Here is a 288,358-nt window from a genome sequence, read left to right on the forward strand (position 1 = left end):
TGTATCTCCTTCAAGCTTCCTTTCTCTATTCTACGTTTCCTAGTAAGTCCTTCGCGCTTCTTCTTCTTTTCTGATTCTTCCATGGTATATTATTCTGTTGTTAGAGCAGATTGCCCTTCGATAGCTTTCTTTTTCACTCACTTAGGTAGTTTACTTAAGTCCGTAGAGGGGGAACGTCTTGAGAGGATCAATTCTTTTGTAGGGACTGTCCGTATACTTCTGTCATTTCTTCTTTGTTTCCTTTAGTTTCCCATTCTGTTGAGGTAGCTAGGTTGATGAAGATGTCTGAGGTAAGGTCTAGTGACCTGGAGACGGGGTTATCCTCATTCGATGATCGTGTGGTCTCAAAGGCCACTTCTGTTTCCACCCTTATAAAGACTGGAAAATCTCATGTTCCCTTATGGGAAAAGATGAACAGCGAATTTGGGATAGGTTTTAGTTCCCTGATTCTGTAAAATTAGGATCTCGAGTGGTGAAGAGAGGGCTTGTCACTCTTATGCTGATGAGGCTTGTTTTTACGAGGCTGACTTTGCTAGTGGCCTTCGTTTCCCTGTTCATCCCTTTGTTAGGGAACTTTTTTCCTATTTGCATCTCGCTCTAGTGTAGTTAGTGCCTAACTCTTGGTGGATCCTTGTTTCTTGCATGGTGGTGTGGATGTCTGTCGATGATGGCGATGTCATTAGGAGGGATGAATTCCTCCATTTTTATTGTCTAAGGAAGTCTAAGGACTCTGGCTATTATGAGTTTAAGCCATATCATAGGGCTTCCTGGTTAATCCTTGATTACCCCTCGTCTCTCCGAAACAGGAAGCCAAATTTTCTTTTTATTTATTTTTTATTTTTTATTTTTATCTTTGGAAGTGGTTAGGAGCTTGTCCCTGATGAGGACTTGGATGAAGCCCCCAGGTTTTTTGGTAGTTGGGGAGTTCCTGTGTCTAGTGTGTCTTTCTCGTCTTTCAGTTGCTTTTCTCTTCTATTATGAGTGACAATGATAGGTGACTTACTTGTGCTCTTGCTTTGTAGTTTCCCAGCGTCCTCATTTGAAGAAGAGATACTAGCATTGCGCTGAGAAAGTAAAGGAGTACCTCGAGTCCGTCACGGATTTTGACGAACTCGTTTCTCCTTAGTCTTTATTTTTACACTTTTTGGGTCCGGAACCGTCTACTAAGGTTCGGAAGAATTTGGAAGTTGTGAGAACGAGTACGTTTTTCTGCCTTCTTCTTTCTTTTCTTCTTCTCTTCCTTGTATTTTTTTTTTAAACTTTTGCCTCGTCCTGCCATGAATGACGACTAGATTTAGCAAGTAGAAGTTGGCTGAAGCCCAAGAGAAAAAGGCCAAGGGTGTCACTGTCAGTAGTCTTTTGTCCAAGAAAAAGGCCGGTGACGTTGTTAAGAAAGATCCCTTGATAACGCCTCCTCCTACCCACTCGCCTGCCGAGTGCCCTACCTTTCCTACTTTGTCACTGGAGATGATTGCCTCTGGTGGAGAGAAGATTAGGAAAAAGAAAAAGGCTAGTGGTAAATCTTTCCTTCCTACCTTTTGGGATGACGCTGATGCAGCAGCTTTGAAGGCCTATGAGGCACTTTCTGTGGATGATTTGAGTCCTTTGATGGCGAAGTCATCCAGTGAGGTGTTGTCGTCTCACATCCAAAAGCTTGTGCAGGTGTGTGTCGTTGGTTGTCTCTGCTTCTTTTTTTTCCTTTGCTTTACTTTTGCTAAGAGAAAATATCTTTGTAGGCTTTGGGGGAGTTTCTATTCGTCTCTAGGAAGCTCTTGGACTTAGAAAAGAAGGTGGCCACGTCTGAGCCTTTGGTTAAGTCTTTTTATCCACTGAGAATGAGACACTTAAGAACAAGGTTGCTATTCTCACTGCCGAAGCTAAGAATGACAAGGAGCGTGTGGCAACCTTGGAAAAGAGCCTACAAGTGGAGAAGGACTTCTGCAACCTGAAGGACAAGCAGATTGGTGACCTAGCGCTGAAGCTACAGAACGTTGGGGCCACGGCGGTATAGGATTTCAAAGACTCTGACGAGTACTCTGATGAATTATGCAAGTACTTCGTGGAGGGCTTTGATCTTCTCGTGAAATGGATGGCAAAGCATCACCCTGGCTTGGACCTTTCTGGCTTGGCTGTGGACGACATAGAGAAAGAGCTCATGTCTGATCGTCCCGCTAAAGCTACATTGGAGAATGTGATGGAGGAAGCCACAGATGTTGCTGAAGGAATGAAGGAGGTCACTGTTATAACCCCTATAGACCCTGTCCCTAATGAGCAGTAATCTTTTATTTTTGTTTTTTCAGTTTTTATTTCTTTGCAAGGCAAGAACAATATTTCTCTTTGGGCTCGTTGTTTTGGGCAACTAAACAATTTCTTTGATGATGATAGATAGGTTTATGGATTTCCTGCTTTTAGCCATAGTAAGCAACTCTTTTATGCTTGGACAACCCTTTATGACGATGTTACTTGTGTTGAGACAACTTTTATGTTTAGCTTGCATTTGAGTAGCTTTTTCATACTTAGCTTGTATATGAACAGCTTTTTACCTTCAGTTGCATCGGAATGATTTTTTATTGAGTCATATTTGATTGGCGATTCCTAACTGTATTTGAACAGCTTAGCGACGATCTTGGTTGTGTTTGAACAACTTAGTATTTTTTTTGCTGTGTTTGAACAGCTTTTATTGAGTCATGTTCAAATGACGATGTTGGTTGTATTTGAACAACTTAGCTGTGTTTGAACAACTTTTTATTGAGTCATGTTTGAATGATGATCTTAATTATGTTTGAACAACTTAGTATTTTTTAGCTGTGTTTGAACAGCTTTTTATTGAGTCATTTTTGAATGATGATGTTAGTTATATTTGGACAACTTAGCTGTGTTTGAACAGCCTTTTATTGAGTCATGTTTGAATGACGATCTTAGTTGTGTTTGAACAACTTAGTATTTTTTAGCTGTGTTTGAACAGTTTTTTATTGGGTCATGTTTGAATGACGCTGTTAGTTGTATTTGAACAACTTAGCTATGTTTGAATAGCTTTTTATTGAGTCATGTTTGAATGAAGATCTTAGTTATGTTTGAACAACTTAGTATTTTTTAGCTGTGTTTGAACAGCTCTTTATTGAGTCATGTTTAAATGACGATATTAGTTGTATTTGAACAACTTAGCTATGTTTGAACAGTTTTTTATTGAGTTGTGTTTGAATGACGATCTTAGTTGTGTTTGAATAACTTAGTATTTTTTAGTTGTGTTTGAACAACTTTTTATTGAGTCATGTTTGAATGACGATGTTGCGCTCGCGACTTAAAGTCATGGTATTGGAGCATCTTTTAGGTTAACCATTTTTTGTTTTGTCTTGAATGATGATTATATTGGTTGTGTTTGAACAACTCTGATTTAGTCGACTTTGGTAATTGTGTATCAATAACTTCAATGGCTATGACGCCGTTGGCTGTGTGTGAATAGCTTTTAGTTTGAAATTTTAATGACGGAGATCCTTGAGATGTCTCCCAAGGACGGCTCCTAAGCGTTGCACACGTTTTGATAGTGATAGATCATGGATAAGCATTGATAAATACGCATTTTACATGTTTTGACAGGTCATGGATAATCATTGATAAATACACATGGATAATGCTTTCATGTATTATTGATCTTATGAATGACAAAAGTAATGGTTGTCATACATACTGATATGAAGATTAAGCAACTTGAAATGTAAAGCATTCTTTACTAGTAGTATTTCTTCAAGTTTTCTATGTTCCATGGTCGAGGCAGTTCCTGGCCATCTAAAGATTTCAGGTAGTAGGAGCCTTCTTTGGAATGATAGATTACTTCGTAGGGGCCTTCCTACGTTGGTCCCAATTTTCCTTGTGATGGGTCCTTTGTTGCCTGTGATACCTTTCTAAGGAAGAGGTCTCTTGTGTTGAACCTTCTTACCTTAACCTTTTTGTTATAGTATCTGGTCATTGCTTCCTTATGTTTGGCCATTCGCTTCATAGCTTCTTCTCTGACTTCATCAACTAGGTCCAGGTTGCTGTTAAGCTCCTATTAATTCTTCTAGTCTTCATATGTTTTGACTTGGAAGCTCGTCAGTCCTACTTCCATTGGTATGACGGCCTTAGTGCCAAACGTTAGTCTGAATGGTGTTTCTCCTGTTGGGACACTTGTGGTTGTCCTATATGCCCAAAGGACATTTTGTAGTTCTTTAGGCCATGCCCCTTTTGCCCCCTCAAGCCTAGTTTTAATAATTTTGAGCAAGCTTTTGTTCGTCACTTCTGTCTAGTCGTTGGCCTGAAGGTGTCTTGGAGAAGATTAGTGATTCTTGACTCCTAAGTTTTGGCAATTTTTTTGAAACTTGGGGTTGTTAAACTGCTTTCCATTGTCTGATATTATAACGTGTGGGACTCCAAACCTGCAGATGATGTCTTTCCACACAAAGCTTGTGACTTTAGCCTCTGTTATCGTCGTCACTGGCTCTGCTTCTACCCATTTTTTGAATTAGTCAATTGCGATGATCAGAAATCTGAGTTGCTTCTTCCCTAGAGGGAATGGACCCATGATATCAATTCCCCAATGGACGAAGGGCCATGGTGAGGATATGGGTGTCATCGTCTCTCCTGGTCTCGTCTGGACATTTGTGAAGCATTGACATTTGTTGCATACTCTGACGATGTTATATGCGTCTTTCTGTAGGATTGGCTAGTAATATTTTGCTTTAAGTACCTTTCCTGCTAAGGATCTTACCCCAGCGTGATTTCCACAGATTCCTTCATGTATCTTGCAGAACACATAATCTGCTTCTTTAAAACTGGTGCATCTTAGATATGGGAGTGAATATCCTTGTCTATATAGCACGTCGTTAATAATGACGAAGCGAGCTGCTCTGATCTGAATCTTCCTTGCTTCCGTCTTATCTTCAGGGAGCCATCCTTCTTTCAAGTAACAGATGATGGGAGTCATCCACTCGTCTTGTTCTTTTATCTTCAGAACTTGCTCACCTTTTGTGCTTGGCTGCCCCCTTATTTCTACACATAGTTTGGAGGCCACATTGTAATCGTTTGACGAGGCCAGTCTTGCTAGGAAGTCAGCTTCTGCATTTTTGGCTTGAGGGATCTGCACAAAGTCTAGATTGTCAAAGTGCTGTGAGAGTCGTTGGACGATCTTCAAGTACTTCTGTATCCTTTCTTCTTTGGCTTCATAATCTCCTTTCACTTGTCCAATTATTAGCTGAGAATCAGATTGGATGATAAGGTTCTTTGCTCCTAGAGCCTTTTCTAAACTTAACCTTGTTAGCAATGCTTCGTATTTTGCCTCATTACTTGTTACTAAGAACTATAATCTAACTGCATACTTTAGTGTTTCTTTTTCTGGAGATATAAGCACTACTTCTGCTTCTCCTACTTTCCTCGTTGCAGACCCATCTGTTTGGACCATTCATGTTTCCATAGGAGATTCTTCTTCCTTATATGGGTAAGTGAATTCTGCAATGAAGTCTGCTAGCACCTGGGCTTTGATTGCTGCTCGAGGACGATATTCAATGTCAAATTGGCCCAACTCAATTGCCCATTGAATGAGTCATCCTGCTGCATCTATCTTGTTCATTGTCTTTCTTATGGGCTGGTCTGTCATGACGATAATGGGGTGTGCTTGGAAATAAAGACGGAGCTTTCTAGAGGCACCCAATAATGCGAAAGCTATCTTTTCCATCCTTGGGTAATTTGCCTCTGCTCTTTGGAATGCTTGGCTGGTGTGATAAACTGGCTTCTGGACGTTCCCTTCTTCTCTGATCAATGCCGAACTAACTGCAGTGTTGGATACTGCTAAGTAGAGGTACAACTTCTCTCCCATCACCAAGGGGCTTAGTAGAGGTGGCTTCGGCAAGTACTCCTTTAACTTGGCAAGGGCTTCCTTGCATTCATCAGTCCATTGAAAGGCTTTCTTCAATACCTTGAAGAATGTCATGCACTTGTTTGTTGCCCTAGAGACGAATCTATTTAGGGCTGCAACCTTTCCATTCAAGCTCTACACCTCCTTTGCTGTTTTTGGTGACTTGACCTCGATTATTGCTTTTACTTTATCAGGATTTGCCTCTATACCTCGTTGGGATACCATGAATCCCAAGAATTTTCCTGAAGCAACAGCAAAAACACACTTTGCAAGGTTTAGCTTCATATTGTACTTACGTAGTGTACTGAAGGACTCCTTTAGGTCGTCTAAGTGATTGGTTTCATCCTTACTTTTTACTAGCATATCATCCACATACACCTCCACATTCCTTCCAATCTGGTGACATACGGTTCACCAATCTTTGGTAGGTGAATCTTGCATTTTTCAGTCCAAAGGGCATGACTTTGTAGCAGTACAACCCTTGGCTGGTGACGAATGAGGTCTTCTTTTGATCGTCTTCATCCATAAGAATCAGGTTGTATCTAGAGAATGCGTCCATGAAACTCAAGAGCTTGTATCCAACAGTTGAGTCTACTAGCTGATTAATCCTTGGCAAGGGGAAGCTATTTTTTGGGCAGACCTTATTCAGGTTTGTGAAGTTGATACACATTCTCCACCTGCCATTGCTCTTCTTTACCATAACCATGTTTGCTAGCCCATCTGGATAAAAGACTTTCCAGATGAAATCAGCTTCTAGTAGTTTCTCTACTTCTTTAGTTACAACTTTGTTACGTTCTAGTGCAAATACTTTTCGCTTCTGCTGTACAGGTTTACATTCTGGGTTGACATTGAGATAATGTTGTATGATCTTCCTATCAATTCTAGGCATATCCTCGTGTCTCCAGGTGAAGACATCTTGCTTTACCCTTAAGAAAGAGATCATTCTCTCTTTCTCTGCTATTGGGAGTGATGTTCCAATCTTCAATACCCTCGACGAATCTCCGAGGATGATCTCAACTTCTTATGGTGTGTCTGACTGTTCGGGAATGGGCTCTGGTTCATTGATCACCTATGTGTGGTTCTCGCCAGATGCTAAGGCAGCTTGATAGCACTCTCTTGCCAGAACTTGGTCTCCTCTAATTTCTCCTACCTAATGGGCTGTTGGAAATTTCACCTTCAAGTAATATGTTGACGTTGCTGCTCTTAATTTGTTGAGTGCACGTCTTCCTAAGATGATGTTGTGTGTTGAAGGACAATCAACTATGAGGAAATCAATATTCTTTGTGACATGCGCTGGATAAGTTCTTGCAATTACAGTTAGAGTGACGATGCCTCTAGGGACGACTCTATCCCCAGCGAAGCTTACCAAAGGCAAAGTGAAAGGCCTGATCCTTTTTTTATCTAGCTTCATCTGCTGAAATGCAGGCAAGTTGATGATATCCGCTGAGCTTCCGTTGTCAATGAGCACTCGATGGATGTTGAACTCTTGCTTGTCATTCTTTGGCATATTCATTAGAGGGAGCCGTGAATGGACGCTGTTTATTTCCCTTCCCTATACCTTTTCAGGGATTTCAACGTTCTGCCTGCTATTAGTCCTCTCGAGATTGTCCTTATTTCTCTTGCAAAGGGTTGGTATCCCCTATCTTCGGAGTTCTGTCTTGGTCGTCCTTTCGTTGGTACCTATGTGGCTCCATCTTTTTGATGTACTTTTGCAACTTCCCTTGCCGAATTATAGTCTCCACCTGGTCTTTCAAATGCCTACACTCATCAGTACGATGCCCATGTGGTCTTAGTGGAATCTATAGTCTCTTGTCTCTTCTTTCTGTCGGAGTGCTAATTGGCTTCGGCCATTGTAGGGAAGAATCGTCTCTTATTTGCATTAGGACCTGCTCAATTGGCATTATTAGAGGAGTGAACTTGGTGAACTTGGGTTTCCTGCCTGAAAGCTCCCTCTTTTTCCCCGTGGTTTGTCCAACACTTTGTGTCTCTTTTTTCTTATCGCGACTGCTGCTTGTTCCTTTGTCTCTCTTCCTTTTTCCTTTCATCTCCTTTGCTAGCACCGCATCTTCTACATTCGTGTACTTTTGACCTTTACGGAGAAATTTTGCAACTATTTTTGGTGGACTTTTAGTGATTAAGAAGAAGAAATCTCCTGGCAGCAACCCTGCTTGGAAGATCATTAAAATAACTTGATCTTCAGCTTCATCTACCTGCAGTAGCTCCTTATTGAATCAAGTGACGTATTGTCTTAGTGACTCTCCTTCTGCTTGCTAAATGTTGAAAAGATGACCAGTTGGTTTTTTGTGTCTTTTCCCCCTAATGAAATGACGAACAAAACCCTCACTGAATTGTTCAAAGTTTGCAATGGTTCTTGAGGGTATCTTGTTGAACCATACTTCGGCTGCTCCCTTCAATGTTGTTAGGAATGCCCTACACATCACTTCGTCTAGGGTCATCTGTAATAGCATTAGCGTCTTGAATGATTCGATGTGATCCAAGGGATCCTTGGAACTGCCATATGACTCCAACTGTGGGAGATGAAATTTTGGTGGGAAAGGACGATTCAGCACTTCATTAGTGAATGGTGAGTCCGTCCTTTACATTATCCCATCCAAATTCTCTCCACCTTTGTCCTTCATAGCACTTTTTAGTTCGTCCATCTCTTTCCTCATATTACGAAGCTCATTCTCCACCCTGGTAGAGTCTTCTCCTGAAATTATGTCTCGCCTGTTGGCTTGAGAGTTTGATTTTTCTTCATTTTTGTTTTCACTTGTTTGCCAACATTCTGCATTTTGGGATTCTATTGTCTTTCGTAGTTCTTCATTCTGGCGAGTCAACTCTTCCACATTGGCCAAAAGGGTTTGGATTTGTTGTTGTTGCACAGCATCTGGCTGAGGTCCAGTCTCTACTTCTATCTCGTACTTTGAGGGACTTTTTTGTCACTGGGAAAGATGGCTTGAATGATTAGCATTTCCCACAAACGACGCCAAACTGATGATGCAAAAAATCAATAGTTGAGCTTCTCGTCGTAGCGGATGGACAATGCTGTGAATGGGGTCATCTCTATTGGAGAGAAACCTGCAAAATGAACTGGGTGGAAGAGTAACATGTTGGTGTGGCGTCAGCCAAATCGCCTCCGATGCTTAAGTCAGTAAGGGAGAAAGATTCTAGAGAGAAAATGAGTAGAGTGTGATTTCGTAAAGTATTTGTGTGTACCTTTAACTTTTGTTATCTTCTCTTTTGTAGTTGTGTGTCTCATTAATGGGCAATGATGTACTGCATTTATGCTTAACGGCTAGTACGTTACAGAATCTTTGTTTGGAGGTCACAACTCACTCTGTGACCGTTGCTTCGTCCGTTATGTTTCGTCATCAAGGATTGTAATAAATGTGTAACGTCTTCTCTGGGTGAATGACGATCTGCGTATAATGACGACCATAAATCTCTACTTCATCAAGGGTATTTATTTAACTTATTTAATTTTATTATGTATCTCTTTTAAAGCTTAATTTTTTAAATGTATTGCTATACTTCTACCAAACTTAATTATTAAGCCCAATAAACCAATGACAATAAATTATTCGAATGAGTTGATACTAGAGGATGAAATCAACTACCTCCTCTTTAGTCAAAGCAAATTAGCAAAATCAATTATCTCATTAGATAAGTGTGCATTTGAATGAGTTTATTTTCATCAATTTATTTAATTTATTTTGACCACTATGTAAAAATATAGTTACATTTTGGAAACAAATTTCTTTAAAAGATTATACATTCTTTTTTGAGGTGAAAATGAACTTACCCCAAGCATGGTGTTATCAATAAATAGAACTCATCTTATGTTTATTCCACCAAAAAATGTTGTTCTAAAATTTTTATCTTTTGGAAAAGAAAAAAAAAACCCCTAACTTGTTATGACTTACTCATGAGTGAAGAATTTTTGGAGCAGTGCTTTAGACACAAAAATTCATAACATATTTCATAATAGTTGAGTTGATAAGTTTTTATTGGTTGTTCACCTTTGACATCATTTTTTTTACTTATCACAAACAATCTACCACATCAACACAACAGATATATATATATATATATATATATATTTTTTTTTTTTTGTTGAAAGATTTTCTTATTTTTTATTTCTTAATTTTAAGAAGTTCTGATTGAAAATTCTCCCTAATACAAACATGTACATGCAAGCAGAGAGATAGATAAGTTTGTTGAAAGGGTTGTCTAGCATGTTGTCCCATCATCAACACATAGGAATTGCCACATAAAGAATGGTGCAATATGTTGGAGCATTTTAATATTAAATTATTAAAACGGATTTATATTACAATATAAATATAAAGATATGAGAGTTAATATGGAAGATAAAGAGCTAGTGGAATGTTTAATTCCACATTGAAAAGGAGAGAGACTCTTTTATTCTTTTTAATTGTGGTGACTAATAAGCTGATATGTATTGTAGTAATTTGTGGGCTAGATACATTCAGACTAATTTACATATTCATTAGTGAGTAAATGACCTTTTTTATTAGGGAAAATGAAGAGCCATTCACCCACTTAATGGACTAGCCATTTGGGCCTTTCATTCTTCTGAAATTCCTTATCTCATCCATAACATTTATGTCCAACAATTAATCTTGTAACACCTACTACATCAGAATAATGGACCTAATTAATCAGATTAATTTGGGTAATAGTTTCGTAAGGTGCATTGAGCATATAAATAGACTCATTTAGACCCAATCCAAGTGACTACAATATAACAACGTTAACACACCAAAAAATCCAGCAATTGCAAGCATTCTTATACACTAAAAAAATAGAGAGGTTCTTGGCAAAGAAGGGTGTTCTTTCTAGTGGAGTTTTGAGCTTGAACACTTTGTGCAGAGGTTGTTCTAGCCATACAACATTTATCGGGCTATTGTATCTTTGGGGGAGACAAGTCAAAGAAGGTCTACATCGATTACAAAGTTTAGCCAACAAATGGCTTGAATCTCCTTAAAGAGAGCGAGTGTCGCGCCTTAGTCCAAATAGTGTTGTGCAATTTTTCTCTTCAAATTAATAATATTCAAAAGTATTATTCAGTTTTTTTTTTTTGGTATTATTTCTATTATTATTGTGTTTGCACTAACACAATCCTATGTTTTGGACGATAATACACAGTATTTTTCAAAAATATTTTCATGACAAATGAGTGGATAAGTTTTTATTTGTCTTATTATCTATTCTATATATCACTAACATCACTTTATCACTTATTAAGTAATTATTGGTAGGGACATATTTGATGTAATTGACTAATTCTTTGACAAAACGCACTTTACTTGTAATTGGGTAGATCTAGGAAGGTTTAAGACTTCAAGAAATATGTTGTTCAAGTCAAGTGTTAAAACCATGCAAATTTGTCCAAGAAACAATTGAAGAAGTGTTGTTTATTAAAGCTCGACACAAGCTGTATTGTCGAGAATTACGAAATCAGAATTTTCAGATTTGATTACACGCATATCCTTGAGTATTTGTGTAGGGTTTCTTTTCTCAAAACCCTAGACATATATAAAGGTTATTTTAAAGGCCGTCGCATTATGCACGGGATTATGCAAATAGAATTCAAGCATATTGTGACTTAGTTCATCTTTCTCTCTAGAGAATCTACTGCGTCTTTACGCCAAGAGTTTTGTGACCAAGGAGTTTCATGTTGATGAACTGAAGAACTTTGTAGTCAACATCTTTCTCAAGTTGGTGTGTTAGTCACGTACTAGGATCCGTGCATTATTGGTTAGTCACGTACTGGAATTCATGCATTGAAAGAAGAGATTGTCGCTACAATATAAGTTCAATTGGGTATTGGGGTAAGGGTTCAACTGTAGGTTGGTATTAGGTACTAGGATTCTTTTTACTTGTAACTGCTTGTTTTGATAATAGTGGATTCTCGGGACTGGTGACCTTAAATTCACCCGGTGGGGTTTTGCCTCGGAGGTTTTCCACATTCGTAAACAAATCACCGTGTCAAATTTATTTTCCGCTGCATTTAGTTTAATTGGTGATTTGTTTGTGCTACCATGCTATTGCATTTTAAATTGACTTAATTAATTAACTTGGATAATTAATTAATTAATTTGCCAAATGGGTCAATACATTTTTGGCCTATCAAGTGGTATCAGAGCAGGCACACTCTGATTATGTTTAATCTTTGCTGTGTGATCCATTGACCCCTGTTATCATGGCTACAAATGGCATAAAAGGATCTTTTATTTCAAATACATCTTGCTTTTCTAATCTCTATTTGATTGAGTATTTTAGCAAATGTAAGTCTAACAGTTATTTGAAAGATATCTTGATGATTATTGAAAAAGGTCTTAGTGTGACAAGGAAGAAACTAGTTTGCCTTAAAATGAAAATGTGCAAAGGAGTTCGTCTGAGAATGGTGAAAATTAAAGATTTTGTACATAAATGGCAAATGAGAGAGAAAACCATTCCTACTGATTTGTTAAGCAAGCATGAAGTGTGCTTTATGATGAAGTCTGCATTTAGGTAATGGACACATGTTTGTGGTACCTTGATAGTGGGTGCTCAAGACATATGACTGGAGACCGTTGTCTCTTCTAGTTTTTCGAGTCTAAGAAAGGTGGAAATGTCACTTTCGGTGATGGGAGCAAATCACAAATAAAAAGAAAAGGAACTACCTCTCTACCTGGACTGCCAGACATTACAAATGTGATGTATGTAGAAGGCCTGAGAGTGAACTTGTTGAGCATAAGTGAGATATGTGATCATGACTTCATCATGCTGTTCTCAAAAGGGAAATGCCTTGTGTTGAATGAGTCTGGGAAGAAACTCATAAGTGGAGTCCGCACCTTGGATAACTGTTATGGGTTGGTACCTGATGCTGATATTGTGTGCAATAGTATTCATTTGCCAAATGAAGACCTATGGCACCAAAGGATGGGACATGCTAGCTACAAACATCTGTCAATTGTATCTAAGCATGAATCAGTGTTAGGAATACCAAAACTCAGTAGAGTTAGCAATGTTGTGTGTGAAACAGATGAAAGAAAAACATCCAGGCACTCAGACATCGTTTACATCTAGACCTTTGGAGCTACTACATTTATATCGCATGGGTCCAACTAGAACCGAATCTCTTGGAGTAAAGAGATACATCATGGCTGTAGTAGATGATTTCACCAGGTATACTTGGGTCATTCTTCTAAGTTCCAAGTCAGATGGTCCTGAGCACATTAAAGCTTTGTGTACAAGATTGCAAAATGAGAAGAATATGAAGATTGATCGAATTTGCAGTGATCATGGTAAAGAATTCGAGAATTCATACATGAAATCCTTTTGCACTAGATCTGGTATATCTCACGAATTCTCTGCTTCTATTACTCCTCAGCAAAATGGTGTAGTAGAAAGAAAGAATAGAGTCATACAGGAGATGGCTAGAGCCATGTTACACAATAAAGATGTGGCCAGAAATCTATGGGGAGAAGCTGTCAATACCGCATGTCATACGGTTAACATGGTATATTTCAGACCCGACACAAAGAAGACTTCCTATGAACTATGGAAGGGAAGAAAGCCAAATGTGAAGTAGAATCTTTGGAAGTGCTTGTTTCATACTCAAGGATAGAGAGAATGTGGGAAAGTTGAAGGAATATTTTTGGGATACTCTCAAAACGATGAAAGAATATTTTTGGGATACTCCTCCACAAGCAAAGCTTATCGAGTATACAACAAAAGAACCAAAAAGGTGATGGAAATTATCAATGTTGTTATTGATGAAGCTTCAAACTCTGGTTTTGACAAAAGCAGTGAGGAAATACCTAAGGAAATTCTTCCTTCAAAGCCTAAGGTTGTTCAAGAAGAAGTTGATTAAGAGCCTATTTCTCCAAGTACTCCAAGTGTTGTAGAAGTCTAAGCAGATATTCCTACATCACCTGAGTTCGAATCTCATGAAAAGAAAGGACCTTCCTCAAGGATCAAGCTAAATCACCCTTTTGAAGTTATTGTGGGAAATATGAATGAACTTACACTAAGAAAGCGTACAATTGATAAATGTGTTGCTAACTTTGTGTCTTATTCTTGCTATTTGTCGCAGGTTGAACCCACCAAGGTTGAGGGTGCTCTCTAGGATGAATGTTAGGTTGAGGTCATGCATGATGAGCTGCTCCAATTTCAAAGGAATGATGTATAGACCCTGGTACCTAGACCAGAAGGAGAGCACATCATTGGCACAAAGTGGATTTTCCGCAGGGTGAAAGCTACGTTGAGGCCATGCATGATGAACTGCTCCAGTTTCAAAGGAATGATGTTTGAACCCTAGTACCTAGACCAGAAGGAAAGCACATCATTGGCACAAAGTGTATATCCCACAATAAAACTGATAAGAAGGGAAATGTGATCCACAACAAGGTTCGTTTGGTGGCCCAAGGATACTCTCAAGTGAAAGGAGTAGATTTTGATGAATCATTTGCTCATGTAGCTCGCATGGAATCCATTAGGGTTCTCCTAGCCTTGGCTTGTCACTTGAAGTTCAAGCTTTACCAAATAGATGTGAAGACTGCATTCTTAAATGGATTTCATAGAGAAGATGTCTATGTTGCTCAGCCAAAAAGATTCATTGATCCACACTTTCTAGATCACATGTTGTACCTCAAGAAGGCTCTCTATGGATTAAAGCAAGTACCCAGAGCTTGGTATGACCGGCTTACAGAATACCTGGTTTCACAAGAGAACAAGCAGATTAAACTCTTTTTATTGAAAAGGAAAATGACAAGTTGATAGTAGCTCAAGTCTATATTGATGACATCATCTTCGGGTCTACAAAGGATGAACTTGCTCAAAACTTTTCAAAGCTTATGCAAGCCGAGTTCGAGATGAGCATGATTGGAGAGTTGAATCAATTCCTTGGATTGCATATTTGTCAGCAAGAGTCAAGTTTATTCATATCCCAATCTAAATATGCTAAAAATCTTGTGAAAAAGTTTGGTTTGGAATCTGCTAGTTCTGTTAGAACCCCCATGAGCCCAAATGTTAAACTCACTGTTGATTTTTTAGGCAAAAGTGTTGATTCTTCTTTATATAGAAGCATGATAGGTAGTCTCCTTTACCTTACTGCTAGTAGACTTGACATTAGTTACAATGTAGGAGTTTGTGCTAGATATGAGGCTAACCCCAAACAGTCTCATATGATTGCTTTAAAAAGAATCATAAAATAAGTCAAATCCACTGCTGATTTCGGAGTGTGGTATAGCAAGGACACCAATGATGTCTTAGCTGGATATTCTGATGCAGATTGGGCTGGAAATGCTGATAATAGAAAAAGTACTTCATGGGGTTGTTTTTATATGCGCAATAATCTTGTCTCCTAGATGAGTAAGAAGCATAATTCCATCTCTTTATTCACTGCTGAGGCTAAATACATTGCTGCCAGTAGCTCTTGCACCCAACTTCTATGGATGCAAAAACTCCTCTTTAATTATGGTATTTGTCAAGAACATCTTACCATTTATTGTGACAATACTAGTGCCATTAACATCTCTAAAAATCCTGTTCAACATTCTTGAACAAAACATATAGTGATACGACACCACTTCATTCGGGAGCCTATCAAAGATGGCACACTCACTCTTGAGTTCATCCATACTGATGATCAGAAGGCTGACTTGTTCACTAAACCTCTTGATAGCAAACGGTTTGAATTCTTATGCCAAAACATTAGTGTAATCTCCATGGAATGATCTCTCTTTCTTCTCCTTCTTTCTCATGCATTTGCATCTAGTTTTATACTTTGTTTGTTTACCATGTTTTTGTTTATTTGTTTTCAGTTTTGCTTTATTTTGTTTTCATGAAAAAAAATTGAAAAATCAGAAAAATACAAAAACAGTGTGTGTATATGTATATTGGTACTTGTGTACCTTGGATAACCATTGAAACAAAGTTTTCTAAACTTTGTATCTCTTGTAGCTTAGATGAGCACTTTAATGCACAACTAAGCAAGTGAGCTTTGTGGCTCGTGTTTGTGATAAGTACGATTAAGTGTATTCCTTATACATACTACTCATATCACTCTTTCTGACGGGAATGACTAAAAAATCTAAGAGAAAGACATTAATAACCATCTCACTACTAAAGCTCGCCAATCATGTATAACATCTATGTGCTTCGGTATAGTAAAATTGTGATAATTTGGCTTAACATAATTGGGTATCTTTTCTCTCTCTCTCTCTCTCTATATATGCTCATGCATGACATGTTCAAAAAGAAAATATGCGAAGAAAAATAAAAGCAAAAAGAATCAAAATGCTTTTAAATATAATTGCAAGCGTGCTTCTAGGAGATGTGGGAGTTATAGGATGTACCTCGAATGTGATAGACCCTATCAAACAGTTATGATTGTGTGTGATTGTTTTTGATTCTCTCATATCTCAAATCGTCATAATATGAGAAACTTGTGCAAACTTGTTATATTTTTACACACAACACAAAATGCTTTTCTACTTTTGATATATGTGCAGGTACAATGTGATTTGATCATCACAAGAAATACATGTGTTAATATATGCTCACTAAACTATCTTAACTTGTTTTTGAAATATAAAATTGGTTAGACTTGTTTAGTGTGTGTGTGTGTGTGTGTGTGTGGATCTCTGAGTGCTTTGCATATATGTTGTGAGATGTTTTGAGAGCCTAATATGTTAATTGAATCTCTGTTTGAGTTGCTTGCTTGTTGCATTCATCTTTACAGAATTTCTTCCTTGAAAAACTCTTTTTCTTCAAGCTCAACAGCTTCTCAACAAATCCTCAACAGATTCTCTTCTATTGAGTCCCTTTTTCTTCTTGTCCCGACAAATCTTAATGCAATCTCAATCCATCGAGGTTTCTGGTTTCTTCTCAATAGATTCTTGACAGCTTCTTCAATCCATCAAGCAACTTTCTGTTTGGCTGATGGATTCTCGACAGCTTTTCAATCCATTAAGGTATTTTTGCCATTGACAACACCTCGATAGATTCACTTGTGTCGAGATTTAGTGCTCGACAGATCTCGATAGATACTTCGATCCATCGAGCTGTGATTTCTATTTAAGCGCAGAGCAAATCAGATTCATTTCTCACTTCTCTCTCTTGTCTGAATATCTTTTTCTCTCATTCCAAACACATTTTTCTCACTCAAATCCCTCTACCCACCTTGTTTTTGGCCTATTCCAAGCTTGAATCACTTGGTAAGTCTCCTTTATCTCTCTTTTTCATGCATTTCATGCATTTAGACCTAGGTTTTTGAGTTTTTCTTGATTTTTTGGGTTGGGTTTTGTGAAATAGATGTTATATGATCATGCATTGCATTCTCATTGCATTATAACCATATTTCATGCATTCTAGATGTGTATTTGTTTAAATGTGGATTGTGTGTTGGTAGGTTTGGATTGGGTTTTGCCCATTATGCACTTAAATTCTGCACGTCACATATTTATGCATATTTCATGCATACGTATCTTTTCTTTCCTTTCTTTTTTTTGGTTTGTGATGTGTGTGTGTGTTTCTCTCTCTCTCTAACGGATAGATTGCGTCATAGCACCCAAACGCAAATCTACTCTGGCTTAAAACCCTCTTCGAGGTTCTGGGTCTTCTTCTTTTGATCTTCCCCCTCTTCATGTTTGGTTTCGTGATGAGAATGCCCGAAAGGACTTCTCGGAGAACATTCAATGACATGGCGTTCATCCAAAACGCTAAGTTATTCTATAGGACTTTTCTGACACTCCTCTCCCTGCCGTCATTTGGACCCGGGGTTGGGATTCTCTCAGTGAGAGTCCGCTGAGGTGTCCAGTCATGATTATACAAGAGTTTTACTCTAATATAAACGACATCGATACCTCTGTGCCTCAGTTTGCTACGTTCATTCGAGGTACACGTATCGTAGTTACCTTGGATCTTATATCCGAGGTACTATATATACCTAAGGTAGCGCATCCTGACTACCCTAGCTATGAGCGTCTTAGAACTATGTCCAAAGATGAGTTTCAGTTTCACTTTTGTGAGACACCTTCCACATGGGGTGGTAAGCTAAACACCCCATGCTCGAGCTTCGCAAAAGGTTCGAGGTTCCTTAACATGGTGCTGACATTATTTCTTACTCCTTTGTCTCACTATAACTCTATCACAGAGCCTCATACTCATTTTCTTTTATCTCTTTTAGAGGACCTCTCTATAAACTTCCCCTCTCACTTCGTCACTTCTATCCTTGATGTCTATCAGGATACGGTGATCCGTGATAAGCTCATCTTTCTTTCGGCTATCATAGGGATCCTTTGCCACTTTTCCATTCCCATTCCTAATTCTCCTTATTTCACCACTATGGGAGCCATCGACGCCGGTTCTATTCGATAGAGTGAGGCTCAGCTTCAACCAAAGAGGCCACGTGTGGAGTCTACCGGTCCTGTAGCTTCTGTTGTTCCTTCCACCTCTACTCCTTCCTTCTCGACTGGTTGTGTGACCCTGGAGGCTATCATGGTGCAGCTTTAGCGCATAGATGCTCGCCCTGGCACTCTTTCTGTTGAGTTGTGTCAGGTGAACACCCATGTCGGTTGTATAACACGACGACAGGCTAGCCTTGGTGGCTTCGCCTGCTTCTCCATCTCCTTCTCCAGAGGCTTTGGTAGATGAGGATGGTAAGTATAGTGATGATGGTGATAAGGATGCTAGCTCTTCCAGTGATGACGAGATGATGCCCTCTCAGTGACTTGCCCTTTGTCATTCGTGATAAAAAGGGGAAGTAGTTTTGGTTAAGAGTAGTCTTGTATTTAGGAGGAGAGTTAGTATAGGACATTTTTGTTAGGGGGAGTGTCTATACATTTTTTTGAGGGATGTAGTGAGGTTCTTATGTTTTTTTTTTTCTTTACTTTTACCTCATGTATACTAGTCTTGTGACAATTTATTTATTGACATATATATCAAAAGATAAGCACAATGTAATTTATTGACATACATTGTGCTTATCTTTATATATATATATGATGATGATGGATGTTCTTCACCTATCTCTCCATGTGTTGTTTCTTTTCTCTCTTTATACACATGTTTCTTTATGTATGCAATCTTTAATTTCTATTTCACATATGATGCCTTGATGAGTTTTGTTTAAGTGTTTCAAAAAAACAGGTTGTGAAAATTTATCTTGCCATGAACTCTTTTCTTGCAAAGTTTTTCAATAGTTTGTGTTAGGGTTAGATTTGTTTTTTATTTCAATAAGTGATTATGAGTTTAGTGATTTAAGAATTCTCTCATGATTCCTTTGTTTGTTATGGTTTTATCACGAATTGCCAAAGGGGGAGATTGTTAGGGACATATTTAATGTAATTGGCTAATCTTTTGACAAATCGCACTTTACTTGTAATTGGGTAGATCTAGGATGGTTCAAGACTTCAAACATGTTGTTCAAGTCAAGTGTTAAAGCCATGCAAATCTGTCCAAGAAACAAGTGAAGAAGTGTTGTTCATTAAAGTTCGATAGATGTCTAAACAGGAACCTATCTATCGAGGATTAATGTTGAAGCTCGACACAAGCTCAACACAAGCTATATCTGTCAAGAATTACGAAATTAGAATTTTCAGATCTGATTACACGCATATCCTTTAGTATTTGTGTAGGTTTTCTTTTCTCACAACCCTAGACATATATAAGGGTTATTTTAAAGGCCATCGCATTATGCACAGGATTATGCAAACAAAATTCAAGCATATTGTGACCTAGTTCATCTTTCTATCTAAAGAAGCTACTGCGTCTTTACGCCAAGGGTTTTGTAACCAAGAAGCTTCTTGATCTTCACGTTGATAAACTGAAAACTGAAGAACTTTGCAGCCAACATCTTCTTCAAGTTGGTGTGTTAGTTGTGTATTGGGATCCGTACATCATTGGTTAGTCACGTACGGGGATTCGTGCATTGAAAGGAGAGATTGCCGCTACAATACAAGTCCAATTAGGTATTGGAGTAAGGGTTCAACTGTAGGTTGGTATTAGATACTAGAATTCCTTTTACTTGTAACTGCTTGTTTGATAATAGTGGATTCTCGAGAGTGGTGACCTTAAATTCACCCGGTGGGGTTTTGTCTCGAAAGTTTTTCCCATTCGTAAACAAATCACCGTGTCAAATTTATTTTCCGTTGTATTTAGTTTCATTGGTGATTTATTTGTGCTACCACGCTATTGCATGTTAACTTAACTTAGATAATTAATTAATTAATTTGCCAAAAGGGTCAATACATTTTTGGCCTATCAATTATTAATACTTTACCTAAAATATTTTGTAAATTTTTTGTTGGCCTAAAGTTGTTGTATTTATTCACATTATGGGCTGTTCATGTGGGGGCAGCCTGAAATGACTCATGTGGTTTGCATTAGATTGCACAAAGTTCACATTGTCATATCTTTTATCATTTCATGATGTATCTATTCTGGCAATCACAATCACATTGTCATACCACGTTAAAATCAGTAACTTTACCCAACGAAGATGTATGGTTGATATTCAACTCAATTATAGAACATTCAAATTATGTGAAATACGCGAATAAGAAAAAAGTAATGTAAGAAAAAAAAGTAATATATGTATATATACACATGCTTGGGGGGCCTTGGCCTCTCCAACCTTTTAATTTTTTTTTAAATAGGCAAATATTTTATATTATTTTATATTATAAATATTTAAAGGTTATATGAAAAAAAAAAAAAAAGAGTTGCCCTCCCAAAAAGAAAGCATTGATCAACTAATCTAGTAATCCTTGTCAAAAAAAAAAAGGAAAAAAAAAGAAAAAGAGAAAGAGTTTAGAGTTGAGTTGATGTACAATTGCAATAGAATGAATTAATTTAGTAATTTTTTTGATTGTGGAACTCCTAATTTTTAGCTCAATTTTAAATTCTTTTAATGCATTCAAATCATTCAACATTGATAATATATGCAATTTGGTTGAAATTTTATATTCTCAAGATTTTATCAAGCAAAAAAAGAAAAAAAGAAAAGAAAGAAAGCTCATATAAGACTTTAACTGTAACATTATGATTTTGATTTGAGTTTATCTTGACACAATAGTTCAGCCACCTCAACTCAAAATTCCTAACTCTGCCACTGTGTGTGTGCGCGCGCGCGCGTGTGTGATTGTAAATAGAATAGGTTGTGATTAGTAACCTCATTTTCCTATAGTTTACTATTAATATTAGTTTTATTTATATTAGTCACAATACAACATATCAATTGTTATAAAAATAATTGTGAAAATTAATAAAAGTACAATGGTATTTTGAATGTAACACATCAATTATGCAGATATACATGTTTATTACAGTAACTGTGCAGATTTACATTAATACTATTCATTTTGCATTTAGATTTTTATTATTTCTTTACGTATCACAGGAATGAAAGAAGACAATTGTTGGTTGTTGTTGTGTGTGTAAAGAAAGAGAAACAATTTTAAAAAATTAATAAAATACGATATTTTAATGAAATGTAGGGTAAAATAGATAATCTCATGTGAGGTGTTTTGAAAAGTGAGTTTGCAAAATAGAAAATATAGGTTCTTATACTAAAATAGACTGAAAATTTTGCATAGCTGATGTAAATACTTTAAAACCATGAAATTTAAACTGACATTATTTATTTTACATTTAATTAATTATTTTTTTCACATATCTTAAGGAAGAGAGTTGATGGTAATTGTTGTGTATAAAATAAGATAAATAATTTTAAAAAATCAAGAAAATTTGATATTTTAATGAAAATTAGTATAAAATAAATAATTTGATGTGAGATGTTTTGAAAAGTGAGTATAGATTCTTATATTAAAATAGACATTTTGCACGAACGGATATGAATACTCTTATAAAAAAAAAATTTCGTAACACCAATTTTACCTTTAGTAATTATGAGTTTCTCACATTCCACCATTTGCTATTACCCATTTGATTTGATCTGCAACACTTCTGCTTGAAACAAAGGAATCAGATGTATAGGAAGAGAATTATAATATAAGAATTTCAATTACAACCTTCTCTTATCCTTTTATTTTTGAAAAAAAAAAAAGCAAGAGAAAATAAACACAATTAAGGCAGAAAAGAAGGGCAACCTACTAATCTACTGTTTATTTCCCATGTCAATTACTTTTACAGTCTCACCTATTTCCCCAATATACTAGCGGTCTAGGATTTCAAGTTTTCTACACCAAACACTTTTATGGCCTGTTTGAATGGAGGGGGGAAGGAAGAGGAGTATAGGGAGTAAAGTAGAGTTGGCTAAAAATAAACTAATCATATGCTAAATCTACTCTACTCTACTCTCCCTCAATCTAAACGGACCATTACTTCAATAATTGTCGTTGGTTCCAAGAAAAATTGAGAAAGATGAGAGTTAGGAAGGTTTTTTTTTTTTTTTTGGTTGAATGGTGGATTCAAATTCATAATAAATAACGTTTAAGTTAACATTTTTGTGATTAGTAATAGTGTAATACATCAGTATGTAAGAGATATTATACTATGTCTTAAACATCACTATTTTTTTCTTGCTACTTACCTTTTTACTTCAATAATTGTTTGTTCCAAGAAAAAAATTAAGAGAAATGAAAGTTAGAAATTAAGTAATATATATTTTTTCAATACGTATAAGTAATAGGTTAATAAATATATTTACCAAAAATTTAGGTAGATAGTCAATAGAAAGCATAATCATGTTTGGTCACTCAACTAAAAAAGAAAAGAAAATAGTTTTTTTTTTTTTACAAGATAAAATTTCTACTTTAGCCTAATCTAAGTGTATATGTATGTGAAGCTCCCTCCTAGAAATTTGAACCCCGACTCTTACCCCCTACACCTTACAAACATTTATAATTATAGAGTGACCACTGCACCAAGAGTGCATGATGGTGAAAAGAAAATGGTTCTGAGACATCATCAAATTCCAAAAATCCGAATGTCAAAGACATATGGTACTAGATTATCGGAACTAGACGCTACTTTAAAGCCTAAAAGGTCTATATATCCTCAGATTCTGCACTTAGGATAGGATAACTGGAATTCAATACCTTTTCTTTATCCAGTTGGAGCACAATAATGAGGCATATGCTCAATGTCACGATTTACTGCATTCTCTACCTACGATTCATGAATGCAAAAATCATAATGCTCCGCGACATGGCTAAACTGTGAGACCTAATATTTTGTTCCAACTAACCATAAAAAGGTTGGTCTCCATGAAATTTGGCTACGAAGTATAAAGGTTTACTTAACTTTTTATTGTTTGAGAGATATTTTCAACCTATGACAATAGGTCTGTTTTTAATGATTACTCATTATTATCAAATCAAAGCACTAATAACCAAGACACTAATTGATTTTTGGTTGTTTTTTGTATAGGCGGAAATTGAATTCCAGATTTCTTATTCGATAACAAAATTTTTTATCAATTGGGCTAATTGAAACCCATATAAGCTTACTTAACTTTTTTTTGTTGAGAAGAAGAGGCTTACTTAACTTTTACAATACAAACACAAAAAGTTTAGTAGTCTAAAGTTTTGGTCAGCAATATTGGACATCTCCTTCTATATACTCATTCCTGGGTATATAATACAATTCAAACTTGCGAGACTTTTTAATTGAATACCTCCTGTTTGGTTGGAGTAAAATGCATGAGATCACATTCATCAAAATATGACACTAGAGCAAATGTGCAAGCAATTTTTAGCTAGATAAATTGTTAACCTCTAGATAATCAAAATATGACATATAGCATGAGTTTGGATTAGTGGGTCCTGGTGGTACTATTCACGTACCACTAAACTCACATTTTTACAGATTTTTAAGTAAATTTGGGTCTCACAGCACTACACTTTTAAAAATTATATTATTATAGTATTTTTAGAAATAAATTTTTAGTTTTCAACAAATAAGTGGTATCCAATCACAAGTATAGTGCACCATTATTTGCCCATATTTGGCTTCATTTATTCTACCATACATTAACGCAATTCATAGTAATGACTTGCATGGAGGGCTATAAGCAAATAAAAAAACTCAAAATGGGTCATTCCTAGTCATATTGCCTAGTGTGATAATTTGGCTCTTAGCTACAAATACAATTGCTGAAATTTTCCAATTAAAGATGAAATAATGCTGACAGACACAGTACTGAGTCCGATGATAGTGACAATGGGATAAGTGTCGTACGAAAATTCTATCTCTATCATAGAGAAAGCAAACCTCTATTGACCATAAACATAGCATTATCTTTTTGAGCCGGACCTTATTCATGGGATTGTTGTCTCCATTTTCTGTGTATCCTGTGCAAGCACAGGCACTCAATGGTGGAAAAAAGAAAGAAAAGAAAGATCGATGTAATTATAAATTTGAAAGTTTTGGATTGCCCAGGTCCAGTGCGCTACTCATAAGCACAAATTCCACGCGGATACTAAGCCAAAAAGAAATACCAAGAGATTTGCCGACGGTGAATAGTTAGAACATATGTACTATGTATTTCAATTTCATTGGTCAACATTTAGATAGGCTTTTGAGAGCCGACAACCTTTTCCACACCACATGGATGACTAATATCTAGGCACTATCGTATTTAATGTACAAAACTATTTCTTCTATAAAATCTAGGAGAAGTGAATGATGGACATATATTAGACGTCTCACACTCTCATCCTTAAGTTTGTATTTTGATATTTTGATAGTTATAACTGAGGGGCTTGAATTATGAGGCTCTTGACACCTCATGATTCTTTAGAGAGGTTGATTTTCAAACTTGAACACTCAACCTGTCTCTTTTGGTTAAATGCTTTGCACTTGTAGCAATTCTAATTGCAATTGTGCTAGAGAAATCTCTCACCCAATTTCCTTGAGAATCTTAAATTAGCTCACCAACTCTTGCTGGACCCGGCTTTCTGAGTGATGATTCATCTTTATTAACTTTAAGCATGAACCATCTTTCATTCGGCCTTAATAACTTAAATGAATATCGATCATTTGTTCTGCCATTCAAAATTTTGATGAAATAATAATAGAACTGTACTCTATTACGCTTCTGAAACAAATTTCGGGAAGATTGCGATGATTTCTCCCCATATAAAAATAGTGGCCAGGGAAAAGAAATGACTTATATGAATATCGATCATTTGTTCTGCCATTCAAAATTTTGATGAAATAATAATAGAACTGTACTCTATTACCCTTCTGAAACAAATTTCAGGAAGATTGCAATGATTCCTCCCCATATAAAAAATACTGGCCAGGGAAAAGAAAAAAGGTGATTGAGTTTCGCAAAGACTGAATGGACCAAAATGGACCGAATAGACCAAAGTGAACAGAAATAGTTTAAAGGGGACTGAATTAAACTGAAATGGACTAAAGTAGACCGAAATGGACTGAATTAGACCAAAATGGACTTCCATAAACAACTCTACCATAGATAACTGCTTAACGTCTACAGGTTTTTCTCTTTAAATTATCTCTCTTTATGTTTAGATGGAATTATTTTGTGGGTATTAATAATATGTGTGCTCACGAGGGATGGCATTGGGGTGGGGCGAGGCGGGGCCGAAAGATGGGGTTTTCGTCCCTGCCTCGCATGGTTTTGTCTTGTCTCGTCCTCGCCTTACTCCGCATGACGGGGAAAAATTTCTCACCCCATCTCCACCCGTTGGGGCCCCGCGAAGCCCCGCTCCACCCCATAGAACTCTACTTTTTGTTAATTTGCCCTATAACTACTACAATTTTTTTAATAGAACCTATTTTATTAATAAAAATATACTTGAAATTACAACTAAATTTATCCCATCAAATCAAATCAATTTTTAAAAACAATTGAATAATATATCCAAGCGTTTAAGAAGACAATCACCAAAAAAAAAAAAAAAAAACCTCAGTGTAACACTCAACAAAATAAAATTAGAGAAATACGTTGGGTAGAATAAAATAAGCTAATATTGATATGTATGTTTAAATAGTAGGGTTTTAGAGTATGAAAAAATTTACAATTATAACTCTTAGCAACGCGGAGTGGGGATGGCGATAGGGATTGGCGGGGCAGGCTGGGTTTAAAAAGTCTAAACTCATTCCTGTCTCGTGGTGCGGGGCTAAAATTTTGCCCTATCCCGCCCCATCACTTTTGCGGGGCGGGAAAAATCCGCACAGAGCGAAGTAAGGAGGAGCGGGTTAAGCGGGGCAGAGCAAAATTGTCATCCACTCATGCCTATATACAAGTACAATAATACATTGCTTCTATAATTTAAGCCCAGCTCAAGGTCTGGGCCTTAGGGCCCGTCATAATATACTCTTACTACTTGTATAAAAAGGCTCATCTCCATTATTATAAAAGAAAAAGACCCAAATTGGGTGCAAGGTACGCTTAGACAGGATCAGAAGAATCTTATAATACTAATCTTATCCACAAGTAGGCAAAAAATCCCTTCAACTTGGAACTTCCAAAATGACAGCCGAACCAATGTTAAATTCTTGTTTTTGCTTTCTCTTCTATCTCTTTGAAGCATTCAACATCTTTTAGCAGAAACAAAGCCTAACCTAGTTCTTTGGTAAACGTTGGCGTTTGACTAATACAAATATTAGTTAGCATTTTTCAGACAGAGGGATTGGAAGAATCAGACTAATCAACACTGCTCTTAGGGAAGATTGACAGATTAAAGGAAATAACTTTCAAATGTTGTTCAACTCAGGGAAGCAGTCATAATATTACAGCTTCTACATTTTGATTAAGACTAAGAACTTGGTAGGACTAGAAGCTTGAGGTCATTGAATAATGTTTTTTTGAGGGGTACAAGGAAGATCAGCTGTCTCCTCAGAAGTAACAGATAACAATGCTGATTATCTAACCCCATTAATAGAAGACAATAAGTTTTTTCTTCCAAAATAATAATCACATCACATGAGCATGCACATACACAAAGGGCATTTAATCATTTCTTCACGTTTTTATATGTAATAAGGTAATCGCATTGGAATATAAGCCTAGTGTTAATAGCTCTTGTTCTTGTTCAACTTACCAATTTGACTTAACTAGTTGAGTTCTTGCACTATGTGCAGTGCAAGTTACTATTAGTTTTCTCTAATATTTTTATAACTTTTGTCAAAAATTTTGTAACTCAACTGATTGACACCTCAATTTCTATCATCAATTTCTGATAGAAATTCAAATCCTCACCCCCAACTATTGATGTATAAAAAAGATATTTTAATAAATTTTATTGTAAAAAATTGTAATCTTTAGATATTTTATATATAGACAAAATAGAAATACATTAAGAGTAGTATAATGATTTGATCATACTATATATGTGTGTGTGTGTATTTACAAATTGAAAATTGCATAATATAGTAGCTAATATAGATAGGCATGTTTCATACCTATTAAAAAATGCATATATCTTTCAATTATTATTATTATTATTATTTACATTCTTGATTGTGTTACTAAAAAAAATTTCTCATTTTTGTTGGACATAGTTTTTGTGGGAGGGAAGGATCCAAACACAACATAGAGCCCATGGGCCCAGTCCAAGGATGGCAAAAGACCCATTCACGCACCAATCCAAGCCCGACAAGTGGACAAAGGTCTGAGGAGGGAAGATGTAGAGACCAATCGTCCGAGGAACCTAAGGAACGAGTGCACCTCGGGATTTCTTTAGCTGGCCACTTGCACCAAAGAACAGGGCACCATGGAAGGCATTAGAGACATGCAAGTAAAGAAGAGAGAAAATATCTAGGGAAAGTAGCCATCACCTCCGCATTCAATGCACTACACTAACTTAGCTGACCGTATTAATTAAAAATAACACCTGAACAGTAATCTCATAGCTCACAATACATTCTACCACCTCCAGCAAAGTCTTGATGGGACAAGCATCCAAATTACTACCTTGAGACATACATGTGGAGGGCTCAGATGCAATAAGAGAGACTATATGAAAGAAAAAAATCCCTTTGGGAAAGGGGTTGAATCATTGAAGAAGGATTAGAAGTGATAGAGTATCATCTTGTATCAAACAGAGTATTATCTTGTATCAAACACTAAAGTAAATCTTTTATGAACATTGCCTCCTCGACCAGACTCAAGGAAGCGTTTTATCCATATTTCGTGCTTCTCTTCATTACTTACAAGCGTTAGCTCCACTAATTTCATATTTGGATCACAATAAAGCATTAAAGTTGAGCTTGCAAACCCACCCTCTCACAAATTAATTGCATTGGGCCTGAAACACCTAACACCATAATTCTAAGTGGGCTCAGGCTATTTTTGGGCTCTTACTGTTTCAATTGTTGCAAAAACAACTAAATTTGAATAAAAATGCTATGTTTCAAATCAATTGTTTCTCACATTAAAAAAAAATTAAAAAAAAAAACTCAATTGTTTCTCATATAAATCTTAAGAAAAAATGATATTAAAATTTCATTAGGCTCAAAATAATTAATATAAAAAAAATAAACATTTATTATATTAGTAATCTTTCTAATTACATAAAATACGATTCTCAAAAAAAAAAAAATAATAATTACATAGAATACATACTACAATGTTAGTTCCACATGAACACATACACATGCGTACGTGCACACACACAATGGAGTTAGGAAATTTAAAGGATTGAAATTAATTTTAATGAATTCACAAATATTTAATTTTTTTTTATGGCTTTTGTGACAATTGTTGTTAGAACAACTAAACATGAGTAAGAATGTCATATTTTAAATTTATTATTATTATTCAACTAAAAATTATTTTCTATAGAGTGTTTATAAAAATAATCATATAAATTCATTTAATATAAATAATTAATGCACAACAATAGATAACTAATATATGCATTTACTCTATTGGCTAATTCAATTAACTAATACTTTATATAAATGCAAATTTTGTTGAAGTAGAAAACTAAATAAAGAGAACTTCAAGGAATGTGCCACATGGCACAACTTCATACTTTCCAATATGAGATCTCTACTTATATATATATATATATATTGATTTACATGGTAAAAATTCTTGTTTGAAGAATAAGACCACGCAGTCCATGAACACGAAGTTTTTGTTTAGTGATTTTCGTCACTCATATCTCAATTTCAATTAATCATCACTCAAAAATTGTATGCCCCAACGCAAGTATTGTTTGGCTTGATTATCTTCACTCAAAATATTGAGAATGAGTGATGAGAAATGAAAACAACTTTTTAGTGATATCTCCTCTATTTGATGATTGCAAACAATTGGCTAGCCAAATTCCCCAGCTCCGCATAAAACACATCTATCGTGAGCCCAAGAAGTGTGCGGACCAAATAGTTAGCTTAGGCCTTCTACAACCTTATTCTGGTCTGCCTTTGGACTTGGTTTCCTTTGTTGAGGCTGATTCCTTTGTTAAGGCTGATTCCTTTGTTGTGGACATATCATTTCTCTTTTTTTTAACAGGCTTTGTCCTGATCTTTCGCTTTCTAGTTAGTCTTAATTAAATTTCCTTTCTACCAAATAAAAAAATAAAAAAAACTTTTTAGCGGTTTTCAGATTTTGAGTAATGAGTTAAGTGGCATTTTGGTAATAACACATGTGTGATGTGTTGGACCTATTACACAGACTTATCACACTCAAAGTCAGACCAACTGCTCTTTCTTTTTTCTCCAGGCCATTTTTTCCTTTCAGTTTCTTCTTTCTTTCTTCTTCACACCTATATCTTCTCCAGCTTCTTCTTCTTTGTTTTCTTTCTTTATTTAGGCCTGGGTTTTTTGTTAAAATCTGTGAGTTTTGTTTGGTTTATTTGATTATGATTTTCAGAATAAATAAGTTATAATTAATGGGTTTATAAAAGTTATTGAGAATGGAAGTGCAGTGGGTTTTTCTGGATTTAGTCTTTGATGGGTTTATTTGGCATGGGATTTTTGGTTTCACTAATAGTTGAAATTTACGGGCTTTTATGGTTTATTGATGTTAGAACTGCCGTGGGTCTTTCTGGGTTTTTGTAATCATTTACGAATTTCTCTTTTACTTGGCCTGGGCTGTGAGTGTGTTTTTGGGGAGAAAATGAGCTTTTACCCTTATTTTTTAAAAAATATCTAGCACAATATCCCTATTTTAAAATTCAATTTTCTTAAAATTGAGTTTCAGTATAGATGAATGAAACTCAAGTTCCACAAAATATATATTCTTTTTTTTTAGTTTGATTTGACTATAACTTGATTTTTTAAAAATCGAGTTTTACATTGAAACTTGATTTTGAGAAAATTGAGTTTCAAAACAAGAACATATCCCTACATAGTTTTAAAACAAGGACATTGTGTTTAGATATCTTTAAAAATACTGGCCAAAGCCCATTTTCACCGTGTTTTTGGTAAAGTCAGCTTTGTGGGTTTTGGCTAACTGTGAAGAAAGAATTTGCACAAAGATTTTGTAATGTAAGAAGCAGATAAAGTTTATTTTGATATTGTGGCATAGGAAATTTGCTTAACATTCGTTTCAAGAGGGAGAGAGTCACTATCAGCTAAGGTCCATCCGAGCTTCTTCTGCCTGTGTCTTTCTTTCTTCTAAGGAGCTTCTTCAATGCCTCTTGTCTTTTCTTCTTACTTTCACAAGAGTTCTTAATACTAGTGGGCTCCACTTTTTTGAGTTAAAGTTGCTTTTTTTAACTGAAAACTAAGCCAAGTTGTGGAGTAAGTTAAGAGAAAATAGGAAATTAGAATATACAATATAAGTTAGAGGTTTGAGTGAGGAAAATTGAGATATAAGAACTGAGATAAGTTAGAGGTTTGAGTGATGAAAATTGAGACATAAGAACTGAGATATGAGTAAGTAGTGAATCAAGCAGATCACTTTAAAACACAATATGCAAGTTTCTCATACTATTCATGTAAGATCAGGTTGTAGATAACAGGAAAAAATAAATAAAAATACAGATTAATACCTGACTGCCTTACGAGCATTTTACAGGGGCATGATTAAAAATATTAAAGCCCCACTCTCTCTCTCTCTCTCTCTCTCCATAAACAAAACCCTACAATCAAGGAGTAAAACATTTAACCTAGAAAAGCATGGAAACCCAATTTATCACACTACCTCCTCCAGCATCCTATCACAAGTTTCTGGCAATCCCTTTTGCAGCAAACAAGGTATGAAAAGTGCTATCAGCAGAGGATTTTTTCTTAGACAGGTATTAAAGTCATCCTTGCTGATCTCCCCATCACTATCAGAATCAAATAAATTAAACAGCTCATGGACCTGCAAGTAACCAGAATGACCAAGTTTTGATCATGTTATTTACGAATGACATAGCCAGAAGGCCCAGAACAGAATTTTTATGTAGACAATGACAACAGACTTCTCTTAAAGATATTTACGAGACATGGGTACCATTACCCAAACAAAGGCCAATTATATGGATAGATGGAAGTATTACTCACCTCATCTGCATTCAAGTCTGGGATTGCAGGTCTGATCAAATTTTCCAACTGATCCAAAAGCATTTAGAAATTGAGATAGTGCAAGTCAGAATACAACTAAGCATATGTACAAGGAAGAAAATGAGAAAGCAGAAGGAGGGAAAGAGAAATATACTTCATGTTCTAATATGTAATCATTTCCTCCAGTCTTGCATTCGGCAAAGGCTAATTCACAAGCTTGCCTGAATAATGGCAGCTTCATGACATGTGCTGATCCAAATAAGAACTGCAAGGAACCGATAAGAGAATCACATAAAGTTGAACACCATGACAAGAAGCACAAGTGAGCAAAATTTTGAGATACAAGAGATTTGAGCCAAGAAATGAGGAGAAAAATATACATCTCATGTTTAAACGCAGGGACAGCTGTAGTAGTTAATTATATATGCATCAGTGGGATAATAAGTAACTAAGTAATATATCTCAATTTTTTGAATCTAGCCCTGAAAATGAACATATGATAATTTTTATTTTTTTGTGCATGTGTGAACAAATTCTTAGAGAGAGAGAGCTGGGGGGAGTTGGTAGGATTACCTGCTTGAATGTGATTGTTCCACTCTTTTCCACATCAATGAATGAAAATATCTGTAATCCAATATAATTTTATTAATTCAAGGGAGATGGAAAATAGAAATAATTATATTAACATAAGGATACATTTGTTGAAAGGGTTCTTCTAGCTGACCCCAATCGGTTGCTTGAAGGCTTGTGTTGAGTTGAGTTGAGTTATACATGGACCAGTATTGACAAAAGCACACGCTTACACATGTTTAAAGCTCAAAGTCCCAAGGTCTAGACACTTGGCACACTTGGCTTGCCAAAGCAGAGCTCATTTAATGAAGCATGTCTCAAGCATGGTTTTCTAATGCTTTTTGAAGAAGCACAAAGCACAGCTAGGCGCACTTTTTATTTATTTGCTTTAAAATATATATGAATCATTAGATTTAACTGCTTAAACTTGAAGGAAATGACATGAACCGGCGATTTATTATACAAATGCTACTCTTAGAGGGCGTTTGGATTCAACTTATCCGGGCTGGGTTTCAGCGTTTTCAGCTTCTTTTTTTTTTTTTTTTTTCAGCCGTAGTTGTTGACTAATTCCTCATGAACAGTGCATCCGTGCCCTGTTCATGGACCCACAAATTTCACTTTTCAGCAACTTTTTCATTAAAAATAGGTCACACGGTACTATTCACACATTTAAAAATTATTTTGCTACAGTGTTTTCAGTTTTCAGTTTTCAGCAATAAGTTCTATCCAAACGGACCCTTAAGGTGCTGTACTATACAGACAATTTTTTTGTTTACATATCAGATTGCTATGGTACTTAATGTTAGTTTGTTAAGAAGCAACATGTTCATAAAATGAGTGTTGCTCAAATGAGATGTTAAAATGGATAAATGGAAATACATAGACAAACGCAATTTGAAACGAGGAAATTAGCTTAAGATAGGGGTGGCCCCTATTGACGAAAAGATACAGGAGAGTCCCTTGAGATGATTTGGTCATGTGCAGAGGAAAGTACTTACGTACCATTGAATAAGTGAGTCAATTTGAGCTGAGGGTACCAAAAGGGTAGAAGAAGGCCTAAAATAACATTATTAGAAGTAGTAAAAAGGGACATTTCTATTAAGAAGGTAACAGAAAGTATGATTTCATATAGAATAGTATATAGGAAAAGGCTACGGCTGACCCTGATTAGTTTATTGAAGATCTATATATAACAACTCCAAAATTTTGGAACAAAGGCTTAGCTACTGTTGTATATCAAAATTTATTGACCCTCTCCTTTGAAAATTCTCTTATAAGTGACCAACAGAACAGTTGTGAAGTTTATTGACCCTCTCCTTTGAAAGATTGACCAGTATTAGAAATCAAATTGTAAGAGACAAAGAAAATAAATTTGTAGTACAACATGTACTAAATGCATCAATCCAAATAAAGGCATTTGTCTAGATTTAAACATTACTATGTTCTTATACAAAACAGAAACATTACTATATTACAAAAATGAGAAAATCATTTGGGTAACTAACCTCTTCAGAAAGAGTACAAGCCTTGAGTCTTAGAACCTTCAAGAAGTCATGGAATTTGACACAACCACTGCAAACAGGATAAAATAATGAGAATCTAATGGGTTTTCTGAAAATAGAAAATCAGATTTTTCTTGCATTTGAAATGTCGTGATTGGTGCTTAGTTACAGCAGTAAGTACGCATATTCTGAGCTGTGACATTTCATAACAGTTAACAGTGCATGCTAATAAAAGAATTACCCCCTGTCAAATGCAGTCCTCTTTAAAAAGTCAATGAATAAATTTCCTAACTTACCCAAGTTAATAACATTATTTCGCTAGAATTTAATTTAATGAAGGTAGTTTTGGAAATTTGTACATTTTTTAATAAAAGACAATGCAAAAAATGATGTTCCCCTAAGAATTTCAGACTTTCTAAACAAGGGCAACAATATTGGACAGAGGTAGTAGTACAATATACCATAATAAGCAAAGTAGATGTAAGATTAACTCCCAGTAGTTGGGGTGATTACAAATGACTCTTGCTTTTGAAAACCATTACCAAACCCACCTATGGTTTGGAGTAAAGTGATATTGTCATACTATCCACCCCATTAACGAATTCTCTCAGACTGACATGTACGTGTTGCATGGAACACTAAATTTAACCTTGAGTTGGACCTGAATGGGGCTGAAAATTTCGCGAAAGTGGTAGCAGAATAGTTTTATTCCTGGATTTGGAAACAGAACAATTTCGTTCCCACTTATTATAAGGGTTTACTAAGGGCTAAATTTTATGTTTTATGGGCGTGCAAAGAATTCATCATAATAGCTTAAAGAAATTTAAAAAAAAAATTATAAGAATCAATATCATTCACCCAAAAAGAAAAACTATGCAAATTTATTATTATTATTTATATATATATAAAATGCTTCAACAATACCTTGGGTTTGGATTCATTAACAAAAATTTATCCAGGAAGTCCACAGCTTCCAAGCTGCTTATATGGAACAACTGCAAAACAAGAGAGGAATGAGCTTTAAATTCCTTCAAATCATGCAGAAACTAGAAGTAATTAATGATGATACAATCGTCTATAACACTTGATGCAAAAAGAAAAAAATGTAAAAGACTAGAGAGGCTGTCCATGCCATGAAGAAAATTATCAAATAAGGGTTATGTTTCAAAGAAACTCACTCCTCTATACCATTTACTTCTTAAAAGTAACAGATGATCAGAGCTAATGTACCATCAGCCACAACCATGAGAGTTCACAGAAACAAAAAAGATGTCTTCCACAAGATTAGTAATGGGGAAGAGAAATAAGGGGGGTGACATTGACCGAGTATACAAAAGAGAAACTTTTAGGTACAAATGATCAGAACTGTGGGCAAACTTTTAGGTACTATCATGCACAATCATGAGGGTTCAAAGAAACCCAAAAGTTATCTTCCAGAGATAAGTAATTGCGAAGAGAAGAGGAAAAGAAATTTTTTTTTGGACCATATAGACAAAAGGGAAACCTTTATAAAGAATAAACCATCCATATACAAAGGATGCAGTGTAGATGATATGGATCTAGAATACTAAAATTTACAACACAGGAAATATTCAAAGTGAAGAATCTCAGTGTAAGGACTTACTGATTGCACCTTAGCCATTTCAACCATATAACTTGAGGGCTTCTCCTGCAAATAGTATGATAGCAAGTATCAGAGCTAAATACTAGTATTGTTGAGTTATATTAATACCTTCAATCAGAATAATCATAAAACCAGGAGATGTGAAACCCATTAAAAAATTAATATGCAATGCAGAACTATTTAACAACCATGTCAACAAACATGTGAATGCTATAGATATCTGCGGATATATAAAGAGAAAAAGTTGTAATTAATCCATTGATCTGTCCTATGGAACCACATAGAGTTCCAATACATGTTTTACATTGTTCCTCTACCCAACACAAACTTCATTTCACAAGGTTGTAGCGGGGACCAATATAAGCTCAAATTAGGAGCAATTCAGGACACGTCACAAGGCCAGTGGAAAGGTCAAAAAAAATGTCACAGCAGTGAACAACATGATTGTCAACGATTTATAGGACATGGCTCCAGTAGAGCAGAATGAAAGAAGGATTTGGGCAGTCAAACCCCAGGGAGTAGGATTGAAGCTTTCTGAGTCAATTTGAGTTTTTTACATCAGTTGTATGCCAATGTACAATGAACCTTTTGAACAAAAATTAATTATTAATTCTTTCGTTGAAACATATTGACGCTACCTATTACAATTAGGTATCATGTTTCTTGTTTCTCAGAATTTTACTGTGTTAGCAAATCTTGTCTTCTTAATCCCCTTAGTTTGACTTACATGGCTGCAATCTCATCACCTTAGGGAGCATGCCTCCACGTGAGCCACTGCAACTCTAAAACAAGTGCAATAAATCACGGAGGCTTAAAGTAGCTGTCAAACATGAATGCTGTCAAACATGAATTAAAGCATACTCAACACTAAACACATGTCATGCATTATTGAATATTTGTAGATAACAGAGTATGAATTTTATGCTCATTACTTACATCTCGAGTTATTTAAATTATTCAAAATTTCCTTTCACAACTCAGATCAATATGAACATCTCCGACGTATATTGGTTTAATGAATCACTTTCTATTAATATGTATACAATTGTCATTATATATACTTGATTTCTCTGCACTTCATTTATAAACATCCCAAAAAATACGTCAATTATTTCGGAGTTAACCCTACATTTCTAATTTAAAGTTCATTTGTAATAATATATTTAATATTTCATCAGAAATCAACAACTTTCCCAACATTATTGGGTAAAGAACGAGCACAAAGATAAAGATACCTATATACAAGATAGATTAACATGAGTATAAATATTAAGCAAAAAAATGCAAACCTGTTTCGATTCAATTGCTTTCATAAGAAGCATCAAGTCCCCATAGGAATGAGAGGTTTGTATAACATTAAGCCCAGTAGCAAGAGCATGACTAGTCTGTACAACCATGTGTGTATTGTTAGTAATAATCTACAATTAATGACATGATGGAAAAAATAAAAACATACAGGGGAACTAATCCTATAAATCTGCACAAACTCCACAATTGATAGCGCTCTTAGAAAAGAAGTTAAACACATTCATTTTAATGCTTCATTTTGACATCCTAATTTCAGCCATCCATCGTACTTTATATACTTCATGTCTCTAGCTACATTTGGTAACTCAGAGCTAACGAAAAATACTCAATAAATATCAAAGAGATGTCTAACTCCTGTATTATCACTTCGATTGTGAAAGCACATAGCATAAAAAATGAATGATCTAAGATATCCTTCTCCTAATAAGTTGGGAGCAATCAAACTGAGAAAATGAATTTGTGAAGTTAAGGTAAAGGAACCAATATGAACAAGAATCAATCAAAAAAAAAATTTTAAAATGCTAAATCACATAAAATCACAACATTTAACATGCTTTGCAATACCGTGAGCGGCGAGCCCACTCATAGAGACACGCATATATTTAAAGTATTGAAAAATTAACACATAAAAGTCAACTGGCGGGGCGCACTCACGCAAAAGTTCAAAGATGCAAAATTTCCAGTAAAACAGCACAATAGGTTAACTACCAAACTGAGAAACTACTAAGGATATATGAAAGTTCAAGAACATGAAAGAAATAAATCAATTACAAGCAGAGACTCACTCTCTTAGCAAAATGAACAGCAGATTCTTTATGATTAGTGAGGGGTGAAACAACAGGAAGGTATTCTACCTGTTCAGTCCAAATAAAATGTCTCAGATTAATTCAAATCAATACAAGAGTTTGCAAAACCAGACAATGTAGTAACCCAGAGTTCAAACCCAGCAGGGACAACATACCTCCATAAAATTGTGAAACTGCGTGAACATCCTAAACATGAGCTTTGCCAAAGAGATATTCCCCCTATGCAAAATGGCATACCACATTACACAAAACTTGTAAGGTACCATTACAGACAGCACCAAAATGAAATTCCGCACAAGAAAAGTGTCATACCATGATTGGTCAAAGTGCACATGAGGATAACGGACAATCACAGGTTGGATTGGGTAACCAGGGAGGAATGCACCAAGTTGGAATGACATAAGGATCCTTCCATTAGTTGTGGTTCCCTCAGGAAATAATAGTACTCGAGGAAATCTATCGCAAGAAGCCTTTCTCTGTATTCAGATCCTCGAAAGCACATTTCTGTATCAAATAGCTTATAAATTGATAAAAATATTTTGATTTTGAGTTTATAAAGTAAACCTAAAATGATTATGAAATCAGATTTGGTATGCAACTGCTTCTGTTGCAAGGTATAAAATAATTTTTGAATAACATATTCCTATTTATGCAAAATTAGAATGAAAATGGGTGACAAATTTCACAAACATTTCATAAGGGAAGACACGTGATCCTAGGGAGGAACTGACCAGTCTCGGGACATAAAAATCAACATATAAAACATTGAAAGATATGGACAATCATTAATGTCATATAGATCAAAATAAAGATAAGACAGTTAAATTTATAGAAGTTTTCTACCTTTATTTCATTGACGGCATGCTTCCTTGATGGCGGTGAGAACCTATTGACATATATCACCTGAGAACATAAAATCCAACTCATTGGAACTAAATTGAAAACAACTCAAGCATTAAAAAATAAAAAATAGTTTCAGTGATTGCAGAAATGATATTACCTGCATTGCTCTGATAATGGTCCCAACAAAAGGTATGGAATCATGGGACTCAGCTGCCACAATTGTGGGGAATAACTCATAGAAATAGAAGATAGGTTCAATGTATGATACATGATTAGATACAACTATTGGAGCAATCTCCCTGGGTGCAGGTTTTCCTTTCCTTCTTATCCAATGATACCTTCACACACACACCCAAAAAAAAAATGCACTCTTTAAGAACCCAAAAATACAAAAATCAACTTCACATGAGGAAATAAGTAACACAAAAAAAAAACAATAACTTTCCAGTATTTTCCTGAAGTTTCTTAACGGAAACCCAAGAAGGCAAAGAAAGAAAGAAAATTGGGAAACAGAGTGACATACCCAAAAGAGAAAGAGAATACATAATCTACACACACCCCCAAAACCCAATTAAAAAAGACAATAACTTTCTTGTATTTCCCTTCAGTTTCTCATCAACCAAACAACAAAAAGGAACTAAAAAACCAAAAATGACATACCCAAAAGAGAAGAGAATACATCTGGCTGAAATTCTGGTGATCCACATGATTCTAGACCTCCAAACGGGCATGGGACTTTGCTTATCTTTCCAACCATAAAGAGCTACTTTGGTGGCCAAAAAACCAATCAACAAGCAAACCCCAAAGAGGACGAGCCTGACCGCCGCAATAGGCAAACAAACCACCAACTTGAACCACTCGTACAGCCCTTCGATCCGACCCGTCTTGTTCAAGAATGGGTCAACTGTGGATGACCCACATACCTCCAGACCCTTAGACCCCAGAAACTCATATGGGTTTTCTCTGCTACTAACAATAATACTGTTACCGTTGTTGTGGTGAGAGTTTTGACGATTGTGATTTATACAACTCTCTCTGTTGTTGCTGTTGTTGTTGTTGTTGTGAGAGACGGAGTCGTGGACGGTGAGGATTAGATGAGGAGGATCGGAGGGCTGGGAAGGGAGGAGAGGAGAGGAAAGATCAGGGTCCGCCATAGTTGAAGAGTTTCAGATAGACAAGAAGTCCGAATATAGAGGCTGAAGACAACAGCGTTAACAGGGGGATTGGAGAGACAGGTTAAAGCTAGGTGTCTGTACTTTTTGTGTGTGTGTGTCTCTGATTGATTGATTTGTTTGTTTGAAGACTTTCTTTTTCTTTTTCTTTTTATTTCTTTTTTTTTTAATTTTTTTTTTCGCTGTGTGTGGACTGTGTCACAGTGTCAGTGGTTGTGGTGGTGGGATTTTCTTTATTTATTTGTGTGGTTATCAAGAAAATTTTCAGTTTTTATATATATTGTTGCCACGTGCTGTACATGGGGATTTCTGAATTCTATAATCTCTTCTTTTTTTCCACGATTTTCTGAATCTGGTTTTGTCATTTTAATATTTTATATTTAGTTTTTTGCCAACAAGATTTCACAGGTTGTTTCTCAAAAAAAAAAAAAAAGCTTTCGCGGGTTTTCTTTTTATAAATTTTTTATAATATAATTGGTAAAGTGATACATGATTTTCTTTTTTTTTCTTTTTTCTTTTTTTGAGAATCAAAGTGATACATGATTGATGATTGGTTTGTGTATAATAAATAATGTAAACGATAGAATTATATGAAAGTAACTTGAAGCACTTTGAAAAGAATTTTTGATCTTTCAGCCCTCTCAGACGCGAACGAGTGATTAGTCTGGTTGAAAGCCTTATATACTATGGGCAACCAAAAAAAAAAAAAAAAAAAAAAAAAAATATAAAATGTCACATATCACGCTTACTTTATTTCAATGAAAATTCATGATTTTTTTGTATTTTTTAATATTTGGTAGTATTGAAAAAATAAGTTAAATAAAAATTATTTTTTATATAAAAAATAAAAAAGAAAAATTATCTTTACTTAACATAAAAAAATATTGTATGACATATTTCTAGAGATTTTTTAAAAAAAACTCTATCTCACAACAAGTTAGATAAGGGAAATTAAGAAATTGTTTTTCAACTTATTTAAAATTGCTACCAAACATAAGAAAATGAGATTTTTTTATAGAATTTTTTTTAAAAATTCTATAATCTCATGAGCTTAATCTCATTTTTATCACACATGCAAAGACAAATGCTTTTTTTATTATTATGATAATAATAATAATAACAATAACAACAACAACAACAACAACAACAATAACAACAATAATAATAATAAATGCTTTTGGTGTAATGTATTGTAGTTTTATTTTTCTTTAAAAGTAGTAAAGTCGTGTGGGTTCAATTAACTCGGTTAGTAAAGTTTTTTTTAGTTGAATAAAGGATCCAAAATTGAATCCCACATACCAGAACAAAGAAATTATTAGTTTCTTGATTTGATAATAAAGAATAATCATCATATAGTGAACATCTTGAGTTCAAATTCTATTGTATCTAAACAAATCTAATATAGTATTTTATCGTCGAACAAGAGACACAAGATCGAATCTCACATATATAAAAAAACGGTGACCATAAGTTGCTTAGTACGGTTTATTTTAATGAACTTATTGGTATTTTGAGTTTTTTTACCCTATAATAAAAAGTAATTATCACGGAACAAATAACATACTTCTTTATTTTTATTTTAAAAGATGTTTAGATGTCTTGTTGTGAATGTTGGAGTTTGCGTTTTGTATTGCATTTGTTTATTCTGCGATTATAGAGATCAAGCATTAAAAAAACCAGATGAGTAGCACATGGTTGGAGAATGGAGTGGGTAGCTAATCTCTTCTGAGTTGTATTTTTTATTCTATGACTAGAGAAGATGAGGCATAGGAACTAGATAAAGTAGCACATGGTTGGAATGTGCAACTGCAACGTGTCTCATGTTGTGTACATCTTAAGGAGATTGGTGCGTGGAGAGCCCCCAAATATTTTGTAAAAATATAATTAAATTATAAAAAAATCTCATACGATTAAATGAATAGAAGCTAGATTGTAAAAAAGCTCCCCAATATTGAATAGGATTTTATTTTGGGATGATTGTATGCATATACATAAATGAATAGCCCTTAATTTGGATGGGAAAGGGAAGGTAAATGTATCTTTCTTTATTTCCAAAGTTCCAGCCTCTTCCTCCAAGCTTCTTTCATCGAATGGAATGTGATTCTAAAAGGCTAAAAGATCCATTTCCTAACAACAATAATAGGGTAAGATGCCAAAATTATACAAGACTCCAAGACTTGAACCCTAAACTTGAATTGTGGTGTAGATGGTGATACATTTATTAGATTTAATAATGTTTAAATCCATAAAGAGTTCTTTGTGATCAACATTTTGCATCTACTTAAACAAATGAGAATGATCAAAATATCCATTTTTTCCTCTTAAAAACTAGAAGTTATTTCAACTTATCAAACATTTACATATTTTAAAAACATTTAATTCTCAAAACTAAATTATGGTGATTGTCATCGCGCATGAAATATATACTTTTTTTTGTAAAAAATTAAGCAAAAGTAAAAAAATACTACCTAAAACAACAATTTGGAGGGCACATAGATTGAGAGAAGTAAGTAATTAGTAGTTTTAGCATATTTTTCTATGGGTATAGATTATGAGATAGAGCTTAAACTAACTTCTCAATAAGAATCAATGATTTCGGATAAACTTCATTCTAGAGGGAAAATAATAGGATGGATGCCTAGATGGCAAATCTAAATGCAGTAAAAATGATGTTTTCTTATCAAAACATTGATAAGAAAACATCATTTTACTAGCCTTGAAGTAGGCAAGAAAAATTACTAGATATTCATATTGTGTGGATAGAAAATTGTTTCTTTTACAGTTTAGTTGGGCAGAATTCGAAAGCTCCACTTGGTTTTTTTTTCTTCCCACAAATTTGTGTATTGGACCATTGTTCATGAATGATATATATATTGTTCTTTTTCTTTTTTGATATGAGTCATGAATGATATTTATATATTTCAAGAGGAACAAAGATTGAAAGCAAATTTAAGAAGGCCCATTATAAAAAGCAAGAAAATAAAAAAGAAAAAGAAGAAGAAGAGGCCTATTACAAAAGGAATTTGACTTTCCTAGCCTGTGTCGCATTCTTCGTGGCCCACACCATCCACCTACTTGTTTTAACTACACTTTTGGTACTTACTGTTTTTTTGTGTGGTATTTAATGTTTTTTTTTTTGAAAGGGTTATTTAATGTTTCAAAAGCACATTGTCACCCTTAAATTATTTTATTTCTTCAAATGGGTCTTGGTGTCATTTTTGTTAATAGTCTCACTAATAAATACCAATGGGTGCTAAATCAATAAGACACATCACTTTGTTTGATAGCGAAGAGAAAGGGAAAAATTAACCTACTCTACTAGTAATTGGTAAACCCATTTAACTTAAATATTTAATTAGGATTAAACCATTGAAATTAATGGTCAAGGTTTGAGTGGAAACCATACCCACAAAAAAAGGTGTGAGTACTGTAGAATGTCCCTTATTTTTAAAACAAATGGATAATTTAGAAAGTTTGACGCTAAATTGCTAATTTTACTAGGACATAGTTCATCCTACAAGAGTAGCTAATTAATTCTAACGACAAAAGAACTGGGGACAAATGTATTTATTGCACAGTTGGTTGGTCCATGTTCCTGTCCATTTTAAGTTTTAATTGTCTTAAATTTAGTCTTATACTAATTGTTTGATATCACAATAAATCTTTAGGCACAAAAAATTTCACTGAAATTTTCACTTCATTTCTTTTGTGTTGTAATGGGCCAAATTAAGGTAGATCATAGATGATACCCTAGATGAGAGAGTAGTTGAAAATTTTGAAGAAATCTCATTGTCTATAGTAGCTCTTTTGATAATTATATGACACAAATTTTACCGCACTTTACCACAACTTGTGCATGTGTGAAGTGGAGATTGGATAAATTCTTACTAAGTATCGATGGTGGTTCCATGTGTAAGTTATATAATCTAATTACAAATTGACAAATGTAAAACTTGTGGCAAAGTGTGTGACCAGGTCTGTGTCTATAGAAGAATTGTGTAGTGTAAGATTACCGAAGCTAATCCCAGTGCATTTTAGACTAGTCACCTCCTCTAAAAGAAAACAGAAAGGGGCAACTATATTTGGAAAAAGAAAAAAAGAAAAAAAAACATCTTTTGAGGAGCTTTAGGTGAAAGCAACACTTGATTTTAATGGACCTTTATACAGGGTCTCCTGTGTTTTAAATGTCATATTGTAAACATAAATAGTTAATAGCACAGGTTACTAAGAGCATTTTTAGCAGATTTTTCAAATTTTTGTACAATTTAGAAAATAAACAGTGACATTTAGCTTTTACCTACCTACTTTTTCAAATACACTTTTCAATAGATTCTCTATCATTCTCTCCATCTCATTCAAATATTATTTTTTCATTCATTCTTTATTCTTTTTTTTATCATTATTTATTCTTCCTATATTCATTTCTAATAATTATATTTTCAATGAAAAGTGTTATATCCACAATATTTTTCGCAATATTTTCACAAGAATTACATCAAAATCTTATGTGGAAAGTTGTTACTATTTCTAATTTAAACTCACCATTGAAATTATTTTTTTACTCACCAATATTAGCTAATAACAATCTATTACTTAAAATTTATTGTGAAAATATTGTGGTAACATTTCTTAATTGTCATTTCTTATTTTTTATATTTTTTTTCCTTCCTTAATTTCATCCATACGTGTTTTTTTTTTCCTCTTGGTTTTTTCTCCACCACACACGTATCCCACTCCTATCTCTATATACTTGTCTTTTCTTTTTCTAGTTCATTCCGGACTCTCTCTTTCATTCTCTAGCTCTCTTTTTTTTTTTTTTTTAATTTATTTATTTCTACTTGATTCTAGAATACTCTCTAGCATGATCTTTTGACTTCTATTTCTACTTCTATTTTCTTTCCTCTTCAGTTCACTTCACACACACAGCCGACATGGCCTTTGTCTATCTTTCTTTCTTTCTTTTTTTTCTTTTTTTTTTTTTCACTTTGTTGTTACAATGGAGCTTAGATAGGTTTTCATGCTCTTGATTTGTTGTTTTTGTTTTGATTTTATATTTGTTGTTCTAATTAAATTTGTATTTTTTCCTGTTCTTGAACTGTTGTACGTGTGTTTTGATTGTGTTATCGTTTGAGAGAGAGACAAATGAACAAAGAAGAGAGGATGAAAGAGAAAGAATATTTTTTTTTATTCAACCGGGTATTTTTTTAAGATAAAATAATGGTTTGGAGTTGCTACAGTAGCAACTTCAAAAAAAAAATTTGGAAAAAAAATTTTGGAAAAGTTTTGGGTTTAGACATGCAGTTGGAGCGTGAATAGTGAGATTTTTTTCTCCAAAAAATAGAGATAGAGCATCTTTTGGAGATGCTCTAAAAAAACATAATGTCAAATTGTAAACAGAAACAGTCACATGTTAAATTAACTTTGTTTACTCATAATGGGCTATAAGGATACAAATCAAATATTATGTCTACACAGCTACAGATTGAACAGAGTTGAGAATATGGTTTTACTTGTTCTTATCCAAGCCCACCATATACATCATTTTGTTATTGATCATTAACAATTTGTCACCTCAATAATTATGAAATATTGTGAAAATTAGCAGAGTTATGGAACATAATTATCATAGTTCACTGGCACTGCACATGACAACCACAAAGCAGAGTGCGCTAGCGTGCATTTTATCAGGTTTCGCTGTAATCCATGGATTGCATGTTAGACATATAGATGCAACATCTTCAACAGATGGCTTATGCACAGGGAATAAAATAAATTAAAGTTGGAAAAGATCCAGAGATAAAAGCTATACAAAATATTCTGACCCACAACCGGCAGGTAGCAGCAAACTAATCGAATTTGTATTTTGGGGGTGGGGGGGAATAAAAAAGATCATAAGATCTGCATCCACGCTTAGTGATGGTGCATGTGCAGTACCGGGTATTCTGCTGTCAAAATTGTGTGAATCCCATCTATATGGGATCTATACAATAAATAGCCCGACATGATTATCTGATTCAATACACAGTCTCCTCATTCCCAATCATTCTTTGGTTCTTTTCCTACACTAGGATTGGAGAGGGAAGAGCACCCAAAAGTGAGCATGAAAAGGCTCATCACAAGGGAGAATTATCTTCTGCATCATTCACTGTTGGTGGGGACTACAAACCCGTGGACCCCACATGTTGATTGCTTCAACCATTACATAAGATACAACTTCCATCCGATTCTAACAAGGTCACACACTTTGCCACAATTTGCAAATTTGTCAACTTGTAATTGAATTACATCACTTACGCATGGGACCACTACTGGTACTTGGTGAAAAGTAATCCAATCATCACTCGACACATGTATAAGTTGTAACAAAGTGTGTGACAAAGTATGTGTCCCTAGACTTTTTTGACCTTCATTATAAGATCTACAGGCAACTAATGGGTGCATGACAATACTCTCTTTAGTATGATCCTACAAGTACCTATCGCTTTTGCTTGAACTTGATCTTCGAAGAATGGAGAACACAAACATAACAGTGACGAACAACATCCAACTGGTGCTAAAGGAACTACTCCTCATCATCACCAGAGTAGAAGTCCTGTTGGCCCCTGGTGCCATCCACACTGTCACGCCCCTCTTCACGACAAACCAAACTATCATCTGGATCATCAAATGATTCACGGTCTGGAAGGAAGTATCCATCTTCTACAGGCTTGTAGTCCTTTCCTCTCCAAACCACAATCTGCTCCTTCTCAAATGTAACCAGGATACAAGGCACCATGTCCTGCATCAACATTGGAAAAAAATCTGACAGCTAAATAACTCAAGAGACTAAAATTTAAAACGCCAACCAAGTTATGAAACACAAAAGGAGAGTCCCATCTTGCCCATATTTTTCAGCTGCTGTATAACCATCACAAGACATTGCGAAAATAATTGCTGCAAGAAGAGAAACCCTAGGAAGTAAAAAGTGCCCAAATTTTTCTTAATGACAACCAACTAGGTGGATGTCCAACAGCAAGCTCCATATACAAAAAAGATATTGAGAAAATTAAGCATACATTTCAACTTTAAAAAAAGAAAAAGAAGAAAAAGATATTGGTCATTTGGTCACTAGTTGTTTCACAGAGAATGTAGATTTAACAGACAATACGAGCTTATCTTCAGTAAGGAATTCAATGTTCATCCAAATTTCGAAAAAAGAAAAAGAAAAAAGAAAAAACTTATTTTCTCGCAATTAACATATAGGGAAGCTTTTTGGTGGGTAACAAATGAATAAGAAAGCTCCTAACAAAAAAAGAGGGACAATCACATATTCAATGGTGCGCAGACAGCTGTTATTGAGTTGAAATCAGTTTCCTAAGATCATTGTATCAGTGAGCCACTGGCTTAGGCAATCTGCAATCTACTTCATTTTTAGGATTTTGTTGCTTATTTAATCATTTGATTGCATTTCTATAAAGGAATGCAGCACACAGTTTGTGTATTCTATTCCTGTGCATCTAATAAACTTTTATGGACCTATAAAAACAGATCAAATAAATGTATTTGTCATATTAGTAAATATAGGAAACCTCATGCAGAAAAATTTAAAATTCCAGTCTTTTACCCTGAGTTTGCAGCCTATTTTCTTGTAATCACTCTTCTCAAGACCCTTGCAGTCTATCCGAACCAGTTCACAGGAGAGGAAAGCATCTCTGACCATGGGCACCAGACTACCATAATAACCATTCTTGGCTGCAGTTGGAGCTTCTGAGTTAGTGAACAACAAACATACGCCTATTGTTGTAAACTACAAAACTAAAAAAAGTCTTACGTAGCATATACCAAGTTTAGTTAAAGGGGGAACAGCTAGTCCTCTCTTTCTCATTTCCTTTGTCTCCTCAATGCTTAGGCCATCAATTGTAGTCTTGATCAGCCTGGGATATACAGGCTCGTGGGGTCTCCACAGCATCAATGGAATCACAGGCCTTTTCTTGGGATGATAGTACCTGCCTCTATATAATACAAGTAGGCCACCATGTCTGTGGATGATCTTTCCAAATGTTTTATCCTGAAAGTAGCACATCAAACTTGAATATAACACTTCTACCAAAGATGAGATGAAACTTCATGGCCATTTAGAGATATAAAATTCCTTTTGTAATGAGGAGATATCCTGATGTAAACGTTACTCCACCTACATTAGGTACTGCAAACTAAAGTGCAACAGATTCATAAAAAGCTAAACTTCAATGTTATTACTTTTTTAGGCAAGATACCTCATGCTAAAGAAAAGGAAGAGCTTCTACATTAGAAGAAATCACAATACCTCGAGCTGAGTGCACACATTTTTCATGTCCACAGTGGGAACACCTAAACATTTTATCCTCACTGCTTCGGCATGTTTCCAATTATTATGGATATCATTCAGCATATTGTGGGTTAAACCATCTCTTCCTACAAAAAAGACACAGATACTAAGTCAGAAGCGGTGAATAAGAAAAGGAAATATAGGGGAAAGAAACTGTTTCTTTTGTTTAGTAAAATGGGTCAGATTTGAAGCCTTCGTAATCCTTTCATCCTAGAAGTGCATTTCAATTAGACATCTAACGCAGGTTACTCCAAGAAAAACTTGGCAAGACGCAAGGGCAGAACTAGAGGAAGTCTGACTTGCTGTTAGAAAATGAGGCATCTGAACGGCTGCCTTTCAATAAAAAATTTCGAGAAGTGATTTACAGTTCTAATTATTTGGTAAAATGGTCATCTCTTTGATCTGTCATACTAGTATTTCAAATTTAAAAATGACCAAAGATCAATGATGTTTTTTAATTTTTTTTTTTTATATACTACATGGTAGGCACTCACTCACTAGATAAGCTATGTTTCAGTTTCAATGCACACTAAAAGATTCCCCTAAGGATCCATTCCTATTTAGTGGCTTCAGTAAGACACTGCCATATCAATGGCAAAGAACACCAAAAGAATAGAGAAAGAAAATTTGGCCAGAACTGCATCCTTGTCCTTCGATAAATTTGAAGGTAATTAGCCTCAAAAAAATTATGTGTTTAGTCTTTTTCCCATAATCTTCTTTCAAGCTCTTTCAAGTTAAAATAAAATCTTGACAGATGCTTTTTTTTTTTTTTTTGCTTACTCTTGATAGATGTACTTCCCTAAGCGTAAGAAGACAAAGAATAAAAACGAATAATATTCTACTGAAATTAGGAAAATTACGCTATTAGAATATGGATTTCACACTTATCTCTTTTATTGCTAACAAATTAAAAGAAACAATAATGTGGTCGGAAAACCAGAAAAAGCTGATTGTAAAACATGACAATCCTTTCAAAAGCAATTTTTTGTTAGGCATATTACTCATTTAAAGTAGAATACTCATTCCTGCAGTTTGATACAAAAATATAATTGTCCTAAACCTTAATCTTTTTACTCTGCAAATAACTAGTTATTCTGGTTCCTTCTCTTTTGAACCAGGACTTTCAATTCGGAAACAAAAATCTTCAAAAAGCTAAAGCAAAATCCTAATCAGAATATCTAATTGTAACATAATCTAAATCTGTTCCACTTGGAATCAGCTTATTTGGGTTTTTGCCGAAAGTACTTGAAAAGGTGAGTTTCTAAAAAGCTATACATAAACGAAATAAGCCTAAAAAAACCACTCAAACTCCCAAAAACCACAAAGCCAGATTAATTTTTTGAGAAGTAAAACCAAAAACCAAGATTAATGGAAACAAAAGGAGAAATACCCACATGCCCAAATAAACTAAAATCTTAAAAAACCAAACACCCAATGCCCAAAATGATCAAATCAATAAGAAAATCAACACTTTGTACCGAGATTGATTTGCCTCTTGGTCTTGTGTCTCTGACACTTATCAACCAGAATCTTCCTCTCAGACTCAGTGAGTGGCATTCCCTGAACTCTCTCTCTCATCATCTTCCTCTTCTCCTCCAGCTTCGGGTCCTCCGCCGCCTCCAGTGTCAGGGCCTTGGGGTCCACAGCCGGGGCGCACACGCCGGTCCATTGGCGGTCGAGGCGGCCCGGCCCGAACGGCGAGTACTTGGGCTCCCGGAGCCCAATTGGCCTCACGTTTGGGCTGCTGTCCGTGTAACTGTACCGGAAATCGAATGGCAATTCGGAGCGTATCGGCTTCAGGCCGGTCCGATCGAGCGAGGAAGGCGGACGGTACTGGGGTTTCACCTTTTTCTTGGGGATAGGGTTTGGGGTTTGGGGTTTTGGGGAAAGGGAAGTTGGGGGTTTGAAGGAGTAGCGGCTGTGGAGTTTTGAGGAAGTGGAGGTGGTGGAGAGGAGGCGCGTGAGGAGCGTGAGGTGGAGTGAGAGTGGTGGTGGTGGTTGTTTTTGGCGGGAGAGGCGGATTATTAGGGACATTTCTTTTAGGGTTTTAACAGGGTTTTACACTTCCAACACTTTTTTACACCTCGTCTGGGTTTTTGAGTTATTGGTCTTTTGCTGTTGTGAGTTTGTGTTGTGTGACAAACGTTGGGTTTTTTTTTTTGAAACTTAGGGCCTTTTATAATAAATAGTTTTGGGTTGCAGAAAATTGGGTTGGCTTCCAAATTCAGCAACTGAGGCGGCATCATTTTGTAATAGTATTCATTTTTAGGCTTTCAAAGTTTGTATGGAATTCAGTTTTGACAAATTATCTACAAAGTCTTGACTTAAGTCTGTTTGGGATTTGTTTATTTTGTTAAAATTGAAATTTTTTTTTACTGAAAATACTATAAATAAAGATAAAAGTTAGTTGCAATAGTACAGTGAAACATATGAATAGTACCAAAAAGTGTAATGAAATCTAAGAATAATAACAAAAATAAACTGAATAGTAAAATAAGCTAACTTTTTAATTTGGAGCCAAATACACACTTAAACGACCAATTTTAGATTATTATCTTGATTTATAGAATGGTCATGTTAACAGATGCTCTTAGGGTTTTTTTTTTTTTTTTTTTTTGGAGGGAATTTTAACTTATGATGTCCACTCATGATAATAGCTATTTATCATCAGAACCTTATATCTCTTATTCAATTATTAGATCTCTTAGGGCAATTGTTAATAAACTATAATAGGAAAGTTTTGATACCATTTTTATGAAAAATATAAAAAAATATTAATAACATTTATTATTTTATCATTATCCCAATAAATTGTTTCTAAAAAAAAGTTCCTAAACTAAAGGAATTGGTTAACGTTTCCCTTTATTGAAAGGTATTTAGGTAAATAAGAAGCATGGATACATTTAAACCTTTGATAATGTGTCCTCAATGTGTTGGAAGGAAAGAGAGGAAAGGTAAGATCATGTGCTTAAAACTGATTGGTGACTATAATTTACCAATAAAAAATTATTTAATTAAAAGTTCCAATTTTGAAAAAAAAATTCCAATTATTATTATATATTTTGAAAAAAATAAAATAAACACAAAATGTTCCTATAAATAAATAAAATACATCTACTAATTTTAACTAATTAATTGATTGTCGAATTTCTATCATGTCAAGTCCTAATTTTTTAAACATTGTTGTGTAGTTGTGTTGTGTCATGTCTATGTCCATATATTTCTTAGGTATATAAATTTTATTAAGTCTATAGATAAGAGAAATTTAGAGAAATTTCACATATTCCAATTTTTCTTCGTGTTGGTTATGGATTCAAATGAGGTGAATTATATAACTTTATGTGATAGAATTTTTGAAATCTTATGTGAAAGTTTGGGTGTATATAGCTGAACTGTTTAGACTCTTTCAGTTTACATTGGGGCAGCTATCCTACTTAAACATTGTCATAAAGATAATTCAATATAGAAAAAATATAGTTTTTTTTTAAATTATAAAATACTCTAAAATAAATTTATAGACATCGGCTAGTTTTCAAATAAAACTCAACTATTCTCCTTGTGTTGTGGTTTCTTCTTTCTTCTCAAGCAAGTCCTCCTTTAAATTTGAAACTAATATTTTGAGGTTGTTTAAAAGTTCATGTGGGGGAGATGGGCTTAGGAGTGTACATTTATGTGTATAATGGGCCGGAGGCCCAAGCCGAGGACATTAAGTGGTTCAAGGATGAGCAAACATCTTACTAAGGGTCTATGTTAATTTACAAAGAATCAAGATTTGATCGTGATCATCCCAGAAGTTGGTTCGAAGAGGAATGTCTCCTCGGATCAGCTAGGCTGAGGTCGGAATGAGTTATCTGCCATCCAGAGACAATGTCTCATGAGACACTATTGATAAGGATGTGCAACACAGGGTTATAGGACAAAGAAAAACCATAAAATATTTAAAGGAAAAGCTGTTGCCTCTGCATTAAATGCTCTGCAACTAACTTTCTAGCCGCATTAATGAGGAAGTGATGCCTGAGTAGCAAGACTCAGCCTTATAGCTATTATCAGAAGCTTCAAGAAGGGGCTGATGAGACAAGTATCTTGCCCGGCAATCTGATCCATACGTGGAGGTTAGAGAAAGGAGAAAGGGAAGTATAAAAGGAAGAGGAAAACCCTAAGATGAGGGGAGGAGAAAGAGAAATATAAGATAAAGTATCCTCGGCTTGAGTCCAAAGACAATTTTCGTTGCACAAATTATTTCATTTGAGTCATATTGTGATCTAGTCCATTGTCTTTGTCATCAAAACTCACTAAAATCTAGATATCTAACTCATTCTTTACAAATTCATTGTATTGGGTTTTTTGGGCCTAGTCCTTTTCTCTTTTTGGGCTTAGGTGCAAATTGTGTCTTTACAATTTAGATCCGTAAAAAATTAATATTAAATCAAAGAACATGAGGTGAATTATTTAAAATACCGCCATACCAAATTACCAATGCCAATCATCTCACATATCTCAAATTAGTAGGTTCCACTCAAAAGAAGCTAAATATCACGATTAGAGTCTTTATTTAAGAAATAAAATTTGGCAATGCAACAAATGGGGGAATATATGGTTACAATATATTTATGATGTCTAAAATCTCAACTGTGAGTGGTTATGGGCCACCTTAACCTTCTCATATCAATTGCCATATATATTATGACATCGACTACATCACAGGAGAACCTGTTATCTTTCCTTTTTATGTTTCCTAACTAAAGCCCTGAGTAATCGGAGCTGAAAATGTCAAATTCAAGTTCCTTTGTGAAAACACTACAGAGGACATGCAATGCTATTAATACACCGACTATTCTAAAATCATGCCGTTTAGCACACCATTTTTCATAACTGTTTTATGGAATAAATTGTGATCGGTTATCTGTTTACTTTTATATGGAATCATAACTAATTTTCAATTACTCACAGCATACCACGTTAAAGTTGTAGCATAGAAGGGTATGATCTTAGATTTTTTCTTAATACACAGCATCCTGAATGAGATTATACAAAGCTAATATTATAAACATGTTCAAAGAAAAAGGTTTCCACGCTAGCGCTCTTTGTTCTCTCTTATTCTTGATAGGTCTTGTTGGTGTAATTGGAGATGAGCAAAAGGTGTGAATTCTTTGTCCGTATCCATATTATCTAACAACTCTCTCTCTCAATGATCATGTTAAGTTTGTACAGAAATTTTACATCGTTTACTTGGGAGATCATCCAGTGGACAAAGACCATGCAACTCAAACACACAATCATCTCCTCTCCTCCGTAAAAGGAAGGTAGGTTGGCTCTTTTGTAAATAAACAACTTTTTCTATAACATTTTTTCTAACTAGTAAGTTACTTGTGTGATGCACGGATAATATTGTAATATTTTATGTAAAATGATTTAGAAGAATGTTGTATTTATTTTATAGCATAATTGTTATAAAACTTTATTAGTAATGAGTTAATCATAAAAAACAACAATTATAAATTGCACACACATATTTATTATAAATATTCAATTGTAGTAATGAGAAAAAGAAAAAACAACTTTGGAGGAATATTATAGAATAAAAGTTGATATAGAATGTGTCTTTTTCTTTCTCCTTAATTCTAAAACAAAATACACACCTCAAACACCCACAATCAATCACACCATTTACAAAACCCACAAATCTACAACGTCCAACCTTAACATCAAAATCGTGATTGCAGTTGTCACTCAATATAAAATGTAAATTTCCCTTTATTGGTTGTAGCCAATTCATATTTGTTAGGATTAGATGAAACAACAATGTTAGAGCTAGGTAGGTGTCATTAAAAGATTAAAGGTAAATGACATCATTTTTGGTCTGTGTGTATTTGACATGGGATGGTATGAAAGACTATAAGTGGATATATATAAAGGGGTAGAATTGCAAGAGGTGAAAATTGTGAATTAAAATACAAAGAGTTTTGTGTGTATGTGTGAGGGAAGAAAAGTCTTAAAATATCAAATCAAATGAAATAAAAAAGTTAATATTTAATTTGTTCTTATATCTGATGTGGCACTTGAGAATATTTCAATTAATTTCGCATAAAAAACACCACTTGACAAAACTTTATACTTTTCTACATGAGGTCACTGCTTATATATATATTGATTTTTTAAGGTAATAACTTGTAATTGCAACAATATTACCTTCCCATTATTCCATTTGCAATTGATCCTACTTTTACTAAACACCAATTACAAAATGTTAGTTATTATGAAAAAAGTTATAAAACTTTTTTATGTTCTTGGACTTAGAATTAATGAACATATATACATGTACTTCTTAGGCATATATATGCAGTTTAAACAACCAAAAGGTTTCTTGACTTGATAACATATATGCATGGAACAGCGAAGATGATGTTAAGGAGTCCAAGGTCCATAGCTATCATTACAACTTCAATGCTTTTGCCGCAAAATTATCTGGAGATGAAGCCCAAAAGTTGGCAAGTACGTGAAGCTATTGTTATAATTATTTGGATTCAATTATTTATATGATAAATTGATTTATAGTAACTTAGTTTTTTTGTTGTGAATTATACAGGTATGGACCAGGTTTTATATGTTATCCCGAATCAGTATCACAAACTGGATACTACAAGATCATGGGACTTCGTCGGGTTACCTCAAATTGCACAAAGAAATTTAGTAACAGAAAGAGACATAGTTGTCGGTCTACTTGATTCAGGTTCTTGGATTTTGTTTTTAATTCAATTTTGTGGTTTTAGTTTTGTATTTAATTTAAAAAAAGAAAAGAAAAAGTTTAGCTCAAAACTGGTTTATAATTATCTTCTTCTATTTTATTACATGGCAATCAAAGAGATCATTTATATATAATTAAATTACACATAGATAATTTTATAAATGGTCACGTAGTGCATTAGAAAAAATAACTCTAAATTGATTTGAAGTTAAATTTTATCATAAAAAATAAAATATAAATTAAACTGATGCAATTGGTATACAACTAACAGGAATTACTCCACAATCTAAAAGTTTTAAGGATGATGGGTTTGGTCCTCCGCCCAAAAAATGGAACGGATCTTGTGGCCACTTTGCAAATTTCTCCGGATGCAACAAGTAAAATCCTGTCCTTATTCTTTTGATGTACTTTTTTTTTCCAGTATATTTTTTTATGCACCTGGCAATATGAAACTCACTCTCTTCATTTTTTTCCTAAAACATAGTTCCTTCATAAAAAAATAAAATTAAAAAGATCCTTACAAAATAGAACATATGTCCCACATATATGTACTTTTTAGAATATTTGTAGAATGCAAATAATCTTATGACTTAATGACATCTGTCTCTTTCTTGTGGGGTTTATAAACTAATTAGTTTTGGAGGTCGAAATGTCGAATCCCTCATTTACACAGACATTGAAATTTTTTTGGTAACATAATAATAGAATCCAATTCCAAAACAAATTCTAAGAAATTTGAGAACTCCTTTTCAAGTAAATTTCAATGATGAAATAGGGCCTCGGTTTCTTGAAATGCAAGAAAAACAAGATTTAAATTTCGTATGGCAATAACTGTTTTGCAAAATTAATCTATATAATAATATTTAAGTGTTGAAGCGTAGTATTTATTATTGTTACACTTCTGTTGAGCCACATTAGCATAGTATTTTGGTTCATTTTGGTTAATTTAAATGGTAAGATTTATTAGTAAATAACTAAATGAGTTAGTTTTATTATTTTGTCCAAATCTATTAGTACATCAAGACATTTAAGCATTTTTCCAAATTAATATTAATAAAAAAATAAGATCATTTAAATAATGCATCTTATGAATATTTTCATTTAAAATTTTAATGTAAAAGAACATTTAAACAATATCCTTTACTTACTAAATAGTTTACAAAGTCACATGATTGGTTAGTTTCACATCAACAATATAATAAACAAATTTGTAATTATTTTTTAGCGATATTGTAGTTAGTAAAAATTGTATTACATATAAGTCTTATAAATTTATATAATACCTAAAGGCTGAAATGTAGCATTTTTAATTGCTATTCTCATTTTTGAACCATATCAACATAACATTTCGATTAACTTTGGTTGATTTGATCCAATTGGTCCGCTTGAGTACAATTTGGTCTAATTTAGTCCGCTTTGGTCCAATTTTGTCCATTGTGGTTCTATTCAGCACACTTCGGTCCATACGGTCCACTTCAGTCCATTTCGGTTCCATTTGGTTCATTTAAGTCCACTTTGATCCATTTGGCCCACTTTAATCCATTTGGTTTATTTCGGACTAATTGAACCATAAATTAATTCTTTTTGTAGGTTACCTTTTCAGTTTTTGGTTCAAATTCTTTTTTTTTTTTAATTTTTGGGTTGAAAGTATGAAATTCTTTCCTATTCGGGCCAAGCGCTTTAGCTTTAGCCTAAAAAATACAAACAAAATAAACATTAGAAATTAAAGATATGAGTTCTAAAAGAGTAATAAAAATGAATATTACCTTAAAATGATAAATACATTTTTCATATATATATATATATATATATATATATATATATATATATCACTAAAAATAGAAAATACTTTTGAATAACACATACATTATTTAAACTACAAATTTTATATTATATTTTCTCACGCATTTCGTGAATTTGCAACCAATCGAGAATAATTTGTGGCAACATCCTATGACACACATTTTATGCATCATCAATTTCAATTTTAAGTATCTCAAGGGATGGTGTGTGTGTATATATATATAATTTATCACTATTTCATCGACCCTTAAACTTACTTTTAGCGTCAATATTTTGTCCCCCCAGTATACATATTTTGTTAGCTTTTAACAATTAGGTTTTTATGAAAATCGGTTAAGAAATGATCTTATCTCTCTCTCTCTCTCTCTCTCTCTCTTAGGCCAACATCTATAATTTCTAAAATGAATTTGGATCAACAGAGAAACTTTCTTTTGTGATAAACAAACATGCAAAACTGATGAAGCATTAAATCTTGCCATTCAGGTCATTCTCAATTGTTAACGTCCATCTACTTTTTTAAACATGGAAAACGATATCACATTTCTTGAAAAGATTTCATTTTCAATAATAATAATAACAATAAATCAATAAAAATTTTGCAAGTGCATACCAAACCATGAACCATTTTTTCCCCGTATGTTCAAGATGAAAAATGATTAGTGAAAAAAAAAAAAAAAAAAAAACCAAATTAGGCCTTCTTCAATATTGACAAATCACCTTTATTATGAATGTACGGTAAATTGTGTCAAGTTTTAGTGAATCTCAAATATATAAATAAAAATAGACTAGCTGACCCATCTCAATTGTAATAAATCACCTTTATTATTTTTTGGCAACTTTGTCCCCAAAAAAGGACTCCAACTTAAGATATCTTTAAGTTGAATCGATAATTAGTCTAGCGCTAGTAATATATTTTGTTATGTCTCATATCAATGGTTCGAATGTTGTCTCTTACTTTCTTCTCCCACTATACCAATTCGCCTCTTATTGAATGTTGCTGTGATTTCTAAAAACTACAAAAAGTAAAATTTTGTAGTTCCTATAAATTAAAGTTCAAGGAAGCTCTCTTTAAGTAGACCCCAGTAAATATCAAACTCAAACTTACAGTAATTTTCATGACCTGTGTTCTTTCTCTGGCAACCTTGAAGCAAGCTCATAGGAGCCAAATACTTCAAGCTTGATGGAGTCCCCGATCCGGCAGACATCTTATCTCCAGTAGATATCTCAGGCCATGGGACCCACACATCGTCAACCTTAGCCGGAAACGTTGTTCCAAATGCAAGCCTCTATGGGCTGGCCAATGGTACAGCACGTGGTGCAGTGCCTTCGGCTAGGGTAGCCATGTACAAGGTCTGTTGGGTCAGCTCTGGGTGCTCGGATATGGATATACTTGCTGCTTTTGATGCTGCTGCGCACGATGGTGTGGATGTTATATCAATTTCTATTGGAGGGGGGTTTGAAAATTACACGACTGGCTCTATATCAATCGGTGCATTTCATGCCATGAAGAAGGGTATTATCACTGTGGCATCTGCAGGAAATAATGGACCATCTGTATCATCTGTGTCGAATCATGCACCTTGGATCCTAACCGTGGCAGCTAGTGGCATTGATAGGGATTTTAGGAACGATGTTCATTTGGGAAATGGAAGGAACATCACGGTAAGTAATTACTATTTTTTCATAAAGCTGTTAATAATAATATTTTGTTTCTTTAATTTACATGTTATTTTAAATTAATCATGTATTGCATAGACAAACTATTGGTAAGTAATATATTTAGAGTACGAGAAAGTTTCGCTCTAAACTAGTTTGAGAGAAACTTTCAAACTCTCACTAAAAAATTAACTTAACTACATATTTTGAAAATTTAATCATTAGATTGCATCTTTTTTTATATATTTTAACATGCATGTCAAATTTTATTCAAAGAGGATGTCAATTACTATTCGATACATAAATATATTTTTTATGCATAATTTAAAACTACAAAAATTTCAAATTTAAACATTTGATTGATGATATTACAATTGAAAATTTGTAAATATAAGAGATAAATAAGAAAATATAATCTAACAGTAAATTTGTCAAAGCTCACATCTAATAAAAATATATAAAGGGAGTTTGCAGGATTTTTTTCCAAATTAACTTGAAGAGGAACTTTGTCCTAATAAACCTACCATTACAACAACAAAACCTTAGTTTCAAAATTTTGGGGATACTATAGATCGTCAAAATATTAGCTAGGGTCGGCTATATATATATATATATTTTTTTATCCATTTTATTATATTTGAAGTTATACTTTATGTCGCATTTTTAATTTTGTTTTCATGTCATTTTTTATAACTTATATTAATGTTATTTGTGGTCTTCTTCTATTCTGTTTTTGTTCCCTTAACTTGAAAAATACAAGTTCCATTGTTGAACAAAATTAAATATAATTCATATCTTAAAAAAAAGTCCTTATCTAATAATCTTAATTAACATCAAACCATACAAAGGTAGGCCCTTAAATTTTTTTATTTTTTGTAATAAACTAAACTTGTATGTCAACATATTCTCTCTCTCTCTCTCTCTCTCTCTCGTTATTATTTATCTCATTTAATTCTAACTAACAGTATTTATTTTTGAAATAGCGAATTTTGTTTTTATTTTTTATAATTTTTTTTTGATGAGTTATTTTTTATAATTCAGTAGTTATTATGGAAAATGAGAGATTTGAACCTTAGATATCTTCGTTAGAAATAGGGACAAACCCAGATAAGAGTTGGTGGACATGCCCTCTTCCCTTTATTTATTTATTAAATTTGCCTAGTAATACATAGAAAATTAAAAATGTTCTCCCAAAATGTATATCCCCCCCCTCCTCCCCTTCTTCTAAAAAATTTACAAATTGATCCATGAAACTCCAAAGAAAAACATAAAAAATTCTGTTTCAACCCTTTTGCCCCAACAATAACAAGGAAAACCCTTGGACAAATAAAAAGTACAATGATTTTCATTAAATTTTTTAGTTTATGCTTTGGCCCCCTAAGTTAGAATTCTAGTTCTGTATCTGTACTATTTTATCATCCAACTCCATGCAGGGGTATGGGGTCAGCACATTCAATCCAGGAAAGGTATTATACCCACTTATCAGTGGGGCTGATGCGGCCGGAAGCAATTCAACCAAGGAAGATGCAGCGTAAGTACTTTTCATTTGCTCAAAGAGCAGAAGTGTATAAGTGGAAAATTTCAGATAAAGAATTATATACTTAGAACCTTTTGGTAATGCAACAGGTACTGTACGGAAGGCTCGTTAGACCCTGCCAAGGTTAAGGGAAGGCTTGTTTACTGCAAATTAGATGAGGCTTCGGCTGGTTCTGAATCTGTTGTTAAAGGAATTGGTGGGGTTGGCGCTATAATTGAAAGTGGTCAATTTCTTGATTTTGAAGTTTCCAAAATTTTCATGGCACCCGGAACCATTGTGAATGATACCATAGGCGAATTCGTCAATGAGTATACGAAGTCCACAAAGTAATAATTCTTGGTTTTAAAATATATATATATATATATATATATATATATATATATATAATGCCTTTACCATATGTTGCTGATGACAAATTCAAAATCCTTTACAAAAGAAAAAATGAAAATGATAATCATAGGGAAAAAGTTTTGTTACACTTAGGTCGGTTTCAGATCCGCTTATTTTGGTGAAATTGAAATTTTTTTGCTAAAAGTACTGTAAATAAAGGTAAAAATTAGATGATAGTGAGACCTATAAATAGTATTAAAAGTGCAGTGGGGCCATGAATAGTAGAAAAAATAAGCTGAATAGTAAAATAAGCTGGTTTTTTAATTTTAGAGCCAAACGCTTTTAAAAGCTAACTTATTTTACTATTTATCTTATTACTATTCATAGACTCCACTGCATTATTCACGGGTCTCACTATATTATTTCAACTTACTTTTACATTTATCTATAATACTTTCAGCAAAAAATTTTCAGTTTCAATAAAATAAACAAATCTCAAATAGACCCTTAGAACATAATCCCTAATGAAATTCCTGGCATGTTTGGTTATTTATTTAATAGAGTAGTAATTAAGTAATTGACTTAATTTCTTGTTCAATGTAGAACACCATCAGCAGTGATACACAGGACCCATGAAACAAAAAGAGCACCTGCTCCATTTGTGCCTTTATTTTCATCTCGTGGTCCAAATCCAGGATCATTGCACATTCTCAAGGTATAAGTTTTATTGTTTCATCCAAAAGAATAAATTAAAGACCCTTTATTTTTAGAAAATTCTTAGGTAGTCTCGGAGTATAGCGAAATGGTGTTTCATCCTCTCACATTCATGGTAGACCACATCATGAATTTAATGAACAGACCCTACCTTAAATGTGAGAGAAAAAAACACAATTTTTCATGTTCTACAAGTAAGAATTACTTTTTATCCTTTATACTTGGCTTTGACATAAATGTTTCCGTTTCCTATGTGCCATGGTACAGCCTGACATTGCAGCACCCGGTGTTAACATCTTGGCAGCTTTTACACCTCTGAGGTCGCTCACTGGATTGAAAGGGGACACCCAATTTTCAGATTTTACTCTCTTGTCTGGGACTTCCATGGCATGTCCTCACGTTGCTGGAGTGGCTGCCTATGTAAAGTCATTCCACCCAGCTTGGAGTCCAGCCGCAATCAAATCTGCCATCTTGACCACAGGTAATAATTCAAAAGAATAGGGGTCATTTGGTATGGTAGTTTAAGCAACATTTTTCAATTTTTAAACAATATTACACGTATTTTTACGCATTTTTTCACCTACACTTTCTTTCATAATTATTGAGATGATATGTTGTGATTGGTATTACTAAAAGTAAAATCAATGATGAGATTACGTGAAAATAATGTTGCTCCAATCATAGTTTGCTATGTTAACATTGTGTGAAAGTGATGTTGATTCAATCACAATTTGCCATGGCAATAATTATGAAAAAATTATAATTTGTTGCGTTGTGTCCCTAGCAAATCTGTTTTGTTTTAAGCATAATCCATGGATTTTGCACCATCCACTTAAAAGGAAAAAGAAAAAAACCTTACAAATTGACTTAATAATGTGATTGGTAATGTCACATCAACAACATAATACATAAATTTTTTAATTACTTTTTTGTATTGCATATAAAAATCAATACAACAGCTTATGTTGTAAAATTCGTATACCCCTAACATTACTCTTAAAAAATTGGCTTCTATCAATCTTAAGAATTTTTCAATAATTGCTCATTAATTACTTTCCTCAATGCTTAACATCTTCATGGCTGACACTTCCATGCAATCTTGACCAAGCAAAACCTATGAGCCAGAGGGTGAACGAAGAAGGAGAATTTGCCTTTGGTGCTGGTCAAGTGAACCCAACTGGAGCTGTGAACCCTGGCTTAGTCTATGACATGGATGAAATGAGTTACATCCAATTCTTATGCAGAGAGGGCTACAATGGATCTAATTTACTAGTCCTCGTTGGTCCACAGCCCATAAACTGTTCCAAAATCGTTCCTGGACTTGGCTCTGATGCACTCAACTATCCCACGATGCAACTTAGCTTGAAAAACAAGCAAGGGCCAACAATAGGTGTTTTCCAAAGAAGTGTTACCAATGTTGGTCAAGCCATATCCATCTACAATGCTACCATTATAGCTCCCAAAGGAGTTGAAATCACTGTTGAGCCCATGACTCTCTCCTTCACTAGCGTCTTGCAAAAACGTAGCTTCAAGGTTGTTGTGAAGGCACAACCAACTACATCAATGGTCTTTGCAGGTTCACTTGTATGGAAGAGCTCCCGTCACAGTGTAAGGAGCCCCATTGTCATTTATAATCCACAAGATTGATGATTGATGCTCATATACTAAATAGTTTGAATTACAAGTCTTATAGTACAAACCAGATTTTGTGTAAATCACTCAAGGACAATTATTCGACTTTGATAAAGAGAAGATGGGTTCGGTACGGTCTAACTTGATATGATTTTTTTGAGAAATGCACAAGTTAACTATAAAAATGAGAAGAATCAAGTGCACACATGATCAAGCTATAAATATAAATTATTACAACTTGCTTAATGATTTAAGAACACAAGTACAATGTCACTTGATTACCTAAGAACACAAAAACAAACTTAAACGAACACGCCTAATTAATAATTAGATTACAAGAGCCTGCTCCTAAATTACAGGAGAGTATGGACATCTATACAAGTGTGAATTGATTTGCCTACATCCATGCTCGTATGGACATCCCTTGCTACAAGCATAGACTGATCTCTCTTGATAGAGGTTTGCATTCCAATTTGATGAAGTCTATAGATAAAGAGAAATTTTATATATTACAATTTTTCTTTGTGCTTTGGTGGATTCAAATGAGATGAATGATATAACTTTATGTGATAGAATTTTTGAAATCTTATGTGAAATTTCGGTGTATATAGCTGAACTGTTTAGACTCTTTCAATTTACATGAGAGGAATCTATCCTACTTAAACATTGTCATAAAGATGATTTCACATAGAAAAAATATAGTTTCTTATAAAATACTCTAAAATAAATTTATAGACATCAGCTAGTTTTAAAATAAAACTCAACTATTCTCCTTAAGAAGCTTTTAAGCTACTTATTTTTACTATTGGATATATACTGATAGGTTGACTTGCTTCAATTGGAATTCAAGAAAAATGGGTCCCTTGTGTTGTGGTTTCTTCTTTCCTCTCAAGCAAGAATATTTTGAGGTTGTTTAAAAGTTCAGATCTGTAAAATTTTATAATTAAATCAAAGAACAAGAGGTAAATTGTTTAAAATTCCACCATTATTATTAGACTAAGTCACCAATTGGTTTTTGGTGTAGGCGAGGATTGAACCCCAGATCTCTTATTCAATCATCAGAAACTTTACCAGTTAAGCTAACTAGAACCCCCAAATATCATTTCAATTAGTATTTATTTAAGAAATAAAATTTGGCAATGCAACAAATTGGGGAATATATGGTACAATATATTTATGATGTCTAAAATCCCAACTGAGTGGTTTATGGGCCACTCAACCATCTCATATCGGTTGCCAAATATTTATGACATTGACTACTACAGCACGGGAGAACCTGTTATCTTCCTTTTAAGGTTTCCTAACTAGAAACCTGAGCAAATATCGGAGCTGAAAAAGTCAAATAATTCAAGTTCCTTTGTCAAAACACTACAGAGGAAATGCAATACTATTAATACACCAACTATTCTAAAACCACGCGCTTTATAGCATTACTTTTCATTACTATTCTATGTAATAGATTGTAGCTGGTTGCCTGTTCATTTTCATATGGATCTATAATTTTTTCTCAATTACTCACAACAAGCCACATGCTACATCAAAGTTATTGTGGCAAAGTTGTATCATAGAAGGGTCTGATCTTTGATTTTTTTTCTTAATACACAGCACCCTGAATGAGATTACACAAAGCTAATATTGTAAACATGTTCAGAGGAAAAGGTTTCTATGCTAGCGCTCTTTGTTTTCTCTTATTCTTGATAGGTCTTGTTGGTGTAATTGGAGATGAGCAAAAGGTATAAATTCTTTGTCTGGATCCATATTATCTCATAACTCTCTCTCTCTCTCTCTCTCTCTCTCTCTCAATGATCGTGTTAAGTTGTACAGAAATTTTACATCATTTACTTGGGAGATCATCCAGTGGACAAAGACCATGCAACTCAAACACACAATCATCTCCTCTCTTCCGTGAAAGGAAGGTAGGTTGACTCAAATAAATAATTTTTTCTATAATATTTTTCATAATTTCTTAAGGTGATAACTTGTAATTGCAACAATGTTACATTCACATTATTCCACCTGATCCCACTTTTACTATACACCAATTACAAACACGTTAGTTATCATGAAAAAATTTAAGAAACTTTTTTATGTTCTTGGACTTAGAATTAATGAACGCATATACATGTACTTTTTAGGCATATATATGCAGTTTGAACAACCAAAAGGTTTCTTGATTTGATAACATATATGCATGGAACAGCGAAAATGATGTTAAGGAGTCCATGGTCCATAGCTATCATTACAGCCTCAATGCATTTGCCGCAAAATTATCCGAAGATGAAGCCCAAAAGTTGGCAAGTACGTGAAGCTATTGTTACATGTTCCCCAATTATTTGGATTCAGTTATTTATATGATATATTGATTTATAGTAACTGAGTTTTTGTTGTGAATTATATAGGTATGGACCAGGTTTTATCCGTTATCCCGAATCAGTATCACAAGCTGCATACTACAAGATCATGGGACTTTGTCGGATTACCTCAAATTGCAAAAAGAAAATTAAAAACAGAAAGAGACATAGTTGTCGGTCTAATTGATACAGGTTCTTGGATTTTCTTTTTAATTCAACTTTATGGTTTTATTTTTGTATTTAAATTTTAAAAATAGGAAAAAATTTAGCTCAAAACTGGTTTGTAACAATTTTCCTCCAATTTACTATTTGGCAATAGAAAAAATCATCTATGTGCAGTTTAAAATTACACGATTTTTTAAATGAATTATGTGATTTGTTTAAATAATACGCATAAATAATTTTATAAATCATCAGATAGTGGATTAGAGGAGATAACTCTAAATTGGTTAGAAGCTAAACTTTATACTAAAAAATAAAATATAAAACTGATGCAATTGGTCTACCGCTAACAGGAATTACTCCACAGTCTAAAAGCTTTAAGGATGATGGGTTTGGTCCGCCACCCAAAAAATGGAAAGGATCTTGTGGCCACTTTGCTAATTTCTCCGTATGCAACAAGTAAAATCCTGTCCTTATTCTTTTGATGCACTTTTTTTTTTCCTGTATATTTTTTTATGCACCTAGCAATATGAAGCTCACTCTCTTCATTTTTTCCTAAAACATAGTTCCTTCAGAAATGGTCTTCTCTCTCTCTCTCTCTCTCTCTCTCTCTCTTAGGCCAACATCTAGAATTTCTAAAATGAATTTGGATCAACAGAGACACTTTCTTTTGTGCTAAACAAACAGAGAAACCTGAGGAAGCATTAAATCTTGCCATTCGGTTCATTCTCGATTGTCAATGCCGATCTATTTTTTGAAACATGGAAAATGATATCACATTTCTTGAAAACCTTTCATTTTCAATAATAATAATAATAAATCAATGGCAATTTTGGAAGTATATGCGAAACCATGATCCATTTTTTCCCTGTATGTTCAAGAAGGAAAATGATTTGTGTAAAAAATACCAAATTAGGCCTTCTTCAATATTAATAAATCACCTTTATTTATTTTGAGAAACAAATCGCCTTTATTATGAATGTGAACAAAGACATAAATTGTGTCTAGTTTTAGTGAAACTCAAATAAAAAATCAGAGACATAAGGGTAAAATTATAATTCTGATACATTAAAAAATAAAGTATAATAAGTTGTAGTTTGGGACATAGACATTAGTGTTTATTCTTTGGTGACTTTCTCCCAAAGAAGAACTTCAACTTAAGATATCTTTAAGTTCAAGTGATAATTAGTCCAGTGCTAATATTATATTTTGTTATGTCTCATATAAGTGGTTCGTATGATGTCTTCCCCTCTCCCCAGTATTTATACCAATTCACCTCTTATTGAATGTTGTTGTGATTTTTAAAACTACAATAAGTAAAAAATTTGTAATTCCTATAAATTAAACTCAAAAATTTGTAAATACCAAACTCAAAAATATTTTACCACAAACTTATAGTATTTTTCATGACATGTATATTCTTTCTCTCTGCCAACCTTTTCTTTTGGGTACTTGAAGCAAGCTCATAGGAGCCAAATACTTCAAGCTTGATCGCCTCCCCGATCCGGCTGACGTCTTATCTCCAGTAGATGTCGCAGGCCATGGGACCCACACATCATCAACCTCAGCCGGAAACGTTGTTCCAAATGCAAGCCTCTATGGGCTGGCCAATGGTACAGCACGTGGTGCAGTGCCTTCGGCTAGGGTAGCCATGTACAAGGTCTGTTGGGTCAGCTCTGGGTGCTCGGATATGGATATACTTGCTGCTTTTGATGCTGCTGCGTACGATGGTGTGGATGTTATATCAATTTCTATCGGTGGAGTGTCTACAAATTACACGACTGGCTCTATATCAATCGGTGCATTTCATGCCATGAAGAAGGGTATTATCACTGTGGCATCTGCTGGAAATGATGGACCATCTCTATTATCTGTGTCAAATCATGCACCTTGGATCCTAACCGTGGCAGCTAGTGGCATTGATAGGGATTTTAGGAGCAGAGTTCACTTGGGAAATGGAAGGAACATCTCAGTAAGTAATTACTATTTTTTCATAAAGCTGTTAAAAATAATATTTTATTCTTTATCTTACATTAATCCGTGTATTGCATAAACAAACCATTGGTAAGTAATATATTTAAAATAAGACAAAGATTCTCTTCAAAATAGTTTAAAGAGAAATCTCTTAAAACTCTCACTAAAAAATCAACATAGTTATATATTTTGAAAATCTAGTTATTAGATTATATGTTCTTTATGTTTTTAACATGTATGTCAAATTTTGTTTAAATAAGATGTTACTATTCAATTTAAAAACTTATTTTTTATGCATAATTTTCAAATTTAAATATTTGATGGATGATATAGCATGGTGGATATAATAATAAAAATATAATTTAACGATAGATTTGTCAAAATTCACATCTAATAAAAATATATAAATGGAATTTGCTTGATTTCTTTCCAAATTAACTTGGAGAGAAATTTTGTCCTAATAAAACCTACCATTATAACAACAAAATTTTAGTCTCAAAATTTTGTGTTCAACTATAGATCCTCAAAACATTAGTTAGCGTCGGCCACATATATATTTTCCTTTATTTTATTATATTTGAAGTCGTACTTTATGTCGCTTATTTAATTGACATGCTATTTTTTATTTTTTCTATTAATGTTATTTTTGGTCTTCTTCTATCATTTTTTTTCCCTTAACCTAAAAAATAAAAAGTACCATTGTTGAACAAAATTAAATGTAATTCATATCTTCAAAAATAAGTCTTTATCTAATAATATTAATTAAATTGGCATATATAAAATAAAACCATACAAAGGTAGGCCCTTTTAAAATTTTTAAAATCAACTAAACTTGTATGGCAACATTCTCTCCCTCTCTCTCTCTCTCTCTCTCTCTCTCTCTCTCTCATATTTATTTATCTCATTTAATTCTAAATAACTGTATTTATTCTTGAAATAGCAAGTTTTGCTTCTTTTTCTTTCTTTTTTTCCTTTTGTTTTTAAAATTTTTATAATTCAATAATTATAAGGGAAGATAGAAGATTTGAACTTTAAAAAACTCTATTAGAAATAAGGATAGACCTAGGTAAGGGTTAGGGGGCATATATATGGCCCCCTCCCTTTAAAAAAAAATAGGCTAGTAAATATTCCTAGAAAATTAAAATGTTCCCCCAAAATGTATATTCTTGCCTCCCCCTCTTCTAAAAAATTTACAAATTGATCCATGAAACTCCAAAGAAAAACACAAAAAATTTCGGTTCAATCCTTTTGCCCCAACAATAACAAGGAAAAACCTAAGTTAGAATCCTAGTTCCATATCTGTACTATTTTATCATCCAACTTCATGCAGGGGCATGGGATTAGCGCATTCAATCCAGGAAAGGAATTATACCCACTTATTAGTGGGGCTGATGCGGCCCGTAATGCTTCAACCAAGGAAGATGCAATGTAAGTACTTTTCATTTGCTCATCGAGCAGAAGTGTATAAGTGGAAAATTTCACAAAAAGAGTTGTATACTTAGAACCTTTTTGTAATGTAACAGCTACTGTTCGGAAGGCTCGTTAGACCCTGCCAAGGTTAAGGGAAGGCTTGTCTACTGCAAATTAGCTGAGGCTGGTTCTGAATCTGTTGTTAAAGGAATTGGTGGGGTTGGCGCAATAATTGAAAGTGATCAATTTCTTGATTTTGATGTTGCTAAAATTTTCATGGCACCCGGAACCATTGTGAATGGTACCATAGGAGAATTCATCAATGAGTACACAAAGTCCACAAAGTAATAATTCTTGGTTGTTTTTTTATTTATTAATAAAATGCCTTTACGGTATGTTGCTGATGACAAATTCAAAATTCTTGACAAAAGAAAAAAAAAATGAAAATGTTAGTCAATAGGGAAAAGTTTTGTTACACTTAGAACATAATCCTTGATGAAATTCCTGATATGTTTGGTTATTTGAGAGAGTAGTAATAAGTAATTGACTTAATTTCTTGTTCAATGTAGAACACCATCAGCAGTGATATACAGGACCCGTACAACAAAAAAAGCACCTGCTCCATTCGTGCCTTTATTTTCATCTCGTGGTCCAAATCCAGGATCATTGCACATTCTCAAGGTATGGATTCTGTTGTTTCATGCAAAAGTATAAATCAAAGACCCTTTATCCTGTCTACTTGGCTTGAACATAAATGTTTCTGTTCCCTATGTGCCATGGTACAGCCTGATATTGCAGCACCCGGTGTTAACATTTTGGCAGCTTTTACACCGCTGAGGTCGCTCACTGGATTGAAAGGTGACACCCAATTTTCAGAATTTTCAATCTTGTCTGGGACTTCCATGGCATGTCCTCACATTGCTGGAGTGGCCGCCTATGTGAAGTCATTCCACCCAGCTTGGAGTCCAGCTGCAATCAAATCTGCCATCTTAACCACAGGTACTAATTCAAAAGAATAGACCAATGCCTCATGTCCATGGCTCCAACTTCACCTCCTACTCCCAAGCATTTACCTCCAAAAAAGAAAATAGGACAAAATTTTTCACAATCTTTTTCATAATTATTAAGATGATATGTTGTAATTGGTATTACTAAAAGTAAAATCAATGGTGAGTTTATGTGAAAAATAGTGTTGCTCTAATCATAGTTTGCCATGTTAATATTGTTTGAAAGTGATGTTGACCCAATCACAATTTGTCATTGCAGCAATTATGAAAAAATTATAAATTGTTGTGTTGTGTCCTTTGCAAGTCTGTTTTGTTTTAAGCATAATCCATGGATTTTGTACTATGGATTTTTTTTAATTAAAAAAACTTACGAATTGGCTTAATAATGTGACTGGTCATGTCACATCAACAACATAATACATAAATTTTTTAATTACTTTTTTGTATTGCATTTAAAAATCGATACAACTGCTTATCTTGTAAAATTTGTATACCCCTAATATCACTCTTAGGAAAGGGGAATTCTATTAATCTGAAGAATTCTTCAATAATTATTCATTAATTACTTTCCTTAATGCTTAACATCTTTATGGCTGACACTTGCAATCTTGATGAAGCAACACCTATGAGCCGGAGGGTGAACGAAGATGGAGAATTTGCCTTTGGTGTTGGTCAAGTGAACCCAACTAGAGCTGTGACCCCTGGCTTAGTCTATGACATGGATGAAATGAGTTACATCCAATTCTTATGCAAAGAGGGCTACAGTGGATCCAGTTTACCGGTCCTCGTTGGCCCACAACCCATAAACTGTTCCAAAATCGTTCCTGGACTTGGCTCTGATGCTCTCAACTATCCCACAATGCAACTTAGCTTGAAAAACAAGCAAGAGCCAACAATAGGTGTTTTCCGAAGAAGAGTTACCAATGTTGGTCAAGCCATATCCATCTACAATGCTACCATTATAGCTCCCAAAGGAGTTGAAATCACTGTTATGCCCATGACACTCTCCTTCACTAGAGTCTTGCAGAAGCTTAGCTTTAAGGTGGTTGTGAAGGCACAGCCAACTATTTCAATGGTCTCTACAGGTTCACTTGTATGGAAGAGCTCCCGTCACACTGTAAGGAGCCCTATTGTCATTTATAGTCCACAAGGTTGATGCTCATACTAAAAAGTTTGATAAAAATTATTTAGTGTTGTTCTTGATTGGAAATCACTCAAGAACAATTATTTGACATTGATGAAGAGAATATGGGTTCAGTACAGCCAAACTTAATGTGATTTTTTTTTTGGTTAGAAATGCACAAGTTAATGATAAAAATGAGGAAAATCAAGTGCACATGCAAATGATCAAGCAAGAAATATGAATTATTACAACTTACTTAATAATTTAAGAACACAAGTACAATGTCACTTGATTACCTAAGAACACAAGTACAAACTTAAATTAACAAGCCTAATAATTAGATTACAAGAGCCTGCTCCTAAATTACAGGAGAGTGTGGACATTCCTACAAGTGTGAAATGATTTGCCTACATCCATGCTCGTATGGACATCCCTAAAAGCATAGATTGATCTCTCTTGATAGAGGTTGGAAAGCTTTCTTTTAAAACCAAATCTTCTACTTGTGGCAATAGATAGTAGTTATTTCCAAAAAACCAAGGAGAGGTGGTTATTTGTAGTAAATAACTACAATTTACCGAAGTTATTCTTTTGTCAAATATTTTCCACATGACATAAGTAACTATTTAAATTTATTTTCTTATAAACAATAAGAAAAAAATGAAACAGTTCAAGACTCTGGATAATAAAAGGTGAAGGTGGTCTAGTGTGCTCTTTACCAGTCTTGTATACATGTATGCTTATGTAAGATAGCAAATTTTAACTATGTCCTAAGCTTCAATGAAGCTTAGAAGATAGTTAAAAATTGATCGATTATGTAAGAATGAAAGCATTTTACATTACTTGTTTTGTCGCTATAATTATCCCGGCTTTTGTATACTGCATGTCTAGCTTAAGACATATCTTGCATACTCGAGATCAAACTTGAGGACGAAGAAGAACCCACGGCTGCAAATTAGACCATCATCATGAATTTTTGTTTGTAAGATCATGATTTGCATGATATATCATGATATACGCATTTTTTTAAAAAGAAAAAAGAAAAGAAAGAAAAGCTAAGGATATAAAATGATAGGATTTCATATTGGTGATGAGTTTCAAACAAGTAAGCATTAAACATTTTATTTATTTTTTATAATTAAATAATTACAATGGAGGGATTTGAGCCTTAGTTTAGTTATTGGGGGAGTGAAACACGTTAGGGAGACATTAATTAAAAGGTTAATATTATAGGGATACTACTTAAGCCAAAAAACTTAAGCCTATGAGCAAGGAAAGAATGATGAGATTTCATATTGGGGATGAGTTTCAAACTACTAAACATTTAATTACAATAGAGGAAGGAGGGTTTGAACCTTAGTTGAGTTGTTGACCGGGGCGCACACACCAGTCCATTAGCAATAGCCCGAAAGGAGAGTACTTGGGCTTCCGGAGCCCAATGGACCTCAAATTTAGGTTATTCTTTGAGTAACTATAATGGAAATCAAATGGCAATTGGGAGCGTATTGGCTTCAACCTGGTCCAATTCAGGGATAAAGGCGGGCAATAATGGAGTTTCTGCTTTTTCCTAGGGATAAGGTTAGGGCTTTAGGGAGAGAGAAGGTGTGTGAGGAGCATGAGGGAGACTGAGAGTGGTGGTGGTTTTTGGCGGGGGGAATGAATTTTAGGGACATTTCTTTAGGGTTTAAACATGGATTTACACTTCAATACTTTTACGGCTCGATTGGGTTTTTGAATTTCTTTTGTTGTGAATTGTGACAACATTTGTTTTTGAAACTTTGGGCCTTTTATAGTAGTTTGGACGAAATTACAGAAAACTGGCCTTGCTTCCAAATTCAGCAACTGAGGTAGCATCATTTTGTAATAGTCTCCATTTTTAGGCTTTCAAAGTTGTATGGAATTCAATTTTGAAAAATTTTCTACTAAGGTGCGGTTTGGATAAGGATTATTGTTGCTACGTTTTGCTTTTCTGCGTTTTGTCCTCTCTTTTTTTTTTTTTTTTTTTTCAACGTGCATGAACGGTAACCGGTACTGTTCATGCACGTTATTTCACTATGCGGAAGACTAATTTTACTGTTCACGCACTGTAGCCGCACTGTTCATGGGACCCACAAGCACTTTATTCAGAAAAAAAATATTAAAAATATGTCCACAGCACTATTCACACATTTAAAAATTATTTTGCTGCAGTGTTTTCAATTTTCAGTAATAAGATCTATCCAAACGGACCCTAAATCTTGCCTCAAACTACCAATTTTAGATTATTATCTTGATTTACTGGAAAGGTGTTTAGGTAAGAAGCATGGATACTTTAAATCCTTTAACATGCCTGTGTATCAGACATATTAGGGATAGTTTTACATGCAGGTCCTCAATGTGTTGGAAGGAAAGGGTCAAAAAAGAGAGAGCTTCAAACTTAACTAACACCTCCTCTCCTAATAAGTTCTAGATCAAAGAGTATGGTCGTGTGTTCAAAATTCATTGGTGTGTGTAACTTACTAATAAAAAATTATTTAATTAAAAATTTGTTTAAAAAAAAAAATTCTAATTCCCCCTCAAAAAAAAAAAATTCTAATAGTTATATATTTTGAAAAAATAAAATGAACACAAAATATGCCTATAAATAATATATATATATACACACACAAACTGATTTTAACTATTTAATTAATTGTGGTATTCCTACCATGTTGTGTCCTAATTTGTTAAGCGTTGTTGTGTCACTCTGTCCTATGTCGTGTCGTGTCACGTTGGTGTCTATATTTAGATTATAATATTAAGTCTATAGAAAATGAGAAATTTAGAGAATTTTTACATATTCTAATTTTTCTTTGAGTTGTGGTGGATGAAAATGAGGTGAATGATATAACTTTATGTGAGAGAATTTGTGAAAATCTTATGTGAAATTTTTGGTGTATGTAGTTGAACTGTTACTCTTTCTATTTGCTTTTGAAAATGAGAGGACTCTATCCTACTAAAAATGGCATATTATTATTGTGTGCTTATCTTGATGTCTCTCTCACATTTAACATTGTGATGAATGAAAACAAGTAAATAGATTAAACTCTGATGTTCCCCCCTTCATCTTCTCTTTGGTTTATATTAGGTGTGAGGAAGGTAATCAATTAGATTTTGAAGAGCTATTATCAGGAGCGAACGCCATAGGATAAAACTCTCTTAAAAAAAAAAAAATAAGATTTTGAAGAGAATGCTTATAAATGCTGACAGTCTATATATCTAACTCCACCCCAACCTTTTCCCTCTTTTTATTGCTGTTGTTTGAGTCAAAATTTTTTATTTGGATATCAGACACGTACTTCTTTTCTTCTTAGCTGGGTAAAATTTAAAATAAAACTCAACTATTCTCCTCCAAGAAGCTTTTAAGCTACCTTATTTTTACTATTGGATACTGATAGGTTGACTTGCTTGAATTGGAATTCAAGAAAAATGGGTTCCTTTATGTTGTGGTTTCTTCTTTGTTCACAAGCTAATCCTCCTTTGAATTTGACACTGATATTTTGAGGTTATTTTAAAGTTTCAGATCTGTAAAATTTTATAATTTCCCATTAAGCCTAAATCAAAGAAACATGATGTAAATTGTTTCAAAATACAGCCATACCGATGCCAATCATCTTATAGATCATAAATTGGTGGGTTCCACTCAAGAAAAGTTGAAGATCATTTCTATTTTGAGTATTTATTTAAGAAATAAATTTTGGCAAAGCAAAAACTTGGGGAATACAATATATTTATGGACAACCTCAACCTGCTTAAATCAATTTGTAATATGCTGTTGGTTAATTAATATGAATAATTTCAGAATTGGTATATGCTTTAAATATGTCATGGCCCACATATGATAGACCAACCATAAATCCTTACATGGATCATTCTTGTAACAAATTTATGAAACAGACTGAAACAGAAGTGCAATGTTCAGCAAAGTTTCTCCAAAAGAAGCAAGCTAGCCTAGGCCATATTATGACATTGACAACAGCACAAGAGAACCAGAAATTCCTGTTATCTTTCTTTCAAGGTTTCCTAACCAAAACGCTGAGCAATAGGAGCTGAAAAAGTCAAGTTCAAGTCTCGTACTCTTATCCACAAACTGCTTTTGTTATTGTTATTTTTTTTTTTTGGTTTCTTCTAGACTATAGAGGATGCACTACTATTAATACACAGCTAGCGCAGGAGATCTAGCTATATACAAAGCTAAAATTCTAAACATGTTGAGACAAAAAGGTTTCCACACTCTTCCTCTTCTCTTATTCTTGATAGGTCTTGTTGGTGTAATTGGAGACGAGCAAAAGGTGTGTATTCTTTGTCTGGATCCATATTATCTAATAACTCTCTCTCTCTCTCTCTCTCTCTCTCTCTCTCATGGTAATGATGTAAGTTGTGCAGAAATTTTACATTGTTTACTTGGGAGATCGTCCAGTGGACAAAGACAATGCAACTAAAACACATGTCCATCTTCTCTCTTCCGTGAAAGGAAGGTAGGTAGACTTTGTCTGTAAATAACATTTTTCGCAATTTCTTATGGTGACAACTTGTAATTGCAACAATATCATATTCACATTATTCCACTACTATCTCACTTTTATCGTACATCAATTACAAAAGGTCACGTTAGTTATTATGAAAAAAGTTATGAAATTTTTTATGTTCCTAAACTTATTGAATTAATTAATAAACACTTGTACTATTAGGCATATTTATGCAGTTGAACAACCAAAAGGTTTTTTTTTTTTTTTTTTTTACTTTATAACTTATATGCATGGAACAGCCAAATTGATGCTAAGGACTCCATGGTCTATAGCTATTGTAACAGCTTCAATGCATTTGCCGCAAAATTATATGAAGATGAAGCCCAAAAGTTGGCAAGTACGTGAAGCTATTGTTATATATGTTCCCCACTTATTTGGATTCAATTATTCATATAAAATATTGATTTATAGTAACTGAGTTTTTATTGTGAATTATATAGGTATGGACCAGGTGTCTTCAGTGATCCCGAATCGGTATCACAAGCTACATACTACAAGATCATGGGATTTTTCCGGGTTACCTTTAACTGCAAAAAGAAAATTAAAAACAGAAAGAGACATAATTGTCGGTCTACTTGATACAGGTTCTTGGATTTTGTTTTTAATTCAACTTAATGGATTTAGTTTTGTATTCAAAATTTAAAATAGGAAAAAAAATATAGCTCAAAACCGGTTTGTAACCATCTTCCTCTCCAACTTACTATGTATAGATTTAATCACACAAATTTTTAATGAGTTATGTGACTTGTTTACATAATATTAATACACATCTATGGATAGTGTATAGAAAAAATTGCAAACCTTTTAAATAAGTTATATGACTTGTTTAAATAATAAGCATAAATAATTTTATAAATTGTTACATGGTAGGTTAAAGAAAATTGCACAAATCAGGCTTGAACTTTGTACTAAAAATATATATAAAACTGATGCAACTCGTCTACAGGGGTTACTCCGCAATCTAAAAGCTTTAAGGATGATGGGCTTGGTCCTCCACCCAAAAAATGGAAAGGATCTTGTGGCCAGTTTGCTAATTTTTCCGGATGCAACAAGTAAAATCCTGTCCTTATTCTTTTGATGCACTTTTTTTTCCCTGAATATTTTTTTATGCACCTGGCAATATGAAGCTACCCCCTCTTCATTTTTTTTTCCTAAAAAATAGTTCCTTCATAAATAAAAAAGAAAAAAAGAAAAAGAGCCTTAGGAATAGAACATATGTGTCCCACATTTTGTGGGGAAGGCTTTGCATATTATCTTCTCAGAAGATACTTTCTAGAGTATTTGTAGAATGCTAAATGATCTTATGACCCAATGACATCTGTCTCTTTCTTGTGGGGTTTAGATTTTTTTGCTAATGTTAATAGAATCCAATTCCAAAACACATTCTTAGAAATTTGAGAAGCCCTTTTAAGGAAATTTCAATGATTAAGGGTCCGTTTGGATAGAACTTATTGCTGAAAACTGAAAACTGAAAACACTGTAGCAAAATAATTTTTAAAGGAGTAAAAAACACTGTTCATTGGCCTAAAATCACTGTTCATAACCAATGAACAGTAACAAACACGCATTGAAAAAAAAAAAAAAAAAAAAAACAAAACTTGGACGTGAATGCACGTTTGGGCTATCCAAACGCCCTCTAAGTAGGACCTCGTTTCTTAAAATGCGAGAAAAACAAGATTTAATCTTTTTTATGGCAATGACTGTTTCGAGAAATTAATTGAGATTAATTGGTGAAAACATCCTATGAGACAAGTTTTATGCATCAATTTAGATTAATGTGTCTCAAGTGAATGTGTATTTTTTTTTTTTTCACTACTGCATCGACTCTTAAAATTACTTTTAGTATCAAAATTTCCCTTTTATGAAAATGGGTTGGTAGCATCAAAATTACTTTTAGCATCCATATTTTGGTAGCAGTTAACAATTAGCTTTTTTTTTTAAATCGTTTCAGAAATGATCTTATCGCTCTTTCTCCTAGGCCAACATCTAGAATTTTAAAAAATGAGTTTGGATCAACAGAGACACTTTTGTTTTTTTGTGCTAAACAAACAATAAAACCTGAGGAAGCATTAAATCTTATCATTTGGGTCATTCTCAATTGTTAATGTCCATGTATGTTTTGAAACATAGAAAATGATATCACATTTCCTCAAAGCATGTCATTTTCAATAATAATAAAAAAAAAAAATCAATGACAATTTTGGAAGTGCATGCCAAACCATGAACCATTTTTTCCCTGTATGTTCAAGATGGAAAATGATTATTGAAGGCCTTCTTCAATATTTATAAATCACCATTAATATGAATGTGCCGTAAATGGTACTGTCAAGTTTTAGTGAAACTCAAATAAATAAATAAATAGAGACACAAGGGCAGAGTTATAATCCTAAACATCAAAAAGTAAAGTGTAATAAGTTGTTGTTTGAGATATAGACATTAGTGTTTAATGTTTATATAATTATATTTTGGTAATTTTGTCCCAAAAAAGGACCTCAACTTAAGATATTCTTAAGTTCAAGTGGTGGTTAATCTAATAGTAATGATATTTTTTGTGATGTCTCATATTAGTGGCTCAAACATTGACTTCCCCTCTTCCATTCTCTACACCAATTCACGTGGTTCTGATTTCTAAAAACTACAATGATAATAAATTAAAAGTTGTAATTCTTATAAATTAGAGCTCAAAGAGTAGCTATTTTTATTTAGACCCAGTAAATTCCAAACTCAAAAATATTTTCAATGTCCAACTTTCTCTCCCCCCAATGAGTCAAATTGATGTCTTTCTTAAACCAAAACATATGTTACATATTAATTATTCTGTTTTTCTAATTCTTAGACATTTATAGTAATTTTTATGATGTGGGAGTTGCATGGCATGGCCTAACCTAGGTGTTCTTTCTCTCTGACCACCTTTCTTTTGGGTACTTGAAGCAAGCTCATAGGAGCCAAATACTTCAAGCTCGATCGTGTCCCCGATCCGGCTGACATCTTCTCTCCGGTGGATGTCGATGGCCATGGGACCCACACATCGTCAACCTTAGCCGGAAACATTGTTCCAAATGCAAGCCTCTATGGGCTGGCCAATGGTACGGCACGTGGTGCAGTGCCTTCGGCTAGGGTAGCCATGTACAAGGTCTGTTGGATCAGCTTTGGGTGTTCGGATATGGATATACTTGCTGCTTTTGATGCTGCTGCGTATGATGGCGTGGATGTTATATCAATTTCTATTGGTGGAGGGAATGTAAATTACACGGCTGACTCTATATCCATCGGTGCATTTCATGCCATGAAGAAAGGTATTATCACTGTGGCATCGGCTGGAAATGATGGACCAAATCTAGCTTCTGTAGCGAATAGTGCACCATGGATCCTAACCGTGGCAGCTAGTGGCATTGATAGGGATTTTAGGAGCAACGTTCATTTGGGAAATGGAAGGAACATCACAGTAAGTAATTACTATTTTTTTCATAAAGCTGTTAAAAATAAGAACTTTTTTTTATACATATTATTGCATAGACAAACTATAGATAAGCATTAAATTAAAAAAATTTAGCCTCAAAATTTGAGGTTGGCTATAGATCCTCAACAAAGTTTGAAGATGTTTCAGGTTGGAACATCAGCGGATTCCAACTAGTTGAACTATAAAGCTCTTAACGATTATATTTTCAAAAAATTCAACATTTATTTTTGTACTAATTTATTATCCAACTCTATACAGGGGCTTGGGGTCAGCACATTCAATCCAAAAAAGGAATTATACCCACTTATTAGAGGGACTGATGCGGCCCTTAACTCTGAAAGCAAGGAGAGTGCATTGTAAGTACTTTTCATTTGTTCATCAATCGAAAGTATATGAGGGGAAAATTTCACAAAAATAATTATATACTTAGAACCTTTTGGTAATGTAACAGGTTTTGTACAGAGGACTCGTTAGACCCTGCCAAGGTTAAGGGAAGGCTTGTTTATTGCAAATTAGGAACGAGGGGTTCTGATTCTGTTGTTAAAGGAATTGGTGGGGTTGGCACTATAATTGAAAGTGATCAAATTTATGATGCTGCCGAAATTTTCATGGCACCCGGAACCATGGTGGATGGTACCATAGGCGAAGTCATCGAGGACTACTTGAAGTCCACAAAGTAATTATTCATGATATATTTAATTGACATAGATAAATTAAGGAATTGACTTAATTTCTTGTTCAATGTAGAACACCATCAGCAGTGATATACAGGACCCATGCAACAAAAAGAGCACCTGCTCCATTTGTGGCTGTATTTTCATCTCGTGGTCCAAATCCAGGATCATTGCACATTCTCAAGGTATAGATTTTATTGTTTCATCCAAAAGTATAAATCAAAGACCCTCTATCAATTCCATTTGGTTGGCTTTGACATATATGTTTCTGTTTCCTGTGTGCTGTGGTACAGCCTGATATTGCAGCACCCGGTGTTAACATCTTAGCAGCTTTTACACCTATGAGGTCGCTCACCGGATTGAAAGGTGACACCCAATTTTCAGACTTTACAATTATGTCTGGGACTTCCATGGCATGTCCACACATTGCTGGAGTGGCTGCCTATGTTAAGTCATTCCACCCAGATTGGAGCCCAGCTGCAATCAAATCTGCCATCTTGACCACAGGTAATAACTAAAAAGAATAGACCAAGGTATTTTGGATAATGTTTACTATTTTTGCGTGTTTTAGTCAAAGGACGGTAGCATTCAAGTGATAGCCTAATTGTAATGACATTTTTTATCGTGTCACATATCTGTGATTCGGACCCTCCCTCCTTCTCCCCAACTATTAACTCATCTTTGAAAGAAATTATAACGACATAAAAAGTTTCATAGTCTTTTTCATAATTAATGAACTAACATGTTGTGATTTGTACCCATGCATAAAAGTCATAATTATTAAATTAACATGTGATTTGTACTCATAAAAGTAATATCAATGACGAGCTCGCAATAAAGTAATAATGTTGCTCCAATAACGATTTTTCATGTTTACGAATGCGTGAAAGTGATGTGTCAATCACAATTTGTTATGTCAACAATTATGAAAAGATTATGAATTGTTGCTTCCCAACAAAAGTACAAAACGGTTGTTTTTGAGCATGCTACATGAATTTTGTACCATCGAATTTTATTAACCAAAAAAAAAAAAAACTTACAATGTCACACCAATAACATAACAAATAACATTTTTAATTATTTTTGTGTATTACGTTTAAAAATCGATACAAATACTGATGTTTGTAAAATTTGTATACCCCATGGGATGATTGACATCTATTAATCCGAAGAATTCTTTTGTAATTACTTTCCTTAATGCTTAACTTCTTCATGGTTGACACTTCCTTGCAATCTTGGTCAAGCAAAACCTATGAGTCGGAGGGTGAATGACGATGGAGAATTTGCCTTTGGTGCTGGTCAAATGAACCCAACTAGAGCTGTGAACCCTGGCTTAATCTATGACATGGATGAAATGAGTTACATCCAATTCTTATGTAGAGAGGGCTACAGTGGATCCACTTTGCCAGTCTTAGTTGGTCCGCAACACATAAACTGTTCCAAAATCATTCCTGGACTTGGTTACGATGCTCTCAACTATCCCACAATGCAACTTAGCTTGAAAAACAAGCAAGAGCCAACAACAGGTGTTTTCCGAAGAAGAGTTACCAATGTTGGTCAAGCCATATCCATATACAATGCCACCATTATAGCTCCCAAAGGAGTTGAAATCACTGTTAAGCCCATGACTCTCTCCTTCACTCGGGTCTTGCAAAAGCGTAGCTTCAAGGTTGTTGTGAGGGCAAATCCAAAAATGTCAAGCATAATGGTCTCAGGTTCACTTGTATGGAAAAGCTCCCGTCACACTGTGAAGAGCCCTATTGTCATTTACAGCCCACAAGGTTGATACTCATACTAAATACTGTGAATTACAGGAAAGAAAGAAAGAGTTAGGAGTCTGAATGATAAAAGGTGAAGATTGTTCTAATGTGCTCTTTACCAGTCTTTACATGTAATATATGCATAGCAATTTGAACTATGTTCTAAGCTTCGCTTGATGATTAATTTCTCTAAATTAATTAAGTTGATCTGTTTTCTTTCTTAACTATTTGTTGGTCAATTCTATACATTAGTGCAACTATATGGAGATAAAGTATAAATCTCATGACTATAATAATTGATATTATAAACTTCAATTGAATAGCTAATATAACATATAAGATACCATTTGACCCAAAAGACTTAAGTTTATGAGTTTGGGTCTAACTATTTTATATTAATCATTCACCATTTTTATTAGTACTCAATGTGGGATTTCACTCCTTAACAAACCACACTACTCAGTACATAAATATCACAATAGGAACGAAAATCAAAATTTTCAATAAAAACTCCATATATTGTATATATTATGTAACATTATTAATTGTTGATGTTAGACACAGTCTTGCTTGATGTAAAAATGTCAAAAACTCTATTCAAATTAAATATACTTTTTGTGGCCTTCGGAGGTTCCTGTTTTTCAAGGGTAAAGGTAGTAATTTTTGCTTTTTGTTAGTTGGTAATGTAAATTGTAATTGTTATCTCACATTCATTGATTGTCTATAATTTCACAAGTGATGTCCATATTTTTTTATTAATATCCACATTTAAAACGTGAAATGATTAATGTGTACAAGCGATATACAATAACGATTAACGAGTGTAAAAGAATTAATGCTCGATTATAATTTGGTAATGTTGGGAGGTATAAATTGTTAATGTTGAGAGGTCTATTTCAACAAGCTTAAGTTGTTGTGCTTTGTAATGTTTTGTTTTGTTTGTTTTTGATAAATTTTCTCATTCATCAAAAAAGAGAATCCAAGTTCTGTAAAAATTTTAGGGAATAGTTTGGATGATTCCTCATGATATAAATCTGCTGTTTAAAAAAAAAAAAACTTTGATCTAATGTTTTTTAGATTTATAAAACAAATGAATGGAATTTGAAGAAATATGTAATTGTATTAGTATTATTCACCTTCTATTTATCTCTTTTAAAATATGGATAACATTGGCATTCCACTCATATTCCATTCCTTCCTAGTAAACTCTTAAGTAAGGAAATACTTGGAAAATATCCTCTTTATTCAATTTTTTTTCTCTCATTCCAAACAAATTGTAAATGTCTTCCATCTCATGCCATCCTTAAAGAGAAACCAACTGAATGCCATAATATTGTCAATAAAAAGAAAAGATTTATTTTCAAATTTTAATGGCGCAATTCTGAAGTAAATTTTATAGTAATACTTTAAACATTTTAAGGGTGCCAATGTTAAAATTTGCAGGATTAGCATAAATATACAGATGTAATATGATTTTAAGAGGGGAATTAGCATGAATATACATATGTTAAAGTTTGCAGGATTAGTATAAATATAGCGATGTAAAATTTGTGGGATTAGCAAAAAATTTTAAGTGGTAAAGTCAAATTTCAATGGCACGGCGTTTGACACAATCTATATATGTAATATGATTTTTTGCGGATTAGCATAAATATATATTCGACTCATTTGACTCATTTTGACAATATTACTAAATGAGTCATTTTTGTGTTGCAGTCAACCCGAAATGATTGTTCATGTCAATAAGTTTACACATTTTGACACAAAAAAAAATATTATCCATATAAAATAAAAGTCATTTTTAATTAACAAATATTCGAATAATAAATATAGAAATGAGTAATTAAATAAATTTCAATGGTTATAGGCAAGTTCTTCTAAGAAACCTTAAAGTTCCTAACTCTTTTACCCAAAATATGGGAGAATAAAAAACTCTCATTTCATTTTGTGTATTTCTAAATTTGGATTGAACTTCATTAATGTGAAATAAAAACGTTTAGATTATATACTATTAGTACTATAATTGAGTTGTATTGGATCATGTCTAGGGTTACCTAACCCAAACTCAAATCCAGGCTTGAGAAATATATACAACCTGAAATCAACCTATCCAAAACTTGCTCAAGTTCAAGTGTATGGCAATTGATGAAAGGTCTTTTCCAAGAAAACCCAATATTGGCAGGTCAAGTGGCAGGTTTCTTTGTCTAAGACTTGATTAAACTGATCTAACCGAAAAATTTGTCATCCTCCTCCTTCTCCTCTCATTGTAAGGCACCTTCTTCAACTTTTGTTGTCATTCTTCATAAATTTGTTAAGATCTCTGCCAAATCTAGTGGAGATCTTAACAGGTCTACCGAGATCTCCATCGGAGCTGGTGAGATCTCTATTAGGTCTCTTGAGTTTCACGACAACAATGACACATATCACAAGATAAATGACTTTGTTTGACCTAACCAGAGGAATTACAAGGCATATGGCAATCGATTTCGAAGGAATTGGCAGTTGGTGGCAAGCATAGAACTTCTACACCTAAAGTGGTCAAATTGAGTGGCGGGTGTACCCAAACCTAATCTAACTCAACCCATGGACACCCCAATTGTGTTCTTGTCAACCCAATATAATAAGATATGTTTATACATACAATAACCTAATAAAGCCTGTTTAGCCAAGAGCCTACAAGCTCAACTGGTTGGCAATTTTGAATGTTTCAAACAAAGACATCCAAGATTCAAATCTCCCCTCCCTCAACTATCGAACTAAAAAAATACATATTTATTAAACATATTACGTGGATCATATTGTGTCAACCTGCTTAATAAATAGATTCTGGTAGGTTTGAGTGGTTTTAACGTAATCATTAAATATGAGGGTTTATGTCTGTCCATGTAGTTGGAATATCCCTATCTTGACAATGCACAAATGCAAATTGCCACTCCCATACATTGTACAAGCTGGAATGTGATAAGACATGCATACGTTGCCTCATTTTGGAACTCTCTTACAGAAACTACTCTGTCAGTTACCTTGTAATGTGGCCCCAAGATAGCTTCATAACAAGAATTGGTCAAAAAGACATAATCTGTAAGCAATATACACCTACAAATACAACTCCAAAGTCGATCTTTATTAAATTGATCAACTCCAGAGTTGATCAATTTAATAAAGCATCCAAGTCAAGGTCCACTTTTTCCAATTTGTAACAAACTAGCAGTTGTGGATTGTGAATGTGGACTGCCGCTTTAAGCAAAACCAGCTTTCGTAACAACTTTAGAAGTTACTGCCTCTGTTTTAGGCTTTGAGTATTTGACAGCATCACAATGAACAATTGTAACATCATTTCAGACAATCCAATCCTATTTATTGAAATCAAACCCCGAAGCCTCATTTTCTTTTCCTCCTCCCTACCAAATTGAATCCCAAAAACACAAATTAAAGTTGGAGATGGAAATGAAAATTTCTTCGACATCCAAAAGTTTATAGGCGTTTAGAGAATTTCAAGGGCCAACAGCCTAGTATGTACATATAATATGCCTGGTTTAATTGCATAGCGAGATGCCGCCGAAGCTTAAGAATTGCCTAACAACAGCTTTCAGTTGTTGTATATATATGTTCTTTGTATTTGCACTCCTTGGTATGGTTATGGTTTCTAAGAAGGACATGAAAAGTTCAAACAAGAAATACCCTTTAATATCCACATTGTTGTTCGCGTTTTACCTTACTTGCTTTGTTGCTTTAATTGTCTTGGGTTTTGTTTACTGCATATCTGGCTTAAAACAAATGTTTCATACTCAGAAGATTGAACCTGAGGACAAAGAAGATCCCAGGGCTGCAAATTAGCCCTCAGATCATCATGAATTTTTTGCGAGTAAGATCATGTTAATTTTATTTGCGTGTATATGACATGTAAGTTTTGTTTCTTAGGCAGTTCATGCCTTCATGGAGATTGATTATCTCATTTTTGGGAGGTTCTTTATGAACAAATTCAATTACTCTGCCTTTTTCTGGGTAGGAAAGGCAAGGAAAGAAAGTTACGAAATTTCATCAGATGAATGAAATAAGTAAACATTGAAGGTTTTTTTTTTTTTAATTCAATAGTTACAATGGGAAGGAGGGTTTTGAACTATAAACATTTTTGTTGGAAACCCTTAAAGATGTCAGTTGAGTTACAAAGAATTTGCTTCCCATTTGATAGCATTGTGATGGCTGAGAACCCTCTAATGTCTAATTGCATTGGAACTGTCTTTAATTTACAATGTTTTTAATACTATTCCTGAAACTAATTTGGGTATTAATTGGGATTCTCTAGTTGGTCTAATCGGCATTGCCCCTAGGCACATAGATTAAAAGTTTTAGAATTATTATTTTTTCCCTTCTATGTATGAATATATGGATTTGGGATTTTGGTTGTATGAATAAAGTAATAGAAATACATTGGCGAGTTAAAGTAATAGTCCAATGGTTATAACATCCTTTGTGGTGCTCCAATGGTTCAAACTCTACCTCCGCCTCCCCACTATCTATGATCTCAACAAATACATTGATCTCTACATCCAAACACTTATTTGGGTTTTAAATGGGGTTGCCAGGTTGGGCTATTAAAAAATTATACAATATTTTGATAGTACAATAATAACAATAACGGACTACTAAGTGCCGTTTGCACTATAATTTGGCCGAGAGCAGGACCACCTTGCTATTTGCTTCATGGACAAGAATCTGAACACCCCCATCACACTACTCAATACTCATTAACAGCTTTAGAGAAAAAATGACATAAGATCAGAAGGGAAGAAAAATAATCAATGGAGACTGAAATAAGCTTCATCTAACAATCAAGTGGATACAATATTTTATAAAAGAGTTGGACCACCAGAGTGAGAGGCAGAGAAAAGAAAAGAACAGGTTGGCCAAGCTAATGGCTAGTCCCTAATGTAATAGTTAGGCATATTTCGCAATTTATGCAAAGCATTGAAAATTATGGGATCTAAAACTCGGATTTGATGTATTCCTAAGATGACAAACACATTGTTCTACAATCTTCAGATGGTGTCACTGTCTGCCATTGCTATGCGGTAAATGTAGCATTTATTAGCACCATTATATATGGATTTTATTGCCAAATATTCAGTTTTTGCTACATAAAAAATGACCGAAAAGTTTATTCCCAAGGTTATTTAGTTATGTACCCATTTTTAGAACTCGAATTTGCAAACTCAAGTTTCAAGTGAAAATCAAGTTTAGTAAACTCGAGTTTCAAGTAGATATAGTGCTAAAATATTTTACATGGAACTCAAGTTCCACTAAAATGGCCCTAGAAGTGGCAGTTTGGCAGACTTGAAATGGACACTAAAAGTGATGACATGAACATTGGATCACAGCACAGCTCACTCAGAAACACACATAAAAAGTTGTCCACAAATGAGGATTCGAGTTTGTGCTTGTGTTGGTTTATCCACCAACATAACGTGCATAGTTTCCCTTGGAATGAAAGCTTACACATGCGCATGAAACACGGAAAAAGAAAATCTATGGATAGTGGCTAAAAAGTAGAAAAAGGCCATTGTTAATTATTCCCTGCCAACCCATGTATGCCTAGAATCATATGGCTCCCTAAAATAGAGCTGGCTGGTGTGGACCAGTGGGTGGAGTGGGCTTGGACTCCATTTCTAGCCCCTTCCCTTCATTTTAGTACTTTATCTTTGTATCAAACAATAGCAAAGTCTAAAAGTATGAGAGTTTCTAGTGGTATTGCAATAATATTGTTGTCACTTGTAGTTGTAGACGTGGAGTTTTTAGTAGTAGAGTTTATGGGATAAAGAGTTTTAACTGACAAATTGTAGAGTTTTTGAGAAGGATTTAGATCTTCTAAATTTCCTAGGATACTCTACCAATAGATTTTTTTAAAATCCTAACCATTCTTTTATGATTTAAGAGTCTGGATTCTGTCATGTCAGCATTCTACTAACAATATTTTTATAATAAAAAAATAATGTTGCAAACAAAATAATTAAGATTATTGTTAGTGAAATGTTAACGTGACAATATTTAAACTATTAAATCATTAAAGAATTGTCTGGTTAGGATTTAAGGAAATCTATTTGATAAAGTACCCTACGAAATCTAGAGAGTCTGAATCCGATTGAGAGTTAAATAAATTGTGACTACTGAATACTACTTTAACATTAGTTCTAAAGTCCCCACCTAAAAACTCCAATTTCCAACTCTTGCTTCCTAAAAGACTACAAATTAGTTTTGTCAGAAAGAACTCTAACCAGACTGTTTTTTTTTTTTTTAACAGAAAGAATTTTAAAACTCTTTTCTAAATGCACAACTAGACGAGCTCCATGTAATTAGTTCAATGTTGAAAAGTGGTATTTACAAAAATCTATGTTGAATTCCCATATTTTGACAGAACTACGTAAATATTTAACATTGTATCAACTTCCTAATTATGGCCTAATTCAACTAGTTTACACCATAGTCATGGCTAGTGGCTACCTTCCTAGGCAATGAATCTTGCTACATTGGATTGCTGATTACGCTCCTTACCTGTCCTCTCTGTCTCTCTCAATTGAAAGAGTGCACTTATGAATGTTTAAAATAAAAAATAAATAAAAGTAAAAAAAAGGTGGTGGCCGGTAGTGATATTTTTTCCCTGAATGGGAAAGATATACTTTCTATTCCTATATGATAATGAGATCAAGTTGTTAAGTAAATCACCTTTACTCACCTATAAAAGGATCCTCTTTCCATTCCTCATCCTATACATTTTTATTCTCATTCTCTTGGTCTTGGGGTTCAGCAAGGAAGGTAGTGTACCTTTGCTCTCTTTATGATTGTGTTCCTTATTTTTATGTTGGTTGAGCTAAGCCTTCTTCCCCGGTTTTTTTTTTTTTTTTTCCTTTTGTTTGGGCATGCTTTTTTTTTTGTAAGGAAAGCTTTTTTATTTGTTGGGTGGGGGGCTTGTTGGTTTCTACTCTCAATGTGTAACTGTTGTTACAGACACTCCTGCACACAATCCATACACACACAAAATTCACAATTTTAATGCAAGTTTTGCTTGTGTGTATGGTTGTGTGCAAGAGTGTGTGTAATAAACACCACTCTTAGGGAAAATGGGGTCGAGTTGCACAAAAGGTTGTTAGTGGGTGTCTTGTGGACGGTTGTCTATTATTGTTTCTTTATGCTTTGCGGGGGGTTTGTTTCTTTAAGTTAGACATGTGCATCCTACCCACAAACCCTACAAAACTAATCCAACCTAATATAACTTGACATATCGAGCAAGTTTTTCGTGGGTTGATGGGTTAAAATATTATTTTGAGTCTCAAATTGTGTTGGAGTTTATATATATAAATAAATATATATATATATATATATATATATATATAAGTTTACTTCATTATCTTTATTTAATTTTTTTTAGTTTGATTATTTTGAGAATTCATTATAATGAATTTGAAAATTTGGAATATAATTTAGGAATATTACGTGAATCTTAATAGTTTTTAAAAAAATACTAATATAGTTTTTAAAAACTCATAAACATAACACACTAATTCAACAACTTGACCCCTTTGAGTCAAGTTAGGTTAATTTCAATATATGTGATGGGTTAGGCTAGGTTGAGAATTTCTCAACTTGAAAAAATTTGGTTTGGTTGAAAAAAAAAAAAAAAACCCTCAAATCCAACCCAACTTGACAAACACATATGCCTACTTTTTGTCTTTAGTGATGCTAGAGATACTATAAAGTTTACTACATTAGTCTTACAAACTAATGTATCAACCAATAAATACAAAACAAAATAAGAGGTTAAAAGTGTATTTGTCAACTTGTAAGCCTTTTATGATAAAATTTGTAATACTTATTTTTCTTTAGGACAAAGTGAGTGTCACTAGTTTGATTTCCCCTATGCATGTAGTTAATGTCACTTGTTGGCTGGAATAAGATCATCTCTTTATTTCATGATTATGGTTTTAAATATATATATATATATATATAGCCATATATATGGTGCTATGTTATTTAAAATTTTAGATGAAATATATATATATCTTTTGAATTTTGCAATATTTAATCAAAATCATGAAATGAAGAGAATCATTTTCCTTGAGAGCTTCCATTGGTCAATCTCCTTTTGAACCTTGTGTAACATTTATATATTATATTAATTCATGTCTATAAAGAGTTTAGATTAACTTTTTTTTTACTTTTAGTATCTTGATTTATTTACTTATTTACAGCTTTTTAAAGCATATAGTATGCTCCAAGCTTAATTGTATCTTTATCAATTTTTCAAAAAATAAGCTTTCAACTAATACTCATTTACCTCGAATATATATTCAACTACATCAGTCGCATTTTGTCCTAATTTTATTTTATTTTTTCTCTGAATTAGTTCTTTCACATGGTAAATAATTAACTTACCAATAAACATGCTCTTACAAATCCATGTTCTTTTGATCTTTCGCAGTCATCATGATGCTTTGGACACCCTTGCTCTTTCTGGCATTCATAGCTACAATTTCAATTGCCTCAATGGACAAACAGACATACATAATTCACATGGACAAGACCAAAATCACAGCATCAGATCATACTCTAGGCAATGCCAAACCATGGTACGAATTGATGATGGACTCCATGCATGAACTTTTATCTCAAGAGGAAGAAGATATGTCACCCCTTGAGCTTCTTTATATCTATAAAACCACCATTTCTGGTTTTGCTGCCCAACTTTCCACAAAACAGGTCCAATCCTTGAAAAGACTCAATGGCTTTCTCTCTGCCACTCCTGATGAAATGCTAAGTCTTCATATCACTCATACCCCTCAGTTTCTTGGCCTACAACTTGGCGAAGGACTTTGGAATGCTCCCATATTGGCTTCTGATGTGATAATAGGCATTGTGGATACAGGAATCTGGCCAGAACATGTTAGTTTCAAGGACTCAAGCATTTCCCAAGTGCCCTCTCGTTGGAAAGGCACTTGTGAGGAAGGAACAAAGTTCTCAGTTGCAAATTGCAACAAGAAACTAATAGGTGCAAGGGCCTTTTACAAAGGGTACGAGACCATTGTTGGAAGAATCAATGAGACAATGGATTATAGATCCCCTAGAGATTTCAATGGGCATGGGACACACACTGCCTCAACTGCTGCTGGAAATCTTGTGCACAATGCAAACTTTTTAGGCATGGCAAAGGGTTTGGCTAGCGGTATGAGCTATACTTCAAGAATTGCAGCATATAAAGCATGCTGGCGAAGAGGCTGTACTAATTCAGATCTATTGGCAGCCATAGATCGTGCAGTAGCTGATGGAGTCGATGTGCTGTCACTCTCTTTAGGAGGTTTCTCCAAGCCATATTATAGTGATAATATTGCAATAGCCTCATTTGGGGCAGTCCAAAATGGGGTTTTTGTTTCTTGTTCTGCAGGCAATTCAGGACCTCTTAGTTCGCCTGTTAGCAATGCTGCACCATGGATCATGACCGTTGCTGCAAGCTATATTGACAGAAGCTTTCCAACAACAGTAAAGCTTGGGAATGGGATAACTTTTGAAGGGTCATCTTTATATTCTGGCAAGCGGACTAAGCAACTACCACTTGTATATGCAAGCACTGCAGGGGGGCAAGGAGCACAGTTTTGTATAAATGATTCCCTAGTGCCAAAGCTTGTGAAGGGAAAGATTGTTGCTTGTGAGCAAGGAATAAACAGCCGGGCAGAAAAGGAAGAGCAAGTAAAAATTGCAGGAGGGGCTGGAATGCTATTGCTTAATGCTGAAATTTATGGCGAGGAGCTGCTTGCTGACTCTCACACTTTGCCAGCCACTTCTTTAGGAGCTTCTGCAGGAAAAGCCATCAAGAATTATGTGCGCTTGAACAAAAATCCAACAGCTTCAATTATGTTCAGAGGGACAGTTTATGGCAATATTGCACCAGTAATGGCAGCATTTTCATCTAGAGGACCAAGTTTGGTTGGACCAGATGTGATCAAGCCGGATGTAACTGCACCAGGTGTGAATATATTGGCTGCTTGGCCACCCAAGACTATCCCATCCTTACTCAAGAATGATAAAAGAAGTATACTGTTCAATATAATTTCAGGTACCTCAATGTCTTGTCCTCATGTTAGTGGCTTAGCTGCACTTATTAAATCTATACACAAAGATTGGTCACCTGCAGCTATCAAATCCGCTTTAATGACCACTGCTTATGTACTAAACAGCAAAAGGGCTCCAATAGCAGATATTGCTTCTAATAGCTCTAAGGCTGCCACACCTTTCGCATTTGGCTCAGGCCATGTTAACCCAAAATGTGCATCTGATCCAGGTCTGATCTATGATATCACATCCGAGGACTACCTAAATTATTTGTGCAGCCTAAAATATAACTCTACTCAGATAGCTTTACTATCAAGGGGGAATTTTACTTGTCCTGATAATGCATTTCTTCAGACTGGTGACTTAAACTACCCTTCTTTTGCTGTTCTTTTGGATCAAAATGCCTCGAACACTAGTGTGACATACAAGAGGACAGTGACAAATGTTGGGACCCCAATGAGTACTTATGTGGTGCAAGTAAATGAACCTAACGGAGTATCAGTGACCGTTGAGCCTAAGTGTTTGAAGTTTGAAAACTTGGGTGAGAAATTAAGTTACAATGTGAGGTTCAATGCATTGCGAAGAACAAAATCTTCGACTAATTTATCTTTTGGGTCTTTAGTTTGGATGTCTGAATTTTATACCGTTAGAAGTCCCATAGCAGTAACTTGGCAATAATTTGAAGTTGCTGGTTTCAAAGTTGGGACTCTGAAAGTATTTTGAAGAAGAAAGGAGGAGTGTTTCTGTGAAATTCATGAAAAGTTTTTATTTATGTATTGAAATTCCAAATTCATGTTATGTATTTAGTGGAATAGGAATCCACGTTTAATTGAAAAATGATTCAATGTCCCAGCAAGGAGTTGAATATCTTCTGATGAATACTTTTCAAGGATGGACTATTTCTAAGTTTCACTGTTTCTAAGAAATTGGGTTAATAGAGTGTGACCCAATTTTTCAAGAATTGAAAAAAAAATTTAGAAGAATTCAAGCATTGAATTTGATAAATAATTACGTCAATCCCTTAAACCTTTCTGCTTTTAATAAATAAATAAACAACATTTTCCAAGCAATGATTTAAAGCAATAAATTTGCATTGAAGGCAAGAATCAAGATAACATTTATCTTGGATTAGCCTTCTGGTTTAATTTTTTATTTATTAAAAAAATAAAAATTGACAAACATTAATTTACAAAAAAGATAAAAGATTACAAAAAAAAAATTACATAAACAAATAAATTAAAGCAAACTCATATGAGATTAACCGATTAAACTGTCACAAATTCTGATGCATACGACAAGTGGTCAGCCTTATGCTATTACTAGATTCCCTCTGTATAATTTTCATTTCAAACTTCTCGAACATTCATGACCTGTTGCTCTTTTCTTTTTTCTTGAATTTGACCTTTTTGCTGTGAAAACAACGTTTACCAGCCATTAGGAAACATAGAAATAGAGCCAATAAATTATAGAGAAGGATTAGGATATACAATATTTTCACAACAAAATTATATGTAATAAATTGTTATTAATAGTTCGAATTTAAATCTACCACATAAATTTCTTTTTTCTCACCTGTAACAGCTAATAATAACTACTTAAAATTTGTTGTAAAAATATTGTAGATATAAAATCTATTGGAGAATAGCTTATTTAACTGAAACTGAAAACTTTTTACCCGAAAAAATACTGTAGATAAAACTAAAAATTAGCTAAGGGGACTCATGAATAATACCAAAAAATGCAATAAAATTTATAAATAGTAGTAAAAATAAACTAAATAATAAAAAAAACTATCTAATATAAGTTATCCCAAACTCAATCGTAATATTTCTAAATTCTATGTTGTAAGTTTGATACGCAATCAGACCCAATCTAAGGATGACAAAATCATCATTTTTTTATACCAAATCTTATATTAAAAAAAAAAAACAAAATCAAAATCAATCAATCCCTATCAATAAAAGAGAGAAAATGAATAAGATTTAGAAGTTAGGGGGAAGGATACTTCCCATTTATAAAGTGCTTGAAAGTTTAGGAAGGAAAGGGTTTGAACTGCGAGTTAGTAGTATGTTGTAATTATTTCTTTAAAAAATAGAAGGAGAGAGAAAATGAAAATGTGAAAATTAGGTGGGTTGCCCCAAACAAAAATGGTTCCACGTAGGATTGAAACCTAAAACAGCAACCGGCTGAACTGGTATGTTTTAGTTGTACAATGAAGAGAGAGAAAATAAAAAACAAAACAAGACAGGTAAAAAAAAACCCAAATATACCGGTTCTCCGTGTTGCCGTTACACACGTTGTCAATACGACGTAAGAGTTTTCAGTTTCAGTTTGAGTTTTCTTTCTTTCCCAGCTCTCTCTCTCTCTCTCTCTCTCTCTCTCTGAAACTCTGTCCTTAATTCTTTCTTCTTCTTCCTTCGAAACTTCCTAGGTAATTCCTCTCAACTTTTTTCTATAATCAAACCTCCTTAAGGTATCACTTTCTTTCTCTTTCTCTCCATATAACATATTACATATCTATTTTTTTTTTTTTACTTTCTCTTCTTTTTTGAGCTTTTGGGATTTTTTTTTTTTTTTGGTTGAATTTTTCGTCACTAAGAATCAAATCCCATTTTTTATCCTACATATTTTTTGATCTTTTATTAATATTAATAATATACACGCGTACCCAATCAGAATCCTCAAAAAGTTGATACCTTTATCTCTTTCTCTACCTTTCCTTTTGTCTCTTTTTATCGGTTTGTGTTCAACAATATTTCAATTTGATTCTGACCCAGTTGATATCTTCTGTAATATATTGTGTTACTAAGATTCAAGAACAAGAACGATTATTCATCAATTGGGATTGTAAAGAAACAAAATTTAGTTTCTGTTGATGGATAATTATGGTTCATCATCTTCATATCCACACCACAATCCCTATGCATACCCTCCTCCTCCTACTTCTGCATACCCACCACCACCAAATCCTGATCCATACCATACTCCTGCTTATCCTTACCAACACAGTTCCTCACAGCCTTACCCTTATGCATACCCACCATCACCATCTTCAACCTCCCATTCAGGCCCTTTAGACTATCACCAACCTCCACCACCAGCACCATCTCCAACCTCCTATTCAGGCCCTTTGGACTATCACCATCCTCCACCACCCACACCATCTTCAATCTCTCATTCAGGCCCTTTAGATTATCACCATCCTCCACCTATCTATCCCTATCCATTTCCTGTTGCTTCAGCTCCCCATGGTGCTCCTCAACCATCCCTTGAACACCATAGTAGTTTCCAATATGGTCCCTCTCATTACCCATATCAACAATCCGGTCCATACCCGCCTCCCGAAAGCCAGCCTCAAGTCCCTTTTCGTGCCAATAGCTTCTCTAATTATCACCGGCAGGACAGTTCCAGTTCCATAGGAACTGGATCATCTTCAGATGTTTATAGTGTCAATGATTCCACCCCTTCTCGCCCGTCTGCATACCCACCTCTGGATGATCTTATTAGTAATGTGCACTTGTCTGATAATCACTCTACTGCCCCTCCATCACACCAAGCGCCTACAGTGTCACCATTGGCAAGTGCCCCTCCTAGTGCAAGGTATGATAAACCGGGGGAACTTTATAGCCATTCTAACTCGTTTTCAAGCAGTTATGGGGCATCTTGTTCAGCTCAGTCTGATTTGTCGAATCATTCTGTTTATGGCCACACGAGCTCATTCAATGGGTCTCAGCATAGTCAGTCCTTGCAGATTGTGCCACTACAGAATAAAGGGTCATTGAAGGTGTTGCTTTTACATGGGAATTTGGATATTTGGGTCTATAGTGCACAGAACCTTCCGAATATGGACATGTTCCATAAAACTTTGGGGGATGTGTTTACAAGATTACCAGGGAACGTGAGCAACAAAATTGAAGGCCATATGAATCGTAAAATTACTAGTGATCCTTATGTTTCAATCTCAGTATCAAATGCTGTAATTGGGAGGACTTTTGTGATTAGCAATAGCGAAAACCCTGATTGGAAGCAACATTTTTATGTTCCTGTAGCACATCAAGCTGCTGAAGTGCATTTTGTGGTTAAAGATAGTGATGTTGTGGGGTCACAGCTTATAGGAGTTGTGGCAATTCCAGCGGAACAGATATACTCGGGGGCAAAGGTGGAAGGAACTTTCCCAATCCTGAATAATAATGGGAAGCCTTGTAAGCCTGGAGCTGCCTTGAATCTTTCAATTCAGTACACCCCAATTGAGAAATTGAGCATTTATCATCATGGAGTGGGGGCAGGCCCTGATTACCATGGGGTTCCTGGAACATACTTTCCTCTCAGGAAAGGTGGGACAGTAACTCTTTATCAAGATGCCCATGTTCCAGATGGGTCCCTTCCAAATGTGAAGCTTGATCAAGGGATGGATTATGTGCATGGGAAGTGTTGGCGTGACATTTTTGATGCCATACGTCAGGCCAGTCGTTTGATTTACATTACAGGGTGGTCAGTGTGGCACAAAGTTAGATTGGTTCGGGATGCTGGTAACACTTCAAATTACACCCTAGGAGACCTTCTGAGAACCAAATCTCAAGAAGGAGTGAGAGTGCTGCTTCTTATTTGGGATGACCCTACATCAAGAAACATTTTGGGTTACCAAACGGTGAGTAACTTACTATTTGAAATATATTATGGGATTTTAGTCTATAATGTGCCCTAGTTTCGGGTTCATATTTATCAAAATCTATCATTTAGTTACACTCTATCAGATTTGGGCATAAATCAATCATTAGAATGTATTTGGCATGTATTGATGCTTGTGTTCATGTGTAATGTCTTATTTTCCTTATGTTCAGTTCTTAAGTGGAGCTTGGTAAGCTTATTAGCATAAGCCATGATTTCTTGGGTTTCATTACATTGTGCCATAAAATGTGCTTCTCAAACCAATTTGCATGTTACTTTCCCTTTTTTTATAAGTGTTACTTTCTCATATATTTTCTAATCAGAAAGGTTTTGTTAGATATATTTTGCTCATAAACCTATTTATATGCAGGATGGAATCATGCAAACCCATGATGAGGAAACTCGCCGTTTCTTCAAACACTCTTCTGTTCAAGTGCTACTTTGTCCCCGCATTGCGGGAAAGCGACATAGCTGGGTCAAGCAAAAGGTTAGATTTTAAAAGGGAAAAAAATTGTAGGGTCTTTTTCATACTACACAATACCATTGCTCTTCATTTTCTGAATCAGTTTCGAACTTGTTCAACATCATGATCTAGAATTCCTAGGTTGTTGGATCCCAGAGGATAGCAGCCTTTTTGGAAATATTAATGCTGCACCATACATTCCATCCAAAGAGGGGAAGGACGGGGTGGGGGAATGGAAGAGAGAGATTGTGTCCTACATTCTTTGATAATCAATATGGTTCGCTAAATGTGGATCCACCATCTAGTCATTGACCCTAGCTGAGGTTTGGTGCCTAAAGTGTATATGACTGTAGCTTTAAAAACCAAATAAGAATTTAGCATGTAATATTGACGCTCAAAGTAAATCTTTCAGACATTGATTCTGATATCTTTGCTTTTTGATGTGTCTGATAGTAAATAAAGGGATCATCCTAGTTGCGCTGCTACTAAGCTACAAGTGAGGGATAAATGCATAATACAATTTTCTTATTGTTTTAACTGTTAATACCATTATCTGGTAATGTATGGCTTGCATTGATTTTCTAAAATATAACATTGTATTGTTTATAGTTAAGAGCATGAAAAAAACGTCACTTATGTAAATGTCCTTATCTATAACTGTATTTGGACTTATCCAAACAAGAAAACTGTAATTGGTTTGTTATGGAAATTGGTGTTGAAGTTTGAATTTATTCTCACTTCATATTATCAGGAAGTCGAAACAATCTATACACACCATCAAAAAACTGTGATTGTTGATGCCGATGCTGGAAATTTTAGAAGAAAAATCATCGCTTTTGTTGGAGGACTTGATTTATGTGACGGGCGATATGATACTCCACAGCACCCTATATTAAGGACACTACAAACAGTCCACAAGGATGACTATCACAATCCTACATACACGGTAATCTCTTGATCCCTATCCTAATTCTGGTTGAACAACTGTCAGTAGCTATATAGTTCAGCAGTACCATATTTCTTGTTTGGCACATTGATAACTTTTGTTATTAATGCACAGAACTTCTATAAGAGTTGAGATGTGTGTTTACTAGTACCAGAACTAATGACTTAAAAAGCAAACCCTATACTGTATCATGAGATCCTTCCTGTGATAGGATACAAGGGGCAAATTAGTCTCATTTCAAGTGCTAAGAAATTGAAACCAGAGAAAAAATTTTGCAACTAACATGTGGAATATTATAGCATAAGCCTATCTGATATCCTGATCCCATTTAGTCGTTTGAAGGTGCAAAGAAACACAGCTTGAACAAATGTACTTGCCATTATACCAATAACATGCAAGTGTATGCAACAAATATCCTAAATTCCTGAATTTAGTTTTTGAAGTCAAGCAACTGAAAATCTTGGTGGAATGTTCAGTTAAATGGATATGGAAATACTATATTAATATAAAATTTTCTTCCAATAAAATTGCAAATATATGCAACAAATATTGTAATACTTTTATTTTATATTCGTCTTTTAAAGTAATCAACAACGTTTTTATATGGTGGGTTATTACCTCGACAGGGTAACACTGCTGGTTGTCCACGAGAGCCATGGCATGACTTGCACTCTAGAATTGATGGTCCAGCGGCATATGATGTCCTGACCAACTTTGAGGACCGCTGGCTTAAGGCTGCAAAACCCCATGGGATTAAAAAACTGAAAATTTCATATGATGATGCGTTGCTCAGGCTAGAAAGAATTCCAGAGATTATTGGACTCTCAGATGCTCCTTGGACTAATGATAATGATCCGGAAGCTTGGCACGTTCAAGTAAGATGATCTTAATTGCCCTAGGGCCTTGGCTCAGGTCAAAAAGGAGTGTTGATTCTCAATTTGTTTTTGTAGTGTGTATTAGCTTATTGATCAAATTATCTTATTCATTTTTTGTGGTTTGCAACTGCAGATATTTCGCTCTATTGATTCAAATTCTGTTAAAGGGTTCCCTAAGGATCCAAGAGATGCCACAAGCAAGGTGAGGTGAAACTTAGTGATTTCTTTGATGAATTTTCACTAATTTCAGTTTACCTCCTTTTCTCTCTTTTCATGTGCCAGAAAGTTAATTAATTACTTTGTTGTAACAGAACCTGGTGTGTGGGAAGAACTTGCTGATTGACATGAGCATACATACGGCATATGTAAAGGCCATTCGTGCTGCCCAGCATTTCATTTATATAGAGAACCAGTATTTCATCGGATCTTCATACAATTGGAGTTCACATAAAGACATAGGTGAGAAAACTTTAATTTTAACATAAATGGATCACACTGATAGCCATGATATATAGAGGAACTAATATCTTTGATCTTATAAATATTTAGAACCAAAAAAAAAATTATTTATTAAATTATTTTACCAAAAAAAAAAAATTTAGAACTTGTTGCTGTCTGATAGTGTCCTCATAATTTCCACAACCAACAGAAATCCACATGAGCTGTGCATTTGTATGAGGTTAAAGTTAATGGAATCAGATTTATTCTCAGTGAATAGCAGGTCCACAGTTAGAATCTGAAAGTTGGACATGCATAGAGGAGGTTCAAATAAAAAGTAACCTACCATTTCCATTGTTTGGTCAAGTTTAGCCTATCCATATACTTAATGGATAGCTAGAAATAGAAACTAATCAATTAAAATTTTAAATTACTTTTCAGTGATAAAGGCACTTACACAGGTATTTAAGAAAGATGATGAATAAAGAATGGTGATGAAGTCAAGAAAAGAGCTTTACTTCTTTTCAATAGCTAATCAGTTGCAAGTCACAAATTGGGATTGCAGAATTAGAACTGATTATATTAGGTGTTATATGTAGTTCTTTACTGTTTTTGACAAAATACTCTCACTGTGCTGCACCATTTTAAATGACTGCATTTTTGTGCTATTATCTTCCCAGGAAATCACTTACTGGATAATAAGGTGTCTCGTGATTTCATTTTCTTGTTTTGTTTGCTGAATTTTGCTCATACTGTCTTTCTGCAGGTGCTAATAATTTGATTCCAATGGAAATTGCCCTTAAGATTGCTGAGAAAATTAGAGCAAATGAGAGATTTGCTGTATATATTGTTATCCCAATGTGGCCAGAAGGTGTTCCAACTGGTGCTGCTACTCAGAGGATTCTATATTGGCAGGTAGGTTCCAATTAGTGACTGAGAATTGAAACATATGTTCAGTCAGGGAAGGCTTTTGCTATTATACTTCAGCATTCTGAATGACATAGACCCCTACTGGTATCCCTTTTTCATCTTTTCCCCTATCTCTTTCATCCTCACATCTTTTATTAGCTAAGTGCCTTGTAGTAAAAAGCTTTGCCAGAAGATTCTCCGTATGCAGCAATTCTATAAAAGCTAATTTGTGTAATTACAGGGTGAAAGAAGTTTTTGTTGTTACCCAGAATTGTGTATCTTTTGTTTGTTGGTATGAGGAAAGATACTTTGGTCATTTAAGATAGAGTTGGCATGGCCTTGGGGGTGAGGGTCTGTGATGGGGTTATTTGAAAATTGTAAATGCCATTGTTTTCATTAGTAAGTTTACACACGTGCCCAATGGATTTGAACCTACAATCTTACTCCACCCTTATTATGCTAGGAAGTGGTAGTGTTTGAGCTAGAGCTCAATGGCAGGTTTCTGTAAATGCCAGTCTAGAGATTCTTTTTTTTTTTTTTACCATGATGACTTCAAACAGGAGTTTTTCTCCTGTAAGTCCTTGGCTGTGTCACCAAATTGTTTTGCCACAAAATATGGCTCTCATGCTTCTAACACATGCACAATTCTCCACCCACCCATGACCCTCCATCTTTCCTGGACAAAAGATTCTAGAAAGTGGAAGCTTCACTCCAGCACATCAAACTTCTTAATTAATTGAATTCTATAGTGGGACCAAGGAACATTCTCTATAGGAATTGATTTGTTTCATTTGTAGGATTCCAGTTTGGAATTTTGGTAGTTTATATGAATAGATTTTTTATTCAGAGGTTTTTTTTTTTTTTTTTTTTTGAGATGATTTAAAAATATTGGATTGTTTTTGTTATATGGACTGGACATCAAATGGCCCCATATTCTAGTAAAATTTATAGCATTTTTTAGTAGCTGATTACCGCATTTCTTGATCTTGAGTTGTTATTGATTATTGCAGAATAAAACAATGCAAATGATGTATGAGACCATCTACAAGGCTTTGGTGGAGGTTGGGCTTGAGGAAGCGTACTCACCACAAGATTATCTGAACTTCTTCTGCCTCGGCAACCGTGAAGCCATAGATGGATACGACACTACAGTGCCTGGAAGTCCTACTCCAGCTAACACTCCTCAGGTCTCTCTTCCTCTAAAAGTGATTAATATTTTAGCCATCAGTTTTAGTACCACTTGTTCTTATACACAGGAGAGACCTTCTTCTAGTGTATAAGTAGAGAATCTTTCAGATTCTGTATGTGATGTTTCGTACATATATTATATAATGTACATATAATCATTGAACTTTTGTCTGGAGCATGTTTGAACTCCAGATACTTCTTTGATCCTTGAAAACATTCCTAACTATTGTTCTTCTGGTTCCTCAGAGTCTCAGACATGCTCTTATTCAGTAAATGTACTTATATATGTGTTGTATATTGGTGTTGCCAGGCACAGGGTCGAAAAAACCGACGATTTATGATTTATGTTCATTCAAAGGGCATGATAGTTGATGACGAATACATAATAGTGGGTTCTGCAAACATCAACCAGCGCTCCATGGAGGGCACAAGAGACACTGAGATTGCAATGGGAGCATATCAACCGAATCATACCTGGGCAAGAAAATATTCTGATCCGCATGGACAGGTAACCTTAGTTACTTAAGGAGCTGTTTGATCATAGAAACACCTTTTTTTTTCTTTTTTGGCTTTGCATTCAAATGCAGAAACTCAACGGTGGTAATTTATTTACAGAAAAAGGGACTGTTAATATACAAACAAACAAACAAACAAGACAAAACAAAAAAGAGAAAAATTAAAAAGTATCATGTTTTCTCAAATGTTGATATCCTCTCCCCACCCCCCACACCACTCCCTTTCTAAAAAAAAAAAGGAATAAAAGGAAAGAGCATTTCACTTTAAACAAATTCTGGGAAAAGCAAATAAAATCTTTCCTCTTTGCCATAAAAAGGTTAGGAAGACTCATTTCCAAGGTTTTTCAGGGGAAGGGTATATCTTTTTGTCTGAAAGTTTAGATATAGATATTAACTGATTATGTTTTTCACTGGAATGTTGTTTGGTTGAAATAGTAAGATATCGGAGACAAGCTTATTCAGCAGCTTCCGATTTGCTATTTTTGCTGATAAAAAGAACTGCTTCTTTTACATGTAGTAGTTTATGTAGTTCCTAGATGTTATGAATAACTTTTAAACCCTTTTAAGTTTCTACAAAAATTGCAATACCAGAAAAGCATTCATGGTAACAGAAACATTGAAATACAACAATTTCATGTCTGCATGGGATCTCAAACTTTAGGACCATCTTTAAGCGTAATTGAACACTTAACAGTTGTATCCTAAGCTGATATAATTTTGGCTCTTCAATTTTTTTTTTTTTTTTTTTTTTTTTTTTTGCAACCTTTTGGCTCTTCATTTTCAATTGCATGGAACTGGAAATATTTTGGAATTAACCAGGAACAGCTTAAAATTTTAGATTTCTTGAAAATAAAAGATAATTTTTTTGTTGTTTAAAATGTAAAAATATCAAAAAATCATTTAGTAGTTCAATTTCTATGTAAGTCACATGATCACATGGACATAAGATCTGGGGGAAGCAAGGCCTACATCCATAAAATTTAATCAAGTTTCAATCTTTAAACAGTGTGATATGATTTTCCAATTAGGTACATAATCACCGGTTTATTAACCATAGACATTTCTAAAAAAAATTCTCTTTTAGAGAACCTACACCGGCACACATTGAAAAAGTTTGCAGTTGTGACATTGTGATTTCAATCAAAAAGTACTAAACTCATTTAACCACAATGATGGAGTGAATACTGTTTCCTAGAGTAAATGCATTCATTTTTTTCTTGAAGTTACTTGAGCAGTTCAATGTTCTAGTGAATATCATTTCTTGTTTAACCAAAGGGTGAATATTACAGAGGATTCTCCTAAAAAATTTACATAATCAAAAGATTATAATTGCAAAGAGAGAAAATCAATAAAATCTGCAACATAATGCATGTCATTTTCACCAAAGGGTGCAGGACCACTCAAACAACAATCTCAAATTCACCGACTTCAACCCAATAACAAAGAGCTCCACACCATTGAATGTTCAATTATTCCTCTCCCTCCATATGGTCAATTTTAAACAACGAGGAGCTGTATAGCAAGCAAAAGAACTTCTATGCTTGCTATATCAGCTTCTCCAACCATACATTTGCACATATAACACCAATCCACCAAATAATACACCTTTCAATAAGGTAATTCCCAGCCAAGAATTTTCTCCAAAGCTGAGGGTACCAGGGAATGAATTTTTTTTTTCAGTATAATTACTTAAAATTTTCTAGATTGGACTGATATGCAAAACAAACGTAGTGTCAATTCCAAGAAAGGTGGTACTGCCACAAAAAATAAATGAAATTTATAACAACCTAGGTATACCAAAAACAATGAGTAGTAAAACTTTTTAAGGGATATGAAAGAACTTAATTTGTTTGTTGCTTTACTAAATGTTACTATTTCATCACTCTACTGGTTTTTAACTGGACTTACAGTAACTGACTTTCTGTTTCATGTGAATGTGTATTTCATAGATTTATGGATATAGGATGTCATTATGGGCAGAACATCTTGGATTTACTGAAGACTGCTTCACACAACCAGAGTCTCTTGATTGTGTGAGAAGAGTAAGATCACTGGGAGAGATGAACTGGAAACAATTTGCAGCCAATGAGATCATAGAGATGACAGGCCACCTATTAAAATACCCAGTTGAAGTTGATCGAAAGGGCAAGGTGAGGCCCCTTCCTGGATGTGAAACTTTCCCAGATGTTGGAGGAAGTATAGTTGGTTCATTTCTTGCCATTCAGGAGAATCTAACCATCTGAGCAGCTCATTTCTAGCTTCTACTTGCTAGCAAATTTAGATGAGAAAGAAATTACGGAGTATGATCAAGTTTTTGACATTTATATGTAATTTGTCCAAATCTCACGATGGTGTACAGTTCTTTTTCCATTTTCCTCTTGTTTTAGTAGTATAGTGTTGCAATTTGTTTGTAGTTTATTGTATATTTCAGTGTAATATACCCACACAAAGAATCAGTCAGGTTTTTGTATGTGTTCAAAGACCAACTTGAAATGTTTGAAAGTATACATTCTTTACAACTCTCCAATAAAAAGTTTGTGGTAAGAGGGAAGAGTTTATACAAGTGCAGTTTTTTTCTTTGAAAAAGAGCAAAAAATTACAGGTTACAATTCACTCTGAAACTTTACAGCTGGACAAGTTTTTAGATGCAACTTGCCATTGAATTTGCTTCTTTCTGAAAACTCTGTTTCTAGGAGTATTCAGGTCATGATGAGGGATGGAGAAAGATCGCGATATTAAGAAATTCCCATCCATTGTTCATTCCTTTTTTGGTCCTGTAAATTAGGATTGTGTTATCTGTGACAACCACCATCATAGAAGTAAGATATCTGTGCTGTTGGTGGCACTTTTTTTTTTCTTTTACTTTCATGCTCTACGAGTTAATATTTCAGAGTCCAGATTTGCCTTATGCAAACTGCCCAGAAATTTGGTTCATGATAAGGGAAGAAGAAAGTTCACAATGTTAGGTAGTGACTGGATCCCAGTTTTGTCCCTTCATATTGGAATTAACGCATGTGTTGTTTGTGACACTTTTTTATACAAAAAGATGTACTGCATGTTAATATTTCAGAAGTCTAGATATGCTTATGCAAACTGCCAGAAATTTGGATCGTGATTCCCTTTTCTGTCCCTTAAATTGGGAAATTCCTACCTATGACTGTTCTCATCCTGGAAGTAATGTAATTGTGTTGTCTGTGGCACACTTATTTCTTCATGCGCTAAGAGCTAATATTGCAGAAGCCTAGCTATGCAAACTCGCAAAAATGAATTTTACTGAAAGTTTTAACGTCCTAAAGGCACAACATCAAAACAGCAAATAACAACTCCAGACAAGGATACATACCCAGTCAACACTACACACACACAGTTCTACGCCTTCTGTTAACGCAAAAGCTGAAGGAGATGCGTCAAGCTCTTACAGTAGAGACAGTTTACAACGGAGACAAAACAAAACTTTTTTTTTTCTTTTAAAATCTAGAGACAGTAAACAGAACTAGATATGACAGTACAGATTTAAAGGTATATCTCAATTCAATCCACCTCTTGCTCTAATGTATGTATCTACCAAAAGTTCTCTATAAATTATCTTCATCCTCAATATTCCCATTCTACACAAAACATGAGACTATAATCAGAGAAAAGAATGATGCTTGCGCGGAGTTACTAACTAGTAAATGAAAACCTGACACCAAAATCATGCATGAGCATGAAATTTCATCATAAATAGTTATCAGCTCCAGCCAAGCCAAGCTCTTTTTGCAGCTTGGAACTTTTTCATGAGATATTTACAAGCTTTGCACGTCGAGTTTTTGGATCCACCTCCACGCGAAGACCAAGTCCAGTTAATTCAGGCACCTCAACAGATCCTTGAAGCTCCAACTCTGCTACTGCATGTTGGTTTTCTGTACTCCCTTCCAATAAATTTCTCACAGTCCAAATGCCCCATTCCCTCAAGAATGGATTATCTTCATCAGTAACACACTGTTGTAAAAGCAGAAGAATCCCATTTTTCTGTCTAATCTCATCTTGTACTCGCTTCCTTCCAAATGCACAATTGCCAATGACTGCAACAATGTCTCTCCTAAATCCTCTGTAAGGACAAGGCTTCAATGAATAAGAACTTGAACTGTCTTGGTTTTCACCTTGTTTGAGGCCTTTCCTTATTGTGGTTGGGGGCTCAAGCTCACCAAGCAAGCATAAAAGCATTTCTACTAGTCCAGAAGATAGTAGCATATCAACAGCATCCATTGAATCATCCTCCTCTGAGCTTCTCAGACTCCTCTTGCCGGCACATATATCTCTCAAAATGATGAGCGAATATCCAAGAACATCAATCGCAGTTGAGCCTGTTGGAAGACCAGACTTGCATTGCAAAACAGAATTAGTAACTCCAACAGATCTCTCGAATATCCCAAAAACACATGATGTGAATTCATTAGGAACAGTAATATCATTTAATCTCTCATTCAAGATCTCTGATACGATCTTCAAAAGAAACGCATGTTCGGACGAAAAAAGATCATTTCTAAATTCAATGCCTTCACCAATTGAAGAGGCACCAAAAAGGCATAATTTCGAAAACAATGGAGGAAAGTGAGGTTCTTCTAAGCAGATTCTGGAAAGGATCAACTTCAACCAATCCTCTCTAAAGCCAGCTGTTAAGACACCAGAAAAAATAGGACACACAAAAATGTAGTTCAAACAAATACAGAACACGTCAAATTAAAACAAAATTTTACAAGCAAAAAGACATCCAGATTTACCTACACAAGCAGTCCTTACAATTTCTTCCACAATAGGCAAACCAAAGTCACCACAAAGATCTGCATCCAATGCAGGGCATCCATCACAACAAGCATAAATAACCATACACAATGGATCAGAAGTCTCCTGGCTACGAACTCTTGCAAGAGCAACAAACTCATCTGGAAAAAATTTATGCCAAATAGCACACTGATGTTCTTCTCCGGCCAAAGAAACATTGGCCAAAACCTGCAACCCCATACGAATGGTCCCATAATCTGGATCAGACAAGAGCCCAGCAGAACTGAAAATATTTGAAACAACACCAACTCCATTTTGTTCAACAAAAGCATCTTGATTTGCAACTTCTCCGGCACACAGATTTCTGAGGAGCTTCAATGATGATAAGAGAAGGTGACGACCAGAAGGGTAAGGGAGATTCTGACTAAGCTGAAGAACTATGGGAAGGATGTTCTTGGAAGCCAGGCCCGAGCGGCCAACATCAGTCCTAGAAGCTTCTATAAGGTTTTCTAAGGTTTCTTCCAAAGAAGATGAGTTTGAAGCACTGAACAATGGTTGGAGGACATCTTGTGGAATAGACAACTCTACCAATGAGGCATCGCCCATTAATTACTTCAACTAAGAGCTTTTCAGTTTGATTTGCAAAATCTACTAAAACAATAAAATTTTCAGTGGCGAATGAAATGATTTGTCCTGCAGAAATTGGTGCCAAACAATGAAAACCACTTCAATAAACAAGTTCTAATAAGGGGCTCGCAAAACGGTACAAAAAAATTATAACATGTTTTTTGATAGGTAGTACAGCAAAATTATATCATATGGAATATACAAACACAATGTCGGCAAAACTTCTGGGATACATGTCAGTAAGTTTTCACAAAGACTCACATACACTTCAACGGTGTTTGTTGATAACGTGCAGAGAGATCACAATAAATAGTATTCAAAAATTTATTTGTACAAATTTTTAGCCTAAAAGTAAAAACACACTTTGGTCCTTAGCACATATTCGAATTTTGGGTTCTGGGCTGAAAATTGTAATTTCCTAATTTGGTCCCTATACAACACAGATGAAGAGACCATATGGCATGCCATCTCTCTTCAATCAGCTACCAGGGAACCGGCAAGCAAACTTAGCCACCTGGCACCATTCATTTCGGTGTAAAAGCTACTTGTTTTCCAGTGTATGATTCCATTCCGAAAAAATGCATTTAAAAAACACGTTCCAATGTTTGGCTTGTATTGAAAATCACAATCTTTTCTGTGAATAAAACTTGAAAGTTGAAACAAATGGGCACCAACCCACATAACCAACTTTTCATGACAAAAAGAAAAAGCATGTTCAAATCAACAGGAAGGACAGAGACAATTTGATTTTTCTACACTACAACAGCCCATAAGAATAATTTTTAAAATCAACAAGAAGGAAACTCATAATTTGATTTTCCAGCCTACAACCACCAAGTCCAAATTCCCATAAAAATTCAACAATCCTCATTCACTCAAGCATTCTAACAAACACGTTGTGAGCAACAATTCAAGAGACAATTTTTGAGAACAAAAGTCCCTCAAATTCAATGCCCCATACACAAACATCATCAAAAAAAATTACCCAGCACAAAAACATGGAGGGATTGAACAAGAAACAAAATCCAACATGGCAGAGCACAGAGAGAGAGAGAGAGAACCTGTGTTTCGGCGGGTAGTACTGTCGGGTTTGGGCCGAGTGGGTTCTCATCCATTTTACCACACTCTGTCAAGGCTGCCACGGGTCCAAACTGGAAACCACCATGACTGTTTCGAATAAACGGGCCTCTTCTAAGCCCATTTCAATTCTTTATTATCCCATTATATAAAGATAGTATCTTAATTTTTAGGAAAGATAGTATCTTAATTTTTAGGATTTTTCTTTGTACGGGAGTTGATAAAAATTTAAAAACCTAAAAATTGATGAACTTTATGAAAAATAGGAAATTACTATTTTATCCTGCTTATTTTTTTTAATTTAAAATTATCCAACTAAAAGATATGAGCATTTTAGAGAGTTTAAGAATTTATATGAGAATATTTTAGTAAGCAAAATGGTAAAACCCAAAAGAGAAATTTTGTTGTTAGACAAAACTTAAGTACAATAATTTAGGTGTTATTCCTTGGGATACTCTCTTAAAATTTAACTATGTGCTACTTAATTAAAAAATACACTTTCATCCATGAAAAAAAATCCATATAGTAGAATCTTAAGAGATGAATTTAAGGAACAACACCTAAGTACTGTACTAAGCCTTATTCTTCTGTTATTAATAACATAAATAGATACAGCTTCTATTATTAGTATTTTGGAACAAACTGAATAGATCTTCATTTCAAGGATCGCTCTAGTTTGTTCAGTATAACAAAAAAAATATTCTTCTTGAAAAATGTGTAACACAATTTTTTCAATAACAATTATCCTTTTGGGGTTGTTATTATTTCTGTATAAATTGGATATCTGTTAGATCTAAGTTGTGGGTTTTGTTTCTCCACCTTATTCACACTTTTAATAGTTACATAAAGAGGTTTCAGGGAGTGTTTGATTGGGGGGTTTTTCCTCTTTGGACCCAAAGATTTCATCAATCACCCACACTTTCTCTTCTTCTTTTTTTTCTTTTTCTTTTTCTTTTTTTAAGAAAGCACTCCTCTTCTAAACCCAAAAGGTGGTGTATCTTTTATTAATAACCTTTTTATTTGATGATTTTATTTTAATGGATTACCCTTTTAATTACATTCTCTCTTTACACCCTACAATCGAATATCAATAATTGTCTCATTTGTAAAATGCTTATTTTATTCTTTTTTAAAACATTAAAATATTTACAAATAATGATTTATAAATCAAATAGTCAATAACATCAACTCGACACAAAATTCAATATGTATGTTAAGAATATAGAAAACATATAATTCAATAATTATTTACAGTATCAATTAAATAAATAAAAACTAAATGGAATAACTTGATCTAACCTTCTTCTTCTTTTTTGAGATAGTTTCAACTTATAGCATATGTTTCTAATGATAGTTCTTCGTCATCAAATCAACCTAACTTGATTAGACCTAATAATACAAATTCTTGTCATCAATTTCATTTATAACCCCCAAAAATACAAATTCTTAACATATCAATACATAATAAGGAGGAAGTCCATAAAATCCTATTTCATAAACTGATACACTAGAGACTAGACTAAGACAATCTAGAAATGTTCATATAGTTTTGACTTTTTCATAGAATTTGGAAGAAAATAAATGTGAAAAAGGGCTAAAATAGATTGAAATTGACCTGAATTTGGGTCGCGGTGAAACATGAGGATTATTTGTACAAACTTAATGACTTGGGCAAAACATTTGGACCAAGAAATGACATGGAATTGACAACTTTACTATAAATTTTACTGGAGAGATTATTTTGGGGAGAAATTATACGATTTATATAATGAATCATGTCACTTGTTCACTATTTGACTAAAAAACTTTCATATGTTTTAAATTGTTGAGTCAGTTTAACAATTTTTTTTGTTTAATCATAAGTTGACTTAACAATTTTTTTTTAAAAAAAATGAAAGTTTTTTAGTAAAAATGTAGATAAATGACGTAGTCCACTATGAGCACTGCATAATTTCTCCATTTTGAAAATCTTATTTGTACCAACACGAAACGCAAAACATGATGTTTTCATTTTGTAGTCACAACCACCGAAAATCATGACCACTTATTCTTCAAATGCCTTTTTTGTTGAGAGAATCTGGATGTTTTGTGTAGCTTTTTTCAACCAGCACTAAATAGATAAAGGTTAGAAAAAACCATACTTGAACAAGTCACAATCACAATGGAGAAGTTTTTCCACACCTAATCTGCACGTTTGTGTAGTATAATAAAAAATTCTCAACAATGTTTAGTGTAAAATGAATTGTTTGAAGAAGGTGAAAAAGAATAAGGAGAATCATAGCTGCAAATGTCGAACTTTTATCATAATGTCTTTATCTAGTTGCTTGGTTGTGTTATGTCCCTAGCCCCAGGTCTATTTCCCAAAAAACATATATATTTTTATACATTATATTCAATTGTAGGCCGTAAAAAGCATAATTTTTCTTCACAATAAATATTGCACTTTATTTTTTATTGAATGTAGGCCCTTTGTGCTCATTTGTGTTTATTTTTTAAAAAAAACAATTCTCTCTTGTTTACCCCTCCAAAATAAAGTAATTTGTAAAGAACCCAAAATCTTTTTTTTTTTTTATACAAGATAGAAATTCTACTCTAGCGTAATCTAAGTATATATGTGTGTAAAACTCCATTCTAGAGACTTGAATCTTGGCCCTTGACCTCCACAACGCACAAGCACTTATACTTGTGAAGTGACTATCACACCAAGGATGTTCAGTTGTTTTTTTTTTTTTTTTTTTTGGGCTAGCCTTAGCTTGAACTAAAAAGAGAAAACGGTTAATATAACATATGTTTAATGCAATCAATTGGATGAGATTTGGGATGTGCACGGGTCGGATTAGGCAGGTAAAGGCCAATATTTCTATTCAATTTGCCACTAGCGGGTTGGGAAAATTCCAATCCGCCACCAACCCATCAAAGTCTAAATCCAGTGGATTGGTTACAAATTTTGGCAATTTCAACTCGGTGGGTTGGCAATAACAACATTTTTTTAAAAATTATCACAAACTACAATTTGTTATTGAATAATCTCAAAATATAACTATTGCACAATTGATAGAAACAGATCAATTGATAGAAACTGAAATAAAAAAGACAAACAAAGATTAAACAATATAAGACAATAAAGCAATTACATACCTTTATGGCTATCGGTGAAGAATTGAAATGATAAGAAATAGGCTTTAAAAAGGTTAAAGAAGAAAGAGGAAAGGAAAGACAGTGGGCTGTGGCTAAAAGCCAAAGTGAAAGGTATGTAAATACAAAGTGTATACTCAGTATATACGGCTGAAGTAGATGGGATGGATGATAGACAGGGGTGTTTAGGGTTTCAATGTTGTCTTTTTAGATTATGTATAAGGAATTTTTTGAAAGCTGGTTTTGTTTAGGAAATTGATTATTAATTAGTTGTAAAAATTTATTAGGTGAATTGATTAACTTTAAATACTTAGCAATTCGAACTAATTAATATATATATATATTATGTATGTATAATTAAGTGAGCGGGTCGGGTTGTAACGGATTTGCAATTTTTAAATTCGTAACCCAACTCAATCTGTAATTTTGGGGGTATAACCCGCCCAACCGAAACTACCTAACTCAATGACCTGCACGGGGCGGGTAGATCAGTTGCGGAACGGGCAGGTTAGCAGGTTAAGCGGATACTTTGCACGCCCCTAGATGAGATTGCTGATTGCGTATGCTGTTGTAATGTGGGCCCATGCCTATTCCAAATTTTTACCGACTTCTAAGTGGACCCTAGTACCCAATTCACCCACCATTTTTGGGCCTCACCTCTCGAACGGGCCAACAGAAATGGGCCCCACACAAAAGAAAGCTTGAGAAAAAGCGGCCATAATAAAATAACATTGAATTCCAATTGAGATCATCCGGACCGTCCATTGTCTTCAACTTTTATTATCTAACGGGGTTGAATGGTCCATCACTACAAGCCACCATGGCCCACAAACATATGGGGTTCCATACTGGTGGTGGGTTGGGCCCTACATTCCCCATTGATGTAGTGAATGGTGATAAGCATCTCAACATTGATGGTCCGCTAAAAAGGAATAGTTCCACGCGCCGCAATTGGGTGCAACAACCACTCTCTTACATGATGGTACTTTTGAAGAACCTTTTATCTTATTCAGCAAAACAAAAACAAAAAACCTTTTATCCGTACGGTTCACATGGAAGAGAAAATCCATTAAATAAATATATATATGTATATATGTATATATGTGAAGAGAAAATCCATTAGATAAATAAATATATATATATATATATATATATATATATATATATTGGCTAAATTATGAACTAAACCATTAAAGTTTAGGAGTACTGAGATTTTACACCTTGAAATATCAAAATTTGAATTTTACCCTTTAAAGTATTATTTCGTTTGCATATGAAGCTCCTCTATCTATACTTTTCAAAAGTGCCATGTAAGTTTGCCACGAGTATTTAGCCATCTAAAAAAATAGTGTCATGTTATTTTTAAATTTTTTTTTAGGCTACAAAAATGATCATGCTACATCATTTTATTGAATAAACTAAACATACATAGCAAGTGTAAGGTTGCAATTCGTGCCTAGGCCCAACAAGAAGGAGGGTATAAGCACAAAGAACCTAATACAATAAATTTATAAAGTGTAGGTCAGAAATCTTGTTTTTAATGAACTTAAACGATAACAACAATGACTCAAGATTACAAAACAATAAGGATGAACGAGTTTATATGATAAAACTTGTTCTCGGACTCAATCCGAGAACCAAATGCTTATATTTTTCCTCAGTTAAAGATCAATTACAAATATCTAGTGTAAGTGCACAATTTGTACTCGGACCCAAACGAGTGATGGACTCAGGCCCAAAAAGTCTTATACAATGAAATTTGTAGAGTATGGGTTTGAAACCTAGGTTAGGGACATTGAGGAACTGAAAAACAGGCTAGAAAGCCGCAATCTACGCAAATAATAGATGAATATGACAAAAAAACTCTCCTCGGACGTAGGCCGAGGACCACTTGTATGGCCTTTCTTTCTCTAAGCAAAAGATTACAACTTTTAGTTTTCAAAAAAGGTCCCCCTTGTTCTTTTCTCTCTTGTCTTCTTATAACCTCCTTCTTCTTCCCTGTTTCATCCACGTGTAACACAGATTTTCCCCCTAGATACTTGTCCCATCCACCACCTTCTTAAAGTCTTCAAATAATAGCTGGAAGACTGAATATTACTGTTCAGAGGTCATTTCTCCATTAATGCGGCCAGGGAGGTAAATGCAGGGTCTTTAATGCAGTGGTAGCAGCTTTTTCCTCAGATATTTCTCACACGTTTCTCCTTCTAATAAGTGCTTAGATCACGTCTTTACCCAACAGATCTTCTAGAAATCTGTCTTTAAACCCTTTAGCACGTCCCATGGCCTTTATTGGGCCCGTCCGAGGAGATCCAAGGAGATACTCCTCCTCGGACAACTCTTCTGCCCCTTATAGTGCGGACTGGCCTGTGGGCCTCGAAAACTCTGATTGAACAAACTTATACCAACTAACCAGGCCCAAGGCCCAAACGTGTATTTAAGCATTTTTACCCCCCACATCTAGTTTACAGTAATTTTCTTTCTATCTCTCGATTCCCTTCTTCTCTGGGGTCTTCTTCCTTCTTATACTTCATCCTTGCTCTCTACATGTAAATCTAGATTGCTAACATGAATACTTGTCCCATCAGCACTTTCTTGAAATCTTTAGGTAATAGCTGTGAGGCTGAGAATCACTGTTTATATATCACTTTCTCATTAATGCGGCAAAAGACTTAGGTACAGAGCATTCAATGCGGTGGCAGCAACTTTCTCTGAGATATTTCCCAACCGCCTTTGCTCTTTGTGCCTTTATCAAACAAATCTTCATCCCCAAGACCTTCCAAAATATCATTCTAGTCAACATGACGTACCACCTGATCCTCACTGCACTTAGCCGAGGATGTACTCCTTCTTGAATTATTTATATTCACTTCGTCTGCCACATTTGCTCTTGAGTCTGTAAGTTTGATATCATTATTACCATCAATCTGTCATTGGACAAGTAAGCATCCTCAGACCAAGCCCATAGCCCAAAAACGTATCTTGGGTCATTTATCCCCACAGCAAGTTTATATGTCATTTAACTAAAAATATGAATGAAAAGACTGCTAATGTAAACAGAATGAAACTTTAAGGAGTAAAATCTAAATTCTAAAATTTTATGGTGCAAAATCTGAACTCTCCCAAACTTTAGGGATGTAGTTTGTAATATATATATATATATATATATATATATAGCCAACCAATGAAAGATATGCTCTTCAACTTTTTGTTTATTTGGTGGAGGGACATACCTTGGAGGAGGGATGGGAAAGAACTTAATCCACTTTAAGAATGGGTTTATTGGAGCTAGCATGTAGTTTGACTAATTAGTCTTTTGTGGTGGTTTTTGAGATCGAACATGCAAATTTTAGTTAAACTAATCGGATTGCTAATTTAATGTGAGTGCTTTTATAATGATCATTGACAAGGATATAATTTTAGCGTTACTACTAGTATTTGTTTTTACTTATAAGTTCTGAGAGTAATTATTATTTTAGTAAGTTTTTTTCAAATCCATGAGAATATGAGTAATTATAAGAATGGATAAAAATATCCATTATTGTAATTTGAAATCATTTATATTTATTCTTACAACTTATATATATATTATCTTAGATGTGAACAAGGTTAAAAATCTAAATAGATATAGTTTTGTACATGTAAAAAGACTAGGGAATAGTAAAGCTCATGCAATACCAAGACTAACTAAAGAATTATAAGGTACAAAAAATATGCACTGGTAAAAGAAGAATAGAATGTATTATGGCTTGATATTGCCATGATTGAGTAATAAAATATCTATACTTATTCTAAAAAAAAAAGGTAAATTACAATTACTTAAATTATAAAAGCTAAGAACAATACTAGCCATTAACTGTAATTAATAAGCCTGCCAAAATCAATTACTATAAGTAAATATTGTTTCTAAAAGACATACAACAAGTTATTATTGACTTTTTGCAGAAGAGATACTTTTTTCTAGATTGAAGGAGCAGAAGAATAAAAATATCTCTAAGCATGAATATGGCATAAGAAGAAAAATGCTTTACATTGTTTTATTTATGTACTCAAACTCCTTCCATAGGCTTCTTCCTCACAAAGAAAGAATATTGATATGCCCATGTATTAATAAGCTTTGGGTGTCCATTTTTAAAGATCACGATTATCTCCATTTCAAAAGAAAAACATTCCGTTTCAAGGACGTCTTTTTTTATTTTGTTTTTTATTTATAGTTTCTATACTATACCTTTTGGAATCTTATGGTTGCCCTAGTGGTCCTTGTATTGTAAATGCGCATCATATCGCAATTCCTTGGTCTATAATTAGTTTTTTCAATGGCATTCATGCCACATAATTATCCACCTCAATTCTCTTAAATGTATTACCCAAAAAAATCAATTCATGCATTCTAAATATCTATTTTATAATCAACTAAACCTAAACTTATATGATAAATTATTGTTTTTTCAATTGTCATAATATAGGAATTAAGAAACTCCTGATCGAGGATTTACGGTCCAACCGAGATGTTTAGATTCAAATCTTCTTTCTTTTTTTGGGAAAAAAAAAAATCATCTCTCTTTTTTGGTAGCTTACAAATTATAAGTTAAAATGAAGAACAAAAAATTGACAGTCCAACACGCGCCAATGAGTAAGGTGGGAATAGTACTAATACCTTTGTAGTTGTAGGGTAAAATAAATACAATAACGGCTATTAAAAAATAGGCATTGCGTAAGAAAAATTTCGGAGGTGGGGCCGACCAATCCATCACATTGATTACAAGAACCAAACCTGAACATGAACCGTACACGTGGACCACACATCCAGGCTGTCAAACTAGCTAGGCGTTGTGTGTGGACCCATCTTTTTTTTGAGAATATGTGGACCCATCTTTTTACTGGGGTCGTTTGGCCACCACATCTTAGATACACACTTTAGGCAGCTGATCTGATCTCATCGTCCCCCCTTGTTCCCACATAGCCTCTACCTATGTATGAGGTTTAGAGTTTAGAGTTTAGAGCTAACCCCATCTTAGAGCACTTACAGCAGTGGAGCTAAATAGTTATATAGCTATTTTAGTTCCACAAAAACACCAAAAAGAAGCATACAGTAGTGGAGCTAAATCTATATTTTTTATTTTGTATTCACATTACCTTTTTATTGTGGTGTTTTTATTGTAGTGAGATGTATTATTTTATTGTGGTAGATATACTATTTTATTGTGATGTTCATATTATTTTATTGTGTTGAAAGCTAAAATAGATCCACTGCTGCAGCATGTGTGTAGGTAAAATAGATAAAGTAACTTTTAGTGGAGCTAAATTGCTAAATTTTTAGCTCTACTGCTGTGGATGCTCTTAGTCATTACTATTTTTCACTACTTTATTTTAGATTAGATTAGATTAAAGTTAAAACTACAAAAAGGGTTTGGTGTTTGATTCCATTATGGTTATTGCCCGACACGTGTTCCAATGGGTCCGCCATTGTCCGTGGCTATTGCCTATATGATCAATTTTCAGCTCCCAAAGTGGCTGGGCCACTTTAAAATACACACCACCCCTGGCCCTGCATTTACTTTCTCCTACCATACAAACCGTTTTGTGGTGAATGGAGAAACTGGGGTAGGCCAATCGGGTTAGAGTCACACTCGCACCTATACTTTTATTATAAAAAATAGAGTAAATTACGTATTTGGTCCCTATTATATACACCATATTTTAATTTGATCCTTAATCTTTTAATTATGTCAATTTGGTCCCTAACCTTTCTTTGCCGTGTCAATTTAATTTTTACAGTTATCTTTTGGATGAAAATTAATGACATGTCTAATGGCCAAAATAAAAAATTAGCTTCTATTGATGTGATAATAAACTAAAATTTTATTTTAGCTATTTGCTATGTAAACAATTTTCATCTAATATACAATGGCAAAGACTAAATTGACACGACATTAAAAGGTTAAGGACCAAATTGACACAATTGAAAGGTTAAGGATCAAATTGAAATATGGTGTAAAGGTTAGGGACTAAATATGTGGTTTACCTTAAAAAATATATATAAATTTAGTTACATAATTGGATGAATACAAATTCTATAAAAAGATTATCAAAATTTTTTTATTAGAGGCGAGTGAAAAATGTGATACCTATGCTAAGCGGAAGCATGAGAGAGAGTATACACAAAAATCTACGTGATCTGGTCAAATGACTTATGTCCGTAGTGAGAAACTCTTGACGACTACATATTATATTAAGCACTTATGTTACAATGAACCCAATATAGAGTTTATATACTAGAGAATATTTGACTAACACTAGGCTAACCATAGACTAACCTAAGGATAATATGCTTGTTTTACAAGTACATGAGCCAACAATTAAATTGGGCCATAATATCTCTAACACTTGCTAGAACCAACTTACTGCAAGCCATGTTGGATTATTATTTTTATTTTTATTTTTTAAATGTGTGTGATTGTTTGAGACCTGAGGGAATGCGATAACATGTAACAATTACGATTCAATTTAGTGAAATGAAAACTTGGATTCAATTTAGTGAAATGAAAACTTGGTGATTCTTTTTTTTTTTTTCCTCTTTTTAGGTTCTCCATTATTCTTTTATTAATTATTAATTTTCATGCTACTATTCTAAAATTCTTTGACATTCTAAACCATTGGCAATAATTAGTAAACAAAGCATAATCAGAAAAGTATTAGAACATATGGAATATTCTTATTCACCAAAAAATATATTCCTTTTTATTCCATAAGACCGTTACGGTTTTTTTTTTTTTTTGGTGGTAAATCACTAGGTTGAATCTTTATCTCAAGTTTTTGTGACTATTTAAGATTCTTATCCACAAATTACACCAAACTTCTCTTATTAAATTTGGAATGTCGTGCATATTCGACAATATTAATAAATTAACGTCCTTTAAGAGAAAAAGATTACTTCTTTTAGCCGTGTGTAACGTTATACAATTATATCATATTTTTGTAACAAAAATTTTAAAAGTGAATGAAATAAAGAAGTTCTACGATACTTTCCATACATAGCTATGCATTAATTGATAAGTATTATTAACTGAAACGAGAAATTAATTGCAGTGAGTAATTAATTATTAATTAACAAAAATACAATTTACAATTCAATCTTCGTACGCAACATGCATATATGGAAGAACGCATCTGATTCTGATTTGATACCCACCATCATCATCACGTTATGCTTAGCAAACGCAATCAAAAGGCCCATACATTATACTTCGGGTTGGGCCCCCCACCCCCAAATTGATAAAAAAAAAAAAAAAAAAGGGACCCCACGTGCACCAAGAGGGAACATAGGGTACCCCACCCGTGTACTACGAAGTGAGTGACACGTGTCCAATTTTCCAAGCTTAAAAAAAAGCCCTTTGACCCCACTGGTCTCGATCGGACCACCAAACCCACCACCCGTAAGAGAGTAGGGGCCACCAGAAACCGCGAAGGCCGCAACGCAACATAGATAACAGTGCGAAAACGGTCCCGTTTTTGGCCCCCACCCCACTCGCCCCTCCTTTTTTTGGGCCCCACATTTTTAAGGATCAACCCCACCACACACGTGCCCCCACTTTTTTAAAAAATACACTTCCCTCACGTGCGCACGTGCTCCCCTTTCATGAAATTCCAAAATACAGAAACACGGAAAACACAGAAAACACTTTCAGTCTCAGACTTTTTCTCTCTCAGTGGCTTGCTATTTTTTCGGTGGTTTTTTCAGTGTTTCGAAGACCGAGACATGAACTGAAGCTCCTGTTTATCGTAAATCTCGAGCGAAAAGTCTCTAAGCTTCTGAGTGGTTGAAATAGTCGCAGTGGGAGCACTAGTTGTAGCAATTGTTGTTGTACTTGTTGTAATAGCTGTAGCAGAGCTTGAACACGAAGCTGCTGAGCTGGCTTGGATTTGAACTGGGGGGGCTATATTAGCCATGGAGGACACAAACGACGATATGGGTCGGGCCGAAATGTTAATCAAAGGCGTTGCAGTGGCTGGGAATGTGAATATATGAGCCGGGTTCGGAGCTCCGGGAATTGACGTCATCGGAGGGACCATAATGAACGCGCCCGGAACGACGGCGTTTGATGGTATAGCCCACATGGGAATCAAAGCTTGAGGCACTGCTTGTATTTGAGGCATGGTTGTTGTTGTTGTTGTTGTTGCTGCTGCTGTTGCTGTTGATATTGGAGCGAGCCCAGAGGAGACCGAAACGCCGTCGTTTATGTCTATGTATTCGCTGTTGGCGGGTCGTTTGCGTTTCTTCTTAACGGGTGGGTCGCCGGGTTTCGGGTCGGACGTTGGAGCGGGCGTGGTTGGGATTTTGAGAGTCCCATTAACGGACATGGCGATGGCGGGGACGGTACCGGTTCCGGTGGCGGCGATGATGGCGGGCTCGGCGTGCTCGAGTAGCCAACGGATGGTTTCTCCGTCGGACTTGTGGCCGAGTTCTCGGGTCAGCTGAAAGATCCGAGCGGCGCAAGTGGCGGGCATTCGGATCCTCCGGCCGCGACCCTCCACCTTGGTGTGGCGGTCCTTGGTGGAGCCTCTCTTAGCCACCGCTTTGGTCATGGGAATTCCCGAAGGCACGTGCATAGCTACTGGCATGACTTGCATCGCACGTGACATGTTCTCCTCGTCCTCCTCCTCCGAGTCCGGCTCTGCCTTCGGCTTAGGCGGCGACGTGGCCCCCGCTTCTTGTGCACCGCTGATTTCGCTGATTCTGAGATCGACGGTTCTCGTGGCGCCTCTGTATTCTTCTTCAAGCTCTTGTTTCTGAAACATAGCCATGTTTCGACCTTCGGAGAGTAACAACTAGTATGACCCAAAAGTCCAAAACCAAACCTAGTAAATGAAAGAGAAATAGAATTCCACGTAAAGTCCGAGAAAAAATGGAATGTTTTTGCTGGGAAAAAATAACGAAGTTTCTCGGGAAAGTTAAGGGAGGAATAGTTTTACTCTTCTTAGCTTACGCATTAGAGTGAGAAATCAGAGAGAGAGAGAGAGTAGCTGGGGAATGAAATGGAGAGAGACGAAACCTATAACACGTTGAAATGGAGAAAGCACCTTTCGTAATATATAACGTGGAAATGAAGAAGTGTGGTTTGATTGATATGTTTGGCCTAGTTTTTTCATTTTTTTTTTTCCGTGGGCTAATAATAAATCTACGGTTGTCTATTAGTCACAAAACTCGGTTGACCCACTCGATGACGACACGTGATGGCTCCCACTTCACTGGATTTATCTGTTGGGTTTTCGGTCAAAGGTGGTGATGACTCCAATGAGCCACACAACAAATTCTCTATGTTTTTTTTTAACAAATATTATTAGTGGTTTTTGAGTTTATAAGGGTCTGATCAGTAGGAGTGTGTAAGTATTATAGTTCAGTTTTTAGTATTATAAAAATACGTGTTAGAAATGTTATTGTTGTTTAAACACTAAAAATTATTGTTTAAGTGTCAAACAATCCTTAAATTATAAGATGAATATTGTTTTTGGTTGAATATTCGTGTCAACAATGTAAGTCTCCCACTAGTTCCCCATATAAAACGTTTCTATGCTTTCATGTTATAAATTGAAATAAGGAAAATGTTAACAAGCACCATCTGATGCTGGTTAACATTTTTCTTTTTGGGTCTCACTTAAAAAAAATGAATAAAATTGTTATAAAAAAAATGCCAAAAGAGATGAAAAATTATCAAAAGCTGCCAAAAAATAAAACAAAATATGTTGTTAATGGGCACCTTATGGTGCCCGTTAACACAACCCTTGAAATAAAAGATTGAAATCATGTTCAAAAATAGGTATTTTCATGAGGTCAGTCTAATATTAGGCTTGAATTTTTGAAACTTAGCCCATACTTTCATGTTTGTCAGGAATCATGTAATAGTGGGCAATATGAAATGAAAGATTTGCATTTACATATCTCTTTATATATAGACTCCTGTAAATGTGGTACATGTGAATAGGAATGTTCAGAGATGTGATTGTCATTTAATTCAAAATAATTATAATAAAAAAAGTGTAATAATGATTGTGTTTAATTCTATGTTAAATCTAATATGATTCATAAGGATCATATCTCCTTTTTAAAATGTAATAGTAATACAATCAAACTCTATAATAATGCTAATACAATATTAAATAAGAATTTAATATGCTCGATCTTCTCTTGTCCAATCTTCATGACTCTTGTTGGGATCGGTTTAAGCCTTAGATCGAAATACAGTCATCTCAATCAACCTACAGCCTTGAGTTGGTCAGGACTAAAGCAGGGTGTTTGTTTGTTGTCACCTTTCAAGGACTCATCACTTTTTGGTCCTTCTGTTGTAGTTCCATCTCTTTTCTAAAATTTTACTCACTCACACACACTAATCCAATCAAGCCAATGATAGTCTTGGAGCTAAACTTAAGAGTAAAATGTAAGATGGTTTTTTACCTTAGAAGAGTTTCATTACTACTGGTTTTGTAACTCATTTTCAATAATACATTAGCGTTCTAGCATTCTCAAATTTCAGTTTTTGTTATATAAAAAAGGGCAAGGGTTGAATTCAATGTACTAGACCCATTGAGATATGCATCCGTTACAGTTATTTGTGTCCAAATTTCAATGAGTCCAATGTAGAGGATTACTGGACCCAAGCCTGTTCTTTAAGAAATTTGTTAAATAGAAGCTAGTGATATATGTGTATCAATGAGTTTATTTTATGGATACTTATCTAAGCAAAGTGGAAATTCATATAATTTAATATTATTGTAGCATTGATTATTTGATTCCTAATTTGTAATCTCATGACCTGTTATGGTGAAAAAATTTAGCAATATGTTTTGTAATTTTAGTAAAATATAATAACTATATGGATATTTATCTAGTAATTATTAATATAATCTGGAACCAGTAGACATACCACTAATCCTAATCCTAATACACTAATACAGACGTTTTTTTTTTTTAGTTCATAAAAAAGATACAGACGTGGTCATAAATTTTATCCAAACAGAAGGAAACTAAAAGAGAGATAAAGAAATGAGTAGAAAATTAAAGGGATCTTTTTTTTTTTGTTTGAATCCGAAAATTAAAGGGATCTTAAAGCATAGTTCGCCATATAAACTAAGAATTCTTTGGTATAACTATTTTAAAAAGTGTTGTTCGAGAAAAAAAGTATGGCTTCAATTGTCACTAAAGCAGTTGGTAAATCTGTGGACTGTGGAGAAGTGTTGTTTTTATTAGTCAAGTATTTGGCTGATATTGGTATAAAAGCGTTGCTTCACAAGTAAGTTATGAAAAAAATAATAATAATTAATTTCCAATAAAATTCTCTCTCTCTCTCTTTAATCTTTATAATAAGAATGATAATGGATCCCCAAAAAAAAAATATTATGAATATAATTATTCCTATTTCCTACTATTATTATTATCAAAATAAAACATTAACTTTATAATTGTTTTAAAATGCCTAAGGAAATTTTGGTATAATTCTAACTATCAAATATTAATTAAGGTTCCCTTAAAAAAATATCATTGGTTCTAAATTAATATTTAACACATCGATTTGATAAAAACAAAGTTGAGATTAAAAGTCACCAACTGCGTCCAAAAAAAGTTGCAAGTTAGATTTTCCAAATAAATCAAGATTTTAACTATTTCAAACCCAAAAATGGGCTACCAGTTTTCAATTCAAGACCTCAATTTCATATTAGAAGCTTGAATTCAAAGAAAAGGAAAAAGGGTTTTATGCAACTTGGATACCACGAATTTTTATCCAACTTATGACGTGGTACATTGTTCATATAAAAATCTCTATATCAAGATTAAAGTCAATTATAGCCTTTTATCGATCCAAATCTTTAATTAAGTAAAATTATTGAAAAATGAATGAAATTATTATTAAAATAAATAAATAAATAAAAAGCTTGACTAACTTCATTCCAATTTCCAAGGGACCATGGATTTGAACCTTAATGTCTTAAAAATACTAAAATATGCAAATCAATTAAATTACAAGGTTCTTGTCAATTATGCTTACTTAATAGAGAAAAAAAAAGTCACATATATTGTATATATTCCATCATTCCGTACTATACCATAGAGTAAAATCTCAAACAAGGAAATGTCATTTTTACCCACAAAATTAGATATAAAATATTCACTCTATGCATGTTGCTATCAATCATTTTCACATTCTATATCTAAAAAGATATATTAGGTAGACATCTCAAATGTGGCATTAGTCTTTTATATGGAGTTAAAATAATTGTAATTTTAAATAGTACTTTAATCACAACATAAATACATAATGGAGAAATAATCATAAGATAATGGAGTTACGATGTTCTAAATACTTCGCAACAATTATTTAACTTAATGGGGGTATAATATTTTATAATATATGTAACAAAAACATTATGAAAATAATTATGGTTTATATATTTTTCATTCGACTACGACAATACATGACATGATATTTTTTGTCTCTCTTGGTTTTTGAGTTTCAACTTTTAAACACAGTTTCCTCAAAACAAATAGGAGTATTTTTTTTTAAGAGAAAAAAACAAATAGGAGTATTAAGTGCAGGTATTTGTATTGCTTAAACTTTGTGGTATATTTTAATTGTTTTTAATAGTGAGGTCCGTTTGAGATCAATTTTGATAAGTGAGGATTGAAAAAGTTTGTTGTGTATAGAAAAAGTGAGAGTTTAATAAGATATACTTTTTTTTATAGAAGATTTAATACGATGTTCCTAAAAAATCAAATAAGCTTGGTTTTAAACTATGTCAAATACGCCAAATGCCTTATAACTGAATTGGCACCTCTGGTCTAGGGGAGAAAAGGATTCGATCTGCGAGGTTAGCAGCATATTGTAATTATCTCTATAAAAAAAAAACATGTCAAACGTACACCTATGTTTATAATGTGAATATATAATGCTAAACAGAATAAGAAACTTTTATGAAACTAAAGTCAAATACAAACAGAAACCTTACCTGATAAAGATCTAAATAATCCAATCCAAAAATTTTGTCTCAAATACTATACAACAATATATAGGGCATGCATAATGTTTATTGACTTTGCTGTTGTTTTGTGTTTAAAAAAATAAAGAATCAGATCAAGGTTGTCAAAATCGGGATCCTACGTAAAATTATGGAAAATAGGTGGAATCGTGGATCGTAGGATTGAATCGTGAATCGTAAGATCTTACATATTTTTAAATTTAAAGCAAAAAATACATTGATAATGACTTTGTATGTTAAATAATCACATAATTGTGATTTTATCCATAAAAAACAATTGTTTGCATCATATGATGGAATTTGTACGTCATACATCGCTACGCCTATACTAACGAAATAAATATATTTACTTTTTGACCCAATGTATCTAAAAAAATTCAATAAATGCTTCATTAGCAACCAAATACCAAAATATTTATCAACACATAAGGAAATATTTTCCAAGTTTCAAGTTTAAAATCCAAGCCCCACTATGTCCAAACCCCACTGAGCAAATGGCCAAGGGCTGGAAAGTGGATTCAAGACTCCCCCAGGTTGATGAATATTCGGGGCATATCTTTGACACTGATCACATTTCCTCACATAATCTTGAGAAGCTTTTTGCATGCTTGGCCACTAATATCCTTAGGTGAGGGCTCTAAGGGCCAAAGACCTCCCTCCTGTATAATTCCCACATATCTCCTCATGCAACTCTTCCAACAAGGGCTCCATTGTTTCAAGATGCACACAGAATAAGTATGGTCCCATATAAGAACGTTTGTACAACTTCTGTTCTTAAAATAACCAATAATGGGGACCCTTCCTTCGTACCTTTTCAGCTTCACCCTTGTCCTCAGGTAACAAACCTTGCTTCAAAAAAGTCACTAAGGGGTCAATCCAGCTCTGCCCAACTTGGATGCTATGTATTCCAGCAAAGGGCTTATTCGTTTGACTGGAACTAGCCATATCTTCAACCATAACAACCCTAGGTAAATTTGACCCCAGAGAAAATTCCAGCATAGCCAAAGAATCTGCATGAGAGTTCTATCCTCTCGGGATCTGTTTTAGAGTAAAACCCTTGAAAATGAACTAGGCTAATCTAACTTTAGAAAGATACCCTTGCATTCGCTCATCCCGAGCTTCAAACTACCTATTGACCTGGCCCACCACCAACCAAGAATTTGAATACAGCCCTACGACTTCGCCTCTCAATTGTGTAACCATTGCCATCCCAACCAACAAAGTCTCATATTCAACCTCGTTGTTAGTAGTCGGAAAACCCAACTGCAGCGATTTCTCCATTACTAGCTTCTCAGGGGTTACTAGCACAATCCCTAACCTTGCTCCTTTTTGGTTAGCTGCATCATCAGTGTACACTTCCCAGGGGGAATATTATAGGACGAAGTGGTCATAATACCAACTACTCCTTCCCCCTCACCTTCTACTCCGTCAGTGAACTCTGCCACAAAATCTGCTAGTACTTGCCCCTTTACAACAGTACGAGGCATATACTTGACATCATAAACAACTATCATAGTTCGCCATTTAGCAATTCTACCAGTGTAGTATGATTTTTGTAAGAGGGCTTGCAAGGGAAGTTGAGTGAGCACCACCACAGTATGTGCCTGAAAATAATGAGGAAGTTTCCTAGTGGTGTGTATAATGGCCAATATTGCCTTCTCTAGGGGTAAATAACATGTCTCAGCTTCCTACAAAGACTTGCTAACATAATATATAGGTCTTTATACCCCACTCCCATTCCTGACAAGAACTAGACTAACGGTATAATCCTTAACTGTCAAGTACACATATAGTACTTCCTCTTTCTCGAGCCTAGAAAGGACTGGGGGGCATGACAAATATTGCTTGAGCTCCTAAACCGCCAATACACACTTTTCGGTCCATTGAAAGTCCTTCCACTTGTGGAGAATTTGGAAAAATGGACAACACCTATTTGCTAACCGAGAGATAAACCTTTTAAGAGCTGTTGCCATTCCTGTTAACTTTTGCACCTCCTTAGGGTTCCAAGGAGGATGAAAGCTATTAATGACCTTAATTTGATCGGGATTGACTTCAATTCCTCGGTGTGTTATCATGTAACCTAAAAACTTTCCCGAACTAACCCCAAAAGAGCACTTAGATGCATTTAAGTGCAGCCCATATTCCCTTAACACCGAGAACACCTCCCCCAAATCTGCTAAGTGCTTTGCAACTTGCTTGCTCTTTATTATCATATCATCAATGTACGCCTCCACGTTCCTTCCCATTTGTGACTTAAATATCTGTGTTACCATTCTTTGATATGTAGATCCAACATTCTTAAGGCCAAAGGGTATCACACGATAGTGGTAATTTCCAGTGGGAGCGCGAAAAGCAGTTTTTTCCTGATCAGATAATGCTAAAGGTATCTGATGATACCCTTGGAATGCATCCAAGAAACTCATCCGAGGATGTTCAACCGTGACATCCATCAGTTGATCAATCCGAGGAATAGGGAAGGGGTCCTTCAGAAAAAATTTATTCAAATCCATGAAGTCCACGCACACAAGCCACTTTCCATTCTTCTTCTTTACCACCACAGTATTAACCAACCATTCGGGGTAAAAGATTTCTTTGATCGTCCCAGCTTGTTTAAGTTTGTTCACTTTTATCATTACTGATGAACGCCAAGGAGGTTGCTTTTGTGGGTTCGCCTCTGGATTCACATTCAACCGGTGACATCTAAACTCAGGATCTATCCTGAGTACGTCATAAGTACTCCAAGCAAACACATCAATATTATCCTCTAAAAACTTCACTAGCGTTGCCTTTTCCACTTATGACAATTGGGACCCCACCTGAAAATATCTTTCTTTGTCCTGTCAATTCATAACCCTTTCCAGCTCCTTGGACAACACTTTAGGCGCCTCAATCCCAAGTCCCACTTCAGGACCCCTTAACTACTACGAATTCGCTCTTCTTCCGCCACAACAGGATCCACATGATGCTGTGTGATGGCTGACACCAAACATTGCCTTGCCATTACTTAGCTACCAACTAGTTCCCCTAGCCTTCCTTGTGTAGGACACTTGACCTTCAAATGCAGAGTTGAGGACACCGCACCCATAGCATGAAGCCATGGTCTGGCCAAAATAGAGGTGTAAGGAGAATAGGCCTCAACTACAATGAAACTGACTTGCACCTCCTCGTCTCCCGCTTGCACGGGTAACTTTATCATCCCACGAGGGACTACCATCCTCCCATCAAAGCCCACCAACGGCGAGTCATATTTTTCCAGATCCTTAGACTTTATATTTAACCCCCTGTACAAGTCAGCGTACATGATCTCCACCCCACTTCCCTAGTCTACCAGTACCCTTTTTACATCAGATCCGCCAATCCTTATGGTAACTACCAATGCATCATCGTGCAGCTGGAACATTCCCTCCTTATCCTCCTCTGAATAACCCAAAGTGGGAATGACCACCACCTTGGCCTTTTTAAGAGCCTAACCCCTACCACCTAAATCGGGGCTCCCAACCACAGACATGACCCCCAAATAGGTCCCAACATCACCGCCCGGCTTAGCGAAAATCACATTAACGGTGCCCAAGGCTTGCCGATGAGATACACCCCTCTGATACCCGGCTTCCGAATGCCCGGTATGACCTGTTGGTTGGTGCAAGAACTGACCTAGCTTCCCTGCCTTCACAAGTAGACCTAGGTAATCTCGCAAAGTCCAACAATCCTCCATTGTGTGCCCTTTTTTTTTATGGTAATGGCAGTAAAGACTCTGGTTCCTCCTGGACAAATCCCCACCCATTCTATTAGGCCACTTGAAGTATGATTCATTTTTTATCTTTTCTATTATCTGATAGATTGACTCTTTAAACAATGAGTTAACTACTTGAGCCCCTGTTGAGGGTTTCTGGTTAGGGAAGTCCCTTATAGGACGGATATCACGATGTCCTACTCCCCAAGGATCCTTCTTCTCTGGGATCAACTTAGCTTTGCCCTTTCCTTGGGTCTGATCTTCCTACACTCATTTATTCTTATCAATGTGATCCATAAGCTAATGCATACTGAGGGCAGTCTTCATGGTTAGTGACTTCCTTAACTCATGCTCTGTCGGGAGCCCTACCTTGAAAGTTCTCACTACCACATCCTCGAAATCCCTATTTATTTCGTTGTAAGTTTCCCAATACATGTCTGAATAAGTCTTGAGAGTCTCCCCTTCCCTCATTGCCATGGACAAGAGAGAGTTTAAGGGCTTGGAAACTCTGTTGCATGTTATAAATCTAGCACCAAATGCCCTTGTCAGCTCTTGAAAGGACCTTATTGACCCCTCTTCCAAAGTATAAAACCACCACATAGCCACGGGCCCGAGGCTGGAACGAATAACCTTGCACATGAAGGCTTCATTATCATAATGAATTGTCATCTTCTGATTGAAATGGCTCACATGCTCCACAGGATCAGACCTTCCATTGTAAATGGTAAAAGTTGGTTGTGAAAACCTATGGGGGAGCTTGGCCTTGTTGATCGCCCTGACAAAGGGTGACTTAGAGATTTGTTGAAGTGCTTTGTTCATCACATCATTCCCCATGCTCTGATGAGATGGCCTTTGCCCGCGCTTGTACTTGCCCTTTTCCAGCTTATCTTGGTGAGATGAGGTTGAGAATGACTTGCTGGATGGAGTTCTTGACCTATGGCGATATGAGCGTATCCTACTTCCCCTTGATCAATCACTTGATGGGGGTGATGGGCTCCTTCTGTCCCACTCCCTTCGCCACAGCTTCCTGCGTAGGTGATCTATCTCACGTTGCAACTTTCGTGTCTCATGATCGCGTGAAACCTGGCTCCCAGACCTTGAACGACTCCTCTCAGTGCGCTTTGTATGGTATGACTCTACCACCACACTCAATGTATGGTGCCTGTCTCTCCTCTGTTCTAGATTAACAAACAGATTCACCCTCTGTGAAGCCACAGATTCTTCCCTATTTTGCTCTGGGTTGGCCATGACTTACTAGAACAAAGCCACAATAAAGCCTTGTTTTCCCACAGACGGAGCCAATTATAAGAGTACGAAATTTGGTTACCCAAGCTCATAGAAAATAGTGATATTGGAATTCCTAAATCCGGCTCAAATCAATAGATAATTGTAAACAGAGTGGGATGAACAAGTTTGAGCTTCGCCTGATGTCATAGATAAAGAAGGAGGGACCAGAGGTCTAAGATTTATATGTATGAATGGATCTTTACAAGCTTGCCTAAGGACAATGTTCTTAGTTGTTACAAGTACTGTTCACTCTCTCTCAGTTACTGTTCTAGTTGTGATCTCTTTTTTTCCATTTTTTCTTTGGATCCCCCTAATCTGAGAATCCATTTCCTTTATATACTTCATTGCATCTTGCATCCTAGCCCTCCATCTTCAATTCTCCTGAATCTCCTTAGGACACTTGTCCCATTAGACTTCTAGTGAAGGTGATGGAAGGAACTGCTGAGCTGTAGATCCACTATTCAAGTCACTTCCTCATTAATGCAGCTGATAAAACTATTGCTAACCATTTAATGCGGAAGAATAGGTGAGACTCTGCAAGAAGCTTCCTCCAAATATCTTGTTTATCCCTTGAGGCACCCACCTTCACCCCTCATATCCCCCAAGGACGCTTCGTCACTTCCCATTCTCTCCTCGGACCTGCCCACTCCTTGGGCCATGGATGCTCCTTCAAGGAGAACAACTGATGGCTGTAGTGGTGCGTCCAATCTTCGGTCCTCGGGTCCCCACAGTAGCAAAGCCAATATAAATTTTTTATTTAGAAATGATGAAGTAATCATTCATTTTGATTTCAACTGAACTAGAAACTAGAAAACATTTGCTTAAATTTACATAATTATGTAAAATAAAAATATAAAAAAAGGAATATCATCACGACATAGAAAAATAAAAACCCTTAAAGCTTCATCAAAACCAAAAATTTATCATATAAGAAAAAAAAAAACCAAAAACTAATGTTTTGGTAGGATCGGTAGAATCGGTAGGATCCCAAACAATCCTGCGATCCTATATACAATCTTACCATTTTTACCATCCTAGTACGATTCTAAATATTTTGGTGAGGTGGGATTGTAAAATCGTGCGATCCTATGATCCAGATTGCGATTTTGACAACCATGACCATGATATTATGTAGTAGGTTTATATAATTGCATGTGAATATATAGGGTTAAACAGAGTGAGTACATAATGAAATTAAAATTGATTAGATTTTGTTTTGAGATACCAAAACATATGAATAAAAAAAGTTCGAAAATTCATAAAGAAGATCAAACAATATTTTATTGAAGGCCAAATCTAATTGTTTAGAGAAAACCAAACATAATTTACTAATAACCTATTTACAACTGGATTTTTTGGTATAAATTTCAACAGATCCTGTGAAAAAATGAATTATAAAATTCTTATTGATTAATATCCATAAAATAATTTAGTTAGGTTTATTACACTAAGCATAGCCATTAAACCCGGATAAGATTTAATCCGATTTAAGAACTAGGTTACTGGGTCACTAGTTCAAGCAATGAGACATCAGAGTCATAAGATAAAATAAAATTTGAATATATATATATATATATATATATATATAAAAGTGATTGAGAAATCATAAAATCAATATGTAAGTTAAAAAAAACTAAGCATGTCTAAATTCCTAATTAAAATTAAGTCTAAAAAACTAGTCACCTAATATAATTGAAAATCAAGGTTCTACACGTAACAACACGAAAAAACATTAAATTAAAAGATTTTTCGGCCGTGTCTTTGCAAGATAAAATCCTATTACATGTTTTAAAAAATACACTTATTTAATTTCTAGATTGACAAATAAATAGATGAATATCTTCTCAAATAAATAGACATGTAATAGATGAAAATCCTATTACATATCTTTGCTAAACAAATAAATAGATTGACAATTAAGTTGTTAACTATAGCAAGTTACCAAATTGTCTCATTTTGAATAGTAGAGAAGTAGAAAATGGTACTACAATGAACATATAAAAGTAATTTGTATTTGAAATAACAAAATTGGTTGGATGAAAACAACTTATTTAAGTTGCAAAGAGCCTGTTGAGTTTTACTGGTTCAATTGGGTAAGTTATTTGGTTAAATTTTAATTTGGTTTATGTTTGAATTATCTAATGTGTGTGGAATGGGAGGATTACGTATACCCAATCAAATAAACATATTATGCAATTGCTCCATGTTAAAAGAGAAAAAAGAAGGGTAATGTTTTTGATTCTCAAAAAAAAAAAAAAAAAAAAAAGGTAATGTTTTTTGTTTTTTTTTTTTTTTTCCTGGGAAGAAAGAAAAGGGTAATGTGAAAGTGAAATCAACAATTATTTGTACAACACTATAAACATTTTTCAGTTTTGTCCTTTTCTTGTTTTCTTAGGTGGGTCAGACTTCAGAGTTATTTTTATTTTATTAGCTAGTATGATGTGAACGCGTATGTATATCTGTTGTTGTATGGGGCAGGGCTATGCCCACAGATCAACGGCAAGGAACTAAAAACATGCGGTGATGGGCTAGTTAGGTACCCTACGCGTGCATAAATTGTGAGAGTGAGACCCACTTCTTCATCTTCATCCTGGCCTTGGGGACTCCGCTGTAATGTAAAGGCTGCACACGCAGCTTGTTGTGTACGGCAACAAATAGACTGGTGGGGTCCAATCCCCTTCTGTTAATCCAATGGCTCAACGGCATCTAGGTTCTAGATAATAGATTCTACAAGCTATATATAAGCAGGTATGGGTACGGTGACCATTTTTGATATCTATACAATTCGGCCTCTTAAATGAAGTGTTCATCCCACCTACCAAATAACCGAGAAAGTCCAATCTTCTTTTGTTAATCTAACGGCTCAACTCTCTTTTGGTGGGCACTTTGTGATGGCGTCTAGGTTTTAGATATCAAGGGTGTTCGGTAACGTTTTTCAAGTAATGATTTTTAGTATTTAAACAATATTATATATATTTTTACATATTTTTTCACCTACACGTATTTTTAAAAAATTAAAATAACGATATTAGAACAACATTACCAAACGCCCCCTAAATTCTATAACTATATATATGTGACACGGGTATGGATATGGGTATGATATGAAAACACGAACAATTTTTGACATCAATATAACACAAATACATCTTAAATGAAGTGTCTGTACTCCTGAGTAAATAACCGGTTAGGTCTATTCCCCTTTTGTTAATCTAACGGCTCAACTCTCGCCTGGTGGGGACCCCATTGTGGTGGCATCTAGGTTCTACATCCAGATTCTACAACTATACGTGCACTTTGTGGTGTGGTGTGGTCCGTGTGGACCATACAATTGGAGTGGGATCCACCATTATTACCGGTCCCTCATTCACTCACTCGCAGCCACAGCCACAGCCACATTTACATCTATGACTATGGGGGTGGGGACCCACCATAACCATTTCAAGTAGGCCACTACAGGAACCCACTTGCACAGAAGTGGTCCAAGTTAGTTTCTAGATGGGGACCCTTTTATTGGCTTGGCTTGGCTTGGCCCCTCCATTTTAGTATTTTTGGTACATGGGATGGGACCCCCACATTTTATTTTTATTTTTTATAATAACTCCTGCACTAACTTGTCCACCACCACCTATTCGTGGCACGTAAGCACTGTTTTGTTTTTCCTTTTTTGTTTGTTGAAAGTAATATCTCACTTTTTTTTTTTCTTTCTGGTGGGGGGCATGGCTCATGCGACCAGATTTTTAATTGAAAATTAAATCATACCATTATTGAACTTTTGAAAAGCTGTATTGTTTTTTCTGAACCGTAAACCTTGGTTTTGAAAAATTATGTAAAATAATTCAAAGCAACTGGTATCTTAAGCTTTTTTTTTTTTTTTTTGGAAGTTATTGAGGGCATATCTCTAGGTCTAGCTAAAGCTTACACTCGATAATGTCATTGTTTTTGGTCACCACAGTTTTCATATGGAATTGGCAAGTGTCCCCATGTCATTCCATATTGATTTTGGAAAATAAAATGAAAGAACCTTATATGTATTTTAATTTACTGCTAATTCCTTGTATAGTTAATAGATGTAATGGTATGTCTTTGGTGGAGTTAGCAGTATCATTTGCACACAATTTGTTTGCAATATTGTTCAAGTTTATTTCTACTACTGCTAACGTATTCCTATTTTGCGGTGCTATATGTTATATCTCTCTCTCTCTCTCTCAATTGTACTTTTTAAAAAAATGTAAGCTAATCAGCCAAACCTGCACTCACTTTTATAGTGCTGATTTTTTGAATAATAATTATAATAATAGTAGTAGTAAACAACGACATACTCACCCAGCCAACCAATGGCTGGGGTTAGGTTAGGATTTAGCCATGACTTGAGCAAAATAAAAATAAAAAACCAAAACAGAAGAAATGAACATTTAATTTAATGAAAAATGTTAACGGGCACCGTAAGGTATCCATTAAGAATTATTTATTATAGAGTCTATTTAATAAAAAATTAGTATATATTAATAAAGTGATTGGAAATATAACTAAAGTGACAAGTAAAACTCAAAAAATTAGCTCTATTAACTTTACATTTCATAACATTGGTAAAAAATGTGACATAAAGTACAATAATGTGACATAAAGTAGTTACTTAATGCTCGTTAACACTACCCTTTTTGAACCTCATTTGTACCTCAAGTGAACCTTATTTGTACATCTTTTTGCTTAATAACAACTCAATCTCTTAAGAGCCATATAGTTCAATAGCATTGTCTTTCCTTTAATAGGAGAGCCAAGATTCTTTGAAAGGAACTCCCCAAATATTGTAACTATTGAATTATATATATACGGTGCTGGTTAAGTGCAGAAAAGACAAAAAAAAATTGTCTGAAAAAGTCAAAAAAAAAATCTCAAATAGTACTACAAAACTAAAAAATTGACCTAAATTGATAAAAAGACAAAAATTGTATCAGGAAAAAGTAAAAAATTTTGTGCTTGTCCCTCTACTTTCTTATATAGTTTGGTATCAGAGCCAAGTAACCAGTTTCACCTTCCTTTGATCCGTATACTTTGATTATTGTCCTGATTAGTATGCTACGTGATTTACAATTGCCACAATAAGTGGATCCTCTGTATTTATCACATCAGAACACTAGATTTGATAATCAAGTAGAATACTAAGGGGTTGTTCTCAAAATTTCAAAGAACCTACTTTTCCTAAGTTATCTTGTGGACGTGTAAGTCTAGAAGTGACATTTTAGTCCTGTCAGACCTTAGAAAAACAGTTCTTCTTTTTAGAAACTATCATGGCTAGTTCATCCTCAGTAGTTACGGATACCATTACAACTACGTGTGACCTTTCCCTTCGTAAATCCACTACAAATAGGTTAAACTACTTGTATGAAATCTCCCATGTACCTGAAGATGGTAAAATTTTTATTACTAATTTCCCTATTATAAATCTTTATTTTGTGTTTGATAAACCACAAAATACTTTCAAAAAATTCATAAAAAAGTTTTTAGGTCCTTTTCATCCTTTTAGTGTAAAAGAATATGTTCAAGCTTCTAAGTTTAACCAATTCAACATTCCAGCAAGTGAGAAAGAAAATTTTATCACCCTTGCCCTTCCCCGAGAGTTTGTAATCCCATGGCAAAAACAAGGATACACACACCTCCATTTTGGTGCAGTAAGATTGGCACTTGCCTTCCATGGTAGAAAATGACTCCCTATAGTTTCTAGAATTTCTCTCATTGATTCTAGATTCTTGGAGTACCATAATGCAGTCATAGGAACTGTCCAAACCACTCTTAATGCAGGAACAGTCTTTGTCACCCTCTTTCCCAACTTTAACATGTCTCTTAAAGACCCCCATCTTTGTGATGCTCTCAAAGTTCAAGTTCAGATTACAGGTGCTTCCCAGGTGCATGATACTTTCGCAGCCACCCTCCATTATCAGCTTGCCTATAGACTCCAAAATCATGCTTTTGACATAGCTATACCAAAGATAGCCCAGTCTAATGATGCTCTTTTAATCCAAGTTGATCCAGGCATGACGCTTATGTGCACATTTGTTCCAAGACAGTTGAATAAAAAGCAAATGACAAAACTCTTTCCAGAATCATGGATTACAAAATATGAGAATCTTCATCAGGCGGCTCAACCAATCCAATCCAACACTCCTTTCTTCATCAAAAAAGAAAATGGTGAAGTTGAAGTTAGGTTTTTGGCAACCACACCAGAAAAGGATGAAGTAACAGTATTTCCTACTCAAATGGCTATGATCTAGCCAGTCTCATATGAAGGTCTTGAGGGCCTTCAAATCGAAGCATTTTGAGAAGATGGAAACCCTTGTTATGAAGGAAAATCATCCTTTGGCCATATATGGTGGGATGCTTGTGATTGTGCTGGTTGTCAAGAAGACGAAGTCTTTGAAGAAAAGCAGACAAGACGAAAGAAAAAGTCTTCCCAGCAGCTTCTCAAAAAAAGATATGAGGCAGGAGATCCGAAAGTTGACCTCCTTGGAGAACCCTCTGGAAAGTTTGATTACTATGTCCTCTATCCCAGAACCAGAAAGAAAAATCCTCCTTCACCCTCCCCATGCAGAGAAAATCATGATCAAAACCAATAAAATCAGAAACCACCACTAATCCCATATTACCAGAAAGTCCTTCCCCAAATACCAAAATGTCAACCCAAGCCTACCAGTCAAACCCATACACAAAAGATCTTACCTTGTTATATGTTTGACCATGCTTCACCCTCCTATTCACAAAATTTTTCTCCACTTGAAAGTTTTGACCATCCACAAGCCAACGTCAAATATGTTTGGAAAATCAAAAATCCTGTTGGAACCAATTCAGATGGAACCAAGAAACAAGTCTCTTCAGTTGAAGCAGCTCTAAATTGACAGGCAGAAAATGCTATCGCACAAAACTAGGTCCTTTCAAAGATCCTTGATAATCAACAAAAGATGACTGAAACAGTAACTCATACCTTTTTGTCCTCAAATTCTTTTATTGAAGATTTAAAGAAGAGAATATAGTCAGTTGAACAAGAATTGGCAACAATTGCCTACATAGTAAAAGACTTGTCTGTCTCATTTCCTCTCATCAGGCAAAAAGAAAAAGAAAGAAAATAGTTGTTGATGCAACTCCAGTCTATGGAGAGTTCACAAAAGGTGGCTACCCAAGCTCTTCCAATGCAAGTCTACATGCCTTATCAACCTCACCAATCATTGTATAAAGATCTGTCCATACCTTTAACCTCAATATTCTCCCCAGTTTCCCTCTACCAGAACTTCCAACCACTAACAATGACACATCCTGCTCATAATCCTTTTAAACCAAGTGGAATCTTTCCTAGCATAATAAGCTTTTAACTAGAATCTCAAACTAGACCACAAAATGAATCTTTTCCCACAAAAAAGGACAAAGAACCATTATACCAACCCCTAGATCCAACTATTGGTGCTTCTTCAAGACCTCCAAAGATGAACATGTTGGCCATAGATCCTGATCCCCCAAACCCAATTTCATCATTTTTTAAAACTCTTACTCTTCAAGAATCAAAAGAACTTTTTGTCCTCCCAGTCATTGACGACACAGATCTAGACTTGTCTGGCCTTGAATTAGAAGGAGTATTTATGACAGATCCAAAGGTAGAAGAAGATGATGATGTCCTTCACCCTGAACAACCTCCAACACCACCAATATTTCCTCCACCACCTTTCATCCCTGATCACCATACAAGATTAACCTACTCATCAACCATAGATTCAAAGCACTTGTTTACCATTGATAACAGTCCTCTTTCAAAATGGCATGATGAGATTTTTAACATGTATTCATGGTGCACAGTTGAACTCCAAGCCCCAAACAATACTGTTGCACAGATCATTACCAAGTTTGTTACAAGACTTACAAGAAGATTGAGACAATGGTGGATCAATCTTGGAGAATACAAGCAAAGACAAGTAGCTCAGTGCAACACTTTAGAAGATTTTTTCGCAATCATTCATAGTGAATTCCTTGGTTCACTGGCCCATTACACAGATGTGGCAAAAGAAGAATTCTTACTAATGAAACGTTGCTCTTTTGAAAGGAAAGATCTGGAAAAATATTTTGATAGAATGTCAAGCTAATACTACTCCTTTAATGAAATGAATGATATCAATCCCAAGCACACTTTTCTTAACTCTTTTCCCGAGCCATTAATATTGGTTCCAACAAGATTTTTAATTTTCCAAACATGTTTGATATTAGCTTGTGGATGGTCAAAACTTTCAAGTGGAGGAAAATTTTGTGAATAGGAGGGTGAAGCATGGTCAAACATATAACAAGGTAAGTTCTTTTGTGTATGGGTTTGACTGGTAGGCTTGGGTTAACATTTTGGTATTTGGGGGAGGACTTTCTAGTAATATGAGATTAGTGGTGGTTTCTGGTTTTGTTGGTTTTGATCATAATTTTCTCTATATGGGGAGAGAGAAGGAGGATTTTTCTTTTTGGTTCTGGGATAGAGGACATAGTAATCAAACTTTCCAGAGGTTCTCCAAGGAGGTCAACTTCCGGATTTCCTGCCTCATATCTTTTTTTGAGAAGCCGTTGGGAAGACTTTTTCTTTCGTTTTGTCTGCTTTTCTTCAAAGACTTCGTCTTCTTAACAATCAGCACAATCACAAACATCCCACCATATATGGCCAGAGGATGATTTTCCTTCATAGCAAGGGTTTTCATCTTCTCGAAATGCTTCGATTTGAAGGCCCTTAAGACCTTCATATGAGACTGGCTGGATCATAGCCATTTGAGTAGGAAAGACTGTTACTTCATCATTTTCTGGTGTGGCTGCCAAAAACCTAACTTCAACTTCACCATTTTCTTTTTTGATGAAGAAAGGAGTGTTGGACTGGATTGGATGAGCCACCTGATGAAGATTCTCATATTTTGTAATCCATGATTCTGGAAAGAGTTTTGTCATCTGCTCTTTATTCAACTGTCTTGGAACAAATGTGCACATAAGCGTTATGCATGGATCAACTTGGATTAAAATAGCATCATTAGATTGGGCTATCTCTGGTATAGCTATGTCAAAAGCATGATTTTGGAGCCTATAGGCAAGCTGATAATGGAGGGTGGTTGCAAAAGTAGCATGCACTTGGGAAGCACCTATAATCTGAACTTGAACTTTGAGAGCATCACAAATATGGGGGTCTTTAAGAGACATGTTAAAGTTGGAAAAGAGGGTGACAAAGACTGTTCCTGCATTAAGAGCAGTTTGGACAGTTCCTATGATTGCATTATGGTTCTCCAAGAATCTAGAATCAATGAGAGAAATTTTAGAAGCTATAGGGAGTCCTTTTCTACCATAAAAGGTAAATGTCAATCTCACTGCACCAAAATGGAGGTGTGTGTATCCTTGTTTTTTGCCATGGGATTACAACTTTCGGGGAAGGGCAAAGGTGATAAAAAAAAATTTCTCACTTGCTGGAATGTTGAACTGGTCAAACTTAGAAGCTTGAACATATTCTTTTACACTAGAAGGATGAGAATGACTTAAAAACTTTTTTATGGATTTTTTGAAGGTATTTTGTGGTTTATCAAACATAGTATAAGGATTTACAATAGGGAAATCAATAATAAGAATTTTACTATCTTCAGGTACATGGGAGATTTCATACAAGTAGTCTAATTTATTTGCAGTGGATTTACGAAGAGAAAGGTCACACGTAGTTGAAATAGTATTTGTAACTGCTGAGGATGTACTAGCCATGATAGTTTCTAAAAAGAAGAACTATTTTCCTAAGGTCTAACAGGACTAAAACGCCACTTCTAGGCTTACACGTCCACAAGATAACTCAGGAAAAGTAGGTTCTTTGAAACTTTGAGAACAACCCCTTAGTATTCTACTTGATTATCAAATCTAGTGTTCTAATGTGATAAACACACACTCAACCTGACGCAGATAATCTTCGGCCCAATCAAAAGAATATCCTCTGTAATAGCAGATACTTTCTCCAATCAAAGGAATATCCAGCAGGAATCAAGAGAGGCATTATTTACATTTACAAAGGGGTAGAGTTGACAAATACATCTCATGTCGAGAAGACCAACACCAGCATAACGAGTAGCAATGCTTTTGTGCAAAGACAAAAAGGTTGCAACTTGACCGTGGAACAAAGAATTTTTCAGAAAAATAGATAATATGATTAGAAAAAAAAAATCTTATCAAACAGAATATATGTAAGGAAAGATATTCGAAAACCAATTGTACTATACTATTGAGAAGTAAGAAAAGTAACGAATGATGTCATGTTGAATTACAACATCCAAAACCCAGGTACCTCCTCCATCCAATCTTGTACATGGATTTTCCAGACTCATAATAAACATACTGTCCAAATTGACAGTGGACTAAGAAAACTTTACCCCCTAAAATAAATATATATAAAAAAACCAACTTATGTTCTGGCCTGAAAATAAAATAACAATAAAAAATTAAGGAACTCACAAAAAAAACATCTGTGAGGATCTAAGCTATCACCAGTGGCCAACTATGCTAATTTACAGAATCAGAGGGGACAAAATTTTGAACCAAAGCAAGAGTGTGAGACACCAAAGCTCACCCTGGTGCTTTTCATAAGGTATTTTGGAGGATTACTTCATCAAAAAAATTGTTCTTTTGTTGCTTTTGTTCCTTCTGGGTAGGTCCTAAAAATATAGGACTGTAAGAAGGGTAACTAGTTGGTGCTTCCATCTTATGATCCCGACATGTAAGTGTATCGTGTTTGAGCTCCAATAATAAGATCAACTATTTTCTCTGCAAATGAAGAGATTTGTATAGAAAAGGAAAAAGATGTGAGCATACTATTAATGTAGCACACTTGGATACATAAAAAAGCATTTGAAGGTGAAAAACTATAACAAACGAACCAGAAAGAAATCCAATGATAGGTACAGGTTCCAAGACGTTCCTGGTGCTTTCAAGTTTTTGCCTGAGATATCAAAACCATATATATGACAACCATGGTCTTGTTTCTTATAATTTCTCCTCTTTAGAAAAGTCATACGCAAATAAACCATGTAGATAAAGAATGAAATACTGAAATAGATCAGTACCTAGTATACTTGATAAAGAAAGGATCTCTCATAAGGTAAAGCACCAACAACAGCTTCCTTCTTTTAACCTATATCAAAAAAACACTTCAGCATTGACTTTACTCGTGAAGGACTAAACAATGAAACCAAAAAGTCAGTTCCAAAGAATACATATTGCTAGATTCATGCAGAAGACTGATGAGCAGGATGCACCCAAAATGTCTATAAACTCTACATGGTAAGATTCAGAGAGACTCAAACCTCATTCTTTTCAGAGATTGAGAGATGAAACTGTTGCTCTTTTCTAAGACTGCTCGACCCTGTAACTTTTGAAAGAATACCCATCCCAACGAAGTCCACAGTCAGAGAAAGCAACCAAGGAATCCATGACCTGATTCCATACTTCCGGATAAATAAAACATAAACTAGTGGTCTTGTGATAAATAGCATTTCCCCTGCTAGAAATAAAGCCCCATGAAGACCCTTTTCAGACAATATGGTGGAAATGGTTGGCCTCTGAACCGCTGATCCTGTAACAACAGAATATTATTTTTGTAAGATATTCTATGAATGAAACACATCATCTTAACCAATCACTTAATTTAATTTTATATGAATAGTTACTTGGAGGCTCCATTATAGCATGTTGTTGTTGAACCCTACGCAACCATACTGGCTCTGAAACCATCCTAGCATTTTCTCCGAAACTGTTTAATGCAGACAGTGCTCTTCCTTCTAAATTCTGTGCATGATTGTTCATTAAGTAATCTGACTCACTCTGCCCTCCAGGCTTTGTGAAACCACCATTGTTATGTTGAGAACTGAAGGCATCTGGCTGTTTGTCGTCGTTTGGTGTCTCCCCTCCATGCAGAAGCATCTTATACCCACTGTTCCGAAACAAAGCTAACCTAACTAGCACCCTGAGATTCATTGAATACCCAATGATAAGTCAAATAGACAAATGCTCACATAAAATAAATGCCTAACTGGAGATGATAACAAGTGGCAGACTGAAGAAAGCTTTTTTTGGGGGGAAGGGGGAGAAAGGGGGGGGTGTAGGGAGCTGCTTACTTGGAAGCCTCTGTAACAGCAATGAAATTCCATTTCTTATCATCTCCATAGTAATGTTGTGCCACAACTTCAGTTAATGTTTCCAAGTCCTTCAGCGCAGATATACATAATGGATAAGGAAATGAATAAGGCTCCGCAGAACCTCTGTGCATTGGAGTAGGAGCCGTATCAATGATATGTTCATTGATAGCAGTGATTATGCCCAAAATAGTAGTTACTGCAGAAGATCACCAAATGTTTAACAAAGCACCAATCAGTATATAGCACAAAGAAAACAGGGTTCAATAACAATTAAGTCCCTTGAAGTTTTACACGAGTTATCAATTCGGCCCTTTATGTTGAATTTCTGCCAATTAGGGTCTTCAAGTGATTTAAGCCCTTCCTTTAGCGTCCATGACACCCCTTTTAATATAAATTTTGAATTTAAAGAATCATTTTTTTCCAGGCTTATTAAGAGGAAAAGGGTCATTTGCAGCATAAATCGACGCAGTTTCCCCTTCTTCAGAAAATCATTCTCTCCTTTTCCCTTTCCTTGGCCCCACAGGACCAGGCCGACCGGCGGTGAAATGGATTTGAGTAAAGTTTGCAACTGTGAAGTGGTTTGGCGAATACTGATAGTGGCTGTCGGCGGCATGTTTGGGTGTGGGTTTGGCTGGAATTAAGAAGGAGATTAAGGTCATGTACGGTGGTTAATGTGATATGTGGTGGCTTGGGTGATTTTGAATGGGGCTATGCGTGGTTGAAATTTCAACAAAACTGTCATTGGGACTAGTGCTCGAACCCAGGAAGAGAACAAAGCAAAATGCTGTCCAAGCTAATCTCTCTCAAGCCAAGAGGAATAGACGATGCACATGTCGTCAAGCACAATGAGAGTCTCTGAGTGCTTCTCATCACCTTTGTCAAAAACTTCTTCCTCAAACGCCAACCAACCACTACCCACATTCAATCCCCTTCCCCAGGTTGCCAACAAAGAAAGGTCTAGTCTCGAATTTGCCAAGTTCATAATCCATATCATCACTCTCATTCTTAGTGCCATCATCTTCTGGTTTTTCCCCATCCTGGTAACGTTAAAGAAATTGCACTTCCTCATTGACCCATTTGCTTTATCCTCATTACATGACTTAAAAAATATGTTTTTTAAGAACTTGTTGAAATTGAAGAGGATGTGAATCATTAGATGAGAGCAGGTGGATAGAGTGGAAAAACACATCAAGAGTATCATATGGTCATAGAATACCTAATAATTTTTTATTTATTTTTGGATAAGTTTTTTTTTAATAAGTAACATAAATATTTGGCAAAAATGCAAAACTGACCCTCTAACTTTTAACGTTTTTCATTTCAGTCCTCTAACTTTTAGTTTTGTCATTTCAGTCCTCTAACTTTCAATTTTTGTCAATCTAGGCTTCCGTTAAAAGCCAGTCAGGGGCTACCATTAGTGTCACTTAAACGACGCCGTTTTTGCCTTTTTTTTTTTTTTAATTTTGGAATTAAAAGGAAAAAAGAAAATTCTGTATTAAAAAATTTTTAAAAAAGGGAGGAAAAAAAAAAGAAAGAAAACATTTAAAGGGAGAGAGGAAGAAAACGTCGTTCCCCTTCCCCTGAAATCTTTTTTTTTGAAAACCCCCTTCCCTGAAATCAAAACCCAAATCCCTGACGTAAATCCCTAACATTGAGAAAGGAAGAATCGCCAGTTTGAGAGAGAGGCCGAGTCCATTTGGGAGAGAGGCTTAGTCGGATTGAGAGTCCGAGATAGACTCAGCTTCCGCAACATGGTTAGGTCAGCGAGACGGTCACTGAGTCGGCCACCGAGTTGGAGGCGAGGCAGTCAGAGCTCGGTGACTCGGTTGCTAGAGCACGCGACTCCACGCCAATCATAGGGAGATAATGGCGTCGATGAATCCCAGCCATTCAACGCTCCAAGTGGATCATGGAGATTGAGTTTGAAAGATGTTAAGGCTTCAATTTCCATTACTATCCTGGCACACGATAAGAAGGGTGCATAGAGAACCGCAACACAGAAAAAAGAGCAGTAACGGCCACGGTTGGTAGTTTCGGTCTATCTCAGACTCTCAATCCAACTAAGCCTCTCTCTCAAACGGACTCGGCCTCTCTCTCTCAATGTTAGAGATTTGGGTTTTAAAATGTTTTCTTTTCTTTTCTTTTTTTTTTACAGATTTTTCTTTTTTCCTTTTAATTCCGATTTTTTAAAAAAAAAAAAAAAAAAAAGGCAAAAGCGGCGTTGTTTAAGTGACGTCGTTTAAGTGACACTAATGGCAGCCCTTGATTGGTTTTTAACAAAAGCCTGGATTGACAAAAATTGAATGTTAGAGGATTGAAATGAAAAACGTTGAAAGTTAGAGGATCAGTTTTGCATTTTTGCCTAAATATTTTATTAAAAAAAAACCACAGCCTAGTAAAAAATAGTAAAACTAAATACCTTTCGAGAAGAGTAAAAAAGACAAAAGACTTAAATTCAAGAATGGACCATTTGCATCCCTCAAAGCTTCTAGCATTCCAATCCTGCCAGATACACTACATCAAACAATGCGGCACAACCCTCCATATATCTATATTGCGATGTTGCCTGAAATTGCTTGACCAAGAATCCAACAAATCCACTACCCTTTGCGGCATCACCCAACAAATACCAAACAAGCAAAAGACCATACTCCACATCTCATATGCTATAGGACTGTGAAGGAGGAGATGATCTACAGATTCCCCACACCTTTTACACATATAACACCACTCAAGTACAACAATATGCCTCTTCCGAAGATTATCCGTAGTTAGAATCTTGCCTAAAGAAGCAGTCCAAGAAATTAAAAAAAAAAAACTACCCAAGGAGGAACCTTCGATTGTCACACCATTTTCCATTTTCCACGGGAAAGATATAACAATAGAAGGGGAGAGAGAATGATAATACCCACTCACCTCGAAACCACAATCACTTTTGGATAAGTAAAAGAAAACCAATTAAGCTAAAGTGAAAAATTTAATAAGATTGCTATAAGACCATCTATGCTTTTGCTTTTAAATGAAATCTTGTTAAGAAGCAACATATTCATTGAATAGGAAGATGAATGGGTGGTAATACAAGGAAAGATAGGATTCAAAATGAGGAAATTTGCAAAGAATGTTAAGATGGATGTGGAAATACAAGGAAAGATGGGATTCAAAGTGAGGAAATTGACACTTGAGATGGTTTGATCATGTTCAAGGGAGAGAGATTAATGCACTTGGAAGAAAAAGTGAGTTAATTGGTCATTGTAGATGAAGACCAAAAATAACATTCATAGAAGTAGTAAAAAATGAAGTTTTATTTAAGTAACAAAAAGCATAGCTTTTAGATAGAATAGAATGAGGGAAAATAAAAAATGTGGTCGACCTTGACTAGTCTATTGATGATCCATAGTTGACCCCAAAATTTGGGGGCTAAAGCTTGGGTTGTTGTTGCTGTAGTAAAAACTTGTTGAAAATCAAGTTTTGGTCCAAAATGGTTCCATCTTATATATTTAACAATAAACGAGTACACCAGCTAGCAAAATGACTTGATTGATCATGCTTGCCAATGTGAGGGACCAGATTGACAACTTGTATGAAATGTAAATTTTGGGGGATTAAATTGTCTTTTAGACTAGAAAATCACAAAATTATAAAAGAATATTAACTAAAATGAATAGACAAACCAACAGTTCCAAAAGATAGGAAAAACAAATACCAATTCTATAACTTTCCATTACATGCAGACTGAAGAAGATTATATATATATCTATATAGGCCAACTTAAATTGTCTTTTTCCAAGAAATTTGCTTTTGTTGCTATCCCTTCATTTTCTCAAAAAGACATCAACCAAAATGGGAGAAAAACTCTTTTCAATATTTAAGCTAATAAGAGAAGCTAAAGGTTACCAAAATTTCACAAAACCTGCTTCTGGTCCTATCTCTGAATCAGAAAACCGTTCAGGAAGAAGCCACGTCATTCCCTGCAAAATATTTCAACACCTAAATAAGATAACAAAGCTCCAACAGCTAAACAAAGATCAGGATCAGCTTCTTTATGTTTTCAACATTCATGAGCAAACACGGATGACATGATAATTAGAGAACATGTCAAGAGAATCAAATTAATTAAATTGGGGGAAAGTATAGGTCAATTAGTAATACATCAGATTTTGCAATGAGTTTGCATGTAGTTTATATGGCTTATTAATCAGCAACTCACAAAAATGAACATGACTTTATCCTTATATTTTGAGGTAAATAATGAGTTGAAATATAGTGAAGATCCTTAATCACAGGCCCTCAACCTCATTGAGTATCCATCTTTTTTCCCTATCTTTTTTTCACCTGAGCTACAATCCTCCATTCCTGAATCAGCTCCCTGCTCCTAAGCACTTCCTCTACTGCTAGAAGCTAGTAGCTACTAAAACTTATTTTTAGCCTCATGCCAACATTTTTCTTATCATTATTTTTTACTCTCTTTTCACTGTCCCATCGGCATCCCATCCTCCGTTGTAGGCTATGAATACCCTGCCATACTTACTAAATCAATTTCCTTAGGACTCTGTTGCTGCTTGGTTTTGGGAGCTTAAGGCTAGTAGTAGCATCACCATGACCAAATTCCTCAAATACCTTACAAATTGATCCTGTTATCATGAAATCTCTGTAGGTTAGGCTTCTGGCTTCAACACCTATCCATGCCTATTCTTTCTCTTGGGGCAGACAGTGAACAATAATCTTCCCTCCACCTAAGGTTTCTTGCTCAAAACCTGAGCTGGCCACAAATTCAGGCTTAAGGTTTAGTAGCCTAATTGGGATGGTGACTGACTTAACTCCCTCTTCTTCTCAGTTTATAATAGGTCGCATGGCTTCCAGATGTATGGCTTCAATTGAGAAACGAAGGACCTTTTTTAAAGCCCATATGCTTAGCCAGAATCAACCGCACCAAAAAATTCCACTAAACAAAGCTTCGGACTCTTCACTATGGTTTTAACTAACCCATGAATTTCAATATTCAGATAAGAAACACAATATGATCGGATGAAAACAGTTTATGATAAACCCTTTTCTGTACTTTTCTTTTTACCATCTTTGAGCTACAAAAACATATGAGGACAACCCACAAAGCGGAACAGTTCATTAAACTGCATAAGATTAGATATTGATCGATTAAATTTATTATCTAACACAACAGATAATAAAATTGCCATTAACTGATAGGACGCACATTGGCCTAGACGAGACAACATCAACTTGATATCCAAACACAATTACTTCTTTCAATTCCATGTCCAAAAATAGTTTAAAGATTACTTTTTTTTCATTGTCCCATATGAGATGATTCATAATTTCAAATTTTCAAAATATTCAAACGCAATAAAATTTTACTATTTTTTCTCAGAATTTCTCACATATCAAGCTACCATGGATATCAAAAGCAATAATAACGAAAACCCACAAAGCCAAACGCAACAAACAATCCAATACCCAATTAAATATTAAAACTTTGTCCATAAATTTGTAACAAATGACAGAGTACCAAAACAAAAAACAATGAAATTACAAAGAATTGAGAGGGGCTCACATTGGCTAGAGACTCCAACGAGTGCACATACTCCTTGTTCCGCCTAACCCACCTCTTATAAGCCTCCATATCAGAAACAAAGAAATTCACAGCACTGGTTGCAAACTCAACCCCTGGCTCACAAAGCTAAGACCACCACCACCTTGGTCTTGTTCACTGTTTGGGCCCTGACCCAGAAACCCAAAATACACTAAAAGTGAAACCTTGTTTTTGGTCTAGTATTAGATTTTGAGGAGTCCGATGATTGAGAACTTGCAAAACAGAGCAATGACTATGAATAATAAAGAGAGACAGGGTGACGGTTGTGGTGAGCTGTAAACTAATGTCATTTGCTAATTTTAATTTTGTTAGATCTGTCTATTCATTGGATAAGACCTTAAAAGTTTTCGACCGTCCGATACGGTGATGTGTTTTTGCAATTGTAATTGTCTTCTACACTACTATTTAAGGAGCTGGCCTTATTTGGACTGAATTTTTTTTTTATTCTAAAATATCCCTACACTCCTAGGTTTAAGTAGAGACAGAACCAAATGATAGTTTGGTAAAAGATTTTTTTAGTTCCAAAATACCCCTACACCCCCTAGGTTTAAGTAGAGACAGAACCAAATGATAGTTTGGTAAAAATACATGTCTAACTTGCACTAAAATATTGCCTACAAAAAAGGAACATTTTTCTACTAACCCACTTCTTCAAAGTAACTATACGTTTATTGTTTTTTTTTTTAAATAGAAAAATAAGTTAAACACTCCACGATTATCTAAAAACAAATCTAAATATATATATATATATATATATATATATATATATATATAAAATAAAAAACTAAAGGACAATCTAGATTGTTTTTGTTCTAAAATACCCTTACATTCCTATGTTTAAGTAGAGACAAAACTAAAGGACAATCTGGTTAAAATAAAACCTTCACTTCCACTAAAACATTGCCTAAAAAATAGGGCCACTTTCCTATTGATTTTCAAAATAAAACGTTTGAATAACTATCATTTTTTTTTTTTTTCAGTTTTCAAAATAAAACTGGTTATCCTTATTACTCCATGGTATACACTTCCATGTTTGCAGTTTTCCTTCTTCAGTAAAATAGTCATTGTTTCTCTTTGTCTCTGAAGGCTGCAATTTAAAAGATGGGATGGGTCATGCAATTCCATGTAAGAATGTTTTATGCAGTTTTATGGTAGTAATATTTACTTCCATTCCTACAACTTTATAAAGTTTTATGCTTGAAAACTATCCAATATTGTTCTATGATCTCACGTTTTGATTCAATGTGATTCTTAGGAATGTTTGCTTGATTTGGTAAGTTATAGCTTTGGTGTGATTCGGTCTTATATTATTATTTTTCCTAAAAACTGGGTTAATGTGTTTATGTGTAGCATTTTAAAAAATTATTTTTAATGTAAATGCAAGAGAAGGGCAAACATTAATTAATGATGTGGAACTTGTAAGTGCACAATTGCACCTGGACCCAAGAACAGTTATGGGCTCAGGCCCAATGAGCCTTAAACAATAAGAATTTGTAGAGTGTGGGTTTGAAACCCAGGTTGGAAGTATATGAGGATTAAATGACAAACTAAGGATTGCAAGTAATTGAAAACAACAAGGAATATTGTAACTGGGCCTCCTCGGACGTAAGCGAAAGTCGTTCTTATATTATATCTCACCCTTAGTCTCTTGTCCTTTTAGGTTACAAAACGTTCCGTCCCTATTTCTGTTCCAGATCCCCCTTTAAATACCCTTCTTTTTAGTACTTTATACACGTGTTGCCCCAATCCATCCCTTAACCTAGATATTTCTTTTCTTAGTGCCTTTGAACAGTAACTAGAAGTTTCCCTTCCACTGTTCAAGTGTCACCTCCCCATTAATGCGGCCAGGGTGGTAGGTGCAGGGTCTTTAATGTGGAGGTAGCAGCCTTTATTTTTGACATTTCTTCAACACCGGTGCTTCTGGGACATTCTGGGGTTCACCCCCCTTAACCATTGGTCTTGACCGTGTCATTCCCTAACCTTTACCATGAAGTCTCAGATTCTCTGACGTCAGTCCGAGGGGAAAAACATCCTCGGCTAGGTCCTCGGATCCTCGGCGTATGGGCCGACCTAAACTATCAACAAGCCCTAAACTCAAGAGTAGGTCGGCCTTCCTTAGCAAGGCCCAATGGCCCATATCCCTATTAAGATATTTTTACTCCCCACAGAACTATGTATTTATTGTTAATGTAATTGTTTCATGTTGATTTAATGAAGGATTCGAAAGTCACACTCTTTCATTCTTCTTTCTTTTCTTTTTTTTTTTTGAGAAAAATACTCTTTCATTCTAATAATTATTTTCCGTGAATGTATATTGATCTTTTATGTTTTGGTTTTTTAATTTTAAAAAAAATTAACAATATTCTAATACGTTACTCTGTCTTTTCTTCAATGGATTTTAATTCTAAAAATGAGGATAATTTTAGAAGCATGTCCTTAAGCATATGTTAATAAGCAACATATTTAACATCAACATTAAGTGAAGTTTAACCTAATTAGTAAAAGCATAATTTAGTGTGAACATTTCTTATATAGTTTTCTCCATAATTTAGTGTTTATAAACTTGACAAAATTGACTTAAATATATTTTTTATTTATGTTGGGTTGATTTTTTGTTTTTGTTTTGTTTTTAGCCTTGACATATACAACTTCTGCATATGATATGTGTTTTGACTGCATGAAAAAAGAAAAATGAAATTAACTTGACAAAAGTTACTAAACTCAATATTCTTGTGGATTAATAATGGCTTAAGTTGGGTTGAGTTTTTTTTTTTTTAGCCTTGACATATATTGCTTTGTGCTTTGTGTTTTGACTGCATGATAGAAGGAAAATGAAATATTGGTTTTTATTCTTATCCACCAATATAAGAATATATTTATACACACTTTTTACATTTTCCATTATAATGCATTTGTGGGTGAAATAATTTTAAAATCACACCCCTAGATTTTTTGTGATTAGAAAATGTAATAATCTCAAATTATAAATGATGCAACATCAATTAAAAATATATACTAAGAGGTATCTTTTTAATTGAGTACTAGCCTCTAAACACGCGTGTGAGCGCGTGTTCAAAGGCTTTTCTATTTTTTGGATAAATATTAATTTAGAGCATTCATTATAATCTCTGATTATTACATTTTTCAATCACAAAAAAAAAAAACCTAGGAGTGTAATGAATAATGTGTGTTGAAATAATCTTTCATCACACTCCTAGGTTTTTTTGGTGATTGAAAAATGATATAATCAGAGATTATAATGAATGCTCTAAATTAATATTTACCCAAAAGATAGAAAAGCCTCTGAGCACGCGCGTGAGCGCGTGTTCAGAGGCTAGTTATATACAATGATTCTACACTTTGCTGCTATAATTTTATAGATCCCGACTGTAGGGGATCCATACCACAGCCAACGAGTGTCTTTAGTTTTTTCTTGTTTATTTTTGGATAAAAATAATAAGATAAGTACTCTATGGATATATCGACAATATTTTTACAACAAATTTTGGGTGACAAGTTGTTACTAACGCTCCGTTTGTTTCAATGGAAAACCTTGTGTAAAGATGGTTTTCCTTGTTTTCCAGTATTTGGTAGCATAAAAAAAGATGAGTCAAAGGAAAATTATCTTTGGTCAACATAAAAAGTATGGCTTATTTTTGGAGATTGTTTTCCATTAATTTTTTTTGGAAAACAACTCTATCTCAAAACAAGCTAGATAAGGGAAGTTATGAGGTTATTTTTCAACTCATTTAAAGTTGCTACCAAACATTAGAAAATGAGATAGTTTTATAGAAAATGTTTTTTAGAAAATAACTCATTTTCTAGAAAACATCATTGCTGAAACAAACAGAGCGTTATTCTAATCTGAGTCTACTGCTTAAATTACTATTTTACTCACTGATGGGGTATTGATTTTGCTTATCTCCAAGTCGTCCATAAAGGTCGTCTGTAACCCGTCTGGAATTGTGAGCACCCTTCGGAACCCACCTGCAACTACCTCGTCCAAGGAAGAAGAGCTCTGGACGAGGTAAGCACCACCAGTGATGCACTCGTCCAGAGCGCCGACAACCTCGTCTTAAAGGAATTTGCCTGTTAGACGAGACAACCCCAGCGCGTGTACCAAAGCACACTCAACTAAGGGACTCCAGGACGAGGGTATCATACTTAGGAAAATCTCCGAATATGACGTAATAATCCCTTATCCCACGCATAACCGCCTGGTATCCGTTGTGGAACAGAAGCATAACTTCTAAACGGTTATGCAAGTTACGTTTGATTTCTACCTCTCCTTGAATCCAGGAGAAGTTCCAATTTTGATAACCGCCTATAAGAACACTATATAAAGGCTGTTTCAGACAAGGCCAAGGTATGTTCATTTTTTACTCCAAAAAAGTTGGAACTCAAATAACATAGAGAGAAAAACTAACTTTGCCATCGGAGGGTTTTTGGCCGGCAGCCCCGGTTGCCTTTGATTTGCTTTTCTTTCTTTTTTCAGGCCTCAGAGAGAACCAGTAGTCCTTTCAAGTCCGAAGCATCCAGCCTACTGATCTTCTTTGCATCATCACTCACCAATATCAGCGTTTTCTCAACTGATAATTATTAAAAATCCTATTGTTAAATTTTGGATGAATGCTCAGAGGCTTTTCTATTTTTTGGGTAAATTTTAATTAGAGCATTCATTATAATCTCTGATTATTACATTTTTCAATCACAAAAAAAACTTAGGAGTGTGATGAAAAATATGTGTGTTGAAATAATCTTTCATCACACCCCTAGGTTTTTTTGGTGATTGAAAAATGTAATAATCAGAGATTATAATGAATGCTCTAAATTAACATTTGCCCAAAAAATAGAAAAGCCTCTAAGCACGCGCGTGAGCGTGTGTTCAGAGGCTAGTTATATACAATGATTCTACACTTTGCTACTATAGTGCTATAGATCCCGACTGTAGGGGATCCATACCACAGCCAACGAGTGTCTTTAGTTTTTTCTTGTTTATTTTTGGATAAAAATAATAAGATAAGTACTCTATGGATATATCCACAATATTTTTACAACAAATTTGTGGTGACAAGTTGTTACTAATTCTAATCTGAGTCTACTACTTAAATTACTATTTTACTCACCAATATCAGCGTTTTCTCAACTGATAATTATTAAAAATCGTATTGTTGGGAAATTGATTGGGGAAAATTGTCTTTTTTTTAAGAAATTTGGTAAAAAGAAAAAACTAAATTTTGTTATTTTAAGTTTTTAACTAATTCATTTGTAGTTTTGTATATCTCCCATTTTGTTTTGAGAAATATTATGTCTACAATATTTTTACAATGAATCCTAAGTGGTAGGTTGTTATTGACTATTATGGTAGGTACATTTTTAATTCAAATTATAACCAATAATGACTTACCATATAAGATTTATTATAAAAAAGTTGTGAAATTATTGTAAACGTACCACTTCTCTTTCGTTTTAGGAGTCTTTAAATTTTATTACTCACCAAAAAGAAATTATAATTTGCACTTGTGGGTGAACTGGGCCTGGTGGACTAGGCCAACCATACGAGCGAAGCCCAATACGAAACCTAAGGCCGATTGAATGTAGTGAGTCCGGGATATAACGGAAAGGTTTCCCCGGGCCTCCTTATATTTAACCCAACCACTAGCTAAGCACTAAGAGTTACACACGGACCTACCCGAGGGGTCCTTTTGAAACAGGGAATCAGAAACAATCATGAAGAAATTCTGTACGTGGTCTGAAGGAGGCCAATAACTGAGAGCCAATGACTATGAAAATAATCCACTACCGAGCCTTAACTGGAGTTTGGAAGAAGTTCTAAGGGAATCCTCTGAATTCGTGAAGATCCCTTGGGATCCTGGGAGATGTGGGAATACGCGAGTGAGTGGGAATAAAAATAATGGCCACCCCACTCAGAAAGGGATATAAAAGGAGGTCTAGGCCATAGTTCAAGGGGTCAGAAAATTTGGGAAGGTGAGGGATAAGAGAGAAACTGGTAAGAAGAGGGAATAAGTAGGGAAACTGGTGCAAGCTCAGAGCTTGAGGGAATAATCAAGTTTAAGTTTGAGCCCCATAAGTAGGATTGAGATTCAACCCACTAACAAATAAGTTGAGGGCCCAAATACTTGCACATACACGCCACCCACAATACCTCTTTGAGATAAAATGTCAATAATACTCTAGATATCTTATTTGGATCCATAATATCATTTTATTTTTGCTTATACAAGTAATGTAAATTTAAGTTTTGAAAAGTAATATATATATATATATATATTATTATTATTATTATTATGGGATAATTACACTTTACCCACCTGTGGTTTGCCTCTAATTTGACTTGCCTACCCGTGATTTCAATTTTGACACTTTACCTACCTGAGGTTCAATTTGTTACTGCTCCGTAACCCACCTCCCTGTCTGCCGTTACTTTAATACATTTTCTTTCAAAATCAAAACACAAAATAGATCAAAAAGTTAGGATTTTTGATTGCTTAAAAACTTCTATAAAAAAATTTGAAACTTTATCAAACTACAACACAAACACTGCTTATACTAAACCCTTCTCGATCTCGCCCCATATTCTACAAATCAATAATCCAGAACTTCAAATGAGTAAAAAAACAGAGTCCAAAAACTAACTGACAAGCCCTCCCCCGCCCCCCCCCCCCCAAAAAGAGCAGAACTCAAAAGGGTCAGAGTCAAAGACTATCAAAGAGAACTCACTAGAGTTGCAAATTTAACAATGACAAAGTCTTCAATACCCACTGATCAATATTATTCCAAAAACAAAAATAACAAATACCCAATCATAGGTGTTTAACAAAGCACGGGTAAACCAATTAATCCATTAGAATTCAAACTTGTAAGATGCATCAAGTCCAAAGCCTCTTCAATCATAGTCTGTAAAGTGATCCCAGCTCAAAAGCTTTGAAACATTTTTTACTCCTAGAATATCTGCCTGGGCATCACTTTCTACAATAACTAGGCTTAGAGATTCCTCTAGAGCAACCACAAATGTTTTTCTTAAAGCATAGGCTTCCGCCGCCTTAGAAGTGGTTGTTGCATAAAAACATAAGATCTAAGCTTTTTTATTTACTTGATATTATAATTAATATATCCTGTCAGTAAAGCAGTGATACAAGATGACCAATATTAGGTACCATCTACTAAGATCCTTTGCCTTGTCCACTAAAAATTTTGAGAACCAAGTTGAATGATCTACTTTGTTATTTTTTATAGAAGTTCTTAAGCAATCAAAAACCCTAACTTTTTGATATATTTTGTGTTTTGATTTTGAAAGAAAACGTGTTAGAGTAATGGCAGATAGGGAGGTGGGTTACGGAGCAGTAACGGATTGAATCTCGGGTGGGTAAAGTGTCAAAATTGAAACCACGGGTAGGCAAGTCAAATTAGAGGCAAACCACAGGTGGGTAAAATGTAATTATCCCTATTATTATTTATAAACAAGAGTGTACATAGCTATTAAAATGGGTGCGTGTTGTGTTCTCGTCCCACACACACTATTTTATAGCAAGGAGGAACCTTTTGAAGTGACGCTAAAACGCTAATTAGAAGTTTCAAACCTAAGATCTCAAGAACTACTAAGTCAACCTCTTAGATTTAAAATAATATAAATTTATTACATGCACGATATAATTTGTTTCCTTAACATACGTGTCCATAGTCTTTTTAACACCTTTTTTAAAGATAGATATTTGGGGTGTTTAGAGTAAGGGTTCAAATAACAGATATTGGATTCAGCAAAAAAAAAAAAGAATCATGGATATCGAGAACCACAAATAGTGTCACTACCATTGAAATATCAATTGAACCCTAAGCACTTTTAATTACAAAAGAGTATTTCTTTAGTAAGGACTTCAAGATGTTAGATTTCACTTAATATTATTAAAACCATTGTAAGACAAGAAAATGTAGATTGACAATGTATTTTTTTTTTTAAATCACATCATGTGGGGAGAGAGAGAGAGAGAGAGAGAGAGAGAGAGAGAGAGATTATGTGAAACTAGTATGTAATCCATGCAAATGTATGGATGCATTTAAAATTAAAAATAATTTTTATTATATAATTAGTCAAATTATTAAAAAAATAGCAAGTAACATGTGCATATGTATGTATACATTTAAAATTAAACACAATTTATATTATAAAAATATAAATAATTAGTCTAATTTTTTTTTTGTTGAGAGAGAGTCAAATTATTATTTTTAAATAAACGTAATTAGTCATATATTAAAATTCTTACCAAAATTTAATACTACTTATGATCATTTTTTTTTTCTAATTTTAATAAGATATAATGTCTGGTGATCTTTGATGTGTGATAATTTGTATTGAGTATAGGTGATTTTTTTATTTTAAAAAAATTATAGTTCTTTAATATTAGATTCTTATTATCTTGCACTCATTAAGTCTTTTTTTTTCTTTCTAATTTTAATAAGACAGAATGTGTGATGATATTTGATGTATGATGATTTGTATTGAGTATAGGTGATTTTTTTTAAAAAATTTATAGTTCTTTAATACTAGATTCTTATTATCTTCCGCTTATTAACTCACTTGGAATAAAGATTAAGAAATTTAAGTAGATAATTATGGTGTGACCCCTACATATAAATTTAGACATATGACACAAAGTTGGATTTTAATTTCACATTCTAATTGAACTTTCTCTGAGCTTTACCTATCAATGCACACACACAATAATTTTACATATAGACTAATAAATGTTACATGACTCAATAATTTTCATTGAATTAATTATTAAAACTATTCGTAAGAAAAAAAAGAGAGAGGGTAGATTGACAATGTATTATTTTTAAAAAATCACATCACATGGAGAGAGAGAGAATATGACATATTTTGTGAAACATTAAGCAATATTACACGACTCAATAATTTTCATTGAATTAATATATAAAACCATTTGTAAGAAGAAAAACAAAGGGTAGATTGACAATGTATTTTTTTTTTTTATAAATCACATAACGTGGAGAGAGAGAGAGAGAGAGAGAGAGAGAGAGAGAGAGAGAGATGTCGGGTCGGATCAGGTTGGCATTAAGCCCAAATAGAGAGCAAGTGAACTTAGTTTGGAACAGAGTCGAGAAACGACACCGTGTTGTCTGACTAAATCCTACGCTACAACAAGCCCAAAACAAAAGGCGCGTCCATACAAAAAAAAAAACATCATTCTCTCTAGTCTAGGGTTTCCAATTTTTGCAACACAAGAAGAAAATTCAAAAAATGCAACTCACTCTCGAATTCGGGTAAATTGCTCCTTTCGTTTTGTAATCTTACATCAAAACCTGGGTATATGACTTTAATAACAACTGCTTCTCTCTCTCTCTCTTTTTTTTTTGTTGGTTTCAATCTGTTTATAAGTTTGATAGTTTTAAGGTTAACATGAATTTGTCAAGATGAATCCTTTTTTGTTTAGTGTTCAATAAAAATTTGATCTTTAATCTGTTTTTCACTCTCTTAGTCAAGTGTTTATTGATTACTGATAAAAAGGTTGCATAATAAACGAAACCCACTTCTTTATTCTCCAAATTTTCAATATTTTTAATCTAAAAAAAAAAAAAAAATTGATGGGTGTTTTGTTTTGTAAGATTTGGGATTTGGAAAGTACTGTAGCAGTGCAGTGTGTTCAGTTAAAAGGTTCATATGGGCATGTCTTAGATGCTTTTATGATGTTCCATTTTTATCTTTGTTCATGATTGGTTACTTTTAATCTTTGTCTACACTTTATGTCTCATTGGAATAATTTTATTGGCAGTGGGGGATTAGAGCTTCTCTGTGACTCTGTAAAAGTCCATAATGTCAGTGTTGATATGCCAAAGGGTGCAGAAAAGGTAAATTTATAGTTTTAACAGATGTTTCCATGAAAGCTTAAAGTGTGAGATGTGTGAACAGACTCATCAATATGTTTTTCTTTTCACTTGTTAGTTAATAATGAAAGATTTGCTCGGTTGGGTTCGTACCAATTTGATCAAGGAGAGGCCTGAAATGTTCATGAAAGGAGATACTGTGTAAGTTTAATTTTGCTTCTAAATTTCAATCTTGAAGGTGGGTGTGTGCGCATACACTCCAACACTATGAAATATTGCTGATACTGATTAATTAAATGGGAGAGTCACTTGAGAGGTAGAAAAGAATACATGTTATTAATTAAATGGGGGAGTCACTTGAGAGGTAGAAAAGAATACATGTTGCTGATACTGATTAGTCCATAGTTTGCCCCAAAATTTTTCTACAAAATAGATATGGGCGATAACTAATAACACTTTTAGGGTGAAGAATATATGTAATGTGGAAAAGGGGAGTACTTGGAGAAATGAGAGGATTATAAGTATGATGATTAATGCAATCTATCATCATAAACATCCTTATTAAACATGTATAGGTTTTGTTTGTCTTGCAGGAGACCTGGTGTTCTTGTCCTTGTGAATGATTGTGATTGGGAGCTAAGTGGGCAGCTTGATACAACCCTAGAAGAGAAGGATGTGGTGGTTTTCATCTCAACCTTGCATGGTGGATAGTATCTAGACGAGATCATTGTGTTGTGTACTAGATGAAAATGTAATTGTTATTATGAGATAATTTGGCATCCTAGCCTTGTTTGTGTACTTTGCTGATATTCATTACTGAAGCATTCAGGAAAGTGATGAAAGCTTCCCCCCACCCCCCACAATTTATAAGAGGTTTTGTTTGTTTTGTTGATTTTACTGCCCATGTACTTTTACATTTTCTCTTGTTGACAAGTAGATTTGTTGAAATGATCTGTTTTTTGTTTCCATTTTCTCTGTAAATTTAAGAATTCGTAGGAGATCAAATGCCTATAATTTAAGAATCGTATGGACTTTCTGTTGGGAGTTTCTGAGTTAGATTCTTTAAGGCGGCAGTGAATCTAAATTCTAGTGCAAATTGGGTCCATATAATGTAAAGCATTCATATTAAATGTGCTGAAAAAAATTAGCTTTTAACAATTCAAAAAAATATTTTATTTATTTTAACAACTCACTTTACAATATACTTAATGTCAAATATTCTTTCTTTTACAACTTTATTTAAGTACTCTTACTTTTACCACCCAACTCTCTCTCTCTCTCTCATTTAAATAATGTTTTTTGTGTATACCATCTAGCAACAATATGTAGCTAGTTGTTAAAAAATTATAGGTTTGACACCTTTAATATGGTGAGTTTTTTAGTGTTTTTGGAGCTAAAATAGCATTTTAGCACTTGATGTGAATGCTCTTTAAGGAAAATGCTTATCAAAAAAAGAAGAAGAAGAATGCTCTTAAGAGGTTAAAGGGGGAGCAAAGCAAAATCTAAATATGGGTTCTATTCTGTTTTGGATGCAAGGTTTGGTTTGCTAATGGAAAAACAAGGACCGAATAATAGTGAGGGTAATGTAATGTATCAGTGTTGTGTTGTGACTTCTACATCGTCAAATATGGTACTGCCCTTATTTCGCAGAATATAGGGAAGGGAACCAAAAAGAGTTGTTTATTTGCCAGGTTTCCTTTCCTCCTTTCAGCTCAAAAAGTTTCAAAACGATTTCTGTTCATGATTGCAGTATTTTCAATATATTTTGCAATCCAACCTGATTAATTATGCAGAATACTAAATAAACTCTTTAGAAATAGGATTAAAAAGATAAAAAATTAATGCCAAGTCATTTTAGAAGTTTTAAAAAAGGTAAGATTGTTCCTCCAGGAATAAAAAAAAAAAAGAAAATAAAAAAGAGAAGGAATTGTTGAGAGTGGGATTTGAACCCACGCCCTTTCGGACCAGAACCTTAATCTGGCGCCTTAGACCAACTCGGCCATCTCAACAATGCTTGACATGCATCTCCAACTTTCAAAATTATCCTTTATTTTAGCATTCTTAATCTTCGCCTTCTTTCTTCTAATAAATCTACATCCAGTTCGATGTGGAGTCGGTCCGTCTTGAAAATTAGGATGTGGTGTTGCAAAAACAGAGGAAGCAAAATGGAACACAACTTTTATTTCATTGGTTGCTCTCATGCCTATATTTTATTTTGTTCCATAAAATATGACAAATTGTCCTAGCTCTCTTTCTAAACAATTAATTCTTAATCAAAGATAGAAATGGCAGATGAAAGGGTAAGCTTTGGAGTTGTTACTTATGCTAGAAGGATTATGCTAATGAATAACCATCTTGGTTGCTTTTGCTCTTTCAAAGCCTCTCTTTCTCGATGAAATATTTTTTAACATGATTTTTTTTAAACTCACAAGCGGTCATCTTTTTATTTCCCTTGAAGGGTTAAGAGAAAAAAAAGAGCATTCCTGATGCTTTCTCTTTATTTATTTAAAGTATAGCATAACCCTCACCATTAATTTGCTTTTATTTACTTTTATTTTATTTTTTAAAGCTATACTATATTACTATTATACTACATTGCTTACGTAGCAGAAAACAATTGCCTTCAAAGATTCATTCCTACCACTTTGACAAAACAGAACAAGGGCGGGAGGAGCACTTTTTTTTATTTTTTTTTATGTAGCATCAAAACTTGAAATTCTTGTTTTTTTAGATGGTGTCCTGGTCTCAGCTCCATAAATGATGAAAGAAATAGGATGAGTTCTCTTATTAAAATACTAAAAAAGATACAAATAGGAGAGCAAAATGCCATAGAAAACTGTGTTTCCAATAAATACGTTCAATGTTTAAATACCAAAAAAAAACAAAGGAATTTACCAATGTAGAGATAGTTCTTCATAAATAAATTAAAAAAAAAAAAAAAAAAACCATAAATGAACCATACTTTCAAAATCATTGATCACATTTATCTCATGATTGATACGTCACACTGTCGCTGGGTGTAACACACAATGATAGCAAAATATACCATTTATTATATCTGAAAGGTTCATGTAAAAAATTATAAATTTGTTAAGCTACAGAAAACATTAACCAGAAGTAAAACAGAAGATGAACTTCTCTTGGCAGCATAAAGCGGGATATGGTGCCACCTGATTGTCACTTGAAAAGAATGAAGAAAGGAAAAGGCAACAGAGCGATACTTTGATCGGAGCATCATCAGACCTTTTGTTTTCCTTTTCTCAGTTTTTCTAGTTCTGCTTCAGCATCCTGCAGCTGCAGCCTTAGTGTGGATACCCTTCTCTCCAACGCTTCCACTGTGCCGGTGGAAGGTTGATATGGTGACAGAAAATGGCATGAAAATGCTTTCAGAGCTTCAACGCCAGTAACCTACAAATCAACAAATGTCAAAAGGGCCAATCTAGAATTAGTGAATTTCAGATTTAGGTTCTCAGTTTGGTATGAGGATCAACTAAGAATTCACAAGCTAGGAGGATACCTCCTGAAGAAACAAGCAAGAAATTAAGGAAAATATAATAAATTCAGCAATTAGCATTGGAAATAATTTGGAGAAAAGATATGAAAGAACAACATGAGTTCAACTTAGAGCAATGTATGTTGGAAAAGATAGAAACATCACATCTTTCCACAAGTTCGATCTAAAATCATTTGGAATTAATCAACAATATTGTCGAAAATTAACGACCTGTTAGACTATATGTCTATACCTGATAAGATTGGTCAATGTATGACAAGTGAAGTGGTGAAGTGATGATTTCAAAATAAGATACAATCTTTTTAAATATTTATAATTTTTTGGCATTGTAAATTACCTCTTCTGGCAGCAATGGGAGCTTGGTGATGTTAAAGTCATCATACAACATATAGAACTGGTCAAGGTACTTTTGTTGCATCCGCATTCTAGCTTTGAGTAACTTGGATTCTATGTCTACAATTAGGAAAAAGACCAATAGATTTACTCTTATTTTATGCAAAAAAATTATCCCAAAGGAAAAAAGAAGCAAGAGAACATGTAAAATCACCATCTTCATCATAAAGTACTTGGTTAATGATAATATTGTGTGTATCTATCTCAAACTTGGCGAGTTCCTGGACCAGTCTCTCTGTTTCATAAAGAGAGAGGAACTCTGGAATGCAAACACAGACAAAGGTTGTCAAGTCCTGCCAATAGGGAAATACGAGAGCATTAAGAAATAACTATGAAACAATCAGACATTCAATATAATTTTGAGTGATAATTAACAAGGAAATCAGATCAAGTGCTTCAGAAATAACTATAAAACATTCAGAAACTAAATGCAAACTTGATTGATTATTTTTGGCAAGTCAAATAAAATTACAATAAACCTCACAAGTCCTAGTGCTTTTAAGAAGGAAAAAACATAAGGGAGAACCATGTCCAGCATACATCTAGAAAAAGTAGCAACGATTTTTATTTTTTTGATAAGAAAGGTAGCAACAATATATTTTTATTCTATTTTCTTTGATAAAGCTCTTTACTAACTGATCAAAAAAAAAAAAAAATCATTTTATTGAGAAATAATATCAATAAAGAGCCAAAAACTTGACTATATATATATATAGCAAAAAAGCATCTTTTACATTTATGTAGTGTTTTAGCCTGTAATGACTAATGACTATTTGAGCCTTGAATCTTGATGCTTTGAGCAATCAACAGGCTAGTGATCATCAGGTTCAGACGTCTCATTGAATTTAAGTCTCCTCAAAATGACTGAGTAAGAGGTCAATTTCGATGTCATTAAAACATCTTAACTTTCTAAACATAGCAATTACTGTAAATGGAGAAAGTAGACAGGATAAAATATCAGCAAAAATGCCATAGTAATTCACACCCATAGTTACAGCAACTGCTTGCAGGTACCAGAGGGGTGCAAATCATGCTTCATTAGTTACTGCAAGAAGCCATGTGTCAAAGAAACACTTTTTTTTTAATTAGTAATAAATAGTTGTATTGATTATCCAAAAAGGGCACACCAAATCATGGAAACAGCTTTTGTATAGTGGATATCTACAACAGCGTTGTGCTTCGAATAGTCTATTTCTCCAAGAGTTTCAATTTCCCACGTGTAAAGATTATCAGATTAATATTGATGAAAGAATGTAATCATGTTTAGTTAATAAATTCTCATTAATATCAGCAATGAATAATACATCACTTGACCTATAGTAATGCCCATAAAAGCAATAATGATAATTGATGCTGAGATCATGTAGATCTTTAAAGAGAAAAAGAAAAATTCTGAGACAGGGGGAAGGAGGTAATTTATCTATGCAGCTGATGTATCTATCCAAAGTTTACTTATTTATCCATTTTAAGTTTATATTTGGGCTAGGAACTTGGTAGTTCATGAACAACAAATTTTTATTTTATAGGTAGATAGTGGGGGAGAGGGAGGTGGGGTTTGAGCGACACACATGGGACACCACAAAGGATGCCATTACCACGGGCATGGGATATCACAAAGGATGCCACTACCACTAGGCTATCACTTGAGCCCTGTATCTCATGAACAATACTAACAAAAGCTTCCTAGGAACTTTAAACAAATTTCTCATAAGACTTCCTAATCCCCCTAAGCTTCCAGCCCTCCATACCCATTCTCAAAACTAGTTCACACATCTTGATGTATTTAAAACCCTAGCTTTAAAAACCTTAAGGATTTAGAGTCTGGCTTCAACTTTTATAAAATTTCACAACATACATGATTCAACAGAAATAATTCAAAATCCGCAAAAAAGAATAATGAAACGATCATCATTTAACATAGAGAAGAGTAAATGAAAAATGATCTTACTGGGTCTTTGAATTGCTTATTAACTTGTTCAATCACATCTTTCATGCCTTCAAGCCTTCCCAGAATCGCATCCTCGCCAAAGTCTTCTTCAACCCCAAAAAGGCGGGACATCTGCCATGAATAATTTTAAAGCTTACTATTTACATCGTTAACACCATTAACATCACCAACAAATATATATCAATACTATAAATTGAACCATTTCTAGCTTACAAGCAAAATAAATATTTAAAGTAATGAAACCAAATTCACATCATCTAGAACTTTACACATAAGGGATAGTGCAACTAAGGAGTTTGTGCTATTCCAACCCTAACAATCAAAAATAGAAACTGCAAAAGCAACATGACCTACTTTTATTCTTCCATTATTGCAGCAGAAATGGTTTAAGAAGCCCAGCAAAGGGGTCTGGTTTTAGAGATGATTTCAGAACAATTGTCCAAATCTAACACAACAAGGAGAATACATAAAATTCAGGTTGCCAAATCCAAAGATTTCTGTGCCATACACACCACAAATGGTTCCAAATTCATTGAGAGAGTAGGATTAGCTCTATCATACAAAGAACATACCTGACTGATTACGCCACCAAATTTATTTTTCAAGGACATCATTTTCGTGAGACCCTTTTCTAAGGTTGACGGAAATTGCAACAGCCGCAACGTATGGCCAGTTGGGGCAGTGTCAAATACTATAACAGAATAATCCATTGTTTGCACCAGTCTGCAAGAAGTTAGTTCATGCAGGTAAATCAGAAAAATATACGTAAATAAATTAAGTAGGTTAACAGCATTTAAAGGACAGTCTACAAAGAGAGGAATGAGGTGATTGTTTCAAAAAAAGAAGAGATGCATAAGCATCAATAGGCCACTCAAAATTGATGCAGGCCGTGACCTGCTGGGTATCTTGTAAATAATGTATCACATAAATATGCTTAATGTCTTCATTTTCATTTTAGTTTATATGCTACAAAATGTTATATACACTTGGATATGGTTAACAGAAGTTAGCCTCAAGGTCTCTTGCAAACAAGTTGAATAAAATATTAAATTAAATATCTCCTTTACAAACTAAAAATTGTCCAAGACCTCGACATTAGTCAAGTACAAGCTATAGTGATCACAAAAATTCTCAGTTACACTTGAAACTGAAGTGAGGAACAATGTTACTTATCAAAAAAAGAAAGAAGTGAGGAACAATGTCCTGATGAATTTGGAAGGTCCAATATACTCAAATAAAAGGAAACAAGACTCTTACTTTAGCATCTCTGCAAAGCTCATAGCTTCATCAATTCCAGGAATTGCATTTGCTAGTTCAGAAAACAAGCTATCCATTCCATCAGAACTGCCCACATCCTCACTTTCAACATTAGGATCCACCTCCTACAAAGGACCATACGTAAAGAATGAGATCACATGATCTATACATGCAACATCCAAACATTAACTCACTAAAAACACAACACGAACAATGGATAAAAATGCAAGTACATTGCTATTTTGTAAAGATATATAAACCCAAATATGGTGGTTCAGGTATATCCTTATTTTTTTAGAATAAGGATAAAACTTAGATACAGTTAAATTCAACCATTTGGCTGCATTGACCAATGAACCACGTGATTGAAAAGTTAATTGTCATTAGAAAAAAAAAACAAATCTATTTTCATGCACTAGTCATTACAATCAATTGGAGAACTGAAGGTATAGCACCTAAGGGATTGTACTTAAGTTTTGCCCTTAGAGTAAAGCCCAAATAACTCAGATGGCAAGTATCAAAACAGCAGTTCTCATCATTGCATAGAAACACCTCTATAAGAGAATTTGTCCTACATAGTACATAATCAAAAGAAGAAAAACAATGTAAATTTTCTACAAGTAGTCCACAAAGCTATAAAAAAACCCTGAACTGGATATTCCCAAATCCATCAAATAGAACCACATTCTAGTCAGATCAAGATGAAATTCAACCAAATAAATCTAATTAAAATTCTGGGTATCCCTCAAATTCATCAAAAGCTCGAAATTTGAACGTCTAATCATTGAAGTACCAACACAACCCCACAAAAAAAAAAAAAAAAAAAAACCCAGAAACCCCAAAAAAAAAAACTGAAGTAGAAGTGGAAAAAGAGTACCATAGCGTAGAGATTGGAGAAGCCATTAACCAAAGTGGGGGTCTTAGTGAAACGTTGCTGAAAGGCATCGCTGAGATTGTGAGCAGGGTCAGTGGAGATAATCAAAACAGAGGAGCGAACCCTAGAGAGAAGGATAGAGAGGATGGAGCTACAGGTGGTCTTGCCCACACCACCTTTGCCTCCCACGAATACCCATTTCAGAGACTCTTGCTCCATTATGTTCTGTAACGTTCCTTCCGGTATTTCTGTACCCATTGTTTGTTTGCTCTTGTTTTTATCTCTCTACAATAAAGAACTGAAACCCAGAAAATTTAGAGAGAGAGAGAGAGTTGTGTATTGGATTTGGGGGTTTTAAGTTTTGGCTATATAAAAAAAGAAAGAAGAAGTTTGAGAATTTGTTGTTATAGAAAGAAGGAAAGGAACAACAACAGAGTACTAATCGAAGTGGAGGAAGTTGGAACTTGTAAGTTCCCTTTTGATTCTAGTTAGACTTTAGTTTTAGTTTAGATTTTAGATTTTAGAATAGCATGGACTTGTGCTTGCGGCGCACTATAAGGGCCGTGTGCTAATGTGCAATGTCACGCTCAAAATATGTAGTTTTCACTTTCCTAAAAAAGATTCTTATTATATTTTTTTTTATACAAGATATAATTTTTACTTTAGTATAATTTAAGTGTATATGTATGTGAAACTCTCTCCTCTTTAGCATAATTTAAGTGTATATGTGTATGAAACTCTCTCCTGGAGATTTGAACCCCCAACATCGCCCAAGCATTTATATGCTTGTGGAGTAATCACTGCATCAAGGGTGCGAGGTGGTAAATAAAAAAAAAATATATATATATATATATATACACACACACACACATACATACTGTGGTGGGCCTTGTTTGTAATATTGGGCTGGGCTGCTTCCTGTCGTACTATGCCTAAAGTGTTTTGGATCAGGGAGTTGGGACCGATCCAATTGCAACCTACCTTGGTCCGACTTGTGCACAAATTGTGCCCCGTTTGCCAAGATTTTTAATCACATGCCCATGGCAGACAGAGTTGCAATAGTAATTACGGTAGACAGATATAACAAAGATAATGAAAGAGATACGTTCGCTACTTAGAAAAAGTAAATAATGGGCTATTACAAGGAATGCCCGTTTTATGAAATAGAAAAAATAAAATCCGAAGAGATAGTAATAAGCTTATTGAATCAGAGAGACAAAAGTCAGTTTGCCACGCCAAGTTATGTCATTGGGTCTAAGTCAAAAAGGGAACCATTTCTCAATGCGAATAATCTCCTCGGGAAGAAATTAACTGCTTTGAAAGAACGGGCCTAAATGACCTATGCCTAGAAGGATCCTTTGCCTTTAACAGAGAGCATGAGTTTTAGAGGGAGAGAGGGAATCAACCTATCTGGTGCATGTCTGCCACTCTATTCTCTCCATTTTTTGTTTTCTTATTCTCTCTAATTCTTTTTTTCTTTTCTTTTCATTTTCTTTCTCAGTGTTGTCTTAGTTTGTTGTGGTTCTCTTCTTAGAGATTATTGTTACTGTCTTCGTCATCCTCCCTGTGCACAGTAAGGGTTCTTTATATAATACTTGCCGCGGCTGGCTTTTACTATTTTAGCCTTTAACCACCTTTGTCTGGTGTGGGTGTCCTTATCGACCATTACTGATTGGTTAGTTGTCCAGCCAACACCACTTATCTGCTGGCCACGCCACTCCACATCACTAGACAAAGAGGACTGTTCTGTTTTGTTTGTTTTCTTGCCATGACATTCTTACCTGCCACAGCGTGAGTGCTCTCTCTCTCCATCCCTCATGGCATGTACCTAGTGGCTCCAACTCATTTTTACTTCTTTTGGGCAGTATGTCATCCCAGCAAGACACTTCTCCCAAAAGAGCTTGAGCAGGAACCACAAAATAGGTTTCCCCTCTCCTCACCGCCAGACCATGCCCTTTTACCTCTGACCCATGACCCACCACTTCTTGTATTGGCTGGGTACAGGCTGGTGGTGTCTGGGCCTTGAGCGTGCTTCACTTTCATGCTCATCCAAAATCTGCCTGCTGCTCATGCATTTACCATGGTCTGGAGGCCCATCTACACATTCTGCCGTTCGTCCTTAACTTCTTATGGCGTGAGCTGTTTTCTGATTTCTCATTCTTTATGGCTTGCTCCCTTAGGGGCTAGGCTTTGCCTGATTGTGCTTCAGACCATTCTTCTTTGTTCTTACGGTCTTGCTATTACTTCCTGCCGCATTATTCTGCTATTCCTGTCGTGATGTTATTTGACCCAAAACTGCTGGGCCTCTTTGGGCTTGCTGCTTATTTCTTTTTTGATGACCTAGTAAGCTTATTGGGCCTTTTATTACATTACTTACGGGCTCCCGTGTCCCATTTACTTCCTTTTGGGCATCCTTGGCCCATTTAGTTTCTTGGGGCATCCTTCGCCCTTTCCAATTTTGTGTTTTCCATGGGCTTTTACTAACTCCTTGAGCTTCCCTGGTCCAATTACTCTATCATTCATCTTTAGGGCTTATGAACTCTCCATTGCCCCTTACTTTCTTTACTTGCATTACTTCGGGCCCGCTGTGGCTACTGTGGCACATTCTCACTTTTCTACATCACATACTACCCATGAGTTTGTTACTTCTCTCTTTCCGGGCCTTTTTAGGTTCGTTTGCTTCCTCAAAGTCTATTTGTTTGCTTTATGGACCTATGATCCATTATTCCTGCCACTTGGGCTTAATGACTTTTCTATCCAATTGCTAACTCTTTTCTGCCCACATTGTTGAGCTTCTTCTTTCTACTGGGCTTCCCAAAATGAGCACACACACACACACACACACACACACACACACACACACACAAACACACACTTATAAGATCACTTATCATGAAATATTTTTTTTTAAAAAGACTCAAATATGACCGGACGGTGAAGTCATTAATCTAGAATTATCATCAATGGAATTTCTACAATGTCTTATAGATAAGAAGTGAAATAATAAGGGGGTTTTAATTAGCTTAACTGATAATGTTTCTAATAGTTGAATAAGAGATATGAGGTTCAATATCTGCCTACACAAAAAACTAATTGGTGTCTTAATCTATTGATAAAGAACTTTTAAAATAGTTTTCATATTTTTCTTTTTTAATAGTTGGTCCAATATTATCTTCATTATTAATAGTATGCCTACAAAAAAAAAAAAAAAGGACTTCTAAAATAGTTTCTTTAAGGTCACAATTGGGTTCCCAAGCCTAAAGGATAGATAAACTTCGACACAAAGAGCCCGATATAATGAATTTCTAGAGAGTGGGTTCAAAAGCTGGGCTTTAGTGAGTTAGATAATATGTAAAGTAGATCCAGATGATAAGAAAATGGAGATGGACTGGTTTAAACTAAAGAAAAATTACCCTTGGCACAATCCGAGGACGTCAGTTCATATATATATATATATATATATATATCCTTCTCAAATTTGATTACAAGTTCAAATCTAGATTGTAATAGTATTTTCCTCTCCACCTTATATGTGTATATCTAGATTGCTAGTGCTGATACTTGTCCCATCAGTCCCTTCCTGAAGTGTTTGGGCAGTAGCTGTAAGGCTAAAAATCACTATTCAGATATCACTTCCTCATTAATGCGGCCAGAGAGTTGGATACAGAGCATTCAATGCGGTAATAGCAGCTTTCTTTTAGATATTTTATAGTCGTTCCTTTGCTCTGTGCTCCCATGAAACATATCCTCATCAATAGAACCTCCTGGAAGATCATTCTGGACAACAGGATGTACCATCTGACCTTTACTCCACCTAGTCGAGGAAACACCCCTCCTCGACCTACCGCCCTTAGCCTCCTCGGTCACAACTTGCTCGTGGACCCCTAGGTCTGAGATCTTCATTACCATTAGTTTGTTCTCGGACCAAGCCCATGGCCCAATATGCATTTTTGGGTCTTTTATTCCTACAGTTTCCATATAAGATATTTTCTTCTTCTTTTCCATCTTTTTTTTAACCGCCGGCCTAATATTATCTTCATTATTAGTAATATGCATTGGTAGTATGCAACTTACACAAGAATAGGGATGTCCATCCTTAACTGAGACTTAACAAAACTGTTCGATCTGGAGTCACTTGAGCTGAAAACTGTCTAATTTGATCAGAGAGGTGGTCAGTGGTAGATCTCAGACTGCAACAATCTACGTTGACGGGTCAAGTGGTAGATCTCATTCTCAAAAACCTGAGCCACCTAATCCAACCAACCAAACCCTTCAAAGAATGCCGAATTTGCTCAGATCTAGTGAAAAAATGGCAGTTTTTGGTCATTTTCGACGAAGATCTAATGTTAGTCAAATTTGGCAAAGATCTAGTCGTTCTAGCTTAGATCTAGCTACAAGATGGAGGTTTTTGCTTAAATTCAAGGACGATGTAGTGGTTTTTGCTCAAATTCGGCAAAGATCCAATGGTTTTCACTTATATCCAGTGAAGATTTGGTGGTTTTCACTCATATCTGGTGAAGATTTGGTGGTTTTCACTAAAATTTGACAACATCTTCATTAGCTTTGACTAACTTGATTGTCATCCACCTAAGTCTAATCCTACTTGAGATGTTGGTTTTCATTGTCGATGATAAGTCTTTTAGCCAAAAACCCAATGTAATCTAGTTGGTTGCAGGTTGGATACAAACTTGACCCATGACCACCACTATAAAAGAATGATACACACACACACACACACACACACACACACATATATATATATATATATATATATAATATTATAGAGTTAAATTAATAATAAAAATTCCATTTTTTAATAAGAAAAGATTAATAATACAAATAGAGAAAAGATTAATAATACAAATAGAAGAACAAAAATTATATGATAAATATATATCATATAATGTAAGTACTTTAAAAAAAAAAACCAAAGATTTTAATAAATTACATTTAATTTCAATTATTAAAGAACTTATTTAAAGTTCGAATGTTGAGAAAAGATAGTTAGGACAATTATTTGTCAGAGAATGTCAATTTTTTTTCTCTCCAAATAATAAGAAATTGACATTCCACATTCCAAATTTAAGGGAATGTTATTTTGAAGATTAAGATCTTCACCATGATTATATTACAATATAGTCTTATTATCATTTTGTCATATTCAGTGTTACCATAGACTTTCAGTTGCAAGACCTCAATGGTAAGTTTGGTGAAGGACTAAACAGGCAATGGAATTTTAACTCTTAATTTACCGTCTTGTGGAGAAGCATCAACCTTTTAATTTTACAAAGCAGGATGCTATTATTGTTGGACAATCATTTGAAATACAGGAGAAAATTAATTTGAGACTTAAGATTAATTATAAAATGAAACAATAATTGATTTTCTTTTTGATAAGTAAGAAAGTGATCAATATTTCATAATTTCAACCATCAATTAAAAATTTAATTGTGGTGAGCAAAAAGCGAAAGAACAACTTTAATAAGTCTTAAAGGATGAGTTTGCTATTTGCTATCATAATTAATTTCTTTAGAGATGGGAAGTCAAGTCTATTTTAGAATACCCAATACAAAGATCAAGAAGGCCTATGTCATAGAATTAAGAGAGATATGGTATTTATTTCATTGATGTTCATTTGAAAGTTGATAAAAAAAAAACACAAGTGTTGATTCTCGGGTCTATTCCAAGGAAGATGTTACAAAATAGACGAACTCTTTTTTTTTTTTTTTGGTTGCTCTTTTCTTCCTTCCCCTCTTCAGATGTTTTATCTTGCTTTATATATCTAGCTTAAATGCATTTGGATTCTACACTTGGAGGGTTGGGATCACACTTCTAGCATTCTTGTCCCATCCGAAACATACCAGTAAGCTTTAAGACTTAGCTGTGCCACCACTGTTCATGGTCACTTTCTCATTAATGCAGTCAGAGAAGTGGTTGTCTTGTATTTAATGCAGAGGGGGTGGCTTCTATATCCTTCTTTCTTCATCCTTCTTGCATTTTGTGCCAAGTCGGTTTCTTTCCTTTTGTTGGTTTAGCTCTGTGCCCTTTATACAACTAGTGCTCGTCCTTCTGAGGTCCGAAGTATGTCATCGGAATCTTCATCAAGTTAGTTGCCCAAATCTCTCTTCAAGTCGTGAGATCTCCACCCTAGATCATTTTATGGATTTTAGCTCCTCGGAAATAACCTTGACCGCCTATTTACCTATTTTGGATCCTCGTCCCCCCACATTAATAGTTGAGATTTGTCAAACTCTAATGTTCGTAGTATTGATTTGTTAATGGTAAAATCCATATCAAATAAAAAAGTTTTAGTGCTTCTGTTTCTTCCCCCTTCCTAATTTTTAGGTAAAGCAAAGATGCCATCTAATTTACGTAGGTTTCTTGAGAAAACTAGAGTATTATAGTATAGCTATTGCATAATGTTTGAGTCAATTTTCGGAAAGGCTAATAAACTAAGCCCCAATCAACCTAGGTTCAAAATAAGAGGGCGTCAAGTCCACAACTCACTCTAGTATCACATCTAGGCTAGTGGTGCATAGCAAAGAAATATCATGCAAGGGCTTAAGCTCATAATAAGGACAAAGAGAATTTATATTAAGTATTGAATAAATTATACAAATAATTCCCTCAAATGCTACGTAACAAAGTGGGGAGATTGAGGGATGCGATGAAGGAGAGAGAAATGACTCTATTTGTGCTACCACACACACAAACACTTTTTCTTTAGGATGTTGTATTTACTCCGAAGAAGAGTAGTGAATATGAGTGAGAATTAGATAGAGTTGAGGGCGGAAGTTGATTCATTCTTGTATCATTCATTGGGATTCACTGGATTAAAAAAGCTCTTAGTATCCATCTCTCCATAAGAAGTTAAGAACTAAGGTTTATGATTGTTGGATTTTAGAAAACAAAGGGATTGAGATCTGGTGCAATAGCTCGGGCTATTGCACCATGCAATACCTTCTCAATGGTTCAAATTAAAAGTTAAAAAGTTAACTTTTGATACTAACCATTGGATCAAGGAAGTTAGAAAGGTAAAAAAGTTGAGATGTTTAAAAAAAGTTAAAAATTTTGAAAAAGTGAAAATGATGTGAGAGGTTGCATGGTGCAATAACCACCGGATCTCAATCCAAAACACAGTAACCTTGAGTTTTGTTCTTATAATAGGATCAACTGCTTTAATGATTATTTTGGTCAAAATTTTGACCAATCCCACATTTTGAGCTTCGCTGAAGGGAAACAACCCCTTAAAAACTTGCTAAATTTGTGGGATGTGCCCAAAATGCCTTAGATGCAACCAACCTATTTGTTTTAGCTTAGGTTAACGATTTTGATATTATGGCAAATACAGTAGCTCTAATGGGTGTTTGTTTTTGTGCTTGTGGCCAACACATGGACCTTCAGCTTATTCAAGTGTTCCAAGCTCACTTTGTGAACCCTTCTTGAATAAGCCTAAATAAGTCCATATTATTTACCCTCTAAACCGCATTCCTTCAATTCTCCACTGAAAATAGCTTTAAAAAAAAAAAAAACTACATTGAGAATGTATGAGCTTGGACCATGTATTAAAATGATATCAGTAGAGATAATGGGCCCATAAATAATTTGGGCTTTGCCTTGTGCGAGCTTGTAGGATATACCCAAAAATGGCCATCAACACATAACAAACATCATTGAGCGGAGCCTTTGTTCATTCTCATTTTTTGGCAAAACCAGGCATCAAATTATTGCTTAAATATAGCTTGGTGGTGGATGAACAAAGCTCATGTTCTTTAAAAACCAAGCCATGTTCATCCTGTTAGGCATAAGGATAATCATGCTATTTTCACCCTCCCAGAATCAGGGGCGGAACTATCCTTGGACCAGGGGGCAATGCCCCCCCCCCCCCCTAATTTAAAAAAAAAATTTATTATATATATGTGTATTAATTTTAGCAATTTTGTTCTATAAAATTACATTTTATTTCCCTTTAACAATATCATTGATTTTTTTAAGACTAATGTTATACTCACAAACTTTTTTATAACATTTTTACAAACTTTTTTGGCAGTAAATTCTTATTGGTTCACATATGGGCACACCACTCACATCTTTTTTTTACTTGTCAATAACCACTTATTACATAAGTAATTTATAAAAAACTTCTAGCATTTTTCTCATTTTAGTGACTATAAAAAAATTTATAGATCTAAAATCTAAAACAAAATATACAAGCCAAAAAAAAAAAAAAAAAGCTCAACAACAAAAATTATGAGTAAAACTAAAAACAAAATTAAGCTCAATTAACTAATTTTATCCAAAATAAATAACCTTGCCCTTTAAAAAAAATTCTAAACAAAAATAATTTTGTTCTTACTTAAAAAAAAAAAAAAAAAAATCTCAGCAGCTAAGTAGCGGAATCAAAGGTTGAAAGCATTGCATCCAGTCAACAGTAAAACCGCCCCTCTAACCCAAAGTTCTGGTTCCGTCCCTTCCACCATGCCCAGTTCCCTTTCTGATTGAAAATACGATTATGTACTACCAAAAGAGAGGTTACAATTATCAAGAGCTCTATCAAGGTCTACAGCATCCCTGTCCAGCTGCTCAAGATGATGAATTTTCTGGTAAATGCTGAAATGCTTGTGCACTTTTATGATTAGCTAGGTCCATAATAGAAGAAATATGATAACTCTGGCATAGACAAGTAGCTGCTTAAAGAAAGGGAAAAAATAAACAAGAAGAAGAAGAGAAGGGATAGATGATCAGCCTATTCTTTCATCCTATAATGGGTCCTAAACAATTAGAAACACATCCATGGGAAACATGACATGATAGATTCAAAGCTTCCATTATCAGCCGCATATAGATATTTGCTGAACACCGACAATATAGAGCATTGTACACCATTGATCAGTGAGCAAGTTCAACTCTACTATACAATACGCATACATGTTAGAGGGAAAGGGTATTAGTAAAGAGAGTTATAGGTGCAGCAGGTGGCAATGATGGATGAGACACAGATCAGGAGTGCAGGAAGTAAGGTGGAATTCAATAGTTTACTCTCACCCAAATAACCAGACAGTGTTATTGTACCATCTGCAACTACACGAGCCAGTGTCCCAGCTTCCGTGGAAAGCAATCCACCATTGTACGTCCCTCGGGAAAGCCTTGATGACATACAACGAGATAGGAGCGATAAGTTCACACCTGGGTTGGTCAAGCAAATGAGATTCCAAATGATGTGCAAACTGCAAAACATCCTCTAACAAAACATGCAATATATGTCACAATTACCAAGCTATAGTCCAGGAAAAGTATGCCCCCAGTAAATGGGATCTAAGATTCTTAGCAAAACAAGGAAACATCCACCCCAAAATTTGATCAATACAAATAACTATAACTGCTGTTTATGATATCATATCAAGGGCAAAGGGTCAGTTTTGATTTAAATCTCATTTGGGCAGTGTGACTCAGACCTAATCCAACCCACTTAATTCTTTTCCCTCACAGAACTACAAGTGATTAATTTAGTTAATGAGTAACTTCAGCCTTCAGGCCAAAATTTTAAGTCCATAAATAAAATTTCCAGATAAGCAGGGTTCTGGCTACACAATAAGGGTGATTTGTATCTAATAATGCAGAGTGTAAACAAAACATACAAGCAAATAGTCCTTGCACAACTAACTTATGTTTTCTAAATATATAAAGAGCAATAGTTACCTTCAAGGACTTCAGCTGACACAAATGTGATTAGGGCAGAGCCAACATATTGAGGGACAGAGTAAGGGTTGAATATGTGGAAGCTTAGGAGGATTCCAATACACACCATAATTTCAGATGCCAGTAGAACTTGCCTACAATCAGATCAACCAGAAAAGAGATAGGGGAAGGGAAAAAAGAAGAATGAAGAAATATGTATCAGCTGTGATAAAAGATAAACTAATCTAGGCCATAAATATGGAGCTGATACTACTTGGATGCAATATATTTAAATCATAAGCAGAAGACCAGAACTTCTCTTCATATGAAATGAGAAAACCATAAGAATTAGGCTCTGAAGAGCATTGAAGACGTACTTGGGGTTGGCTGAAAATTCATAAAATCATCAAATTTTCTTACTAGTTGGTCCTGAAAAATTAGGATTGATGACAACCCTTAGTTATATTTCATATACTTCAGCACCCTAAATTACTCAATTTAGGACCATTCAATCACAAAGAAATCCTTGAAGGCAAGATGTGTACTTGGGTAGTGACAATAGGATACAGAATTTCTGTTCTTTTTTCACTATCTTTTATATACCGAGAGAAGGTGAAATCAAATCCAATTCCTTAAGTAAATAAATTTATAATCTTAGAATTTCATTGCTCATTAGAGTATAAACCATGATGCTGTAAGTGTCTTACCTTTTTTCTGTTGATAAATAAGTGTCTCACTGACATTTGCCAATAAAAAATTTCTAGTAGCAAAAGGTAATGCTACAGTCTATGGTTACCTTACAATATCAAAGCAACAAGGTTTTGAAGTCCTTGCCGTGATCTTTTTTTTTGGGGGGGGGGGGTGGTGGGGGTTGTGTTTGTGTGTTTATTTATGATTTTAAGCAATAGGATTTTCTGTAATACACAAATGGTTGCTTTCATTGGAATCCACTATTCATTTAAGTGGCACATGATTGGGCATTAGAATCTAAGGCACAATTATTGGATGACAAATACAGTACAAAGATGTGACGTGGGGAGGTAGATAAATTAGAATAGAATTAAAAAAATCAAGGCTTCCAAGTGAGGAGCTACTACATGGCTTAAAGGTATACCTTTCTTCAAAGATGTTGGTGATATATTTTCCAACAATGATGTTTACTGGAAGCACTGTTAGACCAAGACATGCGAGAAAGATTGCCACTCTGCTGATTGGCCAAATAAAATAATATCCAGTGATTACACTTGATTCAGCAAGTACAATCTCCATGGCATATTTGAGCATGAAATACACGAATAGTTGAACCTGGAAAGGAAGAGATCATATTAAAGTTTAATGCTAATATACCTCAGATGAGAGATATAAACCAAAATGACATGACACAGATTTGCTAACAGTAAGCATGAAAATTTGAGGAAAGGTACAGAAGAAAGATGCAAAAAAACTTTAGTGAAAAAAGATTGGAGGCTCCACTTTTCACTTATCTGTCCAAAAATCAGCAAAGCTAAAACTTAGAATGACAATAACAAGTTTGTCCTTTAAACTTCGATAAACCTGGATGAATTAATTTCCCCACGAAGTGAAAATGACTGAAGTGTACCACAAAAGACAAACTTTACGATCTCATACTACCAATTTTATATACTTATTTCCATTATTTTCTAGGGATTTCTAAATCTTTTGGTGCCCCAACAAAGTTGAGGCATCTAAAAAATGCTTAATGTGATATAACTCTCCTCCCCTTGATGGAATGATCAGAACTTCAATTATGGGTAGTACTTACATTGTCTCCAAAATATCAGTGCATGAATTTTGATGCAATCATAACAAGTAGCTTTTTAAAGTAATAAAAGGTAAAAGATTATCTATTAATAGACCAGGAAAACATATCATATTATTTTCTTTATATAAGAAATTAACAATTCTTTGACTTTACCTCTCACATGTAAAAATTAAACAGGTATGACTTCTACCACAACATAGAAATTGAGTGCTCACTGCTCATAAATCTTTTTGGATGGCATATACTTGGCAGAGATATGGAAAATTACAGGTTGAAAATATATATAGAAATCAGGGTTTGAAAGATGTAAATGAAATTTGGCATCAGGGTTTAGATGCATAAAATCAACTTTCTTAATTGCTGTTGGCAGAAATGGCATCAACTAAAAACATATATTATTTAATATGTAAATGAAATTTGGTATGAACTCTAAACCTTGACTGATGGTGTAAGTAATCTGTATGCCACCACAATTGAAGTTACAGGTTTGTGAATTTCCTGAGAATCTTCTTCAGCATCATCACGTTCCTGGTCTTCATCTTCATCTTGTTGCTTAGCTTCTATTTTCATTAGCAATGGTTGTGTATAACCATTCTCTAAGGTAACATTTGCTAATTGTCCTAGACAAGAAAAAACAATTCATAGAAAAAAATCATGCCTGTAAACATATAAAAAAAAAATTACTTATTACTAACAAAATTTAAGTACTTAGTGATATGAAGCAAATCGACTCTTATAGATGTTATTTTCAAGCAGCTGGGCCCTACAATTATGGGATAGCTTGCCCCCCACCTCCCCTGATGCAGGGAGAGCATTAAAACCAAATTCATTTAAGATTTTGTTACACAGTTGATGTTAAGTTGTTAACTGAGCCAGATGATATGATGCTTTGCCTTGAAAAGATTCATTGTAGGACTACAGAGATCGAAAGTAAACAAAGTGGATCAGAACACAATAGGCAGTTAGTTGATCCCTTCCAGAATCAACTTGTACTAAACATGAGGGACTGGCATCTAAAGGACATGAGTGCACTTGATGAATAGAACTCATGCACCAAGCCTTTTTTTTTTTGGATTGATAAGAATAATTTTATTGAAAAGAGACTCCCTGGTGGGAAAAAAAAATCACAAAGTAGCCTAAATAATTACAATTGAGAAAATATCTACATGAGAATTGACTCTACGAAGGATTGAATAGAGTTACTATCCGTGAGACCCGATACAAAAGACCACTCATAGAAAGAGCTAATGAATGATGCTTGCAATTGAGTTGATGTGCATTCCACATCCTCAAAAGTACGTTGATTTCTTTCCCTCCATATAGTCCACATCAAGCATTAAGGAATGAGATTCCACAAATTAGGTCCCCTACTCCGCCACCCCTATAATAAATCAAAAACTTTCTCTGGTAAAACCTACTGAATCCCAAACAACTTGAATATGAAACTCCACAACCCAAAAACTACACTACAATGTAACAAAAGGTGCTCCACTGTCTCTTCACTACAATGATGCATAAAACACAAACTCACTAATGAGTAACCCTTCTTGACTAGGTTCTCACAAGTGAGAATATTCCCCAAGCCGCTGTCCATACAAAAAAGGAAACTCTTCAAGGATCCTTGACCCTCCACATGGTTCCAAGGGAAATACATAGAAGATGAGTCCCGTAATGTCTCATAAAAAGATCGCACAGTGAAATCCCCATTACTCTTTAACTTCCATCTCATTCTCCCCCTTAATGGGAACATGGGATTCTAATAGAAGGAAAAATGAAGCCACCCCATCAATCTCCCAATCATTAAAGTTTCTCATGAATTCCACATGCCAACTCCTCCTCCCCCCCTCCTCCCGTCCCTCCAATAATGATGCCACTCAAGTGTTCTTCTCCATAGCAGTTTCAAACAATGTAGGAAACATCAACTTCAAAGGTTGATCCCCACACCAACAATCATGCTAGAATCGAATTCGACTACCCAAGCCCATGTCAAACTGAGTGTACTGTTAGGTAGATGGAACAAAAAAGCGTAGAAATTTTACACTCCTTTCATCCCAATCAAAATGTCTTACTTTATTTTCTAGGAATTCCCAAAATATGTGTCTACTTTCTAGTGAAAATTCATAATTCTTCAATTTCCTATATTCCCCTTACCTTTTGATAAAAATCAAACAAGATTTCTTTTTAAAAATCATGCCACCCCTAAGATAAAGTAATGGACATTTTAGAGAAAATCTATATTTAACCTTTATTTATTTTTTTTGATAGGAATATATTTAACCTTTTATTTATTAATAATCATGTAATTTCATACCAAAAAATATCAAGTGGGATGGAGGGAATGTATAATTATAATTGGCTGTTGCTCAAATGATACTAAAGTGACTGACAGTGTATGATAAAGGCAGAAAGGTTCATCACTACTACTTCAAGAGATGAGGGAGACTGTAGGTTAAGAAAAGTACTAGGTATATACTGAGTTGTTATGATCAAGAAAGAAATAGAAAACCATTATAATTAGCCAAAATGAACAATCTTGTTGACGTACCCGCATTAGCTTCGTTTGGCACAAGATTTTCTTTAGTTTCACAATGGGGCTCTCTAAATGAAATCCATAACCACAATAAGTAGACAAGCCATGCAAGAGCCATAAGCCAACCAGGTAAAGTTTCTTCATTGAAGGTGAGTTTGTAAATCTTAAATTTCGTCTGAAGTAAACAAGCAAGAGCAGGACCACACGCCATTCCAAGCGCACTTGCACTAACAAAACCTGCAGAAGCCTGCATTCGCAATTTCAATGGTACACAATCACTGATATAGCGCCGGTTAATAGCTCTTGCAGAACCTAACCTGAAATGTATAGCAAGACCACATTGGTTACTAAAATGAAACCGAAGTGCATGCTTTTGAAAAGGACAAGAAAGAAGTAGTATCCATGATAATAAGCACCAAGATGCATGTATAAACTATTCAAACTACTTTAATTAAAACTTCGGAGTGACACAGAAATTTGGGACAGCGATTGGGTGTTATAACCCCCAGAATCAGCAGTAATAAATAGCAAGAAAGCAGCACTGTTATACAAAGTTCCAATATCAACAATATGGTATTTCTAGGCAACTTGTCATCCCACAATCACTTGAAAGTCTGCTCAAGATCTAAATACCTTCAAAGTGTACCACATTAATTTGTTAAGGAGTATGATATCTGTTACTTTCTTTTCATATGATAAAAATGTGAAAATAAGGAACAAGAGGCAGAACAAGAACCACAACCTGATTTTAACTAGTTGTATTTGCAATTAAGGAATCATATTCTCTACAGTTTGTGATACTAAAGGATAAAATAAATTTAAGGGTTTGAATTTTGTAATGTATAGAGGCTCCAATATATATATATTTTTAATAGTTAATTGATATTTTCATTAATAAAAAAGTACATCATGTTCACGATGATGAACGGACTGTACTTGAAACAAATACCAAAAAAAAAAAAAAATCACAGAGAAACAAAAACAAACTGCAGAAAATCAAATACAGAAATACATTGCATAAAACCCCAAATATGAGACCACCCAAATAATGTCCCAACTAGCGCCCTTATTCATCTTCATTGTTACCCTTAGAAAAATCTACCTTATTTTGTTCCAATAAAATGTATTCTTTTCAAACTTGATTGCTTGTATATATTAGTTTGAATGAGGTTTTGGTCACGTACACACTCAAGTCCAAAAAAAATAAATCCAGTTGAAATTCAATTTTTCCTTTTCAATTATACACATGAAAGAATAAAGAATACGCCTAAACCACTTGTAAAAGCAAACTTTTTACTAACATTGAGTATGACATACAACAACAATTAGCTTACTTATTAATCAAATGTAAGTTTCACTACTCAAGTAATGAGAGTAATAAAAAAATTGCTTACCCACAGAACAGGCGACCAATCAGAAGAACGGTTATTGAATTAAGATCATAAGCCAGTGCATATAATGCATTTCCCACAAAAAGGACGATGCTACTAAACACAAGTGGTCTCAAGTATGATCTATTAGACCATGCACTAAAGTAAACGGAAGAAAACACCTGAGCAACAGCCATAGACCCAATCACAACACCACAGACTGTTGCTGCAGCTCCAAGGCTCAAGGAGTAGTCGTCTGCTGTTGGGACTATAATGTATGTGTTGACCATGTACAGAAATGTGTTTGCCAAGTTCAAGAGAAGTGACATAAAATGATATCTTTGTTCAAGAGACTCATCTTCAGATGGAGTTGGTAACTCCTCCTCCATAATAAATGCATGTCTACCCAAGAAGTGAAGGAAGTTTGTTGAGTTTGATAACCTGTCTACAGCTGATTTAATAGAATCAATGACAGGATCCTGCAAAACCAGTAAAAAGGCAACTAGCATCATATGCTGTAGTCATTTTTTAGAATATTTTAAAATAATATGACTACATCCACAAGCAATGTTTTGTGATGAAAAATCAAGTTGAATACCTAACAAAGTTTGAAACATACAACAATACCTCTAAAGTTTCAATACCACATACCTCATATTTTCACTTCACCTTTTTATATAGAAAAACTTCTAATGTTGGCTGTTTCAATCTTAAATGTGTTGCATAATCTAAATTTTTATGGGGTTATGTAGACATGTGATCACATCATCAACTTGAGTCGGGTTTTTTTTTTTTCTTTCCATATTAACTTCTCCTTCTAGATTTATTAAGATATTTGGGTATATAAGGATTTGGGATAAAAGGATTGGACTTTAGCTCCTATCACAAAAATATCAAATGAAGTCTAACCTCCCAAGAAGGTTTCAAGTTATGGAAAGTGGATTTGGAATCACTCCTTTTCACCTACCCACTTCTTTGCAAGACTAAAACATGCATGGAAAACAAGAAAAATGATTATGCTTTTTAAACCCCAGTTAGAGTAATGGTTAAGTGATTAAATTCACTATATCTTGTTTGTTTAAACTTTTGGGATAAATGGACCTAGAGCAAGCAGTCCTGAGTAACTCTATATGTTGATTAGTGTCTTGCTTAAATAATTAGCTCTTAGAAAAGATTTCTCTTCTATAAATTCAGTCAAACGCTAAAATTTGCAGTTGCAGCCATCTTGAAATTATTTTAAAATTAATGCTTTTTAAAGATGTAAGACATCCCAGCAATGAAAAGGAATTGTAACCAGCACATGCTTTTTGAATTGCAACGGAAATTTCAAAAACACTTCAGAAAATAAACCATGACGTTGCAAAAGACAAACATAGTAACACTGCATATAATCTTGAATGGAGATGAGAGAAAACCGGGTGGGAAAAAGCAGGTTGATCATATATTGAAATATAGTTCCCCTGATTGTTTTGAAGGTCTTGAAGGTCTGCGAGATTGTGAGATATGGCTCCAACAACAGCGCTGAAACCCTGCAATTCATTTACTAGCTGATAATGCTTCCATTCACACATAGAGACAGTAGAAGTTAATCTATGCCTTAAAAGAGCTATTAACAAACATGAAAAGAACTCAAAGCCAAAACTATGAAGGAGACCAAGAAAAAATTTCCAGGGCATTATTCAAAATTAAGATATTGTACTCAAAATAACAACATTTATTCTAAATTGGTCAACTTACCACATGCTTAAAAACTTGTCGCAACTGGGAGTAAGGATGATTTGCACGAGTTTTGACATAGTAGTCAGTGAACTTATAGCCAAACCTCTTATCAATCTTTTTCAATATCTTACGTATACCAATAGCATTCATCTCAACAAAAAAGAGAAGCCTCAAAAGTTCTTGTCCAACTGCTCTATATGCTTCTTGCAATTCGGATATTCTTGATCCATCTGACTGTTGTATAAGAGCATGGTGCTGCTCTCCAAGATTGGATAACCTGGTAGCAAGCAGTCCTTGTTTTTCCAGCAGGAACAGGACAATTTTTTCGATCTGAAATCCAAAAACAATCAAAGATGACATAAATTTGGTAATCAATTTTAACAAATGAGTATAGGACCTGCATTATCCATGAATCTTTATGGATTGTCTTTGTTAAGAAGAGAAGTTCCCTCTCTCTCTCTGTCTCTCTTGCGCACGCGCATGCACAAATTATGTAAAGCATCTACAAACCCATTCATCATCATAATTCACAACTACACAATATATTAGCATGAACTTTCTTAGGAAAACTATGCAAATATTCTTTATATTCAAAATCAGAGAATCAAGATAAAATTTTGAGTCAAGCATGCTAACCCAAAGAACTTGCTGATGGGATACACTGAAATCTCAGCCTCTAATAGTAGTAAAATTAAGTCAGTTTAAAACAAATGCATGAATTACTTTTAGAAAACCACAAATTGGGATCAACAGTGTGGCATAAAGTGAAAAACATAACTTAAATTATTCCCTATCCAAGTGTGACCCTGCATCTGCTCATGGATTTTTGAACCTCACTTTGCAGCATTCATGTAAATGGGGTGCTATTCATAATTCATGCGAGGTAACAGTTACCTGACAATCTAGCAGTCTTGAGAAGTCCTTCAGAACAAAATAGTGATTTTGTGTTCCAACCTCAATTTGTTCTGTGTATCGCTTGACTTTTTTCTTCATTAATTTATAATTAATGTAGTATCTGAATAGAATTGAATCAAATTATAAGAAAACTAGATAAGGTTCAAATAATAGCATGGAGATAGGGGAATAAGGATTCATTTGTGGAATAATTATTTACATGAACAAGTGACATAACAATTTGCTAATGGTCATAGAAATTGATACACATGAATGCCTTCATTATACTGGATTTTAAAGCAGTTCTGAAGCATTGGGTTCATTCAAATAACCATTTCATTTCCAACCTTCTTTTTGTATTATATATCAGTAATCACGTGAAGTATGACACTCAATTGAACAATTTAGAATACCAGAAATTACCTAGACAAGTCAAGTTAACAAAGGGAATTGTTCCTCTACTTTTCGTGGAGCAAAATAATATTTTCTTTAAAAGCAGGCAACAAACATTAGTGGCTTCAAATACATCTGTTCCACATATTAACACTAAATTAAAGTAGTGGAAACAACTTCCTCTTTTGAAAAAAATCTCAGATTAACATAGAATATGACATATCTTGGAAATGTTTCCAATAAACAGGATAGGACTGCCATCAGAGGTTCATAATCAACTTGTTTCAAGGCCCTTGATAGAACGAGGGTTTTAATTTTAAAAAAAAAAAAAAAAGGTCCCAGAAAATCACCCACCCACATCAAATGAATGTCTAGTCTTGCAACTTTAACAAAGCCCAATTGACAAACTATATCTCAGAAATCCAATCTTGTCTGTATGGATTTTATCTTTACCTTTATTTGTTGGTTTATAATATTATTTACCAAGCTAAGCAGGCATTATCAATGGCATGGGGGAGGGGGACTGAGCACTCATGGGACTTCTGGCTTTATCAATTGCTCCCTAGTGCTGAGATTTTTATCATCCCCCCCCACCCTTGATTTTTACACACCCCCTTTATCTTTTCATGCCAAACCATTTTTGTTTGTTCCTCATAATTCAAAGATGGTCCTCTTAGACACTATAAGCACTTTTTACCTGATTTTTTTTTCTTCTCAAACTCTTCAAAAATAATAAGATCTTTTGAGATTATATACTTCATATAACCAATATTATGCCATTAATGTGACTTATCATTCTCTAAAATTAAATCCACTATATGTACATATGTAATGCTTATCAATTTCACACTAGTGCACTACATTACATATATACGAATAACGAATCAAACTTGTGACCTGCCTCTTCTAGCCAAATGATGTTTAGACAGGCTACTAGCCATAACAATTTTCATATACCTAAACAGCCTTGGGCCCCCTTGGGGAAACTTTCTGGCTCCGCCAATGTATTTTTTATCTGATTTACATTGCATTTACTTAGTCTAGTGAAAGAAAAGCTGGTTATCACAGAATATATAATATCCTATAAAATAAGATATAATCCAGAATTTATAAGAAATATATTGACTGCGACTTAATATGACTGGGAAATGAAAAAGAATTAGGCAATAAAAAAATTTACAAAGAAACTTGAATGAATGTAAAACAAACTTGTCAACAAATCAAAATCATGAATAGAGCAAGTATGAAAATTAAGGTAGCAGTTCTGTTAAAAAGAAAACATATTCAGTGAGGCAATGGACTACAGCCAAACAAAATGTGTTGCCTACTGGAATTCACTCATTTGTCCAACACGAGGCACGACCAAAACCTAATTCTTAGCAAATAGCATTTAGACCTTAAACATTGGCTGAAAGTAACTAAAACATACCCCTGCCATTCTTGAATTTGTGACTCTCTCAGCTTCTTTCCAAAGGCAACCATCTCCCAGGAAAAGGATTAATAAGCTGTAATAGACTATAATCAACACAAAAGACACTGATGACTTAAAAATAATGCAACACAATTTTATGGACAAGTTTCTCAAGGGTGAAGCCTAATATATATATGTCAAAGTAGTAAATGGAAACCTGCAATGTGCATTTCCTTTCCACTTAAATGCTAATGATTTGCTTGCCTTACTCACTGATACTCATCAATTGGGATTGCTACCAATATGCATATTCTTTCTCCTTACTCTTTATCACTAATATTTCTAATATGATTTCTGTTCAAAACCATATATAGAAAGTGAATACATACAGATTAATTGATAATTAGTGTGTACATATAGAAAGTGAATACAATAATGGGAACCAAAAACAAAAACCACAACAACAACAAAGGAAAAACTTTAAAATATAAATAATCCAAATGAACCTACCCAATCAAATCAAATCTTTTGAATCTATATCTTTTTCCTATTAAAAAAAAAATCAAATCTTTTGCTTTCTTGTATTGTATTGTACTCTCTTTTCTCCTCACTATAATTCTCAAAATTCCTTTGACTTTCTCTCACATTTCTTTATTTTTGGTATTCACTAAAAATGCACATAATATAAAAATGCTCCTTCGACTGCCCATTTTGTGAGTGTGTGTGTGTGTGTGTGTGAGATTCAGACATAAAAAAAAAACTCTGTATTAGTTATATTAACTTATTATTTTATTTAAGTCGTTTATCAAAAAAAAAACTTATTATTTTATTTTATTTTCTAATTTTTATTTAAGGAAATGAAAGACAAGGATAAGTAATATATGAAGCTTACATAAAGCACACACCCAGATATCAACAACACAACCAAATTGAAAACAAAACCTTAACATTAACAACGCTGAAAAAAGAACCACAATAAGCTCTAAGAATGCTTAAAAACAAAAACCCAGAAATAATTTGCTTATAAGAGAGAGTAGAATCACTAACAAAATCCAGAGGTGGAAAACCCACTTCTCCTTCTACATGTTAGTCATTTTTTAAGTAGTGACTTAGACCAATATGTGTCTCAAAGACTGAACTTTTGGATTTGGTACGCTAACTTTGCTTAAAAACTCAAGAGAGACAGCGAGAGAGAGATAATGTGTGTGTGAGTGAGAGTGAGAGAACAGTAACTCGCGCGAAACTAGTTGAAATGGTTGGGAAAACCAAATTACGAGAGGTATGGAATCATTGACACGTCCAAACGTTTGCATTGTATAATATGTTACACGCGACAAATCCTACCGTTAAGACAATCTTTGTTTTTTAATCAAGTCTGTTTCCCATGCGAAATGGAATTGAATAATGGTAAATCTAAACACAGAACCAATATCATGTCCAATTTCACAGCTTACAAGTGGATAAATTGTGAAATTGAGTGTAAGAATAGCTGTGTCGGTAATTTGGCTATCTCTGGGGTCGTGTTCGTGGTTGCACACTTTATATTAAAGAAACATGTTAGCAATTAGAAGGTACAATACACTATATATGTATAGGAAGATAGTATATAAGAAGATATATTTTTGGAATGTAAGGCATCTACAAAATATGCAAAGGGTAAATTACACCAATTTTCTTTAGATTTCACACATGACATTCTTCTAATTTATACCTCCTAAAAACATTTATAGGAAATGCCATTCCCTAAATTTTGTATAAATAGTAAATATAACAAATAAGCTCATACTATTGACTTTCTTAATGGAATATTCTATTTTCTAAAAGATATACTTAAACAATAAATGAAAAGACACCATTACCTTTTGTATAAATGAAAAAAAAAAAAAAAATCAAACAAAGAGTAGTAGGAATCTTTTTTAAAAATAGAATATTTTATGAGGGGTAATTATGATGTAAGATAACATGAAATTAGAGTGTCATTTCGTGAAATTTAAGGAGTATTGGTGTAATTTGTCCTATATGCAAAGAATACTCACTTTGAAAGAGCAATACTAGAGACAACTTTTTAAAGAACTTTCTAAGATAGAATGTTATAATTAGAGTACCGTTACTTTTACATTAGCACAATCTATTGGTAACATTATTATGCACTATTTACAATATGCCATGTTAATAGCTGTGAAATATCTAGTATCCATGAAGTCTACACTTATTGAATGTGAAAGAAAGATTAAAGAGAAAGAGCGTTTGATTTTTTAAAACAATAAGTTTAGAGACATAATAACTTTTACTACAATTTTTTTTCACAACCTGAGGAGGTGATTAGTTGTAAATAGTGGATAATTACTTTTATATGGACCAACAATTTTTTTTTCACCACTCACAATTGACAACTTCAACAAATTGTGGTAGAAATTGTGTTTTTAAACTTATCTTAAAAAAAATTATTTGTTTCTAAAAAAATATATGGCATTAATAAGAAGCCAAGGGGCTATAAGGTCATTTCAATAAACTTGAATTTGGTGTAATTTATCATCATCATCATTATTTTTTTTTTTTTTGTGAATCCAAAAATGCATCTGGTGTTATGTCATTCAAAATTTTATTTATATAACATAAGTAATGATAACTAATTATAAATGACATAAATCAAATAATACAGGGCAAGTAAAAGTTCCTAAATTCATGGAGTTATAAATTGAAACACAAGTTATGATGCTTGCATAGCCATCATTTTCTAATTATAAAAGAAGGTATAAAATAAATCATATTCATCTCTCAAAAAAATAAAAGAAATAAATAATGGATTAATAATGGATATCAAGTTTGAATCAATTGAGAATCTTTCTTGTGTTACTCACTTAGAAATTAATCCAGTTTTCTCGAAGTATAATACAAAGTTCTGGCCCTACTATACCTTATCCAAATTTACATATATTGGCAGAATTTCTGGTTAAATTTAAGAAAGGAGAATTAATCTCCCTTTTAGAGTATAGTATTACAAAGTTCTGGCCCTACGTTATCCAAATTTATATATAGTTTGAATTGTATGCATTGATTAATGGAGTGGATTTCCCACTTACTAGAGGAGTGGCTTATTAAAATTGATGAAAAACTAGTCCTGCAACAAAATTCAAGATGAAAGAAAAGCTGCTATAGTACACCCGGAACAAACTAACACAATGGAGCCAAAAGTTTCTTAAGAAATATACTTGAGAACTGTTTAAGAGATTAATTGCAGCTAATTTATTAAGATTCTAATCTTCATAAAGTTGAGGTAATTTTAGCCCAAGAAAAGTCCTGAGGTGAGGTGATTCAGGCCTAGGTGACTAAAACTCGAGAAGATTGAGTAAAAATTTCAATTGTTGCAAAAAATTAAAAAGTTATGTACCATATATAGTGTTGACTCAAAGGCATTCATATAGAGATTATAATAGTTACATAAGAAACCTAAGCTTGTGAGAATGGCATGCTGCAGATATCTTAATTTCATGAATGCTACTAATTAAACAAAGTTGAAGTATATATTTACCGTACGTACTTCAAGAGGCAAAACTTACATGCACATGCAAAGGCAGTGGATAGCAGTACCACCCTGAAGTCTGAACTCTCTGGTTATGAACGCAAAGTTCACTAAGTTTTTAACGGTTCAATAAATACCCAATTTGCTGTGAATATGAGAGAGAGAGAGAGAGAGAGAGAGAGAGTTTCAATGACAAGGTTCACAACTTCACATAGATATTGTAGGCTCATAAATAAAACCAGGATTTTCCTCCCAATACATAAATAGCTAATTAATTAATGAATAAAGTAGTTACTTGCCAACCACAAGAAAAAAAGATACTACAATTTATTCATTCACAAAAAAACTATATATGGTACAAAGTACAAACAACCATGATTTTGTAATGGAAATCAGTCTTCACATGCACTAGTAAAGGTGTGGGGGCTCTTGTTTGTTTGTGTCTCACAGTAACTTGGGGGGAGTGAGTCATCAAGTTTCTAATTAAATTTGAATATGATCAACATGCGGTCATTTCCTTCTTTGCTCCATCATAAATAATCAAGCATTTTTTATATCTACAAAGAAAGAACTTCAATAATTAAAAAAGCAAGAACTCAATATATATATATATATATATATATATATAATAGAAAATTCAACAAAAGGAAATGTCTACTTATTTAATATACACTCAAATTTTTGGTGAATGTGTATTTTTTATTATAAATAATTGCAATATACTATTAACTTATCAATTTGAATCATTTTCCCATTAAAACACCACGCACTTTATACATAAAGAGATTAATTTCAACTACAAGTCTCTTAACTTATTCTATTTCAAATATGTGTAAGTGTGGTGTGAAATAGGTTTTGCTATGCAACAAGTATACCCAGTCTACATGTGAAGCTAAAAGCAAAGTATTTTTTATTTATTTATGGAAATTATATAACTAAAAGAAAATTATTATAACAACAACTAATATACATGGTTGCATGGGATGGGAACGTATATTTGTATTGCAACGTGTATTTTGGACGTCAATGTCGCATTAGAGATCGACTGCCTTAATTAACTACGGACAAGAATCATTCAGAGGTCAATTTAGTGGCATATTCGCATATGCTTATTGTCCTGTCTTCTGTATACATTCGCATGTTCATTTTTTATGTGGCCCCATTTAGAATGTTCTCACATGAAATTTATCCATTTCTCAACGAATGTACTTACTTGTCTGTCTCTTTTCTCCGCCAAACAAAAATTACTTGTCTCCCTTTTCATGATCATTTTCTACTGCACAGACTATATACACTTTTTTTTTTTTTTAATTGTATTTTAAAAATATGATCTCAGGTCATATGACAATATGTATACAGTGATTGAGTGCATATCTATGATTTATTTGAATTTTTTGTTCTTATCGGACCCAGCAAGTAAGATGTCACTATAACCACGTTAACGTAAACTCAAATAGTCCCATATCCACTTTTTATTCATAAAAAAAAAAACTGTGTAAATATCATAATTTTTTTAATATTAACACGAGGGTCATTTAGCCTCAGTAGGTCTAAGGGTATAAAGTGTGGTGACATGTCATGATTAGGAAATGGAAATTTTTAAGCTGAAAGAATATTGAAAGAGACTCCAGAATTTTACAAGTGTGGTCATAAAGCAAGTATTATAATAAGCCATATAAATTGATGATATTTTCCATGCGAGAGTAGTGTTAAAATGCTAAAAGATTATTATTATTTTTTAAATGCTAAAAGATACATGAAACTATGGGTCTGTTTAGATACCGCTTATTGTTGAAAACTAAAAATACTGTAGTAAAATAATTTTTAAATATGTAAATAGTGCTGTAGGACCTGTACGGGATGTTGTTCTTTTGTAGGCCCAATACTCACAAAACCCATCACAATAATGCCACGTATACGAGGCCCAAGACCCGTTGGGCCACGAGTTCTAAAAAACATCATGTACAAGGATCCCATACTATATCAGGTCCACAAACATTGCCTTGATGGTCCTCGGCACCCGACTCAAATTCGGAAAACACTATAATCCCGTTATATTGTAAACTGTGAACATAAAACCCAGCTTGTTCGAGGAATGCAATTTTCGGGAAGGCCGGGTCCCCGTGGGTTCCGCGAAGCTTAGGGAATGTCGCTGCTGAGCAGTCCATCCAGCGGTGGAACCAGTTCCAATGCCACCTTCACCTCTTCCCACTCCCAACTAATCACCCACTTCAGGGTAATAGTATTGGACCACTCCTCCCACTTACCATAAAGGCAATCATAATCCTTCCACTAAGGGAGGCTATAAATAAGAGATGGGAATTGGAGATGGGGGTTGGAAAAAGTTGAGAGAGAAAATACGGAGGAAAGAGAGTGGTCATTTGGGGGAAGTAGGGAAGATAGTATTCTGGGAACGCGATGGATAAGGTTATCAGGGATGCTGAACATAGGACCACCCATTGTAGGAAATCCAAAAGCCCATAAAGTAAATAAATTGTAAGCCCAAATAAAGTTCAAGCCCAACAACTACTTTTGGGTACGCACAATTGGCGCTGTCTGTGGGAATCTCCTACGTTGTTGTGGTTCTGTCAAGGCGTGCACAGGAGTGTGTCTGGATGTAGGCTGGGGAGTTACGCTGAAAGTGGCTCTGGAGGGTCATCGCAGGGATCCACATGGCGAGAGAGAAGGCAGAAAAGATGCGAAGACAGACAGTATAAGGAGGCGGAGTAGTCCGGGCTCGGAGAGAGATCATTTCAATTGCCCCAAACAGCGTCTGGCGCCTTGGGGCGCAACCGCGACGATAAGAGGGACTGAGAGCTTGAGCAGAGAGACTAGGAGCTTGAGCGTCTACGTGGGATGGTGAGAGATTTGGAATTGGAAGCCAGGGGTAGACGTCGGAGGAGGGACCAGGATGAACGAAGGGAAAGGTTAGCTAATGTGGGGAGGGAGCCGCCATGCAGTAGAATCCCATTAATCTGGGTATCAACGGCATCACGATCGTTCGCGGGAGTAAGTGGACCGTGATTCGACTTCCCCAAAGGGGGAACGACCCCGAAATGTGGCCATGGACGCGATGAGCCGGGCATTACACCAAGCTGCACGATCGCCATTCTCGAGAGATATTGAAGGAGCACCCATGCCGAGCAGATTTACACGGCCGCTGTTCAATTCTTACATGGGAAAGACAGACTCGGTAGAACATGTTAGCCACTATATTCAAATGATATCTTTACACGCTCATAATGACGCATTGATGTGTAAGGTTTTCCCTTCAAGCCTCGGCCCCACCGCGTTACGGTGGTTCAATGGATTAAGGAAAGGCTCGATCCACAGTTTTTCAGAACTGATCCAGGAATTTGGCATACGGTTCATGACATGTAGCCGAGTTCAGTAGCTCGTGGGTGCGTTACTGTCAATGAAAATGGGGGCTGGGGAGACCCTTTGCAACTATGCTAACTGGTACTGGGAGCTGTATAATGAGATCGGCGGGGGCAACGAAAAGATCACAGCGAGCACTTTTCGGATGGGGTTGCCCGATGAATCTGGACTGAGGGAATCATTGACGAGAAGGCCTCCCGAGGATATGAGGCAGCTAATGAGGCGTATCGAGGAGTATAAGTGATTGGAAGATGATCGGTTGCAAACCAAGGGGAAGGCCCCAATCAAAAATCATCCCCGGAATGCTGGTTTCCAACCCAGAACCTGGAAGGATCTGAGGATTCAAGAGCCCAGGCCGGGGGCTGGAGAGGTTAATGTGGCCTTCAAGGAGCCGGTGCACAAGATCATGGATCGAATAAAAAATGAGCCGTATTTTAAGTGGCCGAACAAGATGGGAGGCGACCCATCAAGGAGAAACCAGAATTTGCATTGTACCTACCACAAAGACAAAGGGCACACCACCAAGCAGTGCAGAGTATTGACAGATCATCTCGAACAATTGGTGAAGGCGGGGCATATGAAAGAATTTCTGGTGGGAGCGAGGAATTAGGGGACCGGGTAAGCAGATCACCTGCGCGGAAATCCACTCCCACCCTCTTTAGGAGTAATAGAAGTCATCCATGTGATACCAAAGGGCGCTCAGGAACCCAGAACCAAGAGGATATTGGCCGTAGTACCGGCAAAAAATAACACGGGCGAGCATTCTCCCGGGAAGAAGCTGAGGTACACCAAACAACCTATTGTGTTTGATGATGATGATATGGAAGGCACGACTTAGCCACACCACGATGCCTTGGTAGTCACAGCCCATGTAAGGGGTTTCATAGTGAAAAGAATGATGATAGATCAGGGTAGCGGTGCGGATGTAATGTACCCCGACTTGTACTGGGGGCTCGGACTAAAAAATGAGGACTTATCCAAGTATGATGCGCCGTTGATGGGGTTTGATGGCCATATGGCAATTCTGGAAGGGCAGATTTCACTCCCCGTCAGCATGGGGGTAAAGAGGTAACTGTAACGTTCATAGTGGTCATTTCTTTCTCGCCGTACACAGCGATCCTCAAGAGGCCATGGATTCATGACATGGGGGCTGTGCCGTCCACCTTGCATGTGAAGGTCAAGTTTCGAACTGAGGATGGGATCACGGTGATAAGGGGCAATCAGCAGGTAGCCAGATAGTGCTTAGTGGCCGCAGCCAACCAACAGACCGAGAAAGGGGACTCCGCCAAGAAAACTCCCTTATAGCAACTACAGCAGCCCCGAGAGGAGGTAGGGGCCAGCTGTGCTGAGGATCTGGTGAAAGTGAGGATTCTGCCGGATTGTGAAAGGAATTTTCTAATAGGGGCAAGCTTGAGGGATGAAGAGAAGGTGGAGTTGTTGCTTTTACTTGTACAAAACGTGGACGTGTTTGGTTGGAGTCCATACGAGGTGCTTGGGGTTGACCCCGAATTCATAGTGCACAAGTTGAATGTGGACCCTTCATGCCCTCCCAAGAAATAGAGGCCGAAGAGGTTGGCTAAAGAGCATGTCGAAACCGTCAGACAGGAGGTGGGAAAGCTGAAGGAGGCGGGAGCCATAAAGGAAACTTTCTTTCCAGAATGGCTTGCAAACACTGTAATAGTGAGGAAAAAGAATGGTAAATGGAGGGTCTGTGTTGATTTTACCGACTTGAACTAAGCATGCCCAAAGGATCCATTACTGATGCCGAAAATTGATCAATTGGTGGACGCTACGTACGGACACTCGAGGATGAGCTTTCTAAACGCTTTCTAGGGTTATCATCAGCTTGCCCTATCCACCGAGGATCGGGAAAAGACTGCATTCATAACACCCGATGCTAATTATCATTATACCGTGATGCCGTTCGGATTAAAGAATGTTGGAGCCACTTATCAACGGATGATGATGAGGATGTTTAGGGATAGGATTGGGCGTACGGTCGAGGAATACATTGATGACATGGTTATAAAAAGCAAGCAGGAAGGGCAGCACGTAGATGACCTTAAAGAAGTGTTTGAAATTCTCCGGCGACACCGGCTGCGTCTCAATGCCGGTAAGTGCGCTTTAAGGGTAGGATCTGGGAAGTGTCTAGGCTATTTCATCACCAAACGGGGAATCGAAGTTTACCTTGATCAAATTGACGCCTTGAAATGACTCAAACTGCCGAGCAACCCAAAAGAAGTTCAAAAATTGACCGGTATGTTGGCCTCCCTCAACCGGTTTATTTCTAAGTTCGCTGATCGGTGCCGACCATTCTATCAGCTTCTGAAGAAATGGAAGGGGTTCTAGTGGGACAAAGAGTGTGAAAAGGCCTTCCAAGACCTAAAGGACTATCTTAGGCGGGCACCAACGTTGACGGCTCCGGAGCCGGGGGAAGATTTGTATATGTATCTCTTGGCATCCGAGCATGTTGCTAGCACAGTGCTACTAAAGGACAATGGCGTACAGCTACCTGTTTACTACGTAAGCAAGACGCTCATTGACACCGAGATGAGGTATTTACCACTGGAAAAGTTAGTGTTGGCATTTGTGCACTCTAACCTAAAATTGCCCCATTATTTTCAGGCCCACACCGTCTATGTCCTGACTGAGTATCCTCTCCAGTCACTATTGAGGATATCTGACTTTACTGGGAGAATAGTTAAGTGGGGGACTCGGCTGGGTTCTTTTGACATTAGATACAGACCAAGGAACTCAGTGAAGGGTCAAGTGCTCGCAGACTTCATTGTCGAATTTTCGTCAAAAGGTATAGAAACGGTTTGCCTTGTTGGAACCAACCCATGGAAGGTATTTGTGGACGGTGCTTCCAATGCGGCAGGAGCAAGAGCAAGAGCTAGGATTGTGGTCATTACACCGGAAGGAATAAGACTGAAGTATTCATTCAGGTTAGGCTTTAGAGCCTCCAATAATGAGGTCGAGTATAAGGCTCTACTGGCCGGACTGAGAGTCGTCTCGGACTTGGGAGCTAGGGAGGTGGAAATATACTCGGATTCCCAGTTGGTGGTTAACCAAGTACTGGGGAGTTTCGAGGCCAAGTATCCCCGGATGGTTGAATATTTGCGGATAGCGAAACGGACTATGGGCTATTTCTCTAGTGTGAAAGTAGAGCAAGTCGCCAAAGGGCAGAATCGCCATGTCGACTCCCTTGCCACCTTAGCATCATCAATAGCAAATATGGTACCTCGATTGATCATAGTTGAGTTGGTGAATGAGTTGAGCATCAGCGTGAGGACGGTAGCCTCACAAGTCACCATTGCTGGAAGGTGTTGTATGGATCCCATAATCAAATTTTTGGCTGAGAACCGTGTACCGGATGACGAGAAAGAGGCGGCCAGGGTACGACGAAATTCTTCTCGGTACTGGCTATCTGCAGATCGGAAGCTATACCGAAGGTCTTTTGAAGGCCTATACCTTTAGTGTTTGCACCCTAGTAAGGCTAAAGAACTTCTGACCGAACTACATGAAGGTGTTTGCGGCAGTCACGTTGGAGGGAGTTCGTTGGCTCACCGAGCAATGACTCAGGGATTCTGGTGGCTTCAAATGCAAAAGGAAGCCATCGAATATGTATGGAGGTGCGAGCAATGTCAAAGACACGCCCCAATGATCCACCAACCTACCGGGAACCTAAATCCTGTGAATAGCCAATGGTCTTTCGCTCAGTGGGGGCTGAACATAGTTGGACCGTTTCCTCGGGCGACGGGTAATTGAAGATTTATACTAGTAGCAGTGGATTACTTCACAAAGTGGGTGGAAGCAAAAGCACTTGCAAACATCCAAGATGTAGATGTCAAAAAATTTGTACGGAGAAACATTGTGACGAGATTTGGGGTGCCAGAGTCCTTCGTCTTTGACAACGGTTCACAGTTTGACAGCAAAGCTTTCCGCGAATTCTGTAGTAACCTTGGCATTAAAAGTCGGTATTCTACACAGGCCTATCCGCAAAGTAATGGTCAAGCTGAGGCCACCAATAAGGCCATCGTTAACGGATTGAAGAAAAGGCTGGAAGTCGCTAAAGGCAATTGGGCTGAGGAATTACCGAGCATCCTATGGGCATACTGGACAACTCTGAGGAGATCCACAGGAGAGACCCCTTTTTCTCTAACTTCTGGAGCAGAGGCTGTTATTCCAGCTGAAATAAACCTATGCAACTCCTGGGTCGCAGGTTTCGCCCCGGCCAAGAATGAAGAACTGATGTTCGGGCAGTTAAACTTGTTGGAGAAGCACCGCGAAGCAGCGACCATTAGGCTGGCCGAATATCAGCAAAAGCTCGCCCGAAGGTACGATAGAAGCGTGAGAAAGAGAGTGTTTACCGCGGGGGATTTGGTGCTTCGAAAGGTTGTTGGGAATATGCAAGACATCAATGCAGGGAAATTAGCCCCGTCCTGGGAAGGGCCCTATAGAGTGATCGTCATTGTAGGTGCAGGAGCATACTACTTGGAGGATTTGGAGGAAAGACCGCTTCTCTGGCCATGGAACGTTTACAACTTAAAGAAGTTTTATCACTGACCGGTTGAGCTCCCGGGTGTAAATTGAATGTTATTTTACAATATATATGTTACGTAAGGATATGACGGTATCTATTTGTACAGGTGTTTTTAATTCTTTTGACGATAATTTACTATTTTCTATCAAAAAAGAAAAATATGGAGGGAACTGTGTCGACCTAGATATCCCGTTCTACTATTTAGGACAGAAGCCTGTCCTTGGTTTGATTTTCTTCATTGAGCAAGTGGAAAGCTTAAATTAAAATATTCTAAGAACAGAAGCCTGTCCTTGGTTCGATTTTCTTCATCGAGCAGGTGAAAACCTTAAATTAAAATATTCTAAGGACAGAAGCCTATCTTCGGTTCAATTTTCTTCACCGAGCAGGTGGAAACCTTAAATTAAAACTTTCTAAGGATGGAAGCCTGTCCTCGATTCGATTTTCTTCACCGAGCAAGTGGAAATCTTAAATTAAAATATTCTAAGGACAAAAGCCTATCCTCGGTTCAATTTTCTTCACCGAGCAGGTGGAAACCTCAAATTAAAATATTCTAAGGACAAAAGCCTGAGTAAGAAAATAAGGAATAATAAGCAAGTTCATCACAATCGTTTGCAAATGGGCAAACTCGGTTACTGTCAAACAAACATGGGTGTATTTAAAAGTAAGGGGTGGGGGAAAGGATCAAAACACTGAACTTTCCATCTCAATAAAACTGATTAAAGCTGTTTAAAAGACAGAAGAATTGTTTTATCGCCATAGCTCGGCGACCTAGGCTTACCTAAAATAAAAAATAAATAAAAAAATTTAGTCTTCATGCAGTAGGGTTGGAAGGTGAAGTCTGTGGAGCAGGTTGAACGGGCATATCCTTGACTGGCAGGGCCGTGAGAGGGGCTTGGTTTTGAGTATCCTCGGCTTCGACATGAATATTACTCGAGGATTCTAAGTTGACCATCTCAACATGGGAATCAATCGCCTGCACAAGGTCCCTCATGCTTGGCGTATCTTCCTCATCTTCAGCGCTGACCTGACTCTGAACGGGCGGGGGTGGGACCGGATAGGGAATCTGGTTGGGATTCCATAGAAGGGAATCTTCAACTACTCCCATTGCTTGAAGGGCAGCCAACCACCCTTCCCCGAACCCATGGTTCCGAGCTTGATGGATAATAGGCTCCACAGAATTTTCTACTTCTGTGAAGCCTACATTATACCATTTATCCTCACAGGCTTCAAGAGCATCCTTCAAACCAGTGATTTGGTCAGCTTGGGCCAAGTTCAAGCTATCCACCGTGGCTAACTTTAGCTTGGTCTCGCCCAATTTGGACGTCAAATCGGTCAGTTTTTTCTCTGCCGCTAATCGAGCTCTTTCGACATCTATTGCTTTTCTTTCAGAAGTGTTAGCAACTTCCTCTTTCTCCTTTGATGTGTTCTCGACAGTGGCTTTTTGATCATTAGCCTGATCAATAACCTCAGCCGCCTCTTTCTGCCTCCCATCAATAACGCTAGTTAGCTGCACGGCCTGAGAACATAAACAGTGCGATAAAATGATGAAACTGGGAAAACGCCTACGTATCGCAATGCACGAAAGTGGGGAAATAAGAAATTACCACAATGGTATGCCATTGTAGCCGTCTAGCAAGTGACTCGTCATCCCCGTCCGAGAAGAAGTGAGCATCCTTAAGCAGCAGGAGACCTTGTGCCAGACTCTGAGCGACTCGCCCTCCTTTGCCTTGCGCCCACAATCGAACAGTGGCGGTTACTAGCAAAGGTTTGTCGCCTAATCCAAAGACGAGTTGCCAACCAACCTCGGCTTGGGAAGAAGATGCTCCCTTTGTCCCAACCTAGGTAGCCGGTTGAACAGTGCCTGTTGTCTCTTGGGTCTTAGGACCAACTTTCGCACGAGGTGGGGTTTTCGGGGGAGCATCACCCGGGACAGGACTAATCCTCTAGGCAGCTCGCTTTCTCTTTTTGGTTTCACCAACGGGAAGAGTATGCCCCTTTCCTAGGGGGGATTGAGGATGAGCCACGGGGCTGGCCCTGGGTAGGAACTGGGCAAAGGTCATTGTTCTCTTGCTCACCATTTTCTCTGCTGGACCAGATTTGACGCTCGAAGTGCCGATCGGCTCAGCTGCTTTTCCTTTGGTTGCTTGGGCTTAGGCGTCGTTCCCCTTAACAGGAACGTGTCCCAACTCTCTGAGAGCCCGAGAAACTCGTTCGGCTGACTCGTCCCTGATCGGGGGAAGATCTTCAGCAGTTGTGTAGCGGGGACCAAGGTCTCGGGCTTCACCAGTAGTCAATGAGGGGGGAAGGAATTTGGCATGCCGGACGTCGATGTAAGATAGCAACGGGCTATCAAACAAAAGGGCTTGGCTGAAGGATTGCCAAATCTTGTACACGGGGGTGCAACTGAGTATGAGGTGCAATGCCCAGTGCTGTTTGTCGCTATGGACGAATATCTCGGACCTAAGCACGAAATTTAAGTCTCTTATATTCACCACTCTAAGATCCTGGGTGAATATTTTACCGTCTGCAACAAAGAAATACGGTGGGTCAGTATTAAAAAAAAATAATAAAAAAAACAAAGGAAAAATGACGAATTAGTGGTCGACACAAACTAACTTCACGCCGCGAAAGGGGACAAGGGATGTCGCCGGTAAACCAGTTATCACGCACCCGAACAAACTCTCCGGCAGAATTCCTGTTAGAATCAGGCAAGCATGAAATTAGCCGTACCCGCATATCTTTGACCTTCAAGTAATAATTGGTCTCTTTACTCCCACACAGACTGTACATGTAATTTATATCATAATGGCTCAATCTCAAACCGTATATTTGGTTCAACCTACTGACGCAACTAACTACCCGGTAAAAATTGGGAGGAAGTTGGTCCGGGCATAAGCCATAAAACCTAAGGGTGTCGAGTAAGAAAGCATCCACAGGGAACCTAACTCCACCCTCCAGAATTGACATCAAAGGAAAAAAGGCAGTGTTAGAACCTCTATAAAGTGAAAATTCGCTCTCATGGCAGTACGCCACATCTACATCCTCAAGGATGTTGAACGTTTGCCTGAAGGTGGCTAAGGACACCTCAGTGTTCAGAAGGTGAGCGTAACCCATCCTAGACACCAAGATTGAGGAAAGGAACTAAAGTAAAAGAGAGAGGTAGAAGACTTACTTCGGGCTCTAAGAGAGAGGAGTATTCTGGGCTGAGGGATTAGCACCAAATGAATGCTCGGTAGAGAGAGGACTTAGAGAATGGAGATCGTAAAAATGAGGAGGGATTCTAAGTGGCCTATTTATAGGAACCACGAGGGAGGGGGTTAGTGCTAATCAATAAATGGGAAGCAGGAAATCTTGCAAATCCCCACGCCAACTGTCGCGCGCACGCCGCATTGGTTCACGAACCATCAGGCAATGATGAGAATCTGAGCCAACGATCACATACCGCACGACTTTTCAGGAGCGCCTTAAATGAATTTTCTGAACCACCCTACCCCTATCCGTTCAGTGTCTCGGATAGCACTTATCTCTCATCCTTGACTCGTGCCTGAGAGCCGGGCATGAATCAAGGGGGTATTGTACGGGATGCTGTTCTTTTGCAGGACCAATACTCACAAAACCCATCACAATAATGCCACGTATACGAGGCCCAAGACCCGTTGGGCCACGAGTTCTTAAAAACATCATGTACAAGGATCCCATACTATATCAGGTCCACAAACACTTCCTGGATGGTCCTCGGCACCCGACTCAAATTCAGAAAACACTATAAATCCCATTATATTGTAAACTGTGAATGTAAAACCCTACTTGTTCGGGGAATGCAATTTCCCAGAAGGCTGGGCCCCTGTGTGCTCCACGAAGCTTAAGGAATGTCGTTGTCGGGCAGTCCATCTAGCGGTGGAACCAGTTCCAATGCCACCTTCACCTCTTCCCACTCCCAACTAATCACCCACTTCAGGGTAATAGTATTGGACCACTCCTCCCACTTACCATAAAGGCAATCATAATCCTTCCAGTAAGGGAGGCTATAAATAAGAGATGGGAATTGGAGATGGGGGTTGGAAAAATTTGAGAGAGATTATATGGAGGAAAGAGAGTGGTCATTTTGGGAAAGTAGGGAAGATAGTATTTTGGGAACGCGAGGGATAAGGTTATCAGGGGCGCCGAACAGAGGACCACCCATTGTAGGAAATCCAAAAGCCCATAAAGTAAATAAATTGTAAGCCCAAATAAAGTTCAAGCCCAACAACTACTTTTGGGTACGCACAGGACCCAGTTTTAAAGTTATTTTTGTTGAAAAAAGTACTTGTAGGTCCCGTTAACAGTGCACGAAACTCATATAAAAACACAAACGCGCATACGCTTTCCTTTTCAGCCAAATCCAAGCGTGCACTATGAAAGATTTTTATTTCCTATTGGTGCTAAAAGGACCTAATTATCTTGACTAATTATAAAAAGCGAATTGCAAATTGCAATTAAGTGGCAAAATCTAATCAATTCTGTTTAAAAAAAAAAATCCTATCAGCTCTAAGATAAGTGATTTCAAAATTTTTAGGCGTGTGCTGCTTTCTAGTACTCATTAGAGAAAAGAACTCATTTTTAAGAAAAAAGCATACTTATTAGTGGTAGAATTCATTTTTAGTAAAAAAGCGTACTTATTAGTGGTAGGACTTTAACCATCAAATCAAGTATGAAATTTGTGGTTTTCTTATCCATGATGCAGCATATAAAAAAAACAATTAACTTAATTCTAAATAATTCTTCATGTATAATAAAATTGATATTAACGACCTTTTATAAATACGATAGAGTTTTAATTTATAATATATACTTTATCACGATTGTTTTTTATCTTTAAGCCAAAACATTGCGACTAACTTAACGTGGCTAACATGATTCTTCGAAAAAAAAAAAAAAAAAAACCAAACAAACAAATGTGGCAATGCATACATATCCGGTGGATTAATTATTGAGGATTTACCTAACAGCACTTCTCGGTTGAGCTTTCCCATGAATTTTCTGAGTGGCCAAGCGTGGCCTAACACACTTTGATTTTTTATGTGATTGAGCCAAGACAAACCCACGGTCCAGCTAGTCGTTGTTCGTTTGATTTACTGTACAACTACTACCACCTTTGGATCCACCATCATAATTGTTATCATGAAATATTGTTTCGTCTAGTCTTATCACTGATGACTGATGTTATATTTTTCTTTAGTTTTAGTTTTTATTGACTTTATGATTTAATTGATGTGGAACTGAAAAAGGGGATAATGTGAAATAAATAAATAAATATATATGTATATATATATATAAGTTTTATTAATGTATGTCATTGAGGAATATGTTAGTAAATTATTTTAGGAAATTTTTTTATCAAAAATTAGATAACCTGTCAAAATTTTTTACAATTTTTTCAGTTTTAATAAATTTTTTTTTAAAATTGATTGTTAACATATACTCTAAGGGCATACTTTAACCGAACTCTATATAAAATATTGGGAGTGGGGGAATCAGAGATAGGTTTTGCAATCAAGGTTTTCAATCTTGACCTCATAAGGGTCATTGTCCACACAAAAAAAAAAAAAAAAAAAGGAAGAAGAAGAAGAAGAAGAAGAAGAAGAATAAGAAAATTTGGATTCTTCTATGAGTTAATTTTAGCTTAAGCCTCATTTACTTTGTGGCCCAAAACTCGTCGCTTGTAAATGTCATTGTTGGTGGGTGTCGTTTGGTTTGCCAAGATTTTTTTCTTTTTTGAATAAAAATAAATAATATTTAGGAGTTAGGGCCCAATGGTTAGTACTAGATAAAGCCATTCAACAAAAAAGAAAAAAGAAAAAAGAAAAAAAAGTACTAGATAAACCCAAGTAATTATTCAACTCCTGAATAATGATGTTCTTTGAAGAATATTTTTCTCATGAAACCGAAGCTTGGTTGGTTAGTTTTAAAGTTTCAACTTTAAACTACCCTTCATCCACTTGGCCCCCAAAATTTTTTTTTTTTTTGAAAATTTATGCCTTTGTAATACTAATATAATTGTATTTATTAGAAGTTTAGGAAAAATACCACTTGGCCTGTAATATTCTTGTTCAAAATATTCAACATATAAATGATAGTTGTAAGTGCACAATTGCACCTGGACCCAAGAACAGTTATGGGCTCAGGCCCAATGAGCCTTAAACAATACGAATTTGTAGAGTGTGGGCTTGAAACCTAGATTAGAATGGGTGGGAACCAAATAACAAACTAAGGGTGGTAAATAATTGGAAACAACAAGGAATATTGCAAAAATTGGCCTCCTCGGACGTGAGCCAAGTGCTGTTCTTATATTATATCTTTCTTTGTTTCTTTTTCTTTTTAGGTTACAAAGAAGTCTCCTCCTCTTTTCTGTCTCAGGTCCTCCCTTAAATACTCCTCTTTCTAATACTTTATACACGTGTTGCCCCATTTCCTCCCTTAGCCTAGATATTTCTTTTCTTAGTGCCTTTGAACAGTAACTAGAAGCTCCCCTTCCACTGTTCAAGTGTCACTTCCTCATTAATGCGGCCAGGGTGGTAGGTGCAGGGTCTTTAATGTGGAGGTAACAGCCTTTATCTTTGACATTTCTTCAACACCGGTGCTTCTGGGGCGTTCTAGGGTTTCCCCCTTTTAACCATTGGCCTTAACTGTGCCATCCCCTAACCTTTACTATGAAATCCCGAGTTCTTCGGTGCTCATCCGAGGGTAAGTTCACCCTCGGCTGGGTCCTCGGATCCTCGGCGCATGGGCCGACCCATAGTATTAACAACTTCTAAACCCAGGGTCAGGTCGGCCTTCCTTAACACGGCCCAAAAGGCCCATGTTCCCATCAGGATCTTTTTACCCCCACAATAGCCCCTCAAAACTCTAATTTTCAACGTCCGAGGAGAAAACTAGGGTTTTGATCCGACGAGAACCTGCTCTACTTACTTTGCGAGTAATGGCACGTGTGGAAATCGTTTCGCCTCCCAGAGTATGCCATTTGGCGGTTTTATTTTGAACAACGCGCGTATTTATTACTGCCAGTTACATTTGTCCCTCACGTTTAACGGTGAGATGGACATCCAACGGCCCTCATCACTCCACGAAATTTTAGGCGGGACAAATATAATTTCGAGGCCGCCTTTTCGCACGTCGTGACGCTTCGGGAACCTGCGCCTTCATTTAAGTCTTCAGGGATCAATCCCATCAAAACAACAACAATTATTCTTTACCAGCAGAAAATCGTGGAAACCTGTACCTTCAACTTTGTAAGTTCTTGCTCTCTCTCTATTCTTAACCCTTTCTCCTCGGATACAGTCCTCGGCTGTCTTCGTAAACACCCTCCCCTTTAGAGTTTAGTCTATCGTTCCTCTGTAATGGGAAAATTAAAGTGTCTAGTTGATACCGCCGCTGGTATGGAAGGCTTTAGAGCCAAGTACCGTATTCCCAGCGATGTAGGACTAAAATACTGCCCGGCGACAGCCGTGGCTGGTTCTAGGAAAGAGGGAGAGGTTATCATTCCTATGATAGCCTTTCTAGAGGGTGGGATGACCCTTCCAATGAAACCTGTAACTAGGGAGTACCTTCGCAACCACCGGTTGTGTCCCGATCAATGCCTCCCAAACGTTTTTAGAGTTCTAGGTAGTGTAGATGCTTTAAACGAGCAGATGGGTTTAAACCTCACATGACACGATGTCGTGTTCCTATATGAGTCCCACAAACTTTCTAAAGTAGGTTATTACATTAAATCTCGGTCCAAAGACCGTTAGGCTAATCTCCGTCTCGCCCAAATCAAACAAAGGCATGAAGGACGACTACTTGATCGTGTCCGGGAACCGGCACGACGGCTTCCATCGCCCGCTGAGCGGGGAGATCCAGTGCGACGCCGTAGGATTAACCTCCCCACAACACCACTTCTCCTAACACACACACAAAAGCGTATTCATACTTGCTTAAATTTATTAAACATCTATGTAAATCTGACCAAGTTTGTTTGTATTGATGTCTTTTTTGCAGATAAGCAACACGTGCGTCCTCGTCTGAGTCACTGTAACGTCGCAGATCTAAACCGAGTACTTCGCTCCGAGGTGTTCGTTAGTGAAGACCTACAACTCCGGGCTGCTCACCTTATTCTCGGGTACACCCCTCTTTCCAAAGACTTCCAGGAGATAGAGAGCGCCATAATTGCGGGCGACCGGAGACGAAAGAGGATAAACGTAGCTCGGCCCCACTTTTTGGACGACCGTGACCTCCCGTACGCTCCTAACACCATTTTGTACAACCGGCCGATAGCAGCTAGCCCCACTTGCCGTGCACTCACAAGCGACTGTCGTTCCAGAAGAGCAGGTGTCTTCTTCACACACACTTGACGACGAGATAGACCAATTCCATCTCGAAGACACCGAGAGACCTCGCGGAAACCAGTTTGTGGTACTTTCCGACGAGGAGGAAGAAGCCACCGAGGCCTCTGGAATTGCAGGGTTTGTAGTTGCCCTTCCCGAGGATGAATTTGAAGAAGACATGGGACGAATGGAGGGTCTTTTCACTAATAGGGCTGCTAAGGTCGCAGAGAAGAAGAAAACGGGGACGTCCCAAGTTCCCCCAGCTTTACCTCCTCCTCCTCCTCTAGCTGAGCCAAAACTGCCAGCCGAGGATCCCAAGAAGAAGAGAAAGGGGGATAACGAGGGGACGATTACTAAAGATCCCAAGAAACCGCGCCAACAACTCCCACCGGCCCAGCAGCAGAAGCCGGACAAGGGCAAGGGTAGAGCCCGTTCGGCTGAAATTGGGGAAATCAGGGACGAGGCTGAAGTGCGACGAGCACCGACCACCTGTCCCCCGATCTAAGGCTGGACGGCGCACCCATCTCCCCGCCACCCGCATAAGGGCTGTTCAACACGGCCATGCCCACCACCTGGCCGAGGTCTTGGTATGCCGTCTTCTGCTGCCCAAAGACATGGAGACTTTGGAAAAGATGGGCCAGCCACAACTATTCCTCTCACTGAAAAGAGACTTAGCACTGGTAAGTTTTCCTCAATTTTTTAGGTAGATTCCACTTTTAACAATGTTTATAGGCAAGTTTCTTTTTTTATTATCCCTAACTTCATCATACTTTGTTACAGGCTATTCAGGAGGTCTTCGTAGCTGAAAAGTTTATTGAAGACGCTCGGAAAGTAGCGAGGACTGAGCTCGAAATCAGGATGGAAACCGAGAAGTCTTTGGGCACAGCCCTTTCTGCGAATGAGAAGTTGACCTCAGAGGTGGCAGATCTGAGGAGAGAGAAGAATGGGGTCGAGTCAAACTTGAAGACTATGAAGACCCAGATAGAATGACAGCGCAAACTCCTTCGTGAAAGAGATGAAGAGCTCTCCCAAACTCAAAGGGAGTGCTCGGATCTGAAGAAGCAACTGGCGCTGATGAAGGAAGAAGCCAGCTCCTTCCAACTCTCTCTTCAAGCTGCCAAGGTGCAAGTTTTGACGAAGGGGTAGCAACCACCGAGGAATGAGAGGAGTTCGCGGCTTTATGCCGCGAATACCGTCAAAAAGTATGGGGGAAGCTTTAAACGAAGCAGAGTTCCCGCCTTCGGATTTGAGGAAGTCCGAGAACGTTTGGCTTCCCCTAGAAATACGGGAGATTGAAGAGACTCCCGCCGTTACTCCTACCCTTGAGACAATTCTTCCCGATCTACCTCCGGTGGTCACACAAAGCAAATTCGATCCTACGAACCTTCGGTTCCAATAAAGAAAAGGAATGAGGAGTGGATGCAGAGAAGGACTTGAACCAGATAGTGGAACCCAACGTCCTTCCAACAAAGACAGCGGATAAAGGAAAGCAGGTTATGACTCCTTTTGAGCTGGAGTTGAGAAAGACCGAGGGCACTAGTACCTCTCAAAGAAGATCCTCCTCCAACAGCTTAGGACTTAGCTTAGGGCTTCTCTTTTTCCATTCTTTTTTGTTTTTGAATTATATATTGTAATGTATATTCAACTTGATTAATGAAGAACGATTTCGTTTACTTTTCACTTGGATTGTGTCTGCTTTTACTTTATTCTTTTTGTACTTATTACAAAAGTTTCCCGTTAAGTCATATCAGAAGTTTCTCAGAGCATAAAAATCTAACTCCAAGGATTGCACAATCATAACTTCCACATAATCATGCGTATATTATTAAAAATTTAATACAAGGTGACATGGTTAATTCATTTGAATAATGCCTCGATTAAAAAGAAGAGAGGGCCTCACATAACGATTAAACCATTGTAATGCATAGCTCTATTTCTAGTAAGATGTAAGAGCCGAGGACCATTCCTTACACAATCAGAAATTAACTTTACGATTTGAGTTAATAAACAGTAACGTATTAAGCAATCTTTCGTTTAACTCTTAAAAATTGTAACTGTAAATGTTAATTTTCCCAAAGTAGGAGGTCCGAAGACCCGGCATAACTAAGGTTCTGTTTAACAAATGACAAGACATCAATTTCTACAAGGTTTGTGATCCGAGGACTGCACTCAACCAAGTTTCTGTTTGATTCTTAAAAATTATCACTTCAAATGTTAATTTTCCCAAAGTAGGAGGTCCGAAGACCCGGCATAACTAAGGTTCTGTTTAACAAATGACAAGACATCAATTTCCACAAGGTTTGTGATCCGAGGAATACACTCAACCAAGTTTCTGTTTGATTCTTAAAAATTATCACTTCAAATGTTAATTTTCCCAAAGTAGGAGGTCCGAAGACCCGGCATAACTAAGGTTCTGTTTAACAAGTGACAAGACATCAATTTCCACAAGGTTTGTGATCCGAGGACTGCACTCAACCAAGTTTCTGTTTGATTCTTAAAAATTATCACTTCAAATGTTAATTTTCCCAAAGTAGGAGGTCCGAAGACCCGGCATAACTAAGGTTCTGTTTAACAAATGACAAGACATCAATTTCCACAAGGTTTGTGATCCGAGGACTGCACTCAACCAAGTTTCTGTTTGACTCTTAAAAATTATCACTTCAAATGTTAATTTTCCCAAAGTAGGAGGTCCGAAGACCCGGCATAACTAAGGTTCTGTTTAACAAATGACAAGACATCAATTTCCACAAGGTTTGTGATCCGAGGACTGCACTCAACCAAGTTTCTGTTTGATTCTTAAAAATTATCACTTCGCGCGTCAGAGCTACTCATAACTTTGAAATACAAACTGACAAAAGCTCATTTTATTAATAATAATACCTTCTAAGATTATTTACATTCCATGGACGTGGTACAATCCGTTCGTCTAGGTCGGCTAGCCTATATGACCCTATGCCTACTACTGAAACAATGCGATAGGGGTCTTCCTGCTAGGTCCCACTACCCTAAGCCGGGTTCTTAGAAGTGCCTACAACTTTCCTTAGTACAAGATCACCAAGTGCAAGTGGTCTTAGCTTCACATGGGCATCATATCCTCGTTTTAGCTTCTGCTGATAATAGGCCATTTGGACCATAGCTGCCTCACGTCGTTCCTCAAGTAAATCAAGATCTTTCTCTAGAAGTCCCTCGTTATTCCTCTCGGGCTAAAAGAACTTGTCTTCGTAGCAGGAAAACCAGATTCCAAAGGTATCACCGCCTCGGCTCCATAAGTCATGGAGAATGGCGTTTCTCCGGGGATCTCGCGCGCGTGGTCCGATACGTCCACAGACATACGAGAGAGCTCCTCTACCCATCTACCTTTCGCATCGTCCAACCTCTTCGAGCCCGTTAACTAGGCGACCTTGTTAATGCCTCGCCCGTCCATTTCCCCGAGGATAAACAGGGGTGGAATATCCGTTTATGATACCCATGTCACCACAATACTTCCTAAAAGCCTTACTATCGAACCGGACACCATTGTCGTAGATGAGTGTGTGTGGTACACCAAATCCGGTAACGATGTTTTTCCATATAAATTTCTTCGAATCGACATCTCGATATTGGCTAGGGGCTCGCCTTCAACCCATTTAGTGAAGTAGTCCGTTCCCACCCAGCAGCCATCTTTTGTTGCCAATGCCCTGGAATGGCCCTACAATGTCCAAGCCCCACCGTGCGAAAGGCCAAGGGCCGGAGTAGGTTAAGAACCCCTCCAGGTTGGTGGATATTGGGGGGCGAACCTCTCGACATTGATCGCATTTTCTAGCATAGTCCCGAGCTTCCCTCTCGCATATTAGGCCACCAATAACCCCGCGTCGTGGCTCTATGGGGCTAAAGACCTTCCCGCAAGTGGCTCCCACAAATTCCCTCATGCAATTCCTCCAAGCAATGCCTCCGTTGATTCTGTGCACACATAACAAATACGGTCCCGAGAAGGATCGTTTGTATAGCTTCCGGGTCCCTGACAACCGTAAACGCGGCGCCCTTCGACGTATCTTTTCTCGCTTCAACCTTGGCTTCGTGAAGAATGTTATTTTAAGAAAAGATATGATCGAATCCATCCAACTAGGACTGTGCCTTATTAGATGGATGCGAGGTGCGTTAGCAGCTACAAGAGAAGGTTGTACCAAATCCCGAACGAGGATAACCCTTGGTAACCCTTGAGCCGAGGATGTTGCCAACGTAGCCAAGGAATCGCATACGAGTGTTTCCACTCCTAGAAACGTGAGCTAAGGAAAAGGAGTCAAATTCCCGCCCGCCGGCGTTCGACCCGGGCCAAATATTCCCGCATTCCGGGGTCTCTAGCCTCCATGGTTCCCATGACCCGGCCGACCACTAACCGAGAGTCCGAGAACACGTGGATTTCCTTGCCACCCATCTTATGTACCATTTGCATGCCTACCAAGATCGCCTCGTACTCGCCTCGTTATTAGTAGCCGAGAATGCCAATCTCAAAGATTTTTCGAAGACAATTCCTTCGGGGACATTAGAACAAGTCCAACACCAGACCCTTTGATTAGCAGCCCCATCTACATGAACTCTCCAAATCGAGGGCGATACGTCCGTGATCACACCAACCGATTTTTCACCCATGTGTGCTTCTTTTGAAGTTTCTTCTATCAATGGTTCGCAAACTCGCCACCAAATCTGCGAGGACCTCGTCCCTTTACCGATGTGCGAGGCCTCGTATTTAACATCAAAGGCTCCCAAAATGGTTCCCCATTTTGCCACCCCCGCCGAGTAATCAAGCACTACGCAACACAAATTTTAAGAGGCAACTGGGTCAAAACAAATACAGTATGAGATTGGAAATAATGAGGAAGTTTGCGCGTGGCGTGGACCACAGCCAGAAGTGCCTTTTCCAAGGGCAAGTAGCGCACCTCGGCCTCATTCAAGGACTTACTAACGTAGTAGATCGGTCTCTGTACTCCGCTTTCATTCCTTATAAGGACTAAGCTCACCGCGTGAATAGCCAATGCCGATAAGCGAATAAAACCTCGTCCACCTCGTGGCGAGATAAAATAGGTGGCCAAGAAAGATATTGCTTAAGCCGTTGGAAAGCCAAATCGCAAAGCCCCGTCCATTGAAACCCTTTCCACTTGTGCAACAACCGAAAGAACGGACGCACCTGGCCACTCGACCGAGAAATAAATCTATTCAATGCGCCCACCATCCCCGTCAATTTCTCGAATCTCGGGTTCCTAGGCGGCCGCAAATTCCCGAATAGCCTTAACTCGCACCGGGTTTACCTCTATGCCCCTAGCGAGTAATCATATATCCCAAGAACTTTCCCGCATCCCACGCCAAAAGAACACTTGGAGGCGTTAAGGCGCAACTTATACTTCCTTAGCATCTGGAAGGTGTCGGCCAGATCTGTCATGTGCGATGGTACTACCTTACTCTTCACCACCATATCATCCACGTATACTTCGATGGTTTTACCCGCTTGTCGTTCAAACATTCGGTCATTATTCTTTGATAAGTAGCCCCGCCGTTTTTTAATCCAAACGGTACGACCTTATAATGATAGTTCCCTGCCGAGTAATGAAAGCAGCTCTTCTCCCGATCCTCCAACGCTGCGGAATTTGGTGGTAACCCCGGAAGGCGTCCAAGAAACTCATCCGAAGATGTCCAACAAAGGGCATCTACCAGCTTGATCAATCCGTGGCATTGGGAACGAATCTTTAGGACAGCCTTGTTCGATCGCAAAGTCCACACATACTTCGCTTACCGCTCTTCTTTTTAACAACAACAAGATGAGCCAACCATTCGTGGTAGAAAACTTCTTTGATAGCCCCCGCCCTTTTCGCTTTTAAGAACCTCTTCCTTCACGGCTTCGAATGTTCTCGGAAGATCGCCGAGGTGGCCGCCTCCTCGAACAATGGCAAAGGATTGACGTTTAAACGATGACAAATAAAGCTCCTGGATCTACACCCGGAGCCTCATAGGGGTCCCACGCAAAAACATCTAAATTATCTTTCAGAAATTTCAACAACTCCATCTTCTCTTGGTGTGGCAAAAGTACGCCAACTTGGAAAACCTCTCTCGGATCATCCGTTATTACAAACTTCTCTAAATCCTCACAAGTAGCCTCGTCTCCCGTCATCACCTGTGCCTCCGAGCCGTTAATTGCTATGACTCCCGGATGGGCAAGGTTGATGACTCAATTCGACCGACGAAGCACCGCAGCGGATATGCATTGCCTAGCCACCACCCGGCCGCCGAGGATTTCCTCAACATGCTCCCCCGAGGGGAATTTCACCTTAACATGTAAGGCAGAGGAGACAGCTCCCAAGGCGTGCAACCATGGCCCGGCGAGGATGGCCGTATATGGAGAGTACGCGTCAACCACAATGAAATCTACCTCAACCGTTTTGCGGCTTCGATTGAACGGCAAACGGATCCGTCCTTTCGCATAACGGCCCTTCCTTCGAAGCTTATAAGTGGGGAGTCATAAGTGGGTTAAATCTTCCAACTCCAATCTTAGCCCTTTAAACGTATCGTGGTACATGATATCCGTACCGCCGCCCGATCTATCATCACCCTTCTCACATCATAGTTGCCTATTCCGAGGGTAACCACAAGAAAGCATCGTCACGGGGCCGGATAGTCCCTACCTTATCCTCCCTGAGAAACCCAAGACAGTGTAAGGTGCTCCTTAATCTCTTCGGCCCGCTACCGACATCCTCGGCCCGCGGATGGGAAACCGCCATAACCCCAGTGGGACCCGAGCCGGTCCTACCAAAGTGCGCGAAGATAACATTAATTGTTCCCAATCGGCCGAGATGAACCTGCTCCTCCGATTGTTTGAACCAACTTGACTAACCCCGCCCGGTGGGCCGACATAGTGCCGCTTTAACTTTCCCTCACCGACGAGCCGCTCTAGATGGTTCCACGTGTCCGACGCGCTTCTCGCAGTGTGGCCCACATCCCGATGGTACCGATTTAAAAGGTTTTGATTTCTTCTAAACAGGTCCCCCGCCATCTTGTCGGCCATCCGAAGAAGCGGCTCTTTACGAACCTTTTCTAATAACCGATGCACCGGTTCTCGAACACGCATTTACAAACCGGGGTGCCGCCGAGCCGATTGTCCGAAGTAATCCCTCCTCGACTTGTTGTGATATCTTTCCGACCCGAAATCCCTTCTCTCCCGGCGGATAACCTTCTCCTTTCCTTTCCCCGCTCGCTCGGTCTTCCTCTACCCTCTTATACTCATCAATACGATCCATAAGAAGGCGTACGCCGGCGGGACAGGCTTCTTCGTCAAGGACTTTCTTAGGTCGTGGCCGCAGGGAGACCCACCTTAAAAGTATTAAGCGCCACCTCATCAAAGTCGCCATCTATCTCATTAAACATCTCCCAAGCATCTGCCGGAGTATGCTTTCAGTGTCTCCCCTTCCTTCATGACCATGGATAGCAACGAGTCCAATGGCCGAGGGACTCTGCTACACGTGATGAACCGCAAAGCAAATGCCCTAGTTAGTTCCCCAAACGAGCCTACAGACCCCGATTTGAGACCGTTAAACCATCTCATAGCCACCGGTCTCAAGCTGGAGGGGAAGACTTTACACATCAGAGTCTCGTTGTGAGAGTGCACTGCCATCCTTTGGTTGAAGTGACTTACTTGCTCCACCGGATCAGTCCGGCCATTATAGATGGTAAACGTGGGTTGGGTGAACCTCCTGGGAAGCCTTCCCTTCTCAATCCTCCGTGAAAACGGAGATTTAGAGAGTTGGTGCAACGCCCTACTCATGGTATCGTTGCCTAAGCCCCTAGAACGAAGCTTCTTACGTCTACGGGTTGGCTGGTCGTTCTCCTCACCAGAGGATGTTGCACTGGTGGGGGAATATGACCTTGAATTGTAGCCAAGTTCCCTATCCTTCTCTGAGGAAGAACTAGACGAGGATGGGGAAACCTTACGCTTAGCACGGCGTAACTTCCTCTTCAAACGATTGATTTCCTTCTGCATGGATTTAGAACCCTCATCGTGAGTAGTGCTACCTCCTCCATGAGTATGGCTAGCCCCTGGGTATTCTGTATGGACGCTTCCTTCACGATCCCTACGATGTTCGAGACGTTCGAAATGATCTTCCGGTTGTGATCCTTGTGACTCTGCATGGTGAGAGCCTAAGCCTGCCATAATATTTCTACCTCTTCTAGACTAGGTTTCCCACAGACGGCGCCAATTGTAAGTGCACAATTGCACCTGGACCCAAGAACAGTTATGGGCTCAGGCCCAATGAGCCTTAAACAATACGAATTTGTAGAGTGTGGGCTTGAAACCTAGATTAGAATGGGTGGGAACCAAATAACAAACTAAGGGTGGTAAATAATTGGAAACAACAAGGAATATTGCAAAAATTGGCCTCCTCGGACGTGAGCCAAGGGCTGTTCTTATATTATATCTTTCTTTGTTTCTTTTTCTTTTTAGGTTACAAAGAAGTCTCCTCCGCTTTTCTGTCTCAGGTCCTCCCTTAAATACTCCTCTTTCTAATACTTTATACACGTGTTGCCCCATTTCCTCCCTTAGCCTAGATATTTCTTTTCTTAGTGCCTTTGAACAGTAACTAGAAGCTCCCCTTCCACTGTTCAAGTGTCACTTCCTCATTAATGCGGCCAGGGTGGTAGGTGCAGGGTCTTTAATGTGGAGGTAGCAGCCTTTATCTTTGACATTTCTTCAACACCGGTGCTTCTGGGGCGTTCTAGGGTTTCCCCCTTTTAACCATTGGCCTTAACTGTGCCATCCCCTAACCTTTACTATGAAATCCCGAGTTCTTCGGTGCTCATCCGAGGGTAAGTTCACCCTCGGCTGGGTCCTCGGATCCTCGGCGCATGGGCCGACCCATAGTATTAACAACTTCTAAACCCAGGGTCAGGTCGGCCTTCCTTAACACGGCCCAAAAGGCCCATGTTCCCATCAGGATCTTTTTACCCCCCACAATAGTGATATAATTTTTTTTTCCGTAAATTTATAGTTTTGAAATGTTTATATTTTAGATATAAAATAATTAGATTCAATTTGAATTATAATGAATAGCAAGCCAAAAGTAAGAGCATCCCCAGTGGACATGCCAAATGAGAAATGTAAGGATTATTTAGCCATTAGAGCCAAAAATCACCCAGCATTAGAACTTGTAAACATTCAGAATTGTAAAAAAATTTACAATTGTGCTACAGTAGCATCTTATTAATAAGATGCTACTGTAGCTCAATCTTATTTCTAAAAATTATTATTTAATTGTCTCTCTCCTCTCTTCCTCATTATTTCTTTTCTTTTCTCTATCTTCCTTCTCTCTCTCTCATTCTGCTCTCCTCTCTTCAGACTCAACCCTATAGCCACCACACCATGGCCTGACCCACTGTCACTGGCCATGGCAAGCCACCACCCACTCATTATTTCTCTTTTCTCTCTCGTTGCAGATTAGTGTGGTAGCGTGGAGATCGGCGTTTAGGGTTTGGCGCAGAGATCGGTGTTTGGGTGTGGTGTGGAGATGGCGTTGGGTGTGGTGATTGGCGTTAGGCGTAGAGATTGGCATTAGGCGTAGAGATTGGCACTGGGCATGGGATGTAGAGATCGTCATTGGGCATGGAGATCTTGGGATGTGGAGATCGGTATTGGGCATTGGGTGTGGAGATCGGTGCAGAGATCGGTTATGGGTTTTGTTCATTTATGGTGTGAGTTGTTCATTATGGGTCTGATTTTGCTGGGTTTTTGTTGGTTATTTGTGGGTTTTGTTTTGGTGGTGGTGGGTGATGGGCAGTGATGCAGGGGTGGATTGTTTGAGTTTTGTAGCCTTTTTGGATGGTGGAGGTGGTGGTGGTTTCAGTGGAAGAGAGACAGAAGAAGAGAGTTAAAAATTAGAAAGAGGAGAGAGATGGGAGAAAATGGGATATATTAATTTATTGGGTAGATATATTATTTTAAACAGTAGAATAGGAGAATAAAAGTTGGGATGTTGGGTATGTTGAAAAATTGTATGATATAAATAATAAAGTAACTTTTTGAATGGTAAAATAGGATAGAATTGGGATAAACCAATGCTGATGTTCTAAGGATACCAGTTCAATCCTAAAAATTTTGAGGAGGATTTTATAAATTATACAACCTGAACTGAAGGCAATGCTACCGAGAAGCTATCATTTTTGTGGAGTTTGGAAATTAAAACAATGCACTAGGGACATTATAGTTATCAGTGAAGACTGATTGAGTATTGCAAAGTTCAATTACATTTCAAGAGCTGAGATTGGAAATTGAAAGAAAAGAAAAAAAACACTTTTAAGATTAGGCCTTAGATCAGAAATTTATTTTAAGCTTCTAGAAAGCTATGCTTTGCCATGTAACCTCCTCGACCAACAAGGCAAGCCCAAGGACTAGTAACAGGGACGGGGCCCAAGGACTAGCCCTATATCTTTTTGCTGAGTGTTTACAAAAATTGAAAAACAAAAGGCCCAACGGGCTAAATAATGCGGAGCTTAATTGAGCTTCTTGATTGCAAAAACATGTTCACTACAACTAAGAAGCTTTGGGCTAACGTTGTTTAAATGTTGTAAAAATGTATGTTGGTAAAAAGGTATTGTATGTATTGTGTTGTGTAAACAACGAAAACAGTTATTCAAACAACGTTACTAAACAAACTCTTAATATCCATGATATTCAAGGGATTTATTCCCGTAATAACATGGTATACGTGGAATAGAAGAATTAGTCAAATACTTGAAGAGGTCTAGATATCCTTATTTATAATAAAAAAAAAATCCTAGAAGCAATTGAAATGAAGTGTGAATAAAAGGGTGTGCCATACTATAAAAAAATTGCAGAATTATGTGACTTGAATTCAATACTAAGTTTTTGTCAAACCTCGCATAATGGCAACGACAACCTAGTCTGGACTATATATTAGTTAGGTCTCAATGTTTGTAGAGTCAAATATATACCCAAATTATGTTAAAAGAAGAAAGAAACTTTATTACGGCAGTTGATGCCTGATAGTTTGGTAGTTGATTCCTTACTTCGGTATTTATTGTAATTTTGTGCTTGCAATAATTCAATTTCAGAATTTTGGGCCGGTTAAAGACTTATTAATGCCTCTCAGCCTGAAGGTACCAAAGTTTGGTAATTGGTATGCCAGATGTCCTTTTTAATTTTCTTTTATATCAGAAAAAAATTAATGCCATGACAGTAGAATCGTAGATGTCTTGTTATTTTACATTTCGTACATATTCCATTTAAAATTTACGATTTCAAAGAGAGTATACAAAAACATGTATGTGATAAGTAATCATTACTCCGTGATGCTTGTGTCAAATTAGAAATTATGTCATTTTTTGTTGTTGAAAATTTTGCAATTAAAAACTCAGAATCCAGGTTCAATAGAATAAATTTTACTGATGCCACTTACTTTCTTACCTCACCCATGATAGTGTGTCATGATTAAGGATCCACAACTTCTGTTATTGCTTAATTCACTAAACTTTGCATGCATCACCTTCTCTTGATTATCCACACAAAACTTCTTTTATTGCCTAAGTCACCAAACGTTACACACATCACCTTATCTTGATTGCTTGCCCATATTGATCCTGGAGAGTGGAATATGGGACAGATGGCAATTTTGAGTGATTTTGTTTGCATTCCCAAATCTGGGTACATATATTTTTTGTTTCAAGTTATATTATGTCTTTTTTGGTGAAATCAAGTTGTATTATGTCAAGTGTCTAATCATTCGGTTTTCTCATAGTGGAAAATCACCTTCCACCATTTGTTGTAAACCAAGAAATGGACTACATTTCATATTTTCCTGTATTTTGTAACTAAAAGGTCTAAAAATAAAAGAAAAAGTCAAGGGCTCAATTTTAAGTGTGACAAGGATTAGACACAATGTCAGTGATAATAACAATATCATTAATGTCAACATACCTACCTAGACGTACACATTTTGCCACAGTTGTGAAAAAAAATTGTTGTCCATATAATAGCGACATATGATTAATTAAAGTTTGTCATGTAAGATAGTTGTGACAAAAAGTATGTATTTGTGTGTGATAATTGCATTATTGTTATAATATTAATTTGTAGATTTAGAAAATGTAGGACACGTGGCTATGTTCTATATGACTAAAAAATTAAAAATTGGAAGAAAATAAAGGAATTAAATGAGAAGGGATCTCTTAAAAAAAATCAAATTTTTTTTAGAATGTTAAATATTTTTAACACATATACAGAGAGAAACAAAAATGTGTTCAACAAACTATCAGGGGGTGTATATCAATTTTTTTTGATATTATTGTACGAGGCATTGTTGTTTTTCGTGCGGCTGGCAGTCCATAGGGTCAAATGTAATTCCATCACGTATCTTTGTTCTAACACTTTTTTTTTTTTTTTTTTTTGTTTTGTTGCTTCTGGTTTTCTTAAGTGCTACCACTGTTATCTTCCTCATCGAGAAACAGATAGCATAGTGATTATTATAAAGAAGAAGGGAAAAACAAATTGTTCTAACACACGTATCTAGAAATATTTTGAGACGATCAAAATTAAGAAATCATGATAACTTGAATGAAAAAAATCGAAGCACTAAAAGATTCTCTTTCTCTTAGAACTCACTCAAATTGAAATTCACACATATGTGCTAGAATAGATATCTACTTGAATCAAACATGATTTCACCAGAATAAAAGGGGGGTGGGGAGGAATTCAGGAAATAAAGTAATAAACCTTCATACATATACACATGAAAATAAAAGCCCAAAAAAATTAATAAAAAGCTAAACCCATGATAATTTGCACATCAGACTTGTGTTTCAAACTGTAGTGTCTTTTTGATTGACAGGATATCAAAAGCAAAAAAGACAGAACCAGAAAAAGAAGAACTTTCAATATCTTAAAGAGAAATATACAGAATCCCACTAGAGGAACGAACATACATATAAATATATGTACAAGTACAGCAACAGAACAACAAAACTACCTTAACATCTTCCTAGAATTTGAAGGAGTAATTTTAATAACAAGTCCAGGGAAAACATCATCTGGGTCATGAATATGAGGGTTGCGCTCAACTATGTAAGGGTCACCACACTTATCACTGATTGTGTGCAGAGTTTCACCTTCTCCAACCACATAAATTTCATCACATGGTCGGTCCAAATCCAAGAGCTGCTGGTCACTACTGCTGGCTTCAAAAGTAGTGTTGGGGTTGGTCTCCCTAAAAGAGCTTAGCAATATAAGAGCTACCAAAACGAGTGCACAACACCATGAGGCTGCATCAGCTATAGATATTAGCACAAGTATAAGCCTCTTTGATTGCTTGGAAGCCATGAGAGATAGAGAGAGAGAGAGAGTTGGAGAGAAAGAGAAGTTGGTGTTTGTAAATTTATATAAAGAAGAAGTGAAGGTGGTGTGGGAATTGGGGTGAGAGGTGTGAACTGTGAAGGTCAGTTTTGGCGGTTTTTTATGGGAAGAGGTGGTGGGGGGCTAAAGAAAAGGGGTCACGATGTTATTACGTGAATCACCTTCTTTTTTTTGCCAAGCTACTCGAAAATGACATTTCCTTTAAATTCATTGTTTCATTATGTGTTTTCTTGCTTTTAATAACGTCCATAAGACTCATAGCTCAAAAAGAGTGTGTATTTTTCTTGAAAATGGTCTTCAAATAATTTATGAATCTCTCCTAATCAATCACTAATTATTATAGGGATAGCAATCGTTTGCTTCGGTAATTTTTTTTTTTTTGCTTATTATTTGGTCATAGCGTGAGAGTGTTTATGTGGACAAGGAACTTCATTGAGTGTTAATGGTTTTAAGTCATACTTCAAACAATAAGCACAAGGTAGAAGTGGTTTTAGCAAACCCAATTGCCCTTGCTTGCTAAAATGGCCATCATATGCGTCAAATACCAGTTTTGAATCTTTTGATAAGCTACAAGAAACATACCCTTTATTTTTTCTTCAATCAAACATGATCATGATTAATAAACTGTAGTTTTCAAACTTGGCATACAGTAGTGGCGGTGGGTGACATTACTAGTCACGTCACAAAGACCCTATAGAAAGTAGAAACGTGGAATATTTGGAGGAATTTGTTCTTCATTTTATCCAGAATCAATCACAAATATCCCATCCTAGGCTGAGTAATGCCAGGGACATCATTTTTAGCATAATTTTGTACCATAACTCGTCACATAGTTAGTTGTGATTAATAAAGATGTATTAGTGGGCCATGTGGAGACACGCTCTTATCAATCACAACTTACCATATGGCGAGTTGTAGCACAAATTTATACTAAAAGTAGTGTCCCTAGCATTACTCCCCTAGATTACATGCATTAGGATTTATATGTCAAATCTGTCCGAATAAGTATGGGTCTAACAACCGTCTAATTTGTCTAGTTTTATAGGTTAAAGCTTAAACCATCATGATTTTTATTTTTATTTTCACCCCCTATATATATGAAAGTAGGAATTTATACGGGATGTCATTCTTGTTTAAAAGGAATCAAATACTCTTTTCTTCTTTTTTTTGAAAGCGAATCAAATACTCTTTCTTTAATTTTTCACCTTTCAATTTATTGTATTTAAGTCAAAATTATGAATTAATTATCATGTGTTAATGAGGTAAATATATTTATTTTTATGTATTAGTTTTCAATAATGATTTACTAATTATTTATTTGAAATAATTTTATAATTTTTTAAAAAATTCATAATGAAAATAATCTATTTGGAACACTTATTATTAAAGAGAGAAAAAAAAATTGTTTTGAAACATTACACCATTGTTTTATCAACAATTGAAACAATAACTAACAAAATGACAAAAGCAAATTTAATAACATTTGCAATTATGAATATGAAAAATAATTGAGCTTTTAAGTTAGTCAAAACAATTAAACATTTATAACTTCATTAATGCAATATGTTAATATTTTAATTAAATAACTTCAAATATTGGGCAAAATTTAGGTACAATACTTAGATGCTATTTCTTAAGTTCAGTACAATTTTTAGTTAAGTACAACTACATGACTAAATCTTAAGAGGGGTTTCTAAGAAATAACACCTAAGTACTGTACCTAAGTTTTGCCCTTAATTATTTATGTATTGCCAAAATTTTTGTTATGTGTCATTAAAAAGAGTATTAATGGGGTAATTAATTAATTAATTATGTATAAATTATCTATATATAGTGTAATAAATAGTAAATATTAATGTAAGATGAACTTATATGGTTATTTTTCTAAGGACAAAATTTAGCTACAAATCCATCATTGGATTACATCTTCTTTTTATATCTTCCATACTTGTAAAATTTCTAAAAAATTAAAAATCAATAGCTATGTCATCAATGAATTATTTAAATTGCAAGTTTTTGTAGTTTAAAATTATGCATAAAATATAAGCTTGTAGATCATATAGTAGATGATATCCAATTGACACAAAATTTGACATGTGTATGGAAAGCGTAAAAAATATGTAATTTAACGGTTAGATTTTCAAAATATGTAATAATGTTTGTTTTATTGAATAAAGTTGTTTTTTTAGGCTACAACCAATTTAGTAGCTAATATTTGTCCTTTTTCTAAAGTGTATATAAAAAAGTAATTGATTTGAAATAGGACAAAATTTGGTTACAAAACTTAGTTGTAGCTAATGGTTACAACTTTTAACTAAAAAAATTAATATGACTATATATTTTGAAAATCTAACCATTGAATTGCATGTTCTTTTTGTTTTTAACACATATGTCAAATTTAGAGTTAATCGGATGTTATTTACTATTCAATCTATAAACTTATTTTTTATGCATAATTTTATACTACAAAAACTCGAAATTTAATATTTAATTGATGACATAGCTATTATTTTTGATATTTTAGAAAATTTACAAACATTGAGAATATAAGAAAAAGATGTAATTTAATGGTGATTTTGTCAAAATTCACATTTAATAAAAAATACGGTAAGTGAAACCATGGAAAAAAATGGCACTGAATTGATGTAAACAACTAATGAAGAAAAAAAAAACAAAAAACAAAAAAGAAGAGAGAAAGAACATATAAATAGAGTGGTTGAATAGCAGAGAATATGGGACGTAGGTGTATATGTATTGATTAGTTTGCTAAACCATAAAAAATAACTTTTTGAAGATTCAAAGTGGAGAAATTATATACAACCCAACTTTTTTTGTTTTTTTTAAAAAATATTAAGGGTGTTTTGGAGAGTAGTTTAAATTATGTTATTTGAATATTTTTAATATACACGTAGGTAAAAAAGTATGTACAAATGTGTATAATATTATTTAAAATATATAAAAATATATTAAAATTATTGTGCCAAATACCCCCAAGTATTTTAACATTTTATTTTATTTTGCTGAATAAGTATTTTAACATTTTAACAGACACAAGAGATAAAATTTTAAAGAAACGGGGAAATCTAAATGCTGAGAGAGTGAGAGAGAGATGATACGTGGACACCACTTACCACACATTCATTCAAAAAATGGTAGGGGTCAATTTTTCTAGGGGTTGCTTTTTGACCCAGCAAGGACGCCTAATATGTTCCACTGCAACTCAAGGCCTTTGCGTGTCGCCTTATAGACGAAGACCAAGCTGTCTTTTGCAGATGAGCAAGCCCCTTGCCTGACACTTGTTTGTGCGTACCTAGCTACCTCACCAAGGGTAGGGGCCATAGCTCAATTGAGGGTGGTAGCGTTTATTACACATACTGATATGTATTCATTTTTTGAACTAAAGTCATGTGTTGAAGACACTATTTCAAAACGTGCGTACGTAACAATGTGTGCAATAGTGTTTATCCAATCTTGTGGCCAATTATTGAGTAAGAGTATAGTCTTCAAGCTAATATCTTGTAATTCATGCCTTTCTTAGAAGATAGAATGATATCATCAACTTGTCATAAAAACCGATATGCATTATCCAATTAAGGTCAGCTTCCTGGTTAGGTACACATTTTGTTGTAAGTTGGAACCTTGGGTCCATTATTTCTGTCTCGACAAAAATCGTTCTCAATAGCTTCCAAACCTTCTCCAACGGCGTTGAAAGACTTTTGGGAGCTTTCTTTATAACACAAACTCACCCAGGGGCCTAGATGAGCCTCATGAATGTTTGATTTGTTTGTCTTTGTCCCTTGTTTGTCAATTGCCATTACTCCCTTGCGTGTTCCATAGCTTAGTTGATGCACCTACCAGATTGACCCAAACCCAACACTGATTAGACTTATAACATTATTAGGATAGTTACTAGTGGAAAATTATTAGGTACTCCGAGAGTATCATATATGTGTACTCCTCCTATCACATAAATAGTAGGTCCTACCATGAATTTAATTAATGAGACCCACCATTTATGTAAGAAGAGGGAGTACACATTTATGGTATTCTGAGAGTGCACAATAATTTCCCGTTACTAGTTACTACTTTTCTAGGATTTATAATGGCCGGAAGGCCCGGAACCTCGCTTGCTTAAAAAGACATTTGATTAAATTTACTTTTTATTTTTTAAAACTTAAACTACACCAATCTTTCTTTAAGATTTCATAAAATGAAACTCTTCCAAAGTCGAAGGATGTGACACTTATGGCATGTTTAGTAGACTGTAATAAGTGCTGTAAAAAGTTATTTCTATGATTTTATTATTTTTTAGTTTGGTTATGTTTTTATTACAAGGAATAATCATTTCTTATGAATAACTATTCTTCAAATGAAACTACACTAATCTTTCTTTAAGATTTCATAAAATGAAACTCTTCCAAAGTTGAAGGATGTGACACTTAGGGCATGTTTAGTTGACTATAATAAGTGCTGTAATGTAAAAGTTATTCCTATGATTTAATTATTCTTTAGTTTGGTTATGTTTTTATTACAAGGAATAATCATTCCTTATGAATAACTATTCTTCAAAATGAGGAATAACTATTCCTCCTTAAAAGGTTGTATTAGTCATTCCTTAGTAAGTGCAATAATTTCAAAACTTAATATATTTCCAAATAAACAAACTTTCCATATATATCTAAAAATTAAAAAAAAAAAAAATAACACATATCTCTCTTAAATTTAAAAATAACAATTCTTAAGGAGATATAGTTGTATGTGTAAGAAATTTTCTAAAATAAATGTTAAGTTTCATTCTAATGTTATAACTTACAACCAAACTAATGAATACATTAATTATTACATTACAACACACTTTATTCTTAGTATTAAAAATGCGTAAATGCACTTTTAGTCCTTACATTTTGACATTTTTTCATTTTAGTCCCTACATTTTATTTTTACTACTTTTAGTCCCTAAACCAATTTATGCGTGTTATTTTCGTCCTTTACGTCACGTAGCTGACGGAAATTGCTGAGGTGGCAGCCGGAGGTAATAAAATATTATTAAAAGTGCCACGTCAGCATTTAAAAAAAAATTGTCAATTTTAATTAAATAAAAAACAGAAATAAAACAAAAAATAACTAAAATTAAGATAAAAAATATCTTGAATCAGTTTTTCTTCTCTCTCTCTCATCCGTGTCTCACTCTCTCAAATTTTCTCATTCTCTTCTCTCTCTCTCTCTCTCTCTCTCTCTCTCTCTCTCTCTCTCTCGTGTTTCTCACTCGTGTAACTGGTGGTGCAGTGGCTCGTGGTGGCTGTGGTGGGTTGAGATCGAGGTGGGATGGGTTGAGATCGGGGTGGTCTGGGGTGGAGGGGTTGAGATTAGGGTGGGGTGGGGTGGGGTGGGGTGGTGGGGGTGAGATTGGGGTGGGGTGGGTTGATGTTGGTTTGGGGTGGGTGGGTTGAGACCGGGGTGTGGTGGGGTGGGTTGAGTTGGGTTGGCTGCTGGGTTTGAGGTTGGGGTGAGGTGGGTGGGTTGTGAGCCGGCTGGGTTGGGATCCGGCCGGTGAAATAGTTACCGTGGAGATGCAAATGGCGGAGATTAGGCATTTCAACAACAGTCAAGAGGTAACTCACCGGTCATGTTGTTGTTGTAGAGATTGAGGACTTGGAGATTCTTGAGAGAAACGAGTTGGGTTGGGAAAGTGTCGTTGAAAATGTTGTTGAGGTCGGCTTGGGTTTAGGTCAGGCTAGGGTGGGTGGGTTGAGACCGGCTGGTGATGGTTGAGATCTAGGTTTCGTTTGTGCTTGATCTCTATTTGTGATCTGGGTATGTGTTTGTGTTTGGTGTTTTTTTTTTTTTTTTTTTTTTTTTTTTTTTTTTCCGTTTGTGTTGTTGTGATCTAGGTTTGAGTTTTTGGTTGCTAGATTTATGTTCTTGGTTGCTGGGTTTGATTTGGGATGAACACGAAGAACATTTTGCTGGGTTTCAATTCTTTTGTTTGTTTGTTTTTTTATAATTAAAATTGAGTAATTAATTTTTTTTTTAATTTTGGCATTTAAATGTCAAATAATTTTTTTAATAGTATTTTATTGCCTCCGGCTGCCACCTCAGCAATTTTCGTTGGCTGACTGACGGAAAGGATGAAAATAACATGCGTAAATTGGTTTAGGGACTAAAAGTGGTAAAAATAAAATGTAGGGACTAAAATGAAAAAAAGTCAAAATGTAGGGACTAAAAGTGCATTTACGCCTAATAAAAATTACAATTTCTATCGTGATCCTCATTCAGTATACCAAATGTACCCTAAGAGTCTGTTTGGATACCGCTTATTACTAAAAACTGAAAACGTTGTAGCAAAATAATTTTTAAATGTGTGAATAGTGTTGTGGGACCCAGTTTTAAAGTTAAATTTACATTTTTTCCCAAGTTGCGAGTCTCATGAACAGTGCCAATAGAACCACCTATGCGAAACGTAGACGCACTAGATAGCGCATGACACGCTATCCAAACGTGCACTTAAACCAATTTTTATAAATTGAACTGAAAAGTCAATACTCTCTTACTCAATACCTCTAATGGAATATATCATTTAAAAATAAAAAGATTCAAACTCATTTGTATAAACTCCAAGGGTAAAGTATCATTTGTCCACAAATCTTAGGATTAGCGAAGCCTCTAAGTAGTGGCAGTGATTTCCTCTCACACACACCCCCCCCCTTCCTTATCAAAGGCATATGAAATCCCAAAACCTTAGTATTGTAAATGAGTTAAGTTGGTATTAATAGTTTATTATTTATTTAAATTTATTTCAAGCACGAGTTTGTTTATGAACTTACAAAAATTAGATTCACTTAATCTTGTATTGTTATTGATGGGGTACTGATTTTGCCTATCTCCAAGTCGTCCATAAAGGTCATCCATGGCCAGTTTGGAATTGTAAACACCCTTCTTGAACTACCTTCATCTACCTCGTCCAGGTAGGAAGAACTCTGGACGAGGTAAACACCACCAGCGATGCACTCGTCCAAAATGCCGATACCCTCGTCTTGAAGGAATTTGCCCGATAGACGAAGCAGTCCCTGCGCATACTAGTACACATTCAAGGAGTCCCAGGACGAGGGTACCACACTTAGGAAAATCTCCGAGCATGGCGTGGCAATCCCTTATTCCACGCATAACCGCCAGGTATCCGTTGAGGAACATAAGCATAACTCCCAAACGGTTATGCAAGTTACACTTGATTCCTACCTCTCCTCGAATCTAGGAGAGGTTCCAATCTTGATAACCGCCTGTAAGAACACTATAAAAGGGCTGTTTTAGACAAATCCAGGGTATGTTCAGTTTTTACTCCCAAAAAGTTGGAACTCAGATAACATAGAGGGAAAAACTAACTTTGCCATCGGAGGATTTTTGGCCGGCAACCCCGGTCGCCTTTGATTCGCTTTTCTTTCTTTTTCAGGCCGTAGAGAGAACCAGTAGTTCATTGACGTCCGAAGCATCCAGCCTACTGATCTTCTTTGCATCATCAGTTATAATTGTATATAATTGTACTACAACATGGACTATTTATATCATCAATATATTACAAGTAATAATTTGATATTGTATGAACTTATTTAAAAACTTATAAAATCAAATCTTAAGTCTATGTAAGTATATTTCAAACATTTATAAATACAAATATTAATATTATATATACATTAATTTGTTGGCCAAAATGTCAAAATAACACCGTTTACCAAAATATATATCAATCTGCCATTGTTTCGAAAATATTTAGGGATCTACCACTTTTTGGGTACTCGAATTTGGGGAACTCAAGTTTTCCTTGGTACTCGAGTTCCATGGAAAATTTTGAAAAATTTTGATGGTACTCGAGTTCCATGAACTTGAGTTCCATCCAAAAAATTTCGGCAATTTTGAAGGCAATTTTTTCAAAGAACTCGAGTTTATGGAACTCAAGTTACACGGCAAACTCGAGATTTAAAAATGTGGTAAATCTCTACATATTTCTAAAACAATGATATTTGGCCATTTTGGCCTTAATTTGTTAGCAACTATATTATTACATTTGAGCTTTATTTGAGTGAATGAATCTCATATTTTAGATGCTTGACTTATGTTCTTTTGGTGCTTAGTTTGTTTTTAATTGTGTACACATCCTGAGTACATGGTTTACTTTTAGATTTTTAATAAATTTTATTACTTTTATATATATATATATATATATATATATATATATATATATATATATATATAAACCATTATTATGCTCAAAATTGACTTCTTTAATAATCAAGCTTCAATTAAGCCTTCTGAGCCCTAAAAAAATACTTTTTTATTTTTATATATACAAGATATAATTTTTACTCTAGCCTAATCTAAGTGTATATGTGTGTGAAATATAATCTTAGAGACTTGAAACTTGGCCATTGCCCCGATACCCCACAAATATTTATACTTGTAGAGTGACCACTGCACTAAGGGTGTGCGGTGGTAGCCCTAAAAAAAAAAAAATACTAACTTATGCTTGAGGTTGACTCTTTTTGAAATAAACAAATATAAAATTAAGTACAAATTTGGTAAGGATGGTTGTAAAACCCATGTTTTATACCATCTAATAAAAGATTGATATGTCAGTCTTTTACTTAAAACTCAATACATTCTACCGTAAATAATAACATCTTAATAATCTCATAGTTAAGTTGAATTTTCAAATGGGTATTAAAATTGATTAAGTGTGGTTATGTCTATTTTTAAATATAATATGATGATGTGGCAATTAAAATTGGAGGGGTAAAACTTGGATTTTACATTCTGTTCTTATAGAATTTAATCTCATATAAATTTGAGTTCTGTTAATAGACGCCTTTAAGGAATTTGTTAATAAATTATTTTAAGAAATTTTTAATACTACTTTTATGGGAAATATAAAGTGTCAAAAAAATCAATTGCTTATATAACTTTGGGTTTTGTTAACGGGTGTCCTGAAGGCATTTGTTAATAAACAATTTTAAAAAAGTTTTATTACTACTTTTATAAGAAATCTAAAAAGTGTTAAAAAAAATCAATTCTTATATAATTTGGGTTTTGTTAACCAGTATTTTTAGAGCATTTGTTAATGGACAATTTTAAGAAAATTTTGATAAAAAATATAAAAAAATATTAAAAAAATCAGTAACTTATTTCATTTCCTATAAAAAGTTGTGAAATTTTTTTTTATATATTTTTTAAGCCAATGTTCTTGAGCCATCCATTAACTTTTCCTATCCATGTTCAGTTTAGTAAAGTTATAACCCCAAAAAAACAGTGAAGGCAGTAGTATGGGTTTTAAATTTAAACGACGCCGTGGCAGAGCATTTTAAAACCCTGGTCTGGTTCTGGTATTTGAAGTCCGAACTCAACGCCACGAAAAGCTTAAACCCTTCAAAACCAATCAAACACAGAGAGAGAGAGAGAGAGAGAGAGAGAGAGAGACTCAGTCACACTCACACAGCCATGGCTACCCAACAACAAGAAGAAGAAGACGCCAAACTCGAACGGTTTCTCCAGTGGTTACAGGTTTCCGTTTTCTTTTATTCTCGTCTTCTTCCCCCCCCCCCCCCCCCCCAAAAAAAAACCCATAATTTGCTAATAAATTGGGAATTGAATTGAATTTCAGGTGAACGGAGTTGAACTACGTGGTTGCAAGATTAAGCACTGTGATTCCAAAGGGTTTGGAATTTTCTCGGCCGCCAATCAAGCTTCTGATGGTAACTCACACTACTGTCCCATTAACTTTATACTGCTCAATTTGTAATTGTAATGTAATACGGATAGCTTAAGCTGTTAGGAATTGGGTAGTGAGTTTAATCACTTAACGATAATTCTGACAAATACACAGTCACACAGACATGTTTTTTTTTTATTTTTTTATATTGAGGAAATGTAGGAAAAGGAATTGATTATGGAACAGAAAGTGGGAAATTGGTTGTTGGATGATAATTATAATGTATCATTGCCAATTTTTATTTCCTCATTTGTAGAGTGACAAAATTATTTGAGTTGTTGTTGATTAGGAAAAAAAAATCTTAACTCCCATGTGCAAGAGTATTGTGTATGTGATGAGAAGTTATTTTAAAATATTGAATGATTATGTTGGTCAAATAGTTTATACACCAGGGTAAGCATTTACTAGTGGAACTGTTTCTTTCAACTCTTTTCCGTAGCCATCCATAGAAGGAGATTTTGAATTAAAAAAAAAATTGGTTTTGAAAATAATTTCAGGTGTTCTATTAGTTGTTCCACTTGATTTAGCAATAACTCCTATGAGAGTGTTGCAAGATTCTCTTCTTGGACCAGAATGCAGAGCAATGTTTGAAGAAGGAGAAGTAGATGACAGGTTCCTGATGAATTTGTTTCTAACTTTGGAGCGCCTCCGTAAAAATTCTTCATGGAAGCCGTATGTATAAAGTGCACATTTTTTATTTTGAATCCTCAATTGTTTTTTCCCCCCCTTTTTAGCGGTTGAATTCATTTGGAGTGGGTGATTGTATCAGGTACCTTGATATGCTTCCAACCAGTTTTGGGAATCCACTTTGGTTTACCGATGATGAGCTATTGGAGCTAAAGGGAACCACATTGTATCGGGCCACCGAATTACAGGTAAAATGATTTTTGGGTACATCTCAATGTCCCATGGATGCCAATTAGGTGTTGTTAAAATCACACTTAAGTGCTCTAAAAGTGAAAGCCGAAAAGCACCAGCTGAAGTTCTTTTTAAGCATTTTACACCTAGAGAAGTGAATTTCAAAAAAGTGCACCTAAAGTGTGCTTTTTAAACAAGCTAAAAATTTGGGTGTGTGTGTGTAAAGATAAATGGATGAACCATTAGATCTTAACTCTATTTATATGGGCCCTTGATTTGTTATTACAAATACCAATCTTATGATGTGATATGCTACACAAAATTCAACCCCTTATTATATATTCTAGAAGAGGAGGAAAATGTCTTACGCATAGCACCAGGCTCCTGCGTTTGTGGAGTATGGGAGATGTGGTTAATAGGCAATTTTACCTCCAATTTTTGGAGGGCCTGATTTTTGCACTCAAGTCTGCGACACATCGTTTGGGTAGCAGGCACTTGCAAGGTCTGATCTCTAGTATTTATATTCAAAGGGACTACACAATCCACATAGCACCAGCATCAGGATTTTATATTCAGTAGTAGTTGAACACATGATTTCCTTTAGTTATGCTAGTGTTAAACTCATTATCAAATAGCAGTTATACGACATTATATAAATGCTATGCTTAAATTTTATATGATTAGTAGATCACTTGCACAGCACTCATTAGTAGTTGAACATATGATTAACTTTAGTTATGCTAGCCTTACTCTCATTATTCAATATTTTTATAGCAAATTGTATAAAATGCTATGTTTAAAATTTTATATGATTAGTTAATCACTTGACTGACATATTGTCCATTATTTTTTTCTTTTTTCAAATTCACCACATTATTTTGAAAAAATGCATGCTTTACTTCAATTAGGCATGCACTTGCAATTCCCACTTAGCATTTCTAACGTTATACCAAATGGCTAGATTTGTTTCTTTTTATTTTGGACATTGGTGGAATCTGTTAATCCAAAATGATCTCATCTAAGAAAATGGATGTCGTTTCTGTGCAAGTATCACTATCAAAAATTGCTCTAAGCTTTAGCTCAAAAGCCACTTCCTCCGCTTGTAAGAGCAAGGTGGAGGGTGAGGTTGTGGCCTTGTGGGTTCAAGACCCACTGTATGTGCATGTAACTTATCGATAAAGAAAAAAATACTATCAAAAACCTTGATCATTAGTAACTTTATGGGCCCTTTTTACATGATAGATTTGTACAGATAATCATGTTTAAAACACAGTGATACATTTCTCATGCATGTTATTCTGACTTGTCCATGGTGGTGCTTATACAATCAGTTTACTTCTGATTTGACATGTACAATCTATGGAACTGACACTTTCACCTGTAAAGGCAACTCTCTCATCATAAAAGTTAAATATAGTTTGTTGATATTCACAAGGGATTGTCAATCTATATGCTTTCTCTTGTATCTTATTCCGCCTTTTATGTTAACAAGTAGTAAATCTTACCAAAAAACGTTCTATTTATCCTAAACAACCATTCTGTATTTGTCTGGCTTGATATGATTTCTTGGTGTCACCTATCAACATCTTATTTTTGATGAAGTAGGCTTTCTGAATTTCCCCATACAGCATATGTGACCAAATATAGGTTTAAGTGCAGAAGAAAAAGTTGCAGACTTTATATGATGACAAAGTGAAGCCATTAGTGAAGAAACTTTTAACACTAGATGGGGATTCAGAAAGGTTTGTGGTCATTTATATTATTGGAAGTACATTAATACGTTTAATCCAGTCCTTGGGCATTAGTGGATTATCATACCAACTTATATATGTTTAATCTAGATTTTCTGCACAGGGAATTATTTAATTTATATATCATTAATATAACTCATTAGGTGCATATGTAACAACTAGTTAAAAAATCATTAACATAACCTATGCCATGAATTAATTTTTGTAACAACTAACCATTCATTCTTGATCAGTCAGCTGGATGAGTTTTATGTTTTGAGGACCCACACTCAGCTTATTAAGGCATTATTCAGATTAATGAACTTCTGAATGTTTAGCCCTAGAAAGCAGGTGTATGTTTCCCATGTACTTCATTTGCATCCATTCTTTTTGCACTTTTAATGAATTTTATTACTTACCAACAATAACGAATAACCCTACACAACAGGTCTTTTTGAGCTTGTTAATTTAATTTAATATTATAAGAATAATTTTATTCAAATAAATTAAGAAGAGATAAATGAAAGTTACACTGTCAAATTTAGAGTATCTAGGAATCTATAATATGACAAGACCTATTTCCCAAAGCATTCATCTAGTCATACAATATATTTTGCCTAATGAATTGGTTTGGATGATTGATGCCATCTAAAGTTTGACTGTTCTGATGACCCCAAATTGTCCAAAAGACACATGGGTACTTCGTTCCAAGCTTTAGAATGTCTATGATGATGAAATCTCCCTTCCTAATAGCTTAGCGTTTAAGCCATTGTCTTTTGCATAACCCTAGCAACTTTGAATAGGGTAAAGACGAATGCTCAAATATCCTGTGCCTCCATACAATGAAGCAAAAGATGATCAACTGACTTCCCGCTACTCTTGCACATGTTACACCAATCAATGATCTTAAGTTGCATTTTTGAAGATTGTGAACAGAGGAAAAGAAATCATGTGGCCGACCCAATCTAAATATGTTGAGGATCTATAGATGACCCCAAATTTTGGAACTAAGTCTTTGTTGTTGACTAGAGAAAATCAATGAGCAATGTATTTGTACTACAACATAGACTCTGGACATGGTCTAATTAGGAATCATGGGTGTAGTTGGCAAGCCTTATTTAGTCATCTTCATTGAGTATTTGACTTTTTGCTGATGTGCATGTTGATGTTCATCATCCAATAAGTTGGTTTTTGGATTAGGTGGTGGATATGCCCATTCTATCTCAAATTGGAGGCCAACCAAGAATGTTTGTGCTTCAAAAATCAAAATAATTAGATTGTATTTATGTCAAGCAACTTGCACTCAAATATTACAGTTACATTGCAATTAAATCATGTCAACTATGCTAACAAACAAAGAAGGCAAAGGAAAAAAAAAAAAACTCGCTACTTTATGTTGTTTCATGCTGAGGGATTTGAAGAGATGTTATGAAATGTATTTATATGCACCGTCTCTTTTGAATATCAATGTTTTTTTGGATAATAACAAAGAAATTTTATAAAAACACACAGCCTAGTAATGTACAAAAAGGCAAAACATCAAGAAACCAAATTACAATGATCAAGCAACACAGGAAGGGAAATACATGAAAAAGATGGTAAAACAAGACACTATTCGAGAAGAGTAAAAAAGAAGAAAGACTTAAGCTCAATCATGGACCATTCACAACCCTCAAAGCTTCTAGAATTCAGTTCCTACCAAATACACCACATCAAACAGTGTGGCACAAGCCTACAAATAACTATATTACAATGACGCCTGAATTTGCTTGTCCAACAATCCAACAAATCCACTACCCTCTGATGCATCACCCAACAAATACCAAACAAGCTAAAGATCATACTCCACATCTCAAAGGCTATAGGACAGTGAAGGAGGAGATGATCTACAGATTCTCCACACCTTTTGCACATAAAACACCACTCAAGGACAACAAAATGCCTTTTCCGAAGGTTGTCTATAGTTAGAATCTTGCCTAAAGCCACAGTCCAAGAGAAAAAAGCTACCCGAGGAGGAACCTTCGATTGCCACACCATTTTCTAAGGGAAAGAACTGCCAGAAGAAGGGGAAATAGAATGGTAATACCCACTCACCTTAAAACCTCGACTGTTGGTTGGCATTTAACTAAGAATGTCAGAACCAACACCCCGTACCTTTGTAGAGTAGATCAAAACCATAAACGAATCCAAAGGTTGTGACTCTTGGTCATTCACTAAACGACGAAACTGAATGACCCAAGAAACTGTCCCATTTACAAAGCTCATAACCTCAGAGACCGAAACATCCCTTGTCCTACTGATATTTTATAAATCTAGAAACGCCTCCTTAAGAAGACGATCCCTACACCACACATCATCCTAAAACTTCACATGGGTTCCATCACCCACTTTATACCGAATGAACTTGGAAAAATTCCCCCAGCCACTCTGAATGAACTTCCACAAACAAACACCATATGCCTCAGACACAGATTTTGTGCACCAATCACCCCACTCATTCCCATACTTCGCCCCAATAACCCTTCTCCAAAGGGCATCATTCTCCAAACCATAGCGCCACAATTATTTGGCTAATAAGGCAGAGTTAAACCTTCTCAAACACCTAATGCCTATCCCTCCATTCTTCACTGGCCTACATATCTTAGATCAATTTACTAAGTGAATTTTATGCTCATCCCCCATACCAGTCCAAAGGAAATCCTTTGTAATTTCTCCATCCTCTTAGCCACCTTGTCTGGGATAGGGAAAAGAGAAAGGAAATACGTGGGTAAGCTAGAGAGAGTGTAGTATTGATTCATTGATATGGTTCTGCCTGTAAGTTTTAGAAATGTAGGCTTGCATATTTTTATAGCCACTTTCAGTTCATGATCTTTTATGTTTAGGTAAATTTGGTTACTGCTTACTTGGTCATTTAGCAGCGTTTTCTTTATTTCTTATTACTTAGGAAGAATGAGCTATCTAAAATGACACATTTAATGAGTTCAGAATAATGAAGCGCGCATGCACACACACATATTAAATATTTTATTTATTTCTAATACTATTCTTGTTGCTTCATTTTCCAGTGAGGTGTGCTTTGAAGATTTCCTTTGGTATGAATCTTCTTATTGAACTGTTCTTATGATCTTTTGTCATCTAATGAATCCTCTCCTTAACTATGTCTGTTTATAGTGACTTATCAAAATAAATTGTCTGTTTATAGTGTTCTAAAATTTAAATTTTTTAACATTGCACAATCATCATGGTTCTAGGGCAAATTCTGTCTTTTGGACTCGTGCTTTGAACATTCCTTTGCCACATTCCTATGTATTTCCACAAACTCAGGAAGAAGACAGTAACTTTGCAACTACCAAAGATTCTGAGCTTTGCACGAATTATATTTCCAGTGGAGAGGATGAAAAAGGTAAGGTTATCTTTTCCTCTAATCATTGTCCATGAATCCTTTCTTCTGACTCATTTATAATGAGTTTAACAATGTGCTGGGTGGCAGATCTCTTCTTTCTTGAATATAACACAATCTTTTGAACTAATACCAGGACCTTCTCATATCAGGATGTAGGGTCCAGAATGTAAATAGCCAAGTCAACGGAGTGACATCCACAGCAATACAAGGAGAAACCATCTGGGTGGAGGGTCTTGTCCCTGGCATTGACTTTTGCAACCATGGTATGCCATTCGTCCACAATTCTAAAATTATCTAGTTCTTTGTTAGTTCTTTTCTTTTCAATCCCTTTCTTTTGGCGGTGGCGTTTTTCATATTGGTGATTTCCTTCATTTTGCTTATAATTTTATAAATTCTTACAACCTTAATCCATGGGTATGTTATTGTCTTTTTTTTTTTTGATAAGTTGTTATTGTCTAATTTATAATTTCTAGCCTGCTGGCTTGTTACATCTTTCTGTATGGCACTAACTTTAAGCATTAATTTATGGATCCACAGTGAAGCCTTACACCTAGATGAGTGTTAGAACTTAGAAATCACTTCTTGCTCGGACATTCAATTAAGGCATAATCTGTTCAAATATCGCAAGCTTTTGGACAAATAGTTGGGTTCTGAAACAATAAGAATAGTTCTTACTATCCAAAAAAATAGATTTTTTTTCTCTCTTACATTTTTTCGCTTGTTTTACTTTTATTAATTGGGTTTCGGTTGTAAAATTAATATACATATCTGTAACTTACTGGCTGAAAATATGGCCACCCAGATTTGAAGGCAGCAGCAACTTGGGAAGTTGACAGAACAGGATCAATCACTGGAGTTCCTTTCTCTATGTACCTTCTATCTGGTAGTCCTCCTCCTGATTTTGTAGTAGGTATTATCATTATATGGGTGTTAAGTTTAGATATTGAGCTCTAATGATAGTTTCCTGCAGCTAGAACAGTTGCTAATGATCTCTTAATTAGTTGTTTCCCTTCATCAGCTTATATAAAAGTAGCTGGAATGTGACTAATCCTATGTTCTTTGTCCCAACTGGACAGCTGAACAAAGTCTCTTTGAAACTGATAGAGAGATTTCCATTAGCTACGGTAACAAAGGAAATGAGGTATGTTGTATTTTCATTTTCTTATAGAGGAAATCTTATTACTGAAGAGGGAGAAGGTGGAGGGAGGGGGGGGGGGGGGGGAGGAAACAACTAAAACTTTCTTACTTGTGTGATTTCTGTGAGTATCTGCTAGGCGTAAATGCACTTTTAGTCCTTACATTTTGACTTTTTTTCTTCTTGATCCCTACATTTTAATTTCACCACTTTTAGTCCATAAATCAATTAACGCATGTTATTTTGATCCTTTCCGTCAGTCAACAGCCGAAAATATCTGACGTGGCAAACTGAGTGCACTGTTGACATTGTAAATGCTGTCATGGCAAATAAAATAATAATAAAAAAATTTATTTGTTATTTAATAAATGCCAAGTCAGCATAAAATAATAATAAAAAAAGACATTTTCATGTCTTTTTCTAAATTCTTTTAAAATAAAACAAGATAATTAAATTAAAAAAAATTATTTCTTTCATTATTTTTTCTGAAGAACATGTTCATGTTCCTTGGTTTCATCTCCAGAACATGAGTTAAACTTTATTAAAAACTCAGAAAAAATTCACACAATTAGAATAAAAAATTCAACCCAAAACTTCTACCTACTCGAGCTCTAGCGAACCCAAAAATTTTCTTGAGAAACAAACACACAAAAAACCCAAAAAATTCAGCTCAAAAACGAAATCATAAATCTCAAAGCCCTCATTTTCAACCCAGCAAAATCATCAAATCCCCAAACCATAAGCCCAAAAAGTTCAAAACCAGAAAATCATCAAATCCCAGAAGTCACAACCCACACATCATCTTCAATCACCAAACTCACATTGAAACCCAGAACCTGACCACCTCACTTCTAAATCACCACCCCAATTCGGTTAATCTTTAACCAAAGCGCCACCTTGAACCCATTTCAACTTCACTGGTTTCGCGTTGGGCCGCTGCTAGCCATGCCATGATAGCAACTCAATCAATACAAGGCTGATCTGCAAGTCAAGAGTCAAGATCCAAATCAATAAAAGGCTGATCTGCTTCGTGACGGAGGTGGAGGACTGGCCAGAGGGATGAGGAAGATGATGCGGCGGTGGAGGGCATAGAGCTGAAGGTTGAAGCTCTCTGGTCTACAAGTTATTTTTATTTTGATTTTTGGGGTTTCAGTAGTGGAGGTGGTGGTTGCAGATCGGTAGTAAGGTAGTGGAGGGGCTCAGATCGGCGGTGGAGACTAGCAATGGAGGTGAAGAGAGACAGACTCAGCTCGGTGGAGGTGGAGATCAATGGTGGGTAGATCTGGATTTTTTGGCCATTGGTGGGGTTTGAAGGTGGTGAATCGGTGGAGGATTTTCTTGGTCTATTGTTGTGTTTGGTTGAGTTTTGATGTTTGGTGTTTGGTTGGTTGGATCCGGTGGAGATGTTTTAGTGTTTTGGTTGAGATGTTGTGTTTTGGTATTTTTGTTACTGTTGGGTTTTGGTCTCATTTGAAGATTGCTGTGTGTTTTGCATGTTTAGTTGCTAAGAAAATGCAAGAAGAGAAACAATGGGAGAATCTTTTAGATTTGCATTGGTGTTCTTGTTCAAGAAACTTTTAGATCTTAATTTATGTGAATTTTGGTTTTTAATTCTGTTTTTAATTTTTTAATTAGTTAAAATTAATAAATTAATTTTTTAAATTTATATGCTGATGTGTCATGGGTGATGTGGATTTTTAATAATATTTAAGTTCTCTATTTGCTAGGTTAAATATCTCCGGGTTATTGATTGACGGAAAGGACTAAAATAACACGCGCTAATTGATTTAGGGACTAAAAATTGTGAAATTATAATGTAGGGACCAAAATGGAAAAAAGCCAAAATGTAGGGACTAAAAGTGTATTTTTGCCTATCTGCTAACCAAGGCTGGTACCACTAGCCATTTGATATCTCTTGATGACTTATATTTTTTTTTTACAATGGTTGCCTTTGTCCTTGTTTTTACCAATGGTAAGGAATGGCACTCAACATTAACGTATATTATAGAAACATCTGTGCAAAATACATGGAATACTTCTTGCATGAAAGTATGAAATTTCTTTCTGACCACTTCATCATATGCTTGTTACTATGTTTCATGAGAGCTCTTGCATATTACACTGTGTTGTGACTTGGCCATGGCATGTTCATTTATGAAAGCTGATTGTTTTAATCAATTTATTCTATGAAAGAAAGCCTCACTCAAAATATTCATGTTCTGCTGTGCCGATTTTGTTTTTGCTAGTTTGTTCTTTCTGGGCATTATATCATGTTTATTAATTTAATAGAATATTAGAATTTCAACCTTTAATTAACCCCCCCCCCCCCCCCCCACCCCCCAAAACCCCTCCCCCTAAACTCATTCAAATTCATCATGGCACCTTCTATGTGTCTATGCCAATCCACATATCACACTCACTTCTCTGTCAAATGAAAAAATTACCATTGAAAATTCATTTCTTGCTTTCTACCATCTTACTATTCATGCGTTTTGGTGATTGAAAATCATCCAACATTGGCTCCATTGCTGGAGATTCATATCTTTTGAAGCAACTGTAGACTGTAGAGCTTTGTCAACTTTCTAATACAAATTTGTTACCTTGAATTGGATGCAGGAACTACTTTATTTGTATGGATTTGTCATTGATAATAATCCCGATGACTATCTCATGGTAATGCCATAAAAGCGACATGTGGCTCTTGTTATTTAAGTTCTTTCAATTTATTGTGGTGATACCATTTCAAACTCAACTTGAATAAATTTTATCTCAACCATTTGGTTTGGTGTTGTCTATGTGGATCCTCCTTGTGTTCTTTTGCTCTATGTGCCATGTATAGTATTAAATCTCAAATTTGCAAATTATTATGAGCTATCAAGACTTGGTGCATAGATCATTAATGGCTTGATGCCTACACAGGTCCATTACCCCATGGAGGCAATCCAAAGTGTTCCCTTTTCTGATTCAAAGGTCCAGCTGCTTGAAGCACAGGTCGGGTATAATCTGTTCTTGATTTTGTGGTATATGGTTTTACATTAATATATCATCTGTATGACTCATCAATTTTTCAGTGGATGCAACATCCACAGAAAGTGCTCTTCCAGACTGCTTTAATTATCCTCCAAAATAGAATTTGCTTTATCAACAAATCTAGCTTGTGATTACAGAAGGCTGAACTGAGGTGTCTGTTGCCTAGAAGTTTGCTGGATCGTGGATTTTTTTCAGAATGCACAGCAAAAATTGAAGGGAATGATAAGTGTGAGGATGAAGTTTGCAGTCACAGTTGGAGTGGTCAGCGCAAGATGCCCTCTTACTTAAACAAACTGGTTTTTCCCGATAACTTTTTAACTGCCTTGAGGACCATAGCCTTGCAGGAAGATGAGATTTTTCAGGTTTCATCGATGCTGGAAGAGGTGCGGTTTCTTTAATATAATTTTTCCTTCCACTGGATACCTAACCTTATACCTCTGGCTAAGTGGATATAAATAGCTTTCCAGCTATGCTCCTTTGTCAAGAATCTTCAATATTATTGGTAAAAAAAAGAGAGAAGAATATTCAATATTACAATGCAGTTGATAAAATTATGAATGCACTTAATAGATTTACAATTTAAGACATGTATACCTTGTTTAGGTCACTTTGGGGCATACTTGGTTCTATGTGTCAGGCCCTATTGTTGTCTCCTAAACTTATAATTATACTGGGATTGGTTTATCCTTGCTCTGCCTGGTCAAATGTTGACTGGTCAAATGTTGAGGAGTGTTTTGTAAAGTGAAGATCAGACCGTAGGGGAAATGGAACCCTACAATATGGACAAAGTTTGGCTAATGGCTACAACTCCAAACAATATATTTTTATTGGATGTAAATTTTGACAAATACACTATTAGATAACATTTTCTTCTTGTATCTTCCATACTTGCAAAATTTCTAAAAAATAAAATATCAATAGCTATGTCATCAATCAGATATTTAAATTTCAAGCTTTTGTAGTCTAAAATTATGCATAAAAAATAAGTTTATGGATTGAATAGTAAATAACATCCGATTGACACAAAATTTGACATGTGTATAAAGAACATGCAATCCAGTTGTTAGGTTTTCAAAATATGTAACCATGTTAATTTTTTTAGTGGGAGTTGTTGCCATTGTTTGTAGCCAAATTTTGTCTCTGCAATATTAAGCCACTTTGGGGCAATATTCTTAATTGTAAGTTATAGGCTATGAAAGATGACTTTTAAATGTAGAGTTGTATCAGGATCCGATTAGATAACCATTTCTTTTCTGTGGTGAATTGATTGGTAGAGTTCAATAAAGAGAAGAGCAGATTGAAGTGGTAAAAGAAGTCCTGCAATCAAAGTTTCCAACTGCTGTGCAGCACAAAGTTATGAGAAAACTGAAAGTAAAAAAACTTGGTAGACTCCATTGTGTATATAATACATTACTCTATCTTTCATGTTGAGAACATGGTAATATTTTTGGAAAATAGAATACGCAATTAGAGGTGAAATTTAAGGATCCTTGTAGTAAATTGTATATAAAATTAGTATAAAATATCATTGGATTCTAATATCGCTATTCAGTTGGAAATTAGAACTTGTTCAGTTTAACCATGACCTGTACTGATATTGGACAAAATATCGGAGGACTTCTGAAACTCTAAAATATGAACAGATGAAGTGAGACCTGGAATTTTGTTTTCTATTAATCAATTTACATTTTTCTTTTCCTAAGTTCGTCACTTGTGCTTTTATTTTCTTAAAAGTTATTTGTTCTAGAAGTGTCATAGATAGTTTGATGATGAATGAAGTTATAATTTATCTTCTGGCTGCCTGTAAATGATAACATATGTTGAGGTCTTTTTGGTGGTGAATTGAAGGGATTGAAATCCTTTCATTTGTGATTAAATCTTTCACAAATCTGATGGTTTACTACTTTAAAAAAAAAAAATCTCATTCCATCATATAAGAAATGATAACTGAGTTTAAGTGATATGACTCCACTATGCTTTTAGATTCGTGAAGAACTAAATCTTTGTTGTAATATGGGCCCTCTCTGTTTTAATAACAAATAGAGAGGATCCTAATACAAATTGAATGCTGTTAGTTATTTAAAGAAAATTGAATGTGGTCATCTTACTATGATTGTTTATACCATGAACTATTTTTCAAAAAACAGGCAGATGTCAATATAAGCAATCTCCTCAAACTGCTTTATCTAAAGATAATTTGCAAATCTTTGTGCTTTGGTGATAGTTTTACTTATTTATAAATCTTTGGTATATATTCATTTTGACAAAAAAATTTTATTTTAGAGCCCAAGGAATCCTCCCCTGGTTCAATCTTTTAATTTATTTTTTCCTCTAATTCTTGACCCTTAGTTGAATCTATTGATTTTTTTGCGAAGCTTGTTGGATCTGGTGGGGAGAGGCAACCATCTGACACAGAAGTCCGTGCAGCAGTATGGGAGGCTTGTGGTGATTCTGGAGCTCTACAATTGCTTGTTGATCTTCTCCAGATGAAGTAAACCCTGGAGTCTTATCTTTTAAATATTAATTTGCTGATAACTCCAGCATTGTAAATATGACTAGAATTTAGTTGTATTTAATTTATCACTCCGCTTGCTTTAACTTGCTTGAGACTATGATTTCTCTGTATTCCAGGATGGTAGATCTTGAAGAGAATTCTGGAGCAGAGGACTGTGACATTGAACTTCTTAAAGAAGTCAATACTGCTGAAAGCCAGGAGCTGCAAACACCAATGTATGAAAAAATTGAATTATCATCTTTTTGTCTTGATGAATGTCTTCTAAGTCAAGTTGTCAATGAAGTCTAACTTAAATGGCAGGTCCTTCTACCATAAATTTGGGTGGAGGGTACTTACAAAGACAATAAAATTGAGTTAAGAGTGAGGTTGTGGGTACAAAACTGTATGTGCAAGAAAAACTCTAATTTTTAATACTTGGATATGCTAAAGCAGGAAATGCATCAATGGCCTTAAAGAATAAGTTTCAATGCTAATCATACGTAGTAATTTGAAAGTGACCAAATTCTCAAAATGAAAGAATGTTGAAAATTCGATGTAGGCTTTATTTGTTTGCTGAATATCCAACTAGAAATGCATACATTTACCTTCATCCGTTTGAACTTTTATTGTTGAAGTATCTAATGTACTTTTCTTATGCATGCCTCTGCAGCAAAGAGACAGAAGTCATAACCCAACAGAAGTTGAGGAGTAAAAACAGGGGGTCTAGAATAATATATAGACGAGGGCAAAAGCAACTGACTCGTTTATTTTTGAAGGAAGCAGAGCACGCATTGCAATTAGCACTTAGTGAAAGAAACTAGATGTTTATCAATTTCCATATATTGTATGAGACCGAGAGTTTCACGGCTTTTGTTTATTTATTTTAATGTCTTAGCTCCTTGCAATTACTCTGTCTTCCTCTTTTGTGATTCAATAAGCTTTAAGGGACAAACTTTTCATAGCTTTACAGCTGAGTTGAAATTATTGTTTATGGGGATTTCTTGATTATCATTATTATTTTTAGTACTGGAATTTGGTTAACTTTCATGGTAATGCAAATACCCTATTATGATGCGCAAATAAACTCTCAAATCTCTCTCATTTGTTGTGTTAACTTAAAAAAAAAATTATTCTTGACCTCTTTTTATTAATCAAATTTTCAATTTCAAAATATACAAATATTCTCAATTTATTTCTTTTCTAAATCCCAATTTTTTTTTTTAATTTAAACACATTGTTTTATTTTAAAATTTAATCACAAATGAAATTTTCACTCTTACTATCCAACATTCGATTTTAGTTTTTTTTTTAATATTTTATTTTAAAGAAAGGACATTAAAACAGAGACAAAAAAAAAAAAAAAAGAGCTAAACAACGGAAAATTGAAGAAAAAAAAAATCACAATCTACGACAAAGATTTCCTGACCTAAAATATTTCTTCATTAAAAAAGGGAAAAAAAAAAGAAGAAAAAAAGAAAAGAAAGAGAGAACATGTTTTTGGACTTTTGACTTGCAATTACTGGACCGGGCCTATGAACGGTGTGGCTCAGGTTCTTCAGCTATTGCTTCTCTTACAAGATCCCAAAACTCTTGCCCCTTGAAACACTTCCATTCCCTGACCTCTTGGACCGTTGATCTACCCTTCGGATCTTCTTCCATGCATTACAAGATCATTTTTGCAAATGATCTTGATAAGCTTTTACCTTTATCTTCAAATGGACCCTTCGTTTTCTTCTTTGCCCCAAGAATTGTCTTTAATTTCTTGAAAGGTTTTGAAACTTTGGCTTTGCCCTTTATCAATGCACTGGTGTTCTAGCTTGGCAAGTCGCAGACCATTCGAAGCTTCTGGAGATGGCCAATCCATTTGGTTTCTTGAGTTCGACATGGGTTGGGTGGATAAATGAGTTCCAATGCTAAGAGACCGAACTTCCATACGTTGGACAACTCGTTTTGAGGACATCCGTGATGGACCTTCGGGGGTTCCACCCATGGAGTAAGAGGGACAACTGCATCTTTAAATAAAGAAGCATGATATCCAACGAGAGCGCTTCTGGTTGAATTGAGATAGATGCTCTCAATATCAATGGAGCCATGGTGGGTGTAACATGCATGAAGGTGACACAAATTTTTTAAGAATCTAAAAGAAGCTATCTGTTCTTCAAATCCACAGCGAAAAGCATGGTAATTTCAGTTCTGGAAAAATGAATGCAAAGAAAACACTTTGATGGCCACTGAAGGCTCCAATATTTTAAAGGTCTATTCTCGTTTCGCAACCGATAAAGGATTTGCCATTATCCTTCCAAGATGCCGATTTTCCTTGTTTATGTTAAGAAATTACCAAGCTTTTCGCAATGGCTTTGAAGAATGGATAGTTGCTTTCATAGTCTTAAAAATTTTGTGTAACCTTCATGCATGTTACACCCACCATGGCTCCATTGATATTGAGAGCATTTATCTCAATTCAACTGGAAGCATTCTCGTAGGATACTGTGCTTCTTTATTTAAAAATGCAGTTGTCCCTCCTACTCCATGGGTGGAACCACCGAAGGTCCATCACGGAGGTCCTTACAACGAGTTGTCCGACGTATGGCAGTTCGGTCTCTTTCCATTCATTTTTAAAGAACTAAATCTTGTGAAAAGAGGGAGGGAGGAAATAAGAGAAATGTAAGTGAAAGAGTGAGAGAGAGGCAACCATTTGACACAAGTCCGTGCAGCAGTATGGGAGGCTTGTAGCGATTCTGGAGCTCTACAATTTATTAATCTCATATAAATTTGGGTCCTGTTAGTAGATGACTTTAAGACATTTATTAATAAATTATTTTAGGAAGTTTTAATACTACTATTATGGGAAACATAAAAAGTGTCAAAAAAACCAATTGCTTATATAACTTTGATTTTTGTTAACAGGGTGTCCTTAAGACATTCGTTAATGAATAATTTTAGGAAAATTTCAATACTACTTTTATGAGAAATATAAAAAGTGTGAAAAAAATCAATTGCTTATATAATTTTGGGTTTTGTTAACAGGTATCTTTAGGGCTTTTGTTAATGGATAATTTTAGGAAAGTTTTGATGAGAAAAAAAAAGTAATTTATTTATTTTTCTATAAAAAATTTATAAAAATATATCTCGGTAATTTCAGTTCTTGAAAAATGAATGCAAAGAAAACACTTTGATGGCCACCGAAGGCTCCAATATTTTGAAGGTCCATTCTTGTTTCGCAACTGATAAAGGATTTGTCATTATCCTTCCAAGTTACCGGTTTTCCTTGTTTATGTTAAGAAATTACCAAGTTTTTTGCTGTGGGTTTGAAGAACGGATAGTTGCTTTCATAGTCCTAAAAAGTTTGTGTCACCTTCATGCATGTTACACCCACCATGGCTCCATTGATATTGAGAGCATCTATCTCAATTCAATCGGAAGCGTTCTAGTTGGATATCATGCTTCTTTATTTAAAGATGCAGTTGCCCTGCCTATCCCTTGGGTGGAACCACCGGAGGTCCATCATGGAGGTCGTCACAATGAGTTGTCTGACGTATGGCAGTTCGATCACTTTGCATTCATTTTTCAAGAATTGAATCTTGCGAAAAGAGGGAGGGAGGAAATAAGAGAAATGTGAGTGAAAGAGTGAGAGAGAGGCAACCATCTGACATAGAAGTCTGTGCAGCTAAAAAGGAGGCTTGTGGCGATTCTGAAGCTCTATAATTTATTAATCTCATATAAATCTGGGTCCTGTTAATAGATGCCTTTAAGACATTTGTTAATAAATTATTTTAGGAAAGTTTTAATACTATTTTTATGGGAAATATAAAAAGTGTCAAAAAAATCAATTGTTTATATAATTTTGATTTTTGTTAATAGGATGTCCTTAAGACATTCGTAAATGAACAATTTTAGGAAAATTTCAATACTACTTTTATGAGAAAAATAAAAAGTGTTAAAAAAGTCAATTGCTTATATAATTTTGGGTTTTGTTAACAGGTGTTAGGAAATTTAGACCCCAGTTGGTAGAAATAACAAGTTTTAAACCCAAGTTGTTAATTAGATTTATTATGCATAAAACTTGTTAAAACAAACAAACATCAATATCATGTCAAAACTAAGTGCAGAGGAAAAATAAATAAGACAAGATATGATGACCCAGGAAAACCAACAAAACCAACTAGTTTCACTTTAAAAAACTGGGGGGGAAACCTTTCCGAAAAGCAATTCACTATAGTAAAGAGAAGTTTCAGATCTAGTACAAAATTTTTGTCCCTAGATTCTACAATTCTTGTTGATGAACTTACTGCAGAAACCTTCTATTGCTTTAGAACCTCTGAACTCTTCAATATATGACCTCTTCAATTCCCTTTGATGCACGGATCCCAGTACGTGACTAATTCCTTTACACGAATCTCAGTACATGACTCACTCACCATCTTGAAGAAGAAGAACGTTGGTTACAAAGTTCTTCACTTCATCAACAATGAAGATCAAGAAGCACTTGGTTACAAAACCCTAAGGCGCAAAGACGTAGAAGCTTCTTTCAGAGAGAATAAGGCGTCAGTCACCTTTTGCATATGTTCTCCTTGTATTCTCTTATGTGACGGCCTCTAAAATAAGCCTTATATATGTTTAGGGTTGTGAGAAAAGAAACCCTACACAAATACACAAATTTTGGCTGAAAATCAGATCTGGAAATCTGAATTTCCGTAATCTCGATAGATAGCAGGTGTCGAGCCTCATTAAACCTTGATAGATAACTATTTGTCGAGCAGCTGTCGAGCAGTGTCCACAGATGTCGAGGTATCTGTCCAGCTTTAGTGAACACCTTTTCTTCACTTGTTTATTGGTCCAATTTTCATGGCTTTAATACTAGACTTGAACAACATGTTCTTTGAAGTATTAAACACATCCTAGATCTACCCAATTACAAGTAAAGTGCGTTTTGTCAAAGGATTAGCCAACTACATAAAATATGTCTTTAACAACATGTAACTTTAGGGTTTTTGTTAATGGATAATTTTACGAAAGTTTTAATGAGAAATATAAAAAAAATTAGTAATTTATTTCTTTTTCTTTAAAAAAAAATTATAAAAATATATCTTGGTAATTTCATTTCTTGAAAAATGAATGCAAAGAAAACACTTTGATGGCCACCGAAGGATCCAATATTTTGAAGGTCCATTCTCATTTCACAACCGATAAAGGATTTGCCATTATCCTTCCAAGTTGCCGATTTTCCTTGTTTATGTTAAGAAATTACAAAGCTTTTTGCAGTGGGTTTGAAGAATGGATAGCTGTTTTCATAGTCCAAAAAAGTTTGTGTCACCTTCACGCATGTTACACCCACCATGGCTCCATTGATACTGAGAGCATCTATCTCAATTCAACTGGGAGCGTTCTCGTTTGATACTGTGCTTCTTTATTTAAAGATGCAGTTGTCCCTCCTACTCCATGGGCGGAACCACCGGAGGTCCATCACGGAGGTCCCCACAACGAGTTGTTCAAAGTATGGCAGTTCGGTCTCTTTGCATTCATTTTTCAAGAACTGAATCTTGCGAAAAGAGGGAGGGAGGAAATAAGAGAAATGAGAGTGAAAGAGTGAGAGAGAGGCAACCATTTGACACAGAAGTCCGTGCTGCAATACGGGAGGCTTGTGGCGATTCTGGAGCACTACAATTTATTAATCTCATATAAACTTGGGTCTTGTTAATAGATGACTTTATGACATTTGTTAATAAATTATTTTATCAAAGTTTAGCTACTACTTTTATTAGATATAAAAAAAGTGTCAAAAAAATCAATTGCTTATATAACTTTGATTTTTGTTAATAGGGTGTCCTTAAGACCTTTGTTAATGAAAAATTTTTGAAAAATTTTATTACAACTTTTACGAGAAATATAAAAAGTGTTAAAAAAAATCAATTGTTTATATAATTTTGGGTTTAATTAACAGGTATCTTTAGGGCTTTTGTTAATGGATAATTTTAGGAAAGTTTTGATGAGAAATACAAAAAATAAAAATAGTAATTTATTTATTTTTCTATAAAAAATTTATAAAAATATATCTTGGTAATTTCAGTTCTTGAAAAATGAATGCAAAGAAAACACTTTGATGGCCATCGAAGGATCCAATATTTTGAAGGTCCATTCTCATTTCGCAACCGATAAAGGATTTGCCATTATCATTCCAAGTTGCCGATTTTCCTTGTTTACGTGAAGAAATTACCAAGCTTTTCGCAATGGGTTTGAAGAACAGATAGCTGCTTTTGTAGCCCTAAAAAGTTTGTGTCACCTTTATGCATGTTACACCCACAATGGATCCATTGATACTGAGAGTATCTATCTCAATCCAACCGGAAGCGTTCTCGTTGGACACCGTGCTTCTTTATTTAAAAATACAGTTGTCCCTCCTACTCCATGGGTGGAACCACCGGAGGTCCATCACAGAGGTCCTCACAACGAGTTGTCCGACATATGGCAGTTCGGTCTTTTTGCATTCATTTTTCAAGAACTGAATCTTGCAAAAAGAGGGAGGGAGGAAATAAGAGAAATGTGAGTGAAAGAGTGAGAGAGAGGCAACCATCTGACATAGAATTCTATGCAGCAGTAAGAGAGGCTTGTGGCAATTCTGGAGCTCTCCAATTTATTAATCTCATATAAATTTGGGTCCTGTTAGTAGATGCCTTTAAGGCATTTGTTGATAAATTATTTTAGGAAATTTTTATACTACTTTTATGGGAAATATAAAAAGTGACAAAAAAATCAATTGCTTACATAACTTTGGTTTTTGTTAACAGGGTGTCATTAAGACATTCGTTAATGAACAAGTTTAGGAAAATTTTAATACTACTTTTATGAGAAGTATAAAAAGTGTTAAAAAATCAATTGCTTATATAATTTTGGATTTTGTTAACTGGTATCTTTAGGGCTATTGTTAATGGATAATTTTAGGAAAGTTTAACTGAGAAATATAAAGAAAATTTAGTAATTTATTTATTTTTCAATTAAAAATTTATAAAAGTATATCTTGGTAATTTCAGTTCTTAAAAAATGAATGCAAAGAAAACACTTTGGTGGCTACTGAAGGCTCCAATATTTTGAAGGTCCATAATCGTTTCACAACCGATAAAGGATTTGCCATTATCCTTCCAAGTTGCCAATTTTCCTTGTTTATGTTAAGAAATTACCAAGCTTTTCGCAGTGGGTTTGGAGAACAGATTACTGCTTTCATTGTCCTAAAATGTTTTGTGTCACCTTCATGCATGTTACACCCACAATGGATCCATTAATGCTGAGAGCATCTATCTCAATCCAACCGGAAGCGTTCTTGTTGGACACCGTGCTTCTTTATTTAAAGATGCAGTTGTCCCTCCTACTCCATGGGTGGAACCACTGGAGGTCCATCACAAAGGTCCTCACAACGAGTTGTTCGATGTATGGCAGTTCGGTCTCTTTGCACTCATTTTTCAAGAACTGAATCTTCAAAATGAGGAAGGGAAGAAATAAGAGAAATGCGAGTGAAAGAGTGAGAGAGAGGCAACCATCTGACACAGAAGTCTGTGCAGCAGTATGGGAGGCTTGTGGCAATTCTGGAGCTTTACAATTTATTAATCTCATACAAATTTGGTCCTGTTAATAGATGCCTTTTAAGGCATTTGTTAATAAATTATTTTAAAAAAGTTTTCACACTACTTTTATGGGAAATATAAAAAGTGCCAAAAAAATCAATTGCTTACATAACTTTGATTTTTGTTAACAGGGTGTCATTAAGACATTCGTTAATGAACAAGTTTGAGGAAAATTTGAATACTACTTTTATGAGAAGTATAAAAAGTGTTAAAAAAATCAATTGCTTATATAATTTTGGGTTTTGTTAACAGGTATCTTTAGGGCTTTTGTTAATGGATTATTTTAGGAAAGTTTAACTGAGAAATATAACAAAATTTAGTAATTTATTTATTTTTCCATAAAAAATTTATAAAAGTAGATCCTGAAAATTTCAGTTCTTGAAAAATGAATGCAAAAAAAACACTTTGATGGACACCGAAGGCTCCAACATTTTGAAGGTCCATTCTCGTTTTGCAACCGATAAAGGATTTGCCATTGTCCTTCCAAGTTGCTGTTTTTCCTTGTTTTTGTCAAGAAATTACCAAGCTTTTCGCAGTGGGTTTCAAGAACGGATAGCTACTTTTGTAGCCCTAAAAAGTTTGTGTCACCTTCATGCCTATTACACCCACCATGGCTCCATTGATACTGAGAGCATCTATCTCAATTCAACTAGAAGCGTTCTCGTTGGATACCGTGCTTCTTCATTTAAAGATGCAGTTGTCCCTCCTACTCCATGGGTGGAACCGCCGGAGGTCCATGATGGAGGTCCTCACAACGAGTTGTCCGACGTATGGCAGTTCGGTCTATTTGCATTCATTTTTCAAGAACTAAATCTTGTGAAAAGTGGGAGGGAGGAAATAAGAGAAATGGGAGTGAAAGAGTGAGCTTGAGGCAACCATTTGACTCAGAGGTCTGTGCAGCAGTATGGGAGACTCTTGGCGATTCTGGAGATCTACAATTTATTAATCTCATATAAATTTGGGTCCTGTTAATAGACGCCTTTAAGGCATTTGTTAATAAATTATTTTAGGAAAGTTTTGATATTTCTTTTATGGGAAATATAAAAAGTGTCAAAAAAAATCAATTGCTTATGTAGCTTTGATTTTTGTTAACAGGGTGTCCTTAAGACATTCGTTAATGAACAATTTTAAGAAAATTTTAATACTACTTTATGAGAAATATAAAAAGTGTTAAAAAAAAATCAATTGCTTATATAATTTTGGGTTTTGTTAACTGGTATCTTTAGGACTATTATTAATGGATAATTGTAGGAAAGTTTAACTGAGAAATATAAAAAAAATTTAGTAATTTTTTTATTTTTCAAATTTTTTTTAATAAAAGTACATCTTGGTAATTTCAGTTCTTGAAAAATGAATGCAAATAAAAAACTTTGATGGCCATCGAAGGCTCCAATATTTTGAAGGTCCATAATCGTTTCGCAACCGATAAAGGATTTGGCATTATCCTTCCAAGTTGCCAATTTTCCTTGTTTATGTTAAGAAATTACCAAGCTTTTCGCAGTGGGTTTGAAGAATGGATAGCTGCTTTCATCGTCCTAAAAAGTTTGTGTCACCTTCATGCCTGTTACACCCACCATGGCTCCATTGATATTGAGAGCATCTATCTCAATTCAATCGGAAGCGTTCTCGTTGGATACCGTGCTTCTTCATTTAAAAATGCAGTTGTCCCTCCTACTCCATGGGTGGAACCACCAGAAGTCCTTCACAGAGGTCCTCACAACGATTTGTCTGACGTATGGCAGTTCGGTCTCTTTGCATTCATTTTCCAAGAACTGAATCTTGCGAAAAGAGAGAGAGAGGAAATAATAGAAATGCGAGTGAAAGAGTGAGAGAGAGGCAGCCATCTGACATAGAAGTCTGTGCAGCAGTATGGGAGGCTTGTGGCGATTCTGGAGCTCTACAATTTATTAATCTCATATAAATTTGGGTCCTGTAAATAGATGCCTTTAAGGCATTTGTTAATAAATTATTTTAGGAAAGTTTTGATATTGCTTTTATGGGAAATATAGAAAGTGTCAAAAAAATCAATTGCTTATATAACTTTGATTTTTGTTAACAGGATGTCATTAAGACATTCGTTAATGAACAATTCTGAGAAAAAGTTTAATACTACTTTTATTAGAAATGTAAAAATTGTTAAAAAAATCAATTGCTTATATAATTTTGGGTTTTGTTCACAGGTATCTTTAGAGCTATTGTTAATGGATAATTTTAGGAAAGTTTAGTTGAAAAATATAACAAAATTTGGTAATTTATTTATTTTTCCAAAATTTTTTTATAAAAGTATATCTTGGTAATTTCAGTTCTAGAAAAATGAATGCAAAAAAAACACTTTGATGGGCACCGAAGGCTCCAATATTTTGAAGGTCCATTCTAGTTTCACAACCGATAAAGGATTTGCCATTATCCGTCCAAGTTGCTGATTTTCCTTGTTTATGTTAAAAAAATTACCAAGCTTTTTGTAGTGGGTTTGAAGAACGGATAGTTGCTTTCGTCGTCTTAAAATGTTTGAGTCACCTTCATGCATGTTACACCACCCATGGATCCATTGATACTGAGAGCATCTATTTTAATTCAACTGGAAGCGTTCTTGTTGGATACCGTGCTTCTTCATTTAAAGATGCAGTTATCCCTCCTACTCTTAGGGTGGAACCACCGGAGGTCCATACAACGTGTTGTCCGGCGTATGACAGTTCGGTCTCAATGCATTCGTTTTTCAAGAATTGAATCTTGGGAAAAGAGGGAGGGAGGAAATAAGAGAAATGCAAGTGAAAGGGTGAGAGAGAGGCAACCATTGACACAGAAGTCCATGCAGCAGTACAGGAGGCTTGTGGCGATTCTAGAGCACTACAGTTTATTAATCTCATATAAATTTTGGTCCTGTTAATAGATGCCTTTAAGGCATTTGTTAATAAATTATTTTAAGAAAAATTTAATACAACTTTTATGGAAAATATAAAAAGTGTCAAAAAAATCAATTGCTTATATAACTTTGATTTTTGTTAACAGGGTTTCCTTAAGACAATTGTTAATGAACAATTTTGAGGAAAATCTTAATACTACTTTTATGAGAAATATAAAAAGTGTTAAAAAAATCAATTGCTTATATAATTTTGGGTTTTGTTAACAGGTATCTTTAGGGTTTTTTTTAATGGATAATTTTAGGAAAGTTTAGCTGAGAAATATAACAAAATTTAGTAATTTATTTATTTTTCCAAAAAAAATTTATAAAAGTATTTCTTGGTAATTTTAGTTCTTGAAAAATGAATGCAAAGAAAACACTTTGATGGCCACTGAAGGCTCCAATATTTTGAAGGTTCATTCTCATTTCGCAACCAATAAAGGATTTGCCATTATCCTTCCAAGTTGTCAATTTTTCTTGTTTATGTTAAGAAATTACCAAGCTTTTCGCAGTGGGTTTGAAGAACAGATAGCTGCTTTCATTGTCCTAAAAAGTTTGTGTCACCTTCATGCATGTTACACCCACCATGGATCCATTTATACTAAGAGCATCTATCTCAATTCAACCGTAAGCGTTCTCGTTGGATACTGTGCTCCTTCATTTAAAGATGCAGTTGTCCCTCCTACTCCATGGGTTGAACCACCGAAGGTCCATCACAGAGGTCGTCAAATGTGTTGTCCGACGTATGGCAGTTCGGTCTCTTTGCATTCATTTTTCAAGAACTGAATCTTGCGAAAATTGGGAGGGAGGAAATAAGAGAAATATGAGTGAAAGAGTGAGAGAGAGGCAACAGTCTGACACAGTGTGCAGCAATATGGGAGGCTTGTGGCGATTCTAGGGCTCTTCAATTTATTAATGTCATGTAAATTTGGGTCATGTTAATAGATGGCTTTAAGGCATTTGTTAATAAATTATTTTTGGAAAGTTTTGATACTAATTTTATTTGAAATATAAAAAGTGTCAAAAAAATCAATTGCTTATTTGAATTTGATTTTTGTGAACGGGGTGTCCTTAAGACATTTGTCAATGAACAATTTTAGGAAAATTTTAATACTACTTTTATGAGAAATATAAAAAGTGTTAAAAAAATCAATTGCTTATATAATTTTGGGTTTTGTTAACAGGCATCTTTCAGGCTTTTGTTAATGGATAATTTTAGGAACGTTTAGCTGAGAAATATAAAAAAATTTAGTAAATTATTTATTTTTCCATAAAAAATTTATAAAAGTATATCTTCAAAATTTTAGTTCTTAAAAAATGAATGCAAAGAAAACACGTTGACGGCCACCGAAGGCTCCAATATTTTGAAGGTCCATTCTAGTTTTGCAACCGATAAAAGATTTGCCATTATCCTTCCAAGTTGCTGATTTTTCTTGTTTATGTTAAGAAATTACCTAGCTTTTTGCAGTGGGTTTGAAATACGGATAGCTGCTTTCATCGTCCTGAAAAGTTTGTGTCACCTTTGTGCATTTTACACCCACCATGGATCCATTGATATTGAGAGCATCTATCTCAATTCAACCAGAAGCGTTCTTGTCAGATACCATGCTTCTTTATTTAAAGATGCAGTTGTTCCTCCTACTCTATGGGTGGAACCACCGGAGGTCCATCACGGAGGTCCTCACAACGAGTTGTCCGACTTATGGCAGTTTGGTCTCTTTGCATTCATTTTTCAAGAATTGAATCTTGCGAAAAGTGGGAGGGAAGAAATAAGAGAAATGTGAGTGAAGGATTGGGAGAGAGGCAACCATCTGACACAAGTCCGTGCAGCAGTATGTGAGGCTTGTGGCGATCCTGGAGCTCTGCAATTTAATACATGGCGATCCTGGAGGCTTGTAGTAGTATCTTATATAAATTTGGGTCCTTTTAATAGATGGCTTTAAGGCATTTGTTAATAAATTATTTAAAAAAAGTTTTAATACAACTTTTATGGGAAATATAAAAAGTAAAAAAAAAAAATTGCTTATATAACCTTGATTTTTGTTAATTGGGTGTCCTTAAGACATTTGTTAATGAACAATTTTGAGGAAAATTTAATACTACTTCTATGAGAAACATAAAAAGTGTTAAAAGGATCAATTGCTTTTATAATTTTGGGTTTTGTTAATAAATATCTTTAGGGCTTTTGTTAATGCATAATTTTAGGAAAGTTTAAATGAAAAATAAATAAAAAAAAATAGTGATTTATTTGTTTTTCTATAAAAAAATTTATAAAAATATATCTTGGTAATTTCAATTCTTGAAAAATTAATGCAAAGAAAACACTTTGACGGACACCAAAGGCTCCAACATTTTGAAGGTCCATTCTCGTTACGCAACCGATAAAGGATTTGCCATTGTCCTTCCAAGTTGCCAATTTTCCTTGTTTATGTTAAGAAATTACCAAGCTTTTCACAGTGGGTTTGAAGAATGAATAGCTGCTTTCGTAGTCCTATAAATTTTGTGTCACCTTCATGCCTGTTACACCCACCATGGCTCCATTGATAGTGAGAGCATCTATCTCAATTCAACCGGAAGCGTTGTAATTGAATACTGTGCTTCTTTATTTAAAGATGCAGTTGTCCTTCCTACTCCTTGGGTGGAACCACCAGAAGTCCATCACGGAAGTCCTCACAATGAGTTGTTCGACGTATTGCAGTTCGGTCTCTTTGCATTCGTTTTTTAAGAACTGAATCTTGCGAAAAGTGGGAGGGAGTAAATAAGAGAAATGTGAGTGAAAGATTGAGAGAGAGGCAACCATCTGACACAGAAGTTTGTGCAGCAGTATGTGAGGCTTGTGGCGATTCTGGAGCTCTACAATTTATTAATCTCATATAAATTTGGGTCCTGTTAATAGATGCCATTAATGCATTTGTTAATAAATTATTTTAAGAAAGTTTTAATACTACTTTTATAGGAAATATAAAAAATGTCAAAAAAATCAATTGCTTATATAACTTTGTTTTTTGTTAACAGGGTGTCCTTAAGACATTTGTTAATGAACAATTTTGAGGAAAATTTTAATACTACTTCTATGAGAAACATAAAAAGTGTTAAAAGGATCAATTGCTTTTATAATTTTGGGTTTTGTTAATAGATATCTTTTGTGCTTTTGTTAATGGATAATTTTAGGAAAGTTTTAATGAGAAAAAAAAATAGTAATTTATTTATTTTTCTATAAAAAAATTATAAAAATATATCTTGGTAATTTCAGTTCTTGAAAAATGAATGCGAAGGAAACACTTTGATGGCCACCAAAGGCTCCAATATTTTGAAGGTCCATTCTCGTTTCGCAACCGATAAAGTATTTGCCATTATCGCTCCAAGTTGCCGATTTTCCTTATGTTAAGAAATTACCAAGCTTTTCGCATTGGGTTTGAAGAACAGATAGTTGCTTTCAAAGCACTAAAAAGTTTGTGTCACCTTCGCGCCTATTACACCCACCATGGCTCCATTGATACTGAGAGCTTTTATCTCAATTCAACCGGAAGCGTTCTCGTCGGATACCGTGCTTCTTCATTTAAAGATGCTGTTGTCCCTCCTACTCCATGGGTCGAACCACCGGAGGTCCATCACGAAGGTCCTCAAAACGAGTTGTCCGATGTATGACAGTTTGGTCTCTTTGCATTCATTTTTCGAGAACTGAATCTTGCGAAATGAGGGAGGGAGGAAATAAGAAAATTGTGAGTCAAAGAGTGAGAGAGAGGCAATCATCTTGCACAGAAGTCTGTGCAGCAGTATGGGAGGCTTGTGGCGATTCTGGAGCTCTACAATTTATTAATCTCATAAAAATTTGGATCTTGTTAATAGATGCATTTAAGGTATTATTATGAGACATTAAAGTTGAAAATAATAAAAGAGTAATTATTATATGTTTTTAAGTATTGTTGAAGTGATATACTCTATGTTAATATATATATATATAAATTTTTATATTAAACGACTTATTTTTATTGGTTTGGAATATTATTTCAACTATACTCAGAGAGAGAGAGAGAGAGAGAGAGAGAGAGAGAGAGAGAGAGAGAGAGAGAGAGAGAGAGAGAGAGAGAGAATTTAACGCAAAAATTCACTTTAACAATAGTTTATCAAATTTCAATATTGGGTGAGTTTTTATAAAATATTATGAAACAAAATTTTTGGTTTAAAATGAACATTTGTAGAAAATTTATGAGTTACAGTTGCAAAATGACATTTTGAGTTTTAAAAATCCACTTTTAGATTCCTAAAATCACCTAACTAAACAGACTATTTGCTTGTACTTTTTGATTGATAGTATTTATTTTTCTGCATATTATAGAACTGATAACTTTCAATCCCACATTTCCACACTCTAAAATCAAACAACAAATCCAATCCCCTGATGTTGAAATTTGTGCAAGAGCCATGCCATGGCCATTGCCCGCCCATTGGGAGGGATTGGGATTGAAAAAGTTTTGTAGAAAATCCTCATAACTTGTGTTCGGTCTAAGTGAGAAAAGTTTAGTCATGTGATTAGGACTACACTTTATTTAGAAATGGGCTCAAAACAATACTCAAAATTTAAGAAGTGAAAGTGGATAAGCTGAGCTGAGGTCTAAATCAATTCGCTACAGACTAGTGAAAAATATGAAATATAGATACTATTTAAATATAAGCAATTCTTTGTCAGGCAGAGACTTGAATGTAATCGTACAATCTTGCCTTATTGTATATGCTCTCCATTATCCAATTCAGTACTCATTTTCACCGAAAATTATATGTTCTACCCGGCATATATGCCGGGTCTCTCACACAGAGGCAGGCCCCACAGTGTGTGGGATCCGCTAGTGTGTGAGTGACCTGAAATATATGCCTGGACCCGGCATTTTCACGCCTTTTGTATTAACCTGTCTCCTCTATTCAATTTCATCATTGCTATTTCTATTTGCCACTCAATCCGTATTCTGGTGCTGACTACTGAGTGTACTGTGCATGTTACAGTGCACGCTCCTACTAACAAATAATCTCAGATTGTACCATTTATTGTTCTCACTCTTCTACTTTCTCTCTTTATTTATTATCGATCCCAAAATTGAGTTTGACATAGAGTTAAAGTTGGTGAAAAGTCAATTGATGCATTTATGTTTTCCTTATCAACATATCGCTAATTAAGAGTGGATTACTAACTTTTACGTTTGGTCATACAATATTACAATCCCAACTACCGGACAATTCTTCATTTGGTATATATGGTGATTTATTATAGGTATGTGTAATGGTCTCTTTTGAATCTTGTTTGCGATTGATTAATGTCTCTTTTCATTTATGTTATTATTATCACTATTCTTTTCTAAATGATCTATTGTAATATCAAACTTAGCCTCCACATATTCTTTTCCAAACTTGGACGGTCGATATTTAAATACCATTTAGGTCAAACTTATTTATAATCCATGAACATGAGTGGGAAACTTATTTTGAGTAAGTTGAGACCTCGCTCTTGGTCTAAGCCAACAACAGGGACAATCAAATTTAATGTGGATGCAGCAGTTGGGCAATCTAGAGCAGCAGTAGCGGTAGTGGCAAGGGAGTGGAGAGGGGCATTGTTACTTGCGTGTTCAAAAGCAGTAAACTCCATCAATCCCCTCCAAGCAGAAGCTGAGGCATTAAGATGGGCTGTGTACATTGCTTCCCAATCCAATTACCAGGCTGTCATTTTTGAAGGTGGTTCCTTGACTTGCATCAAATTAAAGCGGTTCAGAGCAAGGGTACTGATGTGCCATGGTCCATGGAGAATTAAGAATGTAATTCAAGAAATCATTGCTCTGACAGGGGTAGTACTACCTCACCCTTCCTTTTGCTGGGTTCCTAGAGAAGCCAATGGTGCTGCAAACACTCTAACCAAATGGTCTCTTAAGAATAGATATGTAAATTCCTTTAACTTGTGCAACTGCCCTCCCTGTATTAGTAATATTCTAAGGGTTGAGGCTAGTTAATCTTTTTATCTTTTTGTTTGTAGCCTTGTTTTTGCTTCAATAAAATCATTTTTTTTTCAACCAAAAAAAAAAAAGAAAAAAGAAAAAAGAAAAAAAGAAGTTGACGTGGCATATAATGTGATTAGAGGGCGTAAATAAGGGGTTTTACACCTAGACTGAATCTACACTCAATAATAAAATGGTTTTGAAGCAGTTGCTACATACAAAGTTGCAATAATTTCTTTCTCCAAAAAAAAAAAAAAAAGTTGCAATAATTTAATTTAAAGATTCAAATTAGAATTAATAATAAATTATCATTTATAGTTTGTTGTAAAAATAATGTGAAAATGTTGTAAAGACAAAGGAGACCAGCCACGTGTGTTGGTAGGGTGAAATTATTGTTTATGAGGATTTCTTGATTATTATTATTATTTTTAATATTGGAATTTGGTTAACTTACATAGAACTGCAAATACCCTATCTTGGTCCTCAATTACGATGCACACATAAACTTTCAAATCTCTCTCATCTGTTGTGTTAACTTCTTGAAAAAAAAATAAAAAATTTATTCTTGACCTCTTTTTATTAATCAAATTTTCAATTTCAAAATATACAAATATTCTCAATTTATTTCTTGTCTAAATCCCATATTTTTATTTAAACATATTGTTATATTTTAAAATTTAATCACAAATGAAATTTTCACTCTTTTTGTCCAACATTTGATTTTAGTGTTTAAAAAAAGAAAGGACATTAAAATAGAGACAAAAAAAAAAAAAAATACAATAAATGAGTGCTGCTAGTGAGGGTGAGGTGTGCACTGCGTAGTGGTGCTACAGTGTACTCAACCTGTTGAATAAAACAAGAAAAATGGAATTCTCATGCTCTCTGTCTTGGCAGGTTCACACAAAGATTAATAAGCCAAACGACATTACACTGAACATCACGTTTTTTTTTTTTTTTTTTTTTACTTCCTAAACCAAATTTTTTATAAAAAAAAAAAGGAAAAAAAGAAGAAGAAAGAAAGCTAAACAACGGCAAATTGAAGAAAAAAAAAATAACAATCTACGACAAAGATTTCCTGACCTAAAAGATTTCTTCATTAAAAAAGGAAAAAAAAAAGAAAAAAAACATGTTTTTGGACTTGCAATTACTGGGCCGGGCCTATGAACGGCTTGGCTCAGGTTCTTGAGCTATTGCTTCTCTTACGAGAGCCCAAAACTCTTGTTGCTCAGTTAAGCCCTTGAAACACTTCCACTCCCTGAGCTGTTGAACCGTTGGTCTACTGTTCGGGTCTTCTTCCATGCAATGCAAGATCATTTTTGCAAATGATCTTGATAAGGTTTTATCTTTGTCATCAAATGGGCCCTTCGTCTTCTTTTTTGCTCCAAGAACCATCTTTACTTTCTTGAAAGCTTTTGAAACTCTAGCTTTGCCCTTTATCATCACACTGGCATTCTTGCTTGGCAAGTCGTAGACCTTTCGAAGCTTCTGGAGATGTTCAGTCCATCTGGTTTCTCCAGTTCTACATGTGTTGGGTGGATAAACGAGTTCCAATGCTAAGAGACCAAACTGCCATACGTCTGACGACTCGTTGCGATGGCCCTCCGGTGGTTCCGCCCATGTAGTAGTAGGGAAAACTGCATCTTTAAGCATGGTATCCAACGAGAACACTTCCGGTTGAACTGAGATAGATGCTCTTAGTATTAATAAAGCCATGGTGGATGTAATGTGTATGGAGTTGACACAAACTTTTTAATACTTCGTGAAGTATGAAGGCAGCTATCCGCTCTTCAAATCCACGGTAAAAAGCCTTGTAATTCCTTAACGTAAACAACGAAAATCTGCAACTTGGAAGTATAATAGCATATCCTTTATCGGATGCAAAATGAGAATGCACCTTCAAAATATTGGAGCCTTCGACAGCCATCAAGATGTTTCCTTTGCATTCATCTTCCAAGAACTGAATATTGGAAGGTCGGTCCTCATCACCCGTTTCAACCCATTTTAAGATATAATAAACGGAGTGATGCTTGAAGATGGTTTGTTAGGTTGATTAAGCCTTAGCTTATATGACGAGATGTCATCAATACTTACGAGACGTTGGACGACCTCATAAGAGTCCAATCTGTTTTTGACATATTGCAACCTGTCATTACCATCCCTTCTAACGTATGATCCTCCTCGGTCTGCCATGAGTTTGTATGAGTTGAGGGGGAGAAAAAGAGAGAGAGAGAAGGGTTAATAGGAGTGAGTAAAACTGTGAGGCATTGTGACTATATAAATATGTTAGAAATACTGAATTCAATAGTATTGTATTTTTCACTGAAAGAATATACATGAATGCCTTTATATAGGAGGCATATGAGTGCAGTACAAGTAAATATGAGTGTAGTACAAGTAAGAGTGCTAAACAAGTAAGAGTGCTATACAAGTAAACTAGTTGGGCCTAAAGCCCACAACATTATACATGTTAACAGCCTCCCTCAAACTCAAGGTGGATGTGAGACTAACTTGAGGTTGTCAACCAAAGTACGAAGGCGTCCCTTAGGATGTGACTTGGTGAAGATATCTGCAAGTTGATCTGTAGAGGAGACTGAAATTAGCTTGAGAGCACCATGGACAAGATGATAACGGATAAAATGACAATCGATCTCGATGTGTTTAGTCCGTTCATGGAAGACATCATTGTGAGAAATATGAATGGCACTCTTGTTGTCACAATAAAGAGGAGTAGCAGAGGATGTAGACACACCTAAGTCTTTGAGAAGCCATCGTAGCCAAAGAAGCTCAAATGTGGTATCAACAAGGGCACGATATTCTGCTTCAGTACTAGAACGGGCCACATGAGTTTGTTTCTTGCTTCGCCAAGAAATCAGAGAAGAACCAAGAAGAAAGCAATAACTAGTGGTGGACCTGCGATCAGTGGGGTCTCCTGCCCAATCGGCATCAGAAAATGCACGGAGAACAAGAGGAGACTGAGTAGAGTAGAAAAGACCATGGAAGAGAGTGCCCTTTAGGTACCGAAGAATGCGCAGAACAGTAGCATAGTGAGTCGATGGTGGAGCAGACAGATACTGGCTCACCTGGTGAATAGCATAGAAAATGTCTGGACGACTAATAGTAAGATAAACTAGGCTGCCAACTAAGCATCTGTAAAGAGAGGGATTAGACAATGATTTCCCCCCCCTTGAGGGAGTCAGATGCGCATTAAGCTCGACTGGAGTGTCAACAGTCTTGCTATTAGTGAGTCCAGCTCTAGACAAGAGTTCAGAGGCATACTTGGCTTGAGTAATGTAAAGTCCATCTGTAGAATGAGTGATTTCAAGACCCAAGAAGTAGCTAGATGTCCAAGATCTTTCATCTCAAACTGCTGACTGAGAAAATCCTTGAGTTCTTGAATGCCACTAAGGTCATCACCAGTTATGATCATATCATCCACATACAAGAGAAGTAAAATAGTGCATTTGTCAGTGCGACGAAGAAATAAGGCATAATCATAATGACTGACCATGTAACCCAAACAAAAGATGGTAGAGCTGAATTTGGCAAACCAAGCACGTGGAGCTTGTTTAAGGCCATAAAGTGCACGTCGAAAGTGACAAACCTTGTTTGATTCAACAGAGAGATCAGGAGGAGGTTGCATATAAACTTCTTCACTTAAATCCCCATTAAGGAATACATTTTTGACATCCATCTGAAAAAGATCCCATTTACTGGCAGCAGCAACAGCTAAGAGGGCACGAACAGAAGAGATACGAGCAACCGGAGCAAAGGTCTCCTCATAATCAATTCCATACTCCTGTGTAAAACCTTTTGCAACAAGACGAGCTTTGTAGCGCTCAATGGACCCATTAGAGCGAGTCTTAATCTTGTAGATCCACTTACAACCAACCACAGATTTCCTAGGGGGGAGAGTGACCAAGTCCTAAGTATGGTTTTTAGATAATGCATCAAGTTCCTCTTTCATTGCAATCTGCCATAAAGGGTCAGTGGAAGCCTCATGATAGGTGTGAGGCTTGTGCAATGTAGCAAGGGCAGTGTAACAATGATAGTCAAGTAAATGTGCAAGAATGGACCTTACCCGAGTTGAGTGACGAGGTGGAATGTCTTGTGCATGATCTTCAGGCGGAGCAAGAGCAGGGGAACCAAGATCAGGGTTGGGTAGCTCGTCTTCGACCTGTTTATCTTCCACCTGTTCATTAAAGGGGGAACTAGGAAAGGGATCAAGGATTTCTGGTGGTTGGACAGAGAAATCAATAGGAGAATCAATAGCAGCTACAGGAGGATCATGATCAGCTATAGGAGGGTCAGGAGCAGCTACAGAAGGAATATATGTCTCATCTGGAAATAGATCTAAGACAGAAGAGGAAGATAGAGAAGCATGGAAGTGAGAGAGCTCGACAAAGAGGCGATGTTCCCAAAAGACAACATTGCGGGAGATACGAAGACGATGAGAAATAGGATCATAACACCGATACCCCTTTTGAGTTTCGCCATAGCCAAGAAAACAACAAAGTCTTGGCCTAGGCTCAAGTTTGTTATGCTCATATGGCTGAAGAAGAACGAAACAAGCAGAGCCTAATGAGCGTAGGTGGTGATAATCTGGAGGTGATCCAAAAAGGCGCTCATATGGAGTTTGATTTTGGATGATAGGACTGGGAATGCGATTAATAGTATGAACAGCATGAAGAGCAGCTTCACCCCAAAAAGGAGTAGGAACTTTGGTAGAGAGAAGAGGAGCATGAACAGTGTCAAGAATATGACGAAGTTTTCGTTCGGCTTTACCATTTTGCTGAGAGGTACCTGGACAAGTTAGTTGATGAACAGTGCCATAGGAATGCAAAGCAGCTTGGAAAGCATATTGAGTGTACTCAAGAGCATTATCAGATCGAAAAATTTTGATACGTTTAGAAAATTGAGTTTCAACCATTTTTGCAAAATTAGAATACACTTGCAATAATTCAAAACGATGTTTCATATTAAAGATCCAGCTATAGCGAGAGTAATCATCAACAAAGATAACAAAATATCGAGATCTACCAATACTAAAGATAGAGGAAGGTCCCCAAACATCAGAATGAATAAGGTCAAAGATATCAGTGGATATAGATTCACTAGAATTGAAAGACAAAACTGGTTGTTTTCCTAACTGACATGAAACACAATCAAAATTTTCTGTAGACACTGAACCTAACAAACCTCTAGAAGCCAATTGTTGTACACGGGAAGAAGATGCGTGACCAAGTCGAGTATGCCAAAGAGCAAGAGAAGGAATAGAAGAAACTGCAGCAGCTGCGGCAATAGAAACAGGAGCAACAAGTGGAAGACGAAGGTTGTCCACGAGAAACATACGCCCAACTCTGGGACCGGTCCCTAGCTCCTGTCCTGTCCTTGGATTCTGCACAATACACCCTAAATAATCAAATATAATTCGATAACCCAACTCAGCTAATTGTCCCACAGAAAACAAATTGTAAGAAAGGTTAGGAACATTAAAGACCCCAGAAACGGAGAGGTTGGAGGTTGAAACGGAACCTATATTATGACCAGATATTGTGGAACCATTTGTTGTGCGAATAGTAAGAGGGTGTGGTGCAGGTTTAAGTTCAAAAAATAAGGACTTGTGAGGTGTCATGTGATTGCAACAAGCAGAATCCATAAGCCAAGAGGAAGGAGACATACCAGATAAAGCTGAGAGAGAAGAGGAATAAGATGCATTACCAACCATACGAATGACATTGGCGATGATGTTTTTAAGGTCATCTGTGGTCATGGTGAAAGTGCGACCTGAAGACTTAGACTGCGCAGAGACGGGAGCCATTGGTTGGACACTCTCAATGTTAGCAATAGTGGCAGCAGAAATTGAAACAACTGATTTATTGCGCTGAAAGCAAGTCTCAATATTATGGCCAAAACGTTTGCAAAAATTGCAAAAACGTTTGCTGGATTATTGGCGACGATTGTTGCAAAAGGAAGAAGACCTGTCCTTATTCTTCATTTAGAAGCAAAATATGAAAAAATGGATTGTAAAAATGAAATCTACGCGAAAAACTGGGTAAGGAGAACCTGGGCTGCAAAAGTCAACTTCCGGAAAAAAGTCAACGGTCGACGGTCGGTCAACAGTGACGTGGTGGGTGACGTCAAGTGCGATGGACGATGATGTCAACGATGACGTGGCAGTGATGACGTCACCTAGGGCTGACGTTAGCAGGTGCAGGTTTGGCAGTGCGTGGGCGTGTGAGCTTCAGTGCAGAAGCTTTGGACGGCGCGTGAGGGTACGTGGAGGCTCCGATTACAGTGAGGTTTCCACGAATAGGTAGATCGGAGCAAGACGATCTTCGTGGTACTTTTGGAAAATTTATCGGAGCAATATTCACGGTGGTGTCGGAAAAGGCAGTGGTCTTTGCAGTGTTCGAACTCCTCAATGGCGGCTGCTACAGGTTCGGAACCTAATGACGATGTCTGGAAGACTCGAAGGTTCAACGGCGAAAGGCTGTGGTAGTTGTTGTGACAGTGGAAGCAATATTAAGAATGAAGTTATTCCAATAAAGATAAAACTGCTAAGAAAAGGTCAGAGCAGTGGCTCTGATACCATGTTAGAAATACTGAATTCAATAGTATTGTATTTCTTACTGAAAGAATATACATGAGTGCCTTTATATAGGAGGCATATGAGTGCAGTACAAGTAAATATGAGTGTAGTACAAGTAGGAGTGCTATACAAGTAAACTAGTTGAGCCTAAAGCCCACAACATTATACATGTTAACAAAATAGTTGAGATTTTCAACTAATATAAATTTAATTTGAATACTGGCTATTTCATCAAAAAAAAAAAAAATTGAATATTATTTGATACCCGTGGTACTGGTACTGGTACACAGTACATTGCGCGGGTTGAGGCTGTTGCACACCAGTACACCACCAACACGGCTGTTCTCTCCCTTTTGTCTCCATTATAGTCTACTGCCATTTGTTACAGCACAGTCCAGTCCATATTTTCGCTGCTGTGACTGTGCACGCCCCAGTCTTCTTTACTTATTTTATTTTATTTTATTTTTTTATCATTCCCAAAATTGAGTTTGGGTATTGATTAAAACATTTGACTCTGTTTTACTTACTTCTAATGTGAGATATTTTTCTATTCTGAGAAAATTTTAATATGAAATACTGAAGTTGAAAATAATAAAAGAGTAATTATTATATGTTTTAAAGTATTGTTGAAGTGATATACTCTTTGTTTATATATATATATAAATATATATATATATATATATATTTATATTAAACGACTTATTTTTATTGGCCTGGAATATAACAATAGTTTATCAAATTTCAATATTGGGTGTGTTTTCATAAAATATTATGAAACAAAAGTTTTGGTTTAAAATGAATATTTGTACAAAAGTTATCAGTTGCAGTTGCAAAATGACATTTTGAGTTTTAAAAATCCACTTTTAGATTCCAAAATCACCTAACGAAACAGACTATTTGCTTGTACTTTTTGCTTGATAGTATTTATTTTTCCTGCATATTATAGAACTGATAACTTTCAATCCCACATTTCCACACTCTACAATCAAACAACAAATCCAATCCCCTGATGTTGAAATTTGTGCAAGAGCCATGCCATGGCCATTGCCCGGCCCATTGGGAGGGATTGGGATTGAAAAAGTTTTGTAGAAAATCCTCATAACTTGGGTTCGGTTTAAGTGAGAAAAGTTTAGTCGTGTGATTAGGACTATACTTTATTTAGAAATTGGCTCAAAACAATAATCAAAATTTAAGAAATGAAAGTGGGTAAGCTGAGCTGAGGTCTAAATCAATTTGCTACAAACTAGTGAAAAATAAGAAATATAGAATCATAGATACTATTTAAATATAAGCCATTCTTTGTCAGGCGGAGACTTGAATGTAATAGTACAATCTGGTATTATTTTATGGGTCGTGGTAACGGGCACCTTAGGGTGCCCGTTAACAACACATTTTAAGTAATTTTTGTATAATTTTTTTTAATTTTTGACAATTTTTCAATTTGTGGTAATTTTTTTTACAGTTTTTTTTCTTTTTAAGTTAAACACAAAATAAAAAACGTGAATCAGCACGACACGATACTAGTTAACATTCCCCTTATTGTATATGCTCTCCATTATCCAATCCAGTACTCATTTTCATGCCTTTTGTATTCACCTGTCTCTTCTATTCAATTTCAGCATTGCTATTTCTATTTGCCACCTTAATCCGTATTTTGGTGCTGACTACTGAGTGTACTGTGCATGTTACAATGCACGCTCCTAGTAACAAATAATCTCAGATTGTACCATTTATTGTTCTCACTCTTCTACTTTTCTCCCTTTATTTATTATTAGGGCAAAACTTAGGTACAGTACATTAGGTTCCCCACTTAAAATTTTGACATCTGTCAAATTTAACATTTCAAATTAATGGCGTTAAAACTTTTTTTTTTTTCCTTCTTCCTGTTCTGCAGATGGCTTCTCTTCCAAATCCAAAAGCGTGCTCTTCCAATCCACCATGACCCTTCTCTTCGAAACCCAAAACCCAGAAAAAAGAAAAAAAGAAAATCTCATATCTTTCTCTCTTTCTCTCTCGGCATTTGTATGTTTCCTTTCTTCTTTTCTGATCTATGATTCTTTCTTTCTCTCTCGGTGTGCATCCGTTTCCTTTCTTCTTTTCTGATCTACGATTCTTTCTGGTCTGTTTCCATTCTTCTTTCTGATCTATGATTCTTCTGGTCTATGATTCTTTCCTTCTCTCTCGGTTTGTGCATCTGATTTCTTTTTTTTTTCCTGATCGATGATTCTTTCTTTCTTTTTTTGGGTTCTGGGTTTCGAAGAGAATGGCCATGGGTTTCGAAGAGAAGGGTCATGGGTCTTTCTTCATCTTTTTTTCTGATCGATGGGTCTTTCGTCTTTCTGATCTATGATTCTTTCTTCTTCTTTTTTTGATCGATGATTCTTTCTTTTCTTTTTCTTTTTCTGATCGTTGATTCTTTCTTTTCTTTTTCTTTTTCTGATCGATGATTCTTTCTTTTCTTTTCTTTTTTTCTGATCGATGATTCTATGATTCTTTCTTTCTCTCTCGATCTGTGTATCTGATCCTTTCTTCTTCTTCTTTTTTTTTCCTGATCAATGATTCTTTCTTTCTTTTTTTGGGTTTTGGGTTTCAAAGAGAAGGATCATTGGTAGTTTGGAAGAGAAAGGTTTTGGGTTGGGAAGAGAAGCAGTTTGCAGAGGAAGAAGGAAAAAAAATTAGGACTTGCAGTACAGGAAAGGAAGAAGGAAAAAAAAAAAGTTTTAACGCTGTTAATTTGAAATGTTAAATTTGACAAATGTCAAAATTTTAAGTTGGGAACCTAATGTACTGTACCTAAGGTACTGTACCTAAGTTTTGCCCTTATTATTAATCCCAAAATTGAGTTTGACGGGATATTATTATGTACTCCCAGAGTACCATAAATACGTACTCTCTCCTCTCACATGAATGGTGGGTCCCACTAATTAAATTCAAGGTGGGACTCACCATTCATGTGAGAGGAGATAGTACGCATTTACGGTATTTCGGGACTACCTAATAATTTTCCAAGTTTGACATAGAGTTAAAGTTGGTGAAAAGTCAATTGATGCATTTACGTTTTCCTTATCAACATATCGCTAATTAAGAGTGGATTACTAACTTTTACGTTTGGTCATACAATATTACAATCCCAACTACCGGATAATTCTTCATTTGGTATATATGGTGATTTATTATAGGTATGTGTAATGGTCTCTTTTGAATCTTGTTTGCGATTTATTATCATTATTCTTTTCTAAATGATCTATTCTAATATCAAACTTAGCCACCACATATTCTTTTCCAAACTTGGACAGTCGATATTTAAATACCATTTAGGTCAAACTTATTTATAATCCATGAACATGAGTGGGAAATAATGAGTGGGAAACTTATTTCGAATAAGTTGAGACCTCGCTCTTGGTCTAAGCCAACAACAGGGATAATCAAATTTAATGTGGATGCAGCAGTAGGGCAATCTAGAGCAGCAGTAGCGGTAGTGGTAAGGGACTGGAGATGGACATTGTTAATTTGTTATGTGCGCACCCAAATATGACTATTGGGCCTAAGAGGTATTTGGGCTTACAATCTATTTTTATGGTGGGCTTTTGGATTTCTTACAATGGGTGATGCTATGCTCGGCAACTCCGTTTTCCAAGCTTCCCCTATTCTCACTAACACTCTCCCTCTTTTTCTAGGATAATCACTTTTCCTCTCTAGTCTCTTCATTCTGGAATTGCCAACTACTTCAACTGAATCTCCCTTGCCTATTTATAGACCAAGTTAGTGAGATTGCCATGATCATTTTCCTGGTCAGTGGAAGGAGAGGTCCAATATTGTCTCTTCTAAGTGGGTGCTTTAAATGCGAGTAGGAGAAAGTGACAATGACATTGGAACTAGCTCCACCGTTAGGTCTATTGCCCGATTGAGGCATTCCCTAGGTAATGGAAGGGAGGTCCAATACCGTTACTCCTGAGTGGGTGTTTGGTGGTGGGTACAAGGTAATAGTGGCATTGGAACCAACTCCGCCAATAGGTTCTATGCTCGGTAGCGGCATCCCCTAGGTGATGTCGTGCATTCCAAGTTCAACATGCTCGGAAGACATATCTGTCGAAGGTGGCGAGCCTTCACCCTCGCCTCATTAAATGCCGTGCCGTGAGTGTTTTTACACGTGATCAGTGTAAGGTTTTCACACGTGTCATTACCTCCATGAGCCTTCGAGTAAGTGGGCTTGAAGGGGGGTAACGCCCGTACATGTTACTTGCGTGTTCAAAAGCAGTAAACTCCAATCCCCTCCAAGCAGAAGCTAAGGCATTAAGATGGGCTGTGTACATTGCTTCCCAATCCAATTACCAGGCTGTCATTTTTGAAGGTGATTCCTTGACTTGCATCAAATTAAAGCGGTTCAGAGCAAGGGTACTGATGTGCCATGGTCCATGGAGAATTAAGAATGTAATTCAAGAAATCATTGCTCTGACAGGGGTAGTACCTCACTCTTCCTTTTGCTGGGTTCCTAGAGAAGCCAATGGTGCTGCAAACACTCTAGCCAAATGGTCTCTTAAGAATAGATTTGTAAATTCCTTTAACTTGTGCAACTACCCTCCCTGTGTTAGTAATATTCTAAGGGTTGAGGCTAGTTAATCTTTTTATCTTTTTGTTTGTAGCCTTGTTTTTGCTTCAATAAAATCATTCTTTTCAGCCAAAAAAAAAGAAGTTGACGAGGCATATAATGTGATTTGAAGGTGTAAATAAAGGGTTTTACACCCAATCCGAACAGAATCTACACTCAATAATAAAATGATTTTGAAGCAGTTGCTACATACAAAGTTGCCAAAATTTCGTTCTCCAAAAAAAAAAAAAGTTGCAATAATTTAATTCAAAGATTCAAATTAGAATTAATAATAAATGATCATTTATGGTTTGTTATAAAAGTAATGTGAAAATATTGTAGAAACAAAGGAGACCAGCCACGCGTGTTGGTGGGGTGAAACAACTAGACTGAAATTTAACGAAGACAAAGGAGACCAGCCCAATAGGAGTTTAATTTGGTGGTTTGTAAATTTTCTTTCATTGTAATTCTTGTCTGCATCTATCTCTAGTTTAGGAATTTGTTAGTAGCAGCATGCACTGTAGCATGCACAGTACACTCAGTACTCCGTAGAAATTATTTGTTAGTAGCGGCGTGCACTGTAGCATGCATAGTGCACTAGTAGTTAGCACCGAAATATGAACTGGGAGGTAGGAAATATAAATGGCAATGCTGTTGAGACTGATGCAAGCAGTAAACAGCACAAAGAAACAGAGGCAAAACGACGTTCAAGATCAAAACAGGAGAAGGAAAATGACACAGTACAAATTGGTGTATCAGCACGTGTGAAGAAAAGATGCATGCGACTTAGTTGTTTAGAACTCCAGCTGTCATGTATTCATTGGTGTAGTTATAAGTGGTGGTAGTTATACTGTTTAGATAGCTGTTAGAAAGTTAGTTAGAGCAGAGTATTTTGGCGCCCATTTTACTCTCTTGTATACATGTATATATATAGCAATCATAGCTTGTAATTATCATTATCTGATTTCAATGAATTAGAATCAGTTTATAAATTCTCTTTAGAAACCTCTTTCTTTTCAAATGCCAAAATTGAATTGAGGATACAAGGGAAGACAAAAGGCGTGAAAATAAGTATTGAATTGAAGAATGGAGAGCATATACAACAAGACAAGATTGTACCGGTACAATTAAGCCTCAGCCTATATGTAGGTTGGAGTTGGGATTAACTAGTGTAAGGTCAATAGTGTTAAATACTTTGGACCTAGTCATTGATTTATTGCCATGATTAGTTTGAAATTTTTTGAAGTGGGGTTTGGACATTAGTCTTAGTGAACTTGGAAGCCCGATATGATTTAATTTGGTGATTTGAAAATTTTCTTTCATTTTGATTCTTCTCTGCATCTTTCTCTGTTTTAGGAATTTTTTAGTAGCAGTATGCACTGTAGCAAGCAGAACACACTCAGTTGTCTGATGAGATTATCTGTTAGTAGCAACGTTTTTAGTAACATGCAGTACACTTAGTAGTCAACACTAGAAGCCTAATACGACTTTAATTTGGCATGAAAAAATTTGAAGTGGGGTTTGGACATTAATCTTAGTGAACTTGGAAGCCCAATACGACTTTAATTTGGTGGTTTTAAAATTTTCTTTCTTTGTGATTCTACTAAGCATCTCTATCTAGTTCACTCAGTATGCAGTGTACACTCAGTAATTTGTTGAGATTATTTGTTAGTAACAGCGTGCACTGCGGCATGCACAGTACACTCAATTGTCAACACTAGAATACGGACTGAGAGGTAGCAAATGGAAATAGCAATGACAAAATCGAATAAAGGAGACAAGGGAAGAAAAATGGTGTGAAAATGAGTACTGGCTGTACGTAGCATGCAAAGTACACTCAGTAATCTGTTGAGATTATTTGTTAGTAATAGCGTGCACTGCAGCATGCATAATACACTCTGTAGTCAGCACTAGAATATGGATTGAGAGGTAGCAAATAGAAATAGCAATGCCAAAATTGAATAGAGGTTATAGAGGAAGACAAAAGGCAAGAAAATGAGCACTAAATTGGAGAATGGAGAGCATATACAACAAGACAAGATTGTACCGGTACATTCAAGCCTCAGCCTATACGTAGGTTGGAATAAGGATTAGGTAGTGTAAGGTCAAAATTGTTAAATACTTTGGATCCAGTTGTTGATTTATTGCCATGATTAGTTTTAAAATTTTTGAAGTGGGGTTTGGACCTTACTCCAAGTGATCTTGGAAGCCCAATACGAGCTTAATTTGGTGGTTTGTAAATTCTCTTTCATTGTGATTATTCTCTGCATCTATCTCTAGTTTAGGAATTTGTTAGTTGCGGTGTGCACTGTAGCATGCACAATACACTTAGTAATCTGTTGAGATTATTTGTTAGTAGCGGTGTGCACTGTAGCATTCACAGTACACTCAGTAGTCAGCAACAAAATATGGATTGAGAGGTAACAAATAGAAATAGCAATGCCGAAATCAAATAAAGGAGATGAGGGAAGAAAAAAGGGGTCAAAATGAGTACTGAATTGGAGAATGGACAAGACAAGATTGTATTGGTACATTCTAGCCTCAGCCTGGAGTTTGGATTAGTTAGTGTAAGGTCAAAATTGTTAAATACTTTGGACCCAGCCGTTGTTTTATTGCCATGATTAGTTTGAAAATTTTTGAAATGGGGTTTGGACCATAGTCTTACTGAACTTGGAAGCCCAATACGAGTTTAATTTGGTGGTTCTAAAATTTTCCCTTATTGTGATTTTTCTCCGCATCTATCTCTAGTTTAGGAATTTGTTACTAGCATCGTGCACTGTAGCATGCAAAGTACACTTAGTAATTTGTTAAGATTATTTGTTAGTAGCGGCATGCACTGTAGCATACACAGTACACTCAGTAGTCAGCATCAGAATATGGACTGAGAGGTAACAAATAGAAGCAGCAGTGCCAAAATTGAATAGATGATACAAGAGAAGGCAAAAGGCGTGAAAATGAGTATGGAGAACGGAGGGCATATACAACAAGATAAGATTGTATCGGTACATTCAAGCCTCAGCCTGTACGTAGGTTGGAGTTGGGATTAGCTAGTGTAAGGTCAAAAGTGTTAGATACTTTGGACCCAGACATTGATTTATTGCCATGATTAGCTTGAAATTTTTTGAAATGGGGTTTGGACCATAGTATTAGTGAAATTGGAAGCCCAATACGAGTTTAATTTGGTGGTTTAAAAATTTTCTTTCATTGTGATTCTTCTCCGCATCTCTCTCTTGTTTAGGAATTTGTTTGTAGTGTCCATTGTAGCATGCAAAGTACACTCAGTATAACATGCACAGGTACACTCAGTAGTCAGCACCAGAATATGGACCGAGAGGTAGCAAATAGAAACAACAATGCCAAAATTGAATAGAGGAGACAAGGGAGGACAAAAGACATGAAAATAAGTACTGGATTGGAGATTGGAGGGCGTATACAAGAAGATAAGATTGTACCACTTCATCCAAGCCTCAGCCTGTACGTAGGTTGGAGTTGGGATTAGCTAGTGTATGGTCAAAAGTGTAAAATACTTTGGAGGTCGACCCAGTCATTGATTTCTTGCCATGAATAGTTTGAAAAGTTTTGAAGTGGGGTTTGGACATTAGTCCCAGTAAACTTGGAAGTCCAATATGAGTTTAATTTTGTGGTTTTAAAATTTTCTATCATTGTGATTCTTCTCTGCCTCTCTCTTTGGTTTAGGAATTTGTTAGTAGCGGCGTGCACTCATGCACAATACACTCTGTACTTTGCTGAGATTATTTATTAGTAGCGGCGTGCACTGTGGCATGCACAATACACTCAATTGTCCGCACCATAATATGGATTAAGAGGTAGCAAATAGTAATAGCAATGTCGAAATTGAATAGAGGAGACAAGGAAAGGCAAAAGGCGTGAATTGAGTACTAGATTCGAGAATGGAGAGCATATATAACAAGTCTAGATTGTACTAGTACATTCAAACCTCAACTTGTACCACCTATCCTTTGTATATTTTCATATTAAATTTTTTTTTTTCATTTACTTTTCCCTTGATTTCTTAGGACCAAAAAGGTTAAAATAAACCCAAAATTGGAAACTCAATTTCCTATATTTTCTCATATTTTTCCAAGAATCAAATAAGGAAAAAAAAAAAAAAAGAAAAAAAAGAAGATGCAAAGAGAATCACAATTACAATCATAGTCGGTCTCTGTAGGTTTTTTTGAGTGTCTTTGGTTAGATTTGGTACTCATTTTGTTTAGGTGCTCACGAGATTTTGATCTTTTTTGTTTGGAATTTTGGATCTATAATAATAATATGAAGGAAATGCCGAAATGCAATTGGAAATTTTGAGAATATAGAGAGGAATAGATATTTTAGTCCCTAACTTTTTTTTTAGTTGGTGCTAATGTGGCAGTTTATGTGTCAAGAAAATTATATTAAAATTTTACCTTTTTGTCATGTTAGCATTTTTTATCCATCACTTAACGACAATGACTGTTTTGATATAATACTAAAAGGTTAAGGACTAAATTGACATATTTGAAACATTAATAAGGATCAAATTGACAAACATCTTAAAAGTTTGAGACCAAATATGTAATTTATCTTAATATATTTCATATCCCTAAATTTTATCAATATAAATTTTTATTTTTTTATATTATACTTCATTCAAGTCATTTAGACTTAAATTTTAAATTTTAATAACTATATTCAAATGAAAGAATTCATATGCAATATGAAAAATTTAGATACCATGAGTAATGTAAATTTTCTCAAACCACACACCCCAGTAGATTTTTTTTATATTTTTATTATACTTCATTCAAGTCATTTAGACTTAAATTTTAAATTTTAATAACTATATTCAAATGAAAGAATTCATATGCAATATGAAAAATTTAGATACCATGAGTAATGTAAATTTTCTCAAACCACACACCCCAGTAGATTTTTAAATCAGTGTTGGCTCAATGCCTAGACCACTTAAGCCTAGACCTTAGGCCCCACCTGTCCGACAATTGTGTTATGAATGTGGGCGATTACTATCTTCATTGATGCAATTGCAAAGGCAAAGATTGCAGGCTTGAATTACGCATCTCATGGTGATCATTTCACTGGTGCTATTGCTATAGCAGTAGTTTACACCCTGGGGTCGGTAGTGAAGAATGTGGCTGGAGTACAAGATTGAGTAATTAATTAAACTAAACTAATGGTTAGCGTCTTGGTTATGCCTATTTTTAGATGTGACCATTTTCAGTATAAGCTAATGCAAAACTTACCTTTTAAGTTTATTTAGAATTCATATCAGTCTTCGAATTTTGTTTTTGTTCATTTCAGTGCTCTAAGTTTCATATTTATTCAATTAATGCATTTCCGTTAACTTTTGTTAAAATTCTTTGAAAAAAAAAATCTAGAAAATACTTTTCAATCATTAATTGAATTTTTTTTAATTTAAAAATTTTGAAGAAAAATTTTAAAAATAGAAGATTAACCACAACATATAATAAAAGTTTTTGGGAAAGCCTTAATCGATAAACTTGAAAGTTAACGAACTGAAATGAATGAAAGCAATGCTAGAGGATTTCAATTAATTTTGGTGAAAAATAAATGGTTAGTTTTACATTTTAGCTTTCATTATATTTGCATCAAAACTATAGTATGTGAACATTTCACTAACCTAAGGGCTAGGGAAATTCATTTTGGTCCTATTCAAGATTGTAACAAGCAAAAGCAAAGCACACGAATTATTGGAATTGAAAATGTTAGCTGGATACAAAAACACAATGAGAGTGAAAAAGGAAGAGCTACTACAAGCAAGGATAATAAATTGAAGAGAACACAAACATGAGTGGACCCATTTTAATTTGTTGTACCAGTCTAATTTCTAATTATTTACCTATCAATAAAATTGCCTATAATCTCATCTCCTAGTTATGAAATCCAGTTGTAATCTTATCTTTTCCTTATAAGTGGTAAAATGAAATCTCCTCTGGTAGATTTGTAATCTTATCTTTTTTTTCAAACCGGTAAAATAAAATCTACTGTTAGGATCTTAGGATTATCTAACGAACGAGGATCCTGATTCAGATTATAAAATCATCTCTTTGTTGCGAAATCTCCTAAAAAGTAGCCTAACAGGACTTTGACTCTAAAACATATCTACTTCAGTATCTCTATATGCTCTCTTTTTATTTGACCACCGATCCATGTATTCTGATCATTTCATTCTCCATCTCCAAGATTCAACGTACCACACAAGAAAATTCAGTTTGCAACAATTCATAAAATGGATTTGGAGTTAGGTATACTTCCCCATTACAGCGTCAACCGCAACGATTACAAACTTCTTGACATGATCGGCTTTGCCAAAGGGGCCACCGTTTACAAAGCCAAGTACCTTCCTGATGATCGCACTGTAGCAGTAAAAATCGTTGATCCATACAGAGTAGAAGATTGGAAATGGTTCAAGAAAGAAGTTAATCATGCCAGCAATCCTCAATATTGCAAGGTAAATGTTCTGAGCGTATTTCTCCATCAAGATCACTATTGGGTTGTCATGAACTACGAAAAATGGGACTCTATCAAGTCCATTATGTCATGGTTGTATCCAGATGGTTTACCCGAGGACTCCATTGCTTTTGTTCTTCAAGGCCTTCTAACAGCTCTAGGCACTCTTAATGTCTATGACGTTCCGCGCGTGTACTGGCTTGAAATCTGGAACATGGTGTCTGATTTTCGGCCTCGGTACGGGCACGTGGTGCATGCACACATGATGGACTTTAGCAACATTTTTGTTGGGAAGAATATTGATGTAAGGCTTGCAGTTCCTGCAGTAAGCTATGAATCGGTGTGGTGTAAAGCTTCATCTAACCCAGTGCCCCCTCTGCCACACTGGGCCATCGCTCCTGAAGTAATTACGGAAATTAAACACGTTTCGCATAATTGCTATAACGAGGATGGTTGGATGGTTGGTCTTATTGCATTGCAATTAGCTTTTGGAAGACTACCCTTCTCTAACCGTGAAGGTTTGGATGCTTTTGTTACAAGCTTGGAGGCTTTTGTTACCAGCTTCAAAGACCGACCTGATTTTCGTACACGAAATCCAAAGAGAAGAAGTAGATTCAGGAAGCTTTGTGCTTGTTTAGGGTCTGGATTCTCAACAAATTATACCCCTGATTTCAGAGGAAAGAAGCTGTCGCTGTGTTTCTGGGATATGGTTCTGTGGTGCCTGACTAGAGATGCCTCAAAAAGACCAATACCATTTATATTATCAGCACATAAATTCTTCTCCCCACGCAAAAACCTAGCTGATACTTTCTGTAGGGAGGTCTTCGATCAATTGCCAACTTCATATTTGCAATTGATTAATCAAACGGTTACAGAAGAAACCACATGGACATATGAGGAAGAAGTGGCACGACAACCATCAACATCATCATCTTCTTCATCATCATTTTAGCCTGTGTATATGTCATCGTCTTCTCTGTTCGTGCCACGTAAAATGTTTATATTGCTTTATAACCGTCTGGATATTCTGGTAGTTGAGTGCCATTTTAAAACTTCATATCTAAATGAATAGATTCCAATTTGATCCATGTCATATGTCGAGTTTTATTATCTTATTTTTTTAGCTTTATATTTTTTAAATTTAATATAGAATTCTACTTCTGATTCTCTAACCTAATCTTATTCTCGTGAAATGATTATCATGCCAAGGATATGCGTCTTGAATTTTTCAAATATTGAAGTTTTTTTAAAGTAATAATTAAAGGACAATGTTTGGCTACAAACTTTATTGTATCTTAAGGCTACAATTTTCATTAAAAAAAACTAACTTGATTACCTATTTTTAAAATTTAACTATTCAATTACATGTTCTTTATACTCTTTACACACTTGTCAAATTTTGTGTCGTTAAGATATTATTTACTATATGATGAATAAATTTATTTTTTATGCATAATTTTAGATTACAAAAACTTGCAATTTAAAAAATTATTGATGACATCATGACATAGCTATTGATTTTCAATCTTCTAAAAATTTTGCATGTATAGAGAATATAAATGTTAGATTTGTCAAAATTTACAATCAATAATAAAATATTGAGTAAAGTTGTATCCTGAAATTACAACAAAGTTTATAACCAAAGTTATCTGTAATTAAATGAATAATTATTACACATTAATTATATATCATCAATTTTTATATTAAATGTCAGCCCAAAACGTGGTAAAATATACTTTTTTTTAATACAAGATAAAATTTCTACTTTAGCCTAATCTAAGTGTATATATATGTGAAGTTCCCTTCTAGAGATTTGAACTCCAGCCTTTGCTTCCCACACCTCACAAGTATTTATACTTGTGAAGTGACCACCGCACCAAGAGTGCGTGGTGATTTTTTTTCTTAGCGCGTTCCGCGGTGTGGTAAAAAAATACTTAAGTGGAAGTCAATGGGGGTGAGCTACTCATCAGTGTCAATGCATTGCTAAGTGCAAACAATAAAAAAAGAAATAAATTACATTAAATAAAATCATAGATATGTATAACTTTGGATAAGAACTAAATTAAACCAATTTAAACATTTTCGGATGTTTAATTAGGTGTTCATACTTTTTTTTTTCTTTGAGATATGTTACATTCACAATATTTTTACAATAAATTATAAACGGTAAGTAGTTATTAGTTCTAATTTGAATCTACGACTTAAGTTACCTTTTTGCTCACCCATAAGAATCAATAACAACCTAATACTTAGAATTTCAAATCTTTGATTTGTCATAAAAAAAAAAATGAAAGCTACTACAAGATTGGAGTAAGCTAGATTCCAAATTTAGAATTCTAATTTTGTGCTTGATGAATAAGAAATAATTACTCTATTTTCACAACAAAATTCGGCAATGTTTTAATTTCTATCAATTCCAAAATTGAGTTTTGATATTGAGTTAATTGTTTTACTCTGTTTTACTTACTTTTTTTTTATTTTTTTTTTATACAAGATAGAATTTCTATTCTAGCCTAATTTAAGTATATATGTGTGTGAAACTTTCCTCTAAAGACTTGAATCCCGGTATTTGCCCCCCACACCCCACAAACATTTATACTTGTAGAGTGATCATCGCACTAAAGGAGAGCAGTGGCATTTTACTTACTTTTAATGTGGGATACTTTTTATTCTTTGAGAAAATTTTAATGTGAGATTCTGAAGTTGAAAATAATAAAAGAGTAATTATTAGACGTTTTAAAGAAATGTTGAAGCAATATATTCCATGTTTATATATATATATATATATATATTATATTAAATGACCTATTTTTATATTCGTGGATTTCAAAGAACTCCTATCTTGAGTAATTCAGCCAAATAAAAATTTAGAACTTTTTGCCAAGACAGTGTGGTCGATTTGGACTCAACGGAATCACGTCCGTTTAGCTAAGTTGAATGTCAATCTCCTTCTTTTGGCTCAAGTCTCCGAAAATTGACATGTGCATGGCCTTGCAAGTACCATGTTCTTTGCCCTAGCAGCAGACTCATGCTTTGTGGCAACCTCCCCCCTTGGCATGCTTCAAAATCAATTTCGATGGAGCTACTTTTGTTGTTGAAAATAAGTTTGGCATCAGAGTTGTTATTCGAGACTCTCAAGGTATGGTCATTGACTCTCTCTCTCAACTGCTCCCCCAGGAATTTCAAGTTGTAAAAATAGAGGCCTTAGTTGCGATAAGAGCTTTGGAGTTTGCTTTGGAGCTAGGTATTGCACAAGTAGTTCTAGAGGGTGATTCTAATGTAGTTATGAATGCTCTTGCTGAACAGGATGTTTCTTTATCTTCATATAGTCTACTAATTGCAAATGTAAAATCTTTGTCCCATGGTTTCTTTTAATTACATTGCTCTCGTGTTAAGAGAGAATGTACTAAGGTCACTTATAGTTTAGCTAGGCATACTATTATTGTTTTTGATTTTATTGTGTGGATGGAGTATGTTCCTCCACAGGTTATTTTTGTTTATCTAGCCTTTCTTAGTTTTAATACAAATCGTTTTCTTTCTTTAAAAAAAAAAAAGGCTGCACTCCAAGAATCACAGAGAGAGAGAGAGAGAGAGAGAGAGAGAGAGAGAGAGAGAGAGAGAGAGAGAGAGAGAGAGAGAGAGAGAGAATTTAATGCAAAAAAAAAAATCACTTTAACAACAGTTTATCAAATTTCAATATTGGGTGTGTTTGTATAAAATATTAAGAAACAAAATTTTTGGTTCAAAATGAACATTTGTAAAGAAAAAAATATGAGTTGTAGTTGCAAAACGATTTTTTGAGTTTTAAAAATGCACTTTTAAATTCCTAAATTTCCTAACTAAACAGACTATTTGCTTGATAGTATTTATTTTTCCTACATATTATAGAACTGATAACTTTCAATCCCACATTTCCACACTCTGCGATCAAACAACAAATCCAATTCCCTGATGTCGAAATTTGTGCAAGAGCCATGCCATGGCCAATGCCCGGCCGAATGGGTGGGATTGGGATTGAAAAAGTTTTGTAGAAAATCTTCATAACTTGCGTTCGGTCTTAAGTGAGAAAAGTTTAGTCGTGCGATTAGGACTACACATTATTTAGAAATGTGCTCAAAACAACAATCAAAATTTAAGAAATGAAAGTGGCTAAGCTGAGGTCTAAATCAATTTGCTACGAACTAGTGAAAGATTAGAAATATAGATAAAAAGGAAACCACCTACTATTCAAATTCAAGCAATTCCTCGTGCAGGCTGAGGCTTGAATGTAATGGTACAATCTTGTCTTGTTGTATATGCTCTCCATTCTCCAATCCAGTACTCATTTTCATGACTTTTGTATCCCCTTGTCTCCTCTATTCAATTTCAGCATTGCTATTTTCATTTGCTACCTCAGTCCCTATTCTGGTGCTGACTACTGAGTGTACTGTGCACGCCCCTACTAACAAATAATCTCATATTGTACCATCTTTTGTTCTCACTCTTCTACTTTTCTCTCTTTATTTATTATCAATCCCAAAATTGAGTTAAAGTTAGCTGAAAATTAAATGGATGCATTTACGTTTTCTTGTCAACTTATTGCTAAAAGTGGATAATGGATTCCTAACTTTTACGTTTGGTCATAAAAGAATACAATCCCGGCTAACTGACAAACCATCATTTGGTATATATGGTGATTAATTATAGGTATGTGTACTGTCTCTTTTCAATTTTCTTTGCGATTTATTAATGTCTCTTTTCAATTTTGTTGTTAATATTATTTTTATTGATTTTTTTAATTGATCTAATCTAATATCAAACTTAGCCACCACATGCATATTCTTTTCCAAACTTGGACAGTCGATATATAAATAACATTTTGGTCAAACCTATTTATAATCCATGAACATGAGTTGGAAAGAATACAATCCTAACTAATTGACAAATCATATACTAATTATTGGCCCATGTGTTGCACAGATTTTTCTTATTTGTAAATTTATAAATATTCATATATAATTAAAGTTAAAAAAAAAAAAAAAGTATATCCCAAGAAATATATTAAGTATTATCTAGAAGTTGAATTTTATTGCATTATTTTCTATCTATACTTCTCCATATTATACATACATACATATATATGATTATTATTAATAACTAAATTATACCATATAATTAAATGTAAAAAGTTAATTGTAGGGGTCTGAGGACCAAAGAGAATTAGAATACGAAAGCATCTCGTACAATCCCACCTGTGAAGATGTCACCTACCCGAGAATGTGAGGGAATGTGGAATAGTGTTATGTAAGAACTAATGGAGAAGAGAAAGAACCATAAGGGGGGTAAAGACGGAGGGAGGAAGCTTCCTGGAAAAGCATACATTCCCCCTCCGCATTGAATATCCTGCAACAACCTTATTAACTGTATTAATAAGGAAATGATACCTGAATAGTGACTTTACAGCTAGTAGTTCCTTCTATCACCTTCAATAGAACTTTGATGGGACACGTGTCCTGTGAAAAGCCCTGAAGTATACAGATGGAGGGGTGGGATGCAAGGAGGAAGGATGTGTAAAGAAGGGAAACCTCCTAATTAAATGGGGGAACATTTTCTTCTAGGATAAGAGAGAAAGAAAAGGTGATTGTGTAGAAGATAAGGCAAAACCTAGAATGTTTGTGTATAAGCAACCAATCCTCGAACAGACCCGAGGAGAGCATCATTTGTAACGATTACTTAAGAGAAAATTCTATAATATTTTGAATTCTTTGGCCACAAACTAAAACTTGATCTTGAACTATTATTGAACTGTCTTCCCACTCTTTTTAGAAATTCTATTGTTTGGGTTTGGTTTGAAAGATAAGGCATCACTATTTTTAGTGGGCTTGGACTATCACATTCTAAGTACTTACATTAATAATATCATTTTAATTTTTTGTTTAAATTGAATGATATGCAACATTATATACCACTAAGCTTTGTCAATATTATCTGTACTAAATTATAGTTCTATAACTTTTAAAATAAATAAATAATTAATACTCATATATTTCATGACCTTCATATGATAGATTTTGTTAACACTTCTAAAATTTTTAAAACTACAAAAGGAACCCTTAAAAATTAGAGAGAGCAAAAAAAAAAAGAGAAAGAACGAGCAATAACTAATAATTGCAACGATGAACAACCTGAGTGAGTTTTATTGAAAATATTTACCAATAAGTTGAAAAATACCATTAGGAAATTTTGGGTGATATTCAGCTAGAATATTATATAATTTTCATCATTCTTTTCTTTTTTTAACAACTCTATGTTATACAATAAAAACCAATTGTTATATGTCCATATTAATCAAAAAAATATTATATTGTATTTCGAAGCATTATTTTCAATGTTTGTTGCAAAAAAAAAAAAGAAAAAAGCAAGGATATCAATACGATTCAATAGTTAGAAAAATATATTGTGTCATCAAATAATTGGTGGAATAATTAAATTGCAATATTAACAATTTATAATTACATACAAAATGTGAAAATAGAGAGTAAAAAGAATTAAAATGATTCTTAATGAAGAAAATATTGACCGATACGTTTTTAGCAAAAACAACGAGAACTGGCTAACGGGCAGTATGATAGCAAACTCTTTATTAGTTGGAAAAGAGGCATGCACCTTAGAGCATCCACAGCAGACATGACAAAAAAAAAAGTCATTTTGCCACACTAAAGACCTACTTTATTATTTTACCACATTATTTTACAACATCTCATTTATCAGATGTTTTATAATTCAATTCTATACATTAAAATAATATTTACTACATATTAAAATAATATATTATCTCCTCCACCGTTATCATCAACAAAATCAACAACATCAACGGTACAACCACCAGCCACCAATATCCACTGCCGCAACAACACCTCTACTACAAACCAACCACCACAATTACTCACCAATATCAGATCAACCCAAATTGCAGCAAAAAAAAAAAAAAAAAAATCCAAAACCAGAGAGAGGCAGAGTGAAAGGCGAACAGAGAGGAGAGGGAAGAGGGTGAGATCGACGGCGGCCTCGGTGAACCCACTTTCAAGCTCACACCACCAAGCACCACCTTTAACCACCATCGATGAACCCATCTACCACCATCTGCCAAACCCATCTACCATTAATGAACCCATCTGCCAAACCCATATACCACCATCGATGAACCCAAGAGAGAGATTCACCACCATGGCAAACCCAACAGACCCATCTACCACCATCGATGAATCCGACGCCGCGGCTGCTGCGGCCGATTTCGACGAAGTCGCGACTGCCTTTCCTCCTCTCTTGGCCACCGCCGCCGCCTTCTTCTTGCTCGCGTCCAATTGTGAGAAGAGGAAGAGCAAGGGTTGGGAACTTGGGAGAGAGAGACAAATTTTGAGAAGAGATAGAGAGAAAAAATCAAATAAAGAAATTAGAGGAGAGAGAAAAGTCGAATAAAATAGTATTTTTTGGTTTTACCATTTGTGTCCGTACCGTGGCAAATTTGCAATGGTACGGACACACATGGTAAAAATTTGGCACATATAGAACATCTGATGGGAGGTGTTTTTTGTGTTTGGTATGTAAAATGTGCCAAATATTTGGCATCTGATGGGAGGTGTTTATCTTGGCATTCTTTTTCCAAAGATTGGATCTTGGATACACTGAGAATGCCAAAATCGAGATCCTACATTGAATCGTGGGAGGTAGGTGGGATCGTAAATCATAAGATCGGATTGTGGATCCTACATTATTTAAGAAAAAAAAATACACATTGGTATGTTAAATAATCACATAAATTATACATTCATTCATAAAAAACCAAATATTTGCATCCATTTGATGTAATTACTCCATACATTACTACATCCATTTGCATGTGTTAAATATTTGCATTGATACACTATGTTGAATATGTTAGTATAGGTGCAGAGGCGGAAGCATAGAACACACAATAACACATGAGAGTTACATGGTTCAGCTTAACGGCCTACATCTACGGAGGAAACTCTAAAAGGCTACATCAATAATATATTAAAGTGTAATACAAATCTTGTATTACAATGAACCATAACATGTGTGTGTGTGTGTGTATATATATATATATATATATATATATATATATATATATATATATATATATATATATATATATAGTAGATTAAACCTTAAATTAATAGACTTCTAGTACAAGTAGGAAACTTCGCTTGCACATAAAGTAGAATTAGACTTAAAGATGTCAAAAACCTCAAAATGTAATACTCTATTAGGATGTTATTTTTTATTTGGATCAAATTGACACTCTATCTCTCTATATTAGAATAGCAAAACTTAGTCTATTGAAATGTTATTTTTCATTTATATCCAACTGAGCCATCTGTCAAGTCAATGAAGATTATAAGAAACTAAGATCGTTTAGAATCGTTAGAATCATACGACCCTGCTGATTTGAACGATTGCAAAAATCCTTGAAATATCCGGGTCGTTTTGGGCGGGTGAAATCGTAAAATAGTAGGATCATAGAATTAAAATCGGAATTTTGACAACCATAAATACACATTCTTCATGCCAAGCTCAGACTTAATCAACCAGATGGGCCCTCTTCTAGCATCGCTCCGTTTTAGCCAATGTACCATATCTTGAAGTTGGTTGAAACTAGTGATGAAGAACGCGCAACCAAGATCCAATATTTGGAAAAAGAAAGCCAAGGCCCAAGATAACCTTTCGATGGCTACTGTAGGCTTTAAGATCCTGAGGTGCATGCCTTTTTCCCAACTAACAAAGGGTTTGCCATTATACTGCCCAGTAGCCAGTTATTGTTTTTGCAAAAACAACGAAAATACAGGTTTTTTTTTTTTTTCCCCAATGAATTTGAAGAACCAATTGCTGCCTTTATTCTAACAGAAGTATTATTAACTTTGTGTAACTTCCATGACCCGTCCACCCATCATGGCTTTCTTAACACAAAGCACAGATAAGAGAAATGAGAAAGGAGAGGGGTGAAGGTTGTGAGTGAGAGAGAAGAATAGAAAGTTGAAAGTTGTGAGTGATAGAGAAGGAGAGAAATGTGAATGTGAGAAGTTAATTACCGAAACTTAGTGTTTAGCAAGAGGGAAAATTGTGTAAATCTCATTATGATGATTGTTAACTTACTGTCTGTAACAAATTAGTTAGTCCAGTGTTAAAACAAGTCTTGTATTTCACTTTCAAGTTAATGAGAATTAGTTCAGTTTTTCTCTCAATATTTGATTCCCTGTGATATTGGTGCGGGTACACTACGGACATGTAGGTTGAGGTTGCTGCTCCTGTGCTCCACCAACATGGCGGGAATTTACTATTGTATCTTCGATACATACTATATGTATGTTCTCCTATCCATTCCAAGTTTCCAACGGCTAATTTTCACAAATCTAATTGATAAGAAATGATAACTGAGTTTAAGTGATATGACACTACACTTTTAGATTTGTGAAGAACTAAATATTTGTTGTAATGTGGACCCTCTCTGTTTTAATAACAAATAGAGAAATTCCTAATACAAATTGAATGTTGTTAGTTATTTAAAGAAAACTGAATGCGGTGTAATAACTTTTGGTCAACTTAATATGATTGTTTATACCATAAACTAATTTTCAAAAAACATACAGATGTCAATATAAGCAATCTCGTAAAACTGCTTGATCGAAAGATAATTTGCAAATCTTTGTGCTTTGGTGATAGTTTTACTTATTTATAAATCATTGTATATATTCATATGGACAGAAATTTATTATTTTAGAGCCAAAGGAATCCTCCCTGGGATCAATCTTTTAATTTATTTTTTTCCTCAAATTCAATCTGTGTGCAAGAAAAACACTAATTTTTAATACTTAGATATGCTAAAGTAGGAAATGCACCAATGGCCTTAAAGAATAAGTTTCAATGCTAAATCAATTTGCTACGATCTAGTGAAAGATTAGAAACATAGATAAAAAGGAAACCACGTACTATTCAAATTCAAGCAATTCCTCGTCAGGCTGAGGCATGAATGTACAGGTACGATCTTGTCTTGTTGTATATGCTCTCCATCATCCAATCCAGTACTCATTTTCACACCTTCTGTATTCCCTTGTCTCCTCTATTCAATTTCAGCATTGCTATTTCTATTTGCTACCTCAGTCCCTATTCTGGTGCTTATTACTAAGTATACTGTGCATGCTACAGTGCACGCCTCTACAAACAAATAAGCTCGGATTGTACCATTTTTTTTGTTCTCACTCTTCTACTTTTCTCTCTTTATTTGTTATCAATCCCAAAATAGATCAGTTAAAGTTGGTGAAAATTGAATTGATGCATTTACGTTTCTTTGTCAACATATCGCTAATAAGAGTGGATAATGGATTGCTAACTTTTACGTTTGGTCATAAAAGAATACAATCCCAACTAAGGCTGCGTTTGGTTTAACGGTAAACCAATTTCAGAAATGATTTTCCCCGTTTGCGTGTGTTTGGTGAGCACAAAAAATTTGGTCAACTGAAATTGTTTTCCAATTTGACCGTAAAACACCCCTTATACGATGGAATTGATTTACCATTCCTATTTTACCTTCAAATCACGTTTTCCACGAAAAACAGAGAGAGAGCACGAAGAGAGGGAGACAGAGAACGAAGAGAGGAGAAAGAGAGAAGTGAGGGAGACAGAGAACGAAGAGAGAAGTGCCGACGAGCTCGCGCCGGTGAGATCGAGCCTCAAGCCCAGACCGAGCCCCAAGCCCAGACGAGCTCGCGCCGGCGAGACCGAGCCCCAAGCCCAGACGAGCTCGCGCCGGCGAGATCGAGCCCTAAGCCCAGACGAGCTCGCGCCGACGAGATCGAGCCGTGAGATCGCTACCACGCCGACGAGCTCGAGTCGGCGAGATCGAGCCGCGAGACCACCGTCCCAAGCCCAAACCCACCTCCGTTGTTACCAATCTGGCCGCCGTTACCGATCTCTCTCCCTCAATCTCTCAATCAATCCGAACATTGATCTCTGATTTTGTTGTTGTTGTTGCGGTGGTGTGGGTGGTGGTGTTTTGGTGGTTTTTGTGTTGTGTGGTGTTGGTGTGTGGGTGGAGGTGGATTTTTCTGTGGCTGCTGTGTGGGTGTTGTAGATTTTTCTGATATAAAATTTGTTTGGAAGCTGAGAAAATGTGAGAAATCAGTAAAAAAATTTGCATTTTCAGAATATTACCAAACACTTGAAAATATTTTCCAAAGTATTTTTTAAAATGCCACCAAACATCTAAAAATATTTTCCTTTCCCGAAAATATTTTCCTTTCCTGAAAATATTTTCCGGAATTGCTTTACTGTCGAAACAAACGCACCCTAACTGACAAATCATCATTTGGTATATATCGTGGTGACTAATTATATTTATAGGTATGTGTACGGTCTCTTTTCAATTTTGTTTGCGATTTATTAATGTCTCTTTTCAATTTTATTATTATTATTATTATTGATTTTTTTTTAATTGATCTATTCTAATATCAAACTTAGCCACCGCATGCATATTATTTTCCAAACTTGGACAGTCGATTTTTTTTTGAGGCACAAGACAATGCATCAAAAAATTAAGAAACACTAGCTAAATCAGAGTGGAGTACAAAAAAAAAAAAATTAGGATAGAACATCCCCCATCCAAACTAAAAAACTTGGAGTAAAAAAATGAGCTACCTTATTCATGTCTTTCCTCTTAACATGATAGTAATGCAATTGAGTAAAAAAATTAGACCTATACTGAACATTATCCAAAAGCAAACCACAAGGAGACAGATCAACACAACCATTTTTCAGAGCTTGAATCAACATCAGGAAATCACTTTCCAAAACAGCATGTTTAATTCCTAACTCAGCAGCAAACTCCAAAGCCGGTGCAGCAGCTGAGGCCTCGACCTCCAGGGCAGCAAAGGCTTGAGAAATTTTTTGCAAGAGAGAGTCAATTACAAGGCCTTGATGGTTACAAATCACCACTTCAGCACCAGAACAATTGGACTCAGAGAATACAGCTCCGTGTAAAACACCATAAAGTGTTAGAGGTGACGCTAATAAATTTTTTTTGCCCCTTTTGATACAAGGGAGGGAAGGAGGGTTTGAACTATCTAATTACAGCAAGCAAACTATAATTTCAATTTCAATTAGCTGTACTAACCATTATTAGTATTAATTGGGTCATTTATGATATGAATAATTATTCATTACTCCCCTAATAAAGTAATAGTGATGGGGTACTCTCTTGTTCCACAAGAATAATGGATCTATCTAATTAAATGTCAATTTTCTTTATTTTTAATAAATATTCTTGTATTTATGATATTTAAAAGTCTTCTTTTTTCTTTTGAGAATTCTGGAGCGGACAACTGTGACATTGAACTTCTTAAAGAAGTCAATACTACTGAAAGCCAGGAGCTGCAAATACTAATGTATGAAAAAAAATTTGAAGAATCGTCTTTTTGTCTTTATAAATGTCTTCTGAGTCAAATTGTCAATGAAGTCTAACTTAAATGGCAGGTCCTTCTACCATAAATTTGGGTGGAGAATGCTTATAAAGAAAATAAAATTGAGTCAATAGTGAGGTTGTTGGTACAAAACTCATTCGGTGAGTGTGCAAGAAAAACACTTATTTTTGTGGACAAATTTTAGCTACAAAATTAGATGTTGCATTAGATTACAACCTTACTCAATAAAATAAATATTATTACATATTTTGAAAATCTAACCGATAAATTGCATGTTCTTTATACTCTTAATATACATATCAAATTTTGTGTCAATTATTGAATATTATTAACTATATGATCTATAAGTTTATATTTTATGTATAATTTTAAACTACAAAAACTTGCAGTTTAAACAATTTATTGATGACATAGCTGTTGATCTTAAATTTTATAGAAATTTTGCAAGTATGAAAAATATAAAAAGAATATGTCATTTAATGGTGGATTTGTCGAAATTCAATTCCAATAAAAAGAGATTGAATAAGGTTGTAACCTAAGACCATATATAACTAATTTTATAACTAAAATTTGTTCAATTTTTATTACTTAAATATATGCTAAAGCAGGAAATGCATCAATGGCCTTTGGGCCAAATGGCTCAAAGGACCCCCTAAGTATGGGGTGCTGGGTGAGAGGTGGAGGTTTGAAAAAAAATTACCAAATTCTCTAAAAAATAACTTTTAATGCTAATCAAATGTAGTAATTTAAAAATTACCAATTTCTCAAGATGAAAGAATGTTGAAAATTCTATGTAGGCCTTATTTGTTTGCTGCATATCCATCTGAAAATTCGTACTTTAACCTTCATCCATTTGATCTTTTGTTGTTATGGTACTGTCTTGATAACATTATTGTGCACTGTTTGTTTTTCTGCCCATACTATTGACCTTTTGAAGTATCTTATGTCCTTTTCTTGTGCATGCCTATGCAGTAAAGAGACTGATGGCTTATGGCCGTTTAGTAACGTTGTTCTAGTAAAGTTATTTGTATTTTTTTGAAATATGTGTGGGTAAAAAAATGCGTAAAAATACATGTAATGTTGTTTAAAAACTAAAAACAGATTGTTAAACCACTCTACCAAACGGGGTCTTAATCTTTTGTTGTTATGGTATTAACTTGACAACATTGTTGTGCACTTTTTGTTTTTCTGCCCATACTATTGACCCTTGAAGTATCTTATTTCTTTTTCTTGTGCATGCCTCTTCAGCAATGAGACTGATGGCTTAATCCAACAGAGATCGATGAGTAAAAACAGGTGGTCTAGTATAATTTATAGCCGAGGGCAAAAGCAACTGACACGTTTATTTCTGAAGGAAGCAGAGCAAGCATTGCAATTGACACTTTGTGAAAGAAACTAAATGTTAATTAATTTCCACATATTGTATAAGAACTAGTTTTTACTTATTTTAATGTAGCTTTGATAATTGTCTCAAGATGGAGTCTTAGACGCACCTTGCAATTACTCCGTCTTCCTTTTGTGATTCAATAAGTCTATGGGACAAACATTTGATAGTTTTACAGCTGAGTTGAAATTATTGTTTATAGGTATTTCTTGATTATTATTATTATTATTACTTTTTTGATGAACAATTATTATTATTATACTATAATTCGGTTAACTTATATGATACTGTAGACACCTTATTTTGTTCTTCAAGATACATATTATTTTGTGTATGCGTTCTCCCACCGATAAATTAATTAAATGATGTGCATAAACTCTCAAATGTCCTTTATTTGTTATGTTAACTCCGGTTTTTTTCTTGTCCAAATCTTATATCTGTGTTTTATATTAAAATTTAATTCATAAATGAATTTTTCACTCTTTTTGTCCAACATTTTGATTTTAGTGTTTTTTTTTTATAATTGTTGTTTGTATTCAAATCATAATTGACATAACCCAAGCAATTGAGAAACTTGGGAAAAGCACCTTTCTCAGGTCAATCAGTACGTGCATGTAACTAAAATTCATTGTGATATGTAACAGAAGAAGTAGCTATAAACACTAATGTAAATCCTTATCCTTATCAATTCTAATTTATCCTCAAAAGTAATCACGTACCACTTTGACTTCAAGAAAAATTATGAAAAGGAAATTAAATTTGATTTTAGTGTTAAAAAAAAAAAGGAAATTAAAAGAGAGACCAAAAAAAAAAACAAAAATGAATGCTGCTAGGTGAGGCGTGCACTGTGCAGTGGTGGTACAGTGTACCCCACCTGCGAAATAAAACAAGAAAAACGGAGTTCTCGTTCTCTGTCTTTGCATTGAACTGGGTTCAGTATGAATGAGACAAAATGCTCTCTGTCTTGGCATTGAACTAAATTGAAAATCTTTGAGAGAGAGAGAGAGAGAGAGAGAGATAGAGTCTCACAAGCTCTTTCCAAAGAGATGTAGAGGAGACACAGAAAATAAACAAAAACCTAACCAAACCCAAAATACCCATATCCAAACCCAAACTCAAAGACAAACACCTTTCCTGCATAAGCTTCCAAACCAGCAAACGGGTTGGGTTTGATGGGCTTGTCAATGGGTTGGGTTTTCTTTCTTTGGTCCAGTCTTGTAGTTTAGGTT

At 35.4% G+C, this 288,358-nt stretch overlaps 20 protein-coding genes and 1 non-coding gene across 27 annotated transcripts; 9 read left to right on the forward strand and 12 right to left on the reverse strand.

Annotated features, from left to right (window-relative positions):
- Positions 1 to 4,699: 4,699 nt before the first annotated feature.
- LOC142640193 (uncharacterized) lies at positions 4,700 to 5,434 on the reverse strand. The gene is made up of 2 exons (XM_075814278.1): positions 5,345 to 5,434; positions 4,700 to 5,227 (listed from the first exon to the last, which is right to left on the reverse strand). Exons 1-2 carry the CDS (start codon positions 5,432 to 5,434, stop codon positions 4,700 to 4,702), a joined length of 618 nt encoding a protein of 205 aa, XP_075670393.1.
- A 25,309-nt stretch (positions 5,435 to 30,743) lies between these two features.
- On the reverse strand, positions 30,744 to 39,264 carry LOC142640903 (lysophospholipid acyltransferase LPEAT2). Its single transcript, XM_075815219.1, has 14 exons — positions 38,644 to 39,264; positions 38,141 to 38,321; positions 37,984 to 38,043; positions 37,453 to 37,616; positions 37,296 to 37,359; positions 37,120 to 37,188; positions 36,316 to 36,411; positions 35,027 to 35,071; positions 34,327 to 34,397; positions 33,406 to 33,472; positions 31,904 to 31,954; positions 31,485 to 31,595; positions 31,331 to 31,378; positions 30,744 to 31,148 (listed from the first exon to the last, which is right to left on the reverse strand). Exons 1-14 carry the CDS (start codon positions 39,135 to 39,137, stop codon positions 30,978 to 30,980), a joined length of 1,692 nt encoding a protein of 563 aa, XP_075671334.1. The 5' UTR covers positions 39,138 to 39,264; the 3' UTR covers positions 30,744 to 30,977.
- Positions 39,265 to 44,976: 5,712 nt separating this feature from the next.
- LOC142638614 (CRS2-associated factor 1, mitochondrial) lies at positions 44,977 to 49,632 on the reverse strand. Its single transcript, XM_075812660.1, has 5 exons — positions 48,981 to 49,632; positions 47,461 to 47,588; positions 46,977 to 47,202; positions 46,759 to 46,886; positions 44,977 to 45,933 (listed from the first exon to the last, which is right to left on the reverse strand). The coding sequence occupies exons 1-5, from the start codon at positions 49,534 to 49,536 to the stop codon at positions 45,718 to 45,720; spliced, it is 1,254 nt and encodes a 417-aa protein (XP_075668775.1). The 5' UTR covers positions 49,537 to 49,632; the 3' UTR covers positions 44,977 to 45,717.
- A 2,889-nt stretch (positions 49,633 to 52,521) lies between these two features.
- On the forward strand, positions 52,522 to 61,991 carry LOC142637890 (subtilisin-like protease SBT4.14). Its single transcript, XM_075811853.1, has 11 exons — positions 52,522 to 52,641; positions 52,714 to 52,805; positions 53,897 to 53,994; positions 54,089 to 54,232; positions 54,519 to 54,624; positions 57,199 to 57,712; positions 59,140 to 59,237; positions 59,333 to 59,569; positions 60,177 to 60,288; positions 60,555 to 60,768; positions 61,396 to 61,991. The coding sequence occupies exons 1-11, from the start codon at positions 52,522 to 52,524 to the stop codon at positions 61,932 to 61,934; spliced, it is 2,274 nt and encodes a 757-aa protein (XP_075667968.1). The 3' UTR covers positions 61,935 to 61,991.
- Positions 61,992 to 63,338: 1,347 nt separating this feature from the next.
- Positions 63,339 to 70,120, forward strand: LOC142641434 (subtilisin-like protease SBT4.14). The gene is made up of 11 exons (XM_075815873.1): positions 63,339 to 63,652; positions 63,744 to 63,835; positions 64,120 to 64,217; positions 64,319 to 64,462; positions 64,786 to 64,891; positions 65,891 to 66,404; positions 67,737 to 67,834; positions 67,930 to 68,160; positions 68,386 to 68,497; positions 68,602 to 68,815; positions 69,441 to 70,120. The coding sequence occupies exons 1-11, from the start codon at positions 63,533 to 63,535 to the stop codon at positions 69,977 to 69,979; spliced, it is 2,268 nt and encodes a 755-aa protein (XP_075671988.1). The 5' UTR covers positions 63,339 to 63,532; the 3' UTR covers positions 69,980 to 70,120.
- A 4,010-nt stretch (positions 70,121 to 74,130) lies between these two features.
- LOC142638815 (subtilisin-like protease SBT4.14) lies at positions 74,131 to 80,608 on the forward strand. Of its 2 annotated transcripts, XM_075812878.1 has the most exons (11): positions 74,131 to 74,253; positions 74,348 to 74,439; positions 74,730 to 74,827; positions 74,931 to 75,074; positions 75,437 to 75,542; positions 77,422 to 77,935; positions 78,209 to 78,306; positions 78,402 to 78,626; positions 78,698 to 78,809; positions 78,918 to 79,131; positions 79,869 to 80,608. In XM_075812878.1, exons 1-11 carry the CDS (start codon positions 74,170 to 74,172, stop codon positions 80,408 to 80,410), a joined length of 2,229 nt encoding a protein of 742 aa, XP_075668993.1. In that variant the 5' UTR covers positions 74,131 to 74,169; the 3' UTR covers positions 80,411 to 80,608. The 2 variants fall into 2 exon arrangements, with proteins under 2 accessions (XP_075668993.1, XP_075668995.1); XM_075812880.1 differs by lacking the exons at positions 74,131 to 74,253; positions 74,348 to 74,439 and having other exon boundaries at positions 74,770 to 74,823.
- Positions 80,609 to 87,154: 6,546 nt separating this feature from the next.
- On the forward strand, positions 87,155 to 91,353 carry LOC142639089 (subtilisin-like protease SBT1.1). The gene is made up of 2 exons (XM_075813191.1): positions 87,155 to 87,194; positions 88,858 to 91,353. The coding sequence occupies exon 2, from the start codon at positions 88,863 to 88,865 to the stop codon at positions 91,158 to 91,160; it is 2,298 nt and encodes a 765-aa protein (XP_075669306.1). The 5' UTR covers positions 87,155 to 87,194; positions 88,858 to 88,862; the 3' UTR covers positions 91,161 to 91,353.
- Positions 91,354 to 92,792: 1,439 nt separating this feature from the next.
- On the forward strand, positions 92,793 to 103,047 carry LOC142639204 (phospholipase D gamma 1-like). Its single transcript, XM_075813328.1, has 10 exons — positions 92,793 to 95,130; positions 95,521 to 95,637; positions 96,365 to 96,559; positions 97,186 to 97,434; positions 97,568 to 97,636; positions 97,746 to 97,893; positions 98,639 to 98,787; positions 99,792 to 99,968; positions 100,280 to 100,477; positions 102,434 to 103,047. The coding sequence occupies exons 1-10, from the start codon at positions 93,358 to 93,360 to the stop codon at positions 102,725 to 102,727; spliced, it is 3,369 nt and encodes a 1,122-aa protein (XP_075669443.1). The 5' UTR covers positions 92,793 to 93,357; the 3' UTR covers positions 102,728 to 103,047.
- Positions 103,048 to 103,929: 882 nt separating this feature from the next.
- On the reverse strand, positions 103,930 to 107,048 carry LOC142638625 (uncharacterized). Of its 2 annotated transcripts, XM_075812670.1 has the most exons (3): positions 106,937 to 107,048; positions 105,248 to 105,941; positions 103,930 to 105,139 (listed from the first exon to the last, which is right to left on the reverse strand). In XM_075812670.1, exons 2-3 carry the CDS (start codon positions 105,852 to 105,854, stop codon positions 104,259 to 104,261), a joined length of 1,488 nt encoding a protein of 495 aa, XP_075668785.1. In that variant the 5' UTR covers positions 105,855 to 105,941; positions 106,937 to 107,048; the 3' UTR covers positions 103,930 to 104,258. The 2 variants fall into 2 exon arrangements, with proteins under 2 accessions (XP_075668785.1, XP_075668786.1); XM_075812671.1 differs by lacking the exon at positions 106,937 to 107,048 and having other exon boundaries at positions 105,248 to 106,922.
- Positions 107,049 to 117,173: 10,125 nt separating this feature from the next.
- On the reverse strand, positions 117,174 to 119,206 carry LOC142638608 (transcription factor TCP9). Its single transcript, XM_075812653.1, has one exon. The coding sequence runs from the start codon at positions 118,887 to 118,889 to the stop codon at positions 117,822 to 117,824; it is 1,068 nt and encodes a 355-aa protein (XP_075668768.1). The 5' UTR covers positions 118,890 to 119,206; the 3' UTR covers positions 117,174 to 117,821.
- Positions 119,207 to 123,737: 4,531 nt separating this feature from the next.
- On the reverse strand, positions 123,738 to 125,563 carry LOC142640194 (uncharacterized). Its single transcript, XM_075814279.1, has 6 exons — positions 125,055 to 125,563; positions 124,841 to 124,925; positions 124,531 to 124,717; positions 124,267 to 124,450; positions 123,924 to 124,077; positions 123,738 to 123,818 (listed from the first exon to the last, which is right to left on the reverse strand). The coding sequence occupies exons 1-6, from the start codon at positions 125,561 to 125,563 to the stop codon at positions 123,738 to 123,740; spliced, it is 1,200 nt and encodes a 399-aa protein (XP_075670394.1).
- Positions 125,564 to 126,579: 1,016 nt separating this feature from the next.
- Positions 126,580 to 127,677, reverse strand: LOC142640195 (uncharacterized). The gene is made up of 2 exons (XM_075814280.1): positions 127,213 to 127,677; positions 126,580 to 127,107 (listed from the first exon to the last, which is right to left on the reverse strand). The coding sequence occupies exons 1-2, from the start codon at positions 127,675 to 127,677 to the stop codon at positions 126,580 to 126,582; spliced, it is 993 nt and encodes a 330-aa protein (XP_075670395.1).
- Positions 127,678 to 138,349: 10,672 nt separating this feature from the next.
- Positions 138,350 to 146,180, reverse strand: LOC142641603 (peroxisome biogenesis protein 16). 2 transcript variants are annotated; one of them, XM_075816059.1, is made up of 8 exons: positions 145,867 to 146,180; positions 144,208 to 144,265; positions 140,277 to 140,493; positions 139,830 to 140,125; positions 139,467 to 139,735; positions 139,227 to 139,294; positions 139,041 to 139,102; positions 138,350 to 138,927 (listed from the first exon to the last, which is right to left on the reverse strand). In XM_075816059.1, the coding sequence occupies exons 1-8, from the start codon at positions 145,933 to 145,935 to the stop codon at positions 138,866 to 138,868; spliced, it is 1,101 nt and encodes a 366-aa protein (XP_075672174.1). In that variant the 5' UTR covers positions 145,936 to 146,180; the 3' UTR covers positions 138,350 to 138,865. The 2 variants fall into 2 exon arrangements, with proteins under 2 accessions (XP_075672174.1, XP_075672175.1); XM_075816060.1 differs by having other exon boundaries at positions 144,192 to 144,265; positions 145,867 to 146,163.
- Positions 146,181 to 155,031: 8,851 nt separating this feature from the next.
- Positions 155,032 to 156,666, forward strand: LOC142638503 (ubiquitin-related modifier 1 homolog 2). Its single transcript, XM_075812533.1, has 4 exons — positions 155,032 to 155,208; positions 155,718 to 155,793; positions 155,888 to 155,970; positions 156,363 to 156,666. Exons 1-4 carry the CDS (start codon positions 155,186 to 155,188, stop codon positions 156,478 to 156,480), a joined length of 300 nt encoding a protein of 99 aa, XP_075668648.1. The 5' UTR covers positions 155,032 to 155,185; the 3' UTR covers positions 156,481 to 156,666.
- A 1,031-nt stretch (positions 156,667 to 157,697) lies between these two features.
- TRNAL-AAG (transfer RNA leucine (anticodon AAG)) lies at positions 157,698 to 157,778 on the reverse strand. The gene has a single exon. It is a non-coding gene; the product is annotated as a tRNA-Leu (tRNA).
- Positions 157,779 to 158,731: 953 nt separating this feature from the next.
- Positions 158,732 to 164,250, reverse strand: LOC142641687 (ATPase GET3A). The gene is made up of 7 exons (XM_075816165.1): positions 163,759 to 164,250; positions 162,882 to 163,006; positions 162,197 to 162,347; positions 161,625 to 161,735; positions 159,831 to 159,969; positions 159,621 to 159,736; positions 158,732 to 159,177 (listed from the first exon to the last, which is right to left on the reverse strand). Exons 1-7 carry the CDS (start codon positions 164,011 to 164,013, stop codon positions 159,007 to 159,009), a joined length of 1,068 nt encoding a protein of 355 aa, XP_075672280.1. The 5' UTR covers positions 164,014 to 164,250; the 3' UTR covers positions 158,732 to 159,006.
- A 7,953-nt stretch (positions 164,251 to 172,203) lies between these two features.
- Positions 172,204 to 184,743, reverse strand: LOC142638917 (SPX domain-containing membrane protein At4g22990-like). 3 transcript variants are annotated; one of them, XM_075812995.1, is made up of 12 exons: positions 184,581 to 184,743; positions 183,751 to 183,887; positions 183,552 to 183,627; positions 181,730 to 181,850; positions 180,854 to 181,165; positions 180,532 to 180,645; positions 179,141 to 179,595; positions 177,762 to 178,063; positions 175,652 to 175,836; positions 174,548 to 174,738; positions 173,455 to 173,588; positions 172,204 to 172,941 (listed from the first exon to the last, which is right to left on the reverse strand). In XM_075812995.1, exons 3-12 carry the CDS (start codon positions 183,602 to 183,604, stop codon positions 172,703 to 172,705), a joined length of 2,106 nt encoding a protein of 701 aa, XP_075669110.1. In that variant the 5' UTR covers positions 183,605 to 183,627; positions 183,751 to 183,887; positions 184,581 to 184,743; the 3' UTR covers positions 172,204 to 172,702. The 3 variants fall into 3 exon arrangements, with proteins under 3 accessions (XP_075669110.1, XP_075669108.1, XP_075669111.1); XM_075812996.1 differs by lacking the exon at positions 183,751 to 183,887 and adding an exon at positions 183,080 to 183,137 and having other exon boundaries at positions 172,205 to 172,941; XM_075812993.1 differs by lacking the exon at positions 183,751 to 183,887.
- A 7,608-nt stretch (positions 184,744 to 192,351) lies between these two features.
- On the forward strand, positions 192,352 to 195,000 carry LOC142640196 (uncharacterized). The gene is made up of 4 exons (XM_075814281.1): positions 192,352 to 192,547; positions 192,794 to 193,886; positions 193,974 to 194,058; positions 194,239 to 195,000. The coding sequence occupies exons 1-4, from the start codon at positions 192,352 to 192,354 to the stop codon at positions 194,998 to 195,000; spliced, it is 2,136 nt and encodes a 711-aa protein (XP_075670396.1).
- Positions 195,001 to 216,316: 21,316 nt separating this feature from the next.
- LOC142640198 (uncharacterized) lies at positions 216,317 to 216,670 on the reverse strand. Its single transcript, XM_075814282.1, has one exon. The coding sequence runs from the start codon at positions 216,668 to 216,670 to the stop codon at positions 216,317 to 216,319; it is 354 nt and encodes a 117-aa protein (XP_075670397.1).
- A 9,383-nt stretch (positions 216,671 to 226,053) lies between these two features.
- On the forward strand, positions 226,054 to 240,071 carry LOC142638149 (ribosomal lysine N-methyltransferase set10). 2 transcript variants are annotated; one of them, XM_075812150.1, is made up of 16 exons: positions 226,054 to 226,252; positions 226,353 to 226,443; positions 226,958 to 227,132; positions 227,230 to 227,335; positions 228,981 to 229,060; positions 232,114 to 232,140; positions 232,300 to 232,451; positions 232,601 to 232,714; positions 233,254 to 233,334; positions 233,528 to 233,592; positions 236,203 to 236,259; positions 236,506 to 236,577; positions 236,754 to 236,999; positions 238,992 to 239,107; positions 239,248 to 239,346; positions 239,781 to 240,071. In XM_075812150.1, the coding sequence occupies exons 1-16, from the start codon at positions 226,190 to 226,192 to the stop codon at positions 239,929 to 239,931; spliced, it is 1,695 nt and encodes a 564-aa protein (XP_075668265.1). In that variant the 5' UTR covers positions 226,054 to 226,189; the 3' UTR covers positions 239,932 to 240,071. The 2 variants fall into 2 exon arrangements, with proteins under 2 accessions (XP_075668265.1, XP_075668264.1); XM_075812149.1 differs by having other exon boundaries at positions 226,056 to 226,252; positions 228,978 to 229,060.
- Positions 240,072 to 273,051: 32,980 nt separating this feature from the next.
- LOC142640199 (uncharacterized) lies at positions 273,052 to 274,224 on the forward strand. The gene has a single exon (XM_075814283.1). The coding sequence runs from the start codon at positions 273,052 to 273,054 to the stop codon at positions 274,222 to 274,224; it is 1,173 nt and encodes a 390-aa protein (XP_075670398.1).
- The last annotated feature ends 14,134 nt before the right edge of the window (positions 274,225 to 288,358 follow it).

The sequence above is a fragment of the Castanea sativa genome, chromosome 6 (assembly GCF_040712315.1).
Source record: "Castanea sativa cultivar Marrone di Chiusa Pesio chromosome 6, ASM4071231v1".
NCBI classification, from domain to species: domain Eukaryota; kingdom Viridiplantae; phylum Streptophyta; class Magnoliopsida; order Fagales; family Fagaceae; genus Castanea; species Castanea sativa.

What these genes read in the sequence shown, in the direction of transcription:
- LOC142640193 (XM_075814278.1), bottom strand. Translation starts at nt 5,434, where the DNA reads ATGGTCCAAACAGATGGGTCTGCAACGAGGAAAGTAGGAGAAGCAGAA. An exon ending in AAGAAACACTAAAGTATGCA is followed by an intron (nt 5,228 to 5,344) that starts GTTAGATTATAG and finishes TCTGATTCTCAG; the next exon opens with CTAATAATTGGACAAGTGAA.
- LOC142640903 (XM_075815219.1), bottom strand. Translation starts at nt 39,137, where the DNA reads ATGGCGGACCCTGATCTTTCCTCTCCTCTCCTCCCTTCCCAGCCCTCC. An exon ending in CCATTATCAGAGCAATGCAG is followed by an intron (nt 38,044 to 38,140) that starts GTAATATCATTT and finishes TTATGTTCTCAG; the next exon opens with GTGATATATGTCAATAGGTT. An exon ending in ATGCCGTCAATGAAATAAAG is followed by an intron (nt 37,617 to 37,983) that starts GTAGAAAACTTC and finishes ATCTGAATACAG; the next exon opens with AGAAAGGCTTCTTGCGATAG.
- LOC142638614 (XM_075812660.1), bottom strand. Translation starts at nt 49,536, where the DNA reads ATGTCCCTAATAATCCGCCTCTCCCGCCAAAAACAACCACCACCACCA. An exon ending in ATGTGTGCACTCAGCTCGAG is followed by an intron (nt 47,203 to 47,460) that starts GTATTGTGATTT and finishes TGCTACTTTCAG; the next exon opens with GATAAAACATTTGGAAAGAT. An exon ending in AAATAGGCTGCAAACTCAGG is followed by an intron (nt 45,934 to 46,758) that starts GTAAAAGACTGG and finishes ATGTTGATGCAG; the next exon opens with GACATGGTGCCTTGTATCCT.
- LOC142637890 (XM_075811853.1), top strand. Translation starts at nt 52,522, where the DNA reads ATGAGATTATACAAAGCTAATATTATAAACATGTTCAAAGAAAAAGGT. An exon ending in AATTTCTCCGGATGCAACAA is followed by an intron (nt 54,625 to 57,198) that starts GTAAAATCCTGT and finishes GCAACCTTGAAG; the next exon opens with CAAGCTCATAGGAGCCAAAT. An exon ending in GAAATGGAAGGAACATCACG is followed by an intron (nt 57,713 to 59,139) that starts GTAAGTAATTAC and finishes AACTCCATGCAG; the next exon opens with GGGTATGGGGTCAGCACATT.
- LOC142641434 (XM_075815873.1), top strand. Translation starts at nt 63,533, where the DNA reads ATGAGATTACACAAAGCTAATATTGTAAACATGTTCAGAGGAAAAGGT. An exon ending in CTCTCTTCCGTGAAAGGAAG is followed by an intron (nt 63,836 to 64,119) that starts GTAGGTTGACTC and finishes TGCATGGAACAG; the next exon opens with CGAAAATGATGTTAAGGAGT. An exon ending in GAGTACACAAAGTCCACAAA is followed by an intron (nt 68,161 to 68,385) that starts GTAATAATTCTT and finishes TGTTCAATGTAG; the next exon opens with AACACCATCAGCAGTGATAT.
- LOC142638815 (XM_075812878.1), top strand. Translation starts at nt 74,170, where the DNA reads ATGTTGAGACAAAAAGGTTTCCACACTCTTCCTCTTCTCTTATTCTTG. An exon ending in AATTTTTCCGGATGCAACAA is followed by an intron (nt 75,543 to 77,421) that starts GTAAAATCCTGT and finishes GGGTACTTGAAG; the next exon opens with CAAGCTCATAGGAGCCAAAT. An exon ending in GACTACTTGAAGTCCACAAA is followed by an intron (nt 78,627 to 78,697) that starts GTAATTATTCAT and finishes TGTTCAATGTAG; the next exon opens with AACACCATCAGCAGTGATAT.
- LOC142639089 (XM_075813191.1), top strand. Translation starts at nt 88,863, where the DNA reads ATGATGCTTTGGACACCCTTGCTCTTTCTGGCATTCATAGCTACAATT.
- LOC142639204 (XM_075813328.1), top strand. Translation starts at nt 93,358, where the DNA reads ATGGATAATTATGGTTCATCATCTTCATATCCACACCACAATCCCTAT. An exon ending in ATCACAATCCTACATACACG is followed by an intron (nt 96,560 to 97,185) that starts GTAATCTCTTGA and finishes TTACCTCGACAG; the next exon opens with GGTAACACTGCTGGTTGTCC. An exon ending in AGAGGATTCTATATTGGCAG is followed by an intron (nt 98,788 to 99,791) that starts GTAGGTTCCAAT and finishes TGATTATTGCAG; the next exon opens with AATAAAACAATGCAAATGAT.
- LOC142638625 (XM_075812670.1), bottom strand. Translation starts at nt 105,854, where the DNA reads ATGGGCGATGCCTCATTGGTAGAGTTGTCTATTCCACAAGATGTCCTC. An exon ending in TGTAAGGACTGCTTGTGTAG is followed by an intron (nt 105,140 to 105,247) that starts GTAAATCTGGAT and finishes GTGTCTTAACAG; the next exon opens with CTGGCTTTAGAGAGGATTGG.
- LOC142638608 (XM_075812653.1), bottom strand. Translation starts at nt 118,889, where the DNA reads ATGGCTATGTTTCAGAAACAAGAGCTTGAAGAAGAATACAGAGGCGCC.
- LOC142640194 (XM_075814279.1), bottom strand. Translation starts at nt 125,563, where the DNA reads ATGGATGTCACGGTTGAACATCCTCGGATGAGTTTCTTGGATGCATTC. An exon ending in GTTCACTGACGGAGTAGAAG is followed by an intron (nt 124,451 to 124,530) that starts GTGAGGGGGAAG and finishes CTGATGATGCAG; the next exon opens with CTAACCAAAAAGGAGCAAGG. An exon ending in GGGCTGTATTCAAATTCTTG is followed by an intron (nt 124,078 to 124,266) that starts GTTGGTGGTGGG and finishes AAATTTACCTAG; the next exon opens with GGTTGTTATGGTTGAAGATA.
- LOC142640195 (XM_075814280.1), bottom strand. Translation starts at nt 127,677, where the DNA reads ATGGGGAATGATGTGATGAACAAAGCACTTCAACAAATCTCTAAGTCA. An exon ending in TGGTAGTGAGAACTTTCAAG is followed by an intron (nt 127,108 to 127,212) that starts GTAGGGCTCCCG and finishes AAATGAGTGTAG; the next exon opens with GAAGATCAGACCCAAGGAAA.
- LOC142641603 (XM_075816059.1), bottom strand. Translation starts at nt 145,935, where the DNA reads ATGGAGGCTTATAAGAGGTGGGTTAGGCGGAACAAGGAGTATGTGCAC. An exon ending in AGAGATAGGACCAGAAGCAG is followed by an intron (nt 140,494 to 144,207) that starts GTTTTGTGAAAT and finishes GATCTTCTGCAG; the next exon opens with TAACTACTATTTTGGGCATA. An exon ending in CAATCTCTGAAAAGAATGAG is followed by an intron (nt 139,295 to 139,466) that starts GTTTGAGTCTCT and finishes TTTTTGATATAG; the next exon opens with GTTAAAAGAAGGAAGCTGTT.
- LOC142638503 (XM_075812533.1), top strand. Translation starts at nt 155,186, where the DNA reads ATGCAACTCACTCTCGAATTCGG. An exon ending in CAACTCACTCTCGAATTCGG is followed by an intron (nt 155,209 to 155,717) that starts GTAAATTGCTCC and finishes TTTTATTGGCAG; the next exon opens with TGGGGGATTAGAGCTTCTCT. An exon ending in TTCATGAAAGGAGATACTGT is followed by an intron (nt 155,971 to 156,362) that starts GTAAGTTTAATT and finishes TTTGTCTTGCAG; the next exon opens with GAGACCTGGTGTTCTTGTCC.
- LOC142641687 (XM_075816165.1), bottom strand. Translation starts at nt 164,013, where the DNA reads ATGGGTACAGAAATACCGGAAGGAACGTTACAGAACATAATGGAGCAA. An exon ending in TCTCCAATCTCTACGCTATG is followed by an intron (nt 163,007 to 163,758) that starts GTACTCTTTTTC and finishes GGTCCTTTGTAG; the next exon opens with GAGGTGGATCCTAATGTTGA. An exon ending in AGCTTTGCAGAGATGCTAAA is followed by an intron (nt 162,348 to 162,881) that starts GTAAGAGTCTTG and finishes AACTTCTTGCAG; the next exon opens with ACTGGTGCAAACAATGGATT.
- LOC142638917 (XM_075812993.1), bottom strand. Translation starts at nt 183,604, where the DNA reads ATGGTTGCCTTTGGAAAGAAGCTGAGAGAGTCACAAATTCAAGAATGG. An exon ending in CAAATTCAAGAATGGCAGGG is followed by an intron (nt 181,851 to 183,551) that starts GTATGTTTTAGT and finishes AATTCTATTCAG; the next exon opens with ATACTACATTAATTATAAAT. An exon ending in GTCAGCTGAAGTCCTTGAAG is followed by an intron (nt 172,942 to 173,454) that starts GTAACTATTGCT and finishes TGACCAACCCAG; the next exon opens with GTGTGAACTTATCGCTCCTA.
- LOC142640196 (XM_075814281.1), top strand. Translation starts at nt 192,352, where the DNA reads ATGCCGTTCGGATTAAAGAATGTTGGAGCCACTTATCAACGGATGATG. An exon ending in CCGGCTGCGTCTCAATGCCG is followed by an intron (nt 192,548 to 192,793) that starts GTAAGTGCGCTT and finishes AGTGGGACAAAG; the next exon opens with AGTGTGAAAAGGCCTTCCAA. An exon ending in GATCGGAAGCTATACCGAAG is followed by an intron (nt 193,887 to 193,973) that starts GTCTTTTGAAGG and finishes TGTTTGCGGCAG; the next exon opens with TCACGTTGGAGGGAGTTCGT.
- LOC142640198 (XM_075814282.1), bottom strand. Translation starts at nt 216,670, where the DNA reads ATGGCTTCCAAGCAATCAAAGAGGCTTATACTTGTGCTAATATCTATA.
- LOC142638149 (XM_075812149.1), top strand. Translation starts at nt 226,190, where the DNA reads ATGGCTACCCAACAACAAGAAGAAGAAGACGCCAAACTCGAACGGTTT. An exon ending in CGCCAATCAAGCTTCTGATG is followed by an intron (nt 226,444 to 226,957) that starts GTAACTCACACT and finishes AAATAATTTCAG; the next exon opens with GTGTTCTATTAGTTGTTCCA. An exon ending in CATTGACTTTTGCAACCATG is followed by an intron (nt 232,715 to 233,253) that starts GTATGCCATTCG and finishes ATGGCCACCCAG; the next exon opens with ATTTGAAGGCAGCAGCAACT.
- LOC142640199 (XM_075814283.1), top strand. Translation starts at nt 273,052, where the DNA reads ATGGATTTGGAGTTAGGTATACTTCCCCATTACAGCGTCAACCGCAAC.